The following is a 261,948-nucleotide window of genomic DNA, read 5'->3' on the forward strand; positions in this document are numbered from 1 at the left end:
GGCAGTGGGGAGAAAGGACCCCCCACATACAATCGGTCACATGGCCCTTAGTGCTCTGACCCATGGAAGGCCTGGGGACCAGAAGTAGGGCCAACAGGGAAATGGGCTGGTGGTTCCTGACGACTTCCACCCCTATCCTTCCATCTGCTCCCTCTCCCTCTCCAAGTGAGAAATGCAGGTCCTCTCTCCCACTCCAGCAGGCCGTCAGACGCCGGGGCAGGCACATGGGCCAGGCCGTTGGGCTCAGGCTGAAACTCCACGCACTCAGCTCAGAGGACTGAGAAACTGTCAGCCCTGAGAAAAGTGGGACGCGCGTCCTCTCCCAACAAAAGCTCTCGAGACCCACTCCGTGGTACTGTTTGCAAACACGTGTTAAATCACATACTAAAGTAAGAAACGGAATTCCTCGCGAATCTGGAAGATCTTCCGCATCTTTTCATCACGATGGAGTGGAATCCTCCTCTGTCTTCAAAGCTGCCGAACTTTTTTCTCTGTGCTTTTTATGTTGACATCTAGCTTGTCCACTTTGGTGGTGAGGCGGTCGAGAATGTCGTCCTGCTCCTCGATTTCCGTCTGCATTCCCAGGGCTATGTCCTTCAGCCGGCCCAGGCCCACGGACAGCTCATCTGCAGGAGAGGGGCGCACACATGGGCTGAGCACTCAGTCACAGCATTGCGACCCGCACCCTCCCCCCGACAAGGGGCTCCCCAGCACGAGGCTCCTGACTCCTCTTTCTCATATGACAAGCCAGACCCCAGGGCTTTGGTGACTTGTTCCAAAATATGTGCAAATGAAAAGAAAGTAATAAAGGCTTCATGTGTGAGCCGCTCCTTCTGCCGCCCCCCAACAGTAACCACTTAACAAGATGGTGTTTGTCCTTCCAGCATTTTTAAAAATTCAGAAGTCTGTATCATTTTCAGCTGCCTTTGAACCTTCAAGTAAGCTCCTGCACACTGCAAAGGCAGGTGGTACCCAGGAAAACAGTACAAAGGGTCCTGGAACACATGTTCCCTTCCTAGACCCCACAGTAAACTCTGGTCATGAACAGTCAGACTGCTGGCCTGTGCTTCCAGAGGGAAAGCCCCGCCAGTGGGCAGAACTCAGCAATGCCTGCTCTCCAGCCTCCCGGCTCCAGCTTCCCTAAGGCTGGATGAATCCCAGGTCCACAGTGGTGAGGATCCCCATCTGGAAACACCCGAGACAGACCTGGAAGCTCTGTCTAACAGGAGCCCTCAGAACAGGCTGCCACCCACCCACCTCTACTCTGCAAGCAGCATGAGAAATGCGGGCTCCATCCCTGTCCTGTCACCGGGGGTGCCCTCCCAGAAAACACAAGAACTACAGATGCTACCACTGAACCCAGAAGCCATGAAGTCCCCCAGCCTCTGTTATGAAAACTCACACTTTCCCACACTCATGCACGCCTGGCTACCACTCCCCAGGTGTGCAGACGCATAGATGCTGTGGGTGTTCTAGGGGATGATAGACAGCCCTGATCCCCCAAACCAGGTTGGACCATTTCCTTGGTTTACTTTGTGGTTGGGAAGATGGTGGCCTCTGTGCAAGTCGGGGGCACCGGCCCAGCAGCCCAGGGTCCCGTCTGGAGGAATAAATGACAGAAGGTGCTGCCGCCTCGGCTGAGTCCCAGGTAACTGAGTATGCTACTGCGGCAAAGGTCATGTGACTGTCACTGAACTTCAAGTCCAAACATGAGGAGTGAAAGCCCTCCCTGCACCCAGGGGAGGCAGGGAGGGGGTGGCGGGCTGGTATACATTCTGACCCCACTCTCAGGTGTGCTCTGCCTGCCCAGGACGGGATCACGGCCACGCTGCGTTCTGCCCATACCACTCAGACCACCTGGGCTGCGGGTCTCAGCCCCGCCAAACACCCTCAGCCCTGGGTCAGCAGGACGCGTTCTTCTTCCCGCCTCCCCCAAATCCCGGCCCCTCCCCCAGCAGCATGGGGACAGCCTTTCTCTGTGGCGGGGAAACCTCTGGTGGGGATGGATGGCTCCGTAAGCCTGTTTCTCTGCGGTGGTCAGATCCGGCAGTCACACCTCTGCCTGAGGTCTTTGGCTCCAGAGTCCAGAGGACAGAAGTGAGAGGTGGCCTCTGGGGTTTCCCTCAGCTCTTAGGGCAAAGGCCTGTCAAGTGTGGGGAGGGCTGGGGGCCCTGGCCACACAGGTCTTGTGCTAACGTTTGCCCCAAGGGCGGTGACGGTCACTGCGGGTGGCGGAATTCCAGTGCTTCTATATACGTGGTCTTGTTTGTGCCTACTCTCCAAAACCAATGTCTTATTTCTGTGAAGATTTCTTCCAGGGCTCAAAAGGAGACTCTTTTTCCTGACCCTGTAATTCCACTTCTAGCAATCTGTCCACAAAACATGGCCAGAGGCTTCCTTGTGGCAAACCACCTGTGTGTCTAACAGCAGGGCGTGGAGCTGCAAAGTTGGCTTTTCAGATACATTTTAGGAAAAAAGATTTAGGGAAAGTGGTATAAGTGAAGATACAACAAAAGTGAAAATATAAAAGTGATATGCAGTGAAATGATAAAAGATGTAAGTGAAAAGGCAGAATCCGGAAAACCTGACATCCTGCACACACATCCACGAGACACGGAAGGAGTGACACCAAATCAGTGGTTGCTGTTGGGCAGCAGGATTTTGGTGTCTGTTTCAGAGGCAGGTTCTGTCCCTGTGCCCAGCTCCCAGAGGGGAAGTGGGGGCTCTGTGAGGCCAGGCTGCAGTGTGTGACTCCCTAGCGATCCCTGTCACCACCCAGATGAGAGGTGAGGGTGGAGACAAGGGGACAGATTCCGGAGAGTGTTGGGGGTGGCGGAGGGGAGCAGGCAGACACCGGGTTTCGTAGTGGCTGGGCTGGGGCGGGGCCTCCCCAGGCTTACCGAGGTTGCTGTCGATCTTCTGGTGGTAGGCCCGAAGGTGCGGGTTCTTTGGGTAAGCCTCGGTACTCACGGCAGAACTGGCCCCACCGGGGACAGAGTCTGCGTTACAAAGAAACATCAGGAGACATGTTCACTGACATCCCTTGAAATGCTGCTTCACAAAATTAACCTTATTCTGATATGAAAGATCCAAATTCTAATTGTACTCCTTTGGTACGTTGGCTTTGTAACGGATTGAAGAAAAGGATCTATTGATATTCCTTTATTTGGGTTTATTTAGGCAAACGTAGATATGTGAACACAAAATAGTTAACAAAGCTTTTACCTATAGCTTTAAAATGAAATTAACTTCTCAATATTTTAAATAAAACAACATGTATCCTATCAAATTTATCATTTGAATAAGCTGTAATCATGTTTCTAAATAAATAATCACCTCCTAAAAAAGCCAAACCAACAGAAACCCTTAATCTGGAAAACAGGTGGAAGCGATAAAGTGGTACATCTGAAGCCACCGAGAGATGGGTGTGGGAGTGAGGAGCTCCGGGCAGGCCTGGTGGGAGAGAGAGGGGCAGCCCCTCGGAGATCAAAGCCCCCCAGTCTGCAGGTCACCCGGGCACACCTGGGCACACAAGCTGGGTTAAGAGACACACGCACCCCTGTGCTTGTACTGGTATGGAAGTGGAGCTGCAGCCACGTAGAGCTACACAGCCTCAGGGAAAAGAAATGTTAAATAAGACGCATTTGCCCCCAAGAAACCTTCCTGGAACTTCGGTTTCGGAATGCACACAGAGAAGCCGTGTCGTCCAGCTCACGTCCTCTGGGGAGCATCTCTTTTTCAACCTGGTGTGTTTCCTCCAGCATGACTTACACAAGCCCATACGGTGTCTCGTTTTGTTTTCGTTTTTTTCTGACTCTCTTAAGCTAATACAAGTTAAAACTCCCTTAGTTCCTAAAACTGCCCTTCAGGTGCAGGGCTCCTGCCCCACTTCCTCAGGGGAAGATAGGCTGGGCTGCCTGGCAGGCCTCGTACACTTCAGTTCTCACTTCCCTGGAGGCTTTCGCCTTCGCAGACTGAACTCCGTCCCTCTCTGGCTCCCCGTCCATCAGGCTGGCCCCCCTCGGCCGTGCCAACCAGCAGCAGTGGGCTCTGTGCTCCCCCAGGGCGGCACGGTAACCACCTGGTTACTTCTGACATGCCTGGCCTTCTAGGGGGTCTGTCTATACGAGCCCAAGGAGGTCTCAGTTCCTTCCCAGATACGGGATGAGTCTGGGCCAGTCATGTGACAGGAATGGGGTGATGTGACACAAAACACAGTCTGTCCCACCCTCCTGGCCCACGGCCTGTCCGCCCACTTGGGCTCAGCCTGCATCAGCTGCCCCTGTAGCTGGAACAAACTACCACAGATCACCCTTCAGTTCTGGAGGCCAGAAGTCCAACCCGGCCTCCCTGGGCTTTGACCCGGGTGTCTTCCTCCTGGAGGCTCTTAGGGAGAATCCGATTCCCACCTCTCCCGACTCCTGGAGGTCCAGCCTCCGCAGGTGGTCCTCCTCCGTCTCAGGGCGCGCAGGGCAGCACCTTCAGGTCTCTCACTCGGACACTCTCTCCTCTGCCCCCTTTCCACTCACATTGACTTCACTGGGTCCATGTGGAGGCCCCGGGATACTCTCCCTGTCCCAGGTCAGCTGGTCACCAACTGTAATTCCCTATGACCACGGTTCCCCCGTGCCACATAACCTGATGTATTTCTGGGGTCTGGGATTGGGACGGGGATGTCTCTGGGGGTCATCACCCTACTTACCATAGGTGCTTCCCTGCAAGTGGCTTTTCTCAGCTGGAAGAGCTCAGAGCTGCATGAAGCAGGCTCCCACCCCCTTATCCCTTTCTCTTCGGGGGAAGGAGGGCTGACACCACCATAAAGCACAGCTCTGGCTCCCTGAGAGGTGCTGCGCACCAACCCCATGGCCAGGTGTCCCCACAGAGCCCGGGTGTGGGCAGGAGCCAGGTCCCCACCGACCTGAGTCGTGCAGCCTCCTGAGGTTTGGGTGGCTGGCCTGGTACTGTGCCTCCTGGTCTTTACTCGAACTTATGGCTTCTTTCAATCTTTGGATAAAAGGCAAGGGAAAAAGAAAACTTTTAGACAGGAGGAACCCTTGTGATGGTGCAGTCAGCCTTCTCCAGCGATGCCCATGTGAGAAAGTCAAAGGCCTCCTGACCACATGGGGGTCTCACCAGCACCTCCCAGGAGTCCTGCGGGCCCCCATGAGCTTCTGGGTTAAATAAAAGAAGCAGGCTACAAAGCCAAATGAATACTCAGATTGCAATTATGAAAACACTGAATAAGAGGAACAACCAGAATTTTAAGTTTTCCTGTTACGGCAGGTAAGGTGTGGATTTTCTATAATACAGCTACATCGTTTTTACAGTAAAAACCAGACACTCTGATCTGAGATGAACAGCAGTCATCCGTTTCAGCAGAAACTCAATTCTTATCTTTGAACACATAACACCCAAATACCCACAAAATTGCATGTGTGATTTTGTTACTTCTCTAGCCATAACTTGAGGAAAATAATCTCTACCTTTAAAATGATGATCAATGGGTAAACTGGATTAGATATGGAAAAGTTGGACACAGACTTTAAGGCAAAAATTCTGTGAGGTGAGTTACACCTGTACTGATTTTCAGATCAGCAGAATGTGGAGACTGGAGAGCGACCACACCAACACAACCCAGAGCAGCGGAGAACATTTCTTGTTTCAAGTGTTTAAAGACAAATCCCCCCCAGTGAGTAACTTTCAGTGTCCCTGGGTCCCTTCAAGGCATGAGAGTCTGAGTCACTCTCACCCAGCCCCACTTTCTGCTCTTCCACATCCGGACGGCTGGGGGCCCGCTCACCTGCTGTTGGGCTGGGGAGCGAGGGTGCCATTCTGTTGGGGCGGGGTCTCCGCAGGCTTGGCTCTGAAGTAATTGACGAGCCCCCCGAACACGCTCTTGATGCTGCTGATGTGCTTCTGGCTGGCCTTCAGGTCCTGTTCCATCTTGTCCACCATCTTCTCCGTGCGCTCCAGGGCTCCTCGCTGCCGGATGAGCTCCTGGGGAGGAGAGGACGGCATGACTCTTCTGTAATTCCCCACCCCACTGAGAAGACAGGCAGGCTCCTGCGAGCCTTCAGCTGGCACACATGTGGACGACGCTGTCACCCGTGAACACGCATCCCTCTGTCTCTCCCTCCCTGCACTACCTGCCTGCTTTCTTTCCTATTTATTCTGGAGTCCCTCTCCCTCTGGTCATAGAGGCTGGCTCTCTGGACCACGCTGAGATGGATGGGGTCAGAATGCAGGCTTGGACTGGCGGCAGACTCCCTCCAGCTCCACCCCCCCACCTTGTCTCCCAAGCACTGGTGACCCTCCAGGGCTCTGACTTGGGCTGTGGTTCTTGGACTCTCCCTTTCAGATACGAGACTACCACTGAGCCACCTTAGTCACTGGCCCTGGTCAGGTCTTCAGACTCAGAGACTACATTCTGGTGTCCTTTCTGGGCCCTGTTAGTGTGTGATTCCAGCCAATCCACAGTTTCAGCTTTAAAACTGGTCACAAGGGCGACTCTGGCACAGGGCCTTTGCACATGCTACTTGCTCTGCCTGTAAAGCTCCTCACAGTTCTGCTCCTCCCTCATTTGATCTGGGTTTCTGTTCAGAGGTCACTTCCTCAGAGAAGCCTTCCCTGAGCACCTGTCCCAACGGAGAACTCCTCCCTCCCCCTTGCCTGCAGCACATGCTCCCTCAGGCAGGGAAGGACCGGCTCAGCTGGCTAAGCTACCTCCTCCAGTGTCCCCAGGGCAGCCTGGACCTGACTCTTTAACTATGGCAGTGCGAACGCCTTACTTTATTTGGGCCAAATCTGGTCCAATCCCAATTTCAGGCCATTCCAGCCATGTCCCCTCCCTGTGACCCCCCTACTCAGCCACAAGACCCCCAAGCTTCTCTTCTTCTACTCCAAGAGGCTGCCTTCTTTGCATCTCCGAAACCTGAATCTCCCTGTGGCTCATCATTACACTAATGATGCAGACAGTCATTAGAGATGCTCAACAAAGTCACAAACAATCTTGAACCAACAGCCTGAATGGAGATTTGAGGATAAACGAATCTACACATAGAGGGTTTGCTGGAGCCCATTTTAGATATAAATGTGTTAACAGAAGGCTTTTAGGGCACTTAGGAACTCAATATATAACTTTAATTCTGAATGTTTAGTGAGTGAAGTTTAAAAATATAACGTACAGACACATAGCTACAACGTTGGCTGAACTCTAGTTGGACATACACTAAGGACTGCCAAGCTTTACAGCTTTGGATGTTTAAATGTTTTTCACCAGCTCATGACACAGGTCTGAAGAAACCATCAGGCTTTTCTGAGCAAAAAAGAAAAAAAATTGTCCTTTAATATGTCAAGCAAATCTTGCAAAGGCTAATTTTTAGGAGGAGGAGTAAGAGTTGCTAATTGAATAGAGCTCCGGGTACAGGGGTCAACCCAAGTCTCTGCCCTGAGGGCATCGCCAGCCTGGCAGGGCAGACGGGGGTGAGAGGACAGGAGATGGCTGAGGCCGGTCTGATTTCTCCCGTGCTGACACCTGGCAGCACTGGGAACCCAGGGGAGGCAGAGGGCCCTTGTGGCACTGAGCCCACGGCCCTATGGGGAGACAAACACAAGCATCTCTCTCACACACACACACACACACACACACACACACACGGCCACACCCCCTGACAAAGCCAGCCCCCCAAGGATTTCATGTCTGCCTGGGGCAGGGGTCGGGGACTCCCTGATGGGGTGAGAAACTGAAAGTGGAACAGTCAGGAGTCACAGGCCAGGTGGGGCCAGAGCATCCAGGCAGATGGAGCAGTGGGCCGGGGGCAGTGGGTGAGAGGAACTGCGTGGAGAGCAGGATGGGGAGTGGGTGAAGATGCCAGGCGGCAGGGCCACCGGCCCCAACCCACTGCAGAGCCTGGTGTCTCCCAGGGCGTGTGCAGGCTGACCGGCACGGCTGACTCAGCAGGCCTGGGCTGCCCACACCCCGTGTTCCCAGGAAAGGCCTTGTCCAGCTCCTTGCCCTTGGATTATCCTGATAAGAGTGACTTTGCTTCTCTGAATCCTGAGGCCAGCCTGACAGTCTACGTCAGCCATGTGACTTATGACGGGGCCTTGGGCCACATGGCATGACCTCTGCAGGGGCTGGAGAGGACTCGGGTCAGCCAGGCGGGTAGCTGTGCCTCGTGGCTGACCCCCTACTTGGGCGAGCTTCTCTGGTGGACAAGTCCCTGCGTGCTGTCACACATCACCGCTGGGAGAAGTATGCATGGCCCACACTACTCCCCGGGGGAGGACGATGGGAGGCCTGTGCTGCTCCCCTGGGCCCTGCCCACCATCCCTGCACCTCGGATGACAAAAATCTGTATCCTTTCACTGTAACAAACCATAACCACGAGTGTAACAGCCCTACCCGGTTCTATAATTCCTTCTAGAATCATTAAGCCTGAGGGTGGTCTTGGGGACTCCCAAACACGACCTTTAAACAGCAGTCTCACTCTCAGAACCACCACCAGGAGGCAGATGCTGGAGAACAGACAGCCCCTCGGCCTCCCCAGCACATCATCTGGTCAGGAGAGCAAGGTCCCCCTGGACACCATGGCAGCCACGGGTGGACATTTCAGGAAGGAACAGCAGACGTGGCCACATGCCACAGGGCCAGGGTGGGATGTCTGACCTGCCTGGACAGTAACAACCCAACCTTGAAAGGTGCCTTGTTACAGCTACAGGGCCAGCAAATGTGATCCCGGAACTTCTCAATAGTTGAATTCAATCACTGATGGTTTACAAAAAACCAAAAAGAATAAATCCAGAGCAGACCTATTTCATCCAGAGCCACAAAGCTTGATTCCTTCTCCCACCACATCCCCTGTCCATTTCCAATCAATCCTCTCCTCAACCCCTTCCCTTCCCATGCTGGGTCACTCAGTCACTTGACTCTCCCTATCCCTTCCCTTCCCATCCCAGGTCAGTCAGTCACTTGCCAGCCACTAGAGGAGCACTGTGCTGAGAAGCGCCAGGGCAGAAGGCTGAGCAGGAGACGGCTCCTCCTGCAAAGCTGTCCACAGGGAGTTACTTTATCAAGCAGAGGTCTGCCCACTTCCATCAGCCTTTGCTTCAGGAGAGGTGTGTGCTGAGAACTCTGGCTGCAGCAAACCCAGTGGGGCTGCCTTGGAGGGGAGGCTCTGGTCAGTACAGCTGCCACTGGAGAGGGGAAGGCTCCGCCCCAAGACCAGCCGCGCAGAGGACATCCTCACTGCCCTAGCCATGGGGACACCCTACAAAGACAGCTGCGATGGCCTCTGTTCCTGGGCTGGAAAAGGCTCCTTTGAACCGAACGCCCAAAAGGGCTTCAGTGACTGCTGAGTGCTGGAAAGACGCCAACAAGGTGAGAGGCCCTGCACGCAAGGCTGAGTCCCTGAGATTCTCTTTCTGGAGGTGCTGCTGCGCCGGCCGCGCAGGGGCCGGGGCCTGACATTTATTGTCAGCGTCCCTGTACTGAGATCCCAGGCCTCCCAAGACATCCCTGGTGCGTGCTCAGCAGCCAGAGGGGATGAGGGGTGCCCTGGGCAGGCAGTCTCTCTGGTTAAGGCCGTGAACGGGGGCACAAAGACCACATCCTAGTGGGACGCAAACAGGCTCGCCCAGTACATGGGGACTGGCTGCAGAAATGAAGCCATCCACTCAGGGAAATGAGACACAGCCATAGAAAAAGAAACAGCGGCACCCTTGCCCCCCCACCCGTGTGTTGCTATGAGATGCTCTCCAATCCCAGCAAGCAACGTGTGTCTGGGAGGTACAGGATGCTTTCGCTTAAGTTAAAGTTAAAAAAGAAAGACAATCAGTATGTCTTTACACACAGCGGATCTCCACGACGACATTGAAGGAAGGGACGCAGCAGGCTGCAGGGGGTGGGCGGGAGGCCTGAAAAGCCCATGGGGTGGGGGAAGCCTGTACAGCCTGGGGGCGGGGCTAGGGGAGCCTGCACAGCCTTCTGATGTTCTGAATTTTGAACCCTGTGACTGGAGTATCGTTTCACAAAAACTAAACTTTGTGAAAAAGAAGTAACAAGTCACCTGGGAAACAGAAACGGCCAGGCGTGACCTGCTCTGCCCTGACCACCTCTCCTCTGGGCTCTGGGGTCAGGACTTGAGGCGAGAGCCTTCCTGAGATGTGAACCTTGCAGGTTTCACTGGAGAAGGGCAGCTCTCAAGTGCTAGAGATGAGGAGACTAAGTAAGACTGCTGCCAAGCTGGGATTTATAGTGACCTTTCCGACCTAGTGTTACCTGAGAAGTCCTAATCCTCTATAAAAGTGGGTCCTGTTTTGACACATCTCAGCGCTGGGTATCTGGTGGGCACCTGTCTAGGTTGGGAGGTTAGTTTAGTGGGCGACTTGGGCCTGTCAGGTCCGAACTCACCTGCCCCCACCCCCCAACTCTGAGGGGTGGAGCCAGATGGGTGGGTGTGATGAGATGGATTCAGACAATTTGGAGAGCACAGGGTGGGGTGAGTTGCTGACCATTCCTGCCTTCCCAGGGCCGTGGATAATTAAGAAGTGATTCAACCCTGGAAAAATCCAGTGCATAATCATGCTGATGACAGTCTGTCACCTGCTCAGCCATAATCATCCTGCACCTTTTAGAGCAACACCTGGCACAGCCATGTCAAGCCTCACGGCCTGAGGTGTCCCTCTGTCTCTGCTCTCCCAGTCCCCACTGCATAGAGAGAAGGACTTTTGGGGGCAGCATGGGGCTTTCACCACAATTTGTATGAAACAATTCCATCTGCCATGTCTCTGGTGCTCCTGACCATGCTGGGTCCTCCTTCAGGCCCTTTCTGGGAAGGCTTCCTGGGCATCACTTCCTGCTCAGAAGTCCAGGAGCTGTGGCGCTGGGCCAATGCCTCTGTGTGCCTCCTTTCTTGCCTGGGAACATACCTCCTCCTCCTCTTCCTCACACTTATCTACACCTTAGCCTTAAAAGCCAGATCTCAATTTCTCCTCTGCCATGATATCCTACTCTGTCATTCTCATTTTCTTCTTCGTTTGTTCTGTTTCCAAAGATGTCTTTTCAAAACATTTTTAGTGGTCCATGAATGACTGAAAAATTGTGCTGAACACTGGAATTTGACACAACATTGTAAAATGATTATAAATCAATAAAAAATGTTTAAAAAAACATTTTTAGTGGGCTTCCTTGGGCCTAGGACCCTTAGCCAAATGAACCCTCCACCTTTGCCCTAAGACCACAGGCAATCCTCCCAAATCTAAGGCAAAACCTTTCACTGGGGGACTCATAGGAATCTGACAGACACAAGCTAAACTTCCTCAATGAGGCTAAAGATGGAAGATGGGCCAATGATGGATGTTGTAACAGGGAGAGGTGGGGAGGGGGGACAACCCAAGAAAGTGGCAACGGGCAGTACTAAGATGTATCTCAAAACTGTCCAAGACCGTGTGGTCAGAGTGAACTTTGCCAGAGAAAAGAATTACGAAGCAGGGAGGGTACAGCTCAGTGGTAAAGTGCATCTGTAGCAGGCATGAGGTCCTGGGTTCAATCCCCAGTACCTCTGTAAATATATAGACAAACAAACAAACCTAATTACTACCCCCTGAAAAAAAACTATGAAGCAACCCCCGGAGGACAACCTTTTAGCTTCCAGAACTACAAATGTTTATGACAAATCGTTCTAAGCCTATATAGCAGTAATGCACAATTACATTTTTTAAAACTTAAAAAGATAATGCCTAAACAAAACTGTTTCATTGGTAAGCTGAGATGATCTGGTGCCAAAGAGGGAACAATCCTCATTTAAGGTCTGAGTCTCTGAGATCGTCTAAGGATGAAAAGAAGACTAGACAAAGGTGAGCCGGAAAAACAGACTGTCACAGACCGCAGACTTTCTGTCTTGGACATTTTCATTTGGATTTGGGAAGGAAAGGGAAGGCCCTGGGCCCGACCAGACTCCAGCTCTGGCTCACTCAGCAGCCCTCCAGGCAGACAAGACTTCAACACCCCTTCTGCCGAAGGGGAGAAGCGGTCAATGCCGGGGAAGAACTCAGGGCCCACTTGCTCGGAGGCACGCAGTCCCCGCTGGGTCACTCCAGGAGGAGCGGCTGAAGCCCTGGGGCCAGGCTTCCGGCCACTTGATCGTGTAAAAGAGGCTGACTCTCCACTTCCCAAGTCCGGGCTCTGCTGTCCACAATCTTCACTTACCTGGATAGCACACGGCGTGGGGATGACCTATGAACCAGGAGTAGAAGAAACAACCAGCTAAGGGGACTAACGGCTCGGAGACGGCCGGGGGCTGATGGCCTGTTTCGAGTACTGAAGACCACACTTCTACGTAGCTGACAAAGTATCACAAGCCTTGAAGTCATTAAAGCACGAGACCCCATCCTGGTTTACCGGACGACCCCCGAGGAACCTCGGGGGACGGGCGCGCTCACCTCGGAAGAGGCGACCCCGATCCTCTCGGACTCGTACATGAGGGACAGGGACCTGCCGGTGCTGGAGGCCGTGGCCTCGGCGCGGCGCAGCACCTCCTGCCGCAGGGCCTGCTGCCGGTCGGCGGGCGCGCCGTCGCGGGCGTCAGTCCACGGCGCCGGCCCGGTGCCCTCGTCCTCTGCGTCGTCGTCGAACGGGTTGAAGCTCCTGGGGTAGGCCGACATGGCGCCGGCGTTCGCCGCGCGCGGGCAGGAGCGTCAGGGGCCCTCTCGGGACCGCAGGGGAGCCACAGCCGCCGCGCCGAGGCCCTGAGGAAGCGTCCGTCCACCTCCTTCAGTGCCGCGCCGCGCGAGCTCCTTCCGCCCGACGCGCGCCGCGGCCCCGCCCGCAGACCCGACCATCGTGCCCTGCGGCGGGGGGGAGCCGGCCCGGGCGCGACCACGGCCGGCCCCCCTCCTGCTGTGGAGCCGCCCGCGGCCACGCCCCGCAGCGGAGCGGTCACGTGGCGCGAAAGCCGGCCGCAGCCGCGCCTGCGCCGTGGGCTCCAGCGCCCGCGGGCCGGTTCGGGAAGCCGGCGGGCGGCGCCGCGGCGCGCGATGATGGCGGCGGCGGCGGCCCGGGGAGGCGGCGGCGGCGGCGGCTCTGGCTCGGGCTCCGGCGCCGGCGTCTCGCGCGGCTTCTATTTCAACACGGTCCTGTCGCTGGCCCGCTCGCTGGCCGTACAGAGACCGGCATCCTTGGAGAAGGTAGCTCGGCGGCCAGGCGCGGGCTTACAGGAGGAGGGGCCCGGAGCGCGGCGGCTTGGGAGGGAGCGGAGCGGCGGGGTCGGGGGCCGGGGTCGGGGCTGGGGGCGAGCGTGTGGCGGGAGAGCGCCGGCGGGCGCCTCGCAGCCGCGGGGCCGCCCTGTGACACCGCCCGGCGGGGGCGGCAGCTCGGGGCGTGGGGAGGGCCGGGCAGCGGCGTCGAACCTGCGGTCGGTGCCCCGCGTGCCCTGCCTTTTATTCCGTGACCTTGCAGCGGTGCCTTGCTCGGGAAACGGGCGCGTTTACGTGCTTTGCTTTTCGAGGTGAAGGGCCGAGGGAGTAGTGTGGAGGCGCTTCTGAAACGCAGATGTGCTGCGCAGCATTTTCTCGAGAGACTCGAGGGGGCGGTAGGCCGCGTAGAGGCAGGCGTTTGAAAAAAGTGAGGGAGCCAGGGAATTGACCTCCGGGTCTTCGGAGGAGAAAGGACAACTCAACGCCGAAGGATTCCTTATCTCGGGCGAAAGACGAAAGGTAGCTCCATGGCTGTCCGGGGCGGACGGTGGAGACAACAAGGCTTTTAGAGTCAGAGCTATGCTTGGTCTCTGCACTGCCAGTGTGTGTCGTCTTGGACAGGATCCTTCAACCGTCAGAGCCTCTGTTTCCTTAGCTGTGAAATGAAGTGGGTCTTGAGTAGTAAATGAGTTGGAGCATAAAGCTCTTGGCTCAGAGTTAGGCACAGAGCAGGTGAACAGTAGAGGCCAGCTTGCTTCCCCAGCCAGTGTGCGGGGAGACTGGTTGCAGTGTTAGCCCTAAAGAGTTAGGATTACTTAGAGCTATTCTTCTCCACAGCTGGTGGGTGGAAAGAGAACGTGGTCTGATAGGAGCAAAGCAGTTGGAAGTGATTTTGTGGCTCTGGTGAGGGGTGAAGCCAACAGGCTGTGTCACTTTGGCAGAGTGACCTAGGCCTTCTGTGACTTCGTAGGTTCTCAAACTTGCAGGGTGAGTAGGCCCTGGAGACTTCTAATCAAAGGAGTACAATCATCCGGAAAGAATACAGGTTGTAGAGATAGGAACACCTGAATTGGAATCCTGTGTCACTCGCTTATTAGTGTAATTCTTGGCAGATCAATTCCCCAATCTCATCCTCTACCTTCTCCTGCAGAATTCAAGGACAGTACTTGATAAGAGTATGTTGACAGATAGAATGACAGGAATAAAAGCAGGCACCTGTGTGCCTAATGAATGATCACGGTTATTACTGGATGAGCCTGATAATGGACCACAGCGCCGGTTTATGAAATCAAATCCATGCCCACTAGTCAGCACATTCCCTTCCTTGTAGGAGAACCGAAAAGCCTAGCGGAAGTTTGCTTGTGGGACTCGGAGAAGAGGGAGGAGAGTGTAGGGAATTGGATGATCTTTTAGAAGAGGGTCCCAGGCTTTGGCCGTAGTGGGGCCCTTTCCCTCTCAGTAACTGAAAAATGCACCTTAAGCTCAACTTGCTTTCTTTGGCCTGCTTCTCTAATCACAGGACCACTCTTAACTGCAACGTTGTTAGCTTTGCATTCTGTGCTAACTGCTTTGTTGGAGAGGTTACAATATGTTTCACAGTTAACTGATGCGGCTCCCTAACAACATCTTTCACTTTCCTGCTTCAGTCCCACTGACCTCACTTACAGAGCACTTCAGGAAAGAGTTAATCGAGCAAGCCTGAGGCTGCTGTCTGCAGAAGGGCTTGCCTGCAAGGTTGGCCCTGCGCTTGTGTCAGGAACTTCGCGCTTGAACTGTTCCCTCCATTCCCTGACTGATTGGGAGGAGGTCCACTGTGTCTAGTCTCTTTGTGCAAACAAGATGGTTTTGTGTTGAACACCTGCTTTCCTTCTGGGAATCGGAGATTTTGATGGTTGCTAGGCAGACAATGCCTGCGTGACCAGCTCTGGGTAAAAGCCGTGGGTGCTGTGTCTCTGATGGACTTCCTGAGGCACAAACATCATTCTCTGTGTTCCTGCTTGTTTGCTGCTGTAAAGAGGAACGCGCACCCTCCCAGGAGGGGCAGATGAGAGGAAGCCCGTGCGTGGATTTCTCTGGATCCCCCCGTCTTTCTCCCTTGCTAACACCCTTCACTGTCATATCAGTCAGCTGAGGACGACTGTGTCTGTGTGTGTGGTCTTGGGGACCCTGAAACTTTCTCAGAGGAGGCTTCTGTAGGTGGCTGATTCCATCCAACGTATGTAAATTTGTCCTGTCTTCACCTGTGATCTTGAGACTTGATTAGACCAGGGATCATTGTTACCATGTAATCTGTAATACTGTCTGCTTTCTACGTGCCCCTATTTTAAAACAATTGTTGAGAAGCTCTTAGCATTCCGAAGGAAAAGATTTTTGAGATTGTTAAGAGTAAAGGAATTTCTGGGGACCCACCTGAGATAAGAGGTGTGGAGACTTAATCTGGAGAGATGCATGTTGAGCCCCTCCCACCTGCTGCCATTTCTTTGTTTTCGTTTTTTTCTCTTTCCTTTTTTCCAGAGAGAAGGCAGAGGCCGAGTGGGGCCTGGTGCAGATGAGGCTGGCCTGAGGAAGGCTGTTTCTGAACTAGACCTGACACCTTGGCTCCGACACTGGAAGCTCAGGCAGACTGCCATGCCTCAGTGGCTCGTGGGCACATTAATGACCTCGCTTTCTCTAGCCAGGCCCTCTGCGACCACAGCTGGGTTGACTTACTCCATGCACCCACTCTGACCCCAGGCTGTGAGGCCAAGTCTGTCACTACTCAGAGCATTTCACTTGTTCTTTAATTCCCTCTTTCATTCAGAAACCTGTATGGAACACCGACTATTAAGTGGCACATACTAGGCCAGGTGAATAAGAAACAGTCCTGATCTGGTTGCTCAGGTGACCAGCAGTCACATCTGCTGCAGGTCCCCCGTTTACTCTGTTATCCCATGTCTGCTGGCCAGAGTCCTGCTGTGTTCAGACAGCCAGACTCAGGACCCCTGGGCGTCTGTTCTCAGATCCATGTCTGAGCTCTGAACTTTTCCTGCTAGGCTGCCCCTAAGACTGGCATCCCAGCCCTGAGGCCCAACCCTGGGATTGCAGCCCACCTCTGAGGACGCCCTCTGGAAGGCCCACTCAGCCCTCAGCCCTCCCCCTATGGGAGAAAGATGAGAGGAGACAAACTGAGAAGAAAGAGAGTCCTGTCTAGCCCGGAATCTCTGCAAATGGCCTGCTCCAGACTCCCTCTCCCTGGTTTCCCTCTGCCCGCCCACTTCTCCCTGTGCTTTTCTGGCTCTTCATGGTCTTCAGAATGTGGCTGAGCTGTCCTTGCTGGGCCTCCTCCTGACTCTGCCTGGGCACCCTCCTCTGTACCCAGGAAATCCGGGGATGGCCCCTGCCTCCTTGGGAGGCTTTGATCAGAGTCCTTTCTCATGTCCTTACAACCCTCTTTTCTTCATTTCGAGTAGCAGAACCTCCAGGTGTCTTAGCTAGCTGTTGATCCCTTGTTTAAGCAGTGCTGTGGCATTTGGGCTGGCTGGACCCTCCCTGGTAGATGTGCTCTGGAAGAGGATCTGGGGAACTCTTACCTGTAATCCAGAGAGTGTGTGGCCAGATGCTGGGCAGTGGGCTTTCTGGAGTTCGTGGTGATCCAGCCTGTGCTTCAGAGTGAAAACCATGATACTGGCATTTTTTTCAGCATCAAAACTGAAAATTTCCTATCCTGCTCCCATTCTTTTGTGAGGCCATGTGAAAAAAGAAAAAAAAAGAAACAGTGGGAGGAGAGAGAATGAGCTTTGGCATAGGGTAGTCATGTTGCTAGAACCAGTGTTGTTAAATCAAGGCTAATATATTTCAGGAAGAAACTGGAGAAAGAAAAAAATCTTTATATGTAATCATGCCACATTAACTGAGTTGGTCTGCTAGGGCTGTCATAACAGTGCCAGAGGGCTTTAAATGACAGAAACGTATTTTCTCACAATTTCTCACCAAGAGAACGGTGTCTGCAGGGTTGGTTTCTCTCGAAGCCTCTCTTTGGCTTGTAGATGGTGGTCTTCTCCCTCCTTGTGTCTTCAGTTAGCCTTCCCTCTGTGTCTGTGTCTTAATCGCAATCTTCTTAGAAGAACACCAGTCAGTGTAATCCTCTGATTTTAACTTGGTTACCTCTTTAAGGACCCTCTGTCCAAATACAGTCACATTCTGAGGTACCTGGCCGTTAGGACTTCAGTAATGAATTTGGGAGGGAGGGACATAATTCAGTCCAGAACATTAACCCGTCAACACTTCCATTTTTTAGAGCTGCTTTGTAGTTTGTAACCATATATAGTTTATTCACTTGATTGCCTTTTGCAAAAGTAGCCCCTGTTTTTACTGTCTGCATGTCATTATTTTGCATTGACAGACCTTACTGAAGCACTTCTGTTTCCACTTTCTAGTTTTTTCCTTATAAAACGGCATGTTTGTACATCTAGCAATTTGTCTTCTGAATTAATCCTTGTGTTACATTGTCGATGGGTCTTGGTGTTTACTGCCCACCTGTTTCCAAAAGACTACTTAGTCGTGGTCGTCTCAGCAAGTGCCTCGTGCGCATTTATAGCTTCACCACTGTTGGGTTTTGTTTTTTTCTTGCCAACTCAGTAGGCATAAAAGGGTACCTTATTGTTTTGAGCCGAAGATAATATTTGACCATGGTTGGCTGTGTTACATTGTGAGTTAAGGAAATGGCCCACAAAGCAGAAGTGCCAGGATCGGGCGATATTGCCATGTTCTTGTTTTCTGTTATGTGGAAACTTCAGTTCGGGGTTCTCATCAAATTTGCAGTCCTGTTGCTTGAGTACTGACTCCTAGGTGTGCCACTCTGAGTGGCTTATTTCGACAGCTGGGTCTGCTAGGTGTGCACAGTCCTGACCCCCTGCTAACTCACAAATCAGTAGCTGCAGTAACAGGTGAAGGGCTGGCCGGTGTCTGTCCAGAAAGGAGCCGGTCCTGAACTATATGGCTTTTCAGTAAAACTCCTGGGAAGATATTTAGCTGTTTTGTGCTTTGCTGGGGTAGGGGTGGGAGGTGCAGATAATTTTTACTTTGGACCCCAAAGCTGTTCTCGGTGGCTCCTGATAGGTTTGTGGGAAATGCAGTGGAAGGGAAAAAAAGTGAAATATGCTGTAAGAAAGTGAAAGTGTCGTGGGCACTTGTCGGGAGGTTCTTTTCAGTGGAGATCTTAAATCAGGCCTGCCTGGAAGTAATAACAAAGGGTGTTTACAAGGACTGAGCGTTGGCGATGGGCAAGGGAACAGAGTGGAGCACAGAGGAGAGGCAGTCTGGTGGAAACATAATCTATTTAAAGGGAAGAGTGGCAGTGAGACTGGAGCAGAAAGCAAGGGCCCCCTGTGTGGTCGGAGCCTCGGGTCTGGGTTTTATCCGCAAGATCAGGAAGAGCCCTGGAGTGTTCGCGGCCTGGGAGTGATGTACGTAGGGAGGTTACTCAGCTGCGGTGTTTGTATCGCCGCCCAGGGAGTCTCAGTGGACATGTCACTCACTGTTTGCTCCCCAGAGGGCAGAAATGTTCTATTTCTGGCTCCTTCCTGCAGTCCTCTCTCCTGCCATCAGTGTTGCCGCTTGCCTCCGTCCCTCCCCAGCAGCTCTTCACTTGCTGCGGTGCTTCCACATGCTGCACTTTCCCGGTTACTTATCTATATGCTCATTTTTATGTTTGCTTCTCTCATGTATCTTGGCATTTTGGAAAAAAGCTTGGCCTTTTGTGAACATTGCCAAGCCAGCCAGAACCCTGCCTTCACAGGCTTGAGGCAGAACCCCTCAGGTCTCACTTGCATTTATTTGTTGAGTCTCGGAGGCTCTATCTCTGCTGTGAAAGCTTCTGTGTGGAGCGTGTCTGGAAGCCTGGATTCGGGACAGCCAAGGGTGTATATACCATCCTGAGAGCAAGCGGTGGTGACATCCATCCATCCATCCATTCTGTGCTAAACCTTCGAATACCTTCTGTGTGCCAGGCCCTGCAGGGCCCCTTAGAGGGTGAATAAAGAGACATGGCCTTGCTGTCATGCAGTTTACCTTGGAGAGAGACAGACAAGTGTTACACAGAAAACAAGCAAATATGATTTAAAATGGTAACAAGTGCCATGAAGTAAAAGTAAATGGTGTTGGTGAATTTTTATTTCAATTAAAAAAACAGGAGGGGAAACTAAATTCAATACCTTGTAATAGTATGTAGTGAAAAAGAATAGGAAAAAATATATATACACACATACATGTGTATATATAACTGAATCACTGTGCTGTGCACCAAAAATTAACCAATTTAGCATTGTAAATCAGCTGTACTTCCAATTTTAAAAAAGGTTAATGAACTTAAATAAATAAATAAATGTAAGCGAGGAGGAGGGTATAGCCAGCGGTAGAGCACGTGCTTAGCGTGCATGAAGTCCTGTGTTTAATCCCTAGTACCTCCATTAAAAATAATAAATAAATAAACCTATCCCCCCAATAAAATTTTTTTTTAAAGTTTTGCTTTGAAACATCAATATGAAAAAAAGACTTTAAGAACACATATTAAATCTTTGGTTTGTTATATTTAGTTTGTTGATCTGTTATACTCTGGAGGTGAATTGCAATTTCATATATATGTTTGAAATAAATTTGAGTAGCATCTACTTTAAAAACAAAAAGGTAAAGGGGGAGGGTATAGCTCAAGTGGCAGAGTGCATGCCTAGCATACATGAGATCCTGAGTTCAATCCCCAGTACCTCCTCTAAAAATAAATAAATAAATAAATAAATAAATAAATAAACCTAATTACCTACCCCCTCAAAAAATTTTTTTATAAAAGGTAAATGATACGAGAAGAGATAAAATAGAGTCTCCAGTTACATGGGATCCTCATTCATGCAGGGATCAGGAAAAACCTTAAAACAGCTAAGGGAGGTAGCCAATGATGTATGTACCAAAGAATACTCCTAACGGGGGGTACAGCGTGTGCAAAGGCCTAGAGGTAGTAAAATTGTTGACTCATTTGATGACGTTATAAAGAAGGCTATAGTGGTTACAGCTTAGGGAGATGGGAGGGCACAAAATAGGGTGGGGAGTTGGGCAGGGTATGATCACCCATGACAGGTCATCCAAATGATTGTCAACTTTGTCTTAAGAGCATTTAGCAGTTTAATAGCCTTTAGGGGATTGGTGAAGAATTTAAAATATTAATAATAAGTAAAATAAAATGCCATTTATGATTAGCATATAAAACGGGATATTTAAGACCAGTTTAAATAGATTTGTGAAAATTCCATTTAGTATAAATATTAAGTGTTGGTTTTCTAGATGTCTCTTACAAACTAGGAAAATAGTGTGTTAAATCTTTTGGGGGATCTTATTATTACTATAATTGTAATAATATAAGTATAGGATTGTAAGATTTTGACTTTTCTTTTCTAACATAAGCATTTAAAGATATGAATTTCTCTGTAAATGCTGCTTTAACAGCATTACACAAATTTTATTATGTTGTTTTCCTTCATTATGTTCAAAATATTTTATAATTTCCTTGTGATTTCTTCTTTGACTCAGAGGTACTTAGAAACATGTTGTTTAATTTCCAAAAAATTGAGGAATTCTGTAGATATTTTTTCTGATACTGATTTCTAATTTAGTTCTGTTGCAGTAAGGAAACATACTTTGTTTGATTTCAGTTAAGTGTACTGATCTGTTTAAAGACCCAGTATATGTGAGATGTGTCTTGATGAACTTTCCAGTTGTACAAGAAAAAAATTCTGCTTTTGTTGAGTGGTGTCTCCTATAATTATCTGTAAGGTCAAATATGTTTTTTAGCTCTCCAGTATCTTCACTTATTTCCTATTTGTTCTGTCAGTTCCTGAGAGACGAATGTTGAGGTCCCCAACCATAATTCTGAATCTGTTGATTTCTCCTTTGAGTTCTGTTGGTTAGTTTTTTTTTTTTAACATTTTTTGATTGAGTTATAGTCATTTTACAATGTTGTGTCAAATTCCAGTGTAGAGCACAATTTTTCAGTTATACATGAACATATATATATTCATTGTCACATTTTTTTTCGCTGTGAGCTACCACAAGATCTTGTATATATTTCCCTGTGACAGTATAATCTTTTAATCTATTCTACATTTTGAAATACCAGTCTGTCCCTTCCCACCCTCCGCCCCCGAGTTCTCTTAGTTTTTGCTTCATGTATTTTGAAACTTGATTCTGGGGATCATAGATATTTATATTTATGATAGTTATGTCTTCATCATCAATTGACTGACCTCTTTTTCATCATGAATAGTAATATTCCTTGTTCTGAAATCCACTTTGATATTAATCTAGCCACTCCAGCTTTCTTGCTAATGGTGTTTGCATAATATATATTTTTGCATCCTTTTATTTTTAACCTACGTCCTTACATTTAAAGTGATTTTCTGGTAGACGGCATGTAGCATGCTCTTTTATAATCTGAAAATCTCTGTCTTGTAGTTGGAGTTTTTAGACCATTTACATTTAATGTAATTATTAATATGGTTGGATTTAAATCTACCATCTTGATACTTGTTTATTTGTTCCATTTGGTTTTTGTTCTTTTTTTCTTTTCTTGCCTTCCTTTGGATTAATTCATTTCTTAGTATTCCATTTTATCTCCACTACTGGCTTATCAGTTGTAGTGCTCTCTCTCTTTTTAAGTGGCTGTTCTAGGATTGAAATATGCCTCTCTTTAATGTATCATAGTCTACCTTCAAGTAACATTATACCACTTTACTGTAGTGTAATAACCTTACAACTGTAATTTCATCTGACCCCCCCTTTTTTGGTGATTGCTGTTACAGATTTTTAATTCTGTATTATAAACTCCATAATACATTGTTATAACATTTAAATAATGATAAAAGTATGAAAACATAAACATTTGTATGTACACGGTTTTTGGTTCTCTTCATTCCTTTATGTAAATTTATGTTTACACCTTACTGATTGTAACATTTCTCATAGTGCAGGTCTGCTAGTGTGATTAATTCTCTTAGCTTTGGTTTGTCTGAAAAAAATTTTTTTCAGCTTCATTTCTGCTGACTAGAATTCTGGAGTGACAGGTGTTTTTATTCTAGCATTGGTTTCTGTCTTTCCTTATCCTAGTACACTGTCTTGATTACTGGAGCTCTGTAGGAAGTTTTAAAATTGGGAAGAGTGAGTCCCCTGACTTTATTCTTACTTTTCAAGATTGCCTTGGCTATTTCTGGGTCCCTTGACTTTCCCTATGAATTTACAATCAGCTTGTCAATCTCTGCAAAGACATCCCCTGGGACTTTCATGGGGATTGTGTTGAATTTGTAAGTCAATTTAGAATGTAATTGCCATTTTAATATTAAGTTTTAATTATACATGAATATGGGATGTCTTTCCATTTATGTTTAGGTCTTCTTCAACAATGTTTTGTAGTTTTCAAGAGTATGAGTTTTGTACTTCCTTTGTTAAATTTTTTCCTAATTATTTTGTTCTTTGATGTTACTGTAAGTTGAATTATTTTTTAAATTAAGGTCAAATTCACATGATGTTATATTCACTGTAGAATAGTTTCTGAATATCATTTTTAGTTTGTTCATTGCTGCTATACAGAAATACAAGTGATTTTTCCCCCAGTTTTTTTTATTGTGGTAAAATATACATAACCTAAAATCTGCTATTTTAATCATTTTAAGTGTACAGTTTGTGACATTAAATACAATCATAATAGTTTACTCTAGTCACCGCCATCCATCTCCAGAATTCTTTTCATCTTGTAAAGTTGAAACTTAATTACAGTTGATTTTTGAATATTGATCTTGTATTTTGCAACCTTGTTGAACTTATTTGTTAAGTCTAGTGCTTTTTTGGCAGATTCTTCAGGATTTTCTACAAAAAAGATTATGTCACCTGTAAATAGGGATAGTTTTGCCTCTTTCCAATCTGGATGGTTTTTATTTCATTTTCTTGTCGAATTGCCCTGGCCCTCTAGTAAAGTACTGGCTATAAGTGGTGAGAATGAAGATTCTTCTCTTGTTCCTGTTCCATGTCCAGGATGTGTCTCGGGCAGAAAGCTAGGGCAGTTGTAGGGCTCACCTTGTTTCCTCTTCCCCAGGTGTCACTGTCCTGTGCTCCGGGTCCAGTGTAGAAACCAGTGGTTTCTTGTATTTGTCCATTTTTCTGTTGTTTTATGGCAGGAAGATAAATCCAGACCTTGCTATTCCTTCATGGCTGTAGATGGAAGTTCAGGATTTTGTTGTTACAGCAGACATTGCGAAAATCTATCTGATCGTCCTTTTATATATGACAAAGCTGACGTTTAAGGGAGGTGATTTGCCAATTTGCCAAAATTGGCATCGTTCTAAGACACATGCATCATGTCACAGTCACCTTTGTTTATTGTGATAGCTCTGGGTCACTTAGAAAATGTTGACTTATGTTCAGTATTGTCCAAGGGGGGGGCAGTAAATTAGAGGAAAACAATTGAAAAATGGAGTTAACAAACAAAAAAATACCCTGGTACTTAAAGCTTAGTCTTCAGTTCTCAGGGAATTTTGTTTCTCCAGAAAGAGTATTCTCAGAGGTTTCAGATAACAAAGTTGTATTCTTTTAGAAAAACGTCTGGCCTGCCAGCTTGCAATGCTGTTAATGTAGCTTTATTTTGACCTAAATACCCGACCTGTATTCCCTCTTAGGGTGGGTTCTCTTCTGCAGTTTTCTGCCCAGTCACACAGACTTGAGAGTGCATCTTATTTTCTCAGACTTGGTTTGGCGTTTCCTTACTTTGACAGCAAGTCCACCTCACGGCCTCTCTCCTGTCTCTGCCGTCTTTGTCCTGACCCATCTCCCTACTTTCACTCTCGTCCTCCAAAATCCGTTCTTCATGCTGCAACCAGAGGGATTCTTCTAAACCCGTTCTAAACTCCAGTCATGAAGGCCTCCACATGTGCCCCAGCGGTGCTGGCTTCCCGTAGCCATTAGAGTCTAGCTCTGCACCTGCCTGTGGGGTCCTTCCTGCCTTCATGTGGACTTCTGGGCATCCCTGCTTCCCCTTTCCTGCTGGGCTGCTGCTCCGCTGGCCTCTCCTGGAGTGATCTTTCCTGGTTTGTCCCGGCTGGCTCCTTCTCAGTCGTATTCCAATTAACTGATGCCTTCTTAGAGAGGCCTTCTCTGATCACCCCTCCTAAGTAGTCCTGCAGGCACTATTGCTGGGGAAATATAATTTGAAAAGATCTCCCAACCCAGAAACTCTCTCCGCAGAGGTGGAAGAGAGAGAAAACACATGTCTTACTGAACAAACATTCAACAGGAATGTGATATCCCAGGCAGTCGGTTAAGGGATTATAAAGACAGAAAGAAGTTGCACCCTTTTATAGAGCCAAGCAGACACAACCCGTTACAAGGTTAACCATAACTAGGCCTTGGGTAAGAGGGCTCGCCAGCACCATTTGTCATGCATTTGTAGTTCTTCCTGACTTTATTGGTGATTGGAGTGACAATTGTGTCAGCTAATTGGCTTTATCCAGAGGAGAAACGGGTGCGTCCTGTCTGTCAGGACATTGCTCTGCAGCTTGGAGCCCGGGGCTGGGCGACAGGGCGCCCTCCTTCCACGTGTCGTCCCATTCCTCTTGTGAGCTTACAGAACATTTAGAGCATTGTTCGGCGCCGTTGCTTAGTCTTAGAAAAATACCACTTTTTAAGCCTGCACCATTAGGTTAAACTTTACGAAGCACTGTTTTCATAGGTCTTTTTAAAGTGGTTGAATATCGGCAGATTCGTGGGGTCAATCCAATAGTTGATCAAGTGGTTGAATCATGATTCTGCTCCTAATGTTACATCTTTGGGTTGTTTCAGATCTTGCATTACCATGCACAACACTGGGATGAAGATGTTTTTTGTAATCTTAGCCCATTTCTGATTATTCCTTTACAGTCATTCCTAGAAGGAAATTTGCTGGGACAAAGATTGTTGCCTCCTTCAGGTTAGAAGGCATTTCTCTCAGGTCTGTGTTTGCCCTTTTAAATCTAAGCAAACAACAGGAATTTTGCTCTCTTTTAAAAATTTCAGTGGTAATTGATGCATTTCAGGGCAAATGCCAAGCGCTTATTCGATTTCCTTTGTCATCAAACCACCCGCCCGACCACATGAGTCTCAGTGAGTGCCCTCCCACAGGGCCACGGACAGCGGGGTCGGGGCCTCCTGGTTCTTACCTGAGGCTCCGTTTAGAACGTCCCCTGTAGAGACTTTCAAGATTGGCATCACCTGTTTCCTGCTCATACAAAATCTTCATGTTTGGTTCCTTTATGACAGTCACTTACTAGTGTTTCTATCACTTAGTAAACTGATGCCTTTGGCCTGCCTGCCCTCTGCTGGCCACCACGGCGTGTCTGATAACAGTAGGTGTTCTTTTGAGCACAGACTGGGTGCTCTGCACAGTCCTAAGTGCTCTACACGCGTTTTGTGTTTAAGGGAGAGGCCTGGTGACTGTAGGGGGTTTGCATAACCTGCTCATAGGCACCCCTGGGAAGTGGAGACCTCGTCCTGTCCTGACGCCAGTGTGCAGATGGGAGGCTTCATGGACACGGCGTTGCAGCCCTCGGGCCAGATTCCTCAGGGGGCACGGGTCCCCTCATTTCAGAGGCTGGAGACGTCCTTTTCATGATCTTTTGATTGAAAAAAAATGACTCATTGGTTGTATAGACTCACTGGGCTTTTATGGTACTGATGCATTCTGAATGGGGTTTCTATGTTTTTAACCAATGGGTTTGGGCTTTTTGTCTCATTTATAGGTCCAGAAGCTGCTCTGTATGTGCCCCGTGGATTTCCACGGGGTCTTCCAGTTAGATGAAAGGCGGAGAGATGCGGTGATTGCGTTGGGCATTTTCCTCATTGAATCTGACCTGCAGGTAAGACTTTCCTAGATCGAAAGTTTCTTCAGGCGCAGGAGGGCACGGCTAGGGTTTACATGTGCGCCTGCTTTATTTACCTCAGTCAGCACCCCGGGAATGCGCACGACCTGGTCCAGTGCTCACCTGTGGGCGAGACGGGGTTGGGGCGGGTGGGGATGAGGCTTCTTTCCAGGCCCCTCCTCGGGACAGTGTGTTCTCTGGACCATGTGAATATACTGTGTTACTTTTTAGAAGTTTGGGGGGGTTTTGGTTTGTTTTTTGCCTTTGTTTTTGCCAGGAAGTTAGTTACCATACTTTGTGAAGTCGTTGTGTGGCCTCCAGAGTAGACTTGATTTTCAACCTCAGGTACCACACTTGTTAATCAGACTTAGAATAACCATTTCTTTTCCTTCTGAAATGATAGTATTTTTTGAGATAATTTTGTAATACTGTCTTTCTCAAAACCGTGTTTGATGTAAGTTAAGTTTTAGAGCCCACGGCCACAGAGGGTGGCCAGTGCACCAGAAGCAGGTCACCAAGGTGGCCCGGTGCCCAGGGCAGGTGGATTCCACACCACCTTTCAGTGACAGTAGTGTCATAGAATTTGCAGCCCTGTTTTCAAAACTACCGAGGTTTTTCAGCATTTCCGAGCATCAGGTAGCAACCCCGTCTCAGCACAGGCTCGTCTGGTCCTTCCTGGAGCAGCAGCTAGGTGGGGAAACTCACGAAAGAGGCCGGTGGTGTGCCTTATGTGCCGACTGGCTGGTTTGGAAGGAGATGACAGTCATGTTGCCATTGGCTAACACTGGCTGTGAGCCTAGTGTCCTAGCAGCGCCGGGCGAGGGGAGAAGAAGTAGACGTGAGGAAGGACCCGTGGGGAAAGGAGGGAGAGCTCAGGGCCGTGGATGACGGGGCGCTGCCAAGTGTGGGAGCCTGGGGCCAGGAGCTTCTGTCCAGTCCCGAGAGTCTGGGGACTTGAACCCCTCTCAGTAGGCAGCCCTGAGAGTGTGCAAGTGCCTTCTCATGGAGGCCGGAGCCCGGCCAGACACTCAGCGGTGGGAGGGCAGGCATCTGCTGTCTGGTTATGCAGCCTCTGCCGCCCGCCCGCCGTGTGGAGCCGGGAGGGTGTGACGCCCGGCGAGCTCCCTTCTCCAAGGTGAGGTGGCTCAGTCTGTGCTGAAAGGCCACCAGTCATGTATTTCATCAAGTGCCTTTTTTTTTTTTTTTTAGCACAAAGACTCTGTGGTTCCTTACCTTCTTCGACTTCTTAAAGGTCTCCCGAAAGTGTATTGGGTAGAAGAAAGCACAGCCCGGAAAGGCAGAGGTAACTTTGTGCACTATTTTCCCAGAACGCAGGGAATCGCACATGTGTGCATTGACCGCGTGTAAGCACTGGGGTTCGGTTGCCCTGACACCCAGTTGCAGCACTTCTGCCGGATCTGCCCCAGCTGTGCTCTCACTGTGGTCCTGAGCCCTGTGGGGCCGGCGCGGCTGAGCAGGGACCTCTGCTCATGTCTCCTTGGCCGGAACTGGGTCCCCTGCTGTCCCTGAACCAGTGTGTGGCCCTGGGGTGGAAGAGCTCAGCCTGCAGTGAGCTCAGTTCTCCAGCTGTGTTGCTGCTGCTCAGAAACTGGGGGGAGATCTGGGTGTTTGGGACTCAACTGCGAGGTTCGTTGTGAATAGTTCCACGACTTCATTCATGTTCCTGAGTTTCCGTTGAACTTTGCACCTTTAGAAATGGAATAAATTCATGTGTAACTTTTTAACTTGTATTTTATTTAGGTCTTTCTAAGGTCAAAGGGAAGGTTAGATCATCTTCTCCCTTCTTCCCTCTGCCCGCCCCTCCTTGCCTCCTTCCTCCCCACCCTTCGAATGTATTCACATAGGTCCACCGTACGCCAGGCACTGTGCTAAGCACTTACAACGCTGATGATCTTGTGTACGGGTTTCCCAAGACTCCACAATCTGCTTGGAAGACCACTGACATCTCAGAGTCCACGACCCATGAGACTGAGGCCTGAGTCCCCCTTCCTGTCATGCGGGGGTTGGTGCCTCGAAGGAGGCCCTTGTCCTTTCCATGGGTGGCACGATCTTAATTTGTTAGATGGGCTCAGTCTGCTGGAGAGTTTGCTTTTCCCATGAATGGCCCACTTGGGCCTGTCTGTGTTTTCATCATTTCTGCTGACTTTCTGTGCTTAAAATGACAGACCCCAAATTGTGCATGGATGCTGGAATTTGAAAAACTACAGACTAAATAGAGCAGAACTAAAAAGTCTGACATCTGTGTCCACCGTCGTTACCTAATTTGGGGGGAAGCGGAATACTAGAAGATGTTGATCCTATCTTATTTAATTTTGTTTCAAAACAAGTGTTACTCTGTATGCATGGACTCATCAGAGTAAAAGTTTCAGCATTATTAAACACTGTTAGAGGTCTATAAATTTCCAGTGTTGGGTGACACTTCAGTCCCCTCTTTTTTATTGAGGCAGTACCACCTATGCCTTTACACTCTAGAGCGGTAGTGCCACCCCTGGACCGGCCCCTCAGCACCCCTGGGAACTTGTTGTGAGGCAGATTCCCAGCCCCACGTCGGAGCTACTGAATTAGAAACTCAGGGTCTGGGAAGCAGGCAGACCCGGAGGACTTGGAGCTGCGCCGTAGAATCACAGGCGTGGATGTAGAAATGCACGGTCATCTGCTGCTACTCTGTGTGTGTCTTTGACTGCATATTCAGTGTTGGAAATGAATTAAATACTAGTGGTGATTGGACACACCCGGCAGCATTCTATGTTCTGAAGGTGCACTTGGTAGGAGTGCTGGTTCCCTTTTGCTCTTGGGTGCAAGTGCTCCCTCCACCCGGAGGCCGTGCTCCTGAGAACCTCCCTGCTGGCAGGCTGAGTCGGAGAAGGGCTTAAAAAACTAGAAGGGATAGAGCAGACCTCTGGCAGCTCTTATTAGGATTGTCTCCCTTGTAAAAAGGAAGCAGAGAAGGAAATAGAAATGTTAATTCAGTTTAAAGTGGTAGCAGTTGGCATTTGACGCATGGCTTCCATGTAGAGTCTCTCACTCTCTCATCGAGATTGACTTCTCACTTTTGTTCAGATCGGGATAAAAAATGGAATCTAGCATGTTGTGAAGCCATGTAACCTCAAACTATAAGTTGGCTCAAGAAGCATTTAAATTTCTTGAACCAAAACATTTGATTAAAAGAAAGGTGTGGGTATGTCTCAGCAGACACGTGGGGCCCACGTCTGTTTTTTTTTTTTTTTGAGCCCCCCTCTGGACGAGGGCAGCCTTCACCAGACGGGCCGTGTGTGGGCGTAGCTGGTGCGGTGGCCGATCTCGTCTGTGACTCTACTTCTGTCTCTTGGCCTCCAGGCTCCCTTCCTGTCGCCGAGAGCTTCAGCTTCTGCCTTGTGACTCTGCTGTCTGACGTGGCTCACAGGGACCCTTCACTCCGGGATGAGGTAAGTGCGTGGTGAGCCAACTGCATGTCTGTGAGATCGCAGGGTCCCAAAGCGGTGACGAGAGTTAAACAACCCAGTCACTTCAATTTTTTTATGTTGACTTTCTTCACACCATTAACAACACTCCCAGGAGAGGCTTGCGTCCTGCGCACAGTCCTGAGCTCGCCCACTGGGCGCTGGCGTCCCCCTCACTCCGCTTCCCCAGCTGCCCTGCGAGGTGCAGCGCACACAGACACAGCTCATCTTCCTGCTTCTCTGCTGGGGAGAGGATTTTCTAGAAAGCTGGAACTATTCCTTTCAGTGCTCCAGTTATTTTAGTTTTAGTTTGTTTTGTTGGAAATGTTACTAAATGCATTTCATGCTTCCCTTAAATGAAGAATAGGATCATAATTTAAGCTTTTTCTTAACCAGATTTTTTATTTTGAAAATCAGTTCTCACACGCTTCTAACATCAGGTCCGCCCCGGGCACACCTGGTTTCTGGCCTGATGCTAAATGCCCCCAGCTGGCTACACTTTTTGAGTTCTTGATTCTGTTTTAAAACTTTGAATCTCTTTCCTTAATGTCAAACTGTCAGTTCTGTTGTGACTGTTTCTTCTTAGCTTAGGTTCTTTGTTTTCTTGGAGGCTGGCTAAAGAGACAACTAGATATGTTAGCGTCACGTGTTATTATTTAAAAGGTTAACAGGGCTTTTCTGTCAATAACATCTGTCCAAATGGAGAGAGAGGTCGCCGCGAAAGATAGCGCTTTAGCACACTGGGAAGAAATGTCGCTTTTCAGGTCCTCACAGTGCCCTCAGCATCAGTGACAAAGTGTGAGAATTTCAGCTTGGGGACGAGCAGGTCGTGTCAGGCCAGCCCTGGTCCTCTGCCTGGACCCCAGAGACTGGAAGCCAGGGAACAGAGAGGCATTCGGTCCAGCCGCTCTCCCTCGGCGCCGGGCCCACACCACTCCTGACGTCCAGAATCGCTGACGGGACTGAGGGCAGGTCAGTTGGGAGGGTCTGTAGAGTCCCCTGAAGGACCCCCAAGGGGGCCTGGCCCGAGCCTGCGGGGAACAGAGCCATGGGACCAGTGGGACCATGAGTGAAGACCTGGAGAGCCAGCTGACCTCATCTGCAGATGGAACTCAAGCTAACACCATGGGCTTTTGCAGGGACCACTAGAGGCAGAAAACACCAGCCACGCGGTGTGGCGGGGTTGGGGCACAGCCGAGGCAGGCAGGTGGAAATATTCTGTGTGCTATTTACCTGTGAGCTTGTCAGGCGAGTGGCAGGAAGTGCTGCTGCAAAGCTTATGCCATGGACGTGGAGAACCTGTGCTGAGGGTGGAGACTGCTCAGGGTGGGTCCCCACATCCCTGGAATACTGGTGTGTTTTGTCCTGAGCAGCACAGTCGGAGGCGGTTTCTGATGCCTGGACTGTGGCCAAGTCATGGGGGCCGTCAGCGTCTGAAGGACTAAACCATGGGGAGTGGAGGAAAGAGGGTGTTGAGCTGTGAAGAGAGCTTGGGGGCCGATCCCTGTTTCCAGAAGATGAAGGAAGCAGTGCCTGAGGGTCAGGGGTCTCTGAACCAGCCACAGTGGGAAGGAAGGTCATCTGCCTGGCCCCTCGGCAAGGCCGGCCCATGGGAGTCATGTGTCAAGTCCGAGGTTGCAGAGAGAACGTCTGAAGCTCCTCTGGTTCTGAGTCGTTTTGTGATGATTTTCTGACTTTGTTGATAAATTTGTGTCCTGTTTCTTTGGTTATTCCAGATTTTAGAAGCACTCCTGCAGGTTTTACATGTTCTTTTGGGAATGTGCCAGGCCTTGGAGATTCAAGAAAAAGGTAATTTTTCTGAACGGTTTTGTGATCGTTCTTTCCCTTGCTTTTCCCAGCCTTCAGTTTCTGTTCCTTGTGACTCTGTGCCCGGTGGGTGGCGCCCCCTGCTGCATGGGGCGTGGGCCCAGCCCTGCTGCCTGAGAGCTGGGCTGCTCTCCCTGCAGGGTGTGGGTCTGAGCACAGGGCTGCCGGTTGCCTCCAAAGGGGATAGGTGTGTTGTGGACGCACATGACTTGCTGAGTGAGTGACTTGGAAGCGACCGGAGGTGGGTAAGACCTCCGGCAAGAGTGGAATGTGTGTCAGAGGACAGATGGAAAGTACTGTGGGTCAGTGTTTGGGGCCTGCCTGGCCCTCAGATCTGGGGGTGAGGTCACAGGTCCCTGTCTGGTCTGTCATGGCCTCTCTGTCTTCCAGAATACCTCTGCAAGTACGCAGTTCCCTGCCTGATAGGGATCTCGCGGGCATTCGGCCGTTGCAGCAACACGGAGGAGTCGCTCCTGTCCAGGCTCTTCCCCAGAGCCCCACCTCGTTCCCTGCGTGTCCCTGAGGAGCTGGCGGGCGTGCGGAGACGCTCCTTCAATGACTTCCGCTCCATCCTCCCCAGCAGCCTGCTAACCGTGTGTCCGGAGGGCGCCCTGAAGAGGAAGACCAGCAGCGTGTCCAGCCTCTCCCAGGTGGGGCCGGGCTTCTGGGCAGCGCAGGGCGCGGGGGCTTGTCTGGTGCCTGGGCCGAGGAAAGCCCAGGCCTGCCACGTACTCCAGGGAAACTTAGGAAACGTGAAAGTTCTCAGAGCATTCTCCTTAGTGCAGAGGCTCGCCTTGTCCTTTTTGAGATTTATAAGTGATTCCCCCCACTCCTCCCAGGCATGACACATTTCTCCGAGCTGCCAGGTGCTAGCCCTGTTCTGAGCAAGAGACGGTTAGTGCCAGTGGGAAATGAAACTGACTTGTGGACAAAGACAGACACACAAAAACCCAGTAGTCAAGTGTAGGATATGCGACATGGAGACATGGAGAACTTGACGTTCTGGCGCGTAGTGGAGAACCGAGAGTGTGGTGGGCTTCAGGGAGGAGGTGGGGCAGAGAGCCTTGTCTGAGGCAGTCTGACCCACCTGTGTGGTTGTGTGTTTCAGGTCAGCCCTGAGCGAGGGGCACCCCCTCCCGGCTCCCCTGGAGGATCTGCCTTGCACTACTTCGAAGGTGGGCTTCCCTTTCTGCTGGGAACCTGACCTCGCGCTCACCCGCCAGCCCGCCCATACAGTTTCTGGGACGTCCTGTGCGTGAGGACGCTCATAGGCTCTCTTCTGTCCTGCATCAAGGGTCAAGCTTTTAGAAAACATTTCTTTTCTATTTTTGTTTAAACTTCTTAACCTAAAAATATTTCAAACTTAGAGAAAAGCGCAGGAAATTACCTGCAGGATGCCAGGCGCCTGCCCTCAGTTTTAGCGTGTGAACCTGGGAAAGCATTGGTTTTCAGGTGGAGAGTCTAATGAAGGGTCCTTCCCTTGTTTCTTTTTTCTAAGGTCACTAAGTGTGTAGATGAAGTAGTCACGTTACTGTGAGCAATACCTTTTATAGAGCTTTGCTGGTCACAGAGGACTTTCCCATAATTTACGAATTGATTCACACGGCAGCCCTGTGTGGTGTCTGACACGTGTGAGAATAGCCCACCTTCTCCTTGTGGGAGGTGAGTTGTGGGTTAGGTGATGGGGAATAGAGAAGCCAGAATCCCGTGCCCCACAATGCCCTCTGCTCCATTACTGGATGACACTGATTCTCAGGGAGCCTTTCTCCAGAGGATCTTAAAAATGTGAGGGAATTAAAAAAAAGAAAAACAAAACAAAAAACAAAGGAGAGGTATCTCTGAACTCAAGTCAGCGTGGACGGCTTAGGTACAGTACCTCTTGGCTGTGCAAGAACATACCGTGTGACAGTCTGTGTGTGTTCGAATGCAAGGCTAAATCCACCCCCACATAATCCCAGTGTGTTACTCCAGGCCTCGTACCCCGTCCCCGCCCCCGCCCCCGGGGCACCCAGGAGCTGAGCCGTGTCCTGGAGGGCTCACTCTCCCTGGTGGCGGCACCTCTGCACCTGCACGTATGGTACACACCCAGGGTCAGTGCACTGTGCGGGCTGAGCCTCCCCTCAACCCACGCGCCTCCCACCCCCAACTTTCCTCACTCGCCCCTTGCTCCTTCCAGTCCCTCCACCGCACCGCGTGAATCTAGTTTTAGGAATGATTTTTTAAAAGCACAGATCTGATCATTTCCTGCTCAGAAATTTTCAGTGGCAAACCCTGCGTTAACCCCAAATCTTAGCTCCATGGTCCCTGCAGTTGCTGCCTTTTGCCCCCATCAGCGCCCACCGCACTTGGGGCTTCATCCTTGTTTCAGGGTGACTGTCCAGGAGATGCCCGCTGACCACAGACGTGCTCTGTGACTGACAGCGTGATGTTTGGTGCACATGTGCATGGTGAGGTGATTGCTCCAGTCACACCGTTAATCTGTCCTCCTCCTCCCGTGGGTACTGGGGTGTGTGTGGTTGGAGCACCTGAAATCTCAGTACGTTTTCAGTGCCTAGTGGGGTGTAATTAACCATGGTCATCAGGTTGTAACCAGCTGTCTGGACTCAGCCTTCAGAACCCCTGCTGTGTGCCCTGTGACGGCACCTCCCCATCCCATGACCCCATCACCCACCTCGTGATGACACCTCCCTGTCCCCTGGCCCATCCCCCCAATCTGTGCCCCGTCTTTGACTTCTTTAGATTCCGTGTAGAAGTGAGTTCATGCAGCTTTTAATTTCTGTGACTGGCTTGCTGCATTCAGCACATGCCCTCCAGGAATAGTGCTCAGCCTGAAAAAGGGAGAGCCTGCTGTCTGTGGCAACGTGGACGAACCTGGACTTGGTGCTGAGTGGAATTAGCCAGTTACATGTGTCCGTACGGTGGAGTGAATGTGTGTGAACCCATAGGCGTGAATGCATGTGGTACCTGTGGGTTCACACGCACGCACACACGCATGCACCCTCCCCACCACTCCCTGTGAACCAGCCTCGTCCCCTCCCTCCTCACTGAGTGGGCTTCCAGCACCTCTGCCCCTCCTGGTGTTACCGCCCCCTCTCCTCTGTTGTAAGTGGCCTCAGATTTTCACATCTCTGTTTCTAAAAAAGTGTCATTCTTTTTTTTTCTTGTTCTTCTCACTTGTTAAAGTTATCCTGTTTGGGTTGAAAATCCTAGGAATGATTCTCTCCAGCTTTTCCCCAACCACCCGAGTGACAGGCGTCCCTCCTCGAGGGTCTGCAGTCCAGCCTTTGCTTGCTGATCACAGAACGGACTTGGAGTATCAGCAAGAGCTGAATGTGCGGGTATATTGGGAGCGCCCTGTCCCGTGTGCCCGGGGCTGACCGCCTGGCCTTCCTCCCGGCAGCCTCCTGCTTGCCCGATGGGGGCGCCCCAGAGCCCGAGTACTACTTCTCCACCGTCAGCTCCAGCTTCTCCGTGTCTCCTCTCTTCAGCGGCGTCACCTGTAAGGAGTTCACCATCCCCCTGGAGTTGCTCCGGGAGCTCTTAAACCTGGTAAGCGTAGTGCTGGCGGGTGAGTGGACATGCGTGTATCCAGCAGGACTGCTGTGATTTAAAGGGAAGCTGGGCGTCTGGGTGTTGCAGAGCACAGCTTAGTAGTCGTAAGGTTGCAGGTTGAAGAAGGAAGGAGGGGGACGCTCTCGTTTCGTCCTTGCAGCAGCCATGCGGGAGAGATGGCCACGCATCTCCACACCTGAGGGGAGGAGATCGTCTGAGTCCACAGTGGGTGGAGGGCAGGGCCCAGGCTCGGCCCAGAAATCTGACCCCAAGCCCCATTTCTCTTGCATCTGACACCCACTCAGGGGCTGCCCTGTTTGGATGAATACAAAATGGACTTTTCATACTTGAATACCTTTGCCTGACCTCTGAGGTCATGTCAGAGACCCGATTGTCCGAGTCTGAGTGGACAGGCCTGTGGCCCTGACTCTCAAGTGGCTGTGATTGAGCTGGGATGCCACACGGTGGGTTCAGGGGGTTGGATGGACTCTGAAGGTGGAAGAGAGACGGGGAAGGCCGGGGGGAGGCTTGTGCTGGAGGAGCAGCCCTCTGCCTGCGAGGGGCCAGGGCAGAAGTCGCTCCGTGCAGCTTTGGGTGAAGGTGCAAGGACACGTCGTGGCATCGCCCCACAGGGTGCAACTGCCGTGAACTGCTTGGTGGCCGTGGATGTTCTAGAAGTGCCCTGAAACTGCCCCCACCGTCAGTGTCCTGGCAGGGTCCCGGCTCAGACATCCCCACAGAAGGCTCAGTGTTTTGGGTCATTTAAGGGAATTTTTTTTCCCCAGTATATTTTAACTTTTGAAGGTTAGATTTTTTTTCTCAGCCGTTTTTCAATTTCTTCTTTTGGCATGTGATTTATCGTGATCTATACGTTTTGAAACTGATTTTCTTGCAGCACTGTAATGGGGGTGGGGGCAGCAGTGTCAGGTGGTCCTGCCATGGATAGAACAGTGCAACCCTGTCCTGAGTGCTGGTACAGGGAGCAGCTGGGAAGAAAGGCACCTGTGAGAAAGTTCAGGTGTGCCCTGTGGTTTGAGTGTGCCCCGGGCGGGGGCGGGGGTGGGGGTTGTCGGTGCTGAGGACCCGCTGGGAGGGGTGACGCCTAGAGTCCGGATGCTTCCTCTTCCTGGAAATGGAAACCTGTATCCCAGGATTTGAGGCTCTTTTTGTTTTCATTCTTGTCTGGGATAAGGTGAGAAATTGCAGGGATGGTGGAATGTGGGGCGGTGTGTCCACCGGAGCTGCAGCCACGTGTGTGTGTGTGGTGTGTGTATGTGTTTATGTGTGTGTGTGTGTGTGTGTGTTGCTGGCCTCTTTCCCTCACATTTTCTCCTCCAGCCTGTGATGTGGTTTATGCATCAGCGTGCTGCGTTCCTCAGGAGCTGGGCCCCATCTTGCCGTCTGTCAGGCACTCATGGGGTCTGACTTCCCCGCAGGTGAAGAAGATTGTTGAGGAGCCCGTTCTCAAATCCTTGGACGCGGTTGTCGCCAGCATGACAGAGGTATGTCCTCTGAGGGTGTCATGCTGGGGTCACCTGCCGGGCACACCTGCATGGGTAAGATTAGGGGAGAATGGAAGGATGGCCCTGGGGCCTTGGCCCAGACTCCCTGGTCCAGTGATGACAGCACACCTGCCTCTGAGGGCTTGTGTTACCTGCGTCCCCTCCCGGGGCCTCCGAGCAGTGGTCGGACAGGTCTGGGGTTCTGACACACGCTCACAGCCCACGGTCAGCGCGGAGCCAGCTCCAACCCAGGCCTGTGGCTCTGCATCCAAACTCCTTCCTCATCCTTGCCCCCGAGGTGCTCCCAGAGCCACTGCTGAGGCTTGGCACACACCCTCCGTCTTCCAGGCTCAGGCAGTCCCTGGCTCAGGAGTGTGAGGGGCACATACTAGGCAGCTGCCATTTTTAGCATGATTGCAACCAAGGTCCAACTGCGTTATTTATAAAATTATTGAGTGTCAGTGCTGGGAGGTCTGAAAATCCCAGGAATGTTTGGGCTGTCCCCTTCCAAAGGTTGCTGTGGCCGAGTGCTGGGCCGAGGTTCCCCATTAGGACTATAAGACACACAGCACCTGGTACCCCTGGGCTCAGTTACGAAGCAGGGAGGGACCACTGGAGCCCCTCCTGAGCTGCGGCTGCATCTCGCCCTGTGCTGCCCGGCTGTCTGCGGGCGTTGGGTGCATGTGCCAGCGTCTGCCCTGCACAAGCTTGGTCTCGGTGTCACGCACTTCCTGGCTTGTCTGCGTTGCATTGTCCTGCTGAGGGCCTTAGCTCTCGCTGTGTACTCTCAGGGGCCCTTGGTGTCCGTCGTGGGTGCCGGGTCGTAGGCCCAGGGCAGACCAGGACCCAGGGTGGGGAGCCGGCCCACACTCCATCTGGGACGAGGAGTCAGCCTGCTTCCAGAGTTGAGGCTCTCTTGTCTCCTCTTTCAGGGCTTGTCTTCCAGGTGGAGGTGGGGCTGGGGATGTGGGCTCTGTGACCCTTCTCCCCATGGAACTGAACAGAGCAGTTTCTCAGGTTTTTGTTTTATAATTCAGATTTTAGTATAAATTTCCATTTGAAGAAATGGTTTTGTATATATAAAAAAAAAGAGCTTGAAACCCTAGACTCACTGCAGTGGCACTACCGTCATTGGCCGTCACTGGGTGTCACTGCGTGCTTATCCCATGCCAGACGCTGCAGTGGGGCAAGATGTGTGGTGTGGGAGCTGCAGCACTCTGCTCATGGGTGATGGAGCCGGGCTGTGCACCTGGACCCCTCCTCCAACTCCCCACTCCTCATGCCCCCTGTTCAAGGACGGCCAGAGAGGGTGGGCTTTCAGCAGGAGCAGGTGGTCCTTCCTTTAGGCGCCCCCGGGGCTGCCCCCCTGCAGGTGTCTGGGCAGCATGAGTGCCTGTGTCCTGCTGCTGCCTCAGGAGCAGAGTGATCACACAGGTGGACGGTCCCCCTGCTGGGACGGTTCTGTGGGGTCATGAGCCTCTGCCTGCAGGCCAACCCCAGCGCCGACCTCTACTACAGCACATTCAGCGACCCCCTCTATGTGGCCATGTTCAAGATGCTGCGGGACACCCTGCACTACATGAAAGGTGAGGACAGGGCCGGCCCGCACAACCTCGGGCTTCCCTGCTGCCGCTTCGTAGCACAATAGGTGACATGGCCCCGGTCTTGGGAAAAGCAGTAATAAAGGACCCTGCCTGTGGCCCTGCCCGCAGCCCTACTCCTGCCAGTGGGCCTCTTTGGTGGGTGTGTTTCCTTAGAAGTTTTCTGAAGTGGGCATGTTGTCTTGTACTGATCAGCTTGTGACGAATACAGTTCCACGTATCTATCTGAGACATCTTAAAACATTGAAAATAAGGAAACGAGGCACTTGCGATTTTCCCCGGCTGGTCACGGCTCAGGCTCTCCTGAGCTGTCCAGGCCCCGAGGACGAGAGCTTGAAAAGGCTGTGAGCACCGGGCACTGCCGTTGGGGAGGTCCTCTTCCTCGGGTGCCTCCGGCTTTGCCCTTTGTCTGATCACCAACCCGCTTTGTAGAGAATATCACAGGGGTATTTCTTGCTAAATGGACTGTTCCCGTGCAGACACGCCCTATACAGTGCACTGGGCCACACGTGTGCAGGGGCCACATGTACAGGGGGCCGGCCATGCAGGCCCATCCCCGCTCTTCCCAGTGGGCCTTCTCAGAGGCAGGGCTGCCAGCGGCGGTTGCCCTCTTCCTGGCATCAGCCGTTCACAGCCTGGCTCTGGCCTCCCCACAGACCTCCCCACCTCCTTTGTGAAGGAGGTCCATGACTTTGTGCTGGAGCAGTTCAACACCAGCCAGGGGGAGCTCCAGAAGATTCTGCACGATGCAGACCGGACCCACAGCGAGCTGAGCCCCCTGAAGCTGCGCTGCCAGGCGAGCGCGGCCTGTGTGGACCTGATGGTGTGGGCCGTGAAGGACGAGCAGGGTGAGCGGGGAGCTCGGGCAGAGAGGAGGGCTGTGCGCAGGACTCGGGGTTGGGGCTCGAGCGGCAGTGGGGAAAGCCACCTGTGGGACGGTGTCGTCACAGCAGCGGGAGACGACCGGATGAGGGTCCGGCTGGGGACGCCCGCGCTGCCATGTTCCCGTGGAAAGTCAGTCTCCAGGGTTTAGTGATGTCGTTGAGCAAGTCTCGTGGCTGCTGGCCTTTCTAAAGATTCACACCCTCCTCTGGTTCTGACTCAGGCGCAGAAAACCTGTGTGCCAGGCTGTCTGAGAAGCTGCAATCCAAGACGTCCAGCAAAGTCATCATCGCGCACTTGCCCCTGCTCATCTGCTGCCTGCAGGTCAGTCTTGGGACCTGGGTGCTCTTGTCATCTGGGCTGTGGTTGGCACCAGCAGCGGGTCTGAGCTGCTGTCTCTCAGAAGTTGTTGAGAGCCACTATTGACAGCCAACCGGCTTTCTCTCAGGGGGCTTCAGGTATGGCTGGGTCCTGCTTTGTGGACCCTGCCCCTTGTCTGCCGGGTGTCCCCACGCTGTGGACGTGTCATCTCTGGTGTCAGCTCTGCCGAGACTCTGACCTTGTCATGACCCAGAGACTCCACACCCACCCTTGTCTAAAAATCGTGTTTTGGGGGAGGGTACAGCTCAGTGGTAGCATGCGTGCCTAGCATGCACAAAGTCCCGGATTCGATCCCCAGTGCCTCCGTTAAAGGTAAATAAATAAAAACCCAATTACTACCCCCCAAAAAATTGTGTTTTTTGCCCGTTTCTTTTGGAAGCAAAAGAAAGGGGTGCACTGAAACAGTGACCCTCCCCTTTGGGTGGGAGAGTCCCGACCACCTCTTTCCTGTCTTTCTGCCCTGTGGCCAGGTGGCCCTGGGAGCTTTGCTCCTGGACATCTCCAGTGGGCGCCTCCCTGAGGCTGCCTGACGGCTCCGCCGTGCATTGCAGGGTCTGGGCCGCCTGTGCGAGAGGTTCCCGGTGGTGGTGCACTCCGTAACACCGTCCCTGCGCGACTTCCTGGTGGTCCCGTCCCCTGTGCTGGTGAAGCTGTACAAGTGCCACAGTCAGTACCACACAGGTAACACCTGTCCTGGGCTCGTCCTGCCTGCTGTTTCCCCAGCTTTCCCTGCACGAGCCCCTCGGGACGCCAGGCCTTCCTCTCTCCGCTGTCCTGGCACGTGCTCCTGCCACCACTCAAGGCCCTGCTCCCCCCAACCCTTTTTGGTACTTCCTGTTCCTGGGGAGCTCTCCCCGCACCCTGACCCTCCAACCCCACCCCATGAGGGTGTCCTTACCTGACTCCAGGTGAGGACGCGGCCGTGAGCACGTCTGGTAACCTGCAATGACTGACGTTAATTAAAACACTTGCTGTGGGTCCGGGTGCTAGTGTAGACCCACCTCACTGCCTGTAGTCCCACCAAGGTGGGCATTTTAGCCTCTCCCGTCAGGTGCCAGAGACCCAGACTCCGAGCGAGGAGGGTCTGCCTCTGAGGCCCCCAGGCTTCCCAGCTTCCTGCACGTTAGCTGCGTGCTCTCGGGGCCGGGGCCTTGCCTGAGTGCCTGCGCGTCCTGACTCCTGAACCATTCCTTGAAGGGTTGCCGTTTTACATGTTCGTCACCTTGTGACCAAGGTGACCTTCCTTTTGGTTTATGGATTTGTTCCCTTCTTTCTGTTCTCAGACACCTTGTCTTCTGAAATGCCAAGTGAAATCTTTTTGGAGTGATTGCTTTTATAGCTGAAAATGATCATGTTGTTTTGGTTTTGAATTTCAGACAAGGGTGTGGAAAGTGTAGGCTTAACCAGATACACATTTGAATTTTTCCATTTAGTTGCTGGGAATGATATAAAAATCAGTGTCACGAACGAACATTCTGAGTCAACCCTGAATGTCATGTCAGGAAAGAAGAGCCAGCCTTCCATGTACGAGCAGCTGCGGGATGTGGCCATCGACAACATCTGCAGGTGTGGAGGAGGGGGAGGGAGAGAGGAGGGGAGGAGGGGAGGGAGGGGGAGGAGGGGAGGGAGAGAGGAAGGGGTTGGGGCTTCAGACAGAGTCAGAGACCTTGATGATTCAGCAAGACTTCTTTCTGATTATTCTAACCCTATGCTTGATCTGAAAAGAAAAATCATCACATACTTATAAAGCGTCCTGCTTTTCCTTATCATAAACACGAAAAAGCTAGAAAAAACCTGTGATGTATAAAATAGTAGAAAGAAAAGAATTGTCTATTATTCCATCACCAGAGTAATGATGCGTTGTCATGTTTTATTTTCTTTTATTTCTTTGTAATTTCTGGTGTAAACGAGCGGTTTTCCAGGCCTGTGTCCCTTCTGCGCAGGCTTCTGCTGTGTGAACCCTTGCTCTGCAAACTCGGGAACTAAATACATTCTGATTTCAAGGAGCATCTCTCTCTTTCTCTGTCCTGGCTCTGTGCTCTGGGGGCCACACTGGGACATACCTGGCCCCTCTTTGTCACTCTCTTCTCTGACCTTGTGGCCCGGAAGCCAGGCATGTGGGGAGTGGAGACATCTGTAAAGTTTCATGTACTTCGGGGCTTTTAAATCTCCCTTTTTCTCTAGAACATGAGCATTTCTCTGTACTACTGAAATCTCAATAGTAATTTTAATATCCCCTCAGCCACCTTGGGACCCTCAGTCTTGTAAATCAGTTACTGTGACTTTTGTTCAGGAACCGGGAATTTAAATTTGGAGTTAGGATGAGTATGATGTTCTGAAGGAGAATGTTTTGGGCAAGATAACGAAGCTTCTGTTTCCCAGTGAGATGCTTATTGGGTGGGTGGTTCTGCGGCAGTCTTCTGCGTTCATCCTGTGTGACGACGTCCTTTCCCATTTCTGGGCAAAGAGTACCTGGCAGTTCTTTAAACCTTGTCCACCCGAGACAGGAAGACTATAGCACAGGCCAACACGAAAGGCTCACCTGGTGGTTCTGATGCTGGGTGCTGTGTGGCTTTCTCCCTGCTCAGGTGCCTGAAGGCCGGCTTGACAGTGGATGCGATCATCGTGGAGGCCTTCCTGGCCAGCCTCTCCAACCGGCTCTACATCTCCCAGGAGAGCGACAAGTGCGTCCTGCCCCACAGCACCCTGTCCCCGAGGGGCTGTCCGCTCTGCACAGGCTCGTGGGGGCATGTGCAGGTCTGGCGAAGCCCACCTTGGAATGTGCCCGGGACACCACCTGGGAGTAGAGATCTCTGCCTTCCCACGTGGTGCCGGGGACTTTGTGTTTCTGCCAGTGGTCAGAGGACGCTTCCTCGAGAGACTGGTGGTGCTGGGGTCTGGGTCCCTACCTCTGTGTGCTGAGCTCCGTTCTTCCCTCCCTAGGGACGCTCACCTGATTCCCGACCACACCATCCGTGCCCTGGGACACATCGCAGTGGCCTTGAGGGACACCCCAAAGGTCATGGAGCCCATTCTGCAGATCCTGCAGCAGAAATTCTGCCAGCCCCCCTCGCCCCTGGACGTGCTCATCATCGACCAGCTGGGCTGTCTGGTCATCACTGGGAACGTAAGGAGGCGGGTGGGCCCTCTTCAGCCCCTCTGACCACCAAGGGCGTGAAAATACAGATTAAACTTGCCCTGCACTTGAGTGACGTGCTCCCAGCTGGCTCAGCACTGAGCGCTGCTGAGGTTTTTTCCAGATGAAGGCAAATGTTTCTGAGAGTGTTCGGGGGAAGGAGGTTTAAACTGGTTTCTCGCTGATGTTAAAGGAATTGAAATCCAAACTGTTACTGAGTTGGTGCTAAAGTTGAGGTTTGCCTGAAGCCTTAGGAAGGGGCGGCCTTGATGCTCTTCCGGCCCTTGTGGTCCGTTGTCCCGGGAGCGTCCCCGCTGGGTGCTGTGCTGACTGTGTCCCTCACTCTCCCCCAGCAATACATCTACCAGGAGGTGTGGAACCTCTTCCAGCAGATCAGCGTGAAGGCCAGCTCTGTCGTGTACTCAGCCACCAAAGACTACAAAGACCACGGCTACAGGTAGTTCTTCCCAAACTCACTGTCGTACGTCCTGACCGTCTCGTTGAACTCCTTGTGAAAATGTCACATTTGGGGAGTTGTCTTTTAAATAAATGTCTCTTGCAAAAGCACTACGTGCTGGAAATCCCCACCCTGGGAGGGAGTGAGCACCTCCCCGCGGCCGCTCCCACTGGCACTGTCCCACGGGCCCAGCGCCCACGGTGACACTTTCTTACAGACTAGCCCCCCCCCCAACACGTCTGCAGATCTCCTTGGGTGTCCGTGTGTGTCTGTCGGGTGCAGCACTGTGGTCTTTCTGACCAGCGCTCGCTTGCACATTAGGTAGTTGTCCGGTTTTTCTGCTGCTCGGTGCTGCGTGTCTGTGAGGTCTCTGATGCTCTCCCTGGGATGGATTCAGAGGCAGGTCAGGGGGTCAAGGGGAGGAGGTGGTTACAGTCTCCAGTGGTCAGTGTTCATGTCAGTCCTGCTTCCTGTGTGATCCTCGCCCTCCCTGGGGAGGCCCTGGGACCGGGACACACTCTGTGTTTGGAGCTCCCCTAGGACTGGGCAGATCTGGGGAATGGGAGGGATGGGAGTGAAGTCAGGAGGATGGAATGGGCAGGCAGGACTCTCTCTCTCCTCTCCTGAGCACTCCATCCAGGGGACTCTCCTGCCCCGAGGCCATTTCTGGCGTTACCCCCAGGATGACTTGTCCCCTCCCACTGGGGGAGGCACCCTGCTATATGTGTGCCCTTCCCTCTGGGGTTTTTGGGAAGGGTGCTGTGATTTCTGGGACCAGTGTGCTCAGTGCTTCACGGGGAGGGTTCGGTTCCTCCCACGTCTCACTGGGAGGAAATTGTTACCATTACTTGATGCAAGAAGAAACTGGGGCTTAAAAACCTGAGCTGCTCAGTGCGGGGTCCAGTGGCCCTGGAGCCTGGAGCCCAGCCGCCCCATGGGTTCGTGGCGTCAGCTTCTATTCAGGTGTACTTGGGGCAGCAAGACCCCTGAGCGCTCCCTGCAAGTCTGACATGAGCTGACCCTAGCCTCAGCCCCCAGGGGAGGAAGTGGGGTGTTAGGCAGAAGTGTCCTGGGTGGTAAAGACCAAGCGTGACTATTGTGGGAGGGACCAGAGTCCCCTGGAAGCCAGCACGTCTTTCCTTAGCCCTGGTCGCTCTGGGCCCTTGGAAGGAAAAGTCCTGAGACCTTCCCAGTCCTTGCATGCAGGCTCCTATAAGCTGTGCAGCCCCTGGCCACCAGCTCATCTCAGGTGTGTGTTTGTCCACAGCTCCTGGGCCCGGGGAGACAGAGAAGCCCCACGCTGTGGCCGTGTCCCTTCTCTCCCACAGGCACTGCTCATTGGCGGTGATCAATGCCCTGGCCAACATCGCAGCCAACATTCAGGATGAGCACCTGGTGGACGAGCTGCTCATGAACCTGCTGGAGCTATTTGTGCAACTGGGGCTGGAGGGGAAGCGGGCCAGTGAGCGGGCCAGCGAGAAGGGGCCTGCCCTGAAGGTAGGGCTGTCTCCATGCCTCCTGGTTCCTTCCCAGCGTGCTGGCGGGGTCAGGGGAGGGGGTGGCTTCCCCATCAGACCTTACCGGCCACCTCCGCCAGGCCCTTCCCTGTGTGGCTGTCACGAGGCTGGGGGAGTGGGTGGCGCGGCTGTCATCACAGCATAGTGACAGCAGGAGAGGGGCCTCATCTCTGGCCGTCTAAGAGAGACATATCCATGGGGACAGACAGAATGTCAGGTCTTGAACTCCAAAGGGATAGACTGGGGAGGTTGAGGCGGGTTCAGCCTCATCCCATCGCCTCCCCTTGGACATGTCGTGTGGGTCCTTGTCTCTGCCTCCTTCCTGTCTTCCCCTCACACTCCCCCACCCCAGACTTGCAGCTTCCCTACTACATGAACACCAGGGGCTCTGCGGGCCTGCTCAGCTCTGCCTGGGAGTAAACAAGCAGGTGGTGGTCGGACCTGCCCCGGCCCTGACCCCAGCTTCCACAGTCTTCCTCCAGGGCCAAGAACAAAAGCTCAGGGAGGTGACCAGAGACAAGGCGCAGCCCCTGCAGACTCGGTGGGAGGAGGCAGTGGGCATAGAACAGGGCATTGTGGCGAGGGGCATCCGGTGGTCCAGAGGCCTCTGGGGAGGTGACGTCTAAGGTGGAACCATCAGCGTGGAGGACTCCGTGGCGAGGGTGTGGCTGGTGCAGGCAGGGCCCAAAGACCCTTGGCCCCACTTCAGCCCTGGTCTGCCAGCCCTGACCACCTTCTGGGCGACTGGCTTCTCCTGGGCATTGCACAACCAGGCCTTCCTGGCACAGTGGATAAGGGGCTCCAGCCTCGGGAGAGGGCTCTTAGTGCCAAAGGAGGCAGAGGCTGTATCCATCTGAGGGTCCCAGGAGCTGTGGCAAGGACACCTCCGGGCCCCAGGGCCGCTCCCTCTGCCTTTCTCTGTACCTCCCATCCCGTCTCAGCCCCGCGTGGCCACATCTGGACTACGGTTTACTTAGCGATTTTTAAGTAGCCATCAGATTTCCCTAAACTTGGAAAACATCTGTGTATGTTGTAGGAAAGGTACAGAAACGTATAAACGATAAAGTGAAAAGCACCCAAATCGCTCCCCTCAGGTATGATCATCGTTAACATCTTTGCAGACTTCCTCCTAGACGTTTAGCGTAAACGTCTCTGTTTCGCGTGGTGGGTTCTGTGTGGGAGCGGACGCTCAGGCCGTCTTCTTCCGCTTACCGCCGGCGGTGGGCGCCTTCCCAGGAGACGCATGCGGCGTCCACGCAGAGGTGCCGGGTCTGTGCCGTCACCCGCTGCTGGGCGTTCTGTCCCTGCCGCTACACGCCCGGCTCGTCGTTTCTTTCAGAGGAAGGCGTCCAGTTCTCGTAACTGTGCGCCGGGCGGCCTTCTCGTGCGGACGCACACGCCCGCCTGTGACCCTGTCCTGCTCTCTTCCAGGCCTCCAGCAGCGCGGGGAACCTGGGCGTCCTCATCCCGGTGATCGCTGTGGTGAGTGTCCCCAGTCAGCATCTCGGAGCCCAGGGCACTGCCTGGTGTTCTCAGCAGGCCACGGGGACCCGGCTGTCGGGACTGTCCAGTGGGCCTGTGCCTGCTGTGGCCCCGCTGCCTCGTGCCTTCCTGTGTCCTCTGTGCCCGGCCCAACCCCCTCGGCGGGCTGACCGGGGCTTCATGTCCCTCGGGCGTGGCTCCCAGGTTCGTGGTCGGACTCGAACTCACCGTGCTCCTCCCGCCCACCCTGGGGCCTCTGACTCGGGCCGGGTGGCACCACATCCCTCCCCTCCCTGCACCCTACCTTGGTGGCTGAGAGCCTGTCTCCATTTCGTCCTTTCTTGGCCTGTGCCTCTCCTCCTGGGGCTGCCTGTCACTTCTCCCTGGCCTGGCGTCCCCGGCTGCCGGTCCTGAGCCAGGCCGTGTCATGTTTAGTTTTCTTCCACGATCCTCAAACATCCACTTAACTTGCCTTCTGGTTGAGCCTCCAGTGCCCCCCTCGTTGGCTTCCCAAGCACTTTCGTGTGTCCCGCACATAGAGCTTTAGAGCAGCTGACCCCCAGGCCGCAGGTTGACCCAGGGGCGGGGAGGCCGGGCAGGTGGATGGAGAGCCCTCTCCCGTCCCAGCAGTGGTTTTGGCACCCACTCTGGTGGGCATTTGTCACCTGAATCTGGGCACTGATAGGGTCCGGGTATAGCCGGCCGAGGCCAGGGGAAAGAGGTAGCTGACTGGCTCCTCATTGAGATGTTGTATGCTATGTCGGAGTGTTCCGTCTCTGGTCTGCCCGCCCCTGGGAGTGCCTGACCCTGACCAGGCGTCGGACAGCGTCCTCTTCCTGAGTGTGTATGGGGGTGGGCCTGCCACGTGCCCCCCACGCTTCCCTGGGAGCCCCCCACCTTGCCCCTGTGGTAAGGGCCCCCACAGTCCTTGGAGAGTCTGAGGGCTCCTGGGACTCTGAGGGTTCTTGTCAACACCCTGCTGGGTGATTTATAAACACTCAGATATTTCCATGTCACGGTTGATGTTCTTGCACAGTGGGTTTGAGATGCACTGTCGCACGCGGACCCTGTGTTGGCCTGGAGGAAGGGTGGGGGGCACAGAATCCTCAGCCCGGGGCAGGCTCCACGGAGAGCAGGTTCTGGGAGATGGGAGCATACTTGAGGGGCACTCAAGGTCATCAGTTTCAGGATCTTTGAACTTGGGTTTTAGGATCATGGGGTGGGTTGAGCCTCTCCACACCTGCTCCATCTGCAAAGCTTTTGGAAAAGTGGGGGTGACCCTGAGACGCCAGCTGGGTGGGGCAGGGGCATTGTTGGCAGCGATAGGCCGGAAGGTACTTAAAACACGGTGTTTCCCCCCCTGTGGCGACCTTTTTTACAGAACAGGGTGAGTGTGTCATGTCAGCAAAAGTTAATGGTTAAGTCGTGGGGGAGGAAGCAAACATTTGACCTTGTTGCCCAACCGAGAGCAGAGATCATGGGTTCCGTCCCATCCTCCTCGGGCCTCCTGGAAGGGACCAACTGCTGGGGCTCTTTGTTTGCTGTAATGTTTTACATTTTGTTCTTTTTCCTACTTTTTTTTTTCCTTCTAAAAGAAGAGGGATCTGTTTTGGATCTTTTGATGACATGGTGTCTCGAATTACTTTGTTTTGGGTACATACCAGTGGGTCTGGGGTAGGAACTTGGGTTCCTTTATCAGTGACCTTGGGGCCCTTCCTGAGCGAGGGGTTAGGGGCTGGGTCACGTGACCCAGTGGCTCCTTCCTGCCTAGGCTGGGTGGTCTTTGTCAGAGACTGGCTGACTCTGTTGCTTCGCTGGGTGTCCACCCACTAGTTCACTAAGCTTCTTAGAGACGCAGTTGCCCCACCGTCACTGAGTGCAGGGAGCGCCCACACGGTCCGCTCAGAGCCGCTCGCCTGGGCCGCTCGCAGCTTTTGTGCCCCTGGGCAGGCTGCTTGTTCCCTCCGTGCCTGTAAAGGAGGCTTGTGGACTAACACTCATAGGTCCTAGACCCCTTTGGAGCTGTGTCCTCTTCCTTGTGGGGGTGGCATCTGATCACAAGTGTGTAACCCCAGGAAGAGAGACGGGAGAAAGCCAGCCAGGCCCCCGTTAGGAGCCCTTGGCTGGATGCGCTTGCAGGGGGAGGTGGTCACAAGAAGCCTCTCCCCAGCTCTTGCTGAGCCCCAGGCAGTGATCTGAACCCTTCCAGGCAGCAACTCTCTTAACCCTTAGCACAGCCCTGCGAGGTGGGTACTGTTCTCACTTTACAGGCAGGGAAACTGAGGCACAAACTTGCCTCCAAGTGCCAGAACCTGACATGGAACCCTGGCAGCCAGCTCAGGCCTGGGCTCCGAGAGGACACTGCGTTGCCCGTGGCCAGGGGTTGGCTGTTTCTGAAGAGACCGAGGGCAGGCTGAGTGGACCAGGTGGATGTCAGGGTGGAGGGCCTGGCTGGCTGCGCACGGGGCCACGTGCCTTCTGCATGGGAGACGTGGGAAAGGCTGAGGGCAGAGTTCTGAGGTGTGCGTGGAGGGGTGGAGGGGCCTGGAAAGCAGCGGCAGGACCAGACCCTACCAGCACAGTGCTGACGAGGTGGAGGAGGGCTTCCGAGGGGGTCGGCAAGCTCAGGATTCCTGGGAGCTCGAGAGGTAAGCCGTGGGGCCTGGTGCAAGAAGTAGGGGGTAGGGGAAAGGGTTAGCGATGGACTTGGGCCTGGGCAGACCTCGTTCCCTACACATTCTCCTTGTTTCTCCATCTGTGAGAAGGAGGTGGTAATAGTTGACTGCCTGGGGTTGGCATGAGGCCCCGGGCCTGCAGGCACCCCCGGCCCCCACTTTGGGGATCACTCAGTGCTCCCCTTGGGGGCCGTGTGACTGAGCTGGTCTCACCAGGTCAGCTGCCCTCTGTGGGGTCAGGCCAGCCTGCACTTGGACCCTGGAGTCACGGCCGCAGGGTCACAGTCAGATGGCGTGTACGCAGAGCTTGTGGTGTCCCTGGCCTGCCGCCCCCATGCTCCTTTGTCCTGAACAGCCTCTTTGAACTCCACTGGTTTTACCCTGGAATTAGGGTCTAAAGATACAGGCCTCAGTGTCGCCTTTCTCCTCGAACCAGACCTATCACAATATGTCAGAGGATCTCCCCGCATCCAGGGTGGACGCTGAAGCATGTGCCCTGCGTGGAGACTGGCATTCCCAGGGCCACCCCAGACCCAATGATACTCGCACATCCGATGCCAAAAACGTGTCTGCTGTCGGTCACTCTGTCAGCCTCCATCACCCCTGGGTTGCCTGCTGTTTTGAATTTGGCCTTTCTTAGTTATTTGAGCTTGAAAAAGATAGAATCGTACACAGTGAAAGTGGCCACGTTTATCTCTAGGGTGGAAGGCATGGCTACATGTGCATGTTGTCCCCAGGGGGCCGCTAGGTGACAGCAGGTGCAGAGACATTTAGCATCAGTTCAGGAAGCTGAGCCTCGACAGGACTGAGCGTGCGGCCCAGGGCTCCCCTTCAGTGTCAGGGGCCCCTTCCCTCCAGACAGCAGGGAGGGGCTCAGTCACCCCTCTGGTCTGTGTTCCGTGTTCAGCCAAGGAGCCCTGGCTGAGAAGGGCTTTGAGTAGCCGAGCCAGACGTGCGGGGTTGGGGCCCTGGGGATGGGCTTTGCTGAGAGAGTCGGTCAGTGCGGGCTGTGTTGCCAACACCGTCCAGGTGCACCCACTCCCGGGAGCTGCTAGCTCTGGGCACGGAGCAGAACTGACCCCAATCCCAGCAAGCTGCCTGGTCTGTCAGAGTTGCCTCTGGGAAGGGGAGCAGCAGCCCAGGGAGACGGCGCCAGAGCACATCTCTTCGGGGGACAGCCATGGGCCCAGACCCCACCTTTAGGACTTGGCAGGGTTGGCAACCCTGCCCATGAAGAGCAGGCAGCCGGTGCGCTGCTCATAGACGAGGAACAGGAAGGGCCGGTCGACACTGAAGCGGGCCTGGGTGGACAGTGGCATGAAGCCCACGGTGGTCACGGCTGCAGCCTGCGTGCCCTCCTCGTTCACTGTGATGGTGCCCCGGTGCTTGAACTGTGCCATGGGCAGAGGGGAGCGTCAGGTCCCGCACAGAGGGACAGAGGGGCAGCAGGGGCAGTGATATCTCAACTCCTTCAGGGAAAGGGTGGGGAGACCCTCTGGGAGGCACAGTCCGCAGCTTGTCAGAGGACCCTTGAGAACCTGTGCTCACCTGGCAGCTAAGGGGAGGCTGTGCTGTGTGAACAGCTGTCTTTCTCCTATGCCATGGCCCCCAGGGGCTGTGCACCGTGCATGTCTTGTGAGCAAGACCACGGCCAGGGACCCCCTACCTGCTCACGCTCTGGGGCTGCTGCCAGAGAAAGAGAGGCCAGGGTCTGCATGTCCCTGGGCCAGGCTGCTCTCCCGTGTGCTGGGTGCCATCGCCAGCTAGGCTGGGAGTGGCTATGTCACAGACTGGGGCACCTGCTCTCCCTCTGGTGCCACCAGGAGGGACGGACCCCAAGGCTGCGCGCTCGGCTGGGGCGGGGGGCACTGCTGGGGGCAGACCCAGGACAGGGTAGGGGGCGGGGATGGGTGCAGAGGGCAGGCCTTACCAGGTCAATGGTGACCCTCTGGTCCGAGATCCCCGTCATGTTGCTGTTCCTGTCAAACAGCGCTGTGACCCCTGCGGACCGCAGGGCCTCCACCAGGTTGTAGTCCTTCTCCAGCTTGAACTTAGGCAGGAGCACCTCTCGCGTCCTGGTCAGGGAAGGAATGGGCCTGGCTGACTGAAGTACAGGTTCTGGAGGCATCATTCTGCCCTCCGGGAGTGGCAGAGCTTTCATTGGCTTATAGGTCAAAGGCATCTGACGTGATTCACTAGTTCGGGTCCCTGCTTTCAGGCATTTCTTATTTTATCAGTTATGGAGTTGGAGTGCAGGTCAGTGCACTTATTAAAGAACGCTCCGTTTCCTGGACAGCGCTGAGCACTGTCAGAACCTGCCTGCACAGACAGCAGCTGTAGCGGCCAGCAGCCCCGGGGTGAAGATGCCAAACGCACCTCCTTTCCAAGAGCTTGCTCTCTCTCTGGGAAGTCAAGATGCCCAAGTGTGAAGCAGCAAGACGAAAAGACGGTCCATTAACGTCTAAGTGATGAACCGTCCAGGAGGAGGGGTTCATGTGCCTGGGAGACGAGGCCGGGGTAGGGGGCTGAGGCTGTGGTCTGGCTGGAGCACAGGGGCTCCAGAGAAGGGAGGCAAGGAGGGGGAGTAGAGCAGGACTGCACCCTGTAGGCCGGGGTCCACAGTCCACAGGCGGAGGGAGCTTGAGGTGCTGTCCGGCGGAGCAGGTGGGCTGAGCAGTGGGTAGGCAGGCTGGGTAGGCCCCTGAGTCAGGGCTAAGGTTGTGGGCAGTGAGGTTGGGAGGGAGGCAGGTACAGAGGGACATTTTTAGGGACAGAGAGACAGGGCTTGATGGCTGAGTGTCTACTGGGCTGACCTGTGTCCTGGAGCCTGTTTCTATCTTGGTCACATTTCTCTGTGTTCTTGCCTCAGAATGAGACCTAAGCCAGCTTCACTTCCTAACCCGGGCCTGGCCAGATCTGGTCAGACCTGCCCCGGCCCAGCCATGACCTTGGTACATGGGAACACCTGTGGTTCTCACACCGGTGTGAGAACTAATGGGGACACCATGAATGTCACGCCCACGCCCTCGGGGTTGAGAGGATGGGGCGGTGAGGGGTTCTGTTTCTTCCCACAGTGAGCGGCCCTGGGGAGCCAGGGCAGGTGGGCAGGTGTGTGGCAGAGCTGGGGGTCCCTGCCCCACTTCTGAGCTGTCTTTGGAGAGCAGGCGTGGGGAGTCTGGGCAGAGTTAGCAGTGGCCGGAGTGAGGGTCCCTTTCCCTAGAGTGACCGGCCACCCCCAGGTACCTGTTTGTCATGCTTTTCTGCCATCTCTCCACCACCTGGGGCGTCAGCTGGGCCTCGAGGGCCTTCATCCCAGACAGCTTGTGTGGGACCACGACCAGCATGCTTATGCCCCCGACATACTCCAGCTGCAGGATGTCACAGTCCAGCTCCTGGTCGCTAGCCACCAGGAAGGCCCCCTTGGTCTGCATCATGGGCACCTTGACCACCTCTCGCTCATTCAGCCGGAAGTTGTGGTTGTGTGTCATCTCCACGGGGAATTTATTCACCCAGGATCCTGTAAAGTCAGCAGGAATGGGGCTTTTATTCACACGCTCTCCTGGAGGGCTAGCAGCCTGCACGGCCCACCCCCACAGTCTGGTCCCGCAGGTGGGGTTTGGGCCAGGACTTTGTGTTTCTAACCAGTTCCCTGGTGCTACTGAGGCTGCCGTCCAAGAGCCACATGTTGAGAACACAGTTTTAGAGGCTTGTAGGAAGGGTGTGAACAGACCGGCACAAGTTCTGAGTTAGATCCTGACACTAGCACGTTGATGCTGGCAGGTCACTGCCTTGCCTGGGCCTCTCCTTCCCCGCTGTGGGACGAGTGGCTTCGCACTCCTGCTGGCCTGGACTGGGTTTCGTCCCTCACTCTGCGACTCTAGGGTGATGGGCGGGATACTGCCCTCACCACCTTCACTCTGGATTCGGGGGCAGCGCTTTGTCCACGGGAGCAGGTGCGTCTGACTAGGGATGAGAACGCCACCTGTGAGGACTGGGTTTGTCGGTGTTTGGGCTGGATTTGTCCTTATAGGGCTGTCCTTTGCCTGTGCGGTGTCCCTCAATCCTGGCCTCCCCATCCCCCAGGTCATGACGACCCCGAATGTCTCCTGATACCCGCCCAGGGCAGAGGGGCAGACGCCCCCTTCCCCCCCTTCCCCACGCACTCTGGGCTCTCCCCTTCTGACATCTTCTGTTTCCCTGTGCTTTACAGGGTTGTCATAACATCTGAAATTAAAATGAAAGTGATGACAGAAATTTGGGAGCTAGAGCTTAAAATTGCATCTCTTTTGATGAGTGTCTGGGCTTGCCCGGCTGCTGCTGGCTGTTCATCCCCAACTGCCGGCTCCACTCCAGTGCCCCTCCCCTCTGGTGTGGCCCTGGCTCCCGGGTTGGGAGATTATAAACTGCACAGGTGGCTTGCTGCCAGGTCCCTGCCTACTCTGAACACCCAACCTTGGGCAGAGGCCCTTGGAGTTGGGGTGTCCCCAGGCTGGTAGGGCTAAGGGCTTCAGTGCTGCCCAGATGTCTTCCCTGACTGTCATGGTCATCCCTGAACGGGGCTTAATTGCTCATAAGCGTCACCGGCCACATCAGATCTACTTAGCCTGTAGCATCTGGCCTTGTGCCACGCTGCACCGAGCGACGCACCGCCCTGGGTGGTGGTGCTGCCCAGCCCCATCAGGGCAGCTGCTGTCGCCCCACAACAGAGGTGAGAACCCGGGTCAGACTGATGAGGCCAGTTCTCAACCCAGTTTTCATTCCCACACTTGTCCCGCCAGCCAGTGATAAAGGACACGTGTGTGTTGACCAAGTGCGTCACGTGTGTCTGGTACAGGCCTGTTGGAGCCTCTGCCTTGGGCCTGCCCAAGGCTGGCCTTCTGCCTGGTGTTGGGGGGACCCTGGGGTCCGGCTCAGCCTGCACCCTACTCCAGCCTTCTTGGCTTCTAACCCTGCATTGACTAGAGGCAGTATTATGGCACCAGGGCCCTCGGCTAAGGCACAGAGTGGTGTTCTGGCAGGTGGAGGCTGTGGCCCAGAGCAGGTGTCCTGGCAGGTGGGGGCTCTGGCCTCGCCACCCCACAGCCACCTCCAGGAACGGGCCTCTAGGCTAATGTGCATGGCACTGGAGCGGACCTGCAGGGAAGTGTGGCCTCCCAGGCCTCGGGACTGACCTGGCCAGTGCCCACTAGTTCTTGGTGGCAGAGAGGACAGTGGTTGCCTGTCACCAGACCTGGTGTGCTGCGACCCACTCCTCGTGGCTGCCCTCAGCGGTCTGGGCAGGTAGAGTGAGGTGAAGGTCTCTCCTGGCTCAGGTCCCGCTGAGGGCTCCTTAAAAGTGAGGTCTGGTTTCTACAAATCCACATCTGTTTATTTCTGGCATCCTAGGGACGCTGCATGCATGTGTGTTGTTGCAGGGAAGTCCTCCTTAAGATGTGCCATGGTGCCTGGCCCAGAACAGTTGCTCTAGAAGTAGGAGTTGGTTTCCCCACCCCCACCTGCAGAGACAGGGTGGGGTGGGGTTGGTGCCAGTTCCTTGAGCTGAGCTTGTTTCTAGCCTTTTGTTCTTACTCCAGCGATCAGTAAAGTCACCGGGAAAGAAAACGAAAAAACCTCAAATCCAAGCTGGCCCAATGCTGAGACGGATTCTGAGTTATCCTAAGTCACCAGGGTGCTGGACACGCCTGCCTGGGCGAGCTTGGCCCTGCCCCTTCCCAGCATCTCCGTTTCCCTGCTGTTTGCAGGACATGGTACGGATGACAGTGCAGGCCTCACAAGGCCGTGCTGAAGACTCATGTGAGTGAAAAGTGCAGAATTTTTGAGTGTCAGCTGCTCCTGTCCCCTCACCGAGATCTTCCCAGTCCCTGTGAGCTGACCTGGTATCTTGGTTTCCTGAGTAAATTGAGGTAGAATGTTGGGTGTGCCTGCGTGCTGGGAGCGGTGCTGTGAGCTCGTGCTGAGGCTGTGACATCGGTTCTTACCTTTGAAGTAGATGCAGTTCAGGACCATCATCTGGGTGGTGGGGTCTATGTTCTCCAGGGCATCTCTGATGAGGCCTTTGGTGAGCTTAGAAATGTGGTGGTTGGTCTTCGAGATGAAGGCCGGATCCGAGAAGTCGGCCACCTGGACCTCGGCAAAGTAGTACTGCCTGACTTGGGTTCTGAAGTCGTCCCGGACGGGAAACTGCTGCTGGACGTACAGATCGTTGACAGAGCGCAGCGTGTACCCGAAGTTCCTCCTGAAGAGGCGGTGGGTCAGCTTCCGGAAGAGGTTGTGGACGGTGGCCAGCTCGTACTTGCTGCTGGCATTGACGAAGTCAGTGAAGTGCAGGGCAGCGTGCACCTGCTCGTGGGTCCGCCCCCGCAGGCCCAGGGAGATCATGCCCATGGCCACCGAGATGCCCACGGGCGCCAGGAAGACGTTGTCTGAGGCACTGGCCTGCTCCTTCAGCGCCCGGTACAGGTCGAAGGCAAACTGGGCGTTGAGGACGTTCAGCCTCTGGATGCGGCTCTTGCCCGGGAAGAGCAGGAGGGCGCTGGCGGCGCTGGCGGCGGGGTCAGTGGGTGGGGCTGCATCCACGATGTCGATGTAGTCGTCGTCCTCCCCCAGGACCTTCTCCAGGTCCAGGTAGTCCTCATCCTCCTCCCCGTCCGCGATCCAGTCATTGGTGACTGTGTTCTCCCTGTGGAAGTCAGCGGGGAGGACGGGCTGGCTCAAGTTTTTGCCCTTCAGCTGCCCCCACTGGGGGGCCTCTCCTCCGTCGTCAAGCTGGTGCCCCAGGCTGTGGCTCCCGTACACAGATGCCAGGAGGAGAGACACAAAGAGGGGGTGCAGCGGGCGCTGCATTTCAGCAGAGCTGGAGTGGAGGGAGGACAGGACATGGTGAGAGGCAGCCTGGCAGTCCCCCTACCTCTGCCAGGTCCCCAGTGGTGGCCCAGGAGGGTGCCTCAGGCACCAGTCCCTCACCACTTCAGGATCTGGTGAAGAGAAACAGGCGCTTGCCTGAAGGACCCTGGGCCCCAGGTCAGAACCCTTTCTTGAAAGCTGTGCAGAACTGTAGCTGTCCGGAATCCTGAGGCTCAGGGGTCCTGGGGAGTCTTTTCAGTCATTCACCCAACCCTGTCCCTCTTCTGCACACAGCATACTAGGCCTGGCGGCACTCGGGGCCCTCCAGCTGTCTGGGGGCTGGTGTGCAGTGACGCGTGGCTTGTGAGGACACTGGTCAGGCTGGTGGGGCCCGAAACTGGGCTGGGCTCGCCTTCTGTGCTGGGAGCAGCCCCTTCTGATCACCTCCCAAAGAGGATAGTGTCTTGTTGAGTTTTTTGTTTGTGTGACCCTCTCCTGTTAGACCTTTGAGGCCCAGAATACCTGCTTCCCTTCCAGGCCAGGTCAGAGTTCCCGGCCCCTGTTAGGTAAATATTTGACTTGTTTGGCCTGAAGGTGGGCTGACTGCACAGATACCCCGTGGAACTGCTCTCAGTCGCTGTTGACGGCAGTGACTCGGCAGGGCCTCTGCTGAGCACCAGGCGCTGGACAAGGAATTTTTTGCAACTTAACTTCCTCCTCCCAGTGTTTTTACACCCCAGGCGCTGTGCCCGTGGCTGGATGGGAACCGGTGAGCCCCTCCCCACATGAGGGCTCTGCCTGTTTGCCCCGGAGCACCAGCCCCTGCTGTACCCGTAAGATACTCAGCTCTAACGTGGCCCTCATCACTGAGAGACTTGTGCGCATTCTGGAGAGAGAAAGTCATGTGGCTCCTGACTTTGAAGTGTCTGTTGTCTTGTCCTGCCCCGTCCCCCCTGCTCCCCCAGCATGTGACTGAGACAGGTTCTCAGGTGCGTGGCTGCAAGTGGAAGTGGGCAGGTTCCTAGTGAACTGGGCTCGGAAGCTTCGGGAAGACAGCTGAGGAAGCCAGGCAGGAGGAAAGCAGGCAGCTTGATGCGAGTGTCCCTCTCAGAGAAAAGGAGGTTGTGAACCCCCAACCTGAGTGAGTGAGTGTCAGGAGAAGGGAGTCTGGGACCAGGTCAGAAGGCGGAGGGGACACTTTGATGCTTTTCTTCTGTGTTCAGACAGTGAATTTGAAGCTTCTAGTACCCTGTTCCTTCATTCGATGATGAAAAGCCCAAAATAGTTTTCATTTTCCCCTCATCAGGGGAAGCTGAATGCACTCCCCATATTTCCTGTGGCTTAAAATTAGGGATCCGAGCAGTGATCCTTCCTGTGGTTCTGTCACTTAGTATGGCAGAAATCAAGTGAGACTTTAAAATTACTGCTAGGCTGTTTAAGTCCACACTGCTGTCTTTGCAGAGAAGCAGCAATTCTTAAAGGTAAACGGTTCAGGGTTTTGTTTTCCTGGTGGTTTGCCGTGGCACTTTGTCGTGCTGCTTGCACGGAGCAGGGTTGGGCCGTTAGGCCCCTCCTGCCTGCTGTCTCTAGGCCCAGACAGAGCAGGTGTGACAGGAGAGAAGCTGGGAGAGCTTTTTAGGTAGAAGTAACTTCAGACTCGCAGAAGAGTTGACAGAGGACCATGGAGAGCAGCCCCCAACCCGCTTCTCCAGGTTCACCAGGTCCCTGCACACGTACATATGCATGTGTGTGGTCTTCCCAAGCCATTTGAGTTCTCCCAGAAAAGGATATCCTCACACTCATCCGGCACTGTTGTCCCTCCCATCCACATCCTGTACCGGAGTCCCGCGCTTCTCTCCTGGGTCTGCCTCCTGCCCCACCCGTGTAGCCAACAGAACACTACTACCAGCAGGTTAAAAAGAAAACCATGTCCCCTTTCTAACATAACACAGAAAGCGTTTGAATGTGCAGTCTGATGAAGATACAAACCAGTCACCCACCCCTAACCGCTGCAAATAGGAATTCACAATCAGCAGAAACGTTAGAAACCGACTCACCTCTGGGTTCCTGAGAAGCGGTTTTGCAGGGCTGGAATCGGCTGAGGTCGTGGGGGCTGCAGCGTGAACTTTGGTGCTGCACTGTGTTTTCCAAAGTAAATACGTCCCAGATCAAACAGTGCTCAGCCAGCTTCGTCAGCACAAAGCCCTGCTGTGACTTTGATCACTGCTGGGTGACTTGTGTTGGAGTCATGTTGTTGTCAGTCATGTTGGTGCTGGAGGCGTGACCATCGCCGTGTGGACACACCTCTGGAGCCCCCCCCGTCAGCTCTGGGGCCAGACTATATCGGGGTGGCGGTTCTCATGCTCCCCTGGGAGTGGAGGCCTCTCTTCCCCTAAGTGGTCGCAGCTTCTGACCTGGCCCAGGGCATCATCCCGTGAGCCTGTTCCTCTGTGGGCAGAGGCAGAGACAGCACGGGGGTCACTGTGTCCCGGGCGGTGCTTCCCACCCTCACGTCTGCCCCAGCAGGTCTTCACGGGGGCCCAGGCCCTGGCTGTCCACACGTGGGGGTCACATGTCATGGGCGGTGCTTCCCACCCTCACGTCCGCTCCGACAGGTCTTCTTGGGAGCCAAGGCCTGGGCCGCCCGCATTGGGGGGTTCTCTGTGTCCCGGACAATGCTTCCCACCCACACATCCGCCCCAGGGGCCTGGGGGCTGGAATCGTTTTCAGTTTCAGTTTGTTTTTGGCCTCATGATTTAAGCGTTGCTGTCAGAACACCCTGGCTTGTGGGGGAGCACTGCATCGCAGAGCTGCCTCCTGATCTCTATTCCCCAGCATGTCTGGCAGGGTTGTCCCCGGAGACCTTCTGAAATGAGAGCGGGCCGGGGTGGGGTCTGCAGATGTGTCACATGGAGGGGCCTGGGGAGTCTGGCATGTCAGGGCGGTCGTCATGTTCAGGGAAGCATGGCTGTGGGGCTGGTTTAGCGCCCAGGAACTCTGGTCAGGGGCATGCGGTCTTCGGCACCGATGCCCTTGTGCCCGTGTGACCTCCCTGTGTCCTGGCTTCTGGGGGCACTGCCCACCTCTCCCCGATCTCCATCTTGTTCCCTCGGACCTGGGCGCCCCGACCCTTCTCCCCGCATCCGCTCGTGTTCTTCCTGGACAGAGGGCAGGGCTACACCCCCGGCAGAGGTGCCTGTGACAGTTACAGAGACCCAGCCAGTGAGAGGCAGTGACCTGGCGCCTGCACCCCAGAGCCGGGCCCCTAGCCCTTCTCCCCAGCCCCGCCGTCCTGGGCCCACTGGCAGGCCGGGAGCTCCGGGCTTCTCCCCGGCCCTGCGCTCCTCCCCATCCTCGGCACCTGCCCACGGCTCCCTGGGCCCCAGCCTCCACTGGCCTCCCTATGACTGCAGGTCTGCAGCAGGACCCTCAAATGTGCAGACAGCCTCCAGGAAGAAGCTGGAAAGTCCTGCCACCCCAGCCACCCAGAAATAATTGTGAACACGTGGCAGTTTTTCCTCCTTCTTTTTCTATGCGTGTGTAAATCTATATGGTATTCATATATTTTACATTTTTTTCACTTAACACGTTATAAACTTTACTTGTGTTACCAAATGTTCTTTAAAGATATGATTTTTAATATGCTTTATTTAAATGTCCTTTTCAGGTAGACTTACAGTGTTTTCTGTTTATATTGCTGTTATCACAAATGTTATATTTTTGTGCCTAAATCAGGTACTTTTCTGATAGATTCCTGGAGATGGCACTTTAGGTAAAATGTTGGGGATATTTAGTTTTTGGATGCACATTTCCAAACTGCTCTCCAGAAAGCATTGTATTGATTTATAGCCCTACCTGCCCACCCGGCTCTGCCCGCCCCTCCCGCAGCCGTAGGCATCCCCTGGCCCCCTGGCCCCCTGGCCCTAGCCAGACATGCTTGGCACTCATGGATCCTAAGTGTCTGGACTGTAGAGCCCCTCACACAGGTTGGTTATCACAGTGGGGGCTTGACTTCCACCAGGGGCTCTGTGAGGGTCCACTCATCCTGCCGGGTCTCCCCTGTCACACGGGTGGGACACTGTCCGGGCAGGGACGCAGAGACTCCAGCCCTTACCACCACCCCCAGGGGACACTGTTTTCACCTGCTTCACACTCTAGGGTCCCGCCCAAGGTCACTGCAGCCACTTTTCCACTCGCACGTTCCCCAGACCTCCTGTCTCTTCCTGCCTCAGCCTTTGCCCCACAGTCCTGGGGAACATCCAGACCAGGGAGCCCTGGGACGGTGGTCTGCCTCCTGCCCTGACGAGGCAGCCAGGCTTCTCCCCCCAGCACGGTGCCTGCTGTGCACGCTGGACACTCTATGGACTTTTCCCTCTGAAGGAGTGTGCACGGGGAGCTTGCCCAGAGGGCTGGTCCCTGCGCAGCCGGCCCACCGGCTTCTCTGAGAGGCAACTTGGAGAAGCCTCGGTCTCATGACTCCAGGCTTCAGAGTTTCATATACAAATAAGGTCCTTTTTTCCACCTCTCCTTGGCTGGTCAGCTCACCCGACGGTTGCCGCCCATCAAGGAAGCGAAGCCGCGGCTGCAGAAGCTCTTCCGGGACTTCTGGCTGTACTCTGTGCTGATGGGGTTCGCCGTGGAGGGGTCAGGTAGGGGAAGACCGGGCAGAGAGCGATGGAGGTGACTGGTGGTAGCTGTGCCCAGGTGTCTGCAGTGTTCCTGGAGTGGGCTAGGGCTCTGAGGACACCACCTGCCTTAGGAAAGCCTGCCTAGGGTAGGAGACGGGCTGATGTCTGCACCCCATTTTGGGGACAGTTACCTCAAGCAAAGGGCCCGCTACTCCAGAGCCTGTGAGCTGGAGGCAGCCCACGAGCTGTGCTCTCTTGCAGGACTCTGGCCAGAGGAGTGGTACGAGGGTGTCTGTGAAATAGCCACCAAGTCCCCCCTGCTCACCTTTCCCAGCAAAGAGCCTCTGCGGTCTGTCCTCCAGTACAACTCAGCCATGAAGAATGACACGGTCACCCCCGTAAGGACCTCATCTGCCGGGACGGGTAGTGCGGGGCAGGGTCTCCTGAGCAGTGAGAGCCGGGCCTGCCAAGTGCTTGCTCACCTGCCTGGCCCTCGGGTTCGTATCCCAGGGGGCCGCCCCCACCCTGGCCCATGTGAGCCCCGTGTTCGCCCTGCAGGCTGAGCTGAGCGAGCTCCGTGCCACCGTGGTCAACCTGCTGGACCCAGCCCCCGAGGTGACCGCCCTCATCAGCAAGCTGGACTTCGCCATGTCTACCTACCTGCTGTCCGTGTACCGACTGGAGTGCATGAGGTAGCAGCCCCTCCTCTCCCGTGCTCGGGCTTCTCTTACAGCTGCGCACCTTGCACGGGTGGGGCCCTGCTCAGGTCCTCCCCGGACACGCACACTGGGCACAGGGAGCATTGCCTCTCAGGTTGGCGGCTGCCTGTTATAGGCTCCCATCGCTGGACACTCAGCTGATGCTGTTGGAACCCACGAGACCTGTGGTCAGCGGGGGATGGCTGGGACGTAGGCGTGGGACCGTCTGTCCTCACGGCCTCGCCAGCCTGCCTGGGCAGGAGCATGTCTGGTGGGAGGGCCTGGGGCCTCACCTTTCCTCCGGGGCTGTTCTCTTGCCAGGGTTCTGCGCTCCACAGATCCCGACCGCTTCCAGGTGATGTTCTGCTACTTTGAGGATAAAGCCATTCAGAAGGACAAGTCTGGTGAGTGGATGGCACGCGTCCCTGTGAGCGAGCTTTCCCACTGTGAGAAGGGCTGCTGGGCCCAATTTTCTCTCTCTGTGGAGACAGCACTGTTATGAAGCTTTGTCCCACCCTGGGAAGATCAGGATAAAAACACATAATCTTAAAAAGTCCTCTCGCTGGCTCTGCCTCTGCTGTGGGGGGCCCTGCATCTGTGCACAGATTCCCTGTGGCCCCCGATTTCAGTCCCTTGTGCTGTTCTCTGCTGGACAGGCCCTGGGCGTCTTCATGACCAAGGCCCAGCCCTTCTTTTCCAATGTCTACAGCTGGGGGACTGAGAACCAGGCTTCAGGGCTCCCAGCAGACAGATGGCCATAATACGCACATGGGTGCAGTATTTTTTATTATTTTGCTTAAAAGAAGGGAAAATATCTTAGAACATATATAACTAAATACACTGGGAGATACATTTCTGTATCTCATGTGTGCATTTTATATTTATACATGCACACACGTATGCAGTGTTTTCTCCTCTATTTGTGGAGATGTGTAGCTGTTTCTCTCATGTAAAGAGGGAACAGCAGGAAAGAGCCACACATCCAGGGAGAGGCCAGGTGCCCACCATTGGGTCTCAGTGCCCAGGCAGGAAGGGCACCCAGCAGGTGCAGAGGTGTCTGTGCAGCAGCCAGTGGTGCTGGTTAGCCGAGAGCAGAGAGAGAGCTCGCTGTGGGGCACCGCCCCGTTCCTCATTGTGGGGGCTCCCTCCTGCTAGCCACGAGGAGACCCCACCTCCTTCCCACCCGCATTTCCATCAGGCCAGGCCAGCAGGTCAGGACGTGGGGGCCACATCCTCCTTTCCTGGGGAAGTTTTGAAATACAAAATAAGTCTGTGTGAAACACAAAGACTCGCAAGTCCCCAGGTGCAAATGTCCTCAGACCCTGAGCTCACAGGGCTTCAGGGGGGCCTGTCACAAGGACCACACTCAGGACAGAAAGACCATTAAACTCTCATCTGGTTTCAAAATGTTGCTGTTACAGTAACCCTAGTGAGGCAAACCCAAGATAAGATTTGGAATTAAAACACACAGGGATGTTAAAATGGAGGCAGTGAAAAAGAAACGTTAAATGCACTGTGCAGGCACCATTTGCCCATTTTAGCACAAGAACACTGGTGAGGTTCAGTGTCATTGTGTCGGGGTGTGTGCTGATTTATAAGGTATTTAAAACCTGAAAGGACTCTGAAATGTTAGGCCTGTGCTTTAATTAAATGCTTAGAAGACTTGTGACTAAGTTTATAATTGTGCTTAAATATTTGAGGAAATTTAGTGTGCTTGATCCACAGATTTTTAAATATATTTCACTTTAATAATGCATTTATTCCAACAAACAGTATTAGCAATCATTTCAGGTTTTCTCACGGTAGAGGGGGAGGGTATAGCTCAGTGGTAGAGCACATGCCTAGCGTGCACGAGGTCATGGGTTCTATCCCCAGTACCTCCATTAAATAAAACATAATAATAATAAATAAACTTAATTACCTCCCGCCCCCCAAAAACTTAAGAAACTAGTTCCTAAAATGTTAAGAAGGAATTATTCACGAAATTGTTACTCTTTTTAAACAAATAACTGTTTTTATTGATGGCAAAAAGAGTTGGCTTTTCAGATTCAGCGGGACAGTGTGTTTACTGTTCTTGAAGGCATGTTTTGGAGTCACGCCTTCTGGAATGTCCTGGCCTTGATGCACTCGTTCCTACAGACACTCCCCGTCTGAACAGCTTTGTTGTTTTTACACAGTTCCCTCATCTGTCCTCTAAAGGCCTGTGGATGAAGGGTTTTTTTTTTTTTAACAAACTTTGCTGATTTGCTGGGTCCGTGAATGCTGATTAGCGGTGTGGGTAAATATTTCGAGGACTGCTGCATGCTAATTCCGAGATGAGTACGTTCAGATGAATATAAGCGCTGTGGGCCGCGGGGAGTCCGTCCTCCCCAGAGAAGCTCGTCCCCACCAGGGAGGAACCAACCCCCAGATCCTTATCGGACTCTTTTCCCCTTCAGTGGAAAAATCAATTATTGGAGAAGCCACTTGAGAAATCAGCTGAGGGACTGTGAGCAGCTGCTTCCCTAGAGGCCTGCCCGGGTTCCTGGGCGCTCCTGCGGGGAGATTCCCGCGGGGCCGGGCAGGCCGACCACGGGTGGGGGCTCCGGAGCGCCCTCTGCTGGCCACTCGCCACCCTCGCCGAGGACGTGTTTCCTGCGGTTCTTTCGACCGCACCGAAGTTCTCACTGTGCTGTGGCTTCTTCAAGTTGGCTCTGTGCCCCGGGGGCCGCGCGTATGCCCCGTTCCTAGATCTTATTCCCAGAGAGAGTACAGGATGAGTGCGGGGCACCCTCAGTGCTGGACAGTAGGGTTGTGCCAGTCAGACGAGGAAAGAACATACGTGGTTGTCACAGGTCACAGGAGCCAGCCTGAGAACAGCCAAGTAAATAGGATTCACAAACCCTACTCACCTGACTGTCGGCCTCGGGGACAGACCCTCCTTGCAGGACTCCGCTTGCCACACCAGAGCCCGTTGCCCCAGCTCAGTGAATTTTAGGAGATGGGGTATCTGCACAACCTCCGAGGGTCTGCTGGTCACGGTTGGTTTCCACCTGCGTCCGCAGATTCTCTCCAGGAGGTGCTGCTCCCGGCCTCTGCCCGGAGCTGGGGCTGGACTCAAGGCCTGGCTTCTAAGGGTGGAGTCAGGGAGGGGACAGTAGGAACCTGGGAGGTATCCCGGCACTGCGTGCCCAGGGCCAGGAGGTACTGACTACACCCTGACAACGTGCGACTGGAAGGGCATGTTGCTGAAATACCACGAGCTTGGTCCACGCAGGAGCCGGCACCACACAGGCCCCAGTGGGGGACATCGTACAAAGTGCCTGTGCTCCTCAGAAGAGGCCGGAAAGACCAGAACAGCTGGAGACATCAATGCAGACCTGGCGGGGGGTGGCGAGGAGGTGCTGAGCTGATGCCACCTGGTGTCCTGGGCTGGGTCCTGGGACAGAAGGGGACTTGGCAGGAGACAGGGGAACCAGAGAAAGGCTGGAGTCCAGGTGGCAGTGCTGTGTCACTGCAGATGACATGTGACGTTGGGGAGGCTGGGGCGACATGTGGGACCCCATGCTCACTCTGTAAATCTGGAGAGCAGCCAGGGTGGGTCCCTGCCCACTGACAGCCGGCCTCCCATTTCAGGGATGATGCAGTGCGTGATCGCTGTCGCGGACAAAGTGTTCGATGCCTTCCTGAACATGATGGCAGATAAAGTAAGCCTTGTGGGAGCCCCGCGTGCCTGCCAGCACCTCGGGGTGCCTGCTACCTGTCTCTTCCCAATGCAGGCCAAGACCAAGGAGAACGAGGAGGAGCTGGAGCGGCATGCCCAGTTCCTGCTGGTGAATTTCAACCACATCCACAAGAGGATCCGGAGGGTAGCCGACAAGTACCTGTCTGGTCTGGTAGACAAGTGAGCCCTCTTCCCTACTGCTGCTGCTGCTGCTATGTGTGTGCGCATGTGTGCACGTGTAGACCTGGGCCGCAGGGGGTGTGTCCTCCTTGCGTTCTCAGTACAGAGAAAAGTGGAGCCAGTTACGGCCCTCCAAGGGCAGTGCAGCCTCCACAGGGTGCCAGCCAGTGAGAGTTCAGTGGCACAAAACGTTTCCTGTTCTGAGCTGTCAGTGTTATTTACATTGGGTGTTGAGTCTGCCACTGTCCCAGCCCAGAGCCTGGCCAGAGGCCCCCAGGGGAACCGGTATCTCCCAGGCCCCTCGGGAGGAGGCGAGCCCACCCTGAGCCAGCTCCACATTGGCTCTCCTTGCTGCACTGGAGCAACGGCAGACTTATGGGATGTCCCCCACAGATGCCGGCCCTCAAAGTGGGCTGGGCAGCCTCCTGGGAGCGTGAAAGCTAGAGGCTGTTGGGCCTACCCACAGCTCCTCAGGGTGTCCCTGGAGCTGCAGACACTCACGCAGCGTGTCTGAGCCGCGCCTCCGAGGGGCCACAGCATGTCCCAACCATGCGTCCTGCTCTCCTTGGCCTGTGGCCACCACGCTCCGAGCAGCTTCTTCTCTGTACCCCAGGTGTCCTGCAGATATAGGTGACCCTTGAGCAATGTGGGGTGTTATCAGTGGTAAATACTGCAGTGGTTCCCAACCCGCGGGTGTGGAACCGTGGAAACGGCGGCCAATTGTAAGTTACACTTGGGCTGTATGAGCGGGGGTTGGTGCCCCCACCCGTGTTGTTCAGGGGTCACCTGTACTGCTGTTTTCCTGAGGAGCTTTGATGTGAGGGCCGGAGAAGCCCTGCTTGGGGACAAGGGAGGGGCCTGGCCCGTGTGTGACCAGGACAGCAGGGTTGGGCTGGAGTGGTCACTTGGGGCTGTGTCTGCCATGAGGAGGGCCTGGCAGGGCCTGGGGAGCGCTTCCCACTGGGCACCCACCTGGGGGCCTCCTGGCCTCCGCCCCTTGCTGGGCAGCGGGAGGCAGGGTTTAAGGAGCATAGTTCCTCGGGGAGCCGGCTCCTGGGCCCTAAGTAGGGGCTCTGGGTGCAGGTTCCCCCACTTGCTCTGGAGCGGGACGGTGCTGAAGACCATGCTGGACATCCTGCAGACACTGTCCCTGTCACTGAATGCCGTGAGTGTCAGGCTAATTCCCACCACAAGCGGAGGTGGGGGTACAGGTCCCCATGGGGCATTTTCCAGTCAGTGTCTGTAGTGGGTTTGGGAGGCAGGCCCTGCTCACAGAACGGCTCCAGGAGGGCAGCTGGAAGATGGACTGTGTGCTTGCAGGACATTCACAAGGACCAGCCCTACTACGACATCCCCGATGCCCCGTACCGCATCACCGTCCCTGACACCTACGAGGCCCGGGAGGTAGGCAACCCCCCCAACTTGGTCTATCCTCTCGCTTCCTGGTTTGGCTGCTAGGCAGTTCTCAGCTGCCTGGCGGTTTATGGTGTCTCAAAGCTGTGTGAGTGTCCAGTGCTTGGCTGCTCAGAGGTGCTCTGGCTCCTGCTGTGCTGGGCAGGCCCCACAACTTGGGCTTTGTGCTGCATGTGGGTCTCAGCCAAGCAGACAGCCCCAGGGAAGGAGGATGTGCTGAGTGGGTCTGACACAGAGCCCTCACTGCGGCAGATTGAATCTAGGCTCAGACCATAGCCTAGGGCTGGCCCACATCCCAGACTTGGCACCTCCCCTCCCCACAGGAGCCCTGGTGACGACGGTCACAGTGTTAGCTTGCTGGGCCACTGTGGCAAGGTCCTCAGCGTGATGGATGAAACAGCAAAGGTCTAGCCCTTCCTCGTCCTGAAGGCTGGAGGTCTGAGGTCAAGGTGTTGTCAGGGCTGGTTCCTCTCTGTGGTCTGTTGATGGCGCCCTGTCCTGTACCCCCATGTGGTGGTCCCTCTGTGCAGGACTGTGTCCTAATCACGTCCTCTTGTAAGGCTGTCACGTTGATCAGGGCCACTCTCACTACCCCACTTGACCGTAATCACCTCTTTAAAGATTCTTTGTTCTTTAAACACAGTCATGATTTGAGATGCTGGGGTTAGAGCTTCAGCACGGCTCCAGGGACACAACTTAGCCCTCGGGGTAACTGACCCCAGGGGCAGCTGGCTGGCGGCAGTTGGGAGGCACTGACAGGTAGGCCATGTCTCTTGCAGAGCATCGTCAAGGACTTCGCTGCCCGCTGTGGAATGATCCTTCAGGAGGCCATGAAGTGGGCGCCCACGGCCACCAAGTCCCACCTCCAGGTATCTGCCTAACGTCACCCAAGGGCAGCCTCGGAGAGCAGGTGCAGGGGTCCAGGGTGGGCGGCCTGGGGAGCTGACCACCACAGCAGATGAGGTGCTGGGTTTGGGGCAGGGCCTGGGGCTGCCTGCAGGCTGGGTGAGGGGGGTGCCCAGGGGCCCACATGCCAGCGGGAGCGGTGGCTCCAAGGGATGCCCTGCAGCCCCTAAGCCCAGGGCTGAGGGAGCCAGCACAGTGGGGGCAGAGTCCAGGAGACGTGTAGCTGCGTGTGAGGCCTTCCAGACTGACTGTAAGTTCACATGACTGCCCAGTGAGCCATCACTGAGTTGGTCAAGCAGACGCACAAAAATGCCACCATGTGGGAGAGCAGGGGGGTCCCTTCGAAGGGATCAAAGATGAGAAAGGCCACTGGGAGCAATCTGGTTGGACCACAGCAGGTGTGTTGAGGGGGCTTGTAAAATTGACCTCGGGAACTGGTCAGGATAGAGCTGGTGTGAATCTGGGATGGGCAGGGCCGGGGCTCCCAGCGCCTGCAAGGACCTGGGGTGTGCCCAGGGGACCCAAGGCTGCCCCTCCACAAAGACATAGGAGCTGGGAGGATGCAGTCCTCGGGGACAAGCAGCTGTGACTTGGTGGTGGCCATCCACCACACAAGGTGGCATCCTCCCGAGTGCTTGCTTTTCAGACGGTCCATGTTCCTTCGGCTCATGTGGAGGACAGGGCCCAGCTCCGTGGCTATGGTCTCAGGCGGGAAGCCCCCTTTCATTCCTAGACGGGGTCAGCGGGAGGCCTGGCCCAAGAGGGAAGAGCATGATGCACTTGAAAGAGCCTTGCCACTCTCCCAGACACCCCATGTGGCCCAGGCCCTCCGTTCCCCACCCCCTGGGGTCAGAGGGGCTCCAACCCAGCCAGGCAGCAGGGCGGACCCCACGTTGGAGCCAGGGTGTACTTTGCTATCCCGCACCTACTTCACGGAGGCTTGTTTTCACCTTTAAAATCAAATGGCATGTCCCCTGTCTCAGGAATATCTGAACAAGCACCAGAACTGGGTGTCTGGACTGTCGCAGCACACGGGTCTAGCCATGGCCACTGAGAGCATCCTGCACTATGCTGGCTACAACAAGCAGAACACGACTCTCGGGGTACGTCCTCCTAGGAGCCCCGCACAGGGAGACCAGGGCAGAAACAGATTTTCTCGAGAGCCCGGGCCTCTGCCTGCAGCAGACCCTAGACCCAGAGGGGAGCGCACGCGGGGACGGGTGTTTCTGCACAGAGCGTGTGACGAGGGTTAAGCTTGGTTTGTTAGCAAGGTCAGGTGTGGGTTTTTGTGTGTCCATGAGAAGTGTTCTGTGGGACATGGTTGGGCTGACCTGGACGCCTGAGGACCCCCTCGTCGCCTTCAGCTACATCCCCTTATCCTCAGCTTCATCTCGAGGTTAATTTAGGGGCCTGCACTGGGTGGTCCTTTCAGGGCCAGATCAGAGCTTTACCTCGAAGCTGGTGGTTGATAATGGTGACCGACCGGACGGGCAGTGCTGTGTGTTGGCATCTCCCAGCCTGGGATCCGTCAGAGCTGAGGTGGCTGTGTGTGCACCTCTGCTGCCCACTCTGGGGTGGGTGGCGACTGGCCCCCCAGTCAGGAAGGGAGGAGCCCATTAGGCAGGCTGGGCGCATCAGGGCCTATGCGGTCACCTGGGGTCACTGTGCTTTCTCTGAGGACACAGGCATCCTGCACACGGCCCACAGGGCCAGGCTCAGGCAGGGTCTGTGGATTGGCGCTGCCCCATCTTTGGGCTCTGCGGGGCCAGGCAGCTCACCCTGGGTCTCTCCAGATTCTGAGGACACAGGCAGAGATGGGGCAGGGTTCAGATAAGGTGGTGTGTAGTAAGTGTGCTGGAGGGACATGAGGCAGGTGGTCCCGGGTGGAGTGGGTGGGTCCTGCTGGGGTGGGGACAGGAGCACCAAGGCCCCGAGTCTTGGGGAACAGGAGGACAGGCATGAGGCTGAAGTGGAGGAACAGGGCTGGTGTGATCCCTTGGCAGGTCTGTCCCCCATGGTCTGCCTTCTCACTCGGGAGTGTGGGCAGCCAGGGGTGTGCCAGCCCCACTGGCCACCGCACTCGCCTCAGCCACCTTCCCCGTCTTTGGGCACAGTTACCAGCACGTGCCACCTTGGAGGCCAGGGCTCCCCAGGACCCCATGCAGTTTCTGTGGGAAGAGCTGCTCTCCTGTCACTGGGCAACAGCAGCCAGGATGCACTGGGGGCTGCAGTCAGCCTGCCTTCTGGAGGGATGCTTGGAATAGAACCTTGAAAATCCTCCATGCAGCCTGCAGAGCAGAGGGCGTTCAGAAGTGTTTTATTTTATTAACAACCGGGTCTGGATTTGATGTCCTACCTGGGGCTTAGACCTCAGAGTAGCCCGGCAGACACGCCTGGGCGCCCGGTAACCGTCAGTGCCTGTCTACAGGCGACCCAGCTGACGGAGCGGCCGGCCTGCGTGAAGAAGGACTACTCCAACTTCATGGCATCCCTCAACCTGCGCAACCGCTACGCTGGCGAGGTACCCCGCCTGGCGGGAATGGCTGGTGTCTAAAGGACAGGCTGCAGGGAGGTTGTGTACAGGGGGGCGAGCCTGTCACTCTGTGGAGATGGGATGGGGGTGTCTGCATAGGTGGGGCGGCCAAGCCTGGCCCACGGCCCCTCCGCTGATGGCATGCTCCCTGCAGGTGTGTGGGATGATTCGGTTCTCAGACGCCACTGGCCAGACGTCCGACCTGAACAAGATGATGGTTCAGGAGCTGAACGCAGCGCTGGACCGGGGTGACCCCCAGCACTACACACAGGCCATGTTCAAACTGACGGCCATGCTCATCAGCAGCAAAGGTAACCCAGGGCTGGTCCATAAACGGCAATGCCCCGCCAGCCCAGGGAGCCAGCGCTCCCCAGCCTAGGGAGCCAGCGCCCCCCAGGGCAAGATCTCTGGGCATCTCGCTCGGTGGGAGCAAACAGGAGGCTGTTGCCCTGCTGGTGCCGATTACTCTGCTGACTTGGGGAGGCCGTGGGCTGGGCCACAGACGGAACCTCTGAAGGGCATGTGTTTGGTTGCAGACTGTGACCCGCAGCTGCTTCGTCATCTGTGCTGGGGCCCACTCCGGATGTTCAACGAGCATGGCATGGAGACTGCCCTGGCCTGCTGGGAGTGGCTGCTGGCCGGCAAGGACGGGGTGGAGGTGCCGGTAAGACCCTGGTGTGGCCAGCTCAGCTCTGGGGGTGCGGGCTGAACAGACAGAGAGCAGACCCTGGTCCTCAGCAGACGAGCTTGGAGACCCCGGGCAAGCCCCTCCTCTGCAGGGCCTGGAGTCAGACCAGGACAGTGACACCTAGCTGCAGGACTGTGGGGGCAGAGGGCATGTGTGTAAAAGGACCGGTGGTGCTGGGGGCTGTCGTTTGTCTGGAGCACGGCAGGGGGAGCCATTTCTCTGAGAGCGGATGTGGTCACGGTGCTGCTGTTGGTCCACAGGACGGTGTCTCAGCCTGCTAGCTGGGGGGGGAGGGCCTCCTGGGTCTGTATTTCTAGAGTTGCTCGGGGAACCACGGGGAAGGTCACAGACACCCTTACAGCTGATTGGGTGAACACCAAAGGACTGAATTATTTTTCAAAGATCCTGTTAATTTCCAAGGTAACAGGGAATTTGACACTTTTTTGACTTGTTTCTTGAGATAAGTTGAGATAAGTGGTTAGAGGGGGCACTTTATGTGTCTTGCCCCCCAGGGGACACTGGATAAGTTCCAAGGATGGAATTGGGGTGCAATAAGTTGAGTAAGTGGTCAGAGGGGCCATTTTATGTGTCTTGCCCCCTGAGGGACACTGGATAAGTTCCAAGGAAGGAATTGGGGTGCCCCAGGCAGTGTGGTGGCAGCGGTCTTGATAACCCTCGTTTGCCAGGCATCTTACGACTGCCCCTCGTTTGTGTCCGGCACACCCTGCAGAGCCTGAGGCAGTGGGAGAGGCCCCTCTCAGGAGGGGAGTCGGCTGGGCCCCAGGCTCTGGGCGCAGCCAGCTCTGCAGTCGCCAGGGGCACAGGGCTTTGGTCTGCTGGGTGTGGTGACTACGGGCTCCCCGCAGTCTTAGTGCAGAGATCACAAGCTGGTCTGGTGCCTGGCAGGCTTGGTGCTGGCTCGCTGGGCTGCAGGGCGTGCTGCCGCGTGGCCATCGTCACTGTGGGAGGGGGCCCCCTCCTGGCCCCACAGTCATGGCTGGACCACCTTCGAGCTCTGTTCTGGCCTGTTTCACGCTGCATGAGTCACTCACCTTGTAATGGGGCTGTGTGTGTCCTAAAGGGGAAAACCTTTCAGCGAAGTCAGGAGGATGCTTTAAGCTGTGTTCACATAGCAGCTAGTTGTCTCCATCCCTCATGCGGTTCTGTAAACTCCCCGTGTCCCCACCCCACCAGGAGCGCCCCAGCAGACTCCCGCCCAGCCCGCCTCCATCTCACGTGGGAGGCGCTTCTCCTGGGTCCGCCGTCCTGGGGCCTGAGTGGACGGTTCTGTGGGTTGGTTGCCTTCCGCACCTTATGTCTGTTGTCTGCTGGCTTGCGTTGTTTATGGGAAAAAATCAGCAAATTATCATCATTTCTCAATATGTACCATAATTGGGTTTTTTTAAAGCTACTTTTAGGGTATTTCTCTTTGATTTTTAATAGTTTAAGTATGATGTGCCTGGGTGCAGTTTTCTGCGTATTTTATGTTTGCATTCACTGAACTTCCTAAATTTAGAGACTTCAGATTTGTCATCAAACTTGGAAAATTTCACGCTACTAGTTTATAAAAGACACTTTTTGTCCCATTTACCCTTTTTTCTCACTTGGGTTCCAGGGACACTTGTGTTGGTGACTTTGTGACAGCAGCATTGTCCGCAGGTCACAACCTTCAGTTGTTTTGGCTCATTTTAACTGGCCTGCCTTCCACGTCCCTGGTACGTTCTCCTGCCTTAGTCATTCTGTTATCAAACCATATTTTATTTATTTCATTTGAGATAATTCTCAGATAAAGGATTTGTTTTTTCACACTTCATATTTCTTTGCTGAGACTCTGTGTCTCCACTTTTTCTATCTTTTTCAATAAATCTTACGACATATTCATAATAATTACTTAAAATGCTCATCCAGTCAGTTACTTCCAGTATCAGGGTCATCAGTGAGTCAGTTTCTGTTCATTTTTTCTTTACTGTGTTGATGTCTGTGCCGGTGGACCTGCCACTGTGTGGGGCCAAGCGCAGAGGCGCAGGACCCTGCGCTTTGTTTTCTTGGGGAGGAGGGGTCTTCTCGTGTCTGGCAGCTGAAATGAGGCTCATACCCCGAGGGGCTAGTCTTGGCCAGAAGGGTGTGTTCCTCCTGCTGCACCCCAACCTTCGCATCCCTTTTATCTTTTTTCCAGCAAAATTAGGAGAGGGGTTGTGGAAGGATTTTTATGCCAAGCAAATTGCTCTCATTTGGGGTCTTCCAGACTGTCCCCCGCTCCTGCCGTCAGCAGTTGCTCAGCCCTCAGCAGTCCTGCCCACCTACTCGTCCAGACTCAGCGTGCCCCTAGCGCTGAGCTGCTGGCTCCCTGCTCCCCAGGGAGAGATCTCTGGAAGCCGGTCCTGGTGGCTCTCCTCCCCCGCCACAGACACGTGCGGGTCTTACGTTACCTACGTCTCACTTCCTCTGACCCCCCACCTCTGTGAGGACCCGCTGTCCAGGCCCAGCTGCGCGCAGCCCTAGAGTGAGGCCGTTCCACCTCTGTGTCTTCAAAATCTCTGGATTTGGGTTTTTTCTTTCTTTCTTATGTGGTAACACGCGCTTGTCAGGGAGAAGGCAGAAGGCACGAGTTCAGTGAGAACAGCAGCCACCCAGGGCCCTGATTTCAGCGGCAGGCTCGCTGCGTCCTGTGGGGAGTCAAAGTGTGAGCAAGCCTACCGATCTGGTCCAGGGAAGGCCTGGGCTGTGGTTCCACGGAGATCCCCGGTTCGGGGCTCAAGTCTCTGCCCTGAAACAAGTGAACCAGGCCGCTGGCTCTGTGACACCCACAGTCCTCATGGCATCTCTGGCCCCTTTCACATACCCCGCAGTGATCCTCACAGATGGTTTAAAGTATGTCCAGAATCTGTCCCCAGCCCAGCTTCCCGTCTCCCCTCTCTTGGCCCCTCCACCTTCTCCACACGTGGAGGGAGTCCAGAAAACACAGGTCTGACAGGAGCCCTCCAGCGCCCACCCCTTCCAAATTGCTGCACAGCACGCTCACTCTTCCCAGCCCCTACTGCTGCTCGCCCCGGCAGACAGCAGCATCCACTCTGTGGGTGGGTTCTCACCGCCATGGACAGGGGTGTGGGGGGGGGGCCCGTTCACACTCGTGCCTGGAGCCGGAGGGCAGTCGGGTCGAGGTGGCGACCAGGTCATAGGAGGAAGGGCGGACGAGCAACCTCTGCAGGTTGTCCCTTGCCCTCCACACATGACACGTGTGGCTGCAGGGCCTTGACCTCCTCTGAGCATGAACTGTCCTCCCTTCAGGGCCCCCAGTTGGCCTCTGCCTCTAGGCAGGAAGGCGGGCAGAGGGCACCACCTGCCCCGCTGTCTTCCTCAGGGCTCCCCTGCTGTTTTCCTCATGGCACTGCTGAGCGCCATAGCTCCCCCGCCATCAGGGAGCTGGGCCAGGGGACCTGTGATGGGGAAGGCTCTGTGGTCACCTCCCCGCAGTTGGTCTGGATGCCCTTGAAGGAGCTGCCAGTGTTGTCAGGCCAGCGAAGTTGCTCCCCTGCAAAGCCCTTAGCCGGGCTGGTGGGGTCACGAGGTCCATATTGGGTGGAGAGGCACTGGAGCCAGGATCCGGTGCTGCCCCCACCAGCCCGGAGGCCCTGGGCGGGTGACCTCCTCTCTGGGAGCAGAGGAGCTTCCAGGACCATCAGGCAGGCTCAGCCAGGTGTGCTGTCACAGGTGGTCTGAGGGACACGGAATGCGGCCTGGCCCTGGTTCCAGAGTGGGCTTTTTGATATAAAAAAAAAAAAGCCTGGGAAGCAGGCTCATCAGAAGACCTTGGGTGATCTCTTCCTTCTTGTACTTCCCTGGGTCCTCCGGATCGCGCTCTGGAGCCCAGGGCCCTTCTGCAGCGAACACGCAGTGCCCCCCACCCTGCCCCACCCCGCTGCTAGCAGGTGCTCGCCCTCCTGATCTTGCAGTTTCTGCGGGAGATGGCTGGGGCCTGGCAGATGACGGTGGAGCAGAAGTTCGGCCTGTTTTCTGCGGAGATAAAGGAAGCAGACCCCCTGGCAGCGTCTGAAGCGAGTCAGCCCAAACCCTGCGCTCCCGAAGTGACCCCTCACTACATCTGGATCGACGTATGTGCCCCTCCCGTGCTCCACCTGCTCAGCCTGGGTCCGGGTTTAAGACTGCCTTCCTGGGCTGGGGGGTCCATTTCTCTCCTCAGGCTCTGCCAGCCTCCTCCCCTTCCCACCCGCCCTCCTGTGGGCTGGAGCCCCTCAGGGGCAGGCCCTGCTGGCTCGGGGGCGGGCGGCTGGCCCCACGGCATCTCAGCCTGCCACAGCGCGCCCCCTCCTGCTCAGTTCCTGGTGCAGCGGTTCGAGATCGCCAAGTACTGCAGCTCCGACCAGGTGGAGATCTTCTCCAGCCTGCTGCAGCGCTCCATGTCGCTGAGCATCGGGGGCGCCGCAGGGAGCATGAACCGGCACGTGGCCGCCATCGGGCCCCGATTCAAGTAAGGGGCTCTCTTGGGGGTGGGGTCTGAGCTGCTGGCACCGTGGGCCCACTCCCCCAGGGTTTCCCATGGTTGGTTCTTCCTTCACTGGAGGCTGAGCCCCCAGTACATGCAGGGCCCCCGGCGACGAGGTCTGCATGTGATGACCTGGGACTGGTGATGGGGGCCGAGTGCTGACCTGATGGGAGCGCTGCAGGGAGGCGCTTCGCTCTGGGACCTCAGGGACCTGCCGGCTGGCTGGTGGGCAGCCTTTCTACATCGGTTGGGGGTGGGTGGCAGCAGCAGGACTCTGGTGACACAGTGGAGAGTGGAAAGCAGCCGGCCATGTGGCAGAGCTCGGTATGACAGCTCAGGCCAGGGGCCGGCGCACGTTACCCTCCAAGACGCAGACGGAAAACGTCCAGCAGTGTCATGCCATGTGCACGACACCGGCCGCACAGGAGAGGGCACTCACCCTCCAGGGGACGTGTGACCCACGGTCCTGAGATCGGGTGCCCTGGTCAGAGGCACTGTGGACACAGCAGGGAGGGGCCGGCCTGGTGTGGGGAGGGGTCTGCAGGTATCTGGAGGGTCGGAGGGAAGGAGGTCGAGGGGCCCCCGTTGGGGGGGTGCCGCTCCCCCTGCCTGAGCTCTGGACCTTGTTCCTGCAGCCTGCTGGGAGCCCGCTGGCCATGCTTCTCAAACTACAGAGGAGTGCACGTTCTCTTTGCCCTAATTTGCAGCCTGTCACAGAGCTATACTTTCACAAAATGTAATGGAAACGGGTTAGTGGAAGAGGGTGGGCACTGGATGGCCACGGCCAGGTGAGGTTGCCATGGGAACGAGCAGGGGCCCTCTCAGACCCCAGACCAACACGTCTGCAGGCTATAGAGTAGCTCTATCTTGCAGAAACCAGGTAAATTGTCTTCCTTTGAGCATGAATTAAACGTCTACCTTTGTAGCACCAGTAGGTGACTGCGCCCCAGGGAGTGGTTTGCAGGTAGTTTGAGACTGAAGCTTGCGGCCAAGGCACGTTCACACACGTGTCATTTTCCCCCACAAAAGTGAAGGTTTAAACCTTTTCCTAAGACATCGGGTACAACAGTCTGAGCAGTGGCCACCCGGCTGATGCCCCCGCCCTGGCAGGAGAGTCTACCATGCGGACGCGGGCCCTGAGCACTGGGAGAGCCCGGCCCCCAGACTCACCCGGCCTCCCCCACAGGCTGCTGACCCTCGGGCTGTCCCTCCTGCATGCGGACGTGCTCCCCAATGCTACCACCCGCAATGTGCTCCGGGAGAAGGTCTACTCCACCGCCTTCGACTACTTCAGGTGCCCAGCCCCCCGCAGCCCGGCGCCTCCATGAGACACGGTCACATTTCCCCATGGCTCAGCTGACTCCAGAGAACAGACCGGAGGCGGCACGGGGGACCCCGCATCCCTGCCGCCAAGCAGGGGCAGCTGAGAGCTGTGGATGAGGGGTCACCATAGGGCCCAGAAACTCCCCCTTTCCTGGGCAGGTCACTGAGACGGGGGTTGCTGACTACCCCTCCTGTATTAGGGGACCCCACGTGCCACCTCCCACGGCTTTGTGCCGTGCCTGGCCCCGGGCACATACCCCTTGTCCTCTGGTTGTCTGCAGCTGTCCCCCGAAGTTCCCTACTCAGGGAGAGAAGAGGCTGCGTGAAGACATCAGCATAATGATTAAGTTCTGGACCGCCATGTTCTCGGACAAGAAGTACCTGACCGCCAGTCAGCTCGTTCCCCCAGGTGAGTGCTGTCCTCAGGTGGTGGGGCGAGGCAGGGCGCCCTAAAGGAGCCAGGAGGGCCCTACTGAGTTCCCGGCTTGGCCAGAGGCCCGTGCCCGGCTGGTTGCCTCTCCTCTGGCCCCACTGAGAAGCACAAGTGTGCACGGGGCTCCGAGCAGATGCCCCCGGCGTGACCTCCCCAGCACCAGCTCATGGCACAGGCACCCCCTGTATGCCCGACAGCTGGCACCAGGTGGAGGCCCAAGTGCCGGCAGGAGTAAGGCATGGTCCACTGTCACCAGGTGGGGGCCAGTCTAGTCCGCTGGTGATCCCAACGTGGAGGGTCACGAGAGCATCCTTCGGCTTGCCTGCAGGGGTAGGGAATGAGGGACAGTTCTCTAGAGGCAGTGACGTGTGAGCTGCATCCCCGAGACTGAAGGGTGGACAGGGTCAGTGAGCAGGCCACAGCCCTCCTGAAGGAAGCCACGTTCTCGTTTCTCCAAGCACAGAACTGGTCAGGCATCCAAGTTAGAGGTGCCAAGTGGGGTCTCTGCAGGCAGACCCCCCAGCAGACAGCCTGACCCCCGGGAAAGGAAAGAAGCAGACACAGTGACTTCCTGAGTCAGCCTCCTGGCTCCACTTGGAACTGGGCAGCCCTTACCCCGGCCCCCGTGGGCCCCCAAGTGAGCGCCGAGTTGGAGGACATCTGGGGCTGGCAGTGCCACGGTTCAGGGCAGTGCCTCAGTCTTGCTCTGCTCCGGGGCTCGGCGGACTGTAAGGAACCTTAGAAAGCTTCCATCTGGAACGGTTCATGAGGAACTTGCAAGACACCTGGCTTGTCCCTGGAAGCTGTCACCAGCCATCTCAGCGGCCCTGCTCCCCTATGGCTGCCTTGCCTGAGTCAGAGTCCAGGCGCCTTATTCCAGAACACCGTATCTGCCTGCAGATAACCAGGACACCCGGAGCAACCTGGATATAGCGGTCGGCTCTCGCCAGCAGGCCACGCAGGGCTGGATCAACACCTACCCGCTGTCCAGTGGCATGTCCACCATCTCCAAGAAGTCAGGTTGGTGGCAGTTTGCTGCTGGGCCCCTTGGGTCCGGTCGCGGACGCCAGGCCGAGGCAGGCAGATGGCGTCCTCTGGGTTCTGAAAGGGCTCCGAGGGTGACACTGTGCCCTCCCACCCAGGCATGTCCAAGAAGACCAACCGGGGCTCCCAGCTGCACAAGTACTACATGAAGCGCCGGACCCTGCTGCTGTCTCTGCTGGTGAGCCCGCCGGCCACGTGCACCAGGAGGGCGGGGCGGGGCAGCTCACGGGCCACCAGAGGCCATTGGCGTTTGTCTCGCCTCGCCAGGCCACCGAGATCGAGCGCCTCATCACGTGGTACAACCCACTGTCGGCCCCAGAGCTAGAGCTGGACCAGGCCGGAGAGAACAGCGTGGCCAACTGGAGGTCCAAGTACATCAGCCTGAGCGAGAAGCAATGGAAAGACAACGTGAACCTCGCCTGGAGCATCTCCCCTTACCTGGCTGTGCAACTCCCAGCCAGGTGGGCCCAGGGCACTCCTGCCTGATGAGGGTCTGGCCAGGGTCCAGTGCAAGTGCCTGGGGTGGGAAGAGGGTGACGTGACACCCCCAAGGATGATCAAGGCAGCCATCTTTAACTCTGGACCTTTGCCCAGTCCTTCTGTGCAGTGGTGGGGGCCATCAGCCAGGGGCCCAGCATCCCGGAGCCTGAGGAGGTAACGTCAGGGCACACTCGGGGCCTCCATCTTACTCGATGAGGAAAGGACAACCCAGGAGGCTGTCCCTCCAGGAGGCAGGCCTGGGGAAGCTTTGAGTTAGTTTCTGGCTGTCGTCTTTAAGCAGGAGGCTCCTTGGAGGGGGCGGCAGGCAGCAGTGTTCCATGAGCTCTCCCGTGGCAGCTCTTGCAGGGACAGAACTCAGACTGATGGTTGCTGAGGGGCCCCTGTGCTAAATCCCACCAGAGAGACACTGTCCACCCCGTGTGAATACGTCCAGGGTGGTCTTTCTTCCCTGTGAGCCCACTCTGCCTACGTAGTCCTAAGTCTGTCCCCTGGACAGGACCGCGGCCTGCCAGGGGTTACCCAGCACCTACCTGGTCTTAGCCTGGACAGTAACATGTGACAGCTCGCACCCGCCCTCCCTCCTGCTGAGGTGCCTCTGGCCCACAGGCTGCCACGCTGTGGGTGTGGTGCTTTGGGGGCCAGGCCGAGGAGGAGTTCCAGGGAGTTGTGGCTTTGTCATAGCTGAGCACAGTAAACTCTCATGTTCGGGTGACCCATGTCCATAGCTAGAGTGTCACCTGGTACTGACCTGCGTCTCTCAGTTCAGGGCTTGCCTGGCGCCCTGTCTTCCGTGGAGGCAGTGGCGAGCCGTGTCTGTGCCTGCAGGTTCAAGAACACAGAGGCCATCGGCAACGAGGTGACCCGCCTGGTCCGCTTGGACCCTGGAGCTGTCAGTGACATCCCCGAAGCCATCAAGGTAACATGGCAGGTGGTGCGCGGGCCTGGCCCTGGGCGCTCAGGCACAGAATGCCTTTGGGGACGCCTGGAAGGAGGCTGAAGCTGCCAACCCCAGTGCTTCCATAAGCCCCAGTTTCCCAGGCCATCCGCTCCTCACTTGAACGTTGACTCCGTTCACTATAGAAAAGCGCTGAACGTATCTCAGCTCTTGAAGTCACACTGTTGTACGTGATATGTCAGAAGCCATCACGAGGGCTTCTCGTCATCCCTCTTTGGGGCCGTCCTACGAGGCAGGGGGGCCGGGGACCGCCCGCCCCAGCCTGTCCCGCTTCCTCCCAGTTCCTGGTCACCTGGCACACCATCGACGCCGACGCACCTGAGCTCAGCCACGTGCTGTGCTGGGCACCCGCTGACCCGCCCACCGGCCTGTCCTACTTCTCCAGCATGTACCCGCCGCACCCGCTGACCGCGCAGTACGGGGTCAAGGTCCTGCGCTCCTTCCCGCCGGTGAGCTGCCTGCTGGGTGGGCCTGGGGGCTGCTCCCCACGCAGAACTCAGTCCCTCTCAGAGCACCCCTTCACCCCCACATCTTCAGGGAGTCGGGGAAGGTGGACTTAGTTCTGATTCAGACATGTTTAGCTTCAGCTAGGGGTCTGGGTTTAGAAGGGGAGTTTACCTGAGTTTGGTTCAGTGGGGGGTGTGGGCACATGGCCCAGGGACCCCATGTAGCAGCCATAGGTTCTAGGACATCCTGAGGTCTGGGTCGGGCTGGCCTCACAAGCAGTCTGCAGTACCCTCCACCGTGACTCCGCAGGCCCGGCAGTGAGCACACGGGCCCCCTGCTCCTGGTGGGCGTGAGGGAGCCTGCCCCTCCCACTTTTCCCACCAATCCTGTGCTCCAGTCTGTTAGCTGTTTTCCTGGCCATCCTGGGGCTTTTCCCCACTTCTCAGTCCCCCATGGGCAGAGTGACAGCAGGGCCATTCTGATGGGGTGGGTCCCGAGACCTCCGTCCATAGAGCTGTTCTTGCCTCTCCTGGAGTCACAGCTGCTCCCCCTCCTCCCTGCAGGACGCCATCCTGTTCTACATCCCCCAGATCGTGCAGGCCCTCCGCTATGACAAGGTAAGCTGTGCTTAGGAGGCGGGAGAGGTGGGAGGGGCGGGGCCACCCTGTGTCCTGGCTGAGCCTCCATGTGTTCCCTAGCCTGGAGGCTCTGCACTGCAGGCTGAATGTTCGTGGTTCATCTTTAGATCCATTTGCTGGGTTAGAACTGGGTTATTTGAAGTTTGATGAGTATGGGAAGCCCACCCACCCAGGTTGAGGGCCTCTGTCCAAGGGCTGTTCTACCAAGTGGGCCCACAAACCACTGAGGGGAGGGAGAGGCTACCCCCGCAGGAGTCTTCCAGAAAGGACAGCTGCCTTTTTAACCTGGGACATGGGAGTTCAAGCAGTCAGGAGTGGCAGCGAAGAGGTCCTCAGGGGCTGGAGTCACGCCCCCAGCAGGGAAGTGGGGTTTTCTGGAAGCCAACCCCCTCACTCTGCAGTGTCTCTCACAGCAGCTCACAGACGAGCATCCGGGGCCCGCCTGCCCCTCCTCAGGCTTGACAACAGCAGAAATCAGTTAGGGTTAGGGAAGAGGACTGAGGAAGCAGAGCTGGCAGATGCCTGCGTTAACACAGACCCCACGGCCAGAAGCCGCTGGGCCCCTGAGCGCCAGGAGTCAGTGCCTGCAGCGGTCAGTGACCCCGCCTGGCAGAGCGTGGCCGGGGCTGGGCCAGCCGTGACCCTGCCCTCCTGCAGATGGGCTACGTGCGGGAGTACATCCTGTGGGCAGCGTCGCAGTCGCAGCTCCTGGCACACCAGTTCATCTGGAACATGAAGACCAACATCTATGTGGATGAAGAGGGACACCAGAAAGACGGTGAGCACTCTCCCCCCGCGGTCCCCCACCTTTAACCCCGTCCCAGGTTGCCCGTGGTCCCTCCGCCTTGCGTAACGGGTGCAGGGCAGCCCTCCAGACACCTTGTCTGGCTCTGTGCCCCTGCGGCTCCGTCCAGCAGCTCCTGGCCAGTCACCCCTCGCCTGACCCTGCCGTCCACGTTGGGACGAGACGGCCCAGGACCCCTCATGCCCTTAAAAAGCACGGAGACCTTCAAAGAGCTTGCGTTTCTATGGATTTTGTCTGTCTGGGCCCATGAATGTTAGCAATTAAAACTGAGACATTTGAGGGAGAGGAGGATGTAGCTCAGTGGTAGAGGGCATGCTTAGCATGCATGGGTCCTGGGTTCGATCCCCAGTCCCTCCTCTTAAAAAAAAAATACGTTTAAAAACATAAACCCATTACACGTAAACATCAATAATATACTTTTTTTAATAAAAATTTAACTTTTAAAGAAATTAGCAAGAGAGGTGGCATGACAGCCTTCTGGTTTGGCAGACCCATGAGCGTCTGCAGGAGACGACAGGGGCCTCCCTCTCTCCTGCGGTCCATCAGCCGTAACACAATGTGGCTGCGGTGACCACAGGAGACTGGGCCTCGCAGATGTGTAGCTGGAGGAGGGAGGGAGGGGCACTCTGGTGGTGCCGGGTGCTCCCTGCGGGCACCTGCCAGGACCCTAGCACCCCAGCACTCAGGGAAGGGGCTGTGCCCATCCCGTGTCCACATGGCTCATGACCCAGACTTTAAGGTCATGTCTGCAGCGCGCTGGAAGTGTCCCCAACAGAAATGCTTCTAGCTGTTGGGAAACTGTCGGGCAGTCTGTCGAGTGTTCCAAGATTGTGCGGTTGTTTCCTGAAGTGGCAGATTGATTTAGTTCATTTTCAAGAGAGCACGTGCTGTGTGCCAAGTGTGAGGTTGGTGCCCCCCTGGTCGTTCTTCTAGGGGAGGTGCTGCTCCCCTGGCAGGGGGCAGGGCACACCAGGGGCGTTCCTGGTGCTTCACTCAGAGCAGTGAAAAAACGCCAGTGGTGTTAGTAAGCTTCAAGGACACGCTTCAGCAACATCGACTTTCGTCCTCACCGAGAGCAGAGCCAAGAGCGTCCGGGACTCGGGTGACAGGCATCAGCACAGTGAGGAAGGTGGATGAGCTCGGGGCGGGGCCCCTGGGGGTGCCAGCAGACACCCCGGGGACGGCTGGGTCAGCAGGGGCCCTGGACCAGGGCTCAGCCTCCGTTTCTCTGCAGCTGACATTGGCGACCTCCTGGAGCAGCTGATGGAGGAGATCACAGGCTCCCTGTCTGGCCCCGCCAAGGACTTCTACCAGCGGGAATTCGATTTCTTTAACAAGATCACCAACGTGTCAGCCATCATCAAGTACATGGCATTTCCCCCATCCTGACTTGTGGGAACTGGCTGGGGAGCTTTACAGACCAGGGCCCAGACCCTGCCGTGGCTGCTTCTGAGGGCCGGCAGGACCCAGGGCTCCTGAGAGCAGACAGACGCACCACATCCAAGCTCCTCTCCGGTCTGGTTCCAGCCTGAGGCCACTCTGCCCTCCAGGTTCCCAGGGTCCCAGTGGTATGAGGAAAACCCGCCTCCTCTGCAGCCCCCACGGTCCCTCCACTGAGTCACCTCCTGCCCCCCACCCATGTGGAGCTGACACTGTTCTTGGACACCTTGGCCCTGGGTCACCCTCCTCCAGGTGCCCGGTCCCCTGCATTGTCCCCAGTATTCAGGCCTCTCGCACCTTGGTCACCACGGGGCTCCGTCATGTCCAAGCAGAGTGGTGATGCAGCAGCAGAGTGAGGGTAGGGGGAGAGACAATTCCATGTCACCTCTCCTCGTCCCGGGGTGCAGGGTCTGGGGCACCTGACATCATGAGCCAGGGAGCACCTCCAGGCCAGGCGGCCAGCTTCCCACCAGGACAGGGGTCTGTCGGACAGGAGGGCCTGGCCGACCCATAGAAGCCTGGAGACCAGCGTCCTGTCCTGTTTCTCAGGCCCTACCCTAAAGGCGATGAGAGGAAGAGGGCGTGCCTATCAGCTCTGTCTGAGGTCAAGGTGCAGCCTGGTGAGCGCGGCTCGGGCCCGGGGTGGGGGGGCTTGGGCACCTGTGTCCAGAACCACCCCCAGCCAGTGGTCACTCTGGGTCCTCCGGCCTACTGCTATTTCTCTGAAGAGGACAGATCCCCTGAGGCCCTAGCACAGCCCCGTCAGCCCCGTCTGCAGGGAAGGCCTGTGTGAGGGTGGACCCTTGCCACACTTGGGCCCCTAGATGTCCCCTCTGTCCCTCACAGGCTGCTACCTGCCCAGCAACCCCGAGGCCATCGTGCTGGACATCGACTATAAGTCCGGGACACCCATGCAGAGGTGAGGTCCCCTGCAGCCCATCACTTGGGCTCCCATTCCGTGTCCCCTGCGTCACCTTCTCTTTGCTGTCTTCCAGCGCTGCCAAAGCCCCATATCTGGCCAAGTTCAAGGTGAAGCGATGTGGAGTCAGCGAACTTGAGAAGGAGGGTCAGTGGGCCCATCTGGGGTGTGGTGTTGCCCCCTAGCACGTCCAGGGTGTCAGCAGCTCCCCAGCGAGGATGATGGCCTCCACTCACGCAGTCTGATCCTTTGCGGGTGGCAGGCCCGTGTGCAGTGCTGGAGGCCCCAGGGGAAAACTGGTTTGCTTGGCCACAGTGCCAGGAACTGCAGGCTGCATAGCCTCTGCAGCAGCAGCAGACTCCTGCCCGGTCACAGAGGCCCAGGTGTCAGCAGGGCCACCCCCTCCAAGCGCACGGGGTCAGGGTCCTTCCAGCCTGTGTGTGGAGGGCGGTGCTTGGTTCCTCAGCTCGTGGCTCTATCACCCCAGCCTCTGCCTGCATCCGAATTCCGGTTGTCTGATAAGGGCTGGTCACTGCAGCAGGGCCCACCCGCCCCAGCGTGGCCTTGGTCGTGGTCACCTTGTGCAGTTTGGGTGGGCATGACTGGGGAGGGCAGCAGTCCAGGGGGTGTTGCCCCGGTCCTCCTGGGCATCCCAGGGTGCAGACACGCCGTTGCCCCCCGACAGTGCCCAGGCACACCTGGGTCCTCGCTCCAGTGAGAAGGGTCTCTGTCCCTGACTGTCCTCAGGAAGAGACCCTGGCCCTGCGGCTCCACCCACTGACCCAAGCATTTGCTGAGCCCTCACTGGCCTCCTTGGGGCTTTGCAGAGACGATCCCTAAAGGTCCCTGGGCCCCCTTCAGGCAAATGAGCAGGGCTCGTCCCCGGCCCCCTCACCACCCCCAAAGCTAACGGGCAGCCTCTCCCTGCAGGTCTGCGGTGCCGCCCAGACTCCGAAGATGAGGGCCATGTGCAGGAGGCCGACGGCCAGATCTCCTGGCAGGCGGCCATCTTCAAAGTGGGCGACGACTGCCGACAGGTAGGGGAACAGGGGTAGGGGCTCAATGAGGAGGGCAGGCTGGGGGAGCTGCCCATCTCTCTACGAGGCTCCAGGCGCACTTCTCACTTGAATCTCATGCAGAAACAGGAATCTTTGATCCCATTTGGTTCAGGTGCCTCAGAGTAAATCAGGGCTTTCTGGCAGACCTTCAAAGGCCTCTCCTGTGGGCCCTGCAGCCTCCTGCTCACTGGGGCCTCCCCCTTCCTCCCTACTCGGTTGGCAAGGCTGTGGGGGCTGGGTGAGCCAGCTGACCACCACCCCCGGCGTCTCCTTGGTTCCCAGGACATGCTGGCCCTGCAGATCATCGACCTCTTCAAAAACATCTTCCAGCTGGTCGGCCTAGACCTCTTTGTCTTCCCGTACCGGGTGGTGGCCACTGCCCCCGGGGTAAGTCCCCCAGCAGGAGCCCAGGCGCTGCTCCTCGGCCCCCAGCCAGGCAGTCCGCCCACAGCCTGGCCTCGGCCCTTCCTCCGTAGTGCGGAGTGATTGAGTGCATCCCCGACTGCACGTCCCGGGACCAGCTGGGCCGCCAGACCGACTTCGGCATGTACGACTACTTCACGCGCCAGTACGGGGACGAGTCCACCCTGGCCTTCCAGCAGGTGGGCAGCCCCGTAGACCTGGGGGGCCCCCAGCTAATTTGCAAGGGTGGGAAGGGCCCCTGCACCCCCAGGTGCACCCACTTATCACTCCACTATCGAGGTCCAGCTTGCTGATGGGGGTGCAGGCCTGGGGCGCCCTGAGCACCCGCCCTCTCCCCCCACAGGCGCGCTACAACTTCATCCGGAGCATGGCCGCCTACAGCCTCCTGCTCTTCCTGCTGCAGATCAAGGACCGGCACAACGGCAACATCATGCTGGACAAGCAGGGCCACATCATCCACATCGGTCCGCCCTGCCCTCCCCCCAGAGTCCCCTGTCCTCTCCCCCTCGCTGCTCCCATCCAGCCCCCTCCTCTCCCTCTGTCCTCCCCCGGGGCCCCTGCTTTCTCGTCCTGCTGCACTGCCAGCTGACCCCCGCACGGTGGCCCTTTGGGGTTTTGCAGACTTCGGCTTCATGTTTGAGAGCTCACCAGGCGGCAACCTGGGCTGGGAGCCAGACATCAAGCTGACGGATGAGATGGTGATGATCATGGGGGGCAAGATGGAGGCCACGCCCTTCAAGTGGTTCATGGAGATGTGCGTCCGTGGCTACCTGGCTGTGCGGTGAGCCGTCAGTCCGCTCTTCCAGCAAGGCCCGCCCACCTGCCCCTCAGAACCCTTGGGGGTCACGCCAGGCCCTTGGGGGACGAGGACATGGGAGGCCACCCGAGGGCTCGCCTTCCTGCCACATTTCTGTGCCTGTGCATGTGCCAGGCTAGGCCTTGCCTGCCAATACCTCAGGTCTCTCTGAGCACCTACCTGGCCCCTCGCCCCAGCCTGAGCCCCTGCAGCCCCAGGCTGCACTCCAGGGCCTCCAGTCCCAGCCTAAGGGTGTCACATGGCACCTGGACTCAACTGGAGTTTGCTGGAGCCCGCGAGGTGCCTACATGGTTCTCTGCAAGTAGTGGGTCACCTCCTCAGCTGGGGCCCAAGGCTGGACCGCGCAGCCTGTGCAGGGGGTCTGCGCCGAAATCCAAAGGTGCCCAGAGCCACGTGTAAGCACACGCTGCATGGACGGCGGGCAGGACCACCTGCTCAGGCAGCCTCTCCCCTCCCCAGGCCCTACATGGACGCTGTCGTCTCTCTGGTCACCCTCATGTTGGACACGGGCCTGCCCTGCTTTCGCGGCCAGACAATCAAGCTCTTGAAGTAAGTACCGGGCCAGCCCGCAGGCCACTTGGGGGCAGCTGTCCCCGCGAGACGCCAGCCTCTCAAGCACTGGTAACGGTGACTGGGGGCTGTCCTTGGGGCCTGGCACAGACGGGCCTGGGTGAGGTGCTGTCACCAGGCCTCCCATTTGTGAGGTGCCCGGGCTTCTGCACCACGGCTGCAGCCCTACCCTAGAGCCCCACGTTTCTCAGGGACGCAGTGTCTGCGTCTGGGCCACTCGGCCTGGGGGAGCTGAGAAGGGGCTGGAGCCCTCTAGGCCAGCTGGGCACAGCATCCCCACCAGCAGCCAGGCCTGGCCCTCACAACACTGAGCCCAGAGGGTGCCCTCCCAGGGCCTGACCCTCAGCTGAACAAATTCCTGCAAACAGAGTGCAGCCCACAGGCCAGACCACGTCCCTCAGAAAGGGCAGCCTGGAGGGACCCCTGGGTGGAGGGGGTGAGGGGGTCCTGACACGGCCCTTCCCCGCCAGGCACAGGTTCAGCCCCAACATGACGGAGCGAGAGGCTGCGAACTTCATCTTGAAGGTCATTCAGAGCTGCTTCCTCAGCAACAGGCGAGTCACCCGCCCCGTCCTCCCTTCCCGTTACCTGCCTTCACCAGGGCCACACCTGGGCCGGGTGATAGGGTGCTGCTGCCCCGCGAGTACTTGGACTAAGTGCCCTGAAGGGAGTCCCACAGAGCCGCAGAGCGCTGGCCTAGAGGGGGCTGAGGCCTGAGTCCAGGACCAGTGCCCTCCCTGCTGAGCTGGGAGGCCCAGGGTCTCCTGCCCGCTTCAGCTGCTGTGGGGAGGACGGCAGGACAGCCCCCGTTCTGAGTGTCGAGGGGGACCTGGAGTTTTCAAGGATGAAAAACTGGGCGGATGTGATTCTAGCAGATGGGCAAGGGAGGCCGCCCTCATGGGAGTCAAGGCCCTGGGAGGTGCAGCGGCTCCAGGCCTGCACCCTGGGGACCGGCACTGGCCCTGCTAGGAGGACTCAGGAGGCCGGCCTCCCCGGATGGTTCTGCTGGTGAAGGGAGGCAGGCGTGTGACAGGGTGGAGGGGCACAGTGACTAGGGGGTAGGGGGTCCTACAGAGGGGCCCCAGGACCAAGGGGGAAGACTGCCCACGTGTGGGGCCCACTGAGCAAGCAGGAGACAGGGCAGCCATGGGTGAGGGAGCGTCCCCGAGAGAGGAGGGCTGGCAGGGTGGACAAAGGTCTGTGATTCTGCCCTTGGCCCCCAGGGAGGGCAGCGGGGAGACACCCAAGGCCCAGGAGTGAGGGGCCACAGGCCAGCCCCTGCCCCTTACAGCCCTGTTCCCTCCCCGCCTCCCAGGAGCCGCACCTACGACATGATCCAGTACTATCAGAACGACATCCCTTACTGAGCCCACAGACCAGGCGCCACGCGCAGCTGACCTCCCAGCCTGGGACACGCGGGACCATGCCCTGCAGAGCCTGGTGGCCCGCCGCCTCCCCCGGTGTCGCCCACGCATGGCCGGGACGACAATCAGGGCCGGGCTCTGCTCGGATGTGATGATTTTTGCACTGGACACATTCCCTACCGGTCTCATTTCAGAGGTACATGAAGTATTTTCTTGTGTATAAAAAACAAAAATTATATTCAACTTAAGATTCAACCAACGTGAGTGAAATAAAAACAAAAAACCCGCTGCGTTTTGTGTCGACTCCTCAATGCACATCCAGCCGAGGGGTGATTCCTGGACAGGCTGCGGGCAGTGGGTCGGGGCCAGGGCGCCTCAGCCTGGCCCAAGGGGCCCAGAGTATGTGCGTCTTCCCTGAACGCGCTCAGGCTCCGTCCGCCCGTCTCCTCCCCTCCAAGTCGGCTCCAGGGTCCCACCCACCGCCACCAGCCAAGGACCCGGAGCTAAAGACGCGATGACACAGAACATCTAGCAGTGAGGCGCCTGGAGTTGGGTCAACAGCAGGTGTGACGCAGGTGAGGAAGCGAGTCAGTGAAGGTCTGAACCAAGAGCAGAGTGTGAAGGAGAAGAAGGTGAGTGAGTCGCTCCAGGCACCCGGTGGGGCTCCAGAGTCGGCGACAGACACACTCAGCTTCCGTAAGTGCAGCGTGTATAAACAAAGAAGCTTCTGCACCAGAAAGGACACCGTGGACAAAATGAAAAGACGGCCTGTGGAACGGGAGACGGTATCTGCACCCCTGCGCCTGCGAGGGCTTCACTTCCAGAGCGTGGCAACAGCTCAGTAACAAAAACCCAACCAAAAAATGGGCAGAGCACCTAAACCGAGACGTCTCCAAACAAGACATACAGGTGGCCAGTAGGCACGTGAAAAAACGCTCAGTATATCACTAATTATCAGAGAGATGCAAATCATAACTACAGATCACAACTACAGTCACCGCACACCAGGCGGGGATCACACGCGTGGGTGAGCAGTGAGAATGAGCTGCACGCCGAGCACAGAGATGCGCTTGTGGGGAGGTGGAGCTCCGTGGTTAGAGCGCGAGCTGGGCATGGACAGGGTCCTGGGTTCAAGGCCCAGTACCGCCTCTTTAAAATAAATAAATCTAGCTCTCCTCCCACCAAATAAATAAATGTGTTCCTTTAAAAAAAGAGAGAGAGATGCACTTTTATTTAAATAAGAGACCTGAGATGTAGAGAGTCACTGTCATCACGTGATTGCACATTTATGAAGCAGAACCTGACAGAATTCAGGGGGAAAGGCCCTAGGGGCTGGTCCAAGTCAAACGCTCTAGGTCATTTGCGGGGGCGGGGTGGTCAAGTAGAAAGGAGACCACAACACTGCGTAGCTTCCAGAAAGAGCCGACAGATGGAAGGGGAGGAGCGGAAGGCGTGCAGGCCAGACACGGCATAGAACAGTACAAACGATTCACACCCAGCAGAGCTGATTTCGGAGACTTGGACAGGAAGCTTGTCAAATTGGCTCTAAAATGAAACTCAGTCAAATGCCATATGCAAGGTTCCGGCAACATGGCAAATCACACACCCTGAAAGTGGGAAATGCTACTTACTCTCCTGGGGAGAAAGTCTAAACCATGAGCTGACAAGAAAATGAGGTCTCTTTAGAGACTCAAAACAAAATGAAGTTTAAACTCTTAAAAAAAAAAAAAAAAGCTCCTCTTTCGATGACACAGGAGACAAAAAGACCAACCCAAGAGCCTGGAACCTCTGAGGGGTTTTGGGGAAGTGTGGTCCACGCTCGGGACAAGGGTTCCCGAAATGAAGCTGGTCTGAGAGCAGGCACCTCCCTGACATGAGTGTCTGATGCTCAGAGGTGACACTGACACTGACACTGACAGCTGTCCCCCAGACAAGGCGGTGTATCTGTCATGGCTGCTGTTCAGCTTGCGGCACTGGAGGGCCCAGCCAGTCAGGCTGTGAAAGGAAACAGCTTAAGAGCCTGGAGGAGAAATAAAGCTGGGAAGTGGCATTTGTGTGCATGAAAATCCAAAGTGACCTATGAATGTGTTCTGTGGTGGAGGTCCAGGGTAAAGGCTAATATACAAAAGTCAGTCGTGCATGTGTGTATGTGTATCTCCCAACCCAAAAAACGAAATGGAAACAGTACCATTTACAACTGCATCCCACAGCATCAAACACCAGACGTAAATCTAATGAAAGATTCGCAAGAAATACTGAAAACTGCACAGACTTAGAGAAAGAACATCTAAACAAACAGTAAAGCATTCGCAGACTGGAAGACTCAACATTATACAGATGTTTGCTCTCCCCAAACTGATCTGTAGTTTCACTGCAAATGCCAATCAAAATCCCAGAAAGTTTTGGAGTGGAAATTGGCAAGTCTAAAATCTGTATGGGAACACAAAGGTCAAAATATAGCTATGTGGATCTTAAAGACCCACAAACCTGTGTATCAAGACTTGTCCTTAAACTACAGTAGTTTAGACAATGTGATGTGTTGGCTCAGGGGAGGACAAAGGGACAGTGGAGGAGGTGACATCCAGGGGACACACTGGCATACACGCAGATGCTGCAGGGCAGTCGGGGAAAGATGGTCTTTGCAATAATGGTATTGTATTGAGTACAGACAAATAACTTAATCATGACGGTCTGCCTCACACAAGACATAAAAATCAACCCCAGGTGGACTGTTGAAGGTAAACTTTAAAAGCTTTTAAAAGAAAATTCAGAAGAGAATGTCTTGATGACCTCGGGATACACAAAGACTTCTTGAGCAGAACCAAAAAAGGCACTAATTATAAAGGGGAAAAAATTAACTTGGACTATATGAAAAGGCATGCCACAGACCTGGGAAGATATTTACAATGATATATATCTGTTCAAAGGACTTATATCCAGAATATACAAAGAACTACTAAAAATCAGACACAATTGAATAGAAAAATGAACAAAAGACCTGAACAAGCATTTCACAAAGGAGATTGTCCAAACAGCCAATAAACATAACAAAAGGTGTTCAACTTCATTAGTCATCAGGGAAATGCAGATTAAAACCACAGTGTGATACCTACCCACCCACATGTGTGCCTGAAATATAAAAAGTCAGATAACATCGAGTATTGGGAGGAAGTGGAGCACCCGGAACTCTGATGCTGCAGCTGGTGTGTCCGCTGCTCCAACCACTTTGGAAACTCAAGTGTCCGGGAAGGCCAAGCATCTCATCCCCAGCAGTTCCACTCCCACACGTGTACCCAGCAGAAGTACGAAATCCGTGCCCCAGAACACACGAACAGGGAGGTCCTGAAGTCACTACTCCTAACAAACAAAACCTGTAAATGACCAAAATGTCCCTGGATGAGAGGTCAATCACCGTGGTTGCTCATGCGGAAGAGAACCAGGCAGTAATGGAAATAAAGGAGCAAGTACAGCAGACAATGAGGTCGACCCCTCTGCTGCTTGGCTGGAGAGCCGGACACAAAAGGTCCTCCCTGTGTGATGGCATCTGAAGTCCAGGAAGAGGCACACTTACTTGCTGGTATTTGAACCCAGGACAGTTTTGAAGGAGGGAGGCACTGGGAAGGAAGGGGGAACCGAGGCGCTGGCACCTTTCTTACTATATGAGAATTCACTGAGCCGCGCACACTGACCACTCCTGCGTCTTTCTGTGCTAAAAAAAAAATTACTAAGGTGTCACTTTTTTCATCATAAAGCCAAAATGGGTCTAAATGTATAAGGAAGAAATAATGCCAACATTACACAGAAAAGAGGGGAGCGAGCACTTCCCAGTTCATTTTTCACGAGGGCAGCAAAGCCCTGATATGAAGACAAGGATGTTCCAAGAAAATGAAACGATAGAGCAGTATCCCTCTAACGAACACAGATGCAGAAATCTTTAACTAAAAATGAGCAAGCTGAACTCGATGTACGAAAAGGACATCGTGACCGAGTGGGCCTCATCCCGGCAATGCAAGGTTGACTTAAGATGCAGTTGGTGTCCTTCACATGAACAGACTTGAGAAGGAAAACCAAAAGACCATTTCAGGGGGAAGAAAAAGCACTGGACAAAATCCAACACCCATCCATAATGATTAAAAAAGAAAAGTCAGCAAACTAGAAATAAGAGGACACCTCGATCTGATAAACATCTCTAAGAAAAACTCACAGTTAACATCTTCGCGATGAAATACCAACGGTGTCCCCTCTAAGATCCCGAGCAAGATGAGGGTGCCCATTCTCACCACTTCTAATCAGCATTGTACTGGGTGTGGCCAGTGATACCCAGACTGGGAGGAAGGAGAGAGACTGCCCTGATTCACAGACGATAAGATTGTGTATAAAATCCCGAGGAAACTACAGAGAAGTTAAAAGAGCTAATAAGGGAGTAATTCAGCAATATCACAGTTTACACAGTCAGTGTAAGGCAATGGGTTATATCTCTATGCACACAGAACAGTTGGAAAATAAAACAAGAAAAACCTATACCACATGTAATAAGGCTCAGAACATAAAATCCCTAAGGATAAATTGAAAGACGCACTAGACCTCTGCACTAGAAACACACAACACTGAGAGAAATTAACTTCGGAGAGAGACATGTCCTAGACGTTTCTCTACAAACTGATCTTTAAATTCAGTGTGATCCCAACCAAAATCCCAGGCTTTTTGTGGCAATTGACAAGCCAAATGTAAAATGACCACAGAAATGCAAAAGATCCTCCCAGTACAAACCCTGCTAAGTCCCTGAATCCGCAGCAGAGCAGAGGCTGGGACTCGTTAGTAACCCACAAGTGGGGGACACTTCCCGCCCAAATCCAGGATCCATATAGGAAAGTGAGTTGTTGCCCAACATGTGGACGGCAAAAGAGCACCAGGAACAGAGTGGCACACCCGGGACTACTCTCGCCACAGATCTCAAAGCTCAAGTGCCTCCTGGAAAAGAGCTTTGAAAAAACTGAGGAACCCCTGCGAGCCTACATGTTTAAGAGGAGCAAACAGTTTACAGCAAAGAAAATGCACCTGGCCCTAAGATACCAAAAATATTCTCAACTTTGGTCATAAATGTAACTGGAAGGCAGCTATGCTCACCACTGTACCACCAATGCCTTCTCATAAATGTAAATGAAAACTACCCTGAAGTCCTTTTTCCCCATCAGACGGACCACACACACCTTAGGCAATGCTCTGGGGAGGGGGAGGGCCCCATGAGGGCGGGAATGCCACAGGGAAACCCAGAAATGACGGGGAATCTCACACTATCATGCGTGTGGTCACCCTTGCCTCACAGTCCCACTCTGAGGCTTGGAGCTCAAAGATCTCTGGCAAAATACAAAAAGACGTTTGCAAAAGGCTCCACGGGGAGGTAGCAGGGGACCGCCCCCATCACCATAGTGATGACTGGTGTGTGACACGCCCACCCCTCAACGCTGCCTGGAGGAGGAGTTGCAAGACGCTCAAGAAGCCTCAGTGCGGCGGCGCTGTGCTGGCGGGAAAGGGGAGGGTGACTGTACACAGTTGAATTATTAAAGGAAAAAAAGAGTCCTGAAAAAAAAAAAATCAAGTGTTCGTCCAAGAGAATGGGGGCAACAGGGTCGAGGGCACGGAAAAAAAGCTAGGCTTCCCGAAGATATCTTGTTTTATGGATTGACTTTGTAATTATAAATTATAAAAATCAGAGAATACAATGCGTAAAACTTGAAAGTGAAAAAAGATCACACTCATTAGGATGGCTATTATTAAAAAAGAAAGAAAAAAGACAGAAAACAGCTAATGTCGTGGAGGATGTCCAGACGCTGGATGACGCCTTACGGAAATTCCTTTTAAAAAATAAGCAGGATTATCATATAATCCAGCATTTCCACTTATGGATATATATATACCCCAAAAGAAGTAAATGCAGGGACTCATATTTCTACACCCATGTTCACTGCAGCATTATTCCGAAAAGTGGAAACAACCCAAATGCCCATCTATGGATGAATCCATAAGCAAAATGTTATAATGACCAGACAAACTAAATGTTTACACCAATGAAAAGTATCTAGAGTATGAGACTATCTTTATGACTTCCAGGCAAGAATGGATTTTCTTAGGACACAACGCACAATTCTTAAATGTGATAAAACTGATACAAAGCCCATAAAGTTAACCCCAAAATGACTAAAGAACACGTAGAAATCAACAAGAAAACTATTTCATAAAGGCCAGAGCAAAACCCCATGTACCTGTGCACCAGAGATACACCCAGAGCAAGTTCACCACGAAAAAGGTAAATAATGAAAGCAGAGCACCGTCTGCATCAAAGTGAAACTAGGTCCATCTCCCTTAAGCGGTACACTTCACCGAAAGACAACGATGCCCGCGAAGACCGAGGCGGTGAGCGCGCACGACGACGGGAGGGCGCCGGCGGCCCGGCACCGGGGAACGACGAGAGGCGCCACGAGACCCAGAACCACCATGCGGACTTTCGCGGGGACCCGCCGGCCAGCGCCGCGGGCTCGGCTCGCCTCATCAGCGGGAGACCAGGCTTAGTAGCGATTCGGCCCCCTTCCGAGTGGGTGGCGGGGCTACGGGAGCCGAGGGTTCGGCAGCCTCTAGAGACCAAGGTCCGCTGGACGGGGGGCGTCGCCCACTGGGCCCGAGACACACCACACCCCCGCCCCGGCGTCTCGAGTCTCTCTCGCAGCCGCCCCTCCTCTCTTTCCCTCCGGCGTCTCCCACCTACCACCCCCGCGTCTCCCCGCCTCCACCAGCCCGACCTCTCCCCCGACCACCTCTTCTTCCCCTTCTCCCCTCTCCCCACAAATCTCCCCACGCCTGCGCCCAAAAAAACACGCGGGAGACTGGGTGCAGGCGGCCGCGGCCGGCGTGATGTGCTAGGCAGGCAGCAGTCCGCGCGGGCGCAGCTCCAGCAGCGGGGCCAGCGTGTAGCGCAGGCGGCGCAGGGCGGCGTCCGAGCCGGGGCGCGCGAGCCCGCGGCGGAGGGCGGACGGGTTCACCAGCGCCAGGTAGAGGAGCGGCAGTACCAGGACGCCCAGCGGGAGCAGCAGCAGCGTCTGCAGCGCGCCGAGCGCCCACAGCCTGCGGACCGAAGACGCACCGGCAGACGGGGCGTGACGGGGCACGGGACGCGCCCCAGACCCCAGGCCCACGCCCCGTGCCCGCCGCTGGCTCACCTGATGCCTGTCGCTCCCGCGCCGCCGAACAGCCGGTTCTCCTGCGGGGAAAGGGAGCGGCGTCCAACCCAGCGCGGAGGCTGGGGCATGACGCCGTTGGATCGGGGCCCGTGAAGGGGCGGGTTTCATCGGTGCGTGGCTCAGCGCGGCGTGGTACTATGGGGGCGTGGCCCGCGTGGTGGGTGGTCCCACGGGGCAGATCCCGGTGCCAGCCCGCCCCCGCCTAGGCCCGCGCTCACGCAGTCCGCCTTGGCCACCTCCTCCATAAGCGACCCCGCGCAGTCTTGCCCCCGGCGAGGCTGTGAGTCGCACCTGCACGGACAGACATCCGAATGGGCTCTCTGTCCGGCCCCCACATTCACCCCACCACACCCGGCAGTCCTAACCCCCTTACGGCTCCGGGCCTCCCCGTGAGGCGTCCAGCGCAGCCGCCGCCTCCATCACCTTCCCCTGCAGCTCCTGGAAGAGGGGGAGTGAGGCCTCACACCGAGGAAGACCTCTCGGTGGGGCCGGGGCGGGCTGCCTCAGCTCCGGGGAGGAAATGGGTGGAGGCCCCAGTGGGGTCGGAGGTGAGCGGCTCTCCGAGCGGACGAGGGGCGGCACCTGCAGGACTCCGCTCTGCTCCTGGAAGCTGGCCCAGGCCTCCTCCATTCGCCGTGCGCTCTGATGCGGGGAGCCCTGATTAGACTCATCCCTCTCCACCCTCCTGCACCTGCCCAGACCCGGCCTCGGCTCCGCCCGCACCTGCCGCAGGGCCTCCGCCTGCATGACGTGCTTGGCCTCCACCAGCTCCAGTTGTTTCTTCCGGAGTATCCAGTGATGTCAGGAGCCCGGCACTCACTGCACCCACCGCGCCCCAACCCGCCCCGAGCCCTCAGGACCCCGCCCCGGCGCCGCGTAAAGGTGTTCATGGCCCCGCCCACGCCCCGCCCGCATGCCCAGGCCCCGCCCCCAGTCTGTCAAAGCCCTGCCCACGCCACCGCTCCGGCCCTCGGGGCCCCGCCCAAGCACCTGCAACGCCACCATTTGGGTCCCGAGCTGCTGTTCTGCGCGCTGCTGACTCAGCTGTTCTCCTCCGTAGTAGAAGAGCTGGGGGTGGGGCTTGTGAGGGCGGGGCCTTGGCTGGGGGAGGGACCTATCCTGGGAGGTGGAGGTGGGAAAGGGGCGGGGCTTCCCAGGGGCAGCAAGAGATTGTACCTGACTTGACAGCTCCTCCCACTGCTCCTGCAGCTGCAGGTTTTGTTGCTCCTGCGGGCAGGATCGAGGGGGCGGTCCGGCCCTCTCCGAGGTCCCCGCCCCCGCGGCAGGCCCCGCCCAATCCAAGGCCCGCCCTCTCACCAGGCCACACCCCTCGTGGCCCGCCCACTCGGCAAGCCCCTGCCCTGCGAGAGGCCCCTCCCGTTTTACAGGCCCCGCCCCGCCACAGCCAGGGCCCCGCCCCCACCAGGTCCCGCTTGCGCTGCTCCGCCGCCTCCAGCCGACCGCGAGCCCGCTCCGCGCGCTCCCGCGCCGCTTCCCGCGCCTCCCCGCGCAGGGCCCGCGCCGCCTGGCTCCGCCGCCGCTGCAGGCTGCAGAGGGAAAACTGAGGCTCCCGCGGCCCTGGAATTGGGTGGAGCCGAGAAGCCCCCTGGGGCCACGCCCTGACACCGCCCGCTCCCTCCCGGTGCCCTGAGCCGGCGGAGCAGCCGTGCACCTGCGCTCGCGCTCGCTCAGGTCCTGCAGGCGCGCGGTGAGGCTCTCGCTCTCCGCCTCGAGCCCGCGCACCAGCTCCTCCAGCTCCTGCTTCCTCAGGCGCCCGTCGCGGTTGTCCTTCTGCAGCTGCAGTAGCAGCTCCTGCGCCTCGGCCATGGCCCGTCTCTGCCAGCACCGCCGCCCGGGCCCCCCGGGCCCCCCGGCCGCGTCACAAAGGGCGCACACGGGCCGGCGGAACGCGGGGCCACTTCAGAACCGCCGCACAAGTGCCACGGCCGGACCACGCAGGGCTAGTGGGTACTTACTCCTGAAGCAGGAAGGTGAGGCGGGCTTGTTCCCCGGCGCTGAGGGGGCACTGCCAACTGATCGTCTCTCTTGTGGAAAGGAGATCAGAATCTGTAACATATTCACGTCTTTTGACTTCTGGGCACTTATTCCTGGAAGAAAATTTTAAAAACCACAGTGCATTAAGTGGTTCATTGAAGTGGTTAGTTACAGTCATCACCAAAAGGAAACAACAGTAATTATTTAAATACGGTATTCTAGTATTATGTGGCATGCAAAGACATGCTGATGTCTAGTGAAAAAAAGAATATGATTTAGCATTTATGCTAAAATAACTAAGATTGTAAAGTACATGGGCAAGATCTTTAAAGGAAACAAGAGAAAGACAAGCTATTTCATTGTTTGGTGAAATTGTAGGTAAACTTGTCCTTTTAAAAATCTACCTATCTTTGGCCGATTTCAATTATAAAGCTGGATGCAAAAATCCTAAATAATTAGCTAACCAAATCCAAAGGGGTATTAAAAAAAAAAAAGGTACATGGAAACCAGGCAGTTTCTTCCGAGACTGTTCAAACTCAGAAACTCGATGTCATTCACCACATGGACAAAAGAGACAGGACACCATCATTTCAGTTGTGCATTTCAACAGATGTGGAACACGTGGCTGAGCTCCACATCTGTGGATAGTTCAAAGAGGGAGAGTAAGGCACTCAAACCTGGTGAAGGCTACCTGGTAAAGATGTACAGCAAGCATTACAGCAAGGAGGAAGTATAGCAGCCTTCCCTTTAAGGTTTTTTTTTTTTAATCTAAATTTTTTTCCTTAACTGTTTTTGGGGGGGTGTAATTAGGTTTGTTTGTTTGTTTGTTTGTTTATTAATGTAGGTACTGGGGATTGAACCCAGGACCTTCTGCATGCTAAGCACATGGTCTACCACTGAACTATACCCTCTCCCCTCCTTTAAGGTTTTAAGAAAAGAGAATGACCCTCTGGCTAAAGGCTAACAGTGCTGGTGGACCTACAATGAAGCAGGAAGCAGAAATAGGAAAATCTGAAGAGTATGCAGATACAGTTGGTCTCCTACCCTAAAGCTACCTGCTCCTTTTCCTTCTTGCCAGAACAAGCCCCTTAGTGTTCTCCTTCCCAAAGGCTTGCTCTTGTCAGGTGCCAGGCCTGGCCTATCCTAGCCCCAGGTGTAAAGCAGGGCTTGGTCTAAAGCCACTATGGTGTTTGTCTTGCTGCCTCGTAGGATTCTGCCTGTGAAAGTCAGGAGAGGAAGTCCACTGGGTGGGAGTTTCTGGGAGGTCTGCCTCAATATAAAAAGATGGGGGGAGGGGATATTAGCTTTATTGCCTACCTGATTTGTCTGCATGTGATGGCTGCAACTGCTGCAGCCACCTTGTAAACACGAGGGTCCTAAAAGAGGAAGTCAAATAGCACACTCGCAGGTCTCTCATTTAAGGAGGGAAACTCCCATAGATTTTTCCCTCACCTCTCATGAGCCAGAACTAGGGCACACACTCATTCCTAAAGCAAATAGGAATGCAACCAAGACAAAGGTGGGTGTTGAGATTGGAAGAAACTGGGGTACCACTGTGCTGCCAGGCCAGCTGCCACCCTACCCACAGTCCTGGCTGCTGTTCCTGGTGCTCAGCCTGGGATGGTGGAGGCCTGGCCCGGGCAGGTAGGAGGAGGGGCAAATGTAAGTGCAAAGCTCCCCACAGTTCTGTGCCTTGAGGCTGGGCTCCAGCCTCTGTGCCTCAATTTCTTCACCTGTAAAGTGGGATTATTACCAGACTCTCCCTCGTAGGGCTGAGGCGGCCCATGGTTCGCATGGCTAGGGCACTGAGCACTGAGCCCGGCACCACCGCTGACTCCAGTGCTGGGCACTCCCTCTTCACTGCTGGATGTCCAGCCCTGGACCGTGGCACTGAGCATCTGAGTCCCGAGTCCAGACTGAGATGTGGCCCCACAAAGAACCATCTCATTGATAATTTTTGTATCAATTACATATTGAAGTATTTTGAATATACTGGGCTGGATGAAACATTCAAATCCGTTTCACTCATTTCCTTTTACATTTTCCTGTGGCTCCTAGAGAGAGTATTTGCTGACAACTCTAGTGGAGGCACTTTGATCAGTCATGTTGGGCAGCCCTGTGCCCTTGGAGTCCCCCACAGCCACTTTCCACTGCCTTGTCATGTCCCCACGACCCCCACCACTCATGCTGGGTAGGTATCATGATCCCATTTTATGGTTAGGGAAACTGAGGCTCAGCGATGACAGCTAGCCAGGCAGGGGCAGCCTCCACCCTGTCTGAGTTGGAGGGAGAAGCTGGGCAACCCCTCTGGGGTTACTGCAGCTGTGGAGGATGAGCTGAGGGGCCCTTTGACCCCTCCCCACCCACTTGGTCCCCTAATGAAGCCTGGGGGCCAGGCCGGGTGTGGGCAACAGGAACCATGGAAACAGACCCCCTGGCTGCAGTGCCTCTGCCCTTTGCTCTCAGTGACCTGCCAGAAGCAGCTGCCTGTCTTCCCACTCGTACATCTCTGCCCCTCCCCCAGGACTCAGGTTCAAGGTCCTTCTCTCTATGGGCCCCACTCCCCCAAGCTGGGTAGGAGCCGCCTTCCAGGGTATCCACCAGGGCAACACCATGGGGGCGGGGGGACAGAGCACAGCCTAGGAAGGGCTCACCCACCACCCTGCACCGCCCTGCCCTAAACTTCTGTGTCCTTTGGTACTTTTGAAATTTTAGTTGATTATCAACAGCCCAGCATGTGTAGGCTACATTTTCCCCCAATATTTCTGAATGTTCAGGCTTTGTGAAATTTATGAACTTGTGAACATTTTCAAACATATAAAACAGCTGAGAGAATTTTCAAGCAACCCCCATAACGCCAGTGCGCAGACTCCTCAGCTGCTGGCTGTGTGAGCGCCCTGCCTGGAGGGGCAGCTCTGCGAGTGCCACTGCCCGCGTCGCCAGGCCTGGGTGCGGGAGTTTCCCATTCTGTGCACAGTCTCATGAAAATATCCATATGGGGTTAGGCGCTCGATAAATGTCCCAGTCAGAGACAGAACAATGATAAAATCTGTGCCTGTGGTGCAGAGCCCTGTTTTTTGGATTTGAAACATTTTTTCCTGGATCACAGAAAACAGGTTTAAGTAAACTGAGAGGTGTCAAATAGCAACATAGGGTCCTGCACATGTGGGCCCTGCCCACCAGCCATCACTCTCCAGTCCAGACACCGCAAACCCGCCTCAGTCCATTAAACAGACCGCGTGCTTTCATGGCTCCAAACTCTGCATATGCTGTTGCCTACACATGCAGCAGTATCCCCTGAGCACTTGGTTTCTGGGGTCCTGTCTGACATGGCTCTCTGTGCACCTAACGGTTAGACATCCAGTCACTGGGACAGATAGATGACGAGCTTTCTTTCTTTCTTTCTCTCTCTCTTTTTTTTTTAATGGAGGTACTGGGGATTGAACCCAGGACCTCATGCATGCTCAGCATGCGCTCTGCTACTGAGCTATACCCTCCCGCCACCAAGAGCTTTCTTATTTGCTTCTTTTTGCAAACCTAGGGATGTTTTGTTTTTTCCCAGTCGACATCTGTTGCTTTGGTAAGAAAAATAAATAGTTGTAATTGGAGGAAGAAGGATGCCGGGAAGGTGAAACTATTCCCCCAAATGATGGCATCTGGACAAGGAACCCTCAGCCCGACGGCGGCCATCCCAGCAGCAAGCGGAGACTCCCTGTTGGTCTCCAGCACAGGAGGGTCCAGTCTCAGGTGGCACTTTTGGAAGATGGGCCCCCGGCCACCTATGTGACCAGTGCCAACCAGCTCCCAGCTTGCCCTGTGGGGAGGCCCCGGGGCTTGCCTGAAGCCAGGCCCCCTGGACAGAGGTGAGGTGGCCCCCAATCCCCAGGGTTCACCCAAAGGAGGCAGACCTTGGCCTCCTGGTTAAAGACCCTTGTCTGCACCGGGAGACGAGGGGAGAGAGCCAGCACTCCAGCTTTGCTTCCTCGAGTCACAGACCCTCAGAGAAACAGCCACTTCTTGGTTTTCCCTGAGACACCTGCTGGCTGCAGTCCACCGGGTGACCCATGCTCTCCTTTCTGTCCCCATGGGCCCCGGGCTGTTCCCCACCTGCAGATCTCACCCAGGGTCCTGGGGTTCAGTCTCTCCAAACCCCACCTCAAGTGGGGACTCCCTGCCCATGCAGCGCCCTGGAGTCCCATCAGGGGCTCCTGACACCCCACACGGCCGCTATGGCCCATCAGTTAGTCCTGCCCCCTGAGCTGCTGCCCTGGAAACCTTGATGCCCCCTTGCACCCTTTCTCCGGCCGGTGCCCACACCTCGGGCTCTTCCATCGCCCATCCCTGCCCTACCTGTCCCTCCACTTCCAAGCTTGTAAATGGAGATGTCACCTACCCTGCCAGGACTGTCTCCAAGAGTAAGCAAGGTGCTATCTGCAGAGCACTCGAGACGTTACTGGTACACATACAGTAAGTGACACAGAAGTGCTTGCTAAATAGGTTTAAATACAAAACCAAGTCTCCAACTTCCGACCTCTTCGGACCAGGCCATTGCTCTGGACTGGATCATTGCAGCCCCCCAAATAGCCTACTCTCGCCCTGTATCCCCACAGCAGCCCAAGGACCAGCCCAGCTCCCAGGGCATAAATCCAAACCCCCACATGACCTCCCTGGCTGGGCACAGCCCGGAACCTGCCTCCTGCTGCTCCTCAGACACGCCTGCCACAGGGCCTTTCCACCTGCTCCTCCCCCTGCCTGGCCTCTCCCCTCAATTCCTTCAGGCCTCATCCCAACCCCAGCGTCAGCTTCCCGGGGACACGCTCCCTGGCAACATCCCACCCTGAAACTCCCTCCTGGCAGTGTGGTTCCCAAGCTGCCGGGATGCATTTTCCAACTGTCTCCATCACCTTCTCCACTGTGAAAGGAGCCTGGCTGGGACGGGGCCTCGCACATCGCCTCCTACCAGGGACAGAGGTGGTTGGCGGCTCCCTCACGCTGCTCTTGAAGGCTGTGGTCTGCGTCCCTGACAGTGGACAGGCTTTGTGGGGACACGGGAAGTCCAGCTCTAAGAGCTCGTGCTGACAGCCCACTGGCACGACAGAGAAGGGGGATTGGGGACAGCACTGCCCACTTCCCCAAGGCCCAGGGACCGCTGCCTGTAGAATCCCAACGTGGGCAGGTTCTAGGGCCCCCTGGCCAGGTCCGGTGTCTCCTGCGCTCAAGATGGAAACACTGTCATCTTCCCAACCCCTCCACAGTTATCACAGGCTCCTGGTGGCCACGAACCACTGCACCATGCACCTCTGCTGCGGCCTGTGGCCAAGGCAGCATCAGTGTGGACATGTGATAAGAGACGTCATGGAAGGACGCACTTTGCAAAATGGCCCCCATGTTAAGTCCAGTTAACATCCTAAACCACAGGAACCAAAAAAACCTGCCCTGAGCAAACTCTGTAACGTCCCCAGGTGCCCCTTGAGGCAGGGGTGGCCTCTTGGAACCAGCAGCAGTAACATTCGATGGCACTGAGACCTTTAAGAACATGCCTGGCAACCCCGGGTTTGGGAAGGAGCCAGCCACCCGCTTCCTTTACATTTAAATTCAGAAAAGGTCCTTGCAGAAGGCCCATGGGAAACATTTCCCGAAGTACGCAGCTTCGGGACACCCCTCAGGCGTGAAGATGGGGCAGTCTCTGGCTCACTCTCCCTAGCCTTTCCTCTGCACCCTTCCCCTTTCCTTGGGACCGAGGGGGCTCTTTTCCTACCCCACCCCTTTTCTTGGCTCAAACCTCCCCCCCCCCCCGCCCTTCACCCAGCACAGGACTGACAACCACCGGGGTCAGATAGTTTTTGGAAAGAGTAATGTTTTAAACAAAACACGTTAGGAAACAGTGGTACCTACCACTCAAACCCCCCGTCCTTGACCTCCACCCACAGAATGACTCCCTGACCAGGCCTGACTTACTCAGCCGTGTGGGACACTGTCTCCTTCCCTCCATCCCACCTGCTAGGTGAGTTTGATGAAACCCACACACCTTAGGGAATTGTTGGATTGGTTCCAAGCAGCTTTTTAGGGCCTCATCCTGATAGGAACAAACTGCCAAGGTCACCCAGCATTTGAGGAAAGCATTTAAACTTAAAGATTAGGATAAAAACAAACCAAAAGTGGATCCAAAAGGCACCTAGATATAATGCAAGAAACAGAAGAAACTGCCCCAAAATTGCAATTTCCTTAGCAATCACAGCCATGAAAAGAGAATAAAATGCAACAATGAAGGAAGAAAGAAAATTAAAAATAACTACTGAGATGCTTTAAAAATTGGTAAGCATTTGCTCACAATACGCCCAGCCCAACATACAGACAAACAGCCTCAAAGTGGAGAGACCACACCAGAAGCTTCCAGGGAGGAAGGTCACGTACTAAGGGGGCTGGAGGTCTTGTTTTGTGAGAAGGTAGGAGCCAGTGGAGCAACCCCTTTAATATTCAGCAGGAAAGTGAAATCCAACTGACAATTCTATACCCAGCCCAACTATCAACTACGTGACACCTAAAAGCATTTTCAACATTTTACATCTCAAAAAAGCTACCTTCTGTGTGTTCTTTTCTCAGCATGGTACCGCAGGAAATATGCCACTGAAGCATGTCAGCGAAGAAAAGAGGCAGCAAGGCAGGACTCCAGCCCAACCTGTGCAGAACAGCAGGCTCAGGAATAGATATGCCAGAGAAAAAAATGACAGGACAGATAAGCTCTGTGAAAAACTGTGCTGGGAGGCATTTCAGTCAGAGAGCAAGGAAAGACAGACTCGAATCAAACTGAGCACCTGAAAAAAAGGATCATTATTAAACCTGGAGGAACCTCAGGAGTGGTGAACAAATTGAGATAACTAAGCTGTGCTGGCCGACCACACTGCACCACTTCTTGTAAACGAAATTGGATGGAACACGGCCACACCCGTCTGCTCACACTGCTGCTTAGGCTCTGGGACCACAGAGGTGAGTCACCAGATAGTACGGCCCACCAAGCCTAACATTTACAATCTGGCTACTTCTCAGAAAGTTTGCCAACCCCCAGGTTACACTACACATCTGATTACTATTCGCGGCATAGGGAAGTGGAAGAGGGCATAAACCAAGTAAAATTTTCACCTATCCTAAGTCCAGACTCTGGGGTTACCTGCATAATGTGGGCTGGACTTGGAAGTACAAGAAACAATTTTTTGTTTTAAGCCTTTAAAGAAACATTTGATTATTTAAACTGCATTTAGGTAGTGCTCTGGTAAAAGCAAAAAAAAAAAAAAAGAACTTAAAATACTGAACAGAACTTACCAAGATTTAGAGAAGTGATGGCCACATCTCTTGGCCTTGCAGCCACTCAGACACCCACAGTCTATGGAGTCGGGGATCTAAGATGGCCACCACCCTCCCAGCCCCACCCCTGCTCCTCCTCCCGGGTCTTCACTCAGCCTACGATTTCCACCCTGGTGGCCAGGAGGGACAGTCCTCCACTCTACTGTCCCCATTCCTTCAGACTAAGATGATTCCCTCTTCCTCAACACCCCCCAGCAACCCCAAGGCCAAGCAACAGGAAGGAGCAATGGACTGGAAAGAGCCCTCCCCTGTCCCAGCTGGACTCTGGCGTCTTCACCTAGGCCACCAGGTCCACGCCCCGTCTACACACATGCTGCTTCCCAAACTGCCTTGGCCAGCTTGGGCCAACACTGCCCAGGAAGACACCGACCCCAGTGCCCTGCTCAGGATGTGCACACGCCACCAAGTGAGGCCCTGGCCCCTCTAAAACCCACCCTCAGGACCATGGCGGACAGATGCCCACCCCGGCTCCCACCCTCCTAGGTCCTGGAAGTTGACAGAGAAAGGAAAGCAGTTTGTCATTTGTCGAGAACAGTCAGAGAACAGAGGCCCCACGCGAAAGTCTTCAATCAAGCTTTTAATGAAAAGATCATAAAATAACAGTTTCTCATCACTGTACATTAAGACTGCACGCTTCTGAATGGAGAGATTGGTGACTGCTTTACCATGACACTTGAGGGCTGCATACCTGCAGCTCTGACCTGAATTTATCCAAACTCTCGCGGGAAGTGAACTCAATGTGATGACTGACAGCGGCGGTGGCCGGTGCAGGAGTGCGATCACGGTTCCCTCCTCCTTTCTGGGAAGGGCTTATAGGACATGATCCCTCTTCCAGTTCTGATTAAACAAAACAGCTATAACCCCATCCCTCCCCTCCCCCTCGAGGTATTTGTGAGTGGGCCAATGCCCAGCCTGGGGTCCCCCAACGGGGGAGGGGAAAGCAAGTGATGGGTGGGGGACAGAGAGGCTCCCCTCAGCACCTGGCCCCACGGGGCCCCGCCAAGTGGAGGGGGGGAGCCCTGGAGATCCTCTCTGCCCCAAGTGAGGTCTGTTATGCAGCATTTTTGAGGTCAATAAATTACAGCAATAAATAGCAAGGTGAGGTAGGGGGAGGGGTTCCCGGTAGAAAGTTAAAGTGGGGTGACAATCTGGGGGTCCTAGGTAGGGGGTCCTGGGCAGCGCACACCCACACCCCTGATTTTGGAATGTCAGACTGAGGCTCTGGTCAGGCCCCGCTCCACCCCTCCACTCCTGGGATCGGATTCACAGGTTTAGTAACGCCCACGTGACCCTGGGGTTGGGCAGGGCCTTGGTCCCTGCAGCGGGCACGGCAGGGCTGAGATCCCTGGTCTGTTCTAAGACGGGGCGCCTCTGCTTTCGTCCCCCAAGCCAAGGGGACTGGACGGATGCAGCCGCCCTGCCCTGAGCCCTGCTCTCCTGGCTGCCCAGGCCTCACCCCAACTCAGGACGGCCGCGGGGAGGGCGGCTGGGGTCTGCCTGCCCAGCCGGCCCGGCCCAGATCGCACTCCTGCACGCGGCGAGTCCAGTGAATACTGACGGTGGGGGCGGGGGCGGCGCGGAAGGGACGGCCCAGCGCCCCCGAGTGGCGACGGACGGTAACGCACGGCTGCGTGAGGTTCTGAAAGTCCGTCTGGGTCCAGATTGTTCGTTTCACAGGCTGAGGAGTATGGCTATGCTGCGAGTCTCTGAGATTCGTATTTGCTTAGAGGTTCGTCTTTTCCTCTACCTTTTTTGCAATCCTGGAGGAGCCCCTGTGACGGGCTGGGTCTGGCGGGAGCGTGCGGTGGCGGAGCCCGGCCTGCCGCCCGCTCTCCCCAAGTCTGAGAAATAAATACATTCATCACTGCACAAACATATTGATACAAAAACAACACTGTTCAGAGTGTTTGCACCGTCTGTGTTGGTAAGGACCGGCCCAGTGAGCCCCTCCCGTTGCCAGGGTGGAGGTGAGGGTCCCCGGGGGGGTGGGGACCCGCTGGAGTCGACGGAGCTGTGCAAAGGTCCTGGCTTTTTGGCTTGAGAGGGACCCTCACAACCCACCCGAGGGTCTCGGGCAGAGGGGCAGGACAGCGGTGCACCTCCACCCCAGGGCCCAAGCCCAGACTTGGGTCTTACGGCCAGAGCTGACGGCCACCCTCACCAAGCCAGCCGGCCAGGACCACCACGGTCTGGCCAGGAGGCCTGGGGGGTGGTCAGCACAGACCCAAGCTCTTTGGTGCCAGCTGGGCTGGGAGAGGCCCGGGCTGGGGAGGAGGGCTCAGGCGAACGTGGGAGCCCCTCTGCCCACGAGCTGATCCAGGGACGACTCGGAAGGGCCTCCAGCAGTAGGTGGGATTTCACTGGGACTGGCCTTACAGCTGCTGAGGTCTGAAACTGTCCAAGTTTATGTAAACAATGAGATAAATATATTAGTATCTTTTTTTCTGAGCCCACTGAGGTTCCATATGCATTCAAAATGTGCTTTGGTTTAAAAAATAGGTTTTGTGAATTTGGGTATGAGCTTTTTTTTTTTCTTTTTTGTTTTTGTTTATCCTCTTTCCTACATGACATCTGCTATTTTCTCTGTTTCCTGTTTCTCCGAAACATTCAGGAATTAAGTGACTAAAGCAGAGAACTGTAAGCCGCCCTGGGCCTCCAACGGCCTAATTTCCTGGTGGGGCTCGAACACATCTCCACGCACGCTCGCACACACGCACGCATCCACGTGAAATCAAGGAAAGAGAAAACCAAACCAAGTGTCGTGTTAACCCCGCCCGCCCCACAAACCCTTAAAGTCTTAAATAGGAAACTAGTGTTTTGCTTTCTTGTTAAAATACAGAAAAGGCTCGATACAATACTCAGGTGGGTACAATACTATGTCGCACGAAGGTCGAGTGAGGGCCTCTGCGCCCAGTCCCTGAAGCTCTGCCATGAACCACCTGCTTCGCTGGAAGCCACGCCTTGCGGCGTGTGTGCAGCTCCCACTACAGACTTTTGTCGTGTGGCTTAAGTGCTGATGGAGTGGGGGGGTCGGGAGAGCAGAGGGGCTGGAGGGGGCCTGACTTGCTGGAAGAGGAGCGGCCCACACGCCCTCACTGGCACACCCACCACTCGGGTCCCTGAACTCAGGCTCTGTTTCAGCTGGAGGGTCTCTGGAGGGGTGGAGGAGGGGAAGGGGTGACTCCGGAATTTTTTGGTCTGAACTTAAAGTAAAAGAAAAGATAGAAAAGTACGAAGCAAAACGAAGAAGACAAAGGCGCTGGCCCAGCCCCGTGGCTCCAGCTGGCGAGTGACCCCACGACCTTGGTCTGGCCTTGTGAGTGGGCTCCAGGCCCAGGGAGGTGTCTCAGGCTGGCAGGGAGCCCAAAGTGAGGGGCAAGGGTGGGGCACAGACGCAGCTGAACCACTGGGTGGCAGCCAGCCTCGCACCAGAGAAACCATGGGCCAGGACTGCTCAGAGGTGCCAAAACAGGGCAGGTCCCCTCCAATCCTCGGGGTGGCGGGACACACCCCTCTGGTCAGCCCTTCTGCAGTGGCCAGGCAGGGGCAGGAGCCACTGCTCTCCTGAGGTCACACTCTCGCAGGCCCAGGGGACAGGATGGGGGGGCTCACTTCACCCCACCCTGGCCTGGCAGGGAGCTGCAAGGGACTGGTTCCCCACCAAGCGGCTACCATCTCCTGGCCCCTGCGCGGGGGGCCCCAGGGGGCTGCAGCACTCACACCTCCAACTTGGGCCAATCAGGCATGGGTGAGCTCCCTGACTCTCAGCAGCACACTCAGCACACCCTCAGGGTGGACGGCTAGCTGCATGTGCCCGGAGACGCAGGCACCGCTTCTGAGACAGGACCTGTAGGCGGGGTCCCAGGAGGGCTGCTCGAGCCCACTCGCTCAACCACGTCTTCCCCTGCGTGCGCACGGACAGGAGGAAAACACACGTGTCACGGCCACAGCAGCCGTCACCAGCGTCCTGTTCTCTCCAATTCAAGAGGTAGCAAAAGGTCAGAAGTCTCTCCACCTTGATGGGGAAGGAAGGAAGGAAACGCAACACACGCACTGCGCACACCACACACACGGAGAAATGGAAACGCGCGTACCGACACCTGGGCACCAAGTCCAGCCCCCCCGCCCCCCAGCAACCCCGGCCTTCCAGTTCAAACATTCACATAAACGTTCCACGGGGTTTTCTCTTAATAAAAAACAAGTACCTCTAAACAAAGAATATTCCTCGGAAACTATGGGAAGAGCACTCTCTCTCCTGAGGCGGCCGAGGCAGGGCTCGGGGCCCAGGGAAGCCTTTGGCCAAGAAGGGCTTCTGGGGCCTGGAGGGTGGGCACCCGGCCACAGCCATGCAGGGCGGGTAGGGCGGCCGCCCAGTACATTCAGTCCACAGACCCAGGCTCAGCCCCGAGGGGCCGGGGGAAAAATAAACTCTCGTTGGTTTTGGTTTAAAAAACAAAATTCAGAAAGAAAAAAGGAACACATCAGTAGGAATAACAGCCACACGGGCCCAGAGGGCTCTTTAGTTGTGGAGAGGTAGGCGGTGGGGGCCCTGACTGTCCCGGTGCCACCGAGCGGTGACCCCTGGCTCAAGGAAGGAGGGCTCTGTCCCCTCCTTCCAGCACCGCTTCCCGCAGAACCAGGGTGGCCACACACACATGCCCTGGGCCGCAGCCGCCCTGCTCCCCGCAGCCCAGAGGGAGGCCCCCACTCCCGCTGCTCCGACCCAGCCTGCAGGAACGGGGCTGGGTCCCCAGGAGACCCCCGTGGCCCACTACCGCGGGCCCCGTGGCAGCCCCCACGGGGAGCCGAGCAGGATGCTGGGCCGGGCGGGATGGGAAGTGCATGGCACAGTGGCCATAGGCTCAGGGCTGGGGCACTGGCTGCCCTCCTCTCTTCCCTTGGTACAGACTGTGGATTAAAGCTCTGGGTGTGGGGCGCTGGCCGGCCCCGGGGCCCGGGCCTCCCGCTGGCCCGGCCTCCGCTCCTTCCTTCCAGGCTCCCGAGGCGGGTCTTTGGCTTCTAGGAGGGGGAGGTGTGCATGCGCAGGTGGCTGATGAGGTTGCGCTGCTGTGTGAACTTGCCCCCGCAGAGCTGGCACTCATAGGGCTTCTCGCCCGAGTGCACGCGCATGTGCTCGGTCAGGCGGTACTGGCGGGTGAAGCGCATGCCGCACTCGTCGCAGGCAAAGGGTTTCAGGCCCAGGTGGCTGCGCATGTGGCGCGTCATGGTGCCGCGCTGCGTGAACATCTTGCCACAGATGTTGCAGGGAAAGGGCCGCGTCAGCCAGTGCGTCTTCTCGTGCTGCCGCAGTGTGGCCGGGTCCTTGTAGGTCTTCTCGCAGACAGAACACTTGAAGGGCCGGGGCTCGGCTGCATAGGCCGCACTGGGTGCCGACAGGTCCTCGGCCTCCTCCTCAGCGCCCCCGCTACCCGTCTCGTAGGCGCCCTCCTCCTTGATGAAGAGCTCCTCCTCCGTGTGCGTCTCCACGTGGGCGTTGAGCTGCTCGGAGCTGGGGAAGCCCTTGGCGCAAGGGATGCACACGTACAGGTTGTCCCCGTAGGACACCGTCTCGTAGCCCTCCTGCCGAAACATGTAGTGCGCGCCCGCGCGGCCGCCGCCCCCCTCGCTGCCGCTCTGCCCACTGTCCTCGCTCCCGTCCTTGCCATTCTCCTCCTCCTCCTTGCAGGGGTATGGGGGCTCCCCATAGGGCCCGCTGCCCGCCGCCACGCCCGCCAGGATGCCGTTGGGGACCCTGTCCCCTGGCCCTTCAGCCTCCTCCCCAGGGCAGGGACCCTTGGGCCCCACCTCCCGCCGCTCAAAAGGGGAGGCCGCCAGGGGCTCCTTCTTGCCCCACTCCTTCTTGCGGGCCGAGTGCCGGAGGCTCTTGCGGGGCTGCCCGCCGGGCCCCTCCAGCAGGCTTAGGTGGTTGTCCTCGGCCCCCTCCAGATCCATGGGCTCGTTGGGGGCACCCCCCGGCTCGGCATAAGAGGCACTGTTGGCTGCGGGAGGAGCGGAGGCTGAGAGGGGCGAGCCGTGCTGACTGTCGCTCAGCTGAGCTGGGTCATCCGGGGTGAGGGGGGGCCCGGGGGTGGCGGAGGGCAGGGGAGGGCTCTTTTTGGACAAGTCCAGGCCCAACTCCTGCTCACAGCCCCCACTGCTCCCATTGGTGCTGCAGCCACCCAGGCCGGCCTCCCCGGTGGCCGGACAGACTGGCCGGCCCAGGCCATGCATACTCTCCTGGTTGCAGCCACCCAAGAAGAGCTCATCATCGGAGCCTTTGGCCTGGGGGAGCTCCTGAGGGGTGTGGGCCCCCTTACGCCCATCCACGAGCCCTGGGTACCGGGCCTGGATGACGGAGGCCGCAGACAGCCGCTGGCTGCGAGGGGGTCGCCCCAGGCCGGCCCCACCCCGCCCTGAGCCAAAGGGTTTGCCGGCCCTCTTGAGTTTGCGCCGGCACAGGGCCGCCAACTCGGGCAGCTGGAGGTAGCTGGCGGCGGTGAGGAGCGTGCTGAAGTTGGGTTCGGCCGGCTGGTCGCTGGGCAGCAGCTTGCCCGTGTAGATGAAATCCAGGATCTGCTGGAACACCGTGGAGCTGACCATGTCCGTGTCCAGGTTGATGAGGTTGTCGTGCAGCACCAGGGACTTGAAGTAGATGCTGCTAGCAGCCAGGACGTTCTTGTGGGCCCGGAAGATGGAGTTCTCCACCATGATGATGACGTCACACAGGAAGCCCTTCGTCCTCTGCTGGTTTAGCTGCAGCAGGAGCTGCTTTGAGTGGCTGGGCAGCTCCATGTCGGGCCCCATGTCCCCACGCCCCGCCCACACGCACCACCTGTGGGCAGGAACAGGCACACATGCATTAGATGGGGACCCTCTGCGCCAACCTGGCCCTGGCCACCTCCTGGGGCCAAGCACCTGAGCAGGGAACTCACACCACCCACGCCGCCCACAAGGGGGGCAGCATCACCCTTCTACAGGACATAAGAATGCAAGCAGGGGACAGTGAACGTCCTTGGTGCCAGGCAAACGGGGATTTGAACTTGGCTTCACAGCCCAAGGTGCTACCTCGTGACTCTGCAGCCTGCCCCCACCCGTGCCCCCATCCCACGAGGCCTCGACTCCCCAGGCACTGAGCACTTTCCTAGCCAAACTCTAGCACTGCGGGGCCCAGGGCCTTCCTGAGGGCAGTGCTGTCTGGGCCTGGGAAACTTGCCAGACTGGCAAAGATGCTAACTGATGTCACTGAGTAATAACCCTGTGGGTGGCTGCGTGGCAGTGGGCACGAGGTCTCTGGGAGCAGGTGCCCTCCCACAGGCAATGCTGTGAAGCCAATAAGCAACCTCATGTCCTTCCACTCAGGACCCGAGCTCTGAAAGGAAATGACAGCTCGGAGCCTCCCCAACCTGAGGTCCCAACTCTCTGGGGCAGAGCCTTGGAGGAGATGCGCCCCCCACACACACACCTTCCTGTGACACAAAGGCTGCCCCTGGCCTTGTTTGCAGAGACAGAGGCAAACTCTCACAAGCACAGGCACTACAAGGAAGGCTTCGAGCACACTGTGAAGCCATGTGGGCCAGCACTCAGGGCCTGGCATCAGGAGGCAGCAAGTGCCAGCTGCCCTGTGAAGTTGCTCAGCGGGGGCTCAGAAGCTGAAGCCCAGGTCCCAAGGGAACCAGCCCTCCGCCAGTCCCTTCCCCCTAGCCAGGCAGGGACAAAGGCAGGAATACCCAGCCCCAGGGAACTGCAGTGTCAGCTTGATCAGCACCCAGGATGGCTGGTGCTCCCAGCCTGGCACCGGGACAGGCAGAGGGCAGGAGGTCCCATCATCTGGGAGCCTGTGAGCCCACAGCAGCCCCTCCTCCCCAAGCGCCGGCCCCCTCCAGGCTGCCCAGCACTGCCCGTACACAAAGGACTGCAAGCCAGGACGCAAGCCCAGAGCAGCAGGCGGCCCAGAGAGTCCCCAGAAGAAGGGGCAGCCGCCATCCCTCCGCCGTCTCCCCCACACCTCCCCACCCTGCCAGCTCCCCACCAGGGCCTACCGGAGTGCCAGGGGCCCAGAAACCATGTGAGCAGCAGCCAGCGGGGGTGGCCTCCTTGAGTGCGCGGCCTCCCTGGGGGTGCATCAATGCCTGGTCACCTGGAGGAGAGAAGATGGACACGGTTACACAGACAGGCAGCAGTCGGGGGGCAGAAGGCAGGAGGGGCAGCAAGGGAGAGGGTACCTAGGGGGCCCGGAAGCCCTCATCCCCAGGAAGGTCTGGGGGTCTCCCCGGTTGGAATGCCGGGGACAGCTGGGCAGGAGACAGTGGCCAGCGCCCGCAGGCAGGGTGATGGCAGGAGAACACAGGCCTGAAGAGCAGGGTACACCCCCCCAAAAAGACTTAGGATACTCCAAGGGTCACTTAGATCTGGGGGAGCTAGTGGCAGGCACTCAATTCCTGGCAGCAGGCGTGGTGGCAGGAGGCCTGGGCAGCCCTTCCCAGGCTGGCTACATTTACATAACAAAAGGTCAAAATTGGAGGCACTGGTGCAGCGGGCTATTTATAAGAACCAGTCTCAACCGCTTCTGACTCTCCTGCCTCCTTCCCTTCCCTCCCGGCTGCTCAGGCCCCCTCCCTGCCCAGAGGGCCCAGCCCCCTCCTGTCCTGCCCAGCCTGACCACATGGCTTTTGCAGGCTCGCTCTTTCAATACCAGCCCGCCAAGGCTGCTGGCAGCTGCCGCCAGATGCGGGTGGGCTCCCCATGCGCCCCAGGCCTTCGGGTCCTGCGGGAGGGGTCCTGCAGCATGGGCTCCAGGCCCCCTACTTGCCCCCAACTCAGGCAGGCCTGGACTCCACTGGAAGGAAGCCAGGGGTGGGGGAGGAGACCTGCAGAAGCCTGGAGCCCATCCCTGCCCGCCCTTCCCCCGCCCTCAGGGCCAGGGAGGCTCAGCAGGTCCCTCAGGAATGCGACCAGACCCGGGGTGCGGGGTGGCCGGGCGGCCTCAGCTCCAGCCTGCCAGCTGTCTCTGGCCCTCGCACAGCTCCCTCTCACAGGGGTGGCCGGGGGGAGGGGGCACAGTGGGCCCAGAGGGCAGCAGAACAAGCTTTGTGGGTCCAGCACACTGGGAGAGTCCACATGTCACGGCCCCCCACAACCAGGACAGGCCAGAGACAGCAGGCAAGACAGAGCCCAGCCCAGCCTTGGGATGAGGGACAGAGACCACCCCAGTACTGGTGAGAGCAGACTGGAAGAGGGGATGGGAGGCCACACCGGATGCCGCACTGGATCCCAGAACAACCCCAGCCCCACTGGCAGAGTGTCCACCTGCCCAGTGGCCCTGCCTCAGCACATGCGAGACCTGTACCTAGGAGTTCCTGGTCCCGGTCAGAGAGATCAGGCAGACCGGCCAGATCAGTCCAGCCTGGGAAGGGCCGGGTGACTGACCAGGTGTCTCCCCGTAAGCCCGACCCCCCACCCTGGGGGGAGGCTCAGCAGGACAAGGCCCAGCAGGCCTCTCCGCACCATCCGTTGTGGGGGATTGCACAGCACTGCCTGCTGGGAGAGCACCTCCGTCCGCAGACCCGCCAACAGCCCCAGGCCTGGCCAAGCGTGGGCCGGGCTGCCACCAGGTCTGTACACAAGGACGCAACCTCATCACAGGTGAGGGCCAGGGCCCCTTCAGAGGCCTGCTCCTTCCCTCTCAGAGACCTCCGCCTTATCACCGCAGCAAGCGCCCACCACACCTGGGGAGGGATTAACTAAAAACACAGATGGGGGGCTGGCCCAGCAGACTGGCAGCACAGTGCCCACTGGGCTGATGCCCAGCCCTGGCAGGGCCCACCATGGGCTGGAATGAGGCTGCTCTCTGGCACGGCTCTGGCCCCCAGCAGCCCCTGGCAGGAGGCCCAGGCAACACACCTAGCAGCCCCCAGTATCCCAAGCCCAGTGCAGCTCTGCTGCCCGCTGGAGTGTGGCTCCAGGATGCCCAGGGTCAGGGCAACAGGGCGGTCAGCCAGGCACTCTTTGAAGGCCAGGATCTGGCCCTTCACGGAAGAGTGGGCAGCTGTCCCCACAGGGCTGAATACGAGGTGGGGAGCAGCTCTGCCCTCCTGTGGACACAGAGATCTGGGCCACCTCCCTGGGTCCGTATTTACACAATGGTCAGCACTCACCTATCCAAAGGGCTGTCACACGGTGAGCTGGGACAGGTCCCCACTGAGTCCCCATTTCTTTTGCTGCCCTCCAAGCCCCACCTCTGCCCCATGCCCAGGAGGGCCACCGCCCCTCTGCTGCAGTGCTGTTGTGAGGAAAGAAATTCCTTGGGCCACACACCCAATTGCTAAATGAGGTCTCTGTAAGTTCATTTCTGTAATATTCAAAAAATTTTTAAGTACATTTTACTTTAAATCCTAAAAAAACAAAAAGAGAACTGATACAACAAACATGGATGAACCTCAAATTCATCACTCCAGGAAGGGACACCTTAGCCAAGGATACAGACCGCATGGTCAGGTTCTGAAACGGGCAGAGCCAATGGGGGGGAGAAACAAAGCCAGCTGGCCGGGGAGAGGGGCCGGGGACATCCTGGGGTGAGGGTGGCTCTACATCCCGGTGGGACTCTGGGCTGACATGGACACGTTCACCAGTCAAGGCGCAAGGGACCACTTGAGTTCAGGTACCATGTCGTATTTCCCTCAAGTGGGAAAAAAGCTCCCCAGCAAAAAGCCAGAAAGAACAGACACACCCATGCTCGTAAGCCTGGCGCACCCAGCCGCGGCCCCGCGCCTCCAGGAGCCTGTGTTCCACGCTCCAAGACCAGGACGGAGCACCTCCTGCCTTGGCTGGAACAGGGAGCCTCTGCCTCCACACCCCCACGTTCCACCCTGCCCTACAAAGCAGGAAGGCCCTCCCCACTGCTGGCTTCCAGCCCACCCAGGGCCGGAGACCTGGGAGGTGGCTCCTGAGGGCAGAGTAGCCATCTGGGATCTCTCGGCTCCTCCTGCAGGCAGCACCACCTGGGCCAAGGACGCCCTCCCCGTCCACCCTCCTTGTACCCACCCCTCAAACACACACCAGCCAGGAGGCCCGTGAGGACAGCAGAGGCGGGACAGTACCCCTGTGGTTCACCTGCCTGGGGGGTTCCATGTGGCCTCAGGGGCTGGTGGGGAGCCCCCTTGCCAGCACCAAAGGGCAGAAGGCAGAGAGGAGGTCTTCAGATGAAAGCACCCTGATCAAGCAGGAAGCCCAGGAGAACGACACCTACCCTGGTCTGACAGGAGCTGTCCCAGACACCCACCCCTGCACACGCCTCCCAATTCAGGAAACTTCCACCAGCCCGCACCCAGCCAGGACAAAGGGTCCCAGAGAGAGGGGTGAGGGTGGGGGAAAGGGCCCAATCTCTCTCTGGGCAGGCCTCTTTGCCCACGTCTCCGTCTCCAAGAACACTCTACCGCCACCCCCCTGCTGTGGCCCCCTCACTCCCCAGAACACACCTTCCACAGGAGCCTGGAGTCATGCTGCGTCCCATCCCGGGAGAAGCTCCCGCACGACCCACCCCAAAGCTGCCAACAGCAGGCTGTTCTTTCTCCGTAACTACCTCCCGGCCCCAGAACACCTAGCCAGAAGTCACAGAGTGACACAGAACCTTCCAGCTGAGAGCTGGGGCTGCCCATCCCCCACGCAGGGCTCCACCGCCTGGGGGAGGCACAAGGACACCAGGCAGCCTCCATGCCCCCAGGGGCTTACGCACACCTGCCGGAGAGGGCCCTAGACACACACGCTGGCCACTGGCCCCCAGTCTTGGTCCCAGACAGCCCACACTGTGGCCACCTGGTGCTCCAGATATGGCCCCAACAGGTGCGCACCCTGCCTCTTGCAGGCTGTAGGAGGGCGGCTGGAGGGCAGAGACCTGGAAAGTCCAAGCAGCCCAGAATCCAAAAAAGCCTCAGGCCCCGCCCCCAACCCAGCCACCAGCCTAGGAAGTTCATCCCTCCCCAGGGTCTGGCCTCGCCCTGCACCAGTCTGAGATGGCATCCTGCCTGTGGGGAAGACTTCGGTGTTATCTCCACATCAGATAAGACCACAAGGTTTGGGGGGTTAAGCAACTTGCCCAAGGTCACAGGAACAAACAGGTGGCAGAGCAAAGACTCAAAGCCTGACTCCAGAGCCAACTTTCCTACCCTGGGGATGGACACCAGCACCTCCTCCAGGGGCAGAGGCGCCTCCACCCTCACCTCCCCTCCCACTCCTGCCCACCTGTCCGTCCCTGCAGGGCCCCACCCTGCCCAGCTACATTCTCCCCAGCTCTGCGTGAGGACGTCAGGCCTGCCCAGCTCCTCACCACCACCTGGCAGCAGAGAAGCTTCTGGCTAGAGGGGACAGTGTGGTCCCTGACCCACAGCCTGCTTGGGGGACGCAGGCTGCGCACGCTGCTCCTGTGACCTCTCCAGCCTGCCCCTCCAGGCATGGCTGGTGGTGAGTGGGACTCTGGGCAAGCCCAGCAGTGTAATCCTGCCCAGACCTGGACGCCAGCCAGCAGCTCCTGGCTCTCCTCCCAGACCATCCTCCTGGAAAGCAACAGGCTCCACAGATGCCAGGAGCCCAGCCCTCCTGACGTGACTTTCACGAAATAAACACCCGGGCTCCATCAGCATGCTGGTGACACGGGGATGGGGGCCAGGCCCGGCTTCCTTCCCTACCCCTCGGGCCAGCCCTGCTGCCCCCACCAGCTCACTCGAGCAGTGAGGGAGATGGCGTCCACCATAGCCCAACCTCCCTGAGTTCATCCTAAAACCTCCGCTGCCCCACCTTCCCACACACACACGCCCATCTTAGAGGCACGGGGAGGCCTGGCAAAGCCTGCTTTTCCAGAGGAGCCCTGCATGCTGGTCCCTGTGATCAGGCCTGCAACCCACCTGCCACTCCCAATGGGAGTCAACAAGGGAGGCGGGACCCAGGGGACCTGCAGCTGGTTTCCCCCACTGGCACAGGCACAACTGGCCAGCTGGCAGGAAGGAGGGTGTGGGGGAGCCCACTGGGAGGCCCCCAGCCTGGCCCCATCTGGCCAGGAGCACGGGCCGGGTGAAACCAGAAGTGCTACCGGGAAGCAGCAGGTAAGTGCTGTTCAAAGAGGAATGACCACGATTACTATTATTACGAAAACTGTACTCATTTCTATGCACCCATACCCCCCCAGGGAGGGGCCGAGCTCCTGATAAAAGGCAGTGAAAGAGCCGGAGCCTGGAGGCAGGCGGGCCTGTGGAGGCTGGCGGGCAGGTTGGCCAACAGGGCAGGGGCAACACGCACTCCCTCTCAGGAAGGAGCAAGGGACACCCAGGAGCTACTCTCCTAGGGGGTGACAGGTGCCCTGCACCCCCACCCCACGTCCTACTTGTCCTGCTGCTTGTCAGGCGTGGCCCAGCGGTTTCAAGAGACACGCAGACACTCTGGTCTCACTCCAGATCTCAGAACCAGAGCCCATCTTTAACCCCGAGGGCCCTGCACGCACACTGGAGTCTGGCATGCGCTGGGCAGGTTACAGCTTTCTACTGCCCGGAAAGCCCACCACTCTGCAAGGGCAGATGCTCAGCCAATGTGGGTCAAGAGGAAGGAGTCAGCCCCAAAAGCACAGACATGTCTCCAGTAAATGAGCTGAGAGTGACTAATAAACACCACGGGCATCGGTGGCCTCAGGCAGCAGGCAGAGGACTGGAGGGAGGGAGGAGAAGCAGCAACAGTGGTGAACAGGTGGAAATTCTGGGCAGCCAGTGGGGCTGTCGCCATCCCTCACCTGCCCTGTCACCTCTCAGGAGTCACAGAGCTGCAGTTGCCCAGCCCACGGCTCCAGGACTGAGAAGCCAACATCACAACTTCAAAGCCAATCCCAGAAGCTGACAGTCTCTTACGCCCAGTAAGGGCTACCAAACTCCATCATCGCCGCTCCATTCAAGACATTTCATAACGGAAAAGCAGGAAGAACCACCTCAGTGCAGAAGGGTCCCTCCCCCGAGAAAAGACCTGTCCACCCACATCGCTGTCAGGGTGGCAGGAAGCCCGAGGCTAAAAGAGCTGCGGCCCTGCCCACGGCAGCGCAACCATCCCGGCCAGAATAGGGCTGAGGCGCGTGCTACAGGAGAGCTGGAAAAACAGACACCCCCAAACCTGGTGCCAGACAGCAAGGATGGCTTTAACTAACTCATCAAGGACAAAAAAAGAGTATCTTCTGGGCAGGAAAAAGAAAGGTCAGATTTTAAGCAAGACCAAGACTGAAAACATGCAGACCCTGTGGCCCACTCGCAGGAGCAGAGTGGCCGCTGGTGCAGGGCTCCACCCAGCGCCTGGGCTGAACCTCGCGACTCTGCCTCTTTGGGGCAGGAGGAGCTGCCTGTCAGCAGTGTCCATGGTCACTTCCACATACGGACAAGTTCCAGTGAGCTGCTGAGCAGAGTGGCCAGACCCAAAAGGGACCAGGCAGGTGGTTCCAGCCCAGGTGGAAAGCAGGGGCTGGGGGGTGAGGTGGGGGCCCAAGGCCCCTCGAGGGGCTCCCAGAGTTAGATTTCTTGTGCTGGATGCTTGATGCATGTCCACTTGGGAACAGTCTATGGGGCTGTCACGCACAACTGCTTCTTAGGGCAGAGGCACCTCCAGGGAGGGGTGGCAGGGCCTGTCCTGGTCCTCATTAGCAAGCAGACCCTAACCCCGGCTAATCATGAGCGTCCCAGGACAAGAAGCGGATGCCGACAGGACAGGGGGGAGTGTCTGCCGCAGAAGAGGGAACTCGACAGACCAGTTGGGAGCCCATGGGAAACCCAGAGACCACCTTAAGTTCTCTTATTAGGGGCAAGTCGGTGGCTGCCACCCAAAGGCAGCAACAACCCAATGACATTTTTAATTATCCCAGTGCCCAGGCTGACACTTCCAGAGAAGAGGGAAGGGGCTCCTCAGGTTCTGACGAGCACGCCCAGGAGAGAGGAAGCCGGGAGCTGGGCAGGCAATGTGCACACGGTGCACACTGACGGCACAGGGCTGCCAACAGGGGCCCGAGCAGGAGCAACGGGTGCACTAGAGGCAGGAGGCCAGGAAGAAACTGGATGAGGCCCTGAGGGATTGGAGTCAAAGGAAGCTGCCAGGAAGCAGGAAGGGATCCCCTGCCCTGTGTGGAGGACCAGCCCCAAACCCCAGGGCCTCCAGCCAAGGGCTCAAGGTGCTAAAGCCAGAGATCAAGGGTCAGGTTTAGTCCAAAATGGGGGAAAACAAACCAACAAACCCATGTAGAGACACCTTGGGCATCCACCAGAGCTTTTTAAGACGCATCTTTAAGGGTAAAATTAGGGAACTGCTATGAAAACATTACCACCTGTGGCCGTGGGCCTCCAATGCCCCCAGGTCCTGCACTTACAGGGAAAAGGTCTCACCTGCCCAGCAGGTGACGTGATGGGTGTGACAGAGGAGAGGCCTGGCACTCTGAAAGAGAAGGGAGCAGAAGGGCCCCTAGGGCTTGAAGAACAAGTGCTCACAGTTTCCTAAGATGGAGTCTCCGGGGTGCTGGAAGGGCTACTTGGCATTAAAGAACAGGGTTTAGGAACAGAAAAATAAACAGGCCCTTCTCTGCCCAGAGAAGCAGAGCTGGGGGTGAAAACTGGGCTTCTGAGGTGGCAGCAAAACCCAACACCCCAAATGCTCTCAGATGGGCCCTGTGATGACTGTGGGACAGGGCTACCTCGGAACACTCCAAGTGGAGACAGAGGCACAGAGACCACAGCGACACGCAGCACTCAGGTGAGTCTCAAGAGCGATTAGCGCCCGGCTCCGTGTACAGAGAACCAACCCACCGTCAAGGACCCAGACAAACGCGAGGACACCGCACAAGCTAGGGAACAGTTAATCCGAGATCCAGGTGAGCGGTGACCTCAGGAGGGAGCCTCTGGGAGCAGCAGAGCATCAGGGGGACACCCAAGGCACGGGGGCTGTTTCTTACCAGGGTGTGTCCCCCACTACGCCTACAGGTGTGCGCTGTAACTCACATGTGGCACACTCTCAGATCTAGGAGGAGCCAATGTGCCTGGTGGGAGACAGGAGAGGGACACACAGGCCTTCGAGATCACGAGACCGCCCAAAGAGCCGGCAACAATGCGTGAATGAGGGCTTGAGGGGGGCCAGTCCCACAGGACGTGCCCAGAAAACATCCCTCAGCCCAAACCGAGCGCAACACAAGCCAGAACCTCTGTACGGGGAGGGCGCGAGCCCCACCCTAAGGAGGAAGTCCCAGGAACCCTCTCCAGGACTGGAGGAGAAGGGCTGTGTTATAGCCACTCTGGACAAAACACCAAAGTCTAGCACTCTTCTCCCCCTGCAGCCCCTGCCCCCTCCAATTCAGAGTCCAATCAACCCAGTTATCTTTCTCAAACAGCGATCTCATCGAGTCACTCCCCTGCTCAAAGCTTTCAATGGACTCCCACTGCCTGGATAAAGTCCACACCCTGGCCTGGTCTGCTGGGGCGGGGGGCTTCCCGGAGGGCCTGGCCACCTCTAGTCACGTCCAAGGGTCCCCTCCTCAGCAAAGCCGCCCTGCACCCCCACCCCCATGTCAGCACCGGCCACCCAGCTGCCTCCTTCCAACACCTCCCCTCCTGGTCATCCCCTGCCAATGGGCTCCCCAGGTCAGCAACCCTGAGTCCCACCAGCCCCACAGCCGCTCTAGCCATGCAGCAGGCCCTCGTGCACGTCTACAAGGTGAGCAAGTGACGGCAGGGAAGGGCAGTGGGGGGAAGGGTGAAGTAATCCATGAGGAGTCCAGGTGTGTAAGCTGCCTTGCTGGCCCTTGTCCCTGGTTCCAAAACTCTTGTCCATGTTCTTGAAAATTAGGAAGGACACCCCCCAAGGACTCTTATGTGACTTGTATGTTACTGTTCCATTTACTGTGTTAAAAGAAAAACTGATCATTTAAAAATATTTGACTTAAAATGTCAATAATAAGCCCACTTTATGCTAACATAAATGATATTTTCATGGGGGAAAAAACTATTTCAAAAAAAAAAATCAGTGAGAAGTGTGGCACTGCTTCACATTTTTGCAAATGTCTTTAACGTCTGGCTTAATAGAAGTGACTGGATTCTCAGCTGGCCCTGCACTCAGTCTGTTAGGTTTTGACTGAAGTCTACAAAGAAATCCAACCATACACAGACAGAAGAAAGGAGTGTTTTAACCTTTTCAGATAAAGACGGCTGTTCTGCCTTAATATTACACTTAAACTCAACAAGTGGCAGTTTCTTGAAGGTTGCAACGTAGAATCTGAAGTTGTATTGGTGACTAACCCATACCTGGTTACACAAAACCACCGCTCTGCCCTGCACTCACCCAGGATTTTGCAACATCGAGCACTGGTCATTCGGAAAATACGGGTTCACTGAGGCAATCAGATCTTACAAATGTTGTCAGACTTCATTGTACAACACTAAAAAATCCAAAAACCCACTGACTATATCAGAAGAAGTCTTTAAGTCAGGTTCACAGAGAAGAAAAGGAGCTTTCCAGAACTTTCCAAAATGTTCCCCTTCCCCCTTTGCTGGCTCTATCACTGCCAACAAACACTGTCAGCTGTCTTCCTTCAGGCGGCCGGGCTCACTTTGTTGGTCTGAGAAAAGGTTTAACAGATTCTCCGAGGCTGAGCAACCACCGGGCCTGTCAGCTACTCATTCAGGTGAAACGAACATTCCACGAGAAAGAGCAGCTCGCTCTTCCTGGAGATGACGTCACGCCCATGCCCCCAGTTCAGCACAGAGAATGCCAAAGATGTGTCCTCTGGGGATGAGAGTCACCACCCGATCATCTGTCCAGCCCCAGGACATGCGTGACGAAAACCAGTGGTCCTGGCCCCAGTGCCGAGGCTGGAGAATGCCTCTCCAGCGATGGGCACCTCAGGCAGGGCCGCCCACCACAGCATGGCACTGATGGTGAAGGGTCTACCCAGGGACAAAGGCCAGCAACTTCCAAGTCTTTTGAAGAGTCCTGAGGACCCCAAGGGGTCTGCAAACCACCCTGAGAAGGGCTGACAGCCATTATCTCAAACACCAACCCCTTTTACAGGCACAGAAAATGAGGCGTGGAGAGGTAAGGTCTGGCACGTGGAGGAACTGGCCTGACACCAGAGTTCTCGGCCCACAAAATCACAGTTGCTCACCAAATGCAGAAATCTCACGCAAGGGGCCCCCTGCCAAACCCGAGTAATGAACATCAAACAAATAAGAGGAATCGCCACTTCAAATGGCCTCAGCAAGTCCCCTTGGAGGCAGGGCGGGCAGAAACCCTGTGGGGCCTCCAAGGCCTGCTAACTGCAGAGCCCAAGGTGCCCCTGCCGGCTGTGGGACCTAGGTGCTCAGCCGGCAGAGGTGGGCAGAGTGGGAGATGGGGAAGTGGGGAGGGGTCTACAGGAAGGTGAGCAAGCCGCCTACCCACCTGCCCACCTGCCAGGGGCACGCAGTCAAACCCCTGACTGCCCAAGGCGCAAGGCCAGCCCTGGCGCCCTCATCAGCGTCAACACGCATGGAATGTGGAACTTTGGAAACTATGCTCTCCCCTGGCCCGCACCCCTCTGGGGCTCAGGTTCACCGACCACAGCCACTGGGGCGACCTCAGCCAGCAGCCTAGCCCCCTGGCAGTGGGGAAAGGCACCTAAGGGTGGTGGTTACCCAGGGCCCCTCCCCTCATGGCCGCCCACCAAGACACAGCCCCATATGCCCAGAGGGAGGCCCCATGTATGCCGCCACACCAGCACCTCTCCTTTGCCCACACCATGTGGCGCCCAAGAGGACAGGGGCCCTTTCTGAGCTCTCAGACTACGTCCCTCCCCAACACGGCTCTCCTGGAGGTTTCCACGGGGCAGAGGGAAGAGCTGGGGCTGGACGGAAGAGGGTGGCCTGAAGAGTTCTCTTTGCCCTGCGTCCAGGACAAGGGACCACACTCCACTTCAGAACTGGACTCCCTGACTCTGTCCCACGCAGCTGCCTGCAACCCCACTGGAAGCAAAAACCTCGCTGCCCTCCAGCACAAGCACTGCTCAGCAGAAGAAGCCTACAGCCGTATCCCGCTGTGCGTGTCCTACTCCCAGAACCTCTCCACCACCACCTGACTCCGGGCCGAGTACTAACCTCTCCCAGCTGCCCGTACAGCGCAGACTGAGAAAATGCTCAGGGCTGCATGCGTCTGTCCCCCTCTTCTGCCACCACGTTCCCAGCATCCCATCAGCGACTCCGTGGGAAGCATCTTCCCCCTGGTTTCTAGGCCAAGCTACAAGCTACCAGAGAAAAGCCTCAGCCCCTTTCTACCAAAGGGGAGGGCATGAGGTCCCAGGAGAGGCCAAGTGAAGAGGCAGGAATCCACTCACTGGAGGTAGAACCCGCGGGTCCATCTACCAAGATGTGCGCAGGTCTGAAAACGAGCCCACAGGGGACACCCTGACAGCCCCTGACCACCCAGCCAAGACCAATCTCAGTCCCAGCTCCTCCCCTGCCCCAGGCCAGGCTGCTCCCTCCTTTAAAGGGCAGCGCCTCCAACCCAGGACAGCAACCAGGCCTGTTTCAGACCTCACCACTTTCCCAGAGTGGTGAGCTGTCCAGAGCAGGCAGGCAGGTCCTGTCAGCCCTCAGAACAGCCCGCTCGCTATTTCATCCCAACAAAGGAGGCCGGGCTACCCAGACCTGGCCTGAAGCTCTGCCTCCTGTGCCCCTCACGCCCCCTCCCACTCTGCCTCCTAGGCCCTCATGAGTGGCCCCCTCGCACATCTGTCCAGATAACAGCCCAGGAAACTAGCCTCAGGACCAATCTCTCTCCCTTGAGGCACTTTGAAGTCAAAGAAAAAAGAAGGGACTGGACCCAGGTCTCAGGGGTCCCCTGCTGTGACCACAGTGGGCTTGTTAGGGAGCCACCAGGAACTCCAAGGTCACTGCACCAGAGCACACAGAGGCCAACCAGGGCCCAAGAATTCAACCAAGAGAGCAGGGCAGGCAGTTTCTGAAGGCCAAGCAGGACCAAGTGTCCTGGGGTCAAGGCAGCACCTCCTAGGAGACGCCCCCTTAGGGCTGGGGTCCCTCCCACTGACCCTGGGGACCACGAAAAGGGGGAGCCCCCTCTGCACCTGAAGCTTCTCCCAGACCCTGGTAACGAATGGAGAATCGGCGGGCTTCCTCCGTAAATCCAACGCAGCTGGGCCACGGTAGGGCAGCAGTCTGGGACCACCCTTGCAGTCTACGTGGAATCATCACCTCCTTGACTCTGCCATCAATGAAGATTTAGTTCCTGCTAAAGCAATGATTCTCAAACTTGCCTGCACAATGGACTCATTTCAAAAGCGTTGGGAACCATGGATGCCTGGGCCCATCCCAGAGATGGGCTGGGCGGGTCTGGGCTCCTCCACTGCAGGTGATCCAGCTGTGCGGAGCTGAGAACCAGGGCACCATCAGACAGCCTTCGCCAGGCAGCATGGGAACAGCACATTAGGAGGTTAGCATATAGCCCGTGCTCATCACAGGAGAAGATTCCTGTGTCCACATGAGGCCGGCCACTAAAGCCCCAGGCCCCACTCTCCCAGCTATCAACCTTCCTCTCTCCCTTCTCATTCATCCTGAAAACAAGAACTCACCAAGAGCTGACTGGCTCCCAAAGCAGCACAGGTGAGGAAAGTGGAAAGGCCCTGGGGTAGTCCTACCCTTCAAAAGGCCTATAACCAAGCTGATGAAGAGGCCAAGGGGCTGAGACCCCAGCATGGCAATGGAAGCAGCACCTCCATCCACCTGTGCTTATGGGGGTACTGTTCCCAAGGCACTGGAACAGCCCCTCCTCCACTCACCTGAGAAATCCCATCCACTCACCCACCCACCCACCCACAGGCGCTGCTGAGAAAGAAGCCTGAGACCATGGCAGCAGCCCTGACCACTGGGCACAGTGTGCACAGTGGCCACACCCCTGCCAGACCCAGCAGCCCCTCCCTCTCCTCAAGAGGCCAACTCCCCACCTAGAAGCACCCCCAACGCCAGCCAAGCCCCAACCCTGCCCTTCCGTAGGGGCCCTTGGAGTTCTCATGGACAGGAAGGGGAGAGCTGGCAGGGCACCGCAGGAGACCAGAGACCCAGCCACCTGCCTCTCCATATGCCCTCCCTCCTCACCCACCCCCATGTGCTCAGAGGAGGTGGCTTCCCAAACAGGAAACAGGCCCCACTCTGCTGCACAGGCGGCAGCAGCAAGGCCCTTGACAGAGGACCTGCTGGAACCCCAAGGCCACACTCCCCGACCCCTCCACTCACGGGACAGCCAGAGGAGGGGCTCAGAGCCCCTTCCTAGCTGGGCCAGGCAGTTTCTCAGAGTCTCCCTACTCCATCCAGCCACACCCTCCCAGGTGGCGCTCCCTCAGCAGAGCCACCCTGGCCCCAGCCCTTCCCTCCTGGACTGCTGTGGGGCTTGGTGTCAGCTCCTGGCTTTCCTTTCCTTATCAAGCTCACTGGGGGCCCACTCACCATCCCCCCGCCCCCACCTGCTTTTCCAGGTTGGCCACTCCCAGCTCAAACTGGGCTCCCAGGCCTGCCATCCCTCTCAGAGCCTCCCCCAGCCCAGGTCCCTAACCCTCAGGGCAAGGCCCCTCCCAGCAGGAAGCGCAGCCCTGTGCTGCCAGGCAGAGTCAAACTGGCTGCCAGGCAGAGTTAAACTGGCCCGGCTGGCTGGGAGGCCCCTACCCTACCCTGAGGGAGCCCTCTCCAGACTCCAAGCCACACGAGCCTTCTTATGCTCCGGAGTCAGAAGCGTTCTCTCCCCTAGCCCCAGCCCGACCAGCCATGGACTTGCAGCCCCAGGACATGACTTAACCTCCAAGTCTCACCTACCCGACAGAAAACTCACCAATCCCCCTAACTCCCGGGTGACCACTTGGCAACTCTGTGAGCACCAGAGGGCAGAGTCTAGCCACGAGAGCTGGGCGCTGCTTTTCTTCTCAACACATTTTTGTCGAGTCAATTAAAAGTTTGTGAAATCGCCTCCCAGGTGCCTGGCACACAGTGGATGCTCCTGTGTCTGCGTCCGCAGGCTCCTGCTGCTGCCCTCCTGCCCGTCTCCCCAGCCCTACTCACACCGCCACTGCCTTTACAAAACTCAGTGTCCTCCTGGTTAAACCCCGCCCTGGCCGCTGACCTGGACTCAGCAGGCATCCTGCAGCCCAGAGCCGGCCCCTCCCTCCGGGCCTGCCACTACCCCATGCCCTCCACACTCCACGTGGCACAGTGCCAGTCCTATCACCCCATCTCACAATCGTCTGTTTGCTTGTCTGTCTGCCCTAGGCTGAGCTCTGGAAGGCAGCGATACGTGAATGTAAACTCCAGATCTGTTCCCACTTTAGAAATGGGGACACTAAGGCTCAGAGTCAATCACTGTCCAAGGTCACACGGAGAGTAAACAGCATCGTGCTCGACCTTCCGACTGGGTACAGTCCCTCTCACCCCACTCCAGCAGTCCCTCCACAGTCCAAGGAGGCTCCAAGGGCCAGGACACGGAGGAACCAGGTTTGTGGTTTCTTCTCTGCAGACACAGCCAGGACCCAGAGCCCCGCCCTCTGGTGATCAGGTGGGGGGGGCACTGGCCCTCAGCCCCAGGGGGCCAGGCAGGCAAGCTGTGGGGTGGGGCTGACTGCTCCAGGCCAACAGGCCAAGCAAAAGGGCAGGGCAGCAGGTCCCCTGGGTAAACTGAACTTTATTCCTTCCCCACTTTTCAACTCTCCAGGACTGCCCTGCCAGCCCTTCTCCAGGGGCTAGCTGCCGTCACCCCCACCCCACCCCCAGACTGGAGCTCCGGGAAGGCAGCAGGCCTGTCAGCTCAATAATGCAAAACCCTGTTGCTCCAAGTCCACGACAGCTGACTTCAAGTGGATCGGAGGCTGTGCTTATTAACAAAATGAGAAATCTGATCTATGGAAAGAAAACACTACGTGAGGATTAATCCAGGACTGCAGCTTGTGGAGAAGGCTGGGCCACTGGCCAAGGCCAGGCAGAGAGGACGGGACGGTGTCTACCTGTCCCCGGCAGGCACCTCACTGCAGGACAGGGCACATCGCCTCCGCCCACCCGCGCCTCCTCCTCTCTCTTCAGCAACTACAGCAATCATTTCGGTTTTGCTTTAATTAAAGGCCTGGCTCCCTCGGGCTGCCTCTTCCTCTACGCAGAGCCAGCAACCAGAGGGAGATTTTTCTTTTCAGGAATTGCTTGTAAAAACTGAGTGACTAATCTGCAAGTCCCAACAACTGGCAGGAAAACACTGCAGGGAGGAATCCTGGGCACACATCGGCACTCCAGTCAAGTGGCCAGAGTTGGGCAACAGGCCTTCGGCAACTCCCCAAAACGGGCCTGCAGGAAGCCAGGAGCAAAGGAAAGCAGACCAACCTGGGAGCTCTGACCCCAAGGCAGGCAGGCAGGTGGGTTGCCCCCTTCCAGCCTTGTGAAGCTACTGCCTGCCCACAGGACCTAGAGATTTTCATAAGCTCAACCACACAGGTGAGAAGGTTCACTTACAGGCAGGGCAACCTACTCTCCAGCCAAAGGACTCAGCGCAGCCCCCAAGTATCAGTCTTGCATCCACCACCACCCCACCGTGACCCTTGGTGCTAAGAGCTGGCTAAACCAGCAATCTCACCACACAGCTTTGTCTCTGGAGGCCGGCCCATCTGCTTTTTTTCAGACCACTCCAGCAACCCTGTTCTGCTGAGCGTCCGCCAGCTCCTTGAGCCAGGGCTACAGACTGGCCACATGGCCTGTGCTCCTGAAAATGTCTGCTGAAAGACCCAGGGAGTCCAGACGCTGGCAGATGGGAATGGAGGGGAAGAAGTAAAGCCAGGAGCCAGGAAGCAATAAATGCTTGCTCCACAAAGGTCTTGGGTTTGTGTGACCCAGCTACATCCCTCCAGCCAGGGTCCCTGGAGAACAGGCCCAAGTTCAGCCTAGGAGCCCTGGAGTCCCCTCCACTACCTGCCAGCTCCCCCCCACCTCCGAGCGCGAAGAGGCAGAGCAATCCTCACATCAGTCAACAAGCCTCAGGATTCCTACGGGCAAGGCTCTGCCCCTCCCCCCCAATATGTCAGAGGGGTGGCCTCTCTGGGCTACACCCCTCCTGCTGGGGTAGGGGGGGCCAGGAACCCAGCTTTCCAGATGTGCTTGGCAACTCCTGCTAGAAAGGACACTGGAGGTGGAACGGATAGGAGAAAACGGATAAATAACTTCAAAAACCATTCCGGCCCATCCGGGTCAGCACCGGGCTCCCTTCCCCAGGAGGACCCGCGCAGTTCTGGGTGGGGCCGCTAGGAGCATTATCTGGCCATGTTCCCTCCTCTCGAGAAGTCACTGCCCCCCCAGGGAGAGGCATCTCCGCCTCCCCCCGCCCCCCAGCTAAGCCTGTGTGACTATGAACCATCTTGGTAGATAAACAGAGAGTGACAAGCTGGGGCCCTTCAGCCCCCCTCCCCCTGCCAGCCGACCCCCTCCCCCAAGCCCATCTCTCTTCCTGCCAAGCGACTGCCTACAGAAGAGGTCTGGGGGCAGGGCAGCGAACCCACCAGCCGCAGGGCCTGGCCCTGCGGGAGCAGCCCCTCCAGGCCTGCCCCAGCCCCTGCCCCTGCCCCTGCCCGCGCGCAGTCTTCCTCCTGCGGGGAGGGGGCTGGGGAAGGGACGCGGACGCAGCGGGGCCGCAGTTGTGGAAATGGCAAAACGCCGTAAGAGGGGCGGCGGCGGCGGCGGGCGCGGGGCCGCCCGCATAATGGGAGCCCGCCTGTCAGGCAGCGACGCGCCCCGACGCTGCTCGGATTAGACCGCTAATGAAAAGGCACAAAGAGCCGGCGCCCGCCGCCCCCGCGCCGCAAACCCGCGCGGCCGGGGGCTTTGTGCCCGGACCCCGCAGCCCGCGTCCCTCCGGCCCGGGACCACAAAGCCGGGCAGCTAGCGGCCGAGGGTCCCGCCCCCTCCCACGCGCGCAGCCCCACGTCGCCGAGCGCGCGCCCGCCCACGCCCCTCTCCCGGGGGCGCGCCCGCCGCCCGCGCCCTGCGCCCCGAGCCCCGCGCCCCTCACCTCGTGTGCGTCGGCGGCGGCGCTCGCCCGCCGGCCGGCCGGCCCTCCCGCGGCCTCGTCCTCGGCGCCGCCCGCGCCGCCCGCGCCCGCCCCGTCCGCCCGCCGCCGGCCCGGCTCGGCTCCCCGCCCCGCTCGCCCGAGCGCCGCTCACAGCCGCCCGCCCGGCGCCATCTTGGAAGCTTGTGACGTCGGCGCCGCCCGCTCACCCCTGACCCACATCTGAATGGGCGAGCGGCGGGGCGGGGCCTGCCACGGGCGGGGTTTGAGCAGGGCGGGCCCGGGGCGGGGCCTGGATGGCCGCGCGACACCGCCGTGGGGGAGGGGCGCGCGGGAGGAGTCGGGACCCCGACCCTGGGCGCTCTGGCACTCGACTCCGGGTGCGGGGGTGGAGCCGCGACCTCGGCCCGGGAGCACTCGGACCGCATCTCGGCGGAAGGGGACTTTGGCCCCCCCTGGCCCTCGCCCAGCCCCCACACTCGGAGCCGACCCCTCTTGGGCCTGACCCTGACCCCTCGGAACCGCGCATCACGGACCCCTTCGCCGCAGCGCTCGGTGGCCCCCGCAGGCGGTCAGCGTCACTGCGCAGCCGGGGGCTGCAGACGGCGTGGTCCGGCCCGGGATCGTGGGGCTGGCCGTCCGGATCCGGAGAAGGAAGCCCCCTGTCCAGCCCAGCGCCCTTGCGCAGCCTGCAGGTCCTACCTGCTCCGAGGGCGCAGAGGTCACCGTGCTCCGTGTTCTGCCAGCCCCTTCCGGTGGCCGCAGCCCCTCGCAGGCCCCCAGGGTCAGGCGACGCGCCCAGGCCGGCCGGACCCAGGCTGTTCGGAGGGGCTGGAGCCAGCCCGGGGCCGCGGCGCTGCGCTAGGGTTTACTTGATGGACCTCTCGGTGCACTGTGGGCACCAGACAAAAGGAGGCTGAGAGGGTCCCAAGTTTACCGTGTAGTTGAGACTGGATCCAAGTCCCCCCAGGAAGGCTGGCTATGCCACTGGTGTTCCAAATTAACATATACGGTTGATGCAACCTTAGCAGGGGAGTTCTGAGGCTTAACAAAGTTCTAACTTCACCTGGAAAAATGAATAGCCAAAAACAGCCACCGTTTCCCGCCTTGGGAACAAAAATAGGAATGAGGGTGGACTTGCCCGAACATATTAAAACAAATTGTGAAGCTACTTCACTCGACTCAGTGCAGATAAACCAAGAAATAGAATAGAAGACCTACAAACAGATCCCAGAAATGGTAAGAACGTAATAAAAAAGGAAGAATCAAACATCAGTGAAGAAAAGAAAATCTTGCACGAATAGAGCTCAGTAGAGGACTATCAGAAGAAAGTACTGAAAAACTCATCACCCTACTAACCAAAGACATGCAGACTAAAACTACAAGTTGCTTTGTTTGTTTTCGGAACAAATTAGAAATCAGTTTCAAGTGATAACCTTCAAATACAGGCAGAGGTCTGGTGAATAATCACTCTCATGTACTTTTGAGCCCAAAATAAAAATCTTTTTAAATGGTCACCCCCCTGAATCCAGTAACTCCTCTTCCCGGATTCTGTTCTAAGGAAATTAACCACATTTGTGGTCTGTGTGCCTGATTATCTGTCTCTAACCAGACTGTAAGCTTGGACCCCACTGCCAGGAGCACTCCTGAGACTAAGCACTCAATGGTCACTTGCTTCATTTGGGATCCAAAAATTAATGTACAATCATATTTTTCAAGTGTTTATAATCATGAAAAAAGTCAGACACAAAGTAAACGTCTGACAGTAGGGATTGATTAAATCATCCACATGATGGAATGTTAGGCAGCCACTAAGAATGGTGTTTTTAAGAATACCATTGCACGTCCAGAAGCATGAAAATGATATTAAGCAAAAACAAAATCAAACTACAAAATTGCATGTACTGGATGCATGCAAAATATTGATCCATGGAAAAGCAAATGAAGAAAATACATCAAAATGTTTACAGAGATGTCCCCTAGGCTTTGGGATTTTATATATGTATATATGTACATATGTTTTAGTGTGTGTTTTATTATAAAGGTAACATTTCTAGTTGGAACAATTCTAGCTATATTGAAATACATTTTTTAAAAGTCAGTAATTCTCCTCTCCCATCTGTCCTCTGAAGTATCATTAACAGTAGTACTTCTGCACTCTGAAGTCAACACGTATCTCTTCAACATGTTACAAAAAAAGACCCTACTTTTTTGAAATTATGAGACAATATACTATATAAACTGTAAGTCATTATAGAACCTAAATTACATTTGCTCTTTGTCCCCTAAGAGTCCATCACAACATCTTTCTAGTGCATGTCCACATTTGTTCTTTATTAACCAACTGTGTTCCTTCTTTAATAGCTGATCAAGATTCCAGAGTGTGGAGGTTCTCTTAATCACGGCTATTCAGGTTATTGATAGTTTGGAACTTTTTTAGTTTGTTTTTGTTTTTGAACTTTTTTTTTTTGATGTTTAAATTCTTGGATATATATCTCCACGTACTCCTTCCTCTAGTCATGTAGAATGGTTTTCTAGAATTAGAATCTGTGGGTTATGATATGTAGGTATTTTCAATTTGAATAGGTCCTGCCAGGTGTACTTTTCCCAAATGGTGTAGCGATTCATATCATGCGAGTGAGGTTTTATTTTTCCTGCTTCTTTAACTTCCCAGAATATTCCGAAGTGTCCATACTTAGTACATTTTCCTTTTAAAGTCAGAGAGTGGAAAAAGTCCAGAGACCAGGGGCAGGGAAAGTTCTAAATCGCAGTGAGCTAGACCCTCACTGTCTCTGTTCTGGTAACTGGGCAGCCTTGCATGGTGTCCCCACCTCCATTGCCCACCCCAAGCCCATTTCTTGCCAAGCACTTTATAAAGTCCAAGCATAGTTACTTCCCCACTTCTAGTGCAATATTACATAGACACAAACTTAAAAACTTGGGGTGAAGTTTTTGATTGAATATTAAGTGAAAATGGTGGATTTCCAAATGTTATTTTGGGGGCAGGATGTAGTTCAGTTGGTAGAGTGCTTGCTTAGCCTGCATGAGGCCCTGGGTTCTATCCCCAGTATCTCCATTAAAATAATAAGTAAATAAATAAGAACCTAATTACTTCCGCCCAAAATAAAAAATAAAAATAGATAAATAACATTTTAAAAATAAATTTTAAAATGTTATTTTATATGACAGCAACCCTGTAAGACTATATTTGGGTGGAAATTAACCTGGAAATATAAAAATCACACTGTGATGGGGATGGGCAGAAAGAACCAGGTGTACATTTTGTGCCAACAGCCTGTGGGTTTTGTGTATCTAGTACTGGACCTAACCTCTCTGATCATCTTTCATCATCAGTCATTTGGGAACAGTAATGGCGCCTGCCCCTGGGTTCCAGGAGGGCTCAGTGAGATGAGGCTGGGCAGATGAAGTGGAATCAGGCTATGGAAGCCCTGGGGAAAGTAAGGGAAACTGTTCTGTCACACAGGGCAGCTCAGGTAAGGGCGGGAGAGCTCATGCACTTCTTTTACAGTCATCTTTTTTGAATAGAAAGAAAGAAGGAAGGAAAGAAAGGAAGGAAGAAAGGAAGGAAGGAAAAAAGAAAGAAAGGAAGGAAGAGAGAGAGGGAGGGAGGGAGGGGGAGAGAGAGAAAGGAAGAAAGGAAGGAAGAAAGAAAGGAAAGAAAAAGAAAGGAAGGAAAGGAAGGAAGGAAGGAAGAAAGAAAGGAAGGAAGAAAGAAAAAAAGAAAGAAAGACAAAAAGGAAACACAAGATATCCCAAAAGGGTAAATAACTACTTCTTAATACAACAGCCAGATTTAAGGAATAAAAAGGATGCCCAGTTGAAATTTGCATTCCAGGTAAACAACTAATAATATTTTACTATAAGTATGTCCCATACAATATCACATCTCACCTCTCCCCACCTCTACACCGCCCCAAGCCACACTGCAAAAGTCTCTGTTCCTTTCATGTCCCTCGATTTCTCCTCTCACCTCTGGACTTGAGCACCCAGGGCTCCTGCTGCTTGGGCCACCCTTCCTTCTCCTCCCCACCTCTGCCTGGAGACCCCTACCCAACTCAGACATCACCTTCTTCAGGAAGTCCCCCTCCCCGATCCTGGCAGGAACACCTTATCTTGTTCCTTCTCATAGACCCAGTACCCAGCTCATGCCTGACACCGAACAGGCACTCAATGAAATGTCAAAGGAATGAATGAATGAGTTTCCTCCTGACCTCCCTTCCCTCCTGTAGCAACCTACCCCATCTGCTGCTTCTGACACCATGTGGGTTTCATTCACTCCTCATCACAAGGCATGTGGAGCGGGTGGTACACACAAGTGACAGAGTGGCACTGCAGAAACTTGGCGTTCAGGTCACTCAGTTGGGAAGCAGTTTCCCTTGCAAGAGCAACAGCCCCATCCCAATTGAAACTGCTGATAGTGGCTCCCAGTGTTGGGTCCTCACTCTAGGGACAGGCAAAACACTTCAAACACAGAAGCTCGCTACTCTTCATCACCACTTCAGAGAGTGGTATGTTACTACCCCATTTCCTAGATGAGAAAACTGAGGTTCAAAGAGGTTAAGGTCATCTGCCCAAGTTACACAACTAAGCTGGAACCCAGGTCCCCCCCGACAGGCAAGAGCTCAGTGCAGCCTCTTAAAACAGCACTATCTGAGTTGAAGGCCCTGCCTTGTGACAGGCCCCCTCCCTCACCAGCCACCTCCCCTCTCTTTGCCCTCTCATGGCCCCACTCTAAGTCTAAGAGGGGCCACCACACTGGACTGCCATTCAAGCAACAGTTGCTGACACTGAGGACATGGGCACCATGTGAACAGCACAGCGGGGGACCCAGCAGACTGTCTTTGATGGGGAGATGCAGGCTGCTCTGCAAGGTCCTAGCAGGGAAACTGACTGCCCTGGTTTGCGGGGCCTATGCAGTGCCCACTGCTAGGCACCCTGTCCTTCAGCATCGGCTCCAGCGCCCCTCCTGGCCCAGCATTCTCTGACTGCTTGCTCCAGAATAGCTGTTCCTCACCCTTCACCCTCGCTCTGTTTCCCTGCACCACCGTGGACGCCCTTGTTGTTGTACAGGCTGCGTGGCTCTCACGACACCATGACTTCCGCGAGAACCAGGAGCGGCCACTGCCTGTGGCTGTAGCCGGTACCTAGGATGCAGTCAGCTCCGACGTGATTAGTAATGATTTGGTGCGTGAATGGATAGGTGAGACCCCAAGGCCAAACTCAAGTGCGAGGCAGGGCGAGGCCAGGCAGAGGAGCAGCAGATCTAAACTCCTGAAGGAAGAGAAGGCTTTTTGAGGCACCCAGAGGAGGTTGGGCGGGTAGGTGCCAAGGGCAGGGGACCATGGGAGGTGGTAAGTGCCCAGGCCAGCATCCGGGGTGGTGAGCAAATTTGTGCTGGGGGAATGTGAAGGAGACCAGCCCACGGGTAACCGAGGAGAGGCTGCAGGGAAGGCAGGACAGCCCTGGAACCCAACTGAAGGTGGTGACACTGTCACTCAGCATACAGACAAAGAAGGGTGAAAGGTTTACTGTTCAGTCGGCAAAGACATCCTGCTAAGTGGAAGAAGAAAGATCCAAAACAGTATGGATGATTCACTTAAAAATAAAATAAAATAAAAACAGTATGGATGATGTAATCACATTTATGGCTTCTGGAAATTATATGCGTGTTTCCATTCCTATATATGCTTGTAAACTCCATTCCTATACACGCTTATAAAGAAAGCTGGGGCATAGACCCACAGGAGGAGGGGCTTCGGGGAGGGGCAGGAAGGGCGCCTTCAGCTTTAACTCAAGTCCTCCTGTATTGTTGGAATTGTTCCTGCATGTCTATCTATGACTTTTGTTATTTTTTTTAGAAAAATATTTGGGAAGTGAAGAAAAAACAATTTTCAGTGAGGCTGACTCCCTGTCTTGCAAATCTTTGCCTGCCCCTACTTCTCGCAAACTCCTCCAGACACCCGGCTTCCTGCTTCTGACCAACCCCAACCTTGCTCTTCGGTTTCTTGGTTGCCTCCCCCATTAGACTGGCAGGGTCTGTTGTGGGGTCCACCTGCAGGATGCTGTGGCCCCTATATCTGGCCCAGGTGAATGGACAGATGAAGGAGGGGGCCCAGTTGTCACTCTGAGATGGACAGGGTGGAGACCAAGCCTGGCAGGTCTATGCTTCTGAAGGAAACCCATGGAATTGGACCTGGATCCAAATCCTGGCCATGCCACTGACCAGACAGCTATCCTAGAAGTGACCTCCAGCAGCCTTAGTTTTCCCACCTGTAAAATGGGGCTGATAACAGTGTCTACTCAGTTGGCTCAGGTGGGCAGGCAGAAGCCCAGCAGAGCTTCAGTAGGTGAGGAGAGGGGAAATGTGGGCAGAGAGCAGTGCCACAGGACAGAAGGGGGAGCCAAGGTGAGGAGATGTCCCATTTAGTTTCCTCTCCGGCAGCTGAGGGGGCAGCAGAGGAGAGCAGGCCCCTCCAGAATCCCAGTTGGAGGACAGGGTCCTGGGAGCTCTGCCCAGTCGCCAGAGGGATGGGGGTGGACCAAGGCTGCACAGGATGGGGAGGGCTTGGAATTGGCACATTCCAGCTTTGCCATTTTCTTTGGGGAGCCTCCTCCTCCCTCCCCAGGGCCTAGTAGGGCTTCCTGTGCAGTGGGGGAGGGGCTCACTCCCTCCTGACCTGAACACCAGGAAGCCCCTGGGCTGTGACAGCCACCTCTGGTCACAGTCACGAGGGAGGCCAGGCCTAGCGGCCCTTATCTTGCCTGACCTTGTGGGGCTGACCACTCCCTGCTTCTGGAAAATGTGGCCCCCTGCCCTCTCTGAGGCCTCTTTCTCCTTAAATCCCAATGGTCCTGGGGTGGGGCCTCAGCGCCCAATTCTGCCCCTCGGCCCACCACGCTAGGGTGCCTCTGCTGGCCCCAGCCCACGCCACCTTCCAGAAACCTTCCCTGGAGACCCCAGGGCATCTCTGACTCAGCAGTCCAGTCTGTGCCTGCCCTGTTGCCCCCTCCCTGCTCCCCCTTCCCCCGCCCTGTACAGCTCACAGAGGGCCCTGCTGCCCCAGCCCTAACTACTGGCCACTCCCAGGCACCTCCCGCCCTCCCCCCAACCAGCTCTACCAATTTGAATTCCTGACTGTCCCTCCCTCTGCCTCCTCCCTAGACCCAGGCCCTGCCCCCAGCAGATAATCTTCCAGATAAGGGCAAGGGGCCAAGGGACACACCTGGGTTCAGACCCCCTGCTTTGCCACCAACTTGTGAACGACCTTGATGAATGACCTCCCCTCTCTGAGCCAGAGTTTCTCCATCTGTAAAAAGGGGAAATAATTATACCCTCTGGATAGGTTGGCCTCGAGCATACCTGAGCTGAGGCACATGGTGAGAGCCCCACAAAGGTCAGTTCTCATTGGGAAGTGCAGCCACCAGGTGCCCCAGGCCAACCATTTTTGGAGGCGGCGTCTGGTTTGATGTCTGCCTCACGCCAGATCGGGATGCCTGCATGGAGGGTGCAGTGAGGAGTAAGACCCAGTCTGACAGGGGAGGCAGCAGAGTTAATGAGTAATTCCAGAGCATGGGGATCATGCCTGCAGGCCATCCGTGTGCCTGGGAGGGGCTGCTGAATCCAGAGAGGGCGGGTGGGGTGGGATGGCCGCCCACCCCAAAACATGATGGAGTGCAAGCTGGCTGAAGGGCAGAGCAGCGGGAAGGCCAATTTTAGGAAAGAAGAAACTGAGCAGGAGGGGCCCTGCCCCCAAGGGGGCACCCTCTGACCGAAGAACCGTGATGGAGGGGGTGCAGCCAAAGGGTTCCCCCAGGCCAGGGTCAATGTCCTGAATGCCCAGGCAGGTGGCACAGCCCGTCAGGTGGTCAGTTACTCGAGTATCTAGTTAAGGGGAGTTTACCTGCAGGCTCAGGACACAATAGGGTGCAGCACCCTGTAGCTGGGTATCAGAGGCCAGGGCTCTTGAGAGAAGGGAACCCTCCAAATATAGGCATTCCCTCCCAGCACAGACCCATGGCTGACTCCACTCATTACTTGGACTGAGACTGGCAGAGCTGAGCCGGGAGGCTGGCTGGACCCATGGGGCTGGCTGGGGAGTCAGTGGTGTCACTGTGGCCCCAGGAGCCCTCCATGCCCAGGTTCCTGGAGCCGGCTCCACCTGGCCACATACCTGGTTTCATGAGAACTGAGCTGGCCCCTGAGGGTTCTACCTTAGGTGGAACCCCTGACCTCCTGCACACCCCCACCCAGCCTCCAAATCCAACCTCCAAGGGGTGAGGCAGGGAAAGAGGGTGTGCCTGAAAGGTAGAATGAGCTTCAAATGGGCCTCAGAGGCATCTCTGAACTCCTTCTGTTGTGACCCCCCCTCCACCGTGGTGTTCTTAGGAACACAGATTTCACATGAGGACTCTGAAACTGATCAGCTCGCCTTACATTTGGAAGATGCACATTGGCAGAGGGCGAGGGGGACAGGTCGCTGAGGGGCAGAGGAGGACAAATGGGCTGGTGGCAGGGTCCTCCAGCAGGATGGGGTCCCCACATCTGGTGAGCCTTGGAAAAGGCTCGAGGAGCCGTGACCAACTTCATGCTGGTTTACGACAGTGGCTCTTGCTTCCTTAAGTCCCTCTTGCTCTTGGGGAGTGAGAAGGAAACAAGGTTTCTCATGAGAAGTGACGGGGGAGGGCAGGGGGAGGGCTGGCAAGGTGCTGAGCAGAGGCCCCTGGGCAGAAGTGGCCGGCGCCAGGACAGGTTCAGTGACCCTTGCTCCAGAACTATTCAGACTCTCCGAACACTGCCCATCTGCCCACTCCATAGCCTCCTTTGCCCTCCGGCCAGTTGGACTTCCATCCCCCATCCCGTCCCGGGCAGGCCTGCACAGGCTTTGGGCCTCCAGGTCACCTGGTCAGTTGGGGAGGGGCCTGGCGCAGGCATCTGCTCCTTCCCAGCTGCTCACCTAGCTGGACATGCGTGGCCTCTCCCTGCCCCTGCTTAAAGCCCTCAGGTCCTCAGGGCCCCTGGGGGAAGCAAGCTGGGCCCACAACCACCTGCCAAGCCATGGACCCCCGCCACCTCTGTCCTCATCAGCTTTCTTGGTCTTCCTTTGGATCCTGACTCTGGCCCAAGCACTCTGAACACATGATCTGCTCCAAACAACCCTCCTGCCCCCAGCCCTGCCACAGACGAAGGAACTGAGGCTCAGAGAGGCCTCCCAAGTGTCTACTGGCAAGCAAGGGTTCAGACCCCGTTGGCTGCTCCGTGGCCCTGCCACCTGCAGCCTGCCAGGCCCTATGTTTCTTTATTCAGTCACTGACACCTCCTGTGACCCAAGGGAAACTGGGATTTGCAGGACTGCAGGAGTGAAGTGGAGTCTTTCCTGCAGCTGGGTGTCAGACGTGCCTGGCCCATGTCGGCCCCGGGTCCCTTGGAGGGATGGCCCCTATGGGTATGCAGGGGCTCTCTAGGGTGCTCTGAGGAGAGAGGAGAGAGAACAGGGCTGGGTGGGGCCTGAATCCCAAGTCTGCTAGGTCAAAGAGACATTTCCTGACTTCCAGCTTGCCCTGACCCTGGGGCTCAGGGCCTGAGCAGACAGGTGTGGGCCCAGGTGGGCAGTCCCTGGGGAGCAGCCCCTAGCACACTCAGGCTGCCCCCTGGTGGCAGCATGAGAAAGCTCCTGGGGACCTGGAAGCCCTTCCAGGAGAGGGGGCCCTGTCCCCAGTCCCTTCCTTCCCTGCCCCCGACCCATTCTGCTGGTCTCTGAGTTTCCCCAGATGTGCAATCACTCATTATTCTCATGCACCAGGACCTCAGCTTTGGCTGTTCCTGCTGCCTAGGATGCCCCCCTCCTCACCTGCCCAGCCCCTGTGATCAGGAGAGCCTTCCTCTTCTGCTTGGGGTCCATGTCTGACTCTGTTCCAGGGATGGGGCAGCCCAGGGTGTGACGTGAGCATCCAGAGCCTGCCCAGGGGCCACACACGGAGGATAGTCAATAACTACTCTCTCCTTCATTCAGCTTGTATTTACTGAGGATCTACTATGTGTGGGGCAATGAACAAGCCAGAAAGGTCCCTTCCTTCATGTGGCTTACATCACCTGGCAGGGGGCAATGTGGCTGTGCAGTGGGACATGGAACAAAGGAAAACCAGAGTAACATACCAAGGGTGGGTGATGGCTACAGAGAAAAATAAAGCCAAGTGAAGGCTGGAGTGAAGGGTGGGGGTACACACTCATGGCCATGACACAAACTACTGTGCAGATTTTGGGAAAAGGTGAGCCATCAGGGCTTATGGTCAGGGAAGGAGGTTAAGTAAAAAGGCATGGAACAATGAAGCTAGCATAATTCTTGCTGGGTTCTGTTTGTGGTTCCCATGGAATGACAGCTCCTGTATTCAATTTGGAAAGTGATGGATTCAGTTTCTATTCTCTTGTTAAATTCTTTGCCCTTCCAGTGCATGGAAACCATACTGGTGTCCACCCGTAGACTATGAGCAGCCCACCGAGCCTCCCTCACAAGTTGGAGCCCAGGAACTCCTAGCAGTTTTCTTATTCCTCATCATCCTCTGATGGTTTGAAAAACCATGAAAGCTGAGAAGAGCTGTGAGAATACCCACGTTCACAGCAGCCTGATTCACAATTGCCAAAAAAGTGGAAGTAACCTAAGTGTCCATGGACGGATGAATGGATAAAAAAATGTAGTCCATCTGTATTCAGCTGTAAAGAAGGAAAGAAACTGATACTGGCTACAACATGGATAGAACTTGAGGACGTTATGCTGGGAAAAATAAGCCAGACACCAAAATTCACTGTGCAAGTTCACTTTGGTGAAGTCCCTAGGGTAGTCCAATTGGTCCAGACAGAAAGTAGGGGCTGAGGGAGGGGGAAGGGGAGCGGTTGGGTAACACAGTAGAGTTTCAGTTTTGCAAGATGAAAAGAGTCCTGGTGATATGTTGCACAACAATCTGAATGTGCTTAACACATCTGAACTGTACCCTTAAAAAATGGTTGAGATGGCAAATTTTATGGTACATATATTTTATCACAATTTTAAAGAAGAGAAACTGAGAGCCAGTCTGGGTTTTCTCCTCAAGCCAGCTGAGGAGCCTCTGAGCCTGACTTCTCGCTGTGAGACGTGGTGGTTGCACGCGAAAGAGGACCAGTGTGGCCCTGGGTGGACGCCTTCCTCCCCAGTCGTGGCCCGCAGATTCCGCTCACAAGTGGTCAGTGTGTGTGCACACCACGCTGGTTCCAGTATTGAGGATAAAGCAGCAGTGAATGTGTCAGGCTGAGGGACCCCCTGGGCCTGCCCTTCCCTGTTCCCATCTCTAGCTCTGGGGACAGGGTGGTGGAACATTCTAGATCTGATCCACCAAATCCCCAGAGAACCTGCCTGTGGTTCCAATCCTTCCAGCCAGGATGCCCTGGTTGGTTCCTCCTGTCCCCCAGGAAGGTGGTGCCCTTCCTCTGATAGCAGCGGGGACGTGGGGAAAAGTGGGAGCGTCAAGCAGAAGTAGAGAAGAATGGGGACCAAGGGCGCCCTCCAGAGGGGGCATCCCGGAGGACCAAGGGAGGAAGTGGCTCTGCAGTGGTGTGACCTGAAACCAGGGGACACTCTGGCTTCAGGGGTTCTTCTGTAAATGGGGTGAATGTGGACACGCCCTCCCAGGGAGTCCCCTCAGAAGTGAGAAGCCCTGGGGAAAGGGGGCCGTTACTAATGTGGGGAGTGGGGCCCCCAGCTGGGGGGCTCTGACCCCACCCTCCACAAAGGGCTGAGCCCTGGGGCACAGCCCACCTGTAGTGATGCCCGGCTTCTCAGCTCTGACTCTCTGCTGGATCCTCAGACACTGAGCTGAGCCCCGTAAAGAGCATGACCCCCAACCTCCATCGGGAACATGTGTCTGCAGCCCTCGAGGGCCCTGCACGGACAGTGAGGAGAGGCAGGCTTGTTTCCCTGCTTGCATTTTTGCTTCTAAAATATTCTTTTTCTTCTTTTCCACGAACATTTTAATGAGGAGTTGAACATAAGATAGAAAAATAACATTCAGGTCACTTTTTTTCTTTTTAAGAGGCGGCTTTTCTTGAGATGTTCATACAAAGCAATGGGTGAATAAGGCTAAACTCCTAAGGAGAACGCCTACCGACGGATTGCAGAGAGAGGCACTTCTCCAAACACCCGCCGCGGAGACCGGCCTGCCCACCTCTCAGGGGGCTGCTGGCTTTCTTTTGGAAGCAACTCAGTTTAGACTTCCGCCCTGTTGCTCTCGAGACCAGGGGAGGTCTGGGCTGCCGTCGGTTCTGCAGGGGGCCTCGTGGAGCACGAGCTGCTCATGGAAGTGGGGAGGGTGCTGGTGGTGGTCCCTGTGGGTGAGGGTGGCCAGAGGTCCCTGCCCTGGCGGGGAGCTATGCTCACTCTGTGGAGGAACACGTGGTCCAGCAGGTGAGCTGGGACAAGGCCTCTGTGGCCACCCGACTCTCCATAGTAGAATCCCTTGTCATCCACAGGCCCATAGACCGTGACCACGTCCCCCACCCTCAGGGACAGTTTGCCCTTCACTGAGCCCCCTGCCTGCCTGTTCCTGGAGTCATAGTCCAGAGCCGCCATCATGGTGGTTGGGGTCCACAGGGAGGGCCTCCTGGAGCTCCCCGGGGCCATGGGGAAGGAGCTCAGGGGGCTGGTGAGTCCCTCAAAGTCGTCAATGCAGGCCCCAGAGGGCAGAGGCCCTTGTCCCGGCAAATGCCACCTCCCGCCAGTCCACTCTGTGCCCGCCTCAGCCTCAGCCACCAAGTGCCCAGGGCTATTGCCCACTTGCCCATCATGCTCGCCCCACACTTTCAATAACTGCCCTTTCTGGAAAGCCAGCTCCTCCTCTGCAGCCTCAGGGCTGGCAGACATCAGGGGGTCATAATTAGAGAGGGCCACCAAGACCCTGGCTGGGGAGTCCACCCTCGTTCCCAGTGCAGGGGGGCCAGCCCTGGACATCCTGATGGCTTTGCTGGATGGAGCAGAATACAGCGCCAAGCTGGGCTCTCGGAGCCGGCACTCTCTCTTGCCCCCCAGAGCCTGACCTCGCCCACTCTGGCTCCTAAGCTCCTTCCTCTGCTCTTGCCCCTCTGTGGCCCATGGACACAAGTGTCCAACTTCCTCATGCAAAATGTCACAGAAGTCAGACACGTATCGTTGGCTGGCACCCAGTGGGGCAGGGGCAGACACAGGGGCATCTTGCTTTTGTCTGAGGACCTTCTCATGGACAGTCTTCTTCTGACATGGCTCCTTCCGGGGCCCACACTCAGGAGACAGACAGGTGCCTCCCAGAGCAGGGCTCAGGCTGGTGCCTGTGTGTTGGTAGCAGTTTTCTCCCCAAGCCTGGCCTCTGGGCAGGGGCAGCCTGTGGTTCTGGGGATCCTTCTGAAAGAGCAGATCCTTCATGCAGAGCTCCTGGGGCTCTGTGGGCCCCTGGGCTTGGCTGCCCAAGCCTGCACTTGGACATTGTCCCTCTGATCTCAGTTTGGGCATTGGGGACTGCCTCCTTGGGGGTTCTTCAGGAAATGCTTCTGGGAACTGGGCCTGGGGCTCCCCACAGCTTCCAGGGGTGTGGGGGCTGAACTTGGCACTCAGGGGAGCCAGCGCTAGCCTCTGAGGCCAGATGGGGAAGGTGACTCTGCAGGTGGATGGGTCCCCACAGGTGTAGCTAAAGGGAGAAGTCTTTGGCCATTGGAGACAGGAAAAGCAGTCCTCAGGGATCTGAGCGGGCACCGAATCCAGGGACTCACCGCAAAGCGACATGGTTCTTACTGAAATCTTCTGACACACCAGGGGCAGCTGAAGCTGGGAAAATTCCAAAAGGGTGCTCCCAGCAGTGCCATCGGTGACCTCTGCGACCTTGAGCCCATCAGCATACACAGCATAGCCAGTGACCTGGACGCCGTTGGAGGACCCCGCCGAATCAATGGTCACAGGGAGCCAGCTCACCACCAGGAGGCCTGGGGAGGTGTGGCGCTCGACCAGCACATCCAGTGGTGGGTCAGGGGGTCCTGCCAAGGGAGTGTTGAAGGTGATGGTGGAGGACATTTTTTCCCAGTGCACTTGCAGCGAGTTCCACAGTGGGCGCACCTCCACTCGCGCCTGGTAGCTCGTGCCAGGATGCAGGTGGTGGAAGGTGTAGCAACTCACACCCGCTGGGGTCTGGGTGCACTCCACATCACCGAGGTACACCATGTGGGGGTAGCTGCTGCCACCCCAGGTGATCTCGGCCGATGTGGCTGCAATACTTCTCAGACGAAGTTGTGTAGGGGCCACACAAAGGATCTGGTTGGCTCCCAGAAGAGGTTTGGAGAAGCCTTGTTCGTCCACACTCTGCCAAGAGCCCAGCCAGCAGTCTTCCATCTTGGCATCTGAGATCTCTCTTGCCACTTCTGTCTCAGAGCCCACCCACACTATCTGGCACGGCCCCCTGTCCACTGTCCCCTGCGCTTTCCCAGGTAATAGGCTGTGACCACTGCCATCTTTGGAAGCTTTGCCCTGCCCGGCTGGGAGTCGAGTGGGGCCATGGTCAGGGGACTCAGGGGGCAGGCAGCCCAGGATGTCACTGTCTGGAATCTGCTCCACCAGGTTGGATGGCACCAGCCCCTGCCGGCCATCCTCCAGTTCCCCTTCATAGAAGCCATCCTCATCCATGTCCCCAAAGATAAATACATAATCCCCAGCCGTGAGGGGCAGCTCACTTTCAGGGTACTCATTGGGCCCCTCAAATGGGTTGTAGCTATACCGAGCCAGGAAGACTTTGAGCTTGGGAGTGGCAGGGGCCTCTGAGCCCCCCACTTCCAGGGTCAAGGGCACACTATCTGGCTCCAGGTCCTCCACCTCGCTGGCTGTGTCCACATCTAGAGTGGGGCAAGATGGCACAGTGGCCCACATGGACTCCACCTCAGAGGAGGAGTTCGACTGGGAGCTGGTTTTCTTGGTGTGGGGGCTGGAGTCCAGAGGTTGGCTGGTTGGAACTCTGTCCGGCACTTGGGGGGCACTGGCTGGCTCCCTGAGGGCAAATGGGTTCTCCTGCAGGGAGTCTCCCTTCTTCTCCTGTTTGTCCCTGCTGGGCTGGGATGATGCTTGGTCTTCAGGCTCTGGCTGAAACTTGGTTCTTTCCCAACTTTTCACTTGGGATTCTGGGGCCTGGGGGCCCCTCTGGAGTTCCTGGGGAAGGTGACCAGGATGACACTGCAGTGCCCGCATCTCCTCCCGGGCAGCCTGGAGATCACACAGGGCCTTCTGCAGATCGTGCTGCAGCTGTTGCTGCCTGTCCTGCCCTTGAGCCGCCTGCTGCAGCAGCTGCCCGGCCAGGAGGCCGGCAGCGTCGCGCTCCTGGCACGCGCGGCCCAGCTGCCCGTGCACATCGTTGTTCTCGGCCGCCACCTTCCGCGTCCAGTCGGCCTGGGCCTGCAGCCGTGCGTTCTCCGTGGCCAGCCGGGAGCCCTGGCGGAGCGCCGCCTGCAGCTGTGCCTCGGCCTCTTCGCCGCGTCTCTGCGCTGCCGCCGCCTGCGCGCCCAGCTCCTCGCACTCTCGCCGCCGCGCACCCAGCTCCAGCTCCAGCGCCTGCACTTGGCGCCGCGCCTCCTCGCGGGGCGCGCTCTGGCCGCCTGCCTCCTCCCGGGCGTGGCTGGCGGCCTGCTGCACTGTTAACTGCCTCTGCAGGCGCAGCACCTCCCGCTGGGACTCGCGCTGTAACCGGTCCAAGTCGCTGACGTTAAGCCACAGGGCGCAGGCGGCGCCCCCGCCAGGGAGCTGGGCGCTGCTGAGGCCTGAGGCGACACGCGCCTGCAGCAGGTGGCACTCCTGCCGCAGCTCTTCAATCTGCTTGTCCTTGGCCAGCAGCGCGCTCGCCTGCTCCGACAAGTCCCGCGCACGTTGGCGGGTGAGGGCCTGGCACAGCTCCAGGCTAGCAAGGCTCTCGCCGGGCACAGGCGCGCTCATAGCCCGCAGGTTGGTTTCCTGCAGCTTGCGGGCCCGGTCCTGCAGGCGTCGCGCGAGGCCGGTTAGCTCAGCGTGCTTCACCTTGAGCCGCTTCACCTTCTCGTCCGCCTCGTCGGGGAAGCCAGCGCGCCGCAGCTTCAGGTTCTCTTCGCGGAGGCTAGAGCAGCGGAGGGCCAGCACCTGCAACGCCTCGGTCAACTCTGAGTTCTGCTTCACGAGCTCGCCATAGTCCTGGCCCGGCGACAAAGGAGTCAGGGCTTCGCAGGTCTGGCTCCTGGACTCTTCCCTTCCTGGTGGGTCGTCAGGTCTCCTGTGCTCCAATGGTGGCGGCAGCGGGGGGCACAGGGAGCCCAGGATGGAGGAATCTGGCGAGGAGGATTCCGGGGCCTTGGGGCGACTCAGGGTGCTGTCGAGCGAGCGGGAACTCACTGGTGCCAAGGAATCGAGGGAGCTGACGCGCACGGGGAGCAGGCTGTCTGGGGAGCCGGAGCTCGCCGAGGGTACCCGTTCGAGGGAGCGGGAGCGTGCGCGGGTGCCCGCATTCAGGCTGCCGAGGGATTCGAGTCGACGTGCGGACTTTACGGCGGTCTCGGGGGACCGCTCTTCCGAAGATTCCACCGTCTGGGGGTCGGGGACGCCGGACAGAGCGGGGTGCCAGCGGAAGTGCTCCAGGATGTACTTGAGGAAGAGCTGGCGTTCCACGTCGAGGGCCGCCTGTAGGTGGCGGATGCGCGAGGCCTGCTCGCCGTCCGTCTCCCAGCGGAGCTGCGCCAGCACTTCCTGCAGGCGACAGCGGCACTGCGCGGCGGCGACTTCGGGCGCCCTCGCGCGGCCACAGTAGCCGCGGTTCACCAGCTCCTCGGCCAGCTGGCGCTGCAGCTCCCGGGCCTGGCGCACGACGCCGTCGCGCTCGCGGTGCAGCAGCTGCTGCAGCTGCCGCATCTCGGCCTCCTTCCAGCGCAGCAGCTGCCGGATCTCGGCCTCGCGCTCCCGCAGCATTTCCTTCTGCAGCTGCCGCAGCTCCCGGCCGCGCTGGGCCTCCCACTTGGAGCGCAGGTGGTCAACCAGCTGCTGCCGCTCCCGCTCGGCCGCCTCCCGCAGCTGGCGCGCCTGGGACACGAAGCGCCGCCGTTCGGCTCGCCCGCGCACCCGCTCCGCCTCCAGCTCGGCCCGCAGCTTCTCCAGCTCCCTCCTCTGCTCCTCCAGCACCGCCGCCGCCGCCGGGCCCGGAGTAGCCTGCTTCTTGGGTGTCGCACGGCCCCCGCCCAAAGGGCTGGGCGAGTCCTTCGTCATGGTGGCCGCGGCCTGGCCAGACGCCTGACTTCGCCTGGCCCAGGCCGCCGCTCGCCAACGGCCGCCGCCCCGGCCGCGGCCAACTGCCCCGCGCGCCCCTTCCGGCGCCCCCGAGGGTCTCCGCGAGCTCCTTCCGCCTCTGGGCGCGTTCCCCTACCCCCTGCGGTGGGAACACTAGCACGCACTCCTCTCTCGGCTGCCTGCGTAGGGGCTGGACTCTACACACCCCTGCTCAACATAGCGCTTGCCCTTCCCGGGATGCCCAGGGGTGTCTCTGACCCCAGGCGTCTCCCTGTTCCTGGTACCATGTCCCTTGTGACCCAGGTACCACATGACCCCTTCCAGGACAACAGCTCATGGGAAGCCTGAGCAGCTTCTCTGGGCCTGGAGAAAAGGGCTTACTTAGCATGTGAATCAAGATCACCAGTGCGGAGTGAGTAGACCCCACCTGGCCAGGATACGGATTCAGGTGGTGTGGTGACTAGAAACCACAATAAGATATGCCCAAAATTGGGGGTGAACCCTGGGCAGGCAGCTGACTGCTGCACCCCCACTACACCTACCCTGCCAAGGACCCCTTCCAAAGAGTTGCATGCTTTATCTATGATATATATTACCTATAAACCTCCTATGACCATTTGACAGAGAAGTCTCCAGCCCATGGCCTGGACATGGTGCCAACTGAGACAGGTGAGAAGGGCTCCTTTGAGGACCAGAGGCCTGACCTGTGATTTCTTGGTTCACTTTCACAATCACCCTGCAGGGATGCTCCCCACCATCCTCCCCATGGTCACATAGCTGAGAAGTAGCAACGAAGGGATGCAAACCTGCAAAATTCTGCCTCCAGATTCCGTGGGCACCCAGACTCCATCCAACCAATCTCAAGGTTGTAGTTGGGAGGACCCCTCCCCAGGCTTTGTCCCAGCGAGGAGCCTCACATTTGACGTCTGCAGAAGGAGAGAGGGTCAAGTGGAACCCCAGGGTGGGGGCAGTAGGGAGGGAGGTGAGAGGATGGGGCTGATGTGAGGGCCCACCCTGCCCTTTGGTCTGGCCCAGGAGTGCCTGGGGCTGCCTGCTTTTCCACAAAGTAAAGCCAGAGGCCTTCATGGGCCCAGCTGGGTCCCTAAACCACCTCCCTGGAGACAGCAGGGCCAGAGAACTTTCCATGGCCCTCCAAGGGGCATTGTGTCAGATGGTTAGAGCTGGTGGGCCTTGGGGTCAAAGAGTCCTTCAGCTTTTAGAGTCACTCCCATGTTGTCATCTGTAAAATGGGCTAATATTTGGCTCCCTTCTGTGCTGTATGACCTCCCAGAGTTCCCTGACCTCTCTGAGCATTCATTTCCTCTGTTTGTAAGGTTTCAAGGAGGTGAGAGTGTCTACGGTGCCCAAACAGAGCAAGGCTCCCTGGCAGCTCACTGATTTTAATCTTAGGCCCTCTTTCACAGGTAGGGAAACTGAGGTCTGTAAGGCAGGGATTGGGCTGAGGCTGGGCAGGGCTGTCATGGTGGAAGCATGCAGGTACTCTCTGTGCTCCCTCGGACTCACTCCCGATGCCTTGTGGCAAGTGGGAAGCCATCCAGGCTCTGCCACTTTTTGGCTGAAGGGCCATTGCTGGTGACCTCACCTCTCCCAGCCCCTGCACAGTGGGTGTATTAATACCACAAGCTTCCCAGGGTTGGAGGGACATGAGGACTCTGTCAGCTGAGGGCTGGGTGTAGAGTAGGAGCTGCAGAGGTATGTGTAAGTTCCCATCTCACTCTCCAGGGCTTTCTTGGATCCTCACAAGCTGCTTCCAGGAGTCTGAAGGATTCTTCTGGCTCAAAGGCCTCTGGGCCTTTGCATGTGCTGTTCCCTCTGCCTCGGATACCAACCTGGCCAGAGACAAAAATAACACTGCCCACTGCAGACCTACTAAGTGTGTCTTGTTCGGTGCCAATGCCTGCTATACATGATTTAAACCACCCATTTTCCAGATTAGAAGTCCTAAATCCCTTGGGATTAGGGTTCTGCTCAAGGTGACTGGGCTGGCTAGGGGGGTGTGTCCACTCACCTACTACCAATCTTGTCTTCTCTTTGGCCTCTATTTAGCAGTGCCTCTTCCAGGAAGCTTTCCCCAACTCTCCAGGCCAGGCTTGGTCAACCCAGGACTCTGCAGCTCTGATCACACAACCTGGTGCCTCTCCTTTTACAGCAGGGATGTGTCTGATACACATTTGTGTCCCTGCCCAGGGTGGGCTCAGAGGAGGCTCAGAGGAGGGTAAGTGAAAGTCCCTCCCTAGAAAGGAGGGTTAGGGACTCAGGGCCAGGCAGGCAGGCAGGGCATGAAGGTCATGGCCTCACCTGGTGACATGGCTGGCCAGCCTGCCACAGTCAGGTACCAACTGGCAAGGGCTGTGTCCCTAGGCTCCAGGCTTCCCACTGGGGTGTTGAGCAGTGGCATCAGGCTGGGCAGGGAGTGAGGCTCAGTCCTCAGCAGAGATGCTGGAGGGTCCTGAGCTGCAGAGAACACACACACACACACAGACATGGCTTCCTGCCCCAGCACCAAGTGGCCCCTGGGAGATGTGGATGGACATCTGGTACCCGGCCACTTGCATCCAGTCCTTATGTTGTGACCACATGTGATCCATCAGAGACCCCTTTGCTTCTCAGTGTGTGTGCCAGCCTGGCCTGGGCAGCACTGGGCCTTTCACGACTCAGGCTGTGCTACTCCGAGGGAGGCTGTCCAGCCATAAGCCCCCACAGGACCCTCTGAGTGAACTTCTTCTCCCCTATACAGCGTCTCTTCTGGGACCGACCTTTCTGGATTGCTCCTGGTGCAGGACAGACAGACACCCTTCTCACAGTCAGGTCCCCTGGTAGGCAGGCAGATGATCTTGGCCCCAGCTCGCAGGTGGGAAAACCGTGGCTCAGAGAAGCACATGCTGTGCTCACAGCCTGGGGCTGATGGGCTCCACCTTTTCTGCCATGGTCTGTATTTCAGACTGGGTTCCCTTGAACCCCGCTGTGGCATGGGGGATGCCTTTGGGCAGCAGCAAGTAAGTAGAGCTCAGGGACTTGTGGCTCCAGGTGCTCTTTCTGTTTGAGAGGTGAGAGGGATGCGCCAGGTGGCTGTGTTGCCACGGGGAAGCATGTCTTCATGGGGCCCTCAGCAGAGCTCTGTGTGATGGAGGCTGAGGCCCCGAGGCTCAGAGGGAGCAGGTGGCTTCCAGGGCACAAGGGCAGCTATGACGAATCTGGGTGGGGCCCACAGCCTGGCTGTCCTGCTGCAGCTCAAGCAAGGCCTCCAGCCATCAGGTCTGCATCAGGGAGGGGACCCTGGGTGAGTCTTGGGGACACAGTAACCATCCAGCGGCTGCCCATGCTGGTGCCACTCAAGGCCCTTGTGAGTGCAGTCCCAAGTATGAGCAAGCTACCGCAGACTTATCACATGTGCAGTGATTGTCCAGTGACCTGCCTGTCACCACCAGGGACTCTGAGCTTGGGGAGCAAGACCGTATTCTCTGAGTCTCAGCTTTCTTGCCTATAACATGACAGAGATAGATTACATGGGTGGTTTTCAAACTGGGTTCCTTGGGGTTCCAGGGCTCCTGGGAAATACTGTAGGTGAAGGAAGGGCCAGAGCTGGAGGGGAGACACAGCCACTGATGAGTGACATTTGTCAGGTTTTCAGGGTGACTTAAAACTCTAGAAACACCATTAAACTCAGCTCTGCAGAGCTGGTGGCCTTGGTGAGGGCCCTGGGCTCCATCCTGAGAACACAGCGGAGACCTTTAAGCTCCTAACCTTGAGAGCTCCAGAACCTCCAGCCTTCCAGCCCGCTCCTCTCACTTTGGGGTCCATGTGTTTTCTGCCTGTTCTCTGATGTCTCCTCATCTAGGAGGCTGCCTGGTATGTGGGATGTGCTCAATAATTACACAACTGAAGAAGGCAGAGGCCAGCTGGCCAGAGGTGGCCTCTGCCCTGTGGCGTTCACAACCTAAAGGCAGATGCAGATGTGAAACACAAATACGGCAAAGGAACCAAGTGAATTCAGAGAGGGGTCCAGTGAGGGGAGCGAGGGGTATGGTGCTTACGGGGTGAAGACCCCACCAGAGCAGGCTTCCCAAGAGCTAAGGCCAGAGACGGTGTGATGCTGCCCAGAGCTGAGGTCAGATTTAGGCCGAGAGACCTGCCAATCCCGTGGCCCCGTGAAGTCTGGCCGCCTGCACCAGCCCTCCCTGCACCCCTACTCCTACCCCCCGCCCTGTGCCTACCCCGCCTGGGGCAGGCCTACTCCCTCCTGGCTTCAATTCTTCACAATTCTGTCTTGGTGCTCCTGTGCCTGGGGAGAAACTGGAGCTCACAGAGGGTCCCTCAGCAGCAATGCAAGCAGAACTCCCTGCTCTTGGTCATGGGAGGCCTGGCACTACCAGCACTGTTCCCTCCTGGATGGAAACCTGGAGAGGGAACTGCCGATGTCTGCCTCTGCTTCCTGGGCCCTGCAGCTGGCCGTGGCTGGTCCACACCCTCCTGCGTGGGGCAGTGTGTGCCAGCTGCTAGCTCTCTTCCTCTTTCCTGACAGCCCTGGCCCTGCTTCCCAGGTGTATGCTAACCCACCCCCACCAGCACATGACCAGCCTTGTCCCTGAGTCCTCACCATAACCAGGGAAACTGGCACTGTCCTCTCCAGAGGAGGAAACTGCCTGGGCCCGTGTGACCCAACTCTGGGCTCTGAACTGGTGTCGACATGGTCTGGCGCACTGGCTCTGGCCACTGGAGTCCCATTGTGACCCCTAAGCTCCCAGACAAGTGGCTGCTGCTTCCCAAGGACCCTGCTGCTGCTGGCAGCATCTTGGCTTCCGCCTGCCCACTGTCACCAGGACAGACCCATCTTCTGTCTTCTGCATCTGCCTTTCTCTCCACTCTGGGCCTATTCCAATCACCCTCCTCCCTATGCAGCCTGAAGGCTGACTGACACCAGCAGCAATAACTTTTGTCCAGCCAGTTGGCCAAGGCTCTAGGTCAGGGGAGTCTTTCCTTCCTCAAACGTTTGCCAAGCACCCAGTCTGGTCAGGGCAGTAGGTGGGGGGCAGGTGCTGTGTTAATTTCTTCGTTCACTAAGCACAGAGAAACTCTAGTGGAGGTTGTGAAGGAAGGGAGGAAGGAAGGATGGAGGGAAGGAGAGAGAACGGGGGTGGGGGAGAAGAGAAAGAGGGAGCCCTTGGGTCGGCTGAGTCTCCCAGACCTTGCAGTCCGAGAGTAGACTTGGGCTTGATCCTCTGACCAGCCAGGTGGCTGAGGGAAAACTTGATTGGCCCCTTGAGCCTCCGTGTCTTCCTCTGTCAGTGGGGCTGGTAACAGTTCTGACCTCAGAGGCTGTTTGCAGGCGTCAAAGGAAGGCTTGTGTATTCATCCTGGGGGACCCAGCACACTGCAGGCTGTCAAGTTCCCCAAGTGGGCGTGGAAAGTCATGCTAGTCCTGAGGCATGACTAGCACCTCCCAGATGGACAAGGGGGTGCTGGGGGAGGGAATGAACAGGGCACCACAGGCAAAGGGAGTGGCATGGGCAGAGGCTGGGGCACTGGTTGAGGGAAGGAAGGGATGCAGGATGCGAGGCTTTGGGCCACAGAGGGAGGTCAAAGTGGAACGTCACCACATGGACCACAGTGGGCTCCACTCCTGGAGCTCCCTTCCCAGCTGGGTGACGCAGGGCAGGCTACTTCTCTCAGGGCCCCAGCTTCCTCACCCGTGAGATAGAGCATCTTAGTATGGCTCTGCCGTGCCAAGGAGCTCGGTGGTGGGTGTAAATGTCCAGCCCAGCGCCAGGCACCGCTCAGTGAGTGCCACTGCCAGTTTTCTGCCTTAGCAGAGGCACTTCTCCCTGTGATGCTTCCTCCTCTCCCGGGCCCACACCCTGGTCCCGGTAAGGACCCTCCACCGAGCCTGTGCACCTCACCAAACCCTCACACCTGTTTTCCTTTTGCCTCCCTAGGGTGTGACAAGCCTCTTGACAGCAAGTGCCACCTCTGTATCTCCTCTCCTGAACCTAGCAGGTGAACATCCAGGACCTGAGCTGATTGGAGGAGGGAGCAACTGCGGTCAGTTTGAGCAGGAGGGCCTGGAACCCAGAAGGAGAAGGAAGAGGAGGAAGAGGCCATTCTGGATGGGGGCCTCGGAGGCATGGCATGGAAAGGTCAGGTCTGGGTGAACAGGGTGGGTGGAGTGGAGGGGAGCTGGGGTGACAAGCAGACAGGGGAGCAGTGGAGGTTTAATAGCAGGACAGGGGCCCCAAAGACCAGGCAGCTTTCATATTTGGACAGACCATGTGCTCGTTTAACCACGGCACTCTGCTGCCCAGGGCCTCTGTTCCCTACTCGCAACGTGGGTGCAGGAGAGCCATCTTGCCCAGGGGGTGAGGATATGGGAGAAACCACAGCAAAGGCTAGTTCTCGGCACTCACCTCTCCCAATCGCACTCTCTGTTCCTGGTTTAGCATGTCAAGGTGAGGGGCAGGAACCATGCTCCCTCTTTGACCTGGGCCCACTAAGCACCAGGTCCAGTGCACAGTAGGACCATGGAGTCAGTTCCCAAGCCAGGTTCCCAAGTCTCCCCCAGCTCTAAGGAGCTGGCTTATGGAGTCCTTCATACATTTGCCAAATTTTTACTGAGCTCCCACTGTGTGTCAGCTCTTGGGGGAAATAAAAGGCACACAGGGTCCTTAAATGTATAAGGTTTATCATCTAGTTTCTGGCTTTGTTTTTTTGCAGGGGAGGTAATTAGGTTTCTTTTTTATAATTTTTTTAATGGAGATACTGGAGATTGAACCCAGGACCTCGTGCATGCTAAGCACATGCTCTACCACTGAGCTATACCCTGCCCTCCCAGCATCTAGTTTTTCCCCACTCTTTCCCTGTATTAAGCCTGGGCTCCCAGATGCTGGGTGGGAGGCTGGCTCTATTCCAGGCTATACATCTCCAGTACCTTTTCTCTCTCCTCTCATAGAAAACTGCTTTTTTTTTTTTTAACTGATTGCTATTAGAATGGAGAAAAATTCCATCACCAGCTTAAATGATCTGAAGCTATACCCTCCTCTTTGCCTGCACTGCCACCCGTGGTCCAAACCACCATCACCTCTTTGCCCCGGTGGCTGCAATGGCCCTGCTCCCCTCTCATCCTCTACCTACCTCATCCTCCATCCTCCAACCAGAGTCCTCTCCTTACACACGCGCGTCTCGCTCTGTGGCTGCTTGCTGTTCATCCGCCGAAGGCCACTCACCCCACGGAGAAGAAAAGCCACATGTCTCTGGTTCCTATAAGGCTGTCTGTCACCCACCCTCCTCGCTCACTCTAAACTGTCTTACTCCATTCTGGCCACCCGGACGGTCCCATGGTTTCTGCCCGTGCTGCTTCCCCTGTTTGAAGCATTCCCCTTCCTCCCTCGGGCTGCTCCTTCCCGGGGTCCAGGTCCCAGCGTAGACTGTGGAGCACCAGTCGGGCCCTGCCCCTGGCTGACTGCGTGACCTTGGGCAAACCCTGGGCCTCCTCTGTGCTTCTGTGAAATGGAGCTGTCACGGTGCGTGTTAGCTGTTATTAATTTCTTCTGTTCCCTCAGGGAGGCTCCCGACCTCCTGATGAGAAGTAGGTCCGCACAGCCACTCCCGTCACCCGGTTTTCCTTTCGCCCTTAGCAGCGCTTAGCAGTGCCTGGCTGCTCACACATCTCATGTTCACTGTGAACCTACTGTGTGCCAGGCACTGCTTCCAAGCGCCACCGCACTGGACGCCAGTGAGGGCACGGCCTCCGCGCGCGGGCCCCGCTCTCCCCGCTCTCCCGGCCTCCCGCGCCGCCGGCGGCGCACAGTAGGCGCTTCGCCAGGCGCCGCACCGCCGCCCGCCCCTCCCCCGCTCCAGGAAGTGCGGGGGCTCCGGCGCCCGGCGGCCGCGATGCATTCTGGGCCAGCAGCAGCACCAGATCCAAGATGGCGGCCAGCAGGAGGCTGATGAAGGTAAAAGCCATTCTCCGGCGCCGGCGGGCGGGTGGGGGGCGGCGACGGGCCGGGGCCCCGCGGCCGCCCCGGCCCCTCGGGCGCCGCCGCCGCCGCCGCCCCCCGCCCCGTGCGGCCCCGCCGCCACGGGCCGCGCGCGCTGAGGGAGCTAACGGGGCCGCCTAGGCCGCAGCCCCGACGGGAGCGCCAGGCCGCGCCGGCCCCCGGCCCCCGCCGGCCCCGTCCAGCCGCCCCGCCCGGTCCGCGGGCTCGCTCCGCGCGGTGGCGGCCCCCGGGCCGGGGCGGCGGCGGGCAGCGGCGACAGGCCCACCGGCGCCGGCGGGAGGCCCGAGCTCCGGAGCGCGGCCGGAGCGAGCCCGCGCCGCGGAGCCGCCCCGCCCTGGGCCGCAGCGCTCGGGGCTGGGAGCCGGCCGGGCGGGCCGCGCGGGGCGGGGGGCTCGCGGGGAGGCGGCCGCGGGGCCAAAGTTAGGCCGGTCTGTGGCAGGCACTCTAGGTTGCGCCGGGTGCTAGCAGACTGTCGCCTGTGACTGCGGAGTCACACAGCGGCAAGTCCTGCCCCGGGAGGCGGGAGGGCGGGGGTCGGCCGGCCGCGGCGCGGGCCTCCTGCCCAGCTCCTTCCCTGCGCGCTTCTCGTTCTCCGTGCTCCTTCCCCTGATAGAGCAAAGTGCCACTGGCCTGGCCGGGCCGAGGGGGTTGGAGTCAAAACCGGCCAAAGTTTATAAAAATAACTTGGTACTTTGTATCTTGAATGCAGCAGGGTCCGTGTTGCTAATTGGCTCCTCGGGTGAGGAGCACGGATGCCACCCGGGCCTAGTTCTTTCTCGAGTGTGTTTGCCAGCGTCCCGCGGAGCCGAACTCGCCTAGGGTTGCGAGCCGGCTGCCCGGCCGGAGGTGCTGCCGGGCTGCATCGGCCGGAAATAAAAAGGGCCAAGGAGCTGGTTTCCTGAGGGGAGATAAAGGGCTGGGGTTCCTCCTGGGCAGAGCGGTGCTCCCGTAGAACCAGACATTGAACTTGGAGTCACAGCCCCTGGGCCCTCCCTCCCTGGGAACGTTTCCTTTCTTTTGTTCGCTAAGGGCTGGAACGACATTGAACTACATAAAACTGGATTGGAAGTGGGCACAAAAGAACCGTCAGCAGACTCCAGACTTCTCTGTTGGTGACACCATCATTCACACAGTCATCTGGATAAGAGGACTGTTATTCGCTTATTTCCTTTCTCTGCTCCCCAAGTCATCCAGGAAGCCGTTCGGATTTTAATCGAAAGATGTCTGGATGTACCTTCCTCTCATCTTCCTGAAATTTCTTGAATCTATACCTTCATCTCTCGGGTGCCTTTCAGAGTTCTCGCCTTCTCTGACTTGCCTTCAGAGCCTCCACAGTTCTTTTTCTAAAGCAAATTTTAATCCATTCACTCTCCTATCAAAATCCTCTGTGCTTTTATTGTCCTCAGAAGTTAATCCTAACTTCTTGGCATGCCAGACCCTTAGGCTGCTTGAAAGTAATCTGTTCAGTCACACCTCCTGCTCCGTGGTTCCCTACCACCCTTGCACCTAGTCACAGTAGCTGCCTTTTTCCTTAGCTTTTACTTTGTGCAGCTCTGTCCTTCACATTCTTTTTTTTTCTAAACTTTTTTTATTGAGTTATAGTTATTTTACAATGTTGTGTCATGTCCTTCACATTCTTGATCGTGCTTAATCTTCCCTGTGAAGCAGACCCTGTTATTCGCAGTTTGTAGGTGAGAAGGTGGAATGCAAGGCTTGCCCTAGTTTTCCAAGCTAGGGGAGAGTGTGCTATGATCGACTAGTTCTGACTCCAAAGCCCCCTGCCCTCACTGCCCTTACCTGACCACGTGCCCTGAGGTCTCCTTTGCACCTGCTGTTTGTTCTACCTGAGAAAGGCTGCCTTCCCCTCGACTTCCCCCCTTGCAGGGAATTCCTGTGTTCAGCTCTAAGGCCAGCTACTCTGTGAGGCCTCCCGTCCCCTCCCCCTTCAGAATGAGTTGTTTCCTCCTTTGTGTGACCACAGCACTTTCTTTACGTTTCTGTTTGAACACTTGTCACAATTGGATGTGTGTTAGACTTGTCTTTCCTACTAGGTTCCTAAAGCGCAGGGATCTTGACCTAATTCATTCTAGTATCCCTTAGTCTAGCCCAGTTGACCCAGTTTGGGGCTCCCAAGCTCGCAGGGGTCTGAGATGGGTGTTACTATGGTTTTTTTAAATTATTTTTTTGTTTGTTTTAAAAGAATTGTAATTCAGAAAAAATATGTAACATTGAGTACTTAAGCACTAGATCATTTGCTTAAGTTTTTTCCTATCTTTTCAATAACTCTTAAAGTTAGTGCATCATCATCTTTATTTTACAAATGAGAAGGGTGTGAGACTTAGGTTAAGAGTGTTACTTAAGGTGGAGCAGCAGCCCATCCCGGGGAGAGGTGACATGCTACATCTCCCTGGCTCCAAATCCCAAGTTCCGTGCTCCTTGTCACACTGCCTCCTTTCTCCTTACAAAGATGCATGGAGGAGTATGTTGTTTCTTGAATTGTGGATGAAAGTTTTTCAGTTCAGTAGGAATGCTGGTTACAAGAGGCTGATCATTGGCTCTGAGAGTCGGGTTAAGTTATATTAAAAAAAAAAAATTATCCATGCAGGTTGGTGGGTACATGGGGTGGATACTAGAAAAGATTTTAAATGATGAAAAGTAAACATGTTGACAGTGACGCTGAAAATTCTTAAAGAACTTTAGATTTCCTCAGAAACTACTTTCTGACTTAGACTTGGAATCAAAGATTTCTTTGTAACAATGGACTGTCTGCAGATAGTGTAAGATACATTATTAAAAGTGGAGTGATTTGCATATATCTGGCTGAGAAGTTATTTTAGGCAAAGTGAGTATGATCAAGTCTTTAAAAAGCATTTACCAAAAGAATTAGCCTTTTTGAAAACCCTTTTTAGGAATTACAGTGTTAACAAAACATTAACTACATTTTAATTTGCAAACAGCTAATTCAGCATTGATGGCAACAACCAGATTGTAACCATTGCTTCAGTCAGGAGGGGAAATAGTTACAAAAGTGAAACCTATAGGTGTGGCTGAGGGAAATTGGTTGCAGTCTGATCATTTCTTTTTAGCGTCTGGATTGCATTCATCCCCTCTAAGGGCCTTCCAGCTGGGTGTCTTCCCGGAAGGGCTTTTCACAGTGGGGAAACCTGTGGGTTTAAATGAGGGGTGACTTTTTATTAGTTGTTATGGTACAACTATTGAGATAAGGAATTGAGATTTGTGGCAACCTTTTAATGCTGTTCAAATAACATTTACTCAGAGCTCCATACTGATGTATTTTCAGTCCATAGTCACGTGTGGGTGAGTAGGAGGGGTTTCCAAATGACAGTTCATTCCTTGGAATTCATCATACTAAGCAGTGAACTAGTTGCTGTTGAGCCCAAGTTTAGTATCTGTGGTTGGGTAATTAACACAGAGGAGTGGTGCGTGCAGGTGGTAGGTGTGTTATGTGTCGGGGTTTTTACAAATGGTGTCGTGCCAGTGTAAGCGTTCTGAATCCACTGGGTTTTTGGGAATCGAGGAAAGCAGTGCATTTTTTTACCCAAAATTCATGCATCCTAGGAAGTTGGGACTGGTTTAGCCTGCCTTAATGATGTTCTTTGTAAATGTTTCTCTATTAAGAGGTAATTGGGACAGGCCCTGGGAAAGAGTGTCCTCGTTATTGCAACATTGGGACCTTTTCTTGAGGTGTCCACCAGGACAGAAACATTTGTCTCAGGGTACTGGGACCTTTTTGCTCTTGTTACAACTCTGAGTTAAGAGACTGTTGATTTAGTGTTTTATTATGCCAGGTCACTTGAAACTATTCTCACTGTGTTAGAAAGTATCACTAAATGCTCAGGGGCTGTTTCTATTTTCTTTGCTGCAGCAGTAAGTTAGGATTTAAAGCTTCGAGAACCAGGAAGACATCCCTCCTGAGCCTAAACTCTGTATCTACCTGCCTGGAGAGTTTCCTTTGAATGGCGCTTGGACCTGCAGGCCCCTGGGTCTAAACCCTGCCCATGCCCCTACTTCTATCTTGCCTCCCTTAGTTAATGGACCACTTGTCTACTGCATCGCCAAGGAAAAACCTGGGGGAGCCTGCCATGCCCCTTCCCCCCATATCTAGCCACTTGCCAGATTCTGCTGAACTAGGCCTTTATCTCTGTTCTCTGCCCGTCTTTTTTCTGCATCCCCACCGCCGCTCCAGAGTTCGGGCCATCCCATTTGTGGCGGACACCTGCATCACATCGCTCAGTGGTTTCTTTGTACTCCACACCAGTTAGCTTCCTCAGGCCCACGTGGTTCCCACCCAGCAGTGCGTCGAGGAGACGTGCACGTGCCGAGGCCCTGCACTCAGAAACTGGAACCTAATTCAGGAGGGCGGGACTCTACTGAAAAAGTCACATCCCTTAGCATGCTCCTTCCTGGTCCGGTCTCGCCAGGCTTGTCTCCTCTGACTCACCCATGGAATCCGCTAGACACGCATGCTTTGCACACCCAGGTCTCTGATGGGTGCCCAATCTCACCTCCTCTCTGCACCAGAGCTGCTCCTTGTCCTTTAGACTCAGCCCAAGGGGTGCCTCTCCTGGGCACTGCTCTCAAGTTGCTTAGTGAGGGAGGAGAGGTCCTGGGCTGTCTGCGTGTGCCAGTTGATGGACGGAGAGCAGGCAGGTAGACCCTCTGTGGGGAGGAGGCGGCTGGGCTTGGCCTGGGCCTCCCTCTGCTGTGTGTGGGGTGCTGGGAGTTGGCCAGTGAGCTGGAGGCGCTCTCATCCTTCAGGATGGACGTGGGAACCCCCAGTGCAGTCGCCTGCTTCTGACCTTGCGCCATCCCCTCCTTGGGTTTTAGCTAGGCCAGCCCCTGAGGTGCTTTCCAGAAGCACTGGGGGACTGGTCTGGTTTTACCCTTGATTGGCCTGCCCCGCGCTGGCCCTCCAGAGCTACGAGTCCTCCCTCCCTCTGCCCAGTCAGTGCCTGGCAGGGCTACCTCTCCGTGAAGGGGCGCCAGGGAGGGCGATGCTGATGGCTTTGGGGATAGCTGGCAGAGGAATGCTGTGCCTTTCAGGTGAGGGTTCAGCATAGCCGCAGGGGCAGCGTTCTGGAGGGGCTGCTTGCTTGTGAGGGCTTTGCTGGCGTATGTCACTTGCCCAGCCTCATCCTGTCTGTCTTGAGCATTTCGATGAACCTAGCCCTGCCCCCAGTAAAAAGGGGGCGAGAAGAGTCTTCCTATTTAGGGCAGAGGTCCTGAGAGGGAGAACACTGAATAGTGGTTAAGAGTTCAGGTTCCGGAGGTTGCATCCTGGGCCTGCCACGTCTTAGCTGAGTGAACCCAGGCAAGCCGCCTAACCTCTCTGTGCATTAATCACTTCACCTGTGTGAAGATTCAGTGAATTAATACACAGCAAGCACTTAGATGAGTGTTTGGCGTATACCAAGTGTGAGATCCCTGTGGATGTCACCGCCGGGAGGCGGAGAGCAGCTGGTGGGTCGGGAGGGTTTGGGTTTGGAGGCGGATGGGCACTGGGGTGCAGAGGTGGGTTGGGGTCCGGTCTGGGCAGGCCTGCCTGGACATGACAGCCACTGGGCTGGCCCTCTCGCCCGCAGCGCTCTCCTGCCTCTTGAAGTAACCTGTTCCTTAGGGTTAGAGAGAGGTTTACTGAGACAGCTACGTGAATACGTCTTTGTTTAAAGATGTTTACTTTTTCCAGCAAAATTGGAAAGCTCTTGAATTCAAAATTTGTTTCTGAGAATCTCACCATGCGTATTTTATCTTCCTGCCCTGAATGTGTGCGCAGGGCAGTGGTGCTCACTGTGTCCCAAGAGGAGCCCGGTACAGAGCTGGGAGGAGGGTGGGGTTTGAAGGAGCCCCTCGCAGCAATAATACTGCAGCCTTTTGTCTTCTCTTTCAGCCTTGAAGCAGAAGTTAAGGAAGGCTGCTTGTGGTGGCTGCCCCGCTCCTCCCGGCCCTCGCCCCAGTGTCTCGTGGTCCAGAGTGGCAGGGCCCCTGCCAAGGGGAGAGGCCCAGGCTCAGCGACCACCCACAGGTGGGGCGAGCCAGATTGCTCCTTGCCCAGTCTCCCTGCTCTCAGGGTGTTGCTCCTGCTTTCACGGGGCTGCTTTTGGTTTTTCAGGAGGGGCAGGGTGGAGAGTTGGAGATTTCATCTCGGGTTAGGTGATGTTTGGTGTTTAGTGCTGTTTTTAGTGGTTCCAGGTCTGTGTTGGTTGTAGTTTCTGGTACTTTGTTATCTTGTCAAGATTTTGCTTCTGCATTTTACAAGCAGGTTTGGCAGAGGGGTGAAGTGCTGTTGGACAGCCCCAACTCTGGGGGGCACGTTTGCAGCCAAAGCAGTGACTGGCATCAAATCCAGTGCCTGTGATGGTGCTCCGTCCCTGAGAAGGAACGCTGCCCACACTGTCACAAGTGGGGGCAGCAGGCGCAGCTCACAAGTGGAACAGCCCCTGAGCCCTTCCTGGATAGTTTGTAGACGTCTCCTTCCCACCAGTGTACCACTTGTCAGGAACCTGGGCTCAGAGAAGCGGACCTTACGGAAGGACCAGCACCCGCGTCCGCATCCTCTTCCTGGGGCACTGAACTCTGCAGGCCGTGGTGTAGGTCAGACTGCCAGGCACACCATGTTCAGATGGAAACAGACACGCATCCTGGAGCCAGGCGGCCAGCCAGGAGCCGACTGTGGAGACGGCAGGAGGGCCCAACTCCGCGGGGGCCCGGAGTGGGTGGGCAGTGCAGTCCCTGAAGCCTGTGCCGAGAATTCTCCTAGGGTGACCTGGGGACTGGACCCCTGCCCTGGAACAGCATGCTGTGGTCAAGTTATCAGGGACCTGGGTTCAGATCTTGATCTCACCGTGGACTTGTCTGTGTCCTCGCCTTGAGCCTCTGTGTCCTGATTTCTCCAAAGGGCTGGGAGCCTACCACACTGAGTTAGGGTCGTAGCCAGGTGTAGTGGTCTAGTGTGACTTGGGATGAGGTCACTGACATACCATTGGCTCCTGGGAGGGGGACGTGTGGGGCTGAGTAGTAACTGAAGTAGGAGAATCGTGTTCTGGGCTCTGTGTTTAGATTTACAGTGTGGTGAGTGGCATTAAAGTCATGATATAGTGTCATTGCCGCCAGCTGCTGTGTGCAAGCTTACAAAGTGCATTTCTGTCACAGTTCGTCACTTTGATACAGTCACGAGCAGGAAGTGGCTCTTTCAAATCACTAATGTCCTACCAGTTGTGTAACTGGTGTTTGAGTGATTCTGTACTTTCCCTCAGACTTCGGGCTCCATCTGCCAGGTTTCGTTTTGCCCAAGCAGGAGGAGCCTAGACCCTGACTGCTGGGCTGTGCCGGCCCAGGCAAAGACTGTGCACTTCTGCCCTTGCAGTCTTGAGAAGTGCTGTTCCAAGCCTGCCACACCCTCCACAGGTCCTGGTGGAGACTGGAGGCCCTGCCCGGGTCCGGGTCCGGGTCCAGGTCCTGGTCAGTGGGAGCCTGCCCTGCCCTGACGCACTGCTCCGCGTGGCTGAGGTCTTCACGGAGAGCAGTCAGCTTGGCTCTCGTCCTGGCCTCGCCCTGTCCCCGGTCGGTCTGTGACTTGGGCCTATCCCAACCTCTTTTCAGCCTTACATCTGTGAAGTAAAGCTGACCTGCCTGACATGCCCTCCTCGGGATGCGAGGCTCCAGTCAGGTCCCCCGTGAGCGTGGAGCATTGTTTCTCACCCCGCCTCCCCCCACCCAGGCTCTGGCCTCTGCTCTTGGTCTTGCAGAAAGGCACGCCCCTTCCCTGGCATCCCTCCTTTTGGTTCTTTGCTGGGATTCTGACAATGACGATGCCCTCCAGAGGGGAGTGTGATATGCCCCTGGCAAGCCCCCCTCTTGTGTTTCTTTTCTTTTTCTCTTTTATTTGAGATATAAAGGTTCAGATATTTCTGAAAGCTTTGTGCTAACAACCATAAACATATTCATTTCTCGCTGAAGACCCCATGAGTTCTGGTCATAGGGTGTAAACGCCATGGCCGCGTCATATCTGTGGAAAACACTGGTGCCCTGGCACCCCTAGATTTTAAGAAACATGGCGATACAATTATGGAAGGGGCTGAAACTGACATCGTTGAGTACCTGCTAGGGGTGCCAGCTGTTAGGCCCTCTACAGGGTACCTTGTAAGGCTCAGCAGGGCCCTGTGAAGTAGGTTTTCTACCATTTTCAGGTAAGATGGAGACTTGGAGCTTCAGGTGTGAAGAGTGGGGCTGGAGTTGAGCCCAGGCCTGTCTGACTCCAGAAGCCTCTGCTCTTTCTAGTCCACTGATGATTTGTTGAAACAGCCACATGCCAAAATATATTTCTACAGATAATGTATAAAATAAATGTTGAAGAGAATGGTTGGGGATTGGAGTATTCTGCTTTTATTGCCCGTAGGATGCTTCAGAATAGACAGCAGTAAAATAAACAAGATAAGTCACAGAAAGCACTCACTTTTCAAGAAAAAGTTCTATGTTTCTGTTAGTGTGGACTTGTGATCTGAGGGGTTCCTTGCACTGTTTCTGTGTGCCTGGCTCAGTGGGAGGCCTTCGCTCTGTCAGGAGCTTATCTCCAGCCATGGAAGTGATGCTGAACTAGTCAGGGCCTCAGTGTCTTCCTCAAGGAGGATCAGGCTGGCTGAGCCTCATGGCTCTCAAGCAGGAGTGCCCCCTCCGTCACCTGGGACCCCGCTCAGGTGCCCCTCGCCATCTGGACATTCTCTGTTCAGGGTCTGGGGTGGGCCTAGTTAGGAGTCAGTCCCTCCGGGCCAGGGCCCACACCCTGGTTGAGTCCCCAAAGTTAGTAACCACCTATGCCAGCCTCCGGTTCCTCTGCTTCCCTAAGCCTTTCTGTGTCCACGTGTGACTCCCCGCTCCCAGCGGATGTGGATGCCTGCCCATTCTCCCTGCCTTCTCCCCTCCTTCAGGGCTCTGTCACTGCCTCTCTCCCCGAAGCCCTTGCCCTCTGCTGCTGGCCCTGCAGGTCCCTGGAGCAGCTCTGCTGCCCTCACCCGGCCGCGACAGCCTGGGAGACAGCATTCAGCTTTACTTTCCCTAGTTCTTTAGGGGCATGATACGCCTTTTTCCATTTAGTGAGTAGGAAATTACAGGGTGATACACACTGTACCAGCACCCCCTCCCTTGACACTTGCCGTCGGCAGCATTGATTCAATACAAAGCAGTGTGACTTGGACAGCAGGCGTTTCCTCTGTACGTCTGGCTGGGTTTCCTCAAGGGGACATGGGCTCTAGCTAATAGGAGTCATGGCTCCTGGGGGGCCTCAGGCAAGCCGTGTGCGAAGGTTACCCAGGGAGACTGTGGACCGTGGATTTCAAGGGCCCGTCATAGACTTCAGCAAGAGAAAAGAGAGACTTTACTAAATTCTTTTCCCAAACTTGGATGTGTCTACTCTGTTGTGTGATGGAGAGCCCGGTGTGCATAACTGCGTCCTGCGCCTGGGCTCCTCTCGGGCCAGCAAGGCTCCTTCAGGGGACTATCCCTTGGCCAGTGCCCACGGAGCTGCCAGGCAGCAGTCCACTTCTGCCCCACACCAGCTGTGGCCTGGAGCGGGCGGCGGGATGGGCAGTGCACTGGCTCCCAGGCTCCCACCACCTGCGTGGTCTACCCCTTGGCTCTGCTCTCCCTGGCTCTTCCCTGGGTCAGTCAGCGTTGTGCCGTCCAACCGAAGCTGCTGACCCGATGGCCCCTTGCTCTGAGCAGGGCTGAAACGGGCCATGGTGGGACGTATTTGGTAAGCCCCTGTTGTCTTAGCTTTGGTCTTTCTGTCTCTGTTCTGGAGCTGGGCCCCTCGGACAGCTTTCCTCTGTTGAATCCTCCATCACCCTTCTGAGACACTTGCCATCCACTCAGAGTTGGCGCTACTTCCTTGACATTCCTTCCCCGTTCTTTATCCTCAGTTGTGGGGTGCAGTTTCGCTGGAGGGTTTGCCAGGCCTTTAGGTGAACCTGTCTCTTCTCTGAATGACTTGAATCTGTCTTCTTCAGCTTGTTCTCAATGGAGGCGTGATTGGCATTTTGGGCTGAACAGTTCTTGTCTGCAGGATTGTCTTGTGCAACGCGGGACTTTCAGCATCCTGGCTCCCGAGAGTGGTTCTCAGCACTGGGGCTCTAGAGGACATTGGGAAGTCGGGTGGGGTGGTGTCACAAGGCCTGGCATCTAATGGGCAGGGCTCTGCTCGCTTAAGTCCACAGTCGTGCTGGATGCCTTGTTGAGAAACTCCCGGGGGCTGCCCAGCATTCCCTGGAGATTATAGGGCTGGCTGGTTTTGTTTGTTTGTCTTGGTTCCTCTCACTTCTGCCTTATCCCCACTTCCTGTTGGTTAGAATTATGCAAAGGAGCTTGTCTCTCTGTCTTTGGTGAGCTTAACTTGACAGCAAGATGAGTTGAGTCTCCTGTTTCTAGAGCCTCCCTGCTGTCCCATTGTCAGTGTCGCCTGTGGGCTTGTGGCGTCCTCCCACCATGTAGCTCCCACATTTGCTCATGTGTCTCTCGATGTCAGAGCTGACCGGTGCCCTCCCTTCCTCCCTGCAGCCTGCAGGCCCACTTGGTCCTCCCTTGAAGTTTCTTGAGCAAGTTTCAATTTTTCACAGCCATCCTACAGCTGAGTCCCATCTTGCTATATTTTTGTAATTTCTTTTGGAATTTATCTTCTTGTGTTTATTATCCACACCTCACGTTGTTAGCTTGTGGATTTCTGAAGCCATAAGGTATATTTATAGGTTATTTTGAAGTTTATTTCATTCCATGAATATTGAATCTATTCTCCTCTGTTTCTTCTTTTGACTGTCTAATTTCAAAATTCTGTCTGGAATTTTTTTTCCTGTCTGTGCTTGGTTTAAAACATTTCTCATAGCTTGGTAGGACTCAGCCCTTGGGGACGTGGTATCTTCTGTTTCTAGCCCAGAATCTTAAGAGCCAAGGACCAGAAGATCAAAACATATGGGGAACCCTTTTCATCCCAGAGCCTTTTCCCTCTCCAAGTCCCAGTTTCCCATCTGCTTACTAACGCTGTCACTAAGCAAGTGTTTGAGCTTGACGTGGGCTGCTGGGATTCCTGATCCCTGCCCTCACACCTGCTTCTCAGTGCTTATGTCCTGTTTGGTGAGTGGACTGGAGTGGGCATGTGGGTGTGCGAGTTATTTCTCCCCCATCCTGAGTCTGCCTGGGCTTCATAACCCACAGACCAGCCTCCCTGGTGAGTCCTAGACATTAGTAGGAGGGCCAGTTGCCTGCCAGCAAGTTCCCTGCTTTCCCTCCTGCGGGCTCAGAAAGATGGGTCGGGCCACCCCTTCCCCCACTGCAGGGGTCACAACTGTGGCCGCTGTCATGTTCCTCATGGAAGCTGAGCATTGCTTAGAAATGGAACTCATCATCTTGCTGTGTAGCTTGTTAAAATACCCCATTTCAGACTCCACCCCACACCCGCTGGACCAGAATTTCTGGGCCTGGGACAGAGGCTGATGGTTGTGTTGGGCTGCCGGGGCCGACAAGCAGCAGTGCTCTGTGGGAAGAAACTCAGCCAGTTCTCTGCCCGCGTGTCCCAGCTGCCTGTTCTGCATATTCATTTGACACATGTCCTTCTCAGCTTCTCTGTGCCAGGCACACTGCGCATCCTCCAACTTAGAACACATGACACTGGCTCAGTCCCCCTTTCTTGGGAATCGTCCCTTTCCGTACCTTTGTGTGCCCGGGGTGCCTTGTACACGGGCTGTGTGATGGAATTGTGGGTTGCAGAGGACGCAGGACTGGATCAGAGCCATGGCACTGAACTGGGAGGGACTTCCCAGTTCCAGCAGGGTGCGTGGGCTGGACCAGCGGGGAGGAAATCAGGGCAGTGAGGGCGCAGTCCTGCCGGCCCAGTGGAGGAGGCCGGGCTCAGCAGGTGGTGCTCTGGGGTTGCAGAAAAGAGGCACCCAAGAGAGGTGGAGGAGGCTGTTGTGTCCTGGAGGAGAGGCTAGGTGGGGGCATAGTAGGGGGCATCTCACCCAGGGTTGAGGACGGAGGGACTTTGGGGACGCGGGCGGGCAGGCGCACAGTGGGTGGCTGGGGCTTAAACGCCTTGTTGGGGAAGCAGTGAGAAATGTCAGGCTAGGGCACAGTTGAAAAACAAGTGACAGTTCTAGACAGAAGACTGGGCAGGGCCCCAGTGGAGCCAAGCTGGTCGTGCTTTCTGCATGGAACAGCCTCTGCTGTGTTGACCGTTTGTGTGGTGATAACCCTCATGTGTGCGAGGGTTGTATTGCTTACAACTCGGTTTCCCCGCCTTGTCTACAACTCTGGGTCTCAGTGCCCTTCTTTTGCAGCCAAGGGAACCAGGGCTCAGTGAAGGTTTCCTGTCCCCATGTCCCCCCATTCCCAGCCTGGAGTCATGCTCCTGGTCGGGCGCCGGGCTGAGATACTAGCCTTCTGAAACAGCATCCCCAGTGATGGTGGACAACTCTGGGCGTGCTTGCTCCTTGTCCCCCATTTTCTTCATCTTTACATGTGATCTGTCCGAGCTTCCCAGATGTGGGCCGGAAGGCGTTGGGGCCCCCGCCCACTTCTGTGCCCCGCGGCAGGGAGATGGCCCATAGAGGAGGCGGTGCGTCCTCGGGGTTCTGTGGGTTCACTGAGGTGGGGCCTTGTCCTGGTCGGGGGTATGGGTCGAGGGGACCACCGTGGCTCCGGGCCTCTCAGCCGGGTGGAGGCTGTCTGGCCACGCTCTGGAGTGCTGTTGGTGGAGCTGTCAGCACTCGATTTAATTTGAGGGAGTCAGGAGGGGTCTTGACATGTGGTGCTTTCCCCTATTTGACACCCCTTTATGCTTTGTCAATCAACAGGAGCTTGAAGAAATCCGCAAATGTGGGATGAAAAACTTCCGTAACATCCAGGTTGATGAAGCTAATTTATTGACTTGGCAAGGGCTTATTGTTCCTGTGAGTATTGAACACCTCCACTTCTTACCAGATTGTTCTTTAAGGTGATGTGTGTGCTGCGGGGCTCCTTTGCTCCCAAGGAGGCTCTAAGCATAGGCAGCCAGCCGGTGCGCAGAAGGGCAGGGCCTCAGGTTCCCAAGGAGGCCCCATCTGCACTCTGATCTCATAACCTTCTGGGGGGATCCCAAGCTTTCCAGGTCTGTGGTTATTGGCCCAGAAAGGAGTATGTGTCCAACTCCTGCTCTTCCTGGCGTCTCTCTGCCTGGCCCAGTTTGTCCAGACAGGGCCGCTTTCCCCGACCTCTCCTGGAAGGTGGCGGGCGTTCCCATCTGCATCTTCTCTTTGCTTTCCTGCCTGGTTTTGTATCTCTGTCTCTCACCCTCTGGACACCTGTGTTCCGAGCTTTCCTCCTGGTGCCCTCCAATCTGTGCCTCCCGCCCGTCTCAGATCCCTTTGCCCGGTGGCCCACCTGTTCCCCCCACCCCCGGTATCTTCCTGGGGCTTCTGCCTCCAGTGTCTGCCCTTCACATCCAGTGCCTTGTCTGACGCCTCTCTTCGGCTGGGCCGGCCTCCTCCCACAGCGGCTTTCCCGTGTGGCCTCGCTGCCCTTTTGGTTGGGTGTCTGCTCTGTCTCCAACCTTTCGTCTCCTCACCCCTCAAGAGGCTGGTCCTGCACCGACTCCAGGTACCATTCCAGTTTCTCCCACCCTGCTGAAACCGCTTCCTGGCAAGCACATGGCCCAAGTTCCCACGTTTCTGGCTCAGCAGTCCTTGGGCACAGGGTCCCGCCCTGGTCTAGTCCAGTTGCCAGGATGTCCCCCTTGCTCCTGCCCTGCCGCTTCCTCTGAATCAGACATGGGTCTTGTTCAGCTTCAGCCTCTTGCCTGTCTCTCACTCTGTTTTGTCTCTTGGGGACCCTGCTGCTTCCATGAGGTCACAAGGTCTCTGCTGTATGTGGAGGGGTCAGCTTGGCCTCCCATCCCCAGAGCCCCACCACCTGTCCTGGAAGCCAGGTGCCTTCCAGTCTCCCCGGCTCACGACCAGCACCCCTTCCTCCCTGCTCTTCCCATCCACCACCTCCTCTCCTCCCCTGAGCCTCTGGCAGCCCTGCGCCTGCCCCGCCCCTGCCTGGCCTGAAATCTTCCATGCAGACTGCTCACTTTGCTAACGCTGAGCGTGGAGCTGACTGCAGATGCTTTCTTCTTGACGCTGGTTGTAAGTCATGCCTTTTTTAAAAGTCCCTGGAACTTGAACAGCAAATACTGGATTTGTAGTTTATTTTTATAATCATTGCCATAACTAAGGAAGGGTCTGCTGTATAGTGCTTCAGTACACACTGAAAATTTTACATCTGGGAGCATCCAGGCTGGTTTTGACCAAGCCCTTGCCCACTGTAGGGACCTATTAGGTACTGAGTGGAAGGACTGCCAAGACAATCTGACCATTGGTGCTTTTTCTGGCCCTTTTTAGTTTCCTACTGATAAAATGAGTGAACAGTTAGCTGTGGGTCTTTTGAAAAATGCTAGGAATAAAAGGGACGGTTTTAAGTGGTCAGGCTTGAGCAGTCTAACCCGGGAGCCCAGTGGCCCGAGAGACTGTGGCTGGCTCTGAAGGTGGGTGGCTGTCTGGCAGGCCTCCCCTCTGTGTCGTGCTGGCAGAGCCTGTGGAACAGGCTACTTCTCCTTGAGCCCAGGGTGGAGACTGGCTGGTAGAATCCCAGGGTGCCTGGGCTGAGGCTCTGGAGAGTGTTGAGGCCAAGCCCTGCTTTCCCCTGGGGACACTGTGCCCAGAGAGCAGGCCACAGCCAGGGCTGCTCTCACCCCTGCTAGGCCACCTCTGCCTCTTCCTCTCTCTCTCCCTTCCTCTAGTCACTGCCCAAGGCCCCTGGGTTGGAGTGAGGAGAGTTTCAAGGAAGCAGTTGTCAACCCATCTGTCCAGGGCCTCTGCTAGTACCCCACATCTGGGCCTCAGGTGTTCCCGCACCGCAGGGTCTTGGTCAGCACCGGGGTCTTCTGCCCAGACTCACGTGGGGTCTGTCCTGCTGGATGAAAGTAGGGCCAGACTGATAAAGACCAGGCCCTGCAGAAGTGTGCCTTGACAACAAGGTGCTGAAGGTGCTGGTCCTGGGGGAGCCAGAGCCCACCAGGTGGGGGTCGTGGAGCTGGAGAGGTACTTGTAGAGGCCCTTCATCCTTACCAGGGCAGTTCAGGTGCAGTCCCTGTGAACTCTTGTTTATACATAAAATTTTTTCATTTGAAATTCAGATGTTGTGGGGAGGGTATAGCTCAGTGATAGAGTGCATGCTTAGCATACCTAGGTCTGGGTTCAATCCCAGTACCTCTGTTAAAAAAGAAAAAAGGACAATAACATAATATAAAAAATAAAAGTAAAATTCATCTGTAAAGTCGAAGGAAGAAAAAAACCCCGTAATCCCATTATGAAGAAGTTCAATTCGTAGTTTTTGGCAGCAGCCCCTCAGGAACAGGTGGTGAACATTCTTAGGCTGCTCACCCCGTGAGGGTGTCCCCCTCAACCTGGTGTGCCCCTCCGCCTCTGTGCTTGCCGTCCTTAATGGGATCATTTCATAACTGTCGTACTCTCATCATTATTCAGTCATTGCCTTGAAACTCTGCATGAACATAAGTTTTAATAACTGTATGATATGCTATATAGTATTTATGTGATCATTTTGTTTAATTATTCCTTTCTTGTTAGCTTTATAAATTAAAATAATTTGTGAACATCTTTATGTGTAAAACTTAGTGTGCGTCTTTTTTTTTAATTTTATTTTTAAAAACATTTTAATTTTATTTATTTTTTCGTGTTGAGGGGGATAATTAGATTTATCTATTTGTTTATTTTTCAAGTTGAAGGACTGAGGAGTGAACCCAGGACCTCATGCGTGCTCGGCAGCACTCTGCCCCTTAGCTACACCCTCCCTATTTTTATTTTTGAAGTATAGTTGATGTACAATGTTATATGAGTTATAAGTGTACAATGTCATCATCTTTTTTATTTCAGATTCTGATCTTAAGGGATAGAATTCTGTATTATATATTCCTTTAGGGTCAGCTTTCCAGAAAGGTTGTGCCAACGTACACTCCTCCAGGCACCATCTGCACAAGCGCCCACATGTGTCCTAGGCTGTCGTGGAGGTTGCTGAACATTTTTAACGGAGCACATACTTCAGTGCCCAGGCCGTGGGATCTAACTGCCCAAGGGGAGAACCCCAGCCCTTCCTCGACTGGCATGGTGATACCCAGTATCCTCACCTCTCAGAGGAATGCTTCCCCTCTGGCTGTCTTAAAAGTTCAATAAGTGTGGAGGAGGGGGAGGGAGAGAGAAAGAAAGAGAGGGAGGGAGGGAGGGAATGAAGGGGAGAGAGAGAGAGAGAGAGAGAAATGCTTAGTTTCACTCGGGCTCGCTGGAACACTGTTTGCTAACATGTAACAGAGAGTCTCTGAAACATGTGGGAAAAAATCATTGTTGCCATTTTGATAGGTGCATTAGGTCTCAGTTTGACCTGTGTCTTTGTCCCATTTGGGCTGCAGTATAACAAGGTACTAAATAGGTTAACGTATAAGCAACAGAAACTTACTTCTCACAGTTGTGGCGGCTAGAGATCTGAGATCATGGTGCCAGTCAGGTGAGGGCCCCCTTCTCACGGGTCACAGACCGTTCTCCTGTGTCCACGTGCGGCAGAGGGGGCACTAATCCCTTTCCTGAGGGCTCTGCCCTAATGGTCTGTTCCCCCAAAGGCCCCATCTCCCAATATCATTACCCTGGGGATTAGGAATTTTGTGTGGAACACAAGCATTCAGACCATATCAACTTGCATGTGAAATTTTTTATATTACAGTTGAAGGTTTTTTCACTTATTGCCTGTTTATATCTCTACAGTCTATTATCTGTTAGGGTTCTATTGTGTTTCTTTGTTGAATCGTAGGATTTCTTTGTATTAAATAATCCTTAATGTCTGGGACAAATTTTTTTAGCTTACTGTTTTCTTTTAAATTTTGTTTATTCAAAAATTCCTAAAGTTTCTCCTTTTGAAAATTAAAAAGCTTTTTGCTTCATTAAATTTTTTATTACGGTAAAATATATATTACATAAAACTTGCCATTTTAGTCATTTTTAAACATACAATTCAGTGACATTAATTACATTCAAAATGTTTTGCAGCCATCATCACAATGTATTTCCAAAATTTTTTGTCACTCAAACAGAAACTCCATAGCCATTAAGCACTAGCTCTCCACTCCCCTACACCAGCCCCTGGTGCTCCCTCAGCCCCTCTCTGGGTCAATGAATTTGCTGGCTATAGACACATACATGAGTCATATAAAATGTGTCCTTTTTTATCTGGCTTATTTCACTTAGCATAATGTTTCTGCGGTTCCACTGCATTGTACTATGTATCAGCACGTCGGTTTTATGGGTGAAGAATATCCTGTTACACGTGTGTACCACATGTTATTCCGTCATCTGTTGATGGACGCCAGGGTTGCTTTCCCCCTTTGATTGTTGCGGGACACGCTGCTGTGAGCGTTGGTGTGCAGGAGTCTGACTGAGTCCCTGTTCTCAGTTCCTCTGGGTGCATGTGTAGAAGCGTGTGTGTGTGTGTGTGTTGTACATATGTGCTCCTCAGGGAGCTGCTGCACTGATTCCCCCAGTGGCTGCACCGTCTTGCATCCCCACCGGCACGGTCCCAATTTTTCCACATCCTTACCAACAATTATTTAATTTTTTTTAAGTTATAACCATTCTAGTAGATGTGAACTAATATTGTGGTTTTGATTTTCATTTTCCTCATGATTAAGAATGTTGAGCATCTTTCCACGTGCTTGTTGGCCATTTGCATATCTTTGGAGAAATATCCAAAGTTCTTTTGCCCTTTTTTTAAGACTATTTTTTTTTAAGAACAGTTTTAGGTTTACAGCAAAATTAAGAGGAGGATGCAGATATTTCCCATCTTCCCCCCACCCCCATAGTCTCCTCCATTATCAGCATCCCCCACCAGAGTGGGGCATTTGTTATAATTGTTGAACCTATGTTTCCGCACCGTAATCACCTAAAGGACACAGTTAAATCAGGGTTCAGTCTTAGTGTTGTACATTCTATGAGTCTGGACAAATGTATGAATGTGTAATGATGTGTACACACCATTATAGTGTCATATGGAGTATTTTCACTGCCTTAAAATCCTCTGTGCTCTGCCTGTTCATTCAGTCCTGCCTGCCTGCCCCCTCCCCCTCCCTACCCCTACCTCCACCCCTCCTGGCAACTACTTTTTTTTTTTTTTTTTTTTTTTTACTGTCTTCATAGTTTGGCCATTTGGAGAATGTCATACAGTTGGAATCATACAGTATGTAGCTTTTCAGATTGGCGTCTTTCATTTGGTAACGTGCATTTAAGATTCCTCCATGTATTTTCACGGCTTGATAGCTCATTTCTTTTTAGCACTGAATAATATTCTGTTGTCTGAATATACACAGTTTATTTATCCATGCACCTCCTGAAGGACATTTTTGTTCCTTCCAGGCTTGGGAAATTATGAATAAAGCTGCTCTCTATGTTTTTAGTTCAGTTGTTTGTCTCTATGTCTTTGAGTTGTAGTTCTTTATATATTCTAGATATTAACCCCTTATCAGATATATAATTTATAAATATTTTCTCCTGTTCTGTGGATTTCACTCTCTTGATCGTGTCCTTTGATTATGAAGTTTTTAATATGCATGAAGTCCATTTTTCCTGTATTTTCTTTTGTTACTTGTGCTTTCAGTGTAACATTTGAGAAACTGTTACCATAGCCAAGGTCATGCAAGTTTCCCCTATGTTTTCTTCTAGGAGTTTTTAAAGTTTTAACTCTTAAACTTAGATCTTCGATCAATTTTGAGTTAATTTTTTAAACTGGTGCAAGGTAAGGGTCCAGCTTCATTCTTTTGCATATGAATGTCTAGTTTTCCTAGAACCATTTGTTGAGAAAACTGCTCTTTCCCACTGAATGATCTTGGCATCCTTGTCAAAAATTAATTGAGCATGTATGTGAGGGTTTCCTTCTGGACTCTCAGTTCTATTCTGTTGGTCTGAATGTCCTTATGCCAGTACCACACTGTTTTGATTACTGTAGCTTTGTAGGAAGTCAGGAAATCAGAAAATGTGTGTTCTTCAACTTTGATCTTCTTTTTCAAGATTGTTTTAGCTATTCAGGGTCCCTTGAGATCCCATATGAATTTTAGAATGGGTTTTTCCATTTTGCAAAACAACACTTTTGAAGTTTTGAGAGAGATTATATTGACTCTTTAGATCACCTTGGGTAGTATTATCCTCTTCCCAATATTAAGTCATGCAGTCCATGAACCCAAGATGCCTTTCCATTTATTTAGGTCTTCTATGATTTCTTTCCACGATGTTTTATAATTTTCAGTGTGCAAGTTTTACACCTTTATATTATTCAGCTCAGACTGAAAACAAACAAACGAAACTGTAGCCTGGGTTGCTTAAACAACAGAAATTATTTTCTCACACTTTGGGAGGCTAGAAGCCCCTGATCAAGGTCTGGCAGGATTGGTTTCTGGTGAGGACTCTTCCGTAGCCGCCTTGTTACGTCCTCACGAGGCCCTTTCTCAGTGCGTGGTGGAGAGAGCAAGGGCGCTAATTCTGTTGATCAGGGCTCCACCCTGTTACATCATTTAACCTTAATTATCTCCTTACTCTAAATATAGCCACACTGGGGGTCAGAGATTCAATATATGAATTTGGAGAAGACACAGACATTCAGTCTTAACAGCCTTCTTGGTTAAATTTATTCCTAGGTATTTTATTCTTCTTAGTGTTATTGTAAATGGAATTGTATTCCTAATTTCCTTTTCACATTGTTCATTGTTAGGATATAGTAGTGCAACTGATATTGATGTGTTGATTTCGTATCCTGCTACTTTGCATGAATTTATTCTAATAGTTTTGTATATGAGTAATCTTTAGAGCTTTTTACATATAAGATCAGGTCATCTCTGAATAGCGATAGTTTTACTTCTTTTCTAATTTGGATACCTTTTATTTCTTTTTCTTGCCATATTGCTGCAGCTAGAACTACCAAATACTATATTGAATAGAAGTGGCAAAAGTGGGTATCCTTGTCTTGTTACTAATTTTAGGAGAAAGGCTTTCAGACTTTCACCATTGAGTATGATGTTGGGTGTAGGTTTTTCATATATGGCTTTTTTCATGTTGAAGCCCCTTTCTATTCCTAGTTTATTGAGCGTTTTCATCATGAAAACGTGTTATATTTTGTTAAATCCTTTTATACATCAATTGAGATGATCTTTTTTCCCTTTTGTTCTATTCTTGTGTATTGGTTGGTTTTGTTTTTGTATGTTGAATTATCCTTGCATACTTGGGATAAATCCCACTTGGTCATGGTGTATGATCCTTTTAATATGCTGCTGAATTCAGTTTGCTAGTATTTTGTTGAGGGTTTTTGCATTGAAATTGATATAGTTTCCTTATAGTGTCTTTGACTTTGCTATCAGGGTGATGCTGGCCTTACAGAATGAGTTAGAAAGTGTTCCCACATCTTCAAATTTTTGGAATAGTTCGAGAATTGGTGTTAATTTTTTAAATGTTTAGTAGAATTCACCAAAAAAAAAAATGCCATCCAATTTACGACTTTACTTTGTTGGGAGGTTGCCCCCACCCCTCTCTCTGTCATTTATTTATTATTTTTTTAAATGAAGTATAGTTGATTTATGTGTTGGGAGGTTTTTGATTACTGATTCAGTTTCCTTACTAGTTACAGGTCTATTCAGATTTTCTTTTTCTTCTTGATTCAGTTTTGATAGATTGTATGTTTCTATACATTTGTTTCATCTCACTTATCCAATTTTTTGATGTACAACTGTTCATAGTATTCTCTTATGATCGTTTTCATTTCTGTAAAATAGGTAGTAATGTCCCGGCTTTAATTTCTGATTTTAGTAATATGGATTTCCTCTCTTATTTCCTTAGTTTGGGTAGATTTGTCAGTTTTGTTGATCTCTTCAAAGAACCAACTTCCTTTCATTTATTTTTCCTCTGTTTTTTCCTGCACTATGTTTCATTTATCTTCTCTGTAATTGTTATTATTTACTTCTTTCTCCTAGCTTTGGAATGAGTTTGCTTTTTTCTCATTTCTTAATGTATTCAGATTATTGATTTGATTTTCAAATCTAAAAAGTTTTGATATCTTGTGTTTCATCTTAAAGTATTTTCTAATTTCCCTTGTGATTTCCTCTTTGACAGATTGGTTGTTTAAGAGCATGTTTATTTTCCACATACTTGTGAGTTTTCCACTTTTCTTCCATTACTGATTTCTAGTTGTTTTCCATAGTGGTCAGAAAAGATACTGGTTGATCTTCTATCTTGTTCTGTTATTGAAAGTGGGGTATTGAAATCTCCAACTATTATTTTATAACCTATATTTTCCTCTTCAGTTCCGTTAGTTTTTACTTTGTGTATTTTGGTTCATAATTTGTTAATTGTGTATAAGTTTATAATTGTTATGTCTTCTTGATGAGTTGAACCTTTTATCGATATATAATGTCCCTTGTCTCTTATAGTCTTTTTTGAGTTAAAATGTTTTTATCTGGTAATATTATAGCCACTGAAGTTCTCTTTTGGTTAATATTTGCAAGTAGTATCTCTTCCATTGTTTACCTCTAACCTCTTTGTGTCTTTGTAAAGTGAGTCTCTTACAACATATAGATGAATTGTGTTTTCTTATCCGTTCATGCAATCTCGGTCTTTTAAGTGGAGCATTTATTCCATTCATATTTCATATGTATACATATGTATGTATATTCCTTTTCATACGTTTGCTGACAGTCTTTTCCTTTCATTGCCTTGAATGTGTCCTCCCATTGCCTCTGGCCTCCATGGTTTCTGGTGAGAAATCAGTTGTTTGTCTTATTGAGGATCCTTTCTGACACATCACTTCTCTTGCTACTTTCAAGATTATCTCTTTGTCCTTTGATGATTTGACTGTGTATCTTGGTATGGGTCTCTCTGAGTTGGTTCTGTTTGTAGTTGATTGAACTTCTTGGATATACAGATTCTTTCGTGGAATTTGGAAAGTTTTCAGTCATATTTACTCTTTCCGCCCTTTTCCTCTTTCTTATCCTTCTGGGACTCCTATAATGTTTCTGTTGGTGTGATTGATGTGTCCCATATATGCCTAGGCTCTGCTCGCTTTTCTTCATTCTTTTCCTTTCTGCTCCTTAGACAGAATGATTTCAATTCTCCTCACTTCAATTTTGCTGATTCTTTTTTTTCATTCACTCAAATCTACTGTTGAATTGCTCTAGTAAGTTTTTCATTTCAGTTATTGTACTGTTCAGCTCCAGAATTTTGGTTTGGTTCCTTTTTATAATTTTTTTCTTTATTGATGTTCTTGTTTTGTTCAGATAGTATTTTTCTGGTTTTATTTAGTTTTTTGCCTATGATTTATTTTACCTCTTTGAGCATATCTAAGACAGTTGATTTTAATGCTTTATCTGGTAAGTCCAATGTCTGGGGTTCCTCAGGCATAGTTCTTGTCAGTTTGTTTTGTTTTGTTTAAATGGGCCATACTTTTCTGTTTCTTTGTATGCTTTGTTGTTGTTGTTGAAAATTGGATATTTGAATATTACAATTCAGAAATCACATTCTCCCCCTTCCCCAGGATTAGCTGTTCTTGACTGTTGAAGACTTTGTGTTCCACTGGTGTTTTAACTGAAATTTTCTTGAATGCCAGGAGCTGAAAGAAAGAATCTCTGTCAGTGTATACAGGTTGGCTCTGGGAGGAGTACTTCTTTAACGTGGGGCCTGGCCAGGTCCAGTCCTGCCTCAGCCTTCACTTCCTGCTTTCTTTGAGCCTGGAGTCAGCCAGTGGCGAGAGCTTCAGATCTTGTTGGTTCTTTTCAGAGTTTGTATCCTGCCCTGGGCGTGTGTGTGACTTTCTTAGCTCCCCAGTGCACCTGGGCGTTTCCGAATGTCCTGCTCGTCCTGGGTTTCTCTCTGGCTTTTGCCCCTTGTTGTAAGCAGTCTGTTGTGTCTCCACCGCTGCCATTTGCTGTAGCCACCTGGGGGTTTTCATAGCCTAACAGTCTTTTTGAGCAGTTCCTGCACTTCCCCATCCTCTGTGGGTTCTGAGTGATGCCAAACACATGAGCTCCTGGTGTCGGCCCTGCAGGGAGCCCCTGGTCAGGCAGAATAGACAGACATAGTCATTTGTGAGCAAGGTCTGTCCTGCTGCCTCTGGAACCAAGTGCCAGGGCTCCATGTGGGAAACAGAGCTGTCCATCTTTAAGAAGTCTGTCGCCCAGCCAGGGCGGAGCTGGGCTGACGGCAGGTAGAATCGACACAGAGCTCTCTCACCGTGAGTTTCAGTTGCCTCTTTCTTGATTCCACATTCATTTGGTTGCTGTATACCTTTGGCTATTCTCCAGAATTCTGACAAAGTTGGTTCTGACAGTTTCTGCAGTATTTTTTTATGTTTCTCTGGAGAGACAGGAGTTTGGAGCTGCCTGCTTTGCTGTTTTCCTGATGGTGCACCCTAAATCATTGTCTTCTCATCACAAATGAGTGGATTTCATTAAAGACCTGGCTACTGTCACCTAGGTTTTATGATGCGGGTTCTCAAAGTGACCTGTTAATTAAGCCCCTCTTTGCTTTCTGATCAACTCTTCCTTCATCACAGTGGACTATTTAAAAATATTCCATTGTATTTAAGTTTCTTAGTCTTTAGTGTGTTTGCGTCTGTATTCATATGCAAGATTTGATTGTGTTTTCTATGTCTGGATTTTGATAGATGGTTATATGGGCTTCATGTATCAAGAAGTAGAAATTTCATTGTTTTTTCTGTGTTCTGATTTGCTAATTTTTGCTTTTATGGTAATTTCTTTTATGTTATGATGTCTTCTGTTTTCCTTGATATTTCTTTTTGGGTGGGGGTAATTAGGTTTATTTATTCATTTATTTATTTTTAGTGGAGGTACTGGGTATTGAACCCAGGGACTCATGCATACTAGGCACGCACTCTCCCACTGTGCTATACCCTCCCCCCTTCCTTGATATTTCTTTGCTCTTTGTCCTTTTCTGACTTCATGGTTTGAGGCCTTAGTTCTTTAAGGGGAGAGTTTGTCCCAGCTTGAGTCTCTTTTTTTTTTCTTTCCTTTCCTTTCCTTTTCTTTGAGTTACATACATCTTACTGGTTTGTTTCTTGAGTTCCTTTCTTGCCTGCTCCCCACGAATGTCACTGTCACCTGGAACGGGTGGTGGTGCTGCTGCTGGTTTTACCTTGTACGAGAAGATGAGACATGTACACGTGGAAACATATCAACAATGGCAGTTAAGTCTTCTAACCGTCTGTGCCTCAGTTCCTTATTTGTAAACGGAGCTAGTAAGTGCCTGCCTCTCTGCAGACTGTATGGCCAGACTACCCCTGGGTTTCTTTGCCTTTGGGCTTCATAAGCACAGGCTTGTGAGGCAGTTTTGAATCCCTGAGGCCTTGTATATTCAAAGCTGTGTCAATAATTGTTTTTAGAATGAAATGAAGTTTCCTGGAGAGGCCTTGTACTGCTTTGGTGGTCACCCCCCAGCCTGCTGGGAGAGGAGCAGTCTCTGTGCCATTATCCTGTTCTCCTGACCTTGGTGCTGGCCCTGGGGCTCACCACTCCCCTTCCAGTGCCCACACACCAGCTTCTGCTGAGCCCTGTAGGGTATTCTGGGGGGATGAACATCAAGTACACTGATAACGTCCCACTGTAAACAGCTGGAGCCACCTTTGCAGGCTCTTCCATCTCAAAGGTCCTTTGCAGCACCTCACAGGCTTGCAGTGGCTCCCCTCCCTGGGCTCAGGCACTAGCCTCTTGAGGAGCTTTGCTCCCTTGTCCCTGGGTCATGCCCTCCACCAGTTAACTCTGAGTTGGTCTGAGGCTGGTTGAGTTAAATACCTGTTTATTAACTTGAAGAGAGAGAGGCCTTCTCAGGGACCACCATGCCTCTTCCTGCCTCTGAAGCTGTGCAGACCCCCTTCCAGCTGGGCCATCCTCCTCCTCCTGAGTCTCCTCTGAAACTGTCCATCCCTAGTCTCTGAATCACGCCCTCCTCCGTGTCCCCTCCAGTCACCATTCATACTAGTGAGATCTTTGCTTTTGACTGCAAGCAAGGAAACCCCACTTCGCTTGGCTTTGAAAAGAGAGAGTCAGTGCACCTGACAGATGGTCGTGTGGCAGGTGCTCTGGTCTCGGGACCCAGGGGCTCAGGGAGGTGAGCCCAACCTAGACCCGCCTGCGCAGCCCCATCTTGCCCCACTTCCCCATCACTGCCTCCATGGAAGCAAAAATGCAGCATACTGAACAGTTCTGTGGCCTGAATTTTCCATTTGTTACTTGATGGGCACAGAGTGTGTCTCTGGGGTGACAGGAAATGTCTTGAGACGAGAGAGAGGGAGTTGCACAGCACTGGGCATTTACTAAATGCCATGGGATTGTGCTCGTTCTGATAGTCAGGTGTACGTTGTGTGAATTTCACCTCAGTTTAAGACCCTTGTTCCTGCTTATGACAAAACCTAAAAACTCGCCAAGCTGGGAGGGCGTTTGTACTGTTTCCCCTTCTCTTTTCTCTCTGGGCTCTGGTGATCAGGAGCGCTTGACACAGTCCAGGCCTGGTGCGGGGAGGAGGGAGCCGGCAGCCCAGCTCCACTCCAGGAGCGCCACCAGGGTGCATCCTCCTTCTGGGTCCTTCCTCCCGGCTCTGCCTCCTGCCTCTGTCCCTTCTCTCCTTCTCTCTGGTTCCTCTTCCTGTAGTCCCCCACCCACTTTCCTGACGCGGAGCCTCAGAGGAGAAATAATCTTGCCACCAACCTCAGGGTGTACTCAGGTTGCTTTTGGGAGGGAGTACTGCCTGCTGGGAATCTGGACTCCGAAACTCAGAGCGCAGCCAAGCGGGGTGTGCGGCGGAGCAGGGGCATCAGGCCCAGAGTCCATGCACCGCACTGAGGCTCTCCACCCTGGACTCCCTTGACAAAGCTGTGCTGTGAAAAGTCCTACAAACCAGAGTGTTGAAAACAGTACAAAGACGTCATCTTCAGAAAGCAAGTTAGCACAAGATGAATCTGCTAATTGAACAGATTTCATAATTTGGGTAACCCGGAAGCTTGTTTTTAGAAGAGATAAGAGAGAATGACTATTTGACAGTTTACATAGGACAAGAAGACTGTGCTCAGAGACCATGCGCTTGTCTTGGCTTTGGGCCAGACCCTGGAGTGGACCATGACGCTTCAGAGCATAGAACCAGCCTGGCGCTCAGAGCGGGGAGGCCCCTCCCTGTCCTCTGTAACAGCTGGCTGGACCCGGGCCGCCAGCTGGGCTGAGCTCCGTTCCTGGCTGGGGGAAGGACGCCGCCGAAGGAGTGGTAGGTCAGGAGGCCGAACCAGGGTCCACCTGCTCCCACAGGGCCGGATCTCCTTGTGGCCGGTTTCCAAGTCAGGGAGTGGCTGCGCAGAGCTGCATGGTGTCCTCGCTGAGTCACAGGGAAAGCCATCACATTGGTGACACAAAACTGTGACTAACGTCGGCTGGTGGAAGGGCTCTGACATGGGGTGTGGTGGGGTCTTGGGGTTCTTGAAGGGTGGCCATGGGAAGGAAAGCTTCAGCTTGACCACAGGGTGAGACATAGGACATGTGAGTGTGAGGCCCCAGGCGGTTTGGTGCGGTAGACAAGCTTCCTCTTGGTCTCAGTTGCCACAGTGGCTTTGGGGCTCAGGGGTGGGGCTTGGGAGCTGTAATGGATCTGCAGTATCTGCTCTGCTCACCCAGAGCCCACTGCAGCCTATTGGAGAGGATGGGGGACTTCCCAGACAAAGGAGGACAGTTTGAAGCAGATTCCTGAAATTTGAATATTTTTCTATGGTAAAACTGTGTTTTCTCCAGGTCCCTTGTAGTTTCTGAGCTGCCTTCCCACAATAAGTTGAGCACTAAAATGTTGAAAACTCACATGGGGTGCTTTAGGCCTTTATGCAGAAGACACATCCTTTGTTGACCAGCATACCTTCAGCAAAACCCCCTGGGACAGATGAACAGTCTGTCTGATTTGTGCACACTTGAGCTACTCCTTTGGTAGTAGCCTGGGAGGGGACAGGTTCAGAGGAGTTAAGATGAACTTAGCCAAGTTCCCTGGGTGGGTGGCCCAGCCTGTCCCGCCTCCTGGATCGATACAGCTGCTTTTCTTTTCTTTTTTCTTTTTTCTTTTTTAACATATTTTATTGATTTATAATCATTTTACAATGTTGTATCAAATTCCAGTGTAGAGCACAATTTTTCAGTTATACATGAACATATAGATATTCATTGTCACATTTTTTTCTCTGTGAGCTACCATAATATCTTGTATATATTTCCCTGCGCTATACAGTATAATCTTTTTTGTCTGTTCTACATTTTGAAATCCCAGTCTATCCCTTACCACCCCCTGCCCCCTTGGCAACCACAAGTTTGTATTCTATGTCTGTGAGTCTGTTCCTGTTTTGTATTTATTTATTTATTTTTTTTTTAGATTCCACATATGAATGATCTCATATGGTATTTTTCTTTCTCTCTGGCTTACTTCACTTAGAATGACATTCTCCAGGAACATCCATGTTGCTACAAGTGGTGTTATGTTGTTGGTTTTTATGGCTGAATAGTATTCCATTGTATAAATATTCCACATCTTCTTTATGGACATTTGATGGACATTTAGGCTGTTTCCATGTCTTGGCTATTGTAAATAGTGCTGCTATGAATATTGGGGTGCAGGTGTCATCCTGAAGTAGGGTTCCTTGTGGATATATGCCCAGGAGCAGGATTCCTGGGTCATATGGTAAGTCTATTCCTAGTCTTTTGAGGAATCTCCACACTGTTTTCCACAGTGGCTGCTCCAAACTGCATTCCCACCAGCAGTGTAAGACGGTTCCCTTTTCTCCACAGCCTCTCCAGCATTTGTCATTTGTGGACTTTGGAATGATGGCCATTCTGACTGGTGTGAGGTGATATCTCATTATAGTTTTGATTTGCATATCTCTAATAATTAGTGATATTGAGCATTTTTTCATGTGCCTATTGATCATTTGTATGTCTTCCTTGGAGAATTGCTTGTTTAGGTCTTCTGCCCATTTTTGGATTGGGTTGTTTGTTTTTTTCCTATTAAGTCATGTGAGCTGCTTATGTATTAGAGCTGCTTTTCTTGACTTTTCTCTCGTGCGCCGGGTGTGCAGGACATGGTGGCTCTTACCTCATCACCGGTGTGGACGTTCGGAACGGTCCCAGATTTGCCTCCCAGCTCCTGGCGCACGGTGGGGCTGTGCCGTTGGTCATTCCTGGATGACGAGTGAACAGATTTGACAGGTCTCACCGGCCGGAAGCCATACAGAAGTTAGATTTACATGGCTCAAGCAGTATAAATGACCATGATTTTTACTTAGGAAAAACATTTTAAATCTCTTTTTAGAAAACCAAAAGCAGTGTTCCCCAAGCCCTCCGTAAACTCATCAGTTACAGGGAGTCCAGCTCTCCTACATGGCGAGCTGTGCGGGTGCATACAAAGGTTGAGGCCTGGGAGGGGTCTGCCACCACTTTAACTTCTGGACAGAGTTCTAGAGAATTCTGCGTTCCCTACAGAAAGGATGAGGGAAGGTTTTGTTAGGGTGAAGATGATCTTCTAGTCCAGCCTGACCCCACGTTTCCCAGGTGTGTATGGGGTTCTCTCCTCACACAGCTGCTCATGGCCTGCATCTTTGCAGCCTCTGCTCCCTCATCCAGACCCCAGGCTCTACCTTCCTGACGAGCTGCCACACAATTCACCTTCTGACAGTGTGTCCAGCCTCTTGGTGGGGTGCTTCAGACCCCTAAACGGGGCCTCAGCCTCCTGGCTTGCCCCATGCTGTCCCTTCCAAGCCCAGCCATCCTAGTCTTCATCCTCTTTGCCTGGAATACCTCTTCCCACCCTTCAGCCCTCCCTAATTTTACCTCTCCCTGGGTGGGACTGGGACAGGGGACAGTGTGGAGACCTGGTGTGTGCCAGCCTCACTCCCCAGCAGAGGAACTCCGTTTTCCAGGGAGCATGCTGTCAGGCCGGAGTTGGAGGAGGGGCTGTGCGTCCCCAGGCACCCTGTGCACTCAGGCTTGCACGGCGGGCGGGTGGTGGAGGCTGTGTGTGGAGGAGCAGAAACACGGGGATTCTGGGCTTTCTTCTCAGTTTTGCTGTAGACCTAAAACTACTTTAAAAAAAAAAATAGGGTCTATTTAAAAAACAGGGTAGAGAGCCCAGGGCATCAATCCCAGGCCTTTCATAGTTTAGCGGGTGTCTTGCTCTTAGAAACGCTGGTTGATTGTTGTTCCCCGAAGGTGACGAGGCCGAATTTAGTAACCTCTTGAAACAAATGAATTGCTTGAGTAGACAGAACTTTCCTGTCCCCACCACAGCTTGTAGACATGGTGTGTTCACTGTGCCCTCTTGTCTTTCCCTCCAGGACAACCCTCCGTATGATAAGGGGGCCTTCAGAATTGAAATCAACTTTCCAGCAGAGTACCCATTCAAACCCCCGAAGATCACGTTTAAAACGAAGATCTATCACCCAAACATCGACGAGAAGGGGCAGGTCTGTCTGCCGGTAATTAGTGCTGAAAACTGGAAGCCCGCAACCAAGACCGACCAAGGTGAGGCCTCCTCATGTCTTCTGGGGGCGCTGCTGCAGGCAGGGCCTCCTGAGTCCTGTCTTAAGGCCATGCCACACGGAGTCCAGAGAAACCCTGCGGGGCCAACTGCGTTGCCCGCAGCCCAGCATTTGCTGCCCTCGCGGTGAGGGGTGTGACCCCATGTCTCGGTGCTGTGTGTACACGTACATACACGTGCTGTTTTCTGGGAAAAGTGCTTGATTCAGTGTTCTGGTTGCCCGCCCTCTTGTCTCTGCAAGTGACTGGACTTTGTTGTAGACTGTCTAGTTTTTGTTCTTAATTCCAGAACTTCTTTGCAATATTGACCTCATCCTCTGGTGCCTAGAATTCTTATATAACTTTCTGAACCACTCTACAATCTTTTTCAATTAAAGGGAATGGATGAGGTTGGAATTTGAGAGGCTGCGGCTTTTTTTCAGTGACTGATAAAAACAGTCATTTTCCAGTGGAACCCCTGGAAGGTGGGTTTAAAAGCCTTTCTCACGTGAAGTCAAGCCTCACTTGTTGGAAACAGTCACCGTGAAAGGCGGCCATCAGGCTTCACAGCTAACTAGCAGGAAGGAGTGGGTGCTGAGCATGGTAGAAGGGTCTCCAGGGGACTTGGCGCTTGGTCATGCACTAGTTGATGTCTGTAAAAGACTGACGTGCCTGGTTTTTCTATGAATTCCTAGCTCTGCTGGCGCCTCCCGCTGTGCACTGGCTCAGGCAGGGTTACAGGGCTCTCCTTACCGCGCCCTCGGGCCCCTTGTACCCTAGCAGCTGCCCGAGAGGCCGTGGCAGCCTTCGCCCTGTTTGCAGCTGCAGATCTGGGTGCGTAGCTGTTTCCAGTTTTGGATGCTTTTTTCAAGTAGTGAGATAACCTGAGAGAGAGTTTTCATTCTTTTTGTACTTGCTTACTTGGGTTTTTAAGATAAAAATTTTATCTTAAAAGGGACACTCTTGTACCTGCAGTGAGAGCAGAACCTCTGTTTTGTGACTGGAGATGGTGAGGGCTTCTCTCTAGATCACTTCCGGATTCGTGCTGGCACAGCCTTGAGCGTGTGTGTCCTCACACACTTCAGGGGTGCCGACCCCGGCAGCCAATGCCCGCGTTCCTCAGGCTTGGTGACTCAGCGTAACAATTTATTATTTCTCATTCTGTGGGTTGATTGGGCTCAGCTGGGTAGCCCTGTAGCTGGTCATTCCGGGCACTTGTGATGACTTAGCTCAGCATTCACAGCAGCTTTGCAGTAGTGAGAATGGACCACATGCGGAATGCCGGGGAGAGGCAGATCCACAGAGGCGGGAAGTATATGGGTGTTTGTCAGGCTGGGGTGGAGGAGGGAGTGATGACTAAGCACAGTGGGCACTCTCTCTGGGACGATGAAATTGGTGTCACACACTTCTGTGGATATACTAAAAACAACTGAACTGTATACTTTTAAGAGAGTTCTTTTTTGGTATATGAATTAAATCTTTTTTTTTTCTTTTTCTTTTTTTTTAGTAAAGAAGCATTAAAAGCTGAGCAAAAATAGCATGAGAAAAGTCAAGAAAATAGGCAAAACTATATCAAACAGAAAGGTGGTAGGAGCTGGCAGGAGTAGTACCAGAAGAGAGAATGTAAAAACAGTTGTGCTCAGCACTGTCTGGTTCTTGTAGACATGAGCAACAGAGCAGCGGCTTTGTTTGGTGGTTGAATGAGATTTGTGTTTGAAATACAGTCAGTGGGAAAGCCAGTGTAATACTGACCTCTCTATGTACCAAACAACACAGCAACACAATTAGATGAAAAGAAAAACCAAATAATTCATAAGTGGAATGTTTAGTCCCCCATACCCTATTATAACAAATCAAGTAGATAAGATTTAGAAAGAGGACTGAAAAAATATAACAAACTCAAGGATAAGATTCATAAGCTTATATTTTGTATCACATTCCATGGAAGACATTGCACAGCAGATGAGGAAGGTACACCTCACAGATTACTCTGTGAGGAGGGAGCCCACTGGATCGCCATGAAAAGGGGGAAATTACAGGTATTGTTTACATCCCCCATCACAAAGGAGCTATCAGAAAGAACAAAAACAGGAACCTTTATAGGCTTATTCTCTGCTCATATGCAATGAGAAAGGAGGTAAGTTCTGATAATGTGTCTAAGCCCCTACACTTTGGAGGAGGAAAAGTGCTTCAGGGTGAGTGAGAGCAGGAAGCCCAGGCTGGACTATGTGATGAGCGTGCTGTCCTGTGTAGGGAAAGGGCCAGGCTAGGCCATGGCCACTGTCAGCTGTCAGTGTTCTACTGGCAAACCAGGCTGAGCTCAGCAGGATTTATTAGAGTTTAGCTCCCAAAGGAACCAAGAAAGAATGAAATACTCATCAGGACTACTAAATAAACTTGAAAATACTTAGACTTTATCAAATAAGTGCAAGTTCTCAGAAAAGAATTAGACAAATTGCAAACTTGCAAAGTGAGTATCTTTTGAAAACCAAGTCTTAGTGATTAAGAAAGGGTTTTATGCTCTTAACATTAGGTGCTAAGATGGGCATAGTGAGCAGGAGAGAGCCTTGAGTCTCCATACGAGGGAAAACTGGAAAACTTATCGGTGTCATCTCTGCTATTGAACCATTTCTAATCCAGTAGAGGGACAAGAAGCCACCTATTTATGCTGAAAGGCAAAGGTGGTTCAGATTTCCCAGAAGTCGAAATGGAACCATCTCACGGCTGGGTGTGCAGTGGAGGGTCTTGGAGGCGGTGAGCCGGGGCAGCTCCTGGAAGTGTGTGCTTCTCAGGCAGGGGTGTCCCTGCTGCACAGGAGCAGCCTTAGGTGCTTTCAGTTATGGCAAGTGAAACTGGTTTTCCATGAGTGTTACTAACACTTATTTTCCTTGTTTTTTTTAATCTTATTTTAATGGGGGGAGGGGATAGCTCAGGGGTAGAGCGTGTGCTTAGCATGCACAAGATCCTGGGTTCAATCCCCAGTGCCTCCATTAAAAATAATTAATTAAAGCCTAATTATCTCCCCACAACAAAACAAGTAAATAAATAAATCATTTTCACAGCCCTATGAGGTAATATGGTGTGCATTTGCCTTTAAAAAAAAATGACTTTAATGGAGATGCTGGGGATTGGACCAGGACCTTGTGCTTGCTAAGCACACACTCTACCACTGAGCTATTCCCTCCCCTGCCTTCCTTGTAAAAATATTTTTTGATTTAAAAAACTGCGTCAAGTAAGCAATCATTTGGGCTCCATGTGGATATGCAGCAAAGAAGGAGAAATGGGACAAACAGCATTTCTAGTCAATTTCTTGTGATGCTGGGGTGACTGACAGGCATGTGCTCCCAGAAAGGAATCTGGCTTCGGTGTGAGGCCTTTCTGCTGGGACAGTGAGGGTGCTGATCCTGATGGGGGTCAGGTGAGTGAGGGACATGGATGTGAGAAGCGTGGTGGCTGTGTGCTCCCTACTTCTGAGGAGGCTGGGGCCCCTGGACCTTCTGTGCTCCCCTCCCCCTCACCTCTGGGCTTGCCCTCCAGCACCTCTGGGTCTTACTGCCCTTTAGGGAGCACGTGACATCTGCCTTGGGAATGGATGGTTTGTGCCCCACCCAGTGATTAGACAGGGTGGTCACATGAACCTTTCTCGCTGCTCAGGGTGGGCTCATGCATGTACATGGCGCAGGCCTGTCACACACCCTTCCTGTCACAATCACTCAGGGCACCATGATAGAAAGTCCTTGAGCTGACTGGTGTTGGGCACGCTACCTGGTCCCTGCCCCGGAGAAGCTTCACTTGCGAGGGAGTCAGGCTGTCAGTGCTGGGCCTGAGTGCCCAGAGTTCAGGAGAGAGTCGGGAGTGGGGACTGGGTCATCCCCCGTGTGTCAGTACAAGAAGGCTCCCTGGAGAAGGAGGAGGAGGACGCAGCATCACTGTACAGTTCGCTGTCCACTGTGGTGCTGGCTGTTTGTCATCCATCACTCCTTCTCTCAGAAGAAGGATGGGCTGAGTGCTGGCGGTTAGAATTTCAGGTGAGTGGGAGGCCGCTATGTCTGCAAAGCATGGAGATGAAAGTCAGGTTTGACCGGAGCTGCAGGTCTTGCTGTGCCCCTTCTGAGCGTCCTAACCAGCAGTGCTTGTCCTTTTCTTGGCAGTCATCCAGTCCCTCATAGCACTGGTGAACGACCCCCAGCCCGAGCACCCACTCCGGGCTGACCTAGCTGAAGAATACTCTAAGGACCGTAAAAAATTCTGTAAGAATGCTGAAGAGTTTACAAAGAAATATGGGGAAAAGCGACCTGTGGACTAAAATCTGCCGCGATTGACCCCAGCGAGTGTGCGCAGAGACCCCGAGCAATGCATTCAGAACCCCGCAAAGCAGGACTCTGGAGGCTGACTCGGGCCGCCGCCTGGCGTTCGCTTGTGGCAGTTACTAACTTTCTACAGTTTTCTTAATCAGAAGTGGTCTAGGTAACCTGTAAAGAAAGGATTAAAAATTTAAGATGTTCTAGTTCTGCTTTCTTTGTTTTAAAAAATCACTGCTTCAATCTACTTTAAAAGAATGGTGTTTCTTTTCCTGTCCAAATTTATCCAAAATCTTCAATTTACATTTAGCCCGTAAGGTTTTAAAAAAGAAAAAAGGAAAAAAAAAAGGTTGTGGTTCCCCTTCTTCCCCTCCCCTTGCAACTCCCACTTTCTTGCATTTAGTTTATTTTTCACTCACTCCTCGGACCCAGGCCCCATCTCCCACAGAAGAGACTGTGCCGGTGTTAGGGGCTTCTCTCTCCACATTGCACTGCCTGCTCTGGGAGTCGGTTCAAATTCTCTTGCTTCCAGTTTATAACATCCTTTTAAAAAATTAAAAAAACAAGCAACCAACCACTTCCACTCCCCTGCCCCTCCCCCAAAAAAGCCATGGAAAGGGAGGCTCAGCTCTTCTGTAAACTCTGGCTAATGTCACCACAGTAACGCTCACCAAATGGGCAGACCCTGAAGTCCACGTCGTGATGGAACTCCAGCCGGGCTGGTCTGCTGAGGGCGACCCCCCGGACCAGGGCTGCGGCCACCCGGGGGCCTGCCAGCCAGAGGACAGAGCACTTGTGGGTGGAATTTCTCACCAGAGAGTCTCCCCAGGCCACAGGTTGGCGCACCTCCCCGCAGCCGTTCTGGAAGATGCCCAGGTGCTTGCAGACGGCGCTAAAGCCAGAATGTCCGTTTGAAATTCCACACTCGCCTGTCACCGAGCTCCATCCAACGTGTGTCCATCCAACAGAGCGCGGGGCGCACTCTCCGACTCCCCAGTGCAGCTGCCCCACCGCAGCCCTTCCTCAGCATGGTCTGACTCTCTGGCGACTCCGCTGTCACTGGCCCAGCCCAGGAACAGGCCAGCCTCCCTCCCTCTGGACTCCCAGCCTTCGCAGAGTCAAGCTGCACTTGAAGCTCACTCAGTAATATCCTTGACATGTTTTATATTGTTTTGACTGCCTTCTTTTGTAGAAATAAAAATTGACCTTAGAATTTATCATCAGATGAACTTGTAAGGATTTGAATGTTCATGTCTTTTCAAAGCAAGTGGGACTATCCCTGAAAGAGTAGAGTCCTTGTCACTGACACCTAGAGGAAGCCAATGGTCCAAACACCGGGTGTCACCAATTCCACTTCTGCCACTGGTGGCTTCCCGTCTGGCTCTCAGGGGGCTGGATCCTGTGGAGAAGATGACTTCAAGAGCCTTTGCTTCCTGTTGTAATTTTAGTTCTGAACCGCAAGGTCTCTCTGGGGCTTGCAGACCTGTGCAGCAGCTTGGCTTTCCCTGTGCAGAAGTGGGAGCGATGGCAGGTCAGGCCACCTGGTGCTGCTCGGGTGTCCAGGCGTGTGGCCTGCGGAGTGTCATGAACTCGGCTTCTTTAGTCCTCGGTACACGACAGGCAGGTTCTGGAGTCCCTGTGCCTAGGAAGGCAAGGGCGCTGGGCCAGGCGTCCACCCACGTGTGTCTCTTCATTGGCAGAGAGGTGATGCTGGACTGTATTTCACTCACATGCAGATTTGTAATAAAATGCCAAATTCTGTCAGAAGCTGTCCAAATAAGCCACCATTTGTTCTCGTTGCTTCTCTGAATCCAGAAATAATGCCATTCTTGGAAACTGTCACATTGCTTCGTATCTCCACCCGCGTAGCTCTGCCCGCCTGTCACCCCCTCCCTTCTCTGCTCGCCACGGGAGGATGGCCACCGTGGTCAAAGCCAGCAGCCTCCTGCATCGCAGCCTGAGGTTTGCCCCATCAGCAGAGGCCTGGCCTCTGAGAGCGAGGCAGTGTGTGGTCCCTTCTGCGGGCCTGGTGCCTGCTCCCGCAGCGGGCAGTGGCTGAGGAGCCCTTGTGGGCACCCACCAAGCCCACAGGCAGCCTTGCTGCTCCACGTCCAGACAGCTGGGTCCTCTGGAGGAGGGGAGAGCTGTCAAGCACAGCCTGGCCGGGCCCACTCAGGGATTCACGCTCCCGGGTTGGGTTCCTCGAAGCGCGGGGGCCCCGCCTCTCCCCCCACGGTGGGAACTAGGCTTTCTAAGATGCTGCGACCCGCTCTGCTGCCCTTAATAAAAACGCTCTCAGACTCAGGTCTGTTGTGTGGGTTTCTTCCTTACTGGGTACGAGCCAGGGCCTGGGGCCCTTGGGCAGTTCCTGCTTGATCCTGTCTCCCCACACCCAGCCTCCAAAAGAGGCACACAGAGGTGTTCTGGCGCCCCCGAGGGGAGCAGAAGGGCTGCAGAGTGACCCTCTGGTGCTGGGAAGGGGACAGTGACCTCTGTGTACATGGATCACTTCAGCCACATCTAACAGCAGGCTTGGGCCCCAGGGAAGGCGCTGTCCTGACGGAGGTCAGGGAACTGAGGAGGGTGTGTCCTAGGGAGGGGCGAGACCATTTCCTTGAATGGCTCCAGCCCCACCCACCTCCCTTTCCAGGGACTGTGGGTAATGCTGACTCAGCACCAGGCCTGGCCAGGGACCCTACACTTATTTTTTATTATCAGCCGAGTCCCCTGCTTGGTGTTTGTTTGACACTAGCTGAGAGCCTGACAGCTGGGTCTGCACGTCCGAGGGGGAACTTCCTGTCATTTCACCAGGCGGCAAGGAAGCTTGGGGCCTTCCTTTGACCATCAGTCGGGGCTGTCCTGGTCCTAGCTCTCCATCCCCTGTGACTTAGGACAGCCCCCTCCCCAAAGCCAGAAGCCTGTGAGACCTTCAACTTCCTCAACCCAGTAGCCAATGTTCTCTCCCCTTCCTCACTCTGTTCCTTGTTCAGTGCGAAACGTGCATCTACTCTGTCACCTCAGCCAGGCTCCCAGCACCCTCCTGCCCCCAGGGCGCCTCTGGCCAGGGCCCTGGACTCCCCATTGCTGAATCCACAGGAGGCGGCCTCAGCCCAGCTCTCATTCTTCATTTGGCAGTCCCTCCGCTCCCGACCCTGCAGGGTAGCCCTCCCAACCCGGTCCAAGGGCACAGCTGGAGCCCTCCCAATCTGGTCCAAGGCACTGCTGCACTGGCTCTGCCTCCTCTCCTGCTTCCTTTACGCACACAGGGTCCAGCTGAAGGTCTGACCTCCACGTGGCACATGTCTGGCCCAGGCTGCAGTTGGGAAGCTGCTGATTTTCCATGCCCTGGCAGCCAGGCTCCTGGGAGCAGCAGGCAGGCCTAGGAGGCTCTGAGTAGAAGACCACCTCTCGCTGCAGAGGCCACAGCCAAAGCTGGGGGAGGGGAGTGACTTACTCTGAGAGCATCCTCTGCCTCATCCTGGCTGCATCCCACCCTTTGCTGTGTGTTCCCACCTCCCACTGCAGCCCAGGTCACACGACTGTCCCCAGGTGTGTCCCAGCCAATGAGCTCCTTACAGGCTGTGTCCCAGCTCCCAGCCCTGGCCTGGCCTGGAGCAGACCCTGGGCTGGGCCACCCAGTGCACAGTGAGAAATACTCCATCTCCCCTGGGACACCAGTGAGCAGCCCACCAGAGTCCCCGTGCAGCCTGTGACCCTCTGCCGCCCTTCACCTTCCCTCCACGGCGAGGTGGACTTCCGCCTCCTGATTATCCTACCAGCGTGGCCATGCCCCCTCTCCTCTCCACACGTAAATGCCCACAGTTGAGGGCTGGTTGGGGCCCTCACCTCTGCTCATCCCTCCCTTGCTCCCTGGGTGACAGCAGCCACCCCTGCCCCAGCTTCATCCAACATCTGTGCAGACTCTCGAGTCACCCATCACCCACGCCTCTCTCCTGGACCCCAGAGCCACACAGCCAGCCACCCCCTCCTCTCGGAACAGCGGACCCCCACATCATGGCAGGGGAGTGCCTCTGTGCTGCCCTCAGGCCTCCCCCGCCCAGCTCCAGCCAGCAGCCTGCAGGACTCCAGGTGGCTGAAGCTAGGAGCCAAGGGCGAGGCCACAGCAAGGGCCAGACTCACCGAGACTCCAGTTCATAGCACTTGATGAAAGGTAAGAGGAAAGGGCTCGGACTGGAGGAGCCAAGGTCAGAGGGCATGGTAGAGGATGGAGCCAGAAAGGGAGTGAAACCACCAGTCAGGACGGGGCGTGGGTGGAGGGGAAAAGGAGGTACGGATCCTACCCTCACCCGTTCAGAAAGCTCCAGAGGGCTCTTCTGGTCCTGGTTCCATGCTTGGCACAGACCAGGGCCTAGTGCATGACACACAAATGAACAGGCAGCTTCAGAGCCCTGCTCTGCCACTCCCATCTCAAGGTCTGCAAAATGGGGACACAGGTGCCTGGGCAAAGGTGTGATGTGAGATGACAGGAGACAAGGAGGACCACGTGGTGAACCCTCTGCTCTCTGCAGCTCCCTGATCCAGGCCACATGGGAGCCCTACCCCCAGGGCATCCACCCGGCACGAGGGATCCCACCTTCACAGAAGACCATCCCTCCTGCAAGAACATAAACACTCATGCAAGCTTGCAAGACCTCCTCAGACCTGTCCCCTAGGGTGGCAAGGGCTGCTTGCTGCTTCCTTAGAACAGGTGATGTCTTTTAAAATCAGAATTGAGATTATAATATGCCTCCCAGAAAGTAGCCTGGTGAGAATTTCTTCTTCCAACCCCCCCCCCCCAGAAAAAGAATGAAGAGCACCTAAGCATGAGCAACGACAGAAGTGGGGCACGTTTGCAGATCTCTTCTGGAGTAGTGACCTCGGTGCACCCCGAAGGAGCTACTTCGTGTCCTTGTGTCTGAGAAGGTTTCCTGGGCACAGTATGTAAACACCCAAGTTTCCAAGACACATCTTACTTTATTAACATAGCCATCTCTGCCCAGTTCACCCAAACAGGGAAGATGCTTACATGGCACCTTGAGAGGCCCCCAGTTCTTGGCAGGCCCCAGGCCCAGTGGCAGCCTGAGGGCTCTTGGAAGTTCTGCCACCACTCTTAGCTTGAGGACCTGGACACAGAGGTGGCAGCATCCAGGGAAGTCTCAGAGACTGCTCTGGGACCTGGTTCCCCTTCCTGGGCACAAAGAGACATTAATGCTTGGCTGTCTGCCAGGGTCATGGTGGGGAGGGCTCCAGAAACGTTTCCAGAATGGCTTCACCAGGGGTCTCCTCTTGGGGCCTCTTGGAGTCGAGGTTGTCGAGGGCACAGAGCTCCACCCCGTCCTTGGCAAGCTGGGCCCGCAGCGCCGGCGCTGTGAGGATGCGCAGCTCGTGCAGCCGCTCCCAAGAGCAGGAAAAGGCGTCAGGACCCTCCCCGCAGCCCCCAGCAGGAGGCACACTCGGGTAGCCAGGGTGCGTCATTAGCTCGGCTGTGGGGGCATGGCTCATAGGTATACCTTCCAGGGCTCGAGCCAGCGCCCCTGACACCCGGTGAGCAGACATGTGCCGGCCACAGGTGCTCAGGCCCACGAAGGCATCGGTCCACCTGTGGATGCCTAGGCATCAGCAGGCAGGGTGGCAGGACCACGATGGGCAGAGCTAGGCCGGGGGCCAGGTGGATCTGGGGTGGAGACAACGCTGGTGGACGCCTGAACCCCCTTCGAGGTTGAGAAACAGGTATGGCTGGCCAGTGGACAGCCAGCTGGACGCACTGGGGCCTGGGCCAGGCAGGGGTCAGGGGGCCTTACCGCAGGCCATGGTGGGCGAATGGGCCCATGGCAGCCCGGGCATCTCGCTCCACGGCGCTGGCGAAAGAACGCGCTGGGGCCTCGAGCCAGGCGCAGCTTCCCACTCCGCGCTCCAGCGGCAGCCTCGTGAAGCTCACCCCGCAGGTCTGCAGCGCCTCAGCGAACACCTGGCACACGCCTGCGGGCGGGGCGGAGTCAGGGAGAGGCACCTGCTGCATACCGGCGTCCGGCCTGGAAGCACCAACCCACGCACCTGGGAGCACGTGCACATGCTGGTGCCCGTCCACGTGAGTAGGGTCCCTGCCCAGTAATTCCCGGAAGCGGCTCAACTGGGCCTCCAGCTCTTCCCGCACCTGGAGGGAGAGGGAGGTAGGCACCTTGAACGTCCAAGAGCAGCTACAGAGGAGGAGCGCCTCCATGTCCTCCCCTGTGACCGCACCAGTATCTGAACCAAGGGAGGCATCCACGGCCGCTTCCGCCCAGAAAAACTGCACGATGCCCTCGGGGAGGAGCCCTGGGGAGGTCACCGCGAGCATCTTCCTGCAGCCGCACCTCCGCACCTGCGTCAAGACCACGTCTCCAGCCGCCACCGCCTTTCGGAATCCCATCTTGCCGAGAAAGAAGCCTTCGGGGCTGAGCAGCGACGAAACGCCGTGGCGAGCCGGGCCCACTGGAAGGCCCTCGGATAGGTTGGCGTGGAGGCCCGTGGGGATTCTATGCCTGCGGGCGGTGCGGGAGCGGGAGCACGGAAGGCGGGGGCATGCGGCCCCCAAGTCCGCCCGAACCCTGCAGGGGGTCTGCCGCTCACCTGCGGGCCAGCTCAGCCGCGCTCTCGGCCGCTGCGCCGTTCACCAGCAGGGACACGCTGGTCACAGCCCCCGCTAGGAAGGCTTCTACGATGCCCTCGTCGCGCCTCGGGCAGTAGCCAAAGTCGTCCGCCGTGACCACCAGCCGCACGCGGGGTCGGGCCATCGTGTCCCCGCCGCCGGCTCGCGGCCGAAGGGCGCGGGCGGGACAGTCCAGGCCCCGCCCTGGACGCGGCCCGAGGCTCCGCCCCGACGCACGAGCTCCGCGCGCCGGCACTCAGCCTTTGTTTTCGCCGCCTGCTGGTTCCGGAGGACCCTGCAACCTCCAGCCACCCGGAGTGCCCCGCCCTACCCGGACCGCGGCCCGGTTTATGGCAGCGCGGAACTTGCAGGGACTGCAAAAAATGTTTAATATGAAAAACGGAAAATCAAACCTGAGGGGAAAGGTTTCTGTTCACTTTCTGGGTCGCGTCCTGCCGGTATTTTGTCTAAGCAAACACACTCGTTTCCTACTCCCCCACCCCAAAGTTTTTTGTGTTGTTTTGAGAAGATAATGATCACACCAGTGTTCTCATTCTTGTAGTGTTTCGTTTTCTTGATAGGAACGATGAACTTTTTCATGTTTCGATTAGCTACTTATATTTCTTCTTTTGCAAATTGTCTATTTTGGCCTTTGCTGATTTTTCTAAGATGAGGCTTTTTCTTGATTTGTAAAATCTCTGAACAATAAGAAAATGAAAGAAAATGTGTACACCAGTGGCTTCGTTTGAGAAGTCTCTGCTTCCACCTGGAGCTCTGTGCCAGGCTACAGTTGCTACATTCATGGCCTCGCTTTTTCCTCTGTGGTCCAGGAAAGCTTTCCTTGCCGACGACTTACAAATAGTCACTATGGTTGACAGCCAGGTTTTCATTGTGATGTGGCTATCTTGAGTTTGCCAGTGGAAAGTGCAGCATTTGTGTCCAATCTATGAGATGGGTAATGTTGTTCCTGTTTTACAGATGAGGAAACTGAGGCTCAGAGAGATCGGAAGTTTCTTGTCCTACATGATTCTGCCTGGAGCAATAGAGCTGGGACTGGCCTCTGGCGCTCTGGCCTATATCTTGTCTGCTCTGGTCCTCTAAGCCCTACTTGCCCCCTGGATCAGAGGGAAGAGAAGGCAGAGCTAAGCCTGAGAATAACATAATACCCTCCACCGTGGGGGCGTTCTAGGAATTGGAGGTCTCAAAGAGGCCTTCACCAAATTCTTGGCATAAGGACTGTCATTATTAAATCATGGGATTTCAACTAATCACCTGTCATTCTCCACTGGGAAGCTGGTCCTGGAAAGGCCAGAGACCCTGAGGGTCTGCAAATTGGCAGGAGGAAATTCACATTTATTGAGTACCTACTGGTAATAGAAAGATCACTGATTAAGGGTGAGCGCCACAGTTCCTACCCCAGAGGAGGGCAATCTGACAGACAAATAAGTAACATGGCGTGGCAGAGTCTGGGATGGGATTTGCTGTAATTCTGTTGGGGGGACAGACTCTCTGGGAAGGCATCTCCGAGGAGGCAACACCTGGGAGGGGATTGCTTGAGGAGAATCTCCTGGGCAGAGGGGGCAAGAGGGGGAGGATGTAAAGACAGACGATCTCTAATCAGGGTCAAGGAGTGTTGTACGAACATTCGATTTAATCTCCAAATTCTCATGTGGAAGGTTGCTCAGCTCTACTGACAGAGGACAAGGAGGTGATCAGAGATTGAGACACACAGGAGAGCTGGGGACTGAAGCGAGACTCCTTCCACTGCGCTTGGGATAGACCCTGGGGTGTCCACACTGGGCGGGGGGAGGACCCTGGAAAGGAGCAGTCCGCGAGCAGGAACCCAGGACAACTCAGCGACCAGAGAAGGTGCTCGCGTCACCGAGGGAGGCCGTGGGTTTGGTGACTTAGTCTCCCCTCCGGGCGGGACCGAGCAAGTCAGCAGCAGCCGCTGCGCTACTTCTGCGAATGTGGGCGGGGCAAGGCCTGCAAGGTGGGGGAGGAGCCACCTGGGTCCCGCCCCAACCATTGTGCCGCGGGAGCCGGTGGGCGAGCGGCCCGTCGCGAGCCAATCAGGACGTAGCACGCAAATGAGCAGGCCCGCGGACGCCCGGAGCTGCGTGGCAGTCCTGCAATCAACGCGCAGACCGCGGAGCCCAGCGGCGCGGATTTGGTGAGAGGGTCGGCCGGGGCCAGGGCGGACGCCGGGGCGCAGGGGCCGGGAGGATGGAGGTCCGGACGCACCAGGCCCAGAGATGGTTGGAGACAGGATGCGGAAGCCCTCGGGGACCCCACCCGCTACGAATCTGGACGTGGACGGTGTGCAGACGCCCAGGGTGCTCCAAGCAGAGGACCAGCTGGACGCTTGAAGGGCGTGGGGTACGGGGAGCCAGGGACCAGGGACAACAGCACCCCGGGGCCGCTGACACAGTGGCCAATGGACGGACGGAGACTCAGACCCATGGAGGCCTGGGGGACCCTCATGCCATCTCCCCGCCCCGCGCAGAAAGGAATCCGTGGACGCACCGCGGAACGGACGAGAGAAAAGGCGGGCAGCGGGCCAGGCCACTCGCACCATGACCAGCTACCGTTACCACTCGGGATATTTGGCCGACGATGAGGCCGGCCACAGCACCTACGCCGCCCGGGTAAGTGAGCCCAGCAGTTGCCAACTCTGAGCCCCCCAACATGTTCCCCACCAGTTCTGGCGCCCCAGATCACAGCCCCCGTTTCTCATATCCTTGTGATGTCCTCCCTGGGCCTTTTAGTGGCCTGGGAGGGGCATGGTGGACTGGGACCCCTGAGTGGGAGTGTAGAGTCTACTCAGGGCCTATGGTTCCAGGTGCAGAGGCAGCCCTGGGGAGCTCAAGGCTCAGGACCACAGGTGGTCTGTGCAGCCCAGCAGTGGAGGCAGGGCTTAGAGGGGTTTGGGGATTGTTACAAAGGGCAGAAGCGTGTTTTCAGACTCTCCGGCCAGGTCACGTGTATGTAAAATGTATGTGCCAGGGAAGGTTCAGGGCGACCCTGAACAGATCCCCACTTTGCAGGAGAGGAAATTGGGCCTCAGGAGGGGCCACTGTGCCCACAGTCACACAGCCTCAAGCTGGCAGAGCCAGGGTCCCAACACAGAGCTGCCTGACTCCAAACCCAGTTCCTTCCCTTGCGCACCCACTCCCCACCCAGTTCCAAGGAGGACCCCAGGGACCTCTCCTCCCGTCGGGCATCCCTGCCCATGGTGACATGCCTTTCTGTTCATATGCAGCCACCAAAGAAGCCACTGCTCCCTGAAATGGGGAAAGCCTCCAAGCTGGGCCCCATGCCACAGCCACCATCGATGCATAGCCTCTGGGGCAGTTCAGGGCTCCACAGCCACCGCCAGAACCTCAGGGGCCCTCGACCCTTCCGGAGCTTCCTGGATTTCCTCGTTGAGGGTCAGGTCCTGGACAGCCTGCAGACAGTGGTGGAAAAGGCAACTGAGCTCATGGCCACCATGAAGACAGAGGCCGGGGTGCCGCTGGTGGAGGTGCAGGACCCAGTGGAGGTGCCGAGGGGTGGACAGCGGGCGCACGCTCGGCCCAGCCTCAGTACCGTGCACCGGCACCGTACCCGGCCCAGCCTCTGCATGGGGAGCCCCAACAACTACCCATCCTGCTCTAGCTCCACATCCAACTCCCACAGTAGCTTCACCATCGGCTGGCCAGGCTCCTATCGCCGGAACAGTGACATGGGCCCCCGCGGCTGGGGTCCACTGCCGCCCATGAAGGACCAACTCCTGCTGGAGAAGAACCTCAGACGGCTGATGCAGCTGGAGAACCAAGGGGTGAGGTCTGGGGTCACAGCCTAGGGTGGGGTGGGGTTGGACCCCAGCCCTGCCTGCCTCTGAGAGTTCCCCTCTCTCTGCAGAAAGGCCTGGGGCAGCCCTGCTCCCACAGGGACTCCCTGCTGTGGAACTCGCTGGGCAGCCAGGCCAGCAGCCAGTGGACCCCAGAGCAGCCACTGTCCTGGGTCTCAGGTCTGCTGGGCTCCAGCTCAGACACACCCAAAGCGTCAGAGCTGGGCCCTGGAGAGCGGGAGCTGCTCTTCCTCAAGCGGGAGCTGCACAAGGAGATCAAGTCCTTGCTGAGCCAGCCAGCATCCTTTAACCTGCCTGGATACCATGTAGGTCGCGAGCCCCATCGGACCCTGGACTTCCTGGCCAAGCATCACCTCTTCCCTGCCCTGCAGAACGTGGTCAAGCAGGCGGTGGACAAGCTCAGCAGCGCCTGCCTCCGTGATGGCTATCCTCTCTTCCCGTCAGAATGGGAGCCTGCCACGGAGTCCACCTCCAAGGTGGCCACACCCACCAACAGGGAGGAGCCCTATGATTCGCTGACCACCACGGCCTCCAGCCCCAAGATAAGCCACAGGAAGAGCTTCAAGTGCAAGAGTCACAGCGGCAAGCCCAAGGAAGTTGGTTCCCTTGTGTCTAGTACTCAAATGGCCACCAGATTCAGGCTAAAGGTGACACCCTCAGAAGACCTCCAAGTCCCCACTCCCCACCCCAGACAGAAGGTGCCTGGCCAGAGAACACTCATGCCCCATTCTGGGCCCACAAGCTCCCATCAGAGGGCCCAGCCCTGGCGAAGCCTGCACCTCACCCTTCCCGCCCCTGGGATCATGGTGGAGGTGCCCTCCAGACAGACCCCTACCACCCCCATAGTCAAGGTTCCATGTGCCTCCCCCTGCCCTTCCTCCTGCCACTGCCTCCCCAGGTTCTCACCACTCACCTCCAGGGGCAGGAGCGTGTCTCCACTTCCTGCTGCACTGCACCCAGAGGTGACCTCCTCAAGGGTGGGGCCTGGGGTCTTAGGGAAGGGTTTGCAGTGGAAGGGCTTCTACAGCCACCGCTCCTAGCAGCCACTGTCACTGGCAGGTGCCCCAGGTCCACGTCTGCCGCCCCAGCCTGTGGAGAATACTTGAGTGGGGCACAAGCTCTTGGGACCTGGAATTAAACCTGGCTACCCCCACTCATTGTTGAAGATGAATAAAGGCTATTTTTTATTCTGGGTATTTTTGTAACATTTGCATATGAATCTCAGAGGCCCTACCATGCAGAGAGACTCCTGTCCCTCATGGGCAGCAGCCTGAGCCCAGAGTAGGGCCCTGTGTCCCGGGTCTAGCTCCTGCTAATTCCACTGCTAGAGACAGGGCTCTCTGGTGTGTCAGCCCTGCCCAGAAGGCATAGCTCAGGAGGAAGAGTGCAGAGAAGACGTGGGTGGTCTCACCCTGTGGATCCCAGCACAGCCCCCGGCCCTGCTTTCACCCATCAAGGCCCAGGCATGCCACCTCCTCTGAACCCCTGCCTGGGCAAAGGTTGTGCAGGCCCCCATTTGGCTGATGCTGTCATGAGGTCACCAGTCCTGTCTGCATGACATGGGGTGGGACGTGTGAGGGTGGGCCAACGGGCACCACCTGTGCTCAGTTCCCCACGGGATGCAGCAGGGATGTGGCCAGGCCACCCTCTGAGTGCCCCACGTGCAGAGCCCCATGGGTGATGTGGAGGGTGCTCTGGGCAGGAGGGCACCCCAGGTGGCAGGAGTGGCATAACATATCTCCCTTTCCCTCCTCGGCTGCTGTACAGAGCCCCAGTTACAAGCTCACCGAGAAGAAGCTGCTGCCCTCCATCTTGTCCGAGTCCTCAGGGTCCCACCTCTCCAACCCCTGGCAGGAGGAGCTGGTCAGCTACCTGAGGGATCAGGCTGTCTCCTTGCTCATCTACAAGTACAAGTTTGAGAAGAACCTCACCAGGCAGCTGGGCTTCATCTCCTTCCCCGTCACGGAGGCACTTATGGACCTCTTCCTGGGCTTCAAGAAGGTGAAGGGCTCACGCATCCACCTGTCCTCCAAGGTCGACTGGAGCTGCCTGCTGCGCAGGCTGGAGGAGGCCGAGTGCAGCCAGCAGGCGTCACGGCAGGTGTCTCGGCACACCTCCCCGCAGCACAGCACCCACTGGCACCGCGCGAGGACCCCCTCCACGCTGCCCAAGCCGGCCACCAAGACCACCAGGATCCCAGAGAAGGCCAGGGAGCCCCACCCCGACAGACAGTCTCCCAGCCCCAGGCTGCTCACCCCCCAGGAGAGCATGGCAGCTGGGAAGAAGGAGCCTGCAAGGCCGCCAGAGCCCAAGCTGTCCACGTTCTCCAACACTAGCGTGGCCTCCAGTCAGTCCTGGCAAACGGTGGACGTGGGGGACAACCAGAGCCTTGAGGAGGAGGAGGACGAGTACAAAGTGGAGGATGAGGAGGAGGATGAGAAAAGGGACGAGGAAGAGGACTACTTCTTTGGAGGTGAGGGTGAGCCCCACAGCTCCCCAGAACCTCAAGTGGAGGTTAAGGTCCGCCCCTGGGCAGATGCAGATGTAGGCCACGGTGACCCCCCGTGAGGCCCCTGGGCCGTGCCAAGCGCTCCATGCCCTGCTCCTCCCGCCCCATCGGGACACCGCCTTCCCAGCCGGCCCGCCCAGAGCAGAGGTCAGAAGGGCTGGCACCCATGAGGGGTTCTGCTGAGCCTCTCAGGGGAGCCAGTGGGAGAAATAAAGCTCGTGTTGATGGAGCACAGTTGTCCTGTCAGAGATTCCAGCCTCCCCTCCACACCTCTGCCCCCAAGGAGCTGGCCTTCATGGCAGCTGCCGGTACTCTGAGCGCAGGACCTCCAAGCTCTGCTCATGGCCACACAGGACCACAAAAGCTGCTTTCGTCCCCACTGCCATATCATTTGGCTCTTCTCCACTCCATCTGCCTCTTCTGGCTCTTCAAGCTGCTGGGGACTCATGGTCCCCCTCCCTCACCACTCCATGCCTCACACTGGCTCCCGCTGCCTGAGGCTCCTCCTCTGCCAGGGTGCATCTCTGCTCTCCTGATACTCCCACCAGGGCCTGTCTTCCAGACTTGTATTTCCTGGGGCCAGCTCCTGGATCTCGATGCTCTCCGCCAGGTCATGTGGGGGCTGCTGGTCTGGTTGGTCAAGCTCTGGAATGACTGCCCCAGGCTGGCCACGTGACACCCTTTCTGCTATGGCCCTGGGCAGGGCAGCTCTCTCAAGAAGGGTCTGTAGGCATGGCTGGTGCCCGGGTTGGCAGGTCTCATCTTCAAGATTCTCCTGGAGCCTTGGGCCATCCTGGGCCCCCAGCTCAGCGCCCTCCTTCCCTTCTGGCTTCCTCAGGCAGCCTCTTGGTTCCCATGCAGGCATCTTCACCTGGGGAGCAGCTCCACCTCTCCCTCGCTCCCTGCCCCTGGAGCCCACTGGGTATGTAGAGGCCAGACCTCCTCAGCCACCCCAACCACACTTAGTGGCCCACAGGGGAGGACACAGCAAGTGCAGACCTCCCTCTGGAGCCAGGCGGGGAGGACCCTCCACACTGCACCCATGCCCTGCAATTTGGGGAGGAGGACGTGCCCCATTGCCTGTCAGAGGGGCTGGGGTCCTAAGGTGGGGAGTCAGGGACTCCCATTTTTCCACAGAACTCTTGTGGCAAGGATCTTTTAGGACACACACTTGATCCTCACACCCATTCCCCAAGGCCAACCCCTGCCACCACCACTGCCACACAAGACCAAAAAGCTGCTTTCATCCCCACTGCCGTATCATTTGGCCATAGTTGATTGGCACATCCAATACCCACTTGCTTCTGCATTTCGCTGCCTGGACTCTCAAGGAAGAAGAAGAGCATTTGTGCCCGCCCCCACCTCAGAGGCACACGTCTAGAGACCGACAGTCCCTGGGGTGGGAGCAGCCCCTTTGGGCATCCTTGGAATGTGATGCTAGAGACAGCTCACCTTAGCTTCTGTTCCAGGCATCTGTTACTGTGTAGCAAACCAAGACTTTAGTGGCTTCCAACAAAATTATCATTTGTAATGGTGCTGGGGTTTGATAGCCTCAACTGGCAGGGGTGTAGCCAGAGTGGTTTGTGGGGGATGGGGTGGGGTTGCTGCTTTCAGCTGGGGGCCAGGCTGAGGCTGGAACATCCCACATGGCCTCTCCCCTTCCAGCGACTCTCTCCCTGTTGCCTGTGGCCGTTCAGTGGTCTGTCTGGTCTGCACATTTGTACAGCATGGGCAGGAATTGTCTTTCCAGAGGGAGGAAGAAAGAACCACCGCCCCTATGGCAGCCTGTGCTTGGATGTCCCCAAACAGCACTTTTGTGGCATTCTTCTGGTCCAAGCAAATTGTAATTCTTGCCCAGATTCAAGGGAATGGGAAAAGGACTCCGCAGCTTGATGAGAAGGGCAGCTCACACCCACAGGGGTGGGAGGGAATTGTTAGATGTTAGCATATTTGGAGACTAGCTACCACTCCTCCTCCCCTGTAGACTGCACCCTGAGTAGTGCCTGGGACCAGCTTGAGTCCATCACGTCCTCCCTTGAGAATCTGAACCTGCAGAGGAACTGTGGCCTCCAGGTGGAGGGCCCTGAGCATCTGTCCATGGGGTATGCAGGGGCAGGCAGGATAATGAACAGCTGAGAGAAGCCATGAGGTTCCAGAGCCTCAAGGGAGAGCCATGTTGGCTTCCCTGACTCCAATTCTGGGGTCTCTGCTGCACTTTGAACCCTTTCTTTGCCTGTCAGAGATTACCATTCATGTCCTGCCCATTCTCTGGTCCCATTTGCAATGGGAAGCCATTGGCACCCAGCGTGATCTGATTTTTTTTTTAATTGAGATATAGTCAGTTTACAGTGTTGTGTCAATTTCTTGTGTACAGCATTATGTTTCAATCAGATACATACAAATATTCATTTCCATATTCTTTTTCATGGTAGGTTACTGCAAGATACTGAATATAGTTTGATTTGTACTTTTTAAGATCACTTTCCTGTGTGGAGAATGTCTTGTGGGGAGGGCTGAGTATCAGAAGCAGGGAAATCTTTGAGGAAATGCTGGTAGACATCTGAAGGGGAGATGGTGTGGCTTGGACTAGGGTGGTGATGGGGGACACAGGAAAGATGGCTCACAATCTGTTTTGGAGTCAGAGCCATCAAGATCTGTTGGGGTAGATGTGAGGAGTGTACTAAAGAATCAAAGATGAATCCCAGGTCTTGTGCTTGAGTAACTTCTGGAGGCACCATTGCTGAGACTTGGAAGCCTGGGAGAGGAGCAGTTTGAGGGAGGAGACTAGGAATTCTGCTTTGAACATTCTAAGTTTGAGATGCTTGTTGGTGTGCCCGAGAGGACACATTCAGATTGTGCTCTGGCTCCTCTGCCCTGGATTGGAGGCCACTCAAGCACAAGATTTACCAAATCCAGGCCGCACCATGAGCATTTTAGACACTCAAAGTGCTGGAAAGATCAAAACATCTTCTGCCATGTGAAATTCAAACTGAAGACAATAAACACAACTCCACCCCCCCCCAAATAACCCATTGCTATAATTAAAATGGCTTCACTCTGGATTTTCTGATTTCAAGATTCTGGATGATTTAATTAAACATGAATTTTTCTCCCTGCTTTGTGGGTGCCCCAAGCACACCGGTAGTCAGCCAACTGGGTAATGTAGCCCAGAGCTAGTTCCTGGGCCAGGAATGAATGTTCCACGAATGAATAAATAGTGGTGTAAGTTTCCCACCCCCCGTGAAGCTGGGCTGACAGTCCTCTGAGAAGGCAGTGAGTCAGAAACCTGGGACACCCAGTGACCAGGCTTGGTTCACAGTCATTTGGTCTCCCAGGGCTCCAGGTTTCCAAGATAGCTTGAGGGCTTCTGGTGAGCACCGCCACTATCCTCTACACCACAGATGCCTGCTGCCCTCTGCTGTCCAAGAGCCTAGGGACCATGAGATTCTGCCCTGGAAGGGGTCAGCGAGTGGCACAGTGAATCTAGAAACCCCAAGGTCCAGGGGCTGAGGTGACCCAGTGTCAGAGAGGGGGAAATGTCCATGTAACTGAGGGATGAGTTAATCCCGGGATCCAGGGACTGAAGGGCCAGGTGACTGAATGTTTGAGACGCGTCCGCTTGTGACCACATAATCTAGCGGTGGAGCAAACTCAAAACCGTGCAGCTGCGAACTCAGGGTCCGAAGGAAAGACCATGATTAAGGGCCTGGGGATCTAGGATTAAGGGGCTTCATGAACAGGTGAGCCAGGTGAGCCGGCTGTAGGGGGCCCGGCGCCCGCGGGAGGAGTACCCTCACCTGCAGCGGCTCGCAGCCGCTCTCCCTCAGCTGGGCACCGCCCCAGTCTTAGCTTGATATTCATTGGCGAGTCCTCGGAAGCGTGGACCAGTCAAAACCCTCCTCGTGTCTCCAGCCCCCTCCCAGAAGCCACTCTCGAAAGCTGGGGGGCGGGTCCCCTCCACGAGGACCCAATGGCAGTGCAGGCTGAGCGCCCTGCAGGCCTACGATTGGCTGCCGCGGCGGGCTCTGTCAGAGCCGGATTGGCCCACGGCGGAGACGGAAGCGGCCGGGGGCCGAGTTGCCGGAGCCCTGTCGGGGCGATGTGGAGCGCGGGCAGCTGCGGAGCTGCTGGACCGGTGCTGCTGGGACTGCTGCTGGCGCTCTCGGTGCCGGGCAGCTGTGCCTCCAAGATCGGCGCGGAGCTCGTGACCTGTGGGTCGGTGCTGAAGCTGTTCAACACGCAGCACCGAGTGCGGCTGCACTCGCACGACATCAAATACGGATCCGGTGCGCGGGCCGGGGCTGCGGCATCCCAGGGGCGGCCCGGGGCTGGGGTCTGACAGCGGGGTGGGGTCAGGGGTGTGCGGGCCAAGGGCTGGGCGTGGGGTTCATCAGGGGCTGTAGTAGTTGGGGGCCTAGGGGAACAGGCTGGCAGCTCGAGGGGGTCGTCGGGAAATCTTCCTGGAGCTGCCAGGCCAAGGGGCTTGGAGTCCGGCGAGGGCTCCGCGGGACCTGGGGGAGCCGTTGGGTCCCAGGGTTGAGGTTGTCCAGGAAAGCGGATGGTGTCTGGGCTGAGGGTCGGAGTACCCGCGTTGACAGCGACCTCGGGGGTTGGGTGTCGTCCCCCAGGCAGCGGACAGCAGTCGGTGACCGGCGTGGAGGCGTCCGACGACGCCAATAGTTACTGGCGGATCCGCGGCGGCTCGGAAGGCGGGTGTCCGCGCGGGTCCCCGGTGCGCTGCGGGCAGGCTGTGCGGCTGACGCATGTTCTCACCGGCAAGAACCTGCACACGCACCACTTCCTGTCGCCGCTGTCCAACAATCAGGTGAGCCCCTGGTGAGTGTGTGAGGGCCTGGGCACCTGCTCGGAGCCTCAGGGTTCTCTGTGAGATGGGAATTTCACGTCAGACGTGTTTGCCGAGCGCCCCCTCTGGGGACACGGAGGTGACTGCACCAGGGTCTGGCCCCTGGAGCTCTCAGCCTAGCGGGGACACGACAGGAAGCGTCATCTGGCTTGTTAGCTCCACTCCTGGGGGCGAGTTGGACTCGGGAGGGGATCCACGTGCCCTTGGGGTGAAGATTGGGAAATGGGGCAGGGGAGGAGGAACTACCGTGCTAGGCCTGGAAGGATGAGCAGGAGTCCTCCAGGCCACAGAGAGGAGAGTGTCTTTCCAGGCCTGGGGAAAAGCTTGTGTGTGGAGATCGTTGGAACTGCGTGGGAGGTAGTGCTGGACCAGAGGGGGTGCTTCGGGTGTGTGTGTGCGGTAATCAGAAGAAAAAGTATGAGATAAATAGAACCCTGACTGTCGGCCTGAGGGGTTTGACTTAATGAATGAGGCTCAGAGGGTTAGGACAGGAGGAACCCAGAGAAGAAGAGAGGGGGAAGTCTTGGCTCTGTAGGGGCCAGTGGGCACTTCCCAGGCAGATGAGGTGTGATATTCATGTGTTTGAAGAGCCCGTGTTGGGGGGGATACCCGGGTGCTGGGGGTGGGGGCTGTGGTATCCCATTTTGCAGCTGTGGAAGCTGAGGTTCAGAGAGGTGCCAGCAAGGCCCCTGGGTGTGAGCACAGCTGCCAGGCAAGTGACCACAGGGGACTCGGTCTGTCCTCTGTAGTGACCACTGCCCTCCCACGCCCTGCACCCACAGGAGGTGAGCGCCTTTGGGGAGGACGGCGAGGGTGACCACCTGGACCTGTGGACGGTGCGCTGCTCAGGGCAGCACTGGGAACGGGAGGCTGCTGTGCGCTTCCAGCACGTGGGCACCTCTGTGTTCCTGTCAGTCACTGGCGAGCAGTACGGGAGCCCCATCCACGGGCAACACGAGGTGCACGGCATGCCCAGCGCCAACACGCACAATCGGTGGAAGGCCATGGAAGGCATCTTCATCAAGCCCAGCGTGGATCCCTCTGTGGCTCACGATGAACTCTGAGTGCCATGGATGGCTGGACGGAGGGCAGTAGGGTGGGTCATCTGCAGGGCCATGCTTATGGGAGACTTTGGGTTTGTAGGGGTTCTGGTTCTCAAGTGCCTTTATGATTAAAGAATGTTGGTCTGTGGTTGCATTTTGCTGTGAGCCTGGGGGTGACAGGAGGTACCAGCCTGCTTCAACATGTCTTCTACAGGGCACATCCTCTGTCTCCAGCACAGCTGGGAGCTGAACACCTTGAGCCCTCTCTGATGCTTTTCTCAACACTGTCCAGGGCCATCACAATCCCCTCTCCACCCTCAGATGGTCTGACGGCAACACTGCCCAGTTCCCCAGCCCCTGAGCATCTCGAACCTTCCTGATAAGGTCTGGGGCCTCAACAGAATAGCCAGAGCCCAGCTCCTTACTAGCTGGGATGAACACAAGCTCTCTAGCCCCCTCATCCCTTGAGACACTCCTCCTCCCCCTGTTACCCCTCCCCTCGCAGTTATGGCAGTCTTTGACACTTGCCTTTGACCAAGCACCAGGCCAGGACTCTGCCCATCTGCTGGCACTTTCCATCACAGATTCATTCTTGGTGCAAATGGCAATCCCTACACCCAGCCTGCTCAGGCCTGTGGTATCTTAGGCTGCACTACGATCCTTCAAAATCTTGAAGCCCTAACAGAACTTCAAGAAATACTGCAAGGGAAGATAATTGCAAAGAACTGACATCTGAGAAGGCTTCCTGGAAGAAGAGGCACAGTTTGAGCCAGCAAAGCACTGCAATTTAGAGAAAGGAACTATAAATGGGCGGGCCTGATAAAGGCAGGTCATAGTAGTTTTGCTGGTGCTTGGGTGACCTCTAGAGGTCATGGTGGAGATTACAGTCCTAGGAGCTTCCAGGAACAGCTCGGGTAGAGGGTGCCACTTTTCTCAATGAGATTAAGAGAGACCAAGGAAAGCCTGGGAGTAGCAGCTGGTTGGAAGGACCTTGGAGAAGGGTGGGCAGAGCACCTCACTTTTGAGAAATCAGTTGCCCTTAGGGGGTGGGAGTAAAGCTCTAGCCAATGGTGGGACCTGAGGGGAAGAGATTCATGATTAGGCCCTTCACTCCTCTGACCTCTCCCCTGTGAGTTCCTGCTCTGCTTAGACTTCTTGATCATTGTCTACAAGTCTACACTTCTCTCCCATTACTCACCTGACCTGAGACAGGAGTACAAGCAGAAAACACGGGGGCAGAGGAGTGGGGCTGCAGCCAGTGAAGGTTGCATTACTGAGCAAGTCACTTTTGTGGGCAACTGAAGATTAATCCCACTGGGGAGCTCTGTGACCCTATGTAGAACACGCATCAAAGTTATTCCAACTGCAGGGCAAAAAAGCAGGGCTGGGTACTTATCCAAGCAAAACATTTTCTCTCACTGGCTGCTACGAAGGTGAGGGGGATTCCTATGCAGCACTTTCCACTCGCCCTGTATTCTACAGCTGGAGTGTAGCCCTCAGGCAGAGCCGCAGATGCTGGTAGGGAACATACTTTCCATAGAGGTGAGTGCCAAGGGGATGTAGGTAGAACACAGGCAGCATGGACCACACTGCCAATCCAAGGGGCACTCCTCTGGTCCATCCCTGACCCCTCCCGACTGTAAGAGCCCACTTCTGCCTCTATTACCTCCCTACTGTCACCCACACAAGAGTGAGCAGTGTTGATTAAGAGCAGAATCCAACAGTGCACAGCATGTAGAAATCCTTGGGGAAGCAAGGCAGAAGCTGCAGGAGTAGGTGAGGTGGATCTAGGCAGAATGCAAGACAAGACCAGTGGCAGCAGCAGAGCTCTCCTTTATTGAAGAGTATGTATGTGCCAGGCACTGGGCCAGCAATTTACACAGCATCCATTTGCTCCTGGCAGCAACCCTTTGAAGCACGATCAATTATCATCTTAATTTCACAGTGGAGGCAACCAATCCATTCTATTTAAACTGCTCTGCCTGCCTCCAAAACATTTACTCTCAGCCACTGGACTGAGAGAAAAAAAGAGTAGGGGGCCCAGATTCACAGTAGCCTAAGCAACGCCCCCCAACGCCCAACACACACACACACTGCAACTATGTGAAGGCCGCGCGGGCGTGGCGTGGGATGGAGGGCCGTGTACTTTCCTCCGGGTCATCAACCCCGGGTTAGCACTTAATGGATGCTTATCCATAATCACGCAGGGACCCAAGCGACGCCCCCTTCCTCGTACTTCCCACAGATCCACAAAGCTCCAGAGGCTCAAGGACCAGGGCCGGCAGCCGAGGCCTACACGGTGGCTTCAGACAAATCACACTTGGGTCAAGTCGAGTGATACGGTGGGGTCGAGTGGGGAAAGGGGCTGCCCCCACCAGGAAGCCCGCTGGAGCCGAATGTGTCATCTGGGAGGAACAGGGAGCGATTTCAGTTCGCGAAACGAGGTAGCCTGCAGTCCTACCGAGATGGGCTTGACCGGAGGTCTGGGCATTTTCGTTGAGTCGCAGCCCCCTCCCCAGCGGGCTTGGCCGCGCGGCCGGCGCCCCCCACCGCGCTTCCAAGTGCGCTCGCCCGCGCGGCGGAAAACTTGCGGAGGCTGGAGCTGCGAAAAGGCGGGCAAAGTTCCTTTTGATAAGTTATGAATGGGGAGAAAGTGTTTGTAGAACTCATTGTTAAAACCGCGGAGCCGCAGCCTCAGCCTGCTCCGGGCCAATCCGGGCCCGCAGGCTATTTTGAAATCGCTCCGGCCTCAGCCAATGGGCGTGCGGGAGGCGAGGCCCCGCCGGCGCCGGCCAATGAGCGTGGCGCTATGCTAAGGAGCCGGGGGCCGGGCCGCCGCCTGTCAGCGAGTTAAAGATGGAGCCGGCGGCGAGAGGGCGCCATGAGGTGCAGGGTGGTCCTGGGGGACGATGCGGGCGGACCTCGGTCCAGACCTCTCCCCGCAACCTTCCGAGACCAGCCAGGACCTAGGGCAGATAGGGCGTCCGGCCGCGTAAGTAGCCGGGTCCGAGGCAGGGGCGCGGGCAGGGCCGCCCTACCCGGCAGGCGGTGTGGAGGGGCGCAGCCGGGACCCTGGGGTCCTCCTACGGGCAGGGGACTCCAGAAGGGCAGGGAGCTCCCCGTTTCTCTTCTCCGTTCTGGGCTGCCGGGTAGGGAATCTGTTGGGACAGAACGCGGAGCCTAAGTTAGGGGCCAGGGGCCAGGGGCCAGGAACCAGGGATGAGGACCCTGAGCCTGCAGGGGCCAACCGTTCTTCTCCCGCAGCCTCGGGCCGAGGGACAGTGCAGGGTGGTCGGGCTGTACCCACACCCGCTGCTGGCCCGAGGGGTCTTCGGACAGCGGTGGAGCGCGGGCCCCTCTCCTTTGTGTGTACGCCCTTTCCTTGGTCCGCTCCCGCCCCAGAGTTGGAGTGTCCCTCAGTCTGGGGTCTCTCTACCTCAATCCGGAGGGTGCTGGGGACGGTCCGGCTGCCCTGAGGTCCTAAGGACCCCGAGGACCGCAGCTCCGCTGAAATCCCTCTCTCCACTCTGATGTCTAGGAATGGACCCCTTGCCCTACACAACTCACCGTTGAACTTCTCTTTCTGGGTGTATTGGGGGCTGTGGGGGGGTTCCCCCTGCTAGCCGCAGGTGCTCTGACGAGGTTGCACTACTGTGCTTCGAGAAGCAGTGCAATGATATTGTCAAAGCATCTGGGACCAGCCTTGAGGGACCCCCCACTCCCCCACACTACCAGTTCCCCTCCCCAGGCCAGGTCCCTCCCCTCCCCCCTGCCCAGCTTGCTCACTTCTCCATGGAAACTTGAGATCCTGGCCAGGCCTGGGCCTCTGGGGTCAGAGGGCACCCTTCCCCCAGGCAGAGGCCCCGCCCTAGTGGGCCTGCATTCCAGGTCTCAGAGCCCCACCACCACCGACCACCAGGAGAGGCGCTAGCAGGCCTGCCCGACACTCTTTCCCTGTTGCACTACTGTGGGCCACTGGCAGGCAGTGCAATGATGAAAGGGCATCAGTCAGGCCCAGCCCACCACCCACCCACAGCGCCTGGGGGCAGGGAGGCTTGCTGCCTCACTCCACTTCCCAGCAATTAGGCACAAGTGCAGAGCTCAGCCATCATGGCATCATCCCCCAAGCTCTCCATCAGGGTCATGGCTGGATAGGTGAGGGCAGAGGCCCCAGACTCAGAAAAGCCGTGGTTTGGAGAGGACCTTTGAAACCAGCTCCCAGGTAAGCCTGGGGGCCCCAGGTTTGGTCACGACCCTGGGGAGAAAGAGAGGCCCATTGCTTTGCACACAGGGTCTGTCTGGACCTGGCTCAGACCCAGCTCAAACTTGACTATGTAGACTTGCACTGGGCCCAGCCCTCCTTGAAGGCCTGGGGAGGGTCAGGCTCTGGAGAGAATGTTCACCTGGGGTCTTGGGAAGCAGCACCGGAGGTGGCCGGTGACTTGGGATATGAAGCCTGCAGGTCATGCCCTCCAATTCTGCCCGCTTATTCTCTTACAGGGATATATGCTGCCCTGAGCCTGCAGGAAGGACTGTGAGGTGCCTGGCATGCCCACAGCTGCTACTGGGGGGCTTGTAGCTGAACTGCCAAGGAGCCTGGCCCCCAGGCATGTTTGCGGGGCCACCTCCAGCATCAGAACCAGACGCAAAAGATTTTTCTGTGCCCAGTGACAATCATTCAAGCCTGTCTCCTTGAGAGGAGATCCAGGTCTCCAGACAGGCATTTGGGGTACCCCTCACCAATGGCTGAGCACGCAGGGACACTAGACTTACCCTCACAATGGGGATAGAAGACTTGACATCCTGGGGAGGATGGGGACAATGACACACACTCCTCTGCCTCCTAGGCCTGAGCCCTTGGGTTCCTCCATCCTAAGGTCACCTGACTCGGGGCCTGACCTCCCTTCCTCTTGGCTCCAGGTGCCATGGCTGGAGATGGCCACCCCTTGCTCCTAGGCAGACTGTGTCTCCACTGGCCGCAGATCCCCATGCAACTGTCTCCTGCCCTTTCTGGGAGGGGCTTGTGGACTCAGGGCTCTGCTCAAATGTCCCCTCCTAGGGGAAGCCTTCCCTGGGCATCCAATGTTCCTCCACAAGAGCCTATTAGATCACCATTTTCTCCCTGTGGCTGAAGCCCTCTTTAGAGCCCCTGAGGGCAGGGACCAGGCAGTTTATTTTTTTTCTCTTGGCAGTGCCTGGCACAATACACTTTAAAATATATAAAAAAAAAAGCATATAAAGTGTGAAGTATGATATGCATATCATGATGGGGGTGTTAATCAGAGGTCTGTCTGACCTCTCAAAGGATGCTTGTCCTGTTTTTTTCTGTCCTGTTTTTATTTATTTATTATTTTTTTAACATTTTTTATTGATTTATAATCATTTTACAATGTTGTGTCAAATTCCAGTGTTCAGCACAATTTTTCAGTCATTCATGGACATATACACACTCATTGTCACATTTTTTTCTCTGTGATTTATCATAACATTTTGTGTATATTTCCCTGTGCTATACAGTGTAATCTTGTTTATCTATTCTACAATTTTGAAATCCCAGTCTATCCCTTCCAACCCTCTACCCCCCTGGTAACCACAAGTCTGTATTCTCTGTCCATGAATCTTTAGATTCCACATATGAGCGATCTCATATGGTATTTTTCTTTCTCTTTCTGGCTTACTTCACTTAGAATGACATTCTCTAGGAGCATCCATGTTGCTGCAAATGGCGTTATGTTGTCGGTTTTTATGGCTGAGTAGTATTCCATTGTATAAATATACCACATCTTCTTTATCCAGTCACCTGTTGATGGACATTTAGGCTGTTTCCATGTTTTGGCTATTGTAAATAGTGCTGCTATGAACATTGGAGTGCAGGTGTCATCCTGAAGTAGATTTCCTTCTGGATACAAGCCCAGGAGTGGGATTCCTGGGTCATATGGTAAGTCTATTCCTAGTCTTTTGAGGAATCTCCACACTGTTTTCCATAGTGGCTGCACCAAACTGCATTCCCACCAGCAGTGTAGGAGGGTTCCCCTTTCTCCACAGCCTCTCCAGCATTTGTCATTTTTGGATTTTTGAATTGTCCTGTTTTTAAAAAGGCACATAATATATATTTGAAAGTCAGGTTCGATTTTGGAAGTTGCATGGGGACAGGCAGCAGAATGAAGATTTGAACCCCAGTGTAGCTGAGTGTGCCTGCATCCTAAGGCAAGATGCACAGGCCAGACCATCTTCCTTGGTTGTATCCACCTTGCTCTCTGACATCAGAGCAGGAGGAAGTGAATGCCACCTGCTGTGTTGGGGACAGCTAGGGTTAAAGGTCTGGAAGTTTGGCAACAGGAGGTGAAAAATCTCGTTAGAGTTCTCAGGTATGCTTCATGGATCTCAGGGCTTGATTGTGGTGGAGGGAGGTTAGGAGGGGACAGCTAGGAAGCAGTCCAGGCTGCACCCACCTCTTTACTAGCTGGGATGGATGGTGGTGTCAGTCACTGACCAGGTAGGAGAGAGAAAAGAGAAGCAGGTTTTGGGCAGGAGGGAAGAAGCTGCCTGCCAATCTGGATGTGCTCCGCATGAGATGCCCAAGAAACATCCCCTGTGTATACTTGGATGTGGGTCTGGAGCTTGGGGGAGTTGGGGTTATTTAGGTCAGCTGTGGGTTGGGACTAAGTGGATAAGATCAGATGGTCCAAGAAGGAATGGTGAAGACGGGACCTTCATAATGGTGAAGAGAGGAGAGTACAGAAGCTGGAGAGAGGTGGGTCTGATGCTGAGAGTAAGCCAGGAGAGAAGAGGGTGAAAAGCCCAGGGTAGAGGAGATGGGGGCAGAGAGAAGTCCATAAGGTGAGGAGGTGGGAGGAGCAGCCGGGATAGGGGAGTACTGAAGGCCGGCGCCGAGAGGCGTCGGGGGAGGCGAGGGCCTTAAAGGAGTAAGAGTTGCGGTAGCCATGGGCCAAACTCCGCCAGATGGGCCTCACTCCGCCAGATGGGCCTCAGCCCCACTTGGCTGCGCCCACCCCGTCGAGGCGTGAGAGCGCATGCGCGGAGTGGCGGGCATTGTCACGTGCGGCCGTCTCGCCGGGATAGGCCTGCGGTCTCACGGGACTGGCCCGAGCGGTCCGGGCGGCGGAGGAAGCCTGCATCGGCGCGGAGGCTGGGGGACAGCGGTGCGTCCCCGGACCTGGCCCCGACGATGACCTGAGCTCAGGCCCTGGGGAGCCGCGCTCTCTCTCCGGGTTGGGGCGGGTGGGGTGGGCGCGCCCGGACCCTGTGGCCTCGCCCCGACGGCCGCTCCACCCCCAGGCAGCCGGGCCGCCCGGAGCCCTCGAGGATGGAGGTCCTGGACGAGTTCGACAGTGAGTTCCCCCCGAGTGTGACCTTCTGCCAGCTCATCTCTGAGGAGGACTTCGAGAGGCAGGCTGCGACCTACACGGAGCGCGCGCTGCGCCGCCTCTTCCGCAGCATCGACCGCAACCCGGCGCTGGCCGAGAGGGTGGTGCGCAAGGGCAAGCAGGCCGAGTGCGAGCGGCGCGGGTTCCTCTCCTTCCTCTGGGTGCGGGCCGGCGGGGCGGGCCCGGGGGGCGCAGCTCTGGGGATCCGAGATGCGGGCGGGGGCACTGTCCGGCCAGCCTGGTCTCCTAGGTAGGGTCTTCCCGGAGGTGGCAGCGTGGGGAGGGCAGCGTGCAGGCCAGGCGGCTCACGCGTCCGGCTTCCTCCCTCCTCGCGTCTCCCGCTGTGGTCGCAGGCCAAGCTCTCCTGCGCCGTCCAGGGGGATATGAACTGTTGCAACAGCATGGGCGCCCGGGAGATGCACCAGCGCCTGGAGCAGCTGAAGAGGGGCATCCACCGCGTGCACCTCTACTCGCAGGGTGAGGCCCCGCCTGCGCTGGGCTCTGCACCTGGCAGACCCGACTCAGGTCCCGTCGATGGTCCATAGAAGTCTTCACTTCATCAGTCAGGCCCTCCTGAGAGCCACACATTGCGTGCTAGGCCTCTTCGATTCCTTTTCACTAGGGGGACTGTATAACTCGTGTCCACACTGGGACACATGAGAGTGAAATGAAAGGGGGCTGCATCGGTGGCCACACAGGGATGACAAATGAGGATCCTGACCAGGTTTATTGAAGTCCCCTTTGGGTGGGATGCCCTAGCGTTTCCCCGATACCATTGGCTAAAGGACCGTGTTGTCCCCTTTGATGGGTTTGCGTCTTGTTGTCATGGTCTGCCAGTGTGTTTGCTTTGTCCTCTCCCTGTGTTTCTCGGACAGTTGCTCTAAAGCCTTGATCAGGTTTGGGTGTGGTCAGAGGAGTGCGATGGTGGTGGGCTCCTTTGTTCCACATCACCTGGGGGGCCTAGCTCGTTTGTGGGGTGTGGTGTTATTTATCCCTGTTTTAGGGAAGAGGTCCAAGGGGGTTGTCCAACATGAGAAGGTCACACAGAAATGGAGCTTAGGGGGAGGGTATAGCTCAGTGGTAGAGCTCGTGCTTAGCATATACGAAGTCGTGGGTTCAATCCTCATTCCCTCCATTAAATAAATAAACCTAATACTCCCCCCAAAAAAACCCCCAAAAGCTAGCAATAGAAGTGGAGGAACTAGACTGGGACTCAGAGTGGGGTTGCTCCAGGCACAGGTGCTTAGCCTCCAGCCGGTGCCCCCTGGTAGTACTGATCTCATTCCAGATGAGGGGCTGCAGGAGGAGCTTAACACCCACTTTGCTGGCGGTCTCCAGCTCTGAACAGTAGAAATGCTCAGACTCCTTGGCACAGGAGAGTAAAGGGGGCAGGCCCCAGGTCCCGGAGGGGACCTGAGCCCACCTCCACAAGACTTCCTCCTTGCGCACCCCCAAGATGACCTGGGGCTGGGTGCAGTTGGTGGGCTCACTGTCCAGGGCCTGGATCCCCACAGGGGTGCTGATGGACTTAAATGCTTGGCCCGGGGGGTTGGCAGACCGACCTACTCAGGCCAAGGCCAGCCCTCCTTGGCAGTGACACTCCATCACTTCCCATGAAATTCTGCCCTGATAGTCAGCCCGGTATGGACCCTGCCTATGCCTGGGACATTCCAGCTTCCCGGTCCACCTGTAAGACAGAGACAATAGTACCCTTTCCCTGTAGTGTGGTGGTGGAGTCAGTGAGAGGGTGCACCAGGGTGCCTGTCAAGGGCGGCCTTAGGCATTGGTGCACTTCTTGGGGCTGCCTTTCCTCCCTATTGGAGGGACTGAGTTTGGCCCAACTCAACCTGTTCTGGCCTCGGGGTCGACATTCACTGACACCTTTTGTCCCAGATGCCAAGAAGAAGAGAAGGAAGCCAAAACCGAAGAAATCAGAACCCATCCTCTTGAGAGACCGGTCAACCTCCCCGTGCCTGCCACCAACCTTGCCACCTCCACCACTGCCACCACCTGCCACCACCATGGCCTCCATGGTGGCCCCATCATCCCCTGTCTACACTATGCCCAGGGTCTTTGGCCCCTTCCCTCCACTGCCCAGCACATCGGTCAGTGGCCCTTGGAGAGGCAGGAAGCAGCCCAGCTCCTCTTCCAGGCCCACAGCAGTGGCTTCCAGAACTTTCTGTTTAAGCCACAGAACTCTCTGCAGGCAGCAGTTGATAAGCAGATGGAAAGGGGCTGCTCTCCTTGAAGGGTTGGGGTGGAGGGAGGCACAGAGCTCCACCTGCTTGGCCCCAGTGCCCTGGGTGGAAGCCTGGGGCCCCCATCTCCAGCCTGATGCCTGCTTCTCCCCATGGGTGTCATTCTCAGTGCTGTCCTCTGAGGGCCCCTGCAGTGCTATCCCTGCCCGCCTGCCCCTCCTGACTCCCCCTTACCCTACACCTGTCCCCCAGGCTGGGTTAAGACCTCCTCCCTTGGCTCCCAGCCCCCATCCTGTGCCCTGTGCCCCAACACCCAGCTCTAGGTGGGCACTGAGAATGAGCCTGGTGTGTTTGCTGATTGACAGAAACATACGTCATTCTCCTAGTTCCTGGAGAAGGTGTTTTTCTTCATGGCGAGGACCCCAAACTTGTCCTGAAATTTCCTTTGTTTCCTGAAGGTGGAGAAACTGGAAGTTTCAAGGTCTGAAGTGAAATTAAATTGGACTGGCCTCTCATCAAACCCAAAGAGGTGAAAAGAATTTATTCTGGGCTAGAGGCAAATGAAAAGGGAGTGTTTGGGGGAACTGGCTGTGCACCAGACTTGGCTGTGACCCCCCCACCTCTTGATCGATTTTCCCTACAATCCCAAGTGGTCCTTCCTCATCATCCCAGGAGGGATCCAGGGTCAGAGGCTGCCTAGTGTGCAGAGTCCCTGTGCCTGTGTCAGAGGCATGCCCCTGAGGCTGGGGAGGGCCTCCGGAGGAGCCCAGAGCTGATGTGTGTCCCCTGCCTGCCCTGTCTTGCAGCCACATGGTTGATCTGACCCCCTTGGTCCTCAATCCTGGAGGCTTCCACTTCTCGTACCTGGCCAGGAACAGTGCTCACAAGCTCCACTGCCAGGGTGTCCCCTGGTAAGTGTGCCTCCCAGCATCCTTGCTGGAGGGATGTCTGTGTGATAGTCCCTGCTACCTCTGGGAAGGACCCTAATGTAATCAGGGTGCTGCAAACTTACTCCCCTTTCCTAGTGTTTGTGATGGTGAGAAACCAGAAACAGCCCAGAGACCAACAGAAAGGGAATGATTCTGTCAGCTGTGGGCAGCCCTGTGATTTATCTACACATGTGTTTTGCAAAGCAGGGATTTACTGAATATGGGGGGTTCTTATCACCTGTTTTTTTTGACTTATGTTTGTCAAGTATTTCCCATGTCATTGACTCTTTAGACTTGTCTGCTTCATTGCATCAGATGACTTTTTTGTTAGAGAGGAAGATTATTTTTTTTTGGAGGGGTAAGTAATTAGGTTTAGTTATTTATTGTTATTTTTAATGGAGGGACTGGGGATTGAACTCAGGACCTCATACATGCTTAGCATGCACTCTACGACTGAACCACGCCCTTCCCGCAACCCAGATGACTTTTTTAAAAATAGCTTTACTGAGGTATTCACATGGCATGTAATTAATCCGTTTAAAGTATATAAGTCTGTGTTTTTGGTATATTCAGAGTTATGAAACCATCACCACAATCAATAGCACACTTTTGTCACACTACCATTCTTCAGATTCTAAAACAGTATATATTTACTGTAGACAATCTGAAACTGACACAAAACAGACACCAGTCTTACTCCCATGGTTGGAAGTAACCACATTGGCACGTATTTGTGTTTTGCTGTTGGCTTTTCCCATGGACCCGCATGTGTGTGTGTGCGTGTGTGTGCACATAGTAGTTTGTTACTTAATCAGGAGCACCCTGGTGGGCAGCTTTGCAGGCAGCTCTGGAATCTGTTGCTTTCCCGGTCATTAAAATTACCTATAAATTCACCAATAGTTACAGGTGCAGAGTATCCCATCCCAGGTGTTGATGGGGTATCATTTACTCCACTTCTCTTGGCTTGTTGAAATATTTCACTAATGGGGACAATTTTCAGCCTCCTGTTATATATTGCCTTTTTTAAAATTTTTAAAAAATTGAAGTATAGTCGATTTACAACATTGTGTTAATTTCAGGTGTACAGCAAAGTGATTCAGTCATACATGTACATATATCTATTATTTTTCAGGTTCTTTCCACTATAGATTATTACAAGATATTGAATATCGTTCCCTGTGCTATACAGTATTTTTAAAAAACATTTCCATTGTGCTTTTTATTTTTTATTTTTGGAGGGGTTGGTGTTAATTAGATATATTTATTTTTAATGGAGGTACTGGGGATTGAACCTAGGACCCTGTGCATGCTAAGTACGCACTGTATCACTGAGCTATACCCTTCCCCTACTGTATTGCTTTCTGAGTGAGCTCTGCTGTCTTGGTTCCATCACTAAAAATGTGTTATTTTAAATTGTTTATTTAAAAGTTTACAAAAGCGGAACATAGCCTATGGAAAAAAGCTCACAATATAGAAATGAATACATAAAATATAACAGTCCTCTGCTGCTGAGTCCTGCTGCTAAGAGTTTAACATGTACCTTCCAAAACACAGATACACAAATATGCTGGCTAATTTTTTCATCAGGGCAGGCTCATAATGCATGTACTTCTCAGCAACTTGCTTTTTTCTATTACTGCACGTTGGGATGTCTTTACTTGTTGGGATGTACATTCCTTAGTCTGCTGCAGAATAGTCCACTGTGTGGCTGCACCTTGGTTCTTTTCACCCGTCCCTGATGGACGTTTAGATTGCTTCCGGATTCTCACAATCACAAACATTGCCGCAAGGAACCGCCTTGACCAAACATTGGTGGAGGGACTTTGGTAGTAGATACATATTGAGAGCCATCCCACAGCCTGGGTTTCATCGAGTGCACCTCTGATGGCCCTGGGTGTTGCGTCCCACCTAATGGATGTGTCTTACCCGTCTCCTGCAAAGGACCTCTGCCTGTAGTGGCTTCCCCAACAGCGAGGAGATGCCCTCCCCTTCTGTGAAGGCCTCCATCTTCACCCCGCCTGTCCTGATCAAGTTCCAGCCTATACCCAGACCCAAAGAAGACTCAGAGAATGACCCTGGCAGTGCAGAGTCCGTGCCCCACCAGAGGGATCCGTAACATCTTTGGTGCAGACCACAGCCGGAGAAATGAATAAAGTTCCCCTGGAGGTGCCTTCCTCATACCACGCTCCCCAGGGGCTGTGCATTTGTGTGGTCTCTCCCATCTTCGGCCTGAGCCTGCACACAGTAGGTGGTCAGGTCAGCGAGACTGGAAAGTGTCCTTTCTTGCACCTAACACGGGAACTGAGCCCTGTGCACTTTGAAAGAGGGTTAAGTGAGGGAGTGAGCCACCACTCCCTGCAGCGCCTCTGTGGCTCCTTTGGGTTTCACTTGACCTCATTGAGTTACAAGTGTACTTTTTTTTGCTATAACTGGCCCCTGGGCACAAGCTTTATCTGGGTGCAGATTTAGAAACTCTGTTCCCTCCTTGGAGGAAAATGAGCTGTTCAGTTTCCAACTTGGCACCTCCCTAAAGAATTTCAGAGACACGTGACTCTGATCGCCTCCCACGCTGGCCCTGGAATCCAACCTGCATGTGAGACATGAGTTCTCACTGAGTGCCTGATGACGCTGGACGCTAGCAGGTATTTGTTGAGCTCTTGTGTACGCCCTGCATCTTGTTTGGGACTGGAGATAACAGGCCAAGCAGTTGTGGTCCCTGCCCTCAAGGAACTTATGTCCATCCTCCAGCATATGTTTGTGTGTGTGTGTGTAGTAAGCTAGTACATAGATCAAGGTAGTACAGGATTACAAATTGTGATAAGCCCTTGTGGGAGCTGAGATGGAGATGTATGGCGTGGTGGTCAGGGACTGGCTTTGGGTGACTGGGTGGATAGTGGTCCCTTGAGAAGCCTGGAAATTAGGGGTACAGAAGGGTCGGAGAATTCTTTTACCAGACGTCAAATTTGAGATCAGTTGGCGCCCAAGTGGCGGTCAGGAGCACTGGCAATTTAGTGGTAGGAGTCAAGGGATACAAGTGTTTAATGTGAAGCCACGAGCCTGGGCAAGGTCACCTTGTGCTTGAGTGCAGAGGGAGCCGGGCAGTAGGCGAGGCAGTCGACAGAGAGGCCCCGGGAAGATAGGGCTTCCGAGAGGAGGCAGCTCAACCCGACAGGGCGGAACCGACTGAGTCCTCAGCCCAGGCTCCCAGAGTCCTGCTGCGCTCGCCGGGCATGCGCGCCGGCCCCAGAGACCACGGCTCCCGGCATGCCAAGCGCTCGCTTCCGGGGCGGGACCCGGAAGTGGCTACGGAGCTCGGCCGAGGAGCCGAGCTTGGAGTTATCTGCCGTCGTTTTTCGCGTTTGCTGGTCCCGCCGCCGCCTCCGCCGCCGCCATGGGGAAGCGACAGCACCAGAAGGATAAGATGTAAGCCGAGCCGCCGGGAGCGGGCCTCGTCGGTCTCAGTCCCCGCCTGGCCGCAGTCTGCGCCGCGCCCCCTCAGCGTCGCCTCTCCCGGAAGCCCCCGCCCTTGGCGGCGGGGTGGCTCCTCCCGGTGGCGGGGCCTTCGCGGTCCCCGACCCGCGCGCGGCCCCTCCCCGTGCGCGGTGCTCGCCCCCCAGCCTACTTGCTGGCTACAGCATCTTCCAATTTAGAAGCACTCTTGCCCCACATTTCCCTCCAGCTGCCGCCTAGTTTCTCTGATTAGCTTCGTGAGAAGACGAGAAACAGCTGTGTCCCCCCGCCGTTTTCTGCTGTCCCTTGAAACCACTCCAGTCGGGCTCTCGCCCCCAGCACTACTCTTGTCGAGGTTCCAGAAACTTCCATGTGGCTGCATCCAGGAGTCAGTTCTCAGCCTTCGTTTTGTTGGACTTCTCAACAGCGCGTGACCACCTCTCTCCTTCGGAAGCCCTTCTTCGGTGTCTGGGACGCCACACGCTCTGTGTTTTCACGGGTTCCTCAGGGGCCTCATTTTCTCGGTCTCCTTTGCTGGAGCTTCCTCCCCGCTCCCCGACCCCACACGTCACGTCCGCCAGGTTTCCTGTCCACTTTCATTCTCCCCGGTTGCTCTCTAGTCTTAGAACAGTCAGCGGTTTACTCAGCATCTCTGGAGATCTGATGGAGATCTCTAATTCAGTATGTCGCATACCGAACTTTTTTTAAGTTCTTTTTTGGGGGAGTAATTAGGTTTATTTATTTTTAGAGGGGATTGTATCCAGGACCTCACATGCACCGCTACCACTTGAATACCCACCCCACCAAACTCTTGATAGTCAAAGCCTGAGCCTGCTCCTCCCCCCATTGCCCCATCTCAGTGGTCACACCGCTGCTCAGGTTGCTGGGGTCAGAAGCCCGGAGGCTCCCTTTGCCTCGCATCCATCAGTAAGCCCTGGTGGCTCCTCCAGGGACCGACCACTTCTTCCTCGTTCACGCATCCTCCCACAGGTGAAGTTTATGCCAGCTCCTTCTTGGACCTTTGTAGTCATCCTCTGGTTTTCTGCTGTCTCTTGCTTGTCCCTCTCCACACAGCAGCCGAGTGATGCTTTGAGGACTTATGCTGGATCATGGATCATGGGGGGGCCCTGCGCAGAAGCCTCCAGCAGCTTTTCATCCTGCTTGAAGCAAATCCAGAGTCCTGCATCCTGTGAGGCCCCTGGACACGAGGCCGACACCCGTGCCTCCTTCATGTGCTGCCCCCCCAAACTGCCCCACTCTTCTTCAGTGGCTTCGTGCTTCTTTGGAAACACACCAGCTTTTCCTGCCTCAGGGCTTTTATGCGTGATTAGCCTGCTTGGTCCCTTTGCCCAGAAAGCTCTTCCTCCTTTAGGTGGCTACCTGCTTCTCATCATTGGGCCATGTGTTAAATTCAGTTCGTTCCCTTCAGAGTGGGACCGTTTGTGTTTGCTTACTGGTCTGTGTCTCCCCATGTTCTGTTGTGTTTATCACTATGTGCCTGACACATAGTAGGTGTATTTTGTTTTTGGATGGAGGGACTGGCGATTGAACCCAGGACCTCTTGCATGCTGAGCACGTACTCTACCACTGTACTATGTCCCCACCATAAGCGTTTGTTGAATGAGTGAAATGATTCAGTCATCAATTTCTTATTTCTGGAGACTATCCTCTTTATAAAGGGGGTGGTAGTAAGATCCTCTCTCTCTCCACAGGTACATCACCTGTGCTGAATACACTCACTTCTATGGTGGCAAGAAACCAGGTAAGGCATGAAATCCTTCTGTTCCCTTGGGTGTGGGGGATGTAATTAAGGAATGATGTCTTCACTGTAGAGTTAATCTTTGAAAATTAACAACAAGAACTTGGAAACTATAGACAAATGGGCTGAGGACATAGACAACTCAAGAAAGAGGAAATACGCTAAACGTGGGAGAATATGTTTAATCTTGGTAGTGACTCTTTAAACATAAGTTAAAATAATATTTTCCCTATTAAGTTAGCAAAGAATAAAAAGAATGAAAAGAAAGAAGAATGGAAAGAATGGTACCCAAAGCTATCAGGGCTGTTGTAAAAAGAGCACTGTCATGATAGCTGATGGGAACAGGACTGGCACAGCCTTTTTGGAAAACAAAGCTGAGCCCCGCAGCAGGGTGTTAGTCAGGGCTGTGGCAGAAACCCACCCGTAGTGGCTTAAACAAGTGTGTGTTTTTTCCCTCTCAGCTCTTTCTTGATGTACCCCATGTTTTGGTTCTGTTTATAGGAAGGTTTTAGTTCATAGCAATTCCTGAGCTAGGTAATTAACATGAGTGTTTTCTTTTGTTTATTTTCATTTTGGCAGGTTTTACTTTATTATTTTTACTGAAGTGTAATCGATCCACAACACTGTGTTGCTTCCAGGCTCACAACACAGTGCTCTGATATTTCTACACTTGGCAAAATGCTCCCCACGATAAGTCTGGTTACCAGTGTAATCACACCGAGTTATTACAGCGTCACTGAGTCCGTTCCCCGGGCTGTGCAGCTCATCCCCATGACTTCCGGGAACTCTTTCTTATAATGTAGTTGAATTGTTCATAAGTACACCTTCGTGAAGTCTTTTACAGAATAAATTTTCTGTGTTTTACTTTCATTTTATCTTACCTTATTCGTTTATTTATTTTGCTTTTATTTTAAACAGACATTCCACAAACAAATTTTCGTCGTTTACCTTTTGACCACTGCAGGTAAGAGTTCTGAGGGCTTACTCTCCCCCTTGTCATTGTTCTCTGGTACTTAATTGTTTGGCAGTGAGTCCGGTCCTTGGGTCAGAGGTGTAGCTTCTGCCTGTGTCCCCCACATCCAAATCATGCCTGGACTGGGAGAAGGGGACCCAGTGATGATGGGGACTGATGATGGTTTTCTGCTGGTTCTGTGTCTCTGTCCGTGTGCGTTGTCCTTTACCTGGTTCTGTACTTACCTTCCCAGGGAGGTAGGCTGTGTTGTTAAGCGTACTTTACAGTTGGGAGAATCAGTGCATAGGAGAGTGAAGTCCCTTACCCAGGTGTCACATCCAGGAAGTGGTGCTACCGAGGTCTGAACCACGGGTCTTACTGTGAGCCTGTGTCTTTCACACTTTACTTTTTGGAGTGAGCATGAAAACCCTCACTCCCCACTCCACAGGTCTGAGTAGTGACTGCAGCTGCAAGAGTCACAATGCCGCGGCCCCACCCCCTTCCCTGGGAATGCAGGTCACTGGTGGGGGTGGAGGTGGGAGTGACCCAGCCGCAGAGCCCCTCCAGTGCTTCTTCCTACCCTAATTAGACCAGTGAACCCCAGCCATCAGGGCTTGGGGGAGTGGGCAGGTCTGATGGTCCCCTTGGGCCTGAGATTCCCCAAGTTTGAGCATGGTCATCTTTGTCCTGGACACCTGTGTCTACATAGCACACTCTCCCCTTTCCCTCCCCTCTTCCAACCTGAGTTCTGATTCCAGAGGCCCAGGTGAGCCTTGAAAGCTGACAAAGGTCTCCTGGTGATTCCAGCACCCTGGTTGAAGCAGGTCAGCCAGATACCACAGGACAGTGGTGGGTGGGAGGGGCAGGGAAGGCCGGGAGCTCCCAGGAGGCGCCTGTGGAGTGGGGAGTGAGGGTTTTCATGCTCACTCCTGGTTCAGGGAGCGTGAGCAAGTGAGGCCCTGGCAGCGTTGGCTGGCTCTCTCCCCACCCCTACCAGTCTTGTCACTGCCTCTTGGGAATGTAGCCTTGGGGATTGGTCTCATGGAAATCTTTGGTTCCCAGTTCCTCCAAGAGGCCTCTGCTCTGTGCCTCACCCATTTTTTTTTTTTTAACTCTCTGGGATTCTGGGTAACTGTGTTTTGAGAGTGTGCCCTCCAGGCCCCATTGGGGGAAGCTGTAGGGACACTGTCTTAGTGTTTGGAGCTTGCTTTTTTTGTTGGTCCCGCTCTGGTCCGTCCCCAGCAGCTCCACTAGGTTAGAGTGGAAGTTTGGGCCAGAGAGGAAAGCAGTGAGGTCACCCCACAAAAGCTCCCTGGGGCAGCATCCAGGGAGGTGACCCCAGAGCTGCCAGGCTGTCCAAGTCCTGGGGTTTGACTTGTGCTGACCAAACTCATAGGTGGCTGATGTACACACCAGCCAGGTCAGCCAGGGCTCCTGATGACTAATGGTGGAAACCTCATGCCAGAGAAAAGAGAAAAGCATTATTGGCTCACGGATGTCTACCAGGTACAGCCCTCCTCCATCTATGGGCTCTGCTGTTCCCAAACAGGCCTGCCACAAGGTGGCACGTGGCCTGTGGCAGCCTGGGCTCTGCAGGCCCTTTGACCCCAACATCCCTGAATCAGAACTTACTTAGACTTGTCTGAGTCACATGGCTACCCCTTGGAAACGTGGGGAGCAGGCAGGGCACCTCCAGATTGTGGTAGCCCCGGCAGGGTCTCAGGACGGGAGAGGGCAGTTCTCAGTAGGACAGTGTGGTCTGTACCTGCTGCATGGGGTTTTGGGGAACAGATTCCATTCCTGACCCTCCGAGGCCACTTCCGGGGACCTCCCTGGGCTTAAGCAAGGTCACCTATGTTACCTGACACAGCAGAAGCTATGGAGGGAACAAGGCTGCTGGTGGCCCAGGGCTCCTGCAGCGCCTCCTGGGGCCCTTGCTTTGGACTTGCTGGTTTGTGCTGGGAGCTTCAAGGGGGCTGGGATGTGGGAGGTCCCCTCTGTGCTGACACCCGGCCCAGCTGTGCAGAGGAGCGGGGGATTGTTGGAGGAATGGGGGCAGGGCAGAGGAAAAAGCCTGCCTGTGACCGTGACCAACTCTCTTCTTTCTCAGCCTCTCTCTGCAGCCCTTTGTCTACCCGGTCTGCACTCCCGAAGGTGTCGTCTTTGACTTGCTGTGAGTTTTCCCTTGACTTCTGAGCTAACAAATGTGATGACACCCGCTTAGGAAGGGGTGTGTGGCAGCTGGAGGCTCTGTGGCTCCAGGCAGGGCCATGCTGGCCACGCTGAGGCCCCGGCAGCCTCAGGAGCCCGGTGCCGCTGTGACCCTCGGTGGGTGGCTCTGCCTGGAGTGGCGTCAGCGTCTCTCCCGATGTGGGGGTCCCTGATGTTCTAATTAGCATCCCAGGTTGATTTTGGAAGTTTCGTGAACGGGGTAGCTCCCACTTCATGACAGCAGAGCCATGATTGTCCAGTGCTGGGTTAGGAGGCATTATGCTCAGTGTTCTGTTCCAACGTGAGCCAGCCTCTAGAGTTTTCTTATGGTTCCTACTGATTTTATTTTTTATTTATTTATTTATTTATTTATTTACATTTTTATTGATTCATAATCATTTTACAGTGTTGTGTCAAATTCCAGTGTTCAGTACAATTTTTCAGTCATACATGGACATATACACACTCATTGTCACATTTTTTTCTCTGTGATTTATCATAACATTTTGTGTAAGTTCCTACTGATTTTAGAGAACTTAGAAATACTTCAAAGTAAAAGGGAAAGTTTACCGTCATCCCACTGTCAGGGGTGACCACTGTTGAGAGCTCTGCTCCCCATTTTCTGTGACTTTATTTGTGGTAACCTGGTTGAGGATCCATGACGATTGTTCCGAATCTGTTTTTCACTCAGTTGTGATGAGGGCTTTCTCCTCACGTCCTTCAGAATTCTCTGCACGCGGCACGTTGTGTGGGTGTATCCATGTTTATGTCCGTCTTTACCCCACCTTGTGCTGTTTACACGTGACGTCTGTGCGTAACTGCAGTAGAAACCCTGAAGGCCTCGTGGCCAGGAACTCCCCACCCCCCAAGGCAGGTGCTGCTGTCCTGGGCTCTGTGGGCAGGGGAGGTGGACAAGGCCCCTCAAGGCTCTCAGCTGGGGGCTGTCCCCTGGACCGTGGCCTTGTCACCAGCTGCGCCTGACCACCTGCCGTGCTCTGTCCTCCCTGCAGGAACATCGTCCCCTGGCTTAAGAAGTACGGGACCAACCCCAGCAATGGAGAGGTAGGTAGCTGTGCAGGGGATTCGTGAGGCTGGGAGACACTGTCCTTGTGTTCTGCAGTTGTCGTGTCCATGGGGTGCAGTGAGCGGGGACTGTCCTTCCCCACACCGATCCTCTCTGAAGGGTTCCCCATGCAGACGTACAGGCTGTCACCTGTCTTCTCGGTCATCGCCACTTCTGGGCGGCAGCATTCCTTTCTGTCCTGTGCCCGGCTTCCCCTAGCGCGGCTAAGCAGCTGCTGCTACGTCCCGCGGGTGGGTGCAGAGAGATTCCGGAGTCAGGTTCCTGCTGACCTGCGCACGCGCCCTGCTTGCTGTCATGTAAATCCTGGGGCTCCTGTGCTGCCCGCCCTTCACTCCTCAGAGCTCCCCTTCCTCTGCTGCAGCCCGGGCCGAGCCTTCGTTTGCTTGGTTGCACCCGTTCCTTCAGCAGGAAGGTGTCAGCCCATGCCGGGCAGGGCCTGTATGCTGGGAACAGGGCGGAGGCGGAGGCAGGAGCAGGGATGCGGGCCCCAGGCGGGGAGAGGTGGTTGCCTGGGGCACGTCTGTTGAGCTGCGCTGTTCAAGCTGGGACCTGAGGACCAGGGGAGACAGGCAGATTGAGTGACGTTAGGGGGCCTTGCAGGCCCTGGAGGGAGCTTGGCTTTGTTCTGGGTGGGCTGGAAGCCAGGCAGGGTTTTACGCCAGAGTGTGCTGTGCCCTGGCCTGTTTGAAAGTCTCACTCTGGCTGCTGTGGTGGACAGACTGTAGGGAGGTGAGGGTGGAAGGCAGGAAGGCCGCCAGGGGCCGTGTCCTTGTGTGGGCAAGAGGTGCTGGGTAAACTTGGACCAGGGTGGAGGCTGAGGAGGTGGGGTGGGGGGCTGGACCCAAGATCGCCCTGGAGGGTGGGCCACTGGGACTTGTTGAGACATCATGTTGGGGTCCAGTCTCCTTGAGGCACAGGAGGGCTCGGTAGTGACCTTGTAGGGCAGTCACATCTTAGGAGGCCTGGGGGTCCATGTCTTACCATGTCCCGTGCCTGCTGGGGACGGGCAGGTAGAACCAAGTGACCCAGCCTGTGCTCAGCGTTCCAGGCTAGCAGGGCTTCAACAGGAAGGCGGGTCCCTCAGAGTCAAGGCAGGAGTGCTGGTAGGGGCAGGGGGTTGGGCCAGAGGTGGGTTGAGGAGGGTGAGCAGGGAGGGCAGGACTTCTCCAGGATCACAGAGGACAGGTTGGCACCCCACTGTGTCTGGGGCAGGTTCGAGGCTGAGGGGTCAGCTGATGGAGGTCTGGCCTGCTGGGGAGCAGTGGCAGGGGGTGTGGGGCCTGGGTTGGGGCCGTGTCTGCTAGGAGGAGGCCCGACCTGAGCGGAGTGAGGCCTGGGCAGCTCTGGAATAGAGACCCTGGAGCCACGTGGAGAGAGGAGGCTGTCATTGTCATTGTCTTCAGGGAGGCCCAGGGGCCTGGGTGCTGTGAGGCCAGGAGAGGGCTGAGTCCCGGCTTCCAGTCCGGACACGTGAGATGTCGCTAATTCAGTATTTACTCAGCTGTTGTCTTGTTCTCTGTTTTCTGGGACATTCAGGGAGGAGTAGGGTCTGAGGGCCCTGGGCTCACATGCTTTTCTCCCCGAGATGGCCACCCGGACCATGGCTTTTCTCTTGGCTGGTTGGCGAGGCATGGGGGCCTCACCTCCTCTTTCTTGTCCTTTGAAAGTGTGACCAGCAGTGTTTTCTGCAAGGCCTGCTGCTTGGAGCATGCGGGCTCTGGAGCCTCCCCTGGGGTCCGTGCTCAGGCCTGTGCCTCACAGGGCCGGGGGAGAGGAGCTTCTGGTGGGAGCAGTTTGAGGGGGCGCCTGCCATCGGTCCTGGGGTGAAGTACCTGCTGCACAGGTGTGCAGGTAATTTGACTAACGAAGGAAGGAAGCAGCTGCCGGGAAGCGGGTCGGGGACTCCCACCACAGGGGAGGGAGGACGCAGGGCGCAGCCAGGCTTGGGGCCTGGCCAGATGCCCACCCAGCATCTCCTCTGGGCCAGATGGACAGGACCGCGCCTCCCAGGGGGCCCACGGCTACAGGGTTGTGCTCCTGGGCATGGCTCTGCCTCCGTCCGGGGTCTCTCCACAGCCCCCTCTTCCTCTAATCAAGCTCCCCACCCTGGGTGGCTTTCTCCTGGCTGCACGGACTTGGCTTTACTGTATGAGAGCTGAGCCGCAGACGCAGTTTTGGGAAACAGGAACCCATCACATCCACTTTGGAGCGTTTGGGTGTGTTTCCCCCTCTTCCCGCTCTTCTGCGCCTGGTCTCCTTCAGTGGGCATGAGGCGCAGTGATGGGGTCCACACTTCGTACCCACTGCCCAGCTGAAGAAATGTACTCGCTTTAGATTTGTGCAACCAGTGCTCACCATAAAAGCGCCTGAACATCACAGAAGCATAAAACAAGCCTCCATCCTTGGCCTTGGCTTCAGCCTGGGCCTCGCGCCTGCGAGTGGGCAAGGGCTGCATGCCTCATCCGGGTTGCATGCCATCCCGGGCCCCCAGCCTGCCTGCCGCTGCCAAGGCAGAATGGTCAGAGACCCCAGAGTCTGCCTGTTTCACCAGCTCCATGAAGTTAGTCACGTATTTGTTATTATTAATTATTAATGACACTTTTTCCAGAAACTGGACGGGAGGTCCCTGATCAAGCTGAACTTTGCCAAGAACAGTGAAGGTGAGTGATCCCCATACAGCCAGCTCCAGGCTTGGCCTGCAGAACCTGCCTCTCACCGAGTTCCTGTCTCTGTCCGATCAGCCTGCACACTGGCTTTTGGTTTCAGAGATGCAGTAATTTCCTCTTACAGGTCCAGTAGTTTAAAGCCAGGGGCCCAGGAACCTCAGCACTTCTCCCCACAAGAGCACATGGGCCACGTGGGCCACCGGTGGCCTTTGTGGGTACAGCTGGACTCCGTGGGGCACAGGCCCTACCTGGCCACAGCTCTGGCCCAGTTGTCACTGGAGACGGAAGCTGCCCAGGCTGCAGCCCAGGTTGGGTGGCCCGGCACGGGATGTGGGAGCTCTGACATTTGCCTGGCGGCTCTTGGGCTGGGCTTTCGTTCACCACTGCTCCTAGAACCCCAGCCCGGTCCTGGGGACCGCTGCTCCATGCCCCTCCACAGCGTCCCCTGTTCTCCTTGGCCAGATGTCAGGTTGAGGTTGGTGTCCCAGGCCACTGGGCGAGTGCATTCCTGGGAGATGTCCGGCCCATGGCAGGCACTGATTTGCTGTGAGTGAGCAGGCTTCGGGGGACAGAGCCCAGCCCTCCATGGCGGTCCCTGGGCGTCGAGGGTTCTCTGCTCTGGGAGTGGCTGATTCTGGGAGGCACAGAGTGTGTCTCTTATCGACAAATATTTACTGAGCACCTGCCATCTGCTGAGAGCAAAACAGACCAGGTCTCTCCCGAAATAAAACGGGGTGGAAATTGGAAAACAGACCACTATAATGTGTCAGAGAAAGAGGTAAAGCAGGGGTGGGAGAGGCTGGCAGGAGGACTCATAGGGTGTGAGTAGAAATCTGAGAGGATGGGGAGGACGGATGGGGGAGACCTGTGGGGATGTGGGGAGAGCATTCCAGGCAGAGGGCTCGGCCTGTGCAAAGGCCCTGAGGCACAGCCAGGAGTCCAGTGTTGCTGGAGCAGTGTAAGCGAAGTGGGGAGCAAGGGTCATGATCAGGGGTCAGGTGGGACATGGTTCAGGGCAGACCTGTGGGGCCCGGGGTGCCATGGGAGGGCTTGCAGATTCCAGTGAGAGAAAACAGACCTAACTTTTGCCTTTAAAAAAAATTTTTTTATAACAACTTTGACCTAGAGATCGCCTTTTTTGGCTTTGTTTTGTTTTTTTTTTAGTTGAAATTCTCAGGCACATGAAAGTAAAGAGGATTAGGACGATGATGCCCTGCCCCGTGTCCACCCCCAGCCTCAGCTCCCAGCCACCGTCCACCTGTCTGATTTGATCTGAGCCCCCTCTCTACACCCGCTTAGGTGGTTTTGAAGCAAATCTCAGACATCGTCCCATTTCATGCTTTAGTACTTCAGTGTGTATCTCTAAAAGCTAAGAAGTTAGGAAGTAATATCATAATACCACTAATACACGTAAAAAGTTAATAGAAATTCCTTAATATTACTGAATATCCAGCCAGTGGTCAAATTTCCAGAATGCTCCCATAATTTTTTTTGTAGTTTTGAAATCAGGATTTTGAGAGTCTATGCACACCTGTGTGGTTGATGTTATTAGGTCTCTCATCTGTCAGTGTCTCGTCCTCCCCCTGCCCCCCCCCTGTGTAATGCCACTTGCTGGGACTCATTTGCATAGGCTTCCTGGCTGCGGGTGTGGGGTTGGGTCAGGGTCTGGGCCAGAGAGGGCAGCCAGAGTTCGTTGCAGTAACCCAGGTGAGGGGCGCAGGAGGTGAGGGGATGGGGCAGGGCTGAAGGAAGAGCTGCTGGGGGGTGTGCAGTGGTGACAGGTCAGAAGACTGGTCCAGGTGCATCTGGAAGGGTGGGCCGGGGGCTAACAAAACTGACTCCTCTGAGGAAGGCCGTGCAGGGCTGGGTCTTGCAGGACGAACGGGAGTTTATGCTGTTGGAGGAGTGGCTTGAGCAGCTGGCTGTCCCTCTGGGTCTGGTTCTGGGTGCTGACACAGGGCCCCCTCCTCCCTCTCTGACCTCGGGCCAGGGAAGTACCACTGCCCGGTGCTGTTCACTGTGCTCACCAGCAACACCCACATCGTGGCCATCAGGACCACCGGCAACGTCTACGCCTACGAGGTGGGTTCTGGGGAGCAATGTCGCGTGCGTGTCCTTGAGGAACCCTGGGCTGGTGCCTGTGTCCTGGCCTGCCTGTGAAGCCTGCATTCTGGGAGCTGCCAGCACAGCCAAGGAGGCCTCCCTGTAGCCCTAAACCTGAGCTGTGGGCAGTCCTTGTTCCGCAGGACCCACACTGGGAGGGATCCTGTGCTCGGAGGATGGGCCCCAGGGCTGCCAGGGTACGCGTAGGGGTAGGGGGTCCCGATGTCCACACCCATCCTGCTCTGGGCAGGAGACCCTTCCGAAGCCGTTTCCATGCCCATCCCTGGAGGTTGGCCCCTGGGGCTCTGGGGTCACAGTTTGTTGAGGCTGTAAGACAAGATGTGTGTGAGGACAGCCTCCTGCCTGGTGTCCAAGAAGCCCCATGCCTTGGTGGCACACGCTTGTCTCAGCCTCCTTTTCCCACCCCTGGGTGGGCTCTGGGCCCCTGCACCAGGCTGGGGAACAGGCGCCGTGACAGCACACTTCCCCCCGGCCTTAGGCGGTGGAGCAGCTGAACATCAAGGCCAAGAACTTCCGAGACCTGCTGACCGATGAGCCCTTCTCCCGGCAGGACATCATCACCCTCCAGGTGGGCATCCCCTTAACCCATCCGGCCCTGGAGGGGCCCTGCCCAGTGCCTTGGCGTGGCTCTGCCCGGTGTGGTTCCCCAGCTGCCTGGGCTGTTTGGCAGAGCCCTTCCTGCCCTCGGTCACCCTGGGCCTTGTCACAGGCCACCTCCTCAGTCCTGGGCTCACAACTCCCCTCCAGTGCTACCCCTGTTGTGTCAGGGCCCCTCCTTTCTGCCCCCAGAGCCACCTCCTCACCAGGTGGCCCCATCACAGGCCTCAGGGCAGGAGCTGGTGCAGGCCTGGGACGCAGGCTTGAGTGCAGAGCATGTCCGGAGGTGTTGGAGGGCGAGTGAGTTCAGGAGACACTCAGACCCTTGGAGAGTCAGGGACTGAACTGGACCCTCTCGGGCTTGTGACGCTCCCACCAGAGATGGACGTGTGTCCTTCACCTGGGGCGGGCTCGCATCTCCAGGGAGCCTGGCGGGGGTGAAACAAGGGGCGTGTGTTTGCTGCGTTGGGGAAGGAGGGGACGCGGCTTGGCGAGCAGCTGGCCCTTAGTGCCGCCGTCCCTTCTCCACCCCTGCTCATTGCCCAGCCCAGGACAGAGCCTCTCCAGACCCCCAGTGCCCCCATTTCTGCTTGACCACTACCCCCAGGCCCGGACCCTCGGTGGCCCCACAGTCACACAGCCCAGGACGCTCCGGCTGTGGTGCTGGGCTCACTGCCATATCTGCTCTTTCTGCCTTAGGACCCCACCAATTTGGACAAGTTCAACGTTTCCAACTTCTTCCATGTTAAGAATAACATAAAAATAACAGACCCAGGTGCGTACAGCCAGGGCTGCCTGGGTGCAAGGGGTGTGGGTGGAACAGTCCATCTCCTGGGCGAGGCCCCCGCCTTCCTGGGGCTGGAGCGTCCGGGCGTCTCACCCAGATCTGTGCGGGCTGTGTGCTTCCTGAGCTGACGCCGCATCCTCCTGTGCTGAGGTCGGGGAATAGCCTGGCCATGCCCGCCATCGAGGCCAGGTGTGTGGGGTGCACCTGGGCCTTTGTGTTGTGGTGCCACCTCCTTCCCCCGTCAGGGCTCAGCTCCAGGCTCCTCAAGGCTGCTTCCTTGCCCGGGTCCGCAGGTGTCCAGGTGGGCCCTCTCCTTGCCCCTCAGAGATTGTGCCCACCACTGGGACAGGCTTCGGGAGACCAGGCTGGCTGTGACCGCTGGGGCCTGGGCTGGGTGGGGCCGGAGTGGTAGACTTGCTGTTCCTTCCTCCATAGGCTCCTCCCTGGGTTGTCTGACCGGGAGGGTGTGACCGTGATGAAGGCTCCGGTCATGTCATGCTTGTGTCCCTGCCAGGGCTTCTGCTCTGTGGTTGCTGTGGCCTTCTGTCCCCGTCTTGCACACCTGGGACATTGATGGGGCCTGGCTGCTCAGGACCACATGCTGTCTCGTAGATGAAGAAAAAGCCAAGCAGGACCCGTCTTACTATCTAAAGAACACGAACACGGAGACCCGGGAGACGCTGCAGGAGCTCTACAAGGAATTCAAGGGGGACGAGGTGCTGGCGGCCACCATGAGGGTCCCTGAGAAGACGAAGGTGGATAAGCTGAATGCCGTGAGTAGGTGGAGGGCCTCGCTACTGCCACGCAACCCCTCGCGGTGCTACTGGGGACGGGGCCGCAGGAAGGAGGCTGGGCCACGCAGGGGAGGTGTCCCCAGTCCTGGAGGGTCTGCAGTGGACCCTGGCCTGAGCTGGCCAGCCCTGAGCAGATGTGCTGGGTGGACGGCTGCCTGGTAGCTTCAATGGTTCTTTGCGGCATAGCAGCCTGGGGCACGTGGGTGTAGGGCAGAGTCTCGTCCTGCACAGCTGGTCACTCAGTGCCCAGAGCAAACCCGGGGGGCTGTGGTGGGGGTGGGGAGCAGGTGGTACCAGGGCACCTGGTGCCCGCCCTGCCTGGGCCTCTGCCCATCCCTCACCTCCAGTCCATAGCGGCCTGGGGCCCCCAGTCAGCAGTGATGGCACCAGGACTTGTGCCCTGTCCTGTCAGGCCCCAAACAGCCCCTCTGCAGTTCAGGCAGGGCCTGGTGAGCTGGGGCTGGGGAACCCCAGGGGAGGGGAAACCTCTGAGTCTCCCCTTTAAAGAATTATCCAGAAAACTTGGCGTGGTAAAAGGAGACAGTTTGTTGTTTAAAATCCCACTTTTCTAATATGACATTTCCTAGCGTTTTGGTGTGCTTCTGTCTTATGGGAAGAAACCTTTTCTTTCACCACTTGGGTTAAAAGATAAACCCCGTTGTCGAGGCTTATTCTTTCTTGTAGGAACTTGAAACGTCTAGAAAGAAACAAGTTCCCGGTGTCCTGAACCCCAGGGTGCCAGTCTCTGCCTGGCGTGCTCTTCAGAGCTTCACTTAACTTGAGAGCCCCAGCAGCCCAGCTTTCAGCCCAGTCAAGGCCTGGGGGCCACTGGCCCATCCCGCCCTGCTCCCTGGGCCCTGGAGGAGAGGCCGATGTGGGCCAGGCTGTCCTGTGCATCCCCTGGAGGCCCCTGCTGGCGCGTGTGGTGACCAGGGACGCCTTCCTGGAGGAGAGGCACCCAGCAGGGCCTGAGTGGCGGGGAGGCCTCCCTGGTGCTGACAAGCCGTCGTGGGTTTCTTGGCAGGCCCACTATTCCACCGGGAAGGTCAGCGCCTCCTTCACCTCCACTGCCATGGTTCCGGAGACCAAGCACGAAGCAGGTAGCGGCCTCCATCCCCATTGCCGGCGTTGACAGTGGCTGAGGACGGGGTGCCCTGCCTCCCTGCCCTCCTCACTTCTCAGCACTGCTCAGCGCCTGGGCGTCTTGGGCTTGTAGGCAGCCCAGGGGCGGTCAGGCGAGGGCGGGCCCTCTTGAAAGTGGGCTTGGGCCTGGGATGGGGCGGCTGTTGGGGTGGGGGCCCTCCCTGTGCTGGGGCTGCCTCACCTCAGGTTCCAGCCTGCGTCCTGCCTTGCCATCTGCCTCCACTCCAGCCCTCTGCCTCCCCTCACTCACCTTCGGAACCGCTGAGCCCTCCCTGCTGCCCTGCTCTCCCCAATCTGGGGCCCGCCCAGCCCCCCTGGGCTGAGGGCAGGCAGGCAGCTCCGGCCTCTGTCTGCAGCCGCCATCGACGAGGATGTGCTGCGCTACCGGTTTGTGAGGAAGAAAGGCTACGTGCGGCTGCACACCAGCCAGGGCGACCTCAACCTGGAGCTGCACTGTGACCTGGTGGGTGCGAGGCCCCCGTCCTGGGAGCCAGAGCCCTCTGCCCTCTCCTGGCCTAGCACACAGTCCTGGGGCCACGCAGCTGCCCCCATCCCTCCTCACTGATCCGGCTACACACAAGGGCCTGGGGCCCTGGGACCCTGGGACGGCCGCCGTGCGCCTCACGGAAGCCCGTGGCCTGTTTTGCAGACGCCAAAAACCTGCGAGAACTTCATAAAACTCTGCAAGCGGCGATACTACGATGGCACCATCTTCCACAGGTCCATCCGGAACTTCGTGGTCAGTGCCCAGGGCCCTGCTCCTCGGGGGCCCCGCCCAGCTGGCCACACTTGCCTTGGCGGGGGGACGACCCAGGAGGGCCCCATTCCTGCCGGGAGTAGCTGGAGGTGGGGGGTCCAGCTTGTTCACTGGCCTTTGTTCTTCCTGCAGATCCAGGGGGGTGACCCCACTGGCACAGGCACAGGTAGGTACTGGAGCTGGGTCCCCTGGGGGAGATGAGTGTGGTAGCCGTGAGGCCTGTGTGATCCATGAGAAGCCCCCAACCTCCGCTGCCCCTCAGAGCCCCATCAGCCTGTCAGCTGCTGGGGCCAGGCCCACTCCCTCACCCTGTATGCTGTGAGCAGTGACCCCCATCTCCTGGACCCTTTACTCCCTATTCTGGGGTCTGGGCCAGGTGGGGTCCAGGGAGAGTTGGTGATGAGAGTTCCTTGCGCCAATGGTACCTGGTACCCCCGGGACTCCACACAGATTTCTGAGCTGTGCCACACCAGTAGGCTACCCTTGGCTGGGACCTGGTCACTCTTGGTGTTACGTGCTCCCTTCTCTTCCAGGCGGGGAGTCATACTGGGGAAAGCCCTTCAAAGATGAGTTCCGGCCCAACCTCTCACACACGGGCCGTGGCATCCTCAGCATGGCCAACTCGGGGCCCAACACCAACAAGTCTCAGTTGTAAGTCTGTGGGCCGTCATGGGAGAGGCCTGGCTCTAGCAGGTTCTCCCTAAAGGTGGTACCCAGCCTGAATCTAGTCCAAAGATTGTCCAGCCCCACTAGGGACACATACAGGACACCTGCAGACCTGCCCCCAGGAGGTCGGCAGCAGCCAGGCCTGGAGACAGAGCCCTAGCCCCTTCCCGGGTGTCCGTGCCCTGGGCTGCTCCGGGGCTGCCCTTGGAAGCCTGCCTGGAGAGGGTTGCTGGTGGGGTCGGAGGCCGGGCTGGGGAGGCTGGCACTCTCCCCGACCACCCCTTCCCTCCCCAGCTTCATCACCTTCCGCTCCTGCGCTTACCTGGACAAGAAGCACACCATCTTCGGGCGGTAAGAAGCTGTGTGCCTGGGCTGGCCCTGCGCTCACCTGCCCTCGTCCCTGCCTCTGCACAAGTGGGGACTTGGGGCTTCCCTGCGGGCTGGGGGCCGTTTGGCCCTCAGAACCTGTCAGCTCAGGTGGGGAACCTCTCCTGCGGCCTGGCCAGCTGCCCTGCCCAACCCTCTGGGGCCCAGTCTTCATCTTTCTGTCCAGGGGTTGTCTTTCTGCCCAGGGGTCGGCCCATGAGGTATTTCCAGCTTCATGGCCTTGTGGTCTGTCACACCCTCTAGCTCTGGTCATAGTGCAGAAACAGCTACAGACAGGAGGGAACCAGTGACGTGGGTGCGGCCCAGTCAGTCTTGATTGTTGTCACCAGCAGCCCCCACCAGGCCTGCTGACCACACTCCTGCCTCTCCTCTGGCCCCTGGTCTCCTGGCCTGACTGGCTCTTTCTGAAGCCAGCCTGTGCCCCTGGCTGACCACAGAGACTTGGCCTTTGGGGTGCCCTGCCCCAGGCAGTCTCAGGTGCCCTGTTGCTCTGCTATAGGGTTGTTGGGGGCTTTGACACACTGACAGCCATGGAGAATGTGGAGAGTGACCCCAAAACTGACCGCCCTAAGGTATGCACCCCGGGAGAAGAGAGGGGCCACCCCCAGGCTGAGCACTGGGCAGGCACCTGGCAGGGGCTGGAGGGGGCCCTCTGCTCACTCCCCCTCCCCACCCCACTAGGAGGAGATCCGAATTGAGTCCACCACGGTGTTTGTGGACCCTTATGAGGAAGCTGACGCTCAGGTGAGGGAGGAGGGCCGAAGAGGGGTGGGGGATTCCCGCTCCCTTGCTGGAGTTGCGCCCCCCAAGGGCTCCAGGCAGCCACTATCCTGTCCCGCCAGATCGCTGCCGAGCGGAGGATGCAGCTCGAGGCGACAGAGGCCCGGGAGAGCACAGCCAAGACGAGCCAGGCCCCACAGGGCAGCCAGGGCCCCCAGACGTACCGCCAGGGGGTGGGCAAGTACATCAGCCCCGCAGTCACGTGAGTGTCCATGGTGCCCTCCTCCCCTCAGTGTCCACAGGTCCATGGTGCCCTCCTCTCCCGTGTCCCTGGGTCAGAGCTGTTATTGGCCGGGCAGCCACAGGCCCGGGCCTCTTGCAGTGAGTGGGCTGCCATGGGGGCCCCCTGCGGGCTGAAGAGACGGGGACTTTGGGGTGGGGGGCAAGGGGCTGTGTGACGCTTGGGGTCTGGTTCCCCCCCGGCAGCTCTCGTCTGCTGCTTCTCTCCCAGGAAGCGTGTGGCAGAGGAAGAGCCATCAACCAGCGCCATGGCCCCTGCAGCCAAGAAGAAGCCCAGCCGAGGTTTTGGGGACTTCAGCTCGTGGTAGCAGCAGGCCTGCCACCCTGGAGCCTGGTAGGGACGTGGGACGGGGGGCTTGTGTCCACGTCTCCGAGCTGTATGCCCTATGAGCTGTGACTCAATAAAGCTCTGGCCTGTTGCCTGGGTCCCCTTTATTGGCCTTGGGAGTCACCGGCCACCGCCTCCATCCCTCCCTCAGCAGAGGGGCCTGGCCTGAGGGGAGGAAGGGGTGCTTCCAACCCTCGGCCCCCCCCCCGTCTCGTCATCTCCGTTGTGGCCTGTTCACTCCACGTGGTCCTCCAGTGGTGTCACCCGAGACCTTGTTAAGGAACATTCTTAGGCCCCAGACCTTCTGACCTGGACTCTGGAGGCGGGGCTCCTGAGCAGCCAGGCCTGAGGACCCTGGACTTTTTCTCGGCTTTGACATTTTCTCAAGGCACCTTCCTGGCCACCACACCAGCATTTCCTTCCTATGAAAGACCTTCAGGGACCCATTCTCCCTGCTCTGCTCTCTGCAGCCCCCAGCCTGGACCCTGCCCCCTTGGCTTTCTGGAAGCACCTGCAATGGCTCAGGGGCCACGGTCTCCTCTGCTGTGAGGCTGATGGGGTCACTGTCCCCCGCCAAGGCCCGTGTCCTGCTGCTGTCCTCGGGCCCATGTAGCCTCCACCTGCCTCCCCCGCCGAACTTCTACCACTGGTTCCAGAACTGCTCCGTGTCTGCTGCTCAGGCCCAGCCCGTCCCGCTGCCTCCTCTGAGCCTACAGGCACGTCCACGCAGACGCAGCACCTGCCCCGCTCAGTGGCCCGCTGCCACCTTGGTCCTTCCCACTGCCCTAAGGGCCTGCCCCTGCCCGCGCCCGTCAGCCGGGGACCTGGCTCTGCAGCGACCTGCCCACCCCTGCTCCAGCTACAGGCTGCTGTCTGATGACTCCCTTGTGAGGCTCATGCCAGTGTTGCTCCCAAGTGTCTGCCTGGCTCCCAGGGAGGCGGTGACCAGGTGGGACATGCTGACACCAGTGAAGACACTTGCTGGCCAGGCCACTCACCTAAGGGCTCCTGGACCCCCGCAGCTGTCCTGGAGGAGGTGAGCACAGGCCTGTACTGGCAGGCGGTCCTGGAAGGGCTGTGCTCCCAGCCCTGAATAGCACAAGACCAGAGCCGCCCCCAGGGGAGGATGACCGAGACCCCAGGCAGAGCAGAGCGGAGTGCCTGAGGCCAGTGACACCACTCACTAGCCGACATCGGACAGTGGCAGCTTTATTTGTAAACTTCACGCAGTCAGAGGCCCGGGGCTGGACACAGGGTGGAAGGAGGCTTTGCACGTGAGTTTGGCAGTCCTGCTCCGAGGGGTAAACCTACAGGCTGGTCTGGGCATCTGGCCCGAGGGAAGGCCGGCCACCCTGGGCTGCAGCCCTGTGGCGCCACCCTACAGCGGGGGCCAGGACTGCCCGGCATCTTTGACAGAGGAGGGTTTATGTTTCTGTAGTTGTTTTTAGAGCTTGGATTGCAGTTTTCTAGATGTTAAAAACACTCGGATTTTGTAAGTCCCTGGTGAGGTCATCAGGTTAATTAAAGGACTTTTGAAATAATTTCCATTTGTAATCCTCCTGATATCTGACAGATGCCATCAAGAATAAGCATGAAGGTATAAAAATACTCTGTATGTACATATAAAGCAGCAGCAGATCCAAGCCACGTGTCTACAGCCAGTGTGCTGTGCAGAAAACACGGTGTAGTTTAACTAAATGCATTTATACTCCTGGCTTTATTGCCACTCTTCTCAAGAAAAAAATATCTTAAATAATTTAAATAAAAGTCATGGGGTGATATTTACTGTTTAGGAACTTAAAAGGGTGGAACATTCTGGCACTTTACCAGCACGTCTGGTATGGTCTCATGAGTATCCTTCCCTGAAGTCCGCCCGTGGTCAGTTCATTTGGTTTCAGAAGGAGCTTGGAGTTTGCAGAAGACTGACAAGCGTTGTGAGTTTTTGTTGGCATCAGTTACAAAAAGTACCAAAGTCATCACGGACCACTGGTGAACACATCACCATGACAACAAAACCAAAGTGCTCAAATCGGAGGAGTCTGAGGTGGTCCCTTGGGGGAAGGGAAGCGTCTCTCGGAGAAGCACCCCCCCCCAATCCCGTCGCGGCACTGAGGCTGGAAGGAGCCAGGCCAGAGGGGAGACGTCAGCTTCGGCCACGTTTCCAGTGATGTCACTCCTCGGGGAAGGGGCCCGCCCATCCTTCTGGGTGTTTAGACAGCTAGGCCGCAGGCATCTGCTGCTTCATGGTTGGCTCAGGCTGACCCCTGGGTGCCGCCTGGAGCCTGCGTGTGGGGGCCGGGACAGCGGATCGTGGGGGGCGGGGGGACAGCCTGGATAGTGGGGGCCCAGCTCGGCGGCCGGTGCTGTGCCGAGCACTCCCTTGGCAACCTGGGACATCGAGAGCTGCTATGGCCCAGTGTGGATGTCCCCCACCCAGGACACCCACTGTCTGGGCTGCGAGCTGTAGGCAGAGATGGCACCAGAGGCAAGCCTGGGCGAGCGGCTGGGCCAGAGCACCGGCTGTGGGGTGCGGGGAGGCGGGCAGGTGCTCGCGGCCACAGGACCACCTGGTCTGAAAGATGCCTGGAGCCGGCCCGCTGCCTTCCTCTCCCTGCCTCCCCAGCCCATCCTGCCCTTCGGCGCTGGGGTCCTGGAGTCTCGCCAAGATGACCACACCCAAGGCCCCCTGATGCCTGGAGCAGCAGGCCAGGCCCACTGGCCAGAGACAGGTTAGAACATGGAAAATCAAAACTTTAAGGGGAGCGCTTTTGGGCCTCCATTCTCTGAAGATTGACCAAAACCCCTGCGCGGTGCTGGCTCCCTGCAGAGGCTCGGGCAGATGGGAACGTCATCTGCCATCCATCGTGGCAGGAACACGGGGTTCAGGAGGCTGCTTGGGGCCCATCTGCCAGCCCGCAGGACCGACCCAGGGGCACCAGGACCCAGAGAGCAAACCAACCTGGGTCTCCTAAGTTGGACCTGTCCTGCTACTCTAACCTTTCCTAAGAAAATTTTAAAACAATCTGGTAAATCTTAAGTGTGTCCTGTTCTGGCCTCTTTCACATGGAAAGATAATTCTTGTTCTTCAAGTGCATCAGAGGAGAAAAGGAACCCGAGTTTACTCGGTCCAGTGCGCTAAACTCTTAACTCGGGGACCCGTGCCCGGCGCCTGTGGCCAAGCCCTGCAGGGCCTCGGCCCGCGCGCAGCCCTGGGGCCACCCTGCTGCTGCTGCTGTCGGCTTAAATAAACAAGGGGTTACGTGAGACACGTCTCTCTTTTGACAGCTTATCTAAATGTTCCCAGTGGTGTCTTGTTTCTGAACAAGGCTAACCACCACCCTTGGTGCCCAGATTCATAGACTGCTTCTGGAGAATTCCTGCACAAGCACCACACCCTCACCACTCATCTGCGAGAGGAATACGCCAGGTGTAGTTTTGTGAATTAGGACAGAAGTGGTTCCCACACCTTCACTCTAAACAAGGGGAGACGAGCTCTCCGAAGAGACCCTTCCCTGTGGTTTTTGGAGATTCGGTTCGGTTTTCTAGCGAACGTGAAAAAGCAAAGCCAAGCTGTCTTAAAGGCATTGGTTAAAAGAAGGTATTAACTAGACGGTAAGTCATCGGTCGATTAAGTCTCTAGAACTTGAGAGAGAAGAAGGTCATTAAAACATTTCAGAAACAACCACGGGCAGGAAGAGGACACAGGCTGGAGGGACTTACCCCGGGGTCGCCGGAGGGGGCCAGCCTGCTAGGTTCGAGTTCAAGCAGCACTGTCATCCAGCTGCTCCTACGTGTCCGTTACACTGACCGTCTCTTTTGCAAAACAGCATCAAGAGGGAATGGGGGTTTCCCTTTACTCCCAGCCGTTGTCTTTGATCATGTGCGCGAGCTCAATGATGAACTTCCCTTCCTTGTACTTCTGACTGCTCTCAAAGGCGTGCTCCTTGGAAGAACAGAGAGAGTGGTTTCAGAACAGAATCTGTTTCACTCGTGTCATTACACACCTGGCAAAGGACAAAACAGGGTCATGTGCCCCCAGTGGGCCCTGCGCCGTGCGGACCGCGGGGGCTGCTCGGTGACCAGCCCTGGAGGGCAGTGTGGGCCTCCGCTGGACTCATCGTGGTCACACTTGGAGGGACCTGTTAGTTCAGGTTTGCCCCCGGGCACCTACCCTGTGCAGGGCAGTGAGGTGGTGGGAAGAGGGGCTCTTTCCTGGGGCTCCGGGCAAAGGGGGTGGTCACAGGCGTTGGAGGAGGCGGCCATCTGCTGGGGGGCATGGGGGAAGGCAGCGCCTGCAGAGGACAGCCTCCCGATTGGCCCACCACCTGCAGCCTGGGGGCCAGGGGTGCGCGGGGCAGAAGCTGGGGCATGGGACGAGTGGGAGCAGCCTCCCTCCCCTGTCCCATGGGGTCTGTGAGTGCCATCAGCTCAAAGACGCTATTTTCACACGCATTCTGACTGACAGCATCTGTCACATCACTTGGCACATTTTGTTTCCACCTGTAACATTTTACGTCATTGCAGTGAATCTGTCTGGCCCCCGTGCGTCTGAGCAGGACGGGCACTCACGTATTTCCACCCAAGCGTGGTCTTGCAGTTCTCACAGTAGATGTCCGCCACGGCGTGCAGGCCGGTGAGCAGGACCCGCTCCTCCGCGGGGCCGCAGCCCACGTTCACCCTGCGGGGAAGGAGGCGCTGGCACCCTCGCAGGGGCCCTGGGCCAGCAGCCCCTGCCGCCAACCCCGGATGGACCCGCCACCTGTTCCCAGGGACACGGTACTGTCCTTCCGGCCTCTCCACCTGACCCCTGCCCACCACACCTTTGACAAGAATGCAGGAGGGGACGGGCTGTGGGGAGGGCCCAGGCCCACCGTCTCAGTGGGAACCAGCCCACACCAGCCCTCAGGGAAGAGCATCCACCTTCTCCAGATGCTCAGACCCGCCAGCAGATGCCAGCGCAGAAGCAGGAAGTGGGACCTGGCAGTGGACGGGGTGAGGGAAGAGATACTCACACGGAATTGAAGAGGTAGGCTCGTCCCTGACTTCCCTGAAAGGACTGCAAAGAAGAAACAGTTTTAGAGGATGTGTTGCGGAGAGAGTAAGAGAATGCTGTTTGACATTTTGCAATCAAAGTGGAGAAGCCTTGCGTCACGCTGGAGATGGCGAATGGGTGGAGGGGCCGCCCTGCACAGCAGGAGTGAGCGTCACCGCCCAGGTCTGCATTCCCAGGGCCTCGCGGGTTCTGCCAGGACGGGACACAGTGCCAACCATCCGATCTCAGGGCAAGGGAAGCTTCCACACTTTTCTCCTGGAGGTTTTTTAAAGTTGCAGGCCAAGACAACCCCTTTCTTGGAGGAATGGCCCTTCCGGTGACAGCTCACCCCAGGAAAGTGTTACCAGCTGAGAAATAGCTTGGAGCAAGATCACATTTTCTGAGATGACCGAAGAGGCAGAACAGGGTATCTGTGCCTCTCTGGGAGTCCGGCCAGCCCTGGGCTTCACGGCCACAAGAACCAGAGGGGATGCCAGAGGGGATGCTCATCATCTGGGGCGCCAAGCTCAAGTGACCCAGCAGGACACAGACCTCAAAAGTAAACCGAGAAATGCAAACGCATCCAGAGCACTCTTGGCTCCTGCCTGTCGCCGGCAGGAGTTCACGGGCTGGGAGCAGAGCTGCCTGGGGCACAGGGCGCACGTGCAGACCCAGCACCGCCAGCCTGAGGGCGGGAGGAGGCGAGAGAGGACAGTTACTGAGGCCCGTCGGCCAGTGAGCAGTACTCGTGCAGACACAGGGCTGGGGGGACAGATGGGCGGGTGGGAGCACTGGGAGGAAAGGCAGCTATAAAATGACAAGAACAAAAATCACACCAAACCAGCAACAGTGACAGCTCCACGGGATGGCTCAGAAGGAAGCAGCACTTTCAGGTGTAGTTACGACCAAGGTGGTTTCACAACGAAGCCAAGCAGAGCCCCCGGCTGGGCCTCCAGAGACGCGTCCCGTGAGCCAGAAACAAAGCTTGGTTCTCAGCCACCAAGACCAGGGCCACCTGTCCACAGGCTCCAGAGGCCAGCATTGTTCTGACTTAAGTACACAGTCTTCAGACTGAAAAAAAGCAGTCTCTTCTTACGTGGCTTTCTAGGATTAGAGATATTAATTTATGTCCAATTTAACAGTCATCCTTATCGCCTTCAGTTTTCTAGACTGATTTTCCGGCTCCTCCCACCTATTCCACACGTCCACCTTTTTCCTGGATCAGTGCTGCGCTGTCGGCTCTGCGGCTCTGCCTCAGGCCGGGCTCTGCGAACGTCCGTCAACGAGGGTCAGACAACACGCACCTCCGGCTTGGGGGGCGCTCCGGCCTCTGCTGCAGCTACTGTCGCTCCACAAAAGTAGCCCCGGGGATGTGCCAGTGGACGAGCATGGCTGGGGCCCAATAAAACTTCACAAACGAGGGTGTGCGCAGGTGTGCCTGCGGACGGAGCCTAGCAAGCAGGTCTGCCAGCCCCTTGAAGGCTCCTGTGGGCAGGGGCTGCCCGTTATGCAGTGGGACCCAAGCCTCACGCGAGCTGGATTGTGACTGAGTAGCCTCGCAAGGAAGAACAGGCAGCGGGTCGTTTCTCCAGCGGCTGAACACGAGCCCGCACCTCTCTGCACCTTTTCATCCCGAGAAGCTGCTTTAACGTCAGGGCTGCCTCCAGCGGGCAGCAGTGGAGCGGCGGCCGTGGAGGGGGACTGTCACTGCTGCCCCAGGGAGCGTGCCCTCTCCCACTGTGTCGGGATTGTTGTCAATGTCCCCAAGTGGCTGATTATACACATGACAAACCGCTAACTGGAGACCAACGTGATGAGGGGGAACCCCCTCCTTTCACGTCCAGAGGCCACTCCTGGCCCCGCACAGCGAGCCGGGCTCAGAGCTTCTCTGTGAGATGCCATCTCCCCCACGGTAGCCTCTTCTTTTCTTAACCACTATGAGTTCAAAACATTTCTTACCTCCCTGACTATTAAACTACTGCCATAGATCTTCTAGGTTTCCTTTGTTCCATCGGTGTTCTCCGGTTTGATGTTAATTTTACTGCCCTGACGAGTAACTGATGCACCTCGCTCCCCGTGACCCTCCCCAGCGCTGCCCGCCGTCACTGCCGGGGCAGCCCCTCGGCCCCGACCCGGCCACTTGCCTTGGAGATGAGCTCATCGTGGTTGGCCAGGTGGGCTCTGCAGTGAACACAGCTGTATGTCCGGTGGCAGTTTGGCAGATAAGCTTGGAAGGTTTTGGACTTGGTCATCTTCACCATCTCTGCAGGGCTCTCCTCGCTCAGCTCAGGGCTGGCGCAGGGGCATCTGCAGCTCTGCCGGCCTCTCTGACACAGGAAACACTGCAATACGCATGCAAGAGCCGTTGTTGTGCAGAGGGTGTGTGGCACTGTCCACACCATGGGGATGGGAGAAAAATGCAGCGACCTGTGGGCAAACGGAGACATAGCAATGTGTTTAGGACGCATGTGCTGTAAAGAGTGGGGGAGGGCAGGCCTCCACGGTAAAGGTCTAGTTCTTTAACCTCTATTGTGCACACAGAATACTAACACCTATGGCTGAACTATACTAAATGTAGCTGGAAGTGGCAGGTGAACTACTTTTACTGAAGAGTTTGAGAAAATACTTGATAAAATACATCTTGTATCATGTGTGACTTCAGGAAACGTGAAAGAAACAGCAGCCTACAAGATGCACATCTGCGTGAGGCCAGCAGCACTGGGTACGCCTCGTCCCAAATCATGGAATCAGTGACTCAAAGCACATGACATTTATGAAATGTGTGATGGATCCAGTATTAACTCATCTTTAAGAAATTACCTGCTAGTCAGGAATGAGCCCTCACATATATACTCAGATGATTTTCGACAAGGGTGCCAAGACCATTCAAGGGGGAAGGACGGTCATCAGCAGGGTACTGACATGCGGAAGAATGAGGTTGGACCCCTTCCTCACACCATATACAAAAACGAACTCAAAAGGATCAAGGACCTAAATGTAAGAACAAAATCTATAAAACTCTTAGAAGAACACGTAGGAAAGAATCTTTACAATGTTAGATTTGGCAGTCACTTCTTGGATAAGAAACCAAAAGCACAGATATGTATGTGAATTTACTGAAGGTAAAGTGAGGAAAACGGGACAGAGGCACAGGTGAGGAGGTAATGGCATGGAGTTTCCAGGTCTGAAGACAGACACCCATCCACAGGCTAAGTCCAATAATCACAAGCAGGAAAAGTAAAAATAAAGCCACACCTGGTCACATAATAATGAAACTGCAGAAAAGAAAAGAAAAGAAACCTTAGAGGTTCGCAGGGGAGGGAAGATTATCTTTCAGTGGAGCAACTTCCCGAGTAACACGGAGCAGGGAAGGTACTTCGGAGAGAGAACTGCTTTCCCAGAACTCTGCATCCAGTGAAGGTATCCTCCAGGAATTCAGGGAATGACACTTGCAGACAACTAAAAAGTTTCGCTTTGTAACTTTCTATCCTTTTACCACTTTAACTTCTTTATGTGACTCACATACATTCAAGTACGTAAAACAAATATACTGCTGGCAAGTGATTAGGAATCATGTGTCTGTGTTGCCACCACCCAGTTTCTAGCCTTATCTTTTCATCCTTTCTGTGTCCTTGTTTAAGGTGTAATCAGTAAAGGAAATTCAAGGGTATGCTTCACACAGAAGAGAAACAACACTAAAGTCTGAACTTCAGACTCCAAAAAGAGGAAAATGGTGAGTAAAGAAAATGATAACCATGCAGGTAAGCAGAGCAGAGCGCCGGTGTGCGGACAGACCTGCTCGTGGCTAGGAGAGCGGGCGGCCCAGGCGGGGCAGGCGGATGGGCCCCAGGTCCTGGTGTTGGCCAGACAGAAGACTCACACATGGATTAAATTTAGATCCTGGTAAATTCAGGAGAAGTGTCCTAATTCCTGAAGAAACATCTATAAGGACAAAGACCCAGGTGTGTAACTTCCAAACCCATAGAGGCGGCAAGGAAGGGAAGGAAAGCGCGATGGGAAGAGGAAGCAGAGTCACCGAAGGAAGAGGGGTCTCGATGCTCGTGTTCAACAGAAATGGACTAAATGTTAGAGCTTAAGGTTTCAGACTAGACAGAAAACCAAGCTCACGTAGCTGCTGTTGACAGGACACACACCTTAAACAAGGACACAGAAAGGATGAAAAGATAAGGTTATAAACTGGGCGGTGGCAACAACACGGATGCATGATTCCTAATTACTTGCCAGCAGTGTATTTATTTTACATACTTGTATGTATGTGAGTCACATAAAGAAGTTAAAGCGGTAAAAGGATACAAAAAGTTACAATATTTAAACAGCAAAATAAAAACTACATTAAATATATGAATATTTCCCTTATGAAATAATATTTAAATGAAGAACTTTATTAGTGATAAATGGGTAACTTCAGAATGATAAAAACAGCAAGGAGATAATAAATAGCATATGTTAATCTTATTACCTAATAACATAGTCTCAAAATATTTAAGTCAAAAATTGAAAGAACTTTAAGGAGAAAGAGAAATCTAAAATCAAAATAGAATTAGTGATAATATATCAAGTATAAACATAGCATACATAGTAATGTATATATTTATAGTATATATAAATACTATATAGTAACTAGTATATAGAAATACCTATGTATACATTTGTATAAAATACAGTCTATAAATAGTGGCTTTTTTACTGTATCTTTCAGTAACTGAGAGTAAACGCAAATGTGGGCAGATATACAGGATTTGCACAATGTTATGAACAAACTGGAACTAAAAGACAATTAGAAAACTAAGCAGCACAGAATCTGCGCTCACTCAGTGCCCACAAACATTCACAGAAGTCAGCCACACAGCAAGTCTCAGCAAACTCTCCATCACCATATATGCTCCGACCACAATGCAATTAAATTAGAAATCAGCAATAAAATATAACTAGAAAAGTCTTCGTATGTTTAGAATTTAAGAAATGTACTTCTCTATACCCATGGGTCTAAGAATAGTGGAAATTAGAAAATATTTTTAACTAAAAAGTAACTAATTACTTACCAGGAGTTTAAGGGACATGTGGAATCTTATCAGGTGGATATCAGAAAATAAGGGGGGGAATGAATGAGCTAAACACCCATCTTTCAGAAGTTAGAGAAGTAACAGGAAAATGACCCCAAGAAAACAAGGAAATAAATAGTGCGGGGACGGGGGGAGAAACAGAAAAGGAAAACGTGGACACCCGGGAGAAGATCAGCGCGGCCAGAGGTGCGTCCCCGGGAAAGACAAGTGGACCTGACCCACCTCGGGAAGCAGGGAAGCGGGGAGGGGGCCACGCGGGGGAGATGCAGGTGGGTGGCACCTTCCGGGGACATCACTGCTGAGAGGTGCCAGGACAAATTTAAGTCAATATATTTGAAAATATAAACTGCACAGATACATTCCTAGAAAAGAGTAACTGAAAAATATGACTCAAGACGAAACAGAAAACCTGAATAATCCTTTAAACATTAAAGAAACCAAATCATTGGTAAAAAGTCTCCTCCCCAATTCAGAGAGAGAGGTTGCACCCCCGCAACCAGCTGACGGACCCGACAGCAAACCCCAGGCAGAGCGGTACAGGAATGGAAATCACGTTTCTTCTCAGAAACCAAGATGCAAACATCCTAAATATGACCAGGGAACTATATTCAATATCTTGTAGTAACTTACAGTGAAAAGAACATGAAGATGGATCTAAATATGTTCGTGTATGACTGAGGCACTGGGCTGTACACCAGAAACTGACTCAATGTTGTAAACTGACTATACTTTAATAAATGTAACATCTTGGTTAAAAAAAGAAAAAATACTATGACCATACAGGGTCTAGCACTATTTTAAAGGAGGATACAATTAAAGCGATTTTATCACAAGAATGCAAGATCATTTAACATTAGAAATGTGATTAATAAAATTTGCCATTGATTGCTGTGTATTTCAACAGATGCCAAAAAAGAGCATTTGACAAAATTTAATGTCCATTCACAATTTTAGATATACTCCATGCAGACTAAACGTAGGGACTTCCCTTCTCTGTTACGAGGCAGCTACAAACAAACAAACCAATAGCCCAAACCACCCACAGTAAACATCGTGCTTCATGGTAAAACTTAGAAAACGTCCTTCCTGAGATCAGGAAAATGCCCTCCACACGGCCAGAAGCCCCCGCCCCCAGCACAGGAAGGCAGGACGAGGGGATCCAGCATGTAGCTTATGAGAGGAAATATGCTCTCATACAATGCAGGGGGCGATACGTACAACGGATGTAACAATACAAAGTACCTAAGAGCAAATTCGAAGAACTGAAACATCTTTACAGAGATTATAAAACATTGAGAGGCATTAAGAAAAATCTTATTAATAAATGGAGAGCTAAGCCACGACCAGCACTGGAAGATGTAAATATCTGAATGTTCCCCAAAGTAATTTTAAAATTAAATGCAATTCATTGTGTGTGTGTGTGTGTGTGTGTGCAAATGAGTCAGGGAGCCAGTGAGAGACAAAGAGAGATCTGACTGAGTCTAAAACTTACTCTGGGGGAGGGGTAGAGTATGTGCTTCAATCCCCAGTCCCTCTATCAAAAAAAAAATAAATTTTTAAAAATAAATAAATAAATAAATAAAACTTACTCTAGAAGTGTCTGTAGGGGAAGAAAAGGTTTTCCTTGACCTTCTTACGGTCCCTGGCTGGTCTTTAAATGAAACCGACAAGGCAGAGTAAGAGGCCGGCGAGGCCACTCCTTCAGGAGCAAGATAAGCGGTCCTGTCGTCTCCCTTAGAGTCACCCAGACAGGCGTCCTGGCTCAGGACGGAGAACCCGGCCCACGGGACACCGAGGTGCCCAGACCCACCCCACACACAGGGGACAGCAAGGGCCTGCAGCTCATGCAGAAGAGGAGCTTCCTCCAGAAAACTGCGCCAGGCGACCGGGTATCTATAAGAAGAGGAGACAAAGTGGGTTCCCACTTCAAACCTTGAACCAGAGCTGACAGCTCACACTTCCCAACAGAAGGGAGGGCCCCACACACAGGTCCCGCCTGTGTCCCGCCACCAGGACGCAGCCCATTCCCTTCCTCAACATATGCTGCTCACAGCCAAGTGTCACGGTATTTCAGACACCCCCTGTTACTGGTTCCCCAAAACTTTTCCCCCATTACTGCCATTAAGTCTTGTGCCCATCCTGAATTTTCCCTTGGATTTCTCTAGAATCAAGGACAAGGCATCACGTTAGTCCCAATACATCTTACTGGCTTTTTCCATTGCCCTGACTGGGCCCTTTATGAGTTTGAGCCCTAGCATCCCTGCCATCTTTGATGAGCTCCGGGGAGGCACGGGAACACCCCTGCAGCTGCCCAGCTGGGACGCCCTGGCTGGCTCTGTCCCCGGCTCTGCTCCGGCCACGTGGCCCCCACCGTCCACAGACACATCTGACCAGAGACGACAGACACCGACCTTCACTCAGCCCAGCCTTTAAGCAGCAACACTCCTTATTCATAGAACGGGGGTGCCCCTCATTTCTAACTCAGAGTTGCCTTCGATGGGACACCACGGTTTCAAGTGGCAACTTGTGAGGGTTTTATTTCTTTTGAATTTCTCCATGCCATGTACTGGCCACCTCCTGCAGGCCCCCTGGGGTGCCCCCGCCCGGCCCATGGGCTCCTGTCACCTCTGCTGAGCCCAATCCATCTCAGTGCCCACGGTCACTCTTCAAAGGCAGGTGTGTGCCTCCTGCCCTTGTATCTGCCACCTGTGTCTCCTCCACCGCTGTCACCACCCCTCCCCAGTTGTCCTAGTGGAGCAGGGGCCGGGCCTGGATCTGGGTCATGGCTTTCACGCTGGATGTCCCCAAGGCATTGGGGAATCCTGGCCAAGTTTTCCAGCAGCCAGTATACAGATGGACTCTTCCAACAAGAGCTGCTGGCCACTTAGTCTCCACCCGAGTGACGGACGTGCAGAGGCATCGCATGACACACATCTATGAGGGGCCACTCTGTCCCCTGGGTTTGGAGAGCAGCCACCATTCCCAAAAAGATATCCATGTAGGATACGTTTTTAGAGCAAAGACACTATTCTGGGTTCTAGAAGTTTCTCTCTGTAAATAAGCATAGATGTGTGTTTTAAGAGAATGTGAATCAGGCCCGTGTCCACATGGTGCCGTTACCACGCTTTCTGAGACAGACCCTGAGAGCCAGGACCCAAAGCAAGCAGCTACATTCCCTGGACAGAGCGGACTCCTGGCCTCCAGGCACCCCTTGGTTCCCACACAGGTTCCCTTGTGACCTGCGCCCTAGCCTCCACCCCACCCACCTGGCTGCGGGGACAGATGGAGGCATGGGGACATTTTACTCCATCACCACCGCGGGAGAGAAAATGCAGCGGCTCTGGGAGAGCCCCACAGCCGAGGCCGCTCCTATTCTAAGCACCTGACTGGATGAGAACCAAAGGGATTAACAGCAGCCCGGAGAGGTGAGTGGTCTAATGAGTCTCACTGTGCAGACCGGAATGCAGGCCCAGAGAGGTTAACGAGCCTGCAAGTTTGCACAATGTGCTGGATTCAAAGCTGAGAGTCTCCACCCTAGACCACTGCGTCTGCAGACACCCGAACAGGTGTGAACATCACTCACTGATGCAAACCAAAGTCACACTCGTCTCTGTCCTACAACTTAGCAGGGTGGCAAAGATTTTTTTTTTAAGTTGATAACCCTGCTGGTGAGGGCACCTGCGATATCACCATTTGGTGGCACCACTGGAGCTCTGGGCACAGGTCCCTGGACTGAGGGTCCCTCCCTGCATCTCCCCACCCAGGCTGATTGGCACAGATGCAAGGTAACCAGGAAAAGGTTGTTACAATATCATATGTAATAACAAAAGATCAGAAATCATCCCATGTCTAACCCAGAGAGACTGGCCAAGGGCACTGATATACCTATCAGAAATGCTTCCAAGGTGGGACTTCAGGCTGGGGACAGGAAGCACAGGGAAGGTGACTTCCTTCTCACCGTCTGCTTTTGTGTAACACCAAGTGTGTGCATGGACTGCTCGAACTCGCGCACACAGGCACGAGAGCCCTGGGAGGCTCCCCATCAAAGGGCAACAGCACGTGGGTAATTTGCCTCTGGTGGTACCAACTTTCCTTCACACACCGGCTTCCTTCCTCCTTGAATTAAAGGATGAAAAGCTTTCTTCCACATTTCATGAACTGCAGCCTGGCTGGACCCCTGGGTCCCTGGGAGGGGCAAGAAGTCTCCTTCAGCCCCACCCGCCGCCTCCCTCGCCCTTAGAGCAAGCCCCCACTGCTCTCCCACCTGCAGGGCTCTAGGCCCACCGTCCCTCCCACCCGCGCTCCGGTCCTGCCCCTTCTGGCTCCCATGACACTGCTGATTCATGCGCTGGCACTGAGCCTTTCTTTTCTAAGAACCCGTGAAACATTCTTTTTATTTCTCTCATTAGTAACTAAGCTTCCCAGCTGTGGCCCCGGGACACACCCCAGCAGAGGTGCTGGCTTCCTGGCTAAGGAAGATGCAGGGACAACACAGGCAGGGCTGCCCACTTCTCAGCGGGAAGGGAGGGGACGAGACCAGAAGACTGGGTGGAGGCGGGAGGAAAGGGGCCAGGAATATTACACCATTTTATTAATCACATGCTAATTAAAACATAATCAAGCATTCGAAGCCCTGTCTTGGGGCACGGGGAGGGAAAACCCAGAGACGCAGAGAGGAACCAGAACAGGGCTGGTGCTCAGGGGAGGGCGCGGGATGCTGGGGGGACGGGTGGCACATGTGTGGGCCAGGCTGCAGGGACGAGGCCCAGAGGGAGCTCAACCCAACTGCGTCTGTGGAGCCTGGAGCCCAGGTGGTACCCGATCTGTCTGATGGGGGTGAAATGTTAATCCTATGGCTGCTGAGAATCACACCTGGTGTCATGTGGCTGGGACAGTGTGTCACACTGTCTCCAAACCTCACAGACCTGAGGCTCCGCAGGTGCCAGAGCAGGTGTCCCTTCCTGGGTAGGGGCGACGGGGCTTGGCTATGGGATTTCACTTTATCCTTACCAGCTGGCAGGCTTTTGGCAGTGCCACTGCCCCTGTCATGGAGCGATGTCGCCCGCAGTCAACTGGACCTCATATCCTCTGGGTGTCTTTCCTGAATCCACTCACACTGCCCTCCCTAGAACCCTCAGCCTCCAGGGACGAAAACGTTCAGAACTTCCTACATCCTCCCCTCAGTGCCCATTCCCACTCCCTGGAGGTTTGGCTGATTAGAAGATCTACTTGTCTAAAAAGTTCACACCAAATGACTCGCATAAGAGTGAGAACAGTTTTAAAGCAGGAGGACTCTCACTGCTTCTTCACACTCTGAACGATTTCCCACTCATCAGTTTCCCAGGAAGGAAAATACACTGAAACTCCATGGCAGGTCACTTGCCCCATCCACCTCCATCCCTCCCCTGGACAGAGGGTCCTTGTGGAACTTAGTGCAGAGAGGTAGGGGTCACAGATAAACATTGTAGGACACCACTCTCAAAGTAAAGAGCTTTATAAATTTTACTGCTTAAAAAATGGAAAGAATTAATATCTGGAGTCCAGTTAAAAGAACGCAGCTGTATCAGTCTTTAATTTTGGAGAATGCAGCATGAAACGGGGGCTGTTAACAACGGGGACACTGGGTGTGGGGCACTTGCTGGGACTGTACGTCTATACCATCTTTGCAACTTCTATGTAGATCTAAAGGTATTCTAAAATAAGTTTATTTAAGAACCAGAAAGACTACTAATTAGATTGGCGATGAAGAGCATTTAGTTACCTTTTAAAAGTGCCCAATAAATGCCAGGCCTTGGGCTCACAGCTGTGGTAAGACATGCTTTTGCCCTGGTCCTAGCTCAGGGGTTCCCACAAATAGAAGACTAGCCCAGGAGACACACGGGGAGGAAGTAGGAGGGGCCGGAGAGCCCCAGAGTTAGCCCCCTCGGACAAGAGCCCAGTGCACAAGTATAAACCTCAATGTCACCGAGATCCAGCACAGCACTGAGATGCACAGGGCAAGGGCTCCACCAACGTGTGACACAGCTCCTAGCGCAGAGCAGAGGCAGGAAGGGGCGCAGGTACTGGGAGGGGACAGCTGGCTCGCCTGACGCTCCTGAAAGCCATCCCCAGAGCAGGTAAGAGAATGAGGGACTGGTGGGTGAAAAGCACAACATTCCTGGGAAGGGAACAACAGGAATGCAGGAATGCGATTGAACAGAAAAAGTCTGGGTTGGGGACCCAACGGCCTCCAGGGCGGGCGGCAGTCTACCGGAGACGGAATTCCAGCCTCCTTCCCGCCCTGGAGCTCTGCACCTGACGTGGACTTCACCCATGCCGGCCTGGGGTGGGGGCGCCGCACGCGACAGGTCCGCAAGCTCCGCGCACTCAGAGCCCAGCTGGTGCCACAGGTGGTGGGGAGCTCAGTCGGGTCTCGACCTTTCCGTGGGCGACTTTCCGTAACCGTGCTGGGAGACCTCTTTTGTCCTCATTTCCCAATCGCGACCCTCTTTTTTTTTTTTTTTTTAAGAGGGAAAAGCCTCGGTGTGGCTTGTTCCGTCCCTTCCCCGGGGCGGGGCCAGACGGGAAGAAACCGGGAAACGCGCCGACATCAGGTGTGTAGTCCGCGCCGAGCCCGAGCCCGAGCCCGAGCCCTCCCGCCGCGACGCGCCGCGCCCTCCCGGCCTCCCCCGCCAGCTAAGCCCGCCGCCCCGGCCCGCCGGCCCGCCCTACTCACGGCCGCCCGCCGGTGCGCGCCCCGGCCCGCAGCGCCCAACGCTCAGCGCGGGCGCGGCTCTCCGGCGGCCCCGGCGCGGCCCGGGACGCGCTGCGGCCGATGGCGCCTCCGCCGGGCGCGAGGCATCCCCACCGCCGCCCGTGGGCCCCGGCCCTTTGTTTTGGAGCCGCGGCCCGGCCGCGCCGCCGTTAACGGCCTCGGAACGCGGCCCGGCCAATCAGCGCGCGGCCGGCCCCGGCCCCGCCCCGGCCCGCGCGCCCACTCCCGCGCGCCGCCGCCCCGAGCTCTGCCAGCTCGCGCTCAGCCGGCCGGGCGGGGCGCACGTGCTACGGAGCGCGCCGCGCTCCCATTGGCCGGGCCGCCGAGCGCGGCCGCGGAGCTAGCCTGTGAGGCTCGGCGGTCTAGAGGGCGGGGCCTAGAGGGGGCGTGGCAGGGCGGTGGGCGGTGCGCGCTCAACGAGGGACGCAGCGCGCAGGCGCGGGTTGACCTGGGCTGGGCTCTCGCGCCGCGGTGGTCTCGGGCGGTGGGGGACCCGGCGCCTCTGAGAAGCCCGCGGTCACCCGCTCTTCTCGGCACGCATGGGTCAGCCGAGGCCACGCTGGACCTGAGCGCCTCTGATGTGCACGTGGCCCGACAGGACGCCCTGGGCCGCCCGCCACCTCCCCGCGCCCACAATCCGCCCCCAGCGCCTCCCCTGCGGTCGTTGGGTGGGTCCACAGCCGGTCTCTGCAGATTGGTATTTAAGTCATACCATCATCATAAACCCACGCGGGTGAGGTCACAGTGTAGATTCCGTTTTTACACATGGTCGCATCCTTGGATACTGTGTCCTTTTTTCGATGCAATGTATCTGCAAAGCTGACTGGGTGAACACGGATTTACCATGAGAGCTCAGCTGGCGCTCGCCCAGGACCTAGCCGTTCTCCAGGGACGTCCCCAGCCCCTGGTTACACAAACCCGCTGCTGAGCGTCTGCATCTTTTCATTAACTGTTAAGCCCTTCCGGTCTCCTTCAGTTTCCTTTTACTTGTGACTTTTCAAGATTCCTTTGATTGCCAAATTGCCAATTAAGTTTTTGTTGTTTTGCTATTGCAAATATCTTTTCTCAGCCCGTCCTTTGTTGGGAAAAAAATCCTAATTTTGGTGTGAGCCATAATTTATATAATTTTGTATCCTGCATTTTGAAGGGGCATTTTTTTTTTGTTACTGCAGCTTTTTATAGATACTTTTAGTGACTGTGCAGTATTAAACCTAAGTATCCAACCAAGAGTGGTGGTTGGGCATTTCCATTACTTCTGCTCTATTTCTGCAGACCCCTTCATTCGCTGAAAAATTAGCACCAGATTCGCTGCTGTTCTTTGTATGGTAGTCCTTGCTTCCTTCTTGGAGACACAGCTTTCCCTTAGAATTAAAGTGATTGCAGGATGAATCATAGCAGATCCTTCCAGTGGACTGGCTGTCCCCTGCAAGGGTCTTGTCCTCTGTGTGACCCCAGATAGACACACCCTTGCTGACCACTGACCAGTGCCTTTCAAATGTTTTTAACAGTGACCACAAGAGAAGCTACATTTTATGGGTACCAAATTTCTGTTTGGGATGATGAAAATTTAGGGGCATAGTGGGGATGGTTGCATAACAATGTGAATGCACTTAATGCCACTGAATTCTACACATGAAGACCAGTTAAAATGGCATATTTTGTGTTATTGTATTTTACTACAATAAAAAAAATAGTAAAAAACGCATTCTGCCTTATGATCCAGAACCCACACATACAGGACGAGTTTCATGATCTAATCTGCATGCTTGTGCAATGCCCTAGTATTTCCTCTCCTTTTCTGTTTTATTTTTATGAACAACACCCTGCATATGACTCCATGTGATTTCACAAGGCCTCCATCAGCCACGCCTGCAGGCTGCCACCCACTGCCTAGCCCCAGCGTCACTACCCTCTGTCACCTTGATTAGGGACCGCTGGCTCTGGGACACAACTGGCCCCCTCCTGTTGGTGTCCCCACCACTCTGACCTACCTACCTGGCGACTGCCCTCCCTCAGCCCCTTTCTCACACCGCATACTGGCCTGGCAGACCCCACCCTGGGTGGACGGGACTCAGAGTGGCTAGGGGAGACTGGATTCTAGGGCTCTGCTGTCCTCCAGCTTCTCTACACCTGTCTGTCCAAGCCCCTTTTCTGGACTGCAGTCCTCACTCCTCCCACTACTCCTCGCAGCTGTGTCCTGCTTCACGGAGAGCAATGACCTCCTCAGGAACATCCTTCTTGCTCCCACCAGAAACCATCACCAGCAGTCCACACGTCCACCCTGCATGCGGGAGGTTCACTGCGGCCACAGAGCCTTCGTTCTTCTGCATCTTCCATCCCCTCTTCACTGGGTTGTCCCACCAGAATAGGGGACCAGCTGTCATCGCCATATCATCCTTGGCTGTCACCATGTTTCCACCCAACCCTGGAGAGCGGGCCGGGCTCTGCCCATTCTCAGGTTCCCGTCCAACCTCTCCACTAAACCTGCCCTGGCTTACTACACTGTCCAAGCAGCATTTCACACAGCCAGTCACTTTCTTTAAACTCTTTCTTCACTCTGGCCCTGGGGCTCCTCCCTCTTGCTCACTGTCCACATGTCCGTGGCTCTCCCATCCTCCTGAGGCTGGAGGCCCCAATGTCTTCTAGCACAGACACCTCCCCCAAACCCCACACCCCAGGCTCACGTCCAGCTGCCACCCTCGCATCTTCCTCCAAGGCCTGCGAGACAAACTCTACACGCCCTAAATCAGGTGAGTCTTCCACCTCGGCGGAAGGCCCTGCTTCCTCCCAGATCACCCTCTCATCACACCCTACAGGCAACCTGGGCAAGTCCTGCAGCCCCACACCCACCTGGGGCAGCTCCGCTCTCCTCCCCGGCAGAGATCACTGCTGGGGCTGACATGGCTGCAAACTTTGCCTCCTTAACTCTGTTCTCCACTTTTAAAATGATAGTCAGTTCAGACCTGTCACCTCTCAAAGGCATGAGGAGCTTCTGCTCTGCTGGGACTGAGAGCCAGTGTCCCTCCACTGCCCCACGTAACGTGGCTCCTCCCATTTCTCCTCGCTTCCTGCTTCTGTCCCCGCAAGTGTTGAACTGACTAGACTTCACGGCCCCACCCTCACTGCTGACACCAGCTGCAGGCCTGGGGACTCCAAGACCACCCTCAGGTTTGACAGTCTCCTAGGAGGACTCATGGAAAGCTGGTGTGCTCATGGCGTCAGTTTACAGCAGAGAAAGGATGCGGATTAAACTTGGTCCCCAGGAGAAGGCCACCCAGGAGTGGAGGAAATGCCAGCGTCGAGCCCCGGGCTGTGCTCTCCCCGTGGACTAGGAGGGCCTCCTCCCCCAGCATTGATGTGAGTGCTGCCGGCAGGAAGCTCAGAGCCTGGGGGCACAGCTTTGGGGCTCCATCACACAGGCTCCAGGTCCCCGGGTGGGTGTGCACCCCTGGAATTACACTTTTGGTCTTTCTTGTGTGCTCAGCCCAGCCCTGAATACTATCTGGGGTATAAATCACATGGTTCGACTGTCCAAGGACCAAAGACCCCCAGGCAGACGCTCCTGTCAGGGCTTAGAGATCACCTCCCAGAAGCCTGCAGCCATGGCCAGATTCTTTCCTGTGAAGGCCCCGTCCTTGCTGCTCCCTTCTCAGGACTCTGTTCCAATGGGGCCCCATCAGAGAGGCCACCGCCTCCGGGCTCTGGGGACCACCATGCCCACCTCTTGCCCTCTCCTCACCTGGACTTGTTTTCTCTTCTGAACACGCCCCACACGTTCATTTTCTTACCTTGAATTCTGTCTCCCCTCACCAGGATATGAGCCCTGAGGGCAGGGGTTTGGTCCCTCCTACCTGTATCCCCAGCAGGCACAGGTGGGGAGAAGATGGCCACCTACAAGCTTTATCCCCAGGGCTTGGGGCATTTGCTGAATAAGCCACTCCTGCAGGGCGACCGAGATCCCAGACAGAGCAGTGTCCCAGCTCTCCCTGGTGGGTGTGCACCCCGTAGGGGCAGGGGAAGCACCGCTCCCGGGGGAGGAGGAGGTGGTGCCCGTGGTCATAAAGTGAGCCAGCCCCACCTCCCCCAGTTTGAGGCTCCAGCCTGACATGGGGGATGGGGTGGGTTATACATTTCAAAAGTAGAGTAGCACATGGACACGTCCACAACCTTCCAGCTGGCTAATCTGGTGGGCGGCGTTGGACGTGCGTGTTGGGTAACACTGGGATCCAGGCACTGGGGGGGGGGGCTGGGGCGGGGCCAGCATCCCCGGAGGACCCAGTCTGGTGCATGTTAACAGGCTGAGCCACACTGCCCGAGATGTCTACTTGGAGACAGGGTCTGTAAGATTAAATTAAAATGAGCCCATTAGGGTGGGCTCTAATCCAGTCCGATTGGTGTCCTTATGAGATGAGGAGAGAGACACGAAGGGAGGGTCACATAGGGACACGGGGAGAGGACCACCCACGCACCAAGGAGAGAGGCCTCAGGAAAAACTGAACCAGCCCACACCTTGATCTCCAGCTTCCAGACTGAGAAATAAATCTGTTGTTTCAGCCACCCAGTCTGTGATGCTTTGTTATGGCGGCCCCATAACACTGGGTTTTCGAGGTAAAAGAAACCTAAAGCAACTCTCCAGAAGGGTCTCCCCACTTGCCTTCCATCCCCACCTGTCTAAGACCCCCCAGGTTGGCCACATCGAGCAGCCTACCTAGGTACGACTTCCGCAGGCTAGTGGGTGGCCTCAGCCAAGCGAGGGGATGAAGGCTCCTGTTGGCCCTTGAGGCTCTAAAATCTGAGTCGCTGATGGTTTCCTGTGTGACAGTCACGCCCAGTAGGAGGCAGCTGTTGTCGGCATAGCAACCACAAGCCGTCTTGTGTTCTTTCCAAATTAGAAAAATCCCCAGCTTCAGGATTGCAGAAAGATGTAAAAGCGGAGATGAAATTAAGCGACCGATGGAAGTGGTTGCCATGGTGTCCTGCTGTCCTTGGAGCCGGCCAGCTGCCACTGTGATTTCTCCACTCCTCGTGCAAAGGAAGGGCTCCAGGAGACACAGAGCAGCCCCCGCGGTGAGGGAGAAAAGCCAAGGCTGGGTTTCAGTTAGAAAGGGAGCTGCATGATGGGAACTTATCTTTTGAGACTAACTACACATCCAACGTACAGAGCTTCTCAAACTTTAAACAAATCAAGTGGAATTTTGTTTAAATGCTGAAATGCAGTCTGAGGTGGAGCCTGAGATTCTGAGTTTTCATTTTTATTTGTGGTAAAACACACAGATCACCGAGTATGCCTTTTGTTAGAGAAGGCTCTGGAGGGAGGGGAGAGCTCAGCGGTGGAGCATGTGCTTAGTGTGCACGAGGTCCTGGCTTCAATCCCCAGGACCTCCATTAAATTTCTTTTTTTAAATAAATAAGCTTAGTTACCTTCTGCCACCAAAAAAAGCTTAAAAAATAATAGAAAAGGCAAGTATAAAACTGTTTTAGCTTGAACATGTAAAGAACTTGGAAGTCACCACTCCTGCCCTCACAACAAGAAAAGAGCTGGATAAACAGAAAAATCAACTTTAACAGGAGTGGTGAGGAGACATACCCACCTTGTCTGATCTCGGCGGGGGAGCCTGTAGTTTCTCATCAAGCATGTGATCTGTAGGTTTTTTCTAGATGGTCTGTATCAAGTTGAGGAAGCTCCCCTCTGTTCCTGCTTCGCTGAGTTTTCCCAATGAATGGAGGCTGGATTTTGTCTAATGCTTTTTCTGCACCTGTTGACGCGATCAAGTGACTTTCCTTTAGCTCGCTGATGGGAAGGACATGAACTGACTTCCAAGTGTCGAACCAGCCTTGCACGCCTGGAACAAATCCACTGGGTCTTGGTGGATAATACTTCTTTATACGTTATGGAGTTCAATTTTCTAGTGTTTTGTGGAGTAGGGGTATCCCCTCTGCTTCTATTTCCAGGAAGTTTTAGAGAATCCATATAATTTCTTCCTTAAAACTCCTGCGCCTGCTACAATCATGTCCTTGGTACTTACCTGAGTGACTTGAAAACTTAGGTCCACATGGGACCCTGCACATAAATGTTCATAGCAACTTTATTCGTAATTGCCAAAAACTGGAAGCAACTAAGATGTCCGTCTGTGTATGAGTGGATAAACAAAATGTGGTCCATCCACACAGTGGAATCTTTTTTTTTTTGTTTTAATAGAGGTACTGGGGATTGAACCCAGGGCCTCGTGCAGGCTAAGCACGTGCTCTACCACTGAGCTCTACCCACTTCACCATAAAATGGAAAACTTACTCAGCGATGGGAAGAAATGAGCTGTCATAAACGGGAATAGAATGTTTTCCAGGGGTTGGGGGGTTGTTGGGGAGATGAGATGCTAGTCAAAGGGTCCAGGCCTTCAGCTGTGAGGTGAGTGAGTTTTGGGGAATCTATGTACAGCACGATGCCTCTGGCTGTCCGTCCTGTTCTGCAGTGTACACTTGTCATTTTCTAAGAGTAGATCTTTAGTGTTCTGACTACACACAGGAAAAGCTAACTTTGTGAGGTGACAGGTATGTCCATCAACCTGCGAGTGGTAACCACAAAGTGTATGTCTATCCAACCATCATG

At 55.2% G+C, this 261,948-nt stretch overlaps 13 protein-coding genes and 1 long non-coding RNA gene across 29 annotated transcripts; 7 read left to right on the forward strand and 7 right to left on the reverse strand.

The window, feature by feature from the left end:
- Window positions 1-353: 353 nt before the first annotated feature.
- Window positions 354-12,836, reverse strand: SNAP29 (synaptosome associated protein 29). Its single transcript, XM_006219091.4, has 5 exons — window positions 12,442-12,836; window positions 5,801-5,997; window positions 4,919-5,004; window positions 2,901-2,999; window positions 354-626 (listed from the first exon to the last, which is right to left on the reverse strand). Exons 1-5 carry the CDS (start codon window positions 12,661-12,663, stop codon window positions 469-471), a joined length of 762 nt encoding a protein of 253 aa, XP_006219153.4. The 5' UTR covers window positions 12,664-12,836; the 3' UTR covers window positions 354-468.
- A 123-nt stretch (window positions 12,837-12,959) lies between these two features.
- On the forward strand, window positions 12,960-87,693 carry PI4KA (phosphatidylinositol 4-kinase alpha). Its single transcript, XM_072953382.1, has 55 exons — window positions 12,960-13,185; window positions 25,980-26,096; window positions 27,309-27,402; window positions 29,457-29,545; window positions 31,297-31,369; window positions 31,778-32,037; window positions 32,496-32,562; window positions 34,788-34,936; window positions 36,376-36,441; window positions 37,931-38,027; window positions 38,699-38,890; window positions 39,148-39,248; window positions 39,857-39,986; window positions 40,739-40,871; window positions 41,894-41,989; window positions 42,249-42,432; window positions 42,795-42,898; window positions 44,227-44,395; window positions 45,847-45,897; window positions 59,956-60,064; window positions 60,305-60,441; window positions 60,602-60,735; window positions 61,063-61,145; window positions 64,357-64,427; window positions 64,500-64,624; window positions 65,708-65,789; window positions 65,945-66,028; window positions 66,817-66,906; window positions 67,927-68,046; window positions 69,372-69,464; window positions 69,631-69,787; window positions 70,013-70,140; window positions 74,118-74,276; window positions 74,502-74,653; window positions 75,855-75,962; window positions 76,273-76,400; window positions 77,325-77,444; window positions 77,567-77,646; window positions 77,736-77,929; window positions 78,795-78,885; window positions 79,206-79,373; window positions 79,935-79,988; window positions 80,667-80,787; window positions 82,049-82,178; window positions 82,804-82,874; window positions 83,101-83,173; window positions 83,250-83,320; window positions 84,104-84,210; window positions 84,514-84,618; window positions 84,708-84,833; window positions 84,998-85,118; window positions 85,276-85,435; window positions 85,931-86,020; window positions 86,512-86,595; window positions 87,357-87,693. Exons 1-55 carry the CDS (start codon window positions 13,036-13,038, stop codon window positions 87,406-87,408), a joined length of 6,300 nt encoding a protein of 2,099 aa, XP_072809483.1. The 5' UTR covers window positions 12,960-13,035; the 3' UTR covers window positions 87,409-87,693.
- SERPIND1 (serpin family D member 1) lies at window positions 48,422-57,606 on the reverse strand. The gene is made up of 5 exons (XM_015251898.3): window positions 57,473-57,606; window positions 54,551-55,425; window positions 51,816-52,089; window positions 50,503-50,647; window positions 48,422-49,963 (listed from the first exon to the last, which is right to left on the reverse strand). Exons 2-5 carry the CDS (start codon window positions 55,413-55,415, stop codon window positions 49,772-49,774), a joined length of 1,476 nt encoding a protein of 491 aa, XP_015107384.1. The 5' UTR covers window positions 55,416-55,425; window positions 57,473-57,606; the 3' UTR covers window positions 48,422-49,771.
- Window positions 87,694-94,286: 6,593 nt separating the features above from the next.
- Window positions 94,287-96,501, reverse strand: TMEM191C (transmembrane protein 191C). 2 transcript variants are annotated; one of them, XM_031670267.2, is made up of 10 exons: window positions 96,313-96,501; window positions 96,064-96,187; window positions 95,817-95,867; window positions 95,631-95,708; window positions 95,364-95,420; window positions 95,223-95,282; window positions 95,014-95,078; window positions 94,859-94,931; window positions 94,620-94,660; window positions 94,287-94,524 (listed from the first exon to the last, which is right to left on the reverse strand). In XM_031670267.2, the coding sequence occupies exons 1-10, from the start codon at window positions 96,465-96,467 to the stop codon at window positions 94,320-94,322; spliced, it is 909 nt and encodes a 302-aa protein (XP_031526127.1). In that variant the 5' UTR covers window positions 96,468-96,501; the 3' UTR covers window positions 94,287-94,319. The 2 variants fall into 2 exon arrangements, with proteins under 2 accessions (XP_031526127.1, XP_072809144.1); XM_072953043.1 differs by lacking the exon at window positions 95,223-95,282.
- Window positions 96,104-104,862, forward strand: LOC140690899 (uncharacterized). 4 transcript variants are annotated; one of them, XR_012066246.1, is made up of 4 exons: window positions 96,104-96,631; window positions 97,561-97,653; window positions 103,239-103,622; window positions 104,481-104,862. It is a non-coding gene; the product is annotated as an uncharacterized lncRNA (long non-coding RNA). The 4 variants fall into 4 exon arrangements; XR_012066244.1 differs by adding an exon at window positions 98,694-98,826 and having other exon boundaries at window positions 96,111-96,631; window positions 103,239-104,862; XR_012066243.1 differs by having other exon boundaries at window positions 96,177-96,631; window positions 103,239-104,862.
- Window positions 104,863-108,488: 3,626 nt separating this feature from the next.
- On the reverse strand, window positions 108,489-129,230 carry HIC2 (HIC ZBTB transcriptional repressor 2). 3 transcript variants are annotated; one of them, XM_072952900.1, is made up of 3 exons: window positions 129,069-129,230; window positions 112,037-112,134; window positions 108,489-110,829 (listed from the first exon to the last, which is right to left on the reverse strand). In XM_072952900.1, the coding sequence occupies exons 2-3, from the start codon at window positions 112,060-112,062 to the stop codon at window positions 109,017-109,019; spliced, it is 1,839 nt and encodes a 612-aa protein (XP_072809001.1). In that variant the 5' UTR covers window positions 112,063-112,134; window positions 129,069-129,230; the 3' UTR covers window positions 108,489-109,016. The 3 variants fall into 3 exon arrangements, with proteins under 3 accessions (XP_072809001.1, XP_072809003.1, XP_072809002.1); XM_072952902.1 differs by lacking the exon at window positions 129,069-129,230 and adding an exon at window positions 128,560-128,619; XM_072952901.1 differs by lacking the exon at window positions 129,069-129,230 and adding an exon at window positions 124,111-124,222.
- An 11,890-nt stretch (window positions 129,231-141,120) lies between these two features.
- On the reverse strand, window positions 141,121-146,416 carry LOC102542736 (RIMS-binding protein 3A). Its single transcript, XM_072953528.1, has one exon. It carries the CDS (start codon window positions 146,339-146,341, stop codon window positions 141,320-141,322), a length of 5,022 nt encoding a protein of 1,673 aa, XP_072809629.1. The 5' UTR covers window positions 146,342-146,416; the 3' UTR covers window positions 141,121-141,319.
- A 7,797-nt stretch (window positions 146,417-154,213) lies between these two features.
- On the forward strand, window positions 154,214-188,540 carry UBE2L3 (ubiquitin conjugating enzyme E2 L3). 2 transcript variants are annotated; one of them, XM_072953529.1, is made up of 4 exons: window positions 154,214-154,329; window positions 167,232-167,327; window positions 183,853-184,039; window positions 188,185-188,540. In XM_072953529.1, exons 1-4 carry the CDS (start codon window positions 154,303-154,305, stop codon window positions 188,337-188,339), a joined length of 465 nt encoding a protein of 154 aa, XP_072809630.1. In that variant the 5' UTR covers window positions 154,214-154,302; the 3' UTR covers window positions 188,340-188,540. The 2 variants fall into 2 exon arrangements, with proteins under 2 accessions (XP_072809630.1, XP_031530555.1); XM_031674695.2 differs by lacking the exon at window positions 154,214-154,329 and adding an exon at window positions 160,281-160,417.
- Window positions 188,541-193,288: 4,748 nt separating this feature from the next.
- Window positions 193,289-195,193, reverse strand: YDJC (YdjC chitooligosaccharide deacetylase homolog). Of its 5 annotated transcripts, XM_006213302.3 has the most exons (5): window positions 194,944-195,191; window positions 194,696-194,855; window positions 194,389-194,488; window positions 194,136-194,313; window positions 193,289-193,933 (listed from the first exon to the last, which is right to left on the reverse strand). In XM_006213302.3, exons 1-5 carry the CDS (start codon window positions 195,105-195,107, stop codon window positions 193,564-193,566), a joined length of 972 nt encoding a protein of 323 aa, XP_006213364.3. In that variant the 5' UTR covers window positions 195,108-195,191; the 3' UTR covers window positions 193,289-193,563. The 5 variants fall into 5 exon arrangements, with proteins under 5 accessions (XP_006213364.3, XP_072809186.1, XP_072809185.1 ...); XM_072953085.1 differs by having other exon boundaries at window positions 193,289-193,817; window positions 194,136-194,488; window positions 194,944-195,193; XM_072953084.1 differs by having other exon boundaries at window positions 193,289-193,700; window positions 194,136-194,488; window positions 194,944-195,192.
- Window positions 195,194-196,901: 1,708 nt separating this feature from the next.
- CCDC116 (coiled-coil domain containing 116) lies at window positions 196,902-201,553 on the forward strand. The gene is made up of 5 exons (XM_072953167.1): window positions 196,902-197,135; window positions 197,469-197,610; window positions 198,225-198,782; window positions 198,866-199,462; window positions 200,583-201,553. Exons 2-5 carry the CDS (start codon window positions 197,539-197,541, stop codon window positions 201,381-201,383), a joined length of 2,028 nt encoding a protein of 675 aa, XP_072809268.1. The 5' UTR covers window positions 196,902-197,135; window positions 197,469-197,538; the 3' UTR covers window positions 201,384-201,553.
- Window positions 201,554-205,258: 3,705 nt separating this feature from the next.
- On the forward strand, window positions 205,259-207,379 carry SDF2L1 (stromal cell derived factor 2 like 1). Its single transcript, XM_006213303.3, has 3 exons — window positions 205,259-205,610; window positions 205,953-206,149; window positions 206,971-207,379. Exons 1-3 carry the CDS (start codon window positions 205,295-205,297, stop codon window positions 207,250-207,252), a joined length of 795 nt encoding a protein of 264 aa, XP_006213365.2. The 5' UTR covers window positions 205,259-205,294; the 3' UTR covers window positions 207,253-207,379.
- A 6,978-nt stretch (window positions 207,380-214,357) lies between these two features.
- LOC107034455 (uncharacterized) lies at window positions 214,358-219,926 on the forward strand. The gene is made up of 6 exons (XM_031674687.2): window positions 214,358-214,780; window positions 214,973-215,096; window positions 216,513-216,724; window positions 217,276-217,346; window positions 217,624-217,728; window positions 219,688-219,926. The coding sequence occupies exons 1-6, from the start codon at window positions 214,559-214,561 to the stop codon at window positions 219,860-219,862; spliced, it is 909 nt and encodes a 302-aa protein (XP_031530547.1). The 5' UTR covers window positions 214,358-214,558; the 3' UTR covers window positions 219,863-219,926.
- Window positions 219,927-221,037: 1,111 nt separating this feature from the next.
- On the forward strand, window positions 221,038-239,229 carry PPIL2 (peptidylprolyl isomerase like 2). Of its 4 annotated transcripts, XM_031674699.2 has the most exons (21): window positions 221,038-221,169; window positions 222,909-222,958; window positions 223,874-223,919; window positions 226,018-226,080; window positions 227,129-227,180; window positions 229,811-229,862; window positions 231,859-231,950; window positions 232,471-232,560; window positions 233,289-233,364; window positions 233,989-234,149; window positions 235,195-235,270; window positions 235,670-235,776; window positions 235,963-236,052; window positions 236,203-236,236; window positions 236,604-236,721; window positions 237,031-237,087; window positions 237,623-237,695; window positions 237,805-237,867; window positions 237,966-238,105; window positions 238,359-238,477; window positions 238,942-239,229. In XM_031674699.2, the coding sequence occupies exons 1-21, from the start codon at window positions 221,138-221,140 to the stop codon at window positions 239,082-239,084; spliced, it is 1,734 nt and encodes a 577-aa protein (XP_031530559.2). In that variant the 5' UTR covers window positions 221,038-221,137; the 3' UTR covers window positions 239,085-239,229. The 4 variants fall into 4 exon arrangements, with proteins under 4 accessions (XP_031530559.2, XP_006213366.1, XP_072809558.1 ...); XM_006213304.4 differs by lacking the exon at window positions 238,942-239,229 and having other exon boundaries at window positions 238,355-238,562; XM_072953457.1 differs by lacking the exons at window positions 221,038-221,169; window positions 238,942-239,229 and adding an exon at window positions 221,863-221,877 and having other exon boundaries at window positions 238,355-238,562.
- Window positions 239,230-242,042: 2,813 nt separating this feature from the next.
- On the reverse strand, window positions 242,043-255,474 carry YPEL1 (yippee like 1). 2 transcript variants are annotated; one of them, XM_072953459.1, is made up of 6 exons: window positions 255,303-255,474; window positions 250,177-250,480; window positions 245,648-245,930; window positions 243,484-243,527; window positions 243,041-243,149; window positions 242,043-242,414 (listed from the first exon to the last, which is right to left on the reverse strand). In XM_072953459.1, the coding sequence occupies exons 3-6, from the start codon at window positions 245,903-245,905 to the stop codon at window positions 242,325-242,327; spliced, it is 501 nt and encodes a 166-aa protein (XP_072809560.1). In that variant the 5' UTR covers window positions 245,906-245,930; window positions 250,177-250,480; window positions 255,303-255,474; the 3' UTR covers window positions 242,043-242,324. The 2 variants fall into 2 exon arrangements, with proteins under 2 accessions (XP_072809560.1, XP_072809561.1); XM_072953460.1 differs by lacking the exon at window positions 250,177-250,480 and having other exon boundaries at window positions 255,303-255,465.
- Window positions 255,475-261,948: the final 6,474 nt, after the last annotated feature.

Source organism: Vicugna pacos, chromosome 32 (assembly GCF_048564905.1).
Source record: "Vicugna pacos chromosome 32, VicPac4, whole genome shotgun sequence".
Lineage (NCBI taxonomy): Eukaryota > Metazoa > Chordata > Mammalia > Artiodactyla > Camelidae > Vicugna > Vicugna pacos.

Coding starts and splice junctions, on each gene's coding strand:
- LOC102542736 (XM_072953528.1), bottom strand. CDS start 146,341: ATGACGAAGGACTCGCCCAGCCCTTTGGGCGGGGGCCGTGCGACACCC.
- SERPIND1 (XM_015251898.3), bottom strand. CDS start 55,415: ATGCAGCGCCCGCTGCACCCCCTCTTTGTGTCTCTCCTCCTGGCATCT. Junction 50,648..51,815: donor CAGAAAAGCATGACAAACAG/GTACCTGGGGGT, acceptor TTCCCTGACCAG/GACGCGAGAGGTGCTCCTGC. Junction 49,964..50,502: donor AGAGGGTCACCATTGACCTG/GTAAGGCCTGCC, acceptor CCCATGGCACAG/TTCAAGCACCGGGGCACCAT.
- SNAP29 (XM_006219091.4), bottom strand. CDS start 12,663: ATGTCGGCCTACCCCAGGAGCTTCAACCCGTTCGACGACGACGCAGAG. Junction 5,998..12,441: donor TCGGGGTCGCCTCTTCCGAG/GTGAGCGCGCCC, acceptor TCTCCTCCCCAG/GAGCTCATCCGGCAGCGAGG. Junction 5,005..5,800: donor GCTCCCCAGCCCAACAGCAG/GTGAGCGGGCCC, acceptor TTTTATCCAAAG/ATTGAAAGAAGCCATAAGTT.
- TMEM191C (XM_031670267.2), bottom strand. CDS start 96,467: ATGGCCGAGGCGCAGGAGCTGCTACTGCAGCTGCAGAAGGACAACCGC. Junction 95,709..95,816: donor GGGAGGAGCTGTCAAGTCAG/GTACAATCTCTT, acceptor CCCCACCCCCAG/CTCTTCTACTACGGAGGAGA. Junction 94,525..94,619: donor GCGGGAGCGACAGGCATCAG/GTGAGCCAGCGG, acceptor TTCGGTCCGCAG/GCTGTGGGCGCTCGGCGCGC.
- YDJC (XM_072953083.1), bottom strand. CDS start 195,107: ATGGCCCGACCCCGCGTGCGGCTGGTGGTCACGGCGGACGACTTTGGC. Junction 194,489..194,695: donor GAGACGTGGTCTTGACGCAG/GTGCGGAGGTGC, acceptor CTCTCCCTCCAG/GTGCGGGAAGAGCTGGAGGC. Junction 193,934..194,135: donor TTCGCCCACCATGGCCTGCG/GTAAGGCCCCCT, acceptor AGGCATCCACAG/GTGGACCGATGCCTTCGTGG.
- YPEL1 (XM_072953459.1), bottom strand. CDS start 245,905: ATGGTGTGGACAGTGCCACACACCCTCTGCACAACAACGGCTCTTGCA. Junction 243,528..245,647: donor ACGATGAGCTCATCTCCAAG/GCAAGTGGCCGG, acceptor TCTTCTTTGCAG/TCCTTTCAGGGAAGTCAGGG. Junction 243,150..243,483: donor GCCTACCTCTTCAATTCCGT/GTGAGTATCTCT, acceptor CCTTCCCCGCAG/GGTGAACGTGGGCTGCGGCC.
- PI4KA (XM_072953382.1), top strand. CDS start 13,036: ATGATGGCGGCGGCGGCGGCCCGGGGAGGCGGCGGCGGCGGCGGCTCT. Junction 40,872..41,893: donor GCCATCGACAACATCTGCAG/GTGTGGAGGAGG, acceptor CTCCCTGCTCAG/GTGCCTGAAGGCCGGCTTGA. Junction 85,436..85,930: donor CGTGGCTACCTGGCTGTGCG/GTGAGCCGTCAG, acceptor TCCCCTCCCCAG/GCCCTACATGGACGCTGTCG.
- LOC107034455 (XM_031674687.2), top strand. CDS start 214,559: ATGGAGGTCCTGGACGAGTTCGACAGTGAGTTCCCCCCGAGTGTGACC. Junction 214,781..214,972: donor GGTTCCTCTCCTTCCTCTGG/GTGCGGGCCGGC, acceptor CTGTGGTCGCAG/GCCAAGCTCTCCTGCGCCGT. Junction 215,097..216,512: donor CGTGCACCTCTACTCGCAGG/GTGAGGCCCCGC, acceptor CTTTTGTCCCAG/ATGCCAAGAAGAAGAGAAGG.
- UBE2L3 (XM_072953529.1), top strand. CDS start 154,303: ATGGCGGCCAGCAGGAGGCTGATGAAG. Junction 167,328..183,852: donor GGCAAGGGCTTATTGTTCCT/GTGAGTATTGAA, acceptor CTTTCCCTCCAG/GACAACCCTCCGTATGATAA. Junction 184,040..188,184: donor CGCAACCAAGACCGACCAAG/GTGAGGCCTCCT, acceptor TTTTCTTGGCAG/TCATCCAGTCCCTCATAGCA.
- PPIL2 (XM_031674699.2), top strand. CDS start 221,138: ATGGGGAAGCGACAGCACCAGAAGGATAAGAT. Junction 236,053..236,202: donor GGTCCATCCGGAACTTCGTG/GTCAGTGCCCAG, acceptor TTCTTCCTGCAG/ATCCAGGGGGGTGACCCCAC. Junction 236,237..236,603: donor CCCCACTGGCACAGGCACAG/GTAGGTACTGGA, acceptor CTTCTCTTCCAG/GCGGGGAGTCATACTGGGGA.
- HIC2 (XM_072952900.1), bottom strand. CDS start 112,062: ATGGTTTCTGGGCCCCTGGCACTCCG. Junction 110,830..112,036: donor TCTGGGCCCCTGGCACTCCG/GTAGGCCCTGGT, acceptor TCCTGCCCACAG/GTGGTGCGTGTGGGCGGGGC.
- SDF2L1 (XM_006213303.3), top strand. CDS start 205,295: ATGGCAGTGCAGGCTGAGCGCCCTGCAGGCCTACGATTGGCTGCCGCG. Junction 205,611..205,952: donor CGACATCAAATACGGATCCG/GTGCGCGGGCCG, acceptor GTCGTCCCCCAG/GCAGCGGACAGCAGTCGGTG. Junction 206,150..206,970: donor CGCCGCTGTCCAACAATCAG/GTGAGCCCCTGG, acceptor CTGCACCCACAG/GAGGTGAGCGCCTTTGGGGA.
- CCDC116 (XM_072953167.1), top strand. CDS start 197,539: ATGACCAGCTACCGTTACCACTCGGGATATTTGGCCGACGATGAGGCC. Junction 197,611..198,224: donor ACAGCACCTACGCCGCCCGG/GTAAGTGAGCCC, acceptor GTTCATATGCAG/CCACCAAAGAAGCCACTGCT. Junction 198,783..198,865: donor TGCAGCTGGAGAACCAAGGG/GTGAGGTCTGGG, acceptor CTCTCTCTGCAG/AAAGGCCTGGGGCAGCCCTG.